Here is a 288,358-nt window from a genome sequence, read left to right on the forward strand (position 1 = left end):
TATCATTGGAGGTGGTTTTATGTCATTCTTGATAATTTGAGTTCATGTTTCATGATTCACATATTGTTAAGAATGAGATATTTTAAATCCATCAATCTCGTCATTTGAGTTATCTTGGGCTATATTACACCTAAATCTTTCCCTAAGGATTTTGCTATTAATGGTGATAATATATGATCCAAGTTCTTCATCTATCCTCCCGGTGAAATAATTCTCTTGTCTCATCGGTCATACCAATCCAATTGTTTTCCCGTGAGTGGTAGTTTGTCACCTCATAATTTGAGATGTATTCCATAAGACCATATCAAGCTTATTCCTTTCGTTGTTGGTTTTCCAACAACTTCGTTCTATCTTTTGTTGTAAGCACGCTCCCTCAAGACCTTGTTTCCCTTCGTTCACTTCATTCCATTCTTATTTTTGTTCCGGAGGCATGGTGATGCTCATCTTTTAAACCCATCATCTCGTTTTGACAAAGATCATGTTCTTTTCATGCCTATCCATTTAACCGGAGTGTTGTGCCCTTTTGCTCAAGTTCTTTTCGCCTTATCAAGTCTTACATCTCTTTTAACCGGAGTGCCATACAAATTTGTTCTTCCTTGTTCCTCTTCCCTACCGGAGTGCTTTCAACCTTGTTCTTCCTTGTTCCTCTTTCCTAACGGAGTGCTTTATACTTTGTTCATATCTGTTGTATATTTTTCTCGAGATGGCTTAACCTTTTCAAGGTTCTTTGGTTTCACTCGTTTGTCAAAGGAGCAACTTAGCTTTACCTCTTCTCTTTCTCTTCCGTTTTTCCCTGCAGCGCCATTCTAGATCTCGGGACGAGATCCTCTCGTAGTGGTGGAGTGTTGTAACGCCCCGTGACCGATGTGCCAGGTGTCCTCCAGTTATTCGCTGTTGTTGCCCTGTCATTTCTTGTGTGCCATGCATTGCATATCTTGTCATCATGTGCATTGCATTTGCATACGTGTTCATCTCATGCATCCGAGCATTTTTCCCGTTGTCCGTTTTGCAATCTGGCGCTCCTATGTCACCCGGTGTCCCTTTCTACCTCTTTTCGTGTGCGGGTGTTAAACATTTCCGGATTGGACCGAGACTTGCCAAGCGGCCTTGTTTTACTACCGGTAGACAGCCTGTCAAGTTTCATGCCATTTGGACTTCGTTTGATACTCCAATGGTTAACCGAGGGACCGAAAAGGCCTCGTGTGTGTTGCAGCCCAACACCCTTCCAAAGTGGCCCAAAACCCACCTAAACCACCCCCATCATCTCAGTCGTTCGATCACGATCGCGTGGCCGAAAACCGCACCTCATTTGGACTCTCCTAGCTCCCTCTACCTATATATATGTGCAACCCTTCCAAATCCGTGGACGAAACCCTAAAAATTCCTTCCCTCGCGCCGCCGGACGCGTCCTCACCACGCAGGACAATGTCCAGCCGCCGCTGCCACCTCGCTCCGGCCAATCCGGCCTCGCCACGCCAGCCGGCCGCCGCCCTCCACCAACCGGACAGCGCCACCTGTCCAGTCGGCGTCCTCCCACCGCGCGGCCTGGCGGAGCCCATCGCGGGCCCGCCCGGCCCATCCGTTCGCCGCCCCGTGCGCCTCGGAGCCGCCGCCGCCCGATCTCGCGCGCCCCGGCGCCATCCTCCACGCCGCGCCGCCGCGGCGGCTCGTCGTTCCCCGCCGCCGCGTGCTTCTTCCGCCGGCGTTCTGCTCCTCCTCCGCCAAGCCGGCGCGCTCCGGATAACGCACCGCCCGCCGGCGCCTCGATTTTGCCGCCGCCCGGCCTGCGCCTCCACGCCTCTCGCCGGCGCAGCCCCCGCGCCATGCTCGCCGGAGCTCCACCGCCCTCCGCTGTCGTTCGTCGCCGGAGATCCGCTCCGGCCAGATCCGAGGAGTGGGATGAGATCCACCACTCCCCTGATCCAAACGGGCGGCCGCGTCCCGGATCGCTTCGTCCCGGGACCTCCTCGTTCATTTTTCCCCGAGAGGTCTATATTTCTACTAAGTCCCCGATTTTTCCTGATTCAAATGACCATGTTCGTCATGCCACAATTTTGCATCCGTTGCTCCGATTCATGCGTGTAGCATATCAAAATGATCGCCTCAGAGAGCACATCATTTCATCTCAGTGCATCATTTTCATTTGAGCTCATCTTGATGCTCGAAATACTGTTGGAAGAGAGCTATTTGAGTTAATTGTCAGATCTGCTACACCAAATAGCTATTTGTCATTTTTGCCATGATTAATGTGTGCATGATATGCTCATGAGCTCTACATGTGTTTTGTTATATGATTTGCCATCTTTCCAGAGGTGCTATCCATGTATTTTTGTGATATGTGTGGTGACTAGCACAAGCTTGCAAAGTGGTGCATTCGTTAATGCTGATTTCAGGGACTTAGCAATTCCACTAAGTCCTTGATCTGTTTTTATCAATATGCCATATGTTCATGTTGTTTCCTAGTGATCCGTGCCTCTTTTGAGGATGGTCAGTAAGGATGATTTGTTAACCTTGTGGTGCTCTATCCATCCATGTCTTTGTTTGCATTTATGGAGCACCCTAGCTTGAGTCAATCGAGCTCTACTTTTGCTATTTTGTGAATCTGGGCAGATTGTCTACTTGTTAGCGATTTTGCCGAGGATGTTGTTGTTGATCCGTGCATGCTATGTTGTTGTTTTTGCCATGTCTAGCTTATATAACGTGTATTCTTAATGGGTGAATGCTTAGATTGTCATGCCTTGCTCTGTAGTGAGTGCATCGAGCTCGTGAACATGCCTACCGGTTAATATATTTGCATGCTCCGGTTTTTCACTAAGTCTGAGATCTGATTATGTTTTTGCCATGTTCACATGCTTGCAATTGTATTTTCTGATCCCTTTTGGCCCAAGGTCACTAAGGTACTTTTGTTAGACTCCTTGAGTAGCTCCATGCCATGGCTTGCCTTGCCATGTTAAGTTCCTGTAGCATATAGTTTTCGTGCTCCAAAGTGTGCTACCTGATCTGAAATCCCAGGCTTGTGTTAATTTCACAAAGTCTGAAACCTGTTTATCATTTGCACTTTTGCCATGCTTGTTTGAACCTGTTAATGGATGTATTGGCCGTAGCTCAGTGTTCATATTTTGTCAAGCATGATGAGTGGATCCCTGCCATGTATTTTGTTGTCTTGTTTGAGTGCTGTAGCATATTTATCTTGATGCATTTAGATGGCTACTTGCTGTTATCGCAGACCGGTGCCATATTTGTTTCGCTTGCCATTTCCAAACCGTGCACCCGATTCCGGTGATCTTTATATCGATTTCAACCGAAATCACCCCACCTTTCCAGTGGCACACTTGGATTTCCAAGTTGAGGCCAGGTCCAATCATTCCTTTCCAAATCCTGCATATGCATCGCATCCCGCATCCCGCATATCATACCATGTTCATGTGTGGTTTGTTCACTATGTTGTGTGCTTCTTTTCCGGTGTTGCTTCTTCGGGTTGGTTCCGATTACGTCACGTTTGTGAGGACCCGTTCGTCTACGTCTGTTTGTCTTCTTCATGGACTCGTTCTTCTTCCTTGCGCGATTTCAGGCAAGATGATCATACGCTCGAAATCACTTCTATCTTTGCTTGCTAGTTGCTCGCTCTTTTGCTATGCCTATGCTGTGATACCTACCACTTGCTTATCATGCCTCCCATATTGTTGAACCAAGCCTCTAACCCACCTTGTCCTAGCAAACCGTTGTTTGGCTATGTTACCGCATTTGGGGTTCTTCTTTTATTTTGGCTCCGTAGTCGGGCCCTGATTGTACTTGGATGATGTAATGCTTTATTCAAGTAATTGTGTGAAGTGGCGATTGTAAGCCAACTATGTATCTTTCCCCTTATTGTATTACATGGTTTGTTTGCGAAGATTACCTCACTTGCGACATTGCTTTCAATGCGGTTATGCCTCTAAGTCATGCTTCAACATGTGGGAGATATAGCCGCATCGAGGGCGTTACAAAATTGTCCCGGGTTTGACAAACAGGGTGAAGGTGTCCTGAAGTCGACACCGGCGCACTGACGAAAACCCCGAACTACCCAACGCGCTTTGTAGCAGTCGAGAGTATCGTCAGGATGAAACTTGTGCTTGAAGACCCACTTCCCAGTAATGATGTTGGCGTTGGGGGGGACATGGGACAACCTGCCAAGTGTGATTGCGCTGCAAGGCATCGAACTCCTCCTTCATCGTGGTGAACCACAACGGGTCATGAAGTGCGGCACAATTGTACTTATCCTCGGAGTAATGGGTACTCAGTCGGTGGACACCCGTGCAGGAACGAGTGATAGGGCCAGCGGGCGGGGGAGCCACAACAGCAGCCACGGAGGTAGACGCCTCTCCGGTGGAGCCATCGGGCACCCAGGAAGACCCCGACAAAGATGTCGGCGAGGCCATGGTTGCCGGCGTAGGGGTCAGCGAAGAAACCGGTGTGGCCACTGTCGTAGAGGCCAGCGAGTACACCGGCGGAGAGGCCAGCGAGTGCCCTGGCGAGGCCGGCAAGGCCGCGGGTGTAACACCCTCGATGCGACTATAGCTCCCACGTGTCGAGGCACGACTTAGAGACATAATCGCATTGAAGGCATATGTCGCAAGTTAGGCAATCTTCACAACATCCCATGTAATGTAAATAATAAAGGGGAGATAACATAGTTGGCTTACACTCGCCATGTCAATCAAGTACATAAATAACATTACATCATCCAAACACTCATGGCCCGACTACGGCGCCAAAATAAAAGAGAACCCGACATGCGACACGGTCCCAATCACCCCCAACTGGGCACCACTACTGATCATCGGGAAAGGAAACATAGTAACGTTGAGAGTCTTCGTCGAACTCCCACTTGAGCTCATACGCGTCTCCTGGAGCGGAATCATCAGGCCCTGCATCTGGTGTAATAGTAATCTGTGAGCCACAGGGACTCAGCAATCTCGCACCCTCGTGATCAAGACTATTTAAGCTTATAGGTAAGGCAAGGTAAAAATGAGTGGAGCTGCAGCAAGCGAGTAGCAAGTATGGTGGCTAACTTATTCGCAAAAGAGAGCGAGAAGAGGAGGCAAAGCGCGAGCGAGAAACTAGAGAGCAACCTGCGCAAACATTACTCAAACACCGTGTCCACTTCTCGGACTCCGCCGAGAAGAGGCCATCACGGTAACACACTCAGTTGATTCATTTTAATTAAATTAAGGTTCAAGTTATCTACAACCGGACATTAACAAATTCCCATCTGCCCATAACCGTGGGCACGGCTTTCGAAAGTTCAAATACCTGCAGGGGAGTCCCAACTTAGCCCATGACAAGCTCTCACGGTCAACGAAGGAATAGACCTCCTCCCAAGACGTTCCGATCAGACTCGGTATCTCGGTAATTCAAGACACTTCGACAGGTTAAAACAAGACCAACAACACCGCCCGAATGTGCCGACAAATCCCGATAGGAGCTGCACATATCTCGTTCTCAGGGCACACTCAGATGAGACATCCTACGAGTAAAACCAACCCTCAAGTTGCCCCGAGGTGTCCCTGCAGTCTACTCGGCCGGACCAACACTCAGAGGAGCACTGGCCCAGGGGGGGGGGTTAAATAAGATGACCCTCGGGCTTTGGAAACCCAAGGGAAAAAGAGGCTAGGTGGCAAATGGTAAGACCAATGTTGGGCATTGCTGGAAAAGCTTTAATCAAGGCGAAACATCAAGGGGTTCCCATTATAACCCAACCGCGTAAGAAACGCAAAATCTGGGAACATAACACCGATATGACGGAAACTAGGGCGGCAAAAGTGGAACAAAACACTAGGCGAGAGGCCGAGCCTTCCACCCTTTACCAAGTATATAGATGCATTAAGATAGTAAGATAATATAATGATATCCCAACAAGTAAATAAAGGTTCCAACAAGGAACGGCCTTCAATCTTTACCTGCAACTAGCAACGCTATAAGAGGGGCTGAGCAAAGCGGTAACATAGCCAAACAAGGGTTTGCTAGGACATGGTGGGTTAGAGGTTTGACATGGCAATTTGGGAGGCTTGAAAGCAAGTGGTAGGCATCGTAGCATTGGCATAGCAAAAGAGCGAGCAAAACTAGCATAGCAAAGATAGTAGTGATTTCGAGGGTATGATCATCTTGCCTGCACAGTTGTCAGAGTTGATTGGATCCTCGAAAGCAAACTCAACGGGCTCCTCGCTAGAGAACTCGTCTCCCGGCTCTACCCAAACAAGACAAACAAGCAACAAGGATACAATCAACCACGTGCAAACTCAAACAACGCAATGCAAAGAAGATATGCTATGCGGGATGCGATGCGGGATGCAAAATGCAAGATATGACAGGAAATGCATGAACCTGGCCTCAACTTGGAAATCCAAGTGTGCCTCTGGAAAGATGAGATGAAATCGCTTGAAAACGATATAAAGAACGCCGGAATCGGAGTTACGGTTTGGAAATGGCAAGCGATTCAAAAATGACACCGGTCTGCGATTTACAGCAAGTAGCCAACTAAATGCAATGAGATGAACATGCTACAGTACTCAAACATGACAACAAAATACATGGCAGGGATGCACACAAGATGATTAACAAAAGTCTAGCACTGAGCTACGGCCAACTCATCCATTAATAGGTTCAAACAAGCATGGCAAAAATGCATATGGCAAACAAATCTCCAACTTAGTGAAATTAACACTTGTCTGGAATTTCAGATCAGGTAGCCCTCTTCGGAGCAACAAAACTACATGCTACAGGATCTGAACATGGCAAAGTAAAGCATGGCATGGAGATACTCAAATATCTTAACAAAAGTCCCTTAGTGATCTTGAGCCAAAAGGGATCAGAAAATACAATTGCAAGCACGTGAACATAGCAAAAACATAATCAGTTTTCAGACTTAGTGAAAACTGACACATGCTGAAATATAACTCAAGTAGGCATGTTTACGAGCTCGATGCACTCACTACGGTGCAAGTCATGGCAAGACAAGCATACATACATCAATAAGGCATAAAATTCAAGCTAGAAATGGCAAGAACAATAACATAGAATGCACGGATCAACTAAAACATCATCGGCAAAATTGTAAACAAGTTGACAATCTGCCCAGATTCACAAAGTAGCAAAAGTAGAGCTCGATTGACTCAAGCTAGGGTGCTCCATAATTGCAAACAAAGACATGGATGGATAGAGCTCTACAATATTAACAAAACATCCTTACTGATTATCCTCAAAAGAGGCACGGATCACTAGGAAACAACATGAATATATGGCATCATGAGATAAACAGCTCGAGGACTTTGTGAAATCACTAAGTCCCTGAAAACAGAATTAGCAAGTGCACCATTTTGCAAGCTTGCACAAGTCACCATACACATCACAAAAATACATGGGTTGCACCTAGGGAAAGATGACAAAACCCTTAACAAAACACATGTAGAGCATCAGGGCATATCATGCACACATTAATCATGGCAAAAATGACAAAAACCTAAATGGAGTAGCAGATCTGACAAATATCTCAGGTAGCCCTCTTCTAACAGCATTTCAGGCATCAAGATGAGCTCAACTGAAAATGATGCAATGGAATGAAATGATGTACTCTCTGAGGTGAACATTTTGATATGCTATATGCATGAATCGGAGCTACGGATGCAAAGTTACGGAGCTACGAACATGGGCACTTGGACTGAAAATATCTGAGACTTAGAAGAAATTTCGACCTCCGGATCTAGGGTTGACCCGGCACGCGAACCGAGGCGGTGGCGCTACTTGCCGGAGATGGCGCGGACGGCGGCCGGAGTGGAGGGGATCGCCGGATCCGGCTCTCCGGCGGCCGGATCTGGGCGGAGGCGAGGCGGGAAGGCGACGGAGCGGTTGGAGGGCACGGCGGCCGAGGCGGAGCGGTGCGGTGGCGGGGCGCGCCATGAGCAAGGTGGCGGCGGCTCCGGCCGGCGAGCAAGGCGGCGGCGGATCCGGCCGGCGAGCAAGGCGGCGGGGTCGAGGCACGGGCGAGGGAGCCGGGCGGCGGCGGCGCGCGGGCCGGGAGGGCCGCGGTCGGGCTCCCCGGGCCGGAGCAGTGGGAGGTGGCGGCGTGGACACGTGGCAGGCGGCGGTTGGTTGGGGCACGGCAGCGGACGCATTCGGCCCGAATCGGACGTGTCCGTCGGCGGGAGGTGCAGTTTTTAGGGTTTCGGGGAGAGGGGATCCGGGATATTTCGAGGGGGTCCTATTTATAGGCATAGAGGGAGTTAGGAGAGTGCAAATGAGGTGCGGTTTTCGGCCACGCGATCGTGATCGAACGGTCTAGATGATGGAGGAGAGTTAGGTGGGTTTTGGGCCAAATTGGAGGGGTGTTGGGCTGCAACACACACGAGGCCTTTTCGGTCCCTCGGTTAACCGTTGGAGTATCAAACGAAGTCCAAATGATACGAAACTTGACAGGCGGTCTACCCGTAGTAAACCAAGGCCGCTTGGCAAGTCTCGGTCCAATCCGGAAATGTTTAATCCCCACACACGAAAGAAGGCTAGAAATGACCACCGGAGAAGAACGAAGCGCCGGAATGCAAAACAGACAACGGGGAAAAAGCTCGAATGCATGAGATGAACACGTATGCAAATGCAATGCACATGATGACATGATATGAGATGCATGCCAGCGAAAACAACATACGGAGACAAAACCCGAACCCGAGAAAATAAAATAACTTAACGCCGGAAACGACAAGAGTTGGAATACAAATTGGGAAAGTTACATCCGGGGTGTTACAACACTCCACCACTACGAAAGGATCTCATCTCGAGATCTAGAACTGAAAGAACGTCGGGTACTCAGAACGGAGGTGATCCTCGCGTTTCCAGGTAGCTTCACGGTCGGAATGGTGTGACCACTTGACTTTAAGAAATTTGATTGACTTGTTGCGAGTCTTGCGTTCAGTCTCTTCAAGAATAGCAACTGGGTGCTCACGATAAGAGAGATCTTCTTGGAGCTCAATGTCCTCGAAGTTGACGGTGCGGTCAGGAGTCTTGAAGCACTTTCGAAGCTGAGAGACATGGAACATGTCATGAACATTTGCAAAGTTTGAAGGAAACTCGAGTTGATAGGTGAGGTTGCCTCTCTTGCTGACAATCTTGAAAGGTCCCACGTATCTGGGGGCAAGCTTCCCTTTGATACCGAAGCGACGAGTACCTTTCATAGGAGAGAAACGGAGGTAAACATGATCTCCGATCTCGAAAGCCAAATCACAGTGCTTACTATCATAGTAGCCCTTCTGACGGGATTGGGCTGCTTTGAGGTTATCTCGAATGACTTTGCACATTTCTTCTGCCTCTGTGATTAAGTCATTACCCAAAAGCTGACGTTCACCGGTTTCAGACCAGTTGAGAGGGGTACGGCACTTCCTGCCATACAGAATTTCAAATGGGGCCTTGTCCGAACTTGCTTGAAAACTGTTGTTGTAGGAGAATTCAGCATAAGGAAGACAATCCTCCCACTTTATGCCGAAGGAGATCACACAAGCCCTGAGCATGTCTTCAAGAATCTGGTTGACACGCTCGACTTGACCGCTAGTTTGAGGATGGAAAGCCGTGCTGAAGCGGATGTTGGTGCCCATGGCCTTCTGAAAAGAATCCCAAAACTTCGAGGTAAAGATGCTGCCACGGTCTGAAGAGATCACTTGAGGAATACCGTGCAGAGAGACAATCCGAGAGGTATAGAGTTCCGCCAATTGAGCTGCAGTGATCGAGTCTTTGATAGGCAGAAAGTGAGCCACTTTGGTGAGTTTATCGATGACAATGAATATAGCATGATTGCCACGCTTCGACTTTGGAAACCCAGTTACGAAGTCCATTTCAATGTGGTCAAACTTCCATTCTGGAATGGCAAGAGGTTGGAGGAGACCTGCTGGCCTTTGGTGTTCTGCCTTCACTCTTCTGCAGACATCACATTCATTCACGAATTGAGCAATCTCGCGCTTCATTCGAGTCCACCAATAAGCCTGCTTAAGGTCCTGATACATCTTCGTGCTCCCAGGGTGGATGGAGAGGAGAGAATTGTGAGCCTCGTTCAAGATCACTTTACGGAGGTCACCTTTGGGTACAACAATACGATCCTCGAAGAAGAGAGTGTCCTTGTCATCAAGGCGGTAGCACTTGTACTTGGGTTGACTCTTGGCAATCCCAATCTTCACCTTTTTCACCATAGCATCAAGAAGCTACGCTTGGCGAATCTGGTCTTTCAAGGTAGGAGAGACTTGAAGGTTGGCAAGGAAACCTTGAGGAACAACTTGCAGATTAAGTTTGCGGAAAGCGTCACAAAGCTCGGGTTGATAAGGCTTAAGAATCAGACTGTTGCAGTAAGGCTTTCTGCTCAAAGCGTCAGCAATCACATTGGCCTTACCTGGAGTATACTCAATACTCAGATTATACTCTTGAATCATTTCGACCCACCGAGTTTGCCTGAGGTTGAGATTAGGCTGAGTGAAGATGTACTTGAGACTCTTGTGATCAGTGAAAATGTCCACTTTTCTTCCCAATAGAAGATGTCTCCAAGTCAAAAGAGCATGCACAACTACCGCCAACTCAAGATCATGAGTGGGGTAGTTCTTCTCATTAGGCTTCAACTGGCGAGAGGTATAAGCAACAACTCTCTTTAGGTATCGCAGCATAGGCATAGCAAAAGAGCGAGCATCTAGCAAGCAAAGATAGTAGTGATTTCGAGGGTATGATCATCTTGCCTGAGATCCCGCAAGGAAGAAGAACGAGTCCATGAAGAAGACAAACGGACGTAGACGAACGGGTCCTCACAAACGCGACGTTAACGGAACCAACCCGAAGAAGCAAACACCGGAAAAGAAGCACACAACATAGTAAACAACCAACACATGAACATGGTATGATATGCGAGATGCGGTATGCGATGCATATGCATGATTTACAAGGGAATGCTTGAACCTGGCCTCCGCTTGGAAATCCAAGTGTGCCACTGGAAAGATGAGATGAAATTACTTGAAAACGATATAAAACGCCGGAATCGGAGTTACGGTTTGGAAATGGCGAGCGATTCAAATATGACACCGGTCTGCGATTTACAGCAAGTAGCCATCTAAATGCAACGAAATGAACATGCTACAGAACCCAAACATGACAAAAAAATACATGAAAGGGATGCATTCAAGACGCTTAACAAAAGTCTAGCACTGAGCTACGGCCAATTCATCCATTAACAGGTTCAAACAGGCATGGCAAAAATGCATATGGCAAACAGATCTCAGACTTAGTGAAATCAACACTTGTCTGGAATTTCAGATCAGGTAGCCCTCTTCGGAGCAACAAAACTACATGCTACAGGATCTGAACATGGCAAAGTAAAGCATGGAATAGAGCTACTCAAAGAGCTTAACAAAAGTCCCTTAGTGACATTGAGCCAAAAGGGATCAGCAAATACAATTGCAAGCATGTGAACATAGCAAAAACATAATCAGTTTTCATACTTAGTGAAAACTGGCACATGCTGAAAAATAAGTCAAGTAGGCATGTTTACGAGCTCGATGTACTCACTACGGTGCAAGTCATGGCAAGAAAATCATACACCCATCAAGAAGGCACAAAATGCAAGCTAGAAATGGTAAGAACAATAGCATAGCATGCATGGATCAACCACAACATCATCGGCAAAATTGCAAACAAGTTGACAATCTGCCCAGATTCACAAAGTAGCAAAAGTAAAGCTCGATTGACTCAAGATATGGTGCTCCATAATTGCAAACAAAGACATGGATGGATAGAGCACTACATGATTAACAAAACACCCTTACTGATCATCCTCAAAAGAGGCACGGATCACTAGGAAACACCAAGAACATATGGCATCATGAGATAAACAGATCAAGGACTTAGTGGAAATGCTAAGTCCCTGAAAACAGAATTAACAAGTGCACCACTTTGCAAGCTTGTGCTAGTCACCACACACATCACAAAAATACATGGGTTGCACCTCTGGAAAGATGACAAAACCCTTAACAAAACACATGTAGAGGAACAGGGCATAGCATGCACACATTAATCATGGCAAAAATGACAAAAACCTAAATGGAGTAGCAGATCTGACAAATATCTCAACTAGCCCTCTTCTAACAGCATTTCGGGCATTAAGATGAGCTCAAATGAAAATGATGCAATGGAATGAAATGATGTACTCTCTGAGATGAACATTTTGATATGCTATATGCATGAATCGGAGCTACGGGTTCAAAGTTACGAGGCCACGAACATGAGCACTTGGATCTGGGATTCTCGGGACTTAGTGAAAATTATACCTCCGGAAAAAGTCAAACCGGGACGAGGTGGAGCGGGACGGAGCGGTACGGAACGGGGACAAGGTGTTTGGATCGGGGATCGGTGGATCTGGTCTCGATCCGGATCCGGCCGGGACGGGCTCCGGCGAGGCGAGGCACTCTCCGGCGAGGCGCGGCGGAGCTTCCGCGGGGCATGGCGGCGACCGGGGCCGGAGCAGGGCGGCGCGCGGCGCGGTCGCCGGCGATGGTCGGCGGCGGGGAGCGGCGAGAAGTGCGGCGGCCGGGGCGAAGGCGCGGGGCGGCGGCGCACGCGGCCGGCGGGAGGCGCGCGAGGCCGGGCGGCGGGGTTGAGAGGCGGCGGCGCAGCGCTCTGGCGTGGGCGGCGCGGTGCTCCGGCGCGGTGAGGCGCGGGCAGGATGGGCGGACAGCGGCGGCGGCGCGGGCTCGCGTGGGCCCGATCCGGGCTCCGCGGGCCCCGCAGTGGTGGGAGGCGGCGGTGCCAAGTGGCGCGTCGTGAGAGGAGGAGAGGGGCGGCGGAGCCGACGTGGCGGCCACCGATTGGCCCGAGTGAGGTGGAGGGCGTGGCCGGACATGTCCATGCGCGGTGGAAATTTTGTCCGGCGGCGCGAGGAGCGGGACTAGGGTTCATCTGCGCGAAAATTTCGGGAGGGACACATATTTATAGGTAGAGGGAGTTAGGAGAGTCCAAATGAGGTGCGGTTTTCGGCCACGCGATCGTGATCAAACGACCGAGATGATGGAGCAGGTTTAGGTGGGTTTTGGGCCACCTTGAAAGGGTGTTGGGCTGCAACACACGAGGCCTTTTCGGTCCCTCGGTTAACCGTTGGAGTATCAAACAAAGTCCAAATGATACGAAACTTGACAGGCGGTCTACCGGTAGTAAACCAAGGCCGCTTGGCAAGTCTTGGTTCAATCCGGAAATGTTTAATCCCCACACACGAAAGAAGGCTAGAAATGACCACCGGAGGAGAACGAAGCGCCGGAATGCAAAACGGACAATGGGGAAAATGCTCGGATGCATGAGACGAACACGTATGCAAATGAAATGCACATGATGACATGATATGCAATGCATGACACGCAAGCAATGACAACACAACACATCGAATAAATGCACGACACCTGGCACATCGGTCACGGGGCGTTACAACACTCCACCACTACGAGAGGATCTCGTCCCGAGATCTAGAATGGCACCGGGGAAACAACGGAAGGACGAGAGGAGAGGTAAAACTAAGTTGCTTCTTTGACAGACGACTGAAACCAAAGAACCTAAAGAACCTTGAAAAGGTTAAGCCATTTCCAGAAAAGAATACAACGGAGATGACGAATCTGAGAACACTCCGTTAGAAAAGAGGAACAAGGAAGAACAACTTCGGGCAGCACTCCGATTGAGAAGTTATGCAAGACTTGATAAGGCGAAAAGAACTTGAGCAAAAGTGCACAACACTCCGGTTTAATGGATAGGCATGGAAAGAACATGATCTTTCACAAAACGAGATGATGGGTTGAAAAGATGAAAATCACAATGCCTCCGGAACAAAAGAATAGAAGATAGATAATTGAAATAAAAGAATGGAGGAGCAAATGCCAACTTCTGCCACAAAAGAACTTGAAAAGGCATCTTTAGGAGAAGGGTTGAACGGAATTGTTGAAAAAAAAACAACAACGAAAAGAGTAAGCTTGTAGTGGGCTTATAGAAAACATCTCGAAATTATGAGGTGAAATTCTGCCACTAACGGAAACGATAGATTGGATTAATATCAACAAGGAGATGAGGCGCTTATATCACCGGAAGGATAAATGAAGAAATTGGATCATTGATAAACACCATGAGAGCGACAATCCTTAAGGAAAACTTTAGGTGAAATATAACCCAAGATAGTTCCAATGACGAGATTGATGGACTTAAAATATCCCAATCTTGACAGCATGTGAATCATGAAACATGAACTCAAAATATCAAGAATGACATAATACCACCTTCAAAGATACGAAAGAAAGAATTGTACTCCGGATTGCGAGAAGAAGAAAACTTGAAGTATATTTTTGGCGGATCATCGCTTCGAGAGATATCTTGAAAAACAATTGAATAATGAAAAGAATCCTTGACGAACCACCATGAGGAACTCCGGTAATAAAAGAATGATCAAACGAAATGGAGGATGAAAAGAATAAGGTTGAAGCCTTGCAATGATTTAAATGGATCTCGCGACGAAATAATTGAGAGAACTTGGAACTCCGGGAAAGAAAGAAGAGCAATTGAAACCCAGAATAAGAATGATGAAGCACTCCGGAAAAAACAGGAATTGAACAAACTCGATGAAACAAGAATAAGAATTATATTATGCTCGTCCTTCATCAATTAAATTGATGACAATCAACGGATTTGGCATACTACTTATTCTCGTTGAAAGGATTCAGATAGATATAGCGCAAACTTGAGAAGGTCTTCAACGAACCTCCGGAAGGATTGAAAACAACGAATAATTGATAAGGAAGAGAAATCTGGAAGAACCACCGTAAGAAATGAAAATGAACGAAGAAAAGATAAAGGAACACCGGGAAAAATTTGCAAATGAACGAAGATGCTTGAGACAAACTAGATACATGAGAACGAAGAGATCAAGAACTGATTAGAGGATATTTGATTGATGCACCGGCAAGATAGGAGAATGATAACTGACGGCGGAGAATGAATAAACCTGAATTGATGGACTCCGGATAATCAACCTGAAAGGAATCCTGAATTGCTCCGGATAGGTGAAAAGAATTCTCACGATCAAAACAATTACGAGAGGATGGAAACAAGCTAGAATCACGAATCTTGAAGAGAATGGAGCAAGATTGAGAGAAAATCTTCTTCGGTCTCCAAAATCTGAGAATTACGACGAGAAACACCACCATGAATTGTTGAGGCACCGGAATAAAGAAGAATATAAAAGTTGAATCAACGATGAAATGAATTTGAAAGATCTTGGAGAAGGACATTTTACTGATGATAATTCATTCTTGCGTCCAACTTTAAAAGGAATTTAGGATATCTCCGGGAATAAGAAGAGTCAGGTAAGATCCTGGGAATAGACCTGTGGGTTAGGGCCCACTCAAAAGAAACACCATTGAACGATTTAAAAGAGAGGTTGCACCGGTTGAATTAAATGACTTGAATGAGATAACAACCTGGAAAGATCTTGAACGAATGCAGAGTGGAAAACACGAATCTTCGAGATATCTTGAGCACTCCTGGACAATTAAATAGCGAGAAGTGAATGAGTAAGAGGTGCACCGGCATGAGAAGGTATTTGAAACGAGGAAAAAGGATATGATCAACATCAAAGCTTGAATTGAATCCACCGGAGAAGAAAAGAATGAAGAATGACGAACTAGTACAACATCTTCATGAGAAACACCGGGTAAAAACATGAAGGAAAAAAGAATGGAGAGACTTCCATCAATAAAATGGATAGTGATTAAGAAATCTGGGTCCTTGAAGAAAAAGGGTGGGTGGGCAGGAAAAACAAAGGCAACTTGGAGACGGATGAAACAAACACCATTGAGAAGCACTGATACTTGATCTTGCGGTTGTTGAAATGATCGGATCCACTTGAAGAGAAACACGCCGGTGAAAAGAATTAACATGACAATCTCGATTATCATGAGGATTGGTATTCACATCGGAGTATGGGAACACCGTTTAGAGAGAATATGGAATCAGCATTTGACTTCGAAGCAACTCGAATACCACAACTCAAAACAAAAACAAAGGATTGGCTTGCGGAATAAGCCAGAACAAACATATGATAGAGATTTCGTCCAAAGTTTTCGTGGTGGGGCCTACATGGGCTCGATCGTACAGCACCATCATGTACAAGGCAGTGCACATGACATACGAAGCGTCCCCGAGTCGGCATAGCCAAGGACTCTTTAAGACACAACAAGACCACTGTAAAACCGACCATGAATAGGCGGACCACTAGACGTCGAACCCCAATTTCATATCATATATCCGTCGAAAAGATATCCTAAGAGCTACTTGAATTCCCACCTATGAAACTCCCGAACCTTTCCGGTTATGCAATCAGGTGTTGGGGATACAGGGGAAGCATAATATCTCACCCAAAACTAACAAATCCTACATCCAGCTGTATCCATCCTTCAACACATAACCAAGAAACCTTCAGAAATCATCTACCTCAACCTTCAAAAAGCATCCGTTATACAAGTTATGACAATACTCCCGAACTCCCGCCCCAGTACTGGGTGGCGTCGAGGTTATCTCACCAACGAACTGCATAAAAGAGATTTTCGATGTCGGCGTACTAAACTCAGCTATTCCAGAACTGCAAAGATAAAATTATGATGACAACACCTCAGAGCTCAACTCCCCGGGACACTTCCACTAAACCCCTGATAGGAGGCACCAAGACAATGTTCTCATCATAAAACCATCGGAATGATTCCAAGATACCCGCATGATCCTAAATTCTTTTTAGTGAAATTAGAGAAGAGAATAGTCAAAACTCTACGTCAGGATGCCTTACCAGAGCGATGAGGAGACTGGGAAGTAAAAATAATTCCTAAACTCTCCGATATATAATTCCTAAATGACTCAAAACATTTTTCTAGACACAACTCGGCCGCTAAAAACGATCAAGCAATGGGGCTCCTAAGGTCGGGGAAGGCTCTGATTACCAACTTGTAACGCCCTCGATGCGGCTATATCTCCCACGTGTCGAAGCACGACTTAGAGGCATAACCGTATTGAAAGCAATGTCGCAAGAGAGGTAATCTTCACACAACCCATGTAATACATAAGGGAAAGAGATACATAGTTGGCTTACAATCGCCACTTCACACAATTACATGAATAAAGCATTACATCACCCAGATACAATCAAGTTCCGACTACGGAACCAAAATAAAAGAAGAACCCCAAATGCGACAAAGGTCCCTGATCGACCCCAACTGGGCTCCACTACTGATCAACTAGAACGAAAACAACACAAAGGACAAGATCTTCATCGAGCTCCTCCTGAGCTTGGTTGCGTCATCTGCACGGACTCATCGGCACCTACAAGCTGGTTTTGGAAGTATCTGTGAGCCACGGGGACTCAGCAATCTCGCACCCTCGCGATCAAGACTATTTAAGCTTATGGGTAAGGTAAAAGGTATGAGGTGGAGCTGCAACAAGCGACTAGCATATATGGTGGCTAACATACGCAAATGAGAGCGAGAAGAGAAGGCAAAGCACGATCGATAAAAGTATGATCAAGAAGTGATCCTATAACAACCTACGTCAAGCATAACTCCAACAACCGTGTTCACTTCCCGGACCCTGCCGGAAAGAGACCATCACGGTTACACACGCGGTTGATTCATTTTAATTAAGGTCGACTTTAGGTTTTCTACAACCGGACGTTAACAAATTCCCATCTGCCCATAACCGCGGGCACGGCTTTCGAAAGTTCAAAACCCTACAGGGGTGTCCCAACTTAGCCCATCACAAGCTCTCACGGTCAACAAAGGAATAGACCTCCTCCCGAGACATTCCAATCAGACTCGGTATCCCGGTTCTACAAGACATCCTCGACAATGGTAAAACAAGTCCAGCAAAGCCGCCCGATGCGCCGACATCCTGATGGGAGCTGCACATATCTCGTTCTCAAGGCAACACCGGATGAGACATCCTACGAGTAAAACCAGCCCTCAAGTTTTCCCGAGGTGGCCCCGCAGTCTACTCAGTTCGGACCAACACTTAGACAAGCACTGGCCCGGGGGGGGGGGTTAAAATAAAGATGACCCTTGGGCTGGCCTAACCCAAGGGAAAAAGAGGCTAGGTGGCGAATGGTAAAACCAAGGTTGGGCCTTGCTGGAGGAGTTTTATTCAAAGCGAACTATCAAGGGGTTCCCATTATGACCCAACCGCGTAAGGAATGCAAAATCCGGGAACATAACACCGATATGACGGAAACTAGGGCGGCAAGAGTGGAACAAAACACCAGGCATAAGGCCGAGCCTTCCACCCTTTACCAAGTATATAGATGCATTAATTAAATAAGATATATCATGATATCCCAATAAAATATCCATGTTCCAACATGGAACAAGCTTCAATCTTCACCTGCAACTAACAACGCTATAAGAGGGGCTGAGCAAAGCGGTAACATAGCCAAACAACGGTTTGCTAGGACAAGGTGGGTTAGAGGCTTGGTTTAACAATATGGGAGGCATGATAAGAAAGTGGTAGGTATCGCAGCATAGGCATAGCAAAAGAGCGAGCATCTAGCAAGCAAAGATAGTAGTGATTTCGAGGGTATGATCATCTTGCCTGAGATCCCGCAAGGAAGAAGAACGAGTCCATGAAGAAGACAAACGGACGTAGACGAACGGGTCCTCACAAACGCGACGTTAACAGAACCAACCCGAAGAAGCAAACACCGGAAAAGAAGCACACAACATAGTAAAAAAAACCAACACATGAACATGGTATGATATGCGAGATGCGGTATGCGATGCATATGCATGATTTACAAGGGAATGCTTGAACCTGGCCTCAACTTGGAAATCCAAGTGTGCCACTAGAAATCGCTTGAAAACGATATAAAGAACGCCGGAATCGGAGTTACGGTTTGGAAATGGCGAGCGATTCAAATATGAGACCGGTCTGCGATTTACAGCAAGTAGCCATCTAAATGCAACGAAATGAACATGCTACAGCACCCAAACATGACAACAAAATACATGCCAGGGATGCATTCAAGATGCTTAACAAAAGTCTAGTACTGAGCTACGGCCAATTCATCCATTAACATGTTCAAACAAGCTTGGCAAAAATGCATATGGCAAACAGATCTCAGACTTAGTGAAATCAACACTTGTATGGAATTTCAGATCAGGTAGCCCTCTTTGGAGCAACAAAACTACATGCTACAGGATCTGAACATGGCAAAGTAAAGCATGGCATGGAGCTACTCAAAGAGCTTAATAAAAGTCCCTTAGTGACCTTGAGCCAAAAGGGATCAGAAAATACAATTGCAAGCATGTGAACATAGCAAAAACATAATCAGTTTTCATACTTAGTGAAAACTGGCACATGCTGAAAAATAACTCAAGTAGGCATGTTTACGAGCTCGATGCACTCTCTACGGTGCAAGTCATGTCAAGACAAGCATACACCCATCAATAAGGCACAAAATTAAAGCTAGACATGGCAAGAACAATAGCATAGCATGCACGGATCAACCACAACATCATCGGCAAAATTGCAAACAAGTTGACAATCTGCCCAGATTCACAAAGTAGCAAAAGTAAAACTCGATTGACTCAAGATATGATTCTCCATAATTGCAAACAAAGACATGGATGGATAGAGAACTACAAGATTAAAAAAACACCCTTACTGATCATCCTCAAAAGAGGCACGGATCACTAGGAAACACCAAGAACATATGGCATCATGAGATAAACAGATCAAGGACTTAGTGGAAATGCTAAGTCCCTGAAAACAGAATTAACAAGTGCACCACTTTGCAAGCTTGTGCTAGTCACCACACACATCACAAAATAACATGGGTTGCACCTCTGGAAAGATGACAAAACCCTTAACAAAACACATGTAGAGCAACAGGGCATAGCATGCACACATTAATCATGGCAAAAATGACAAAAAGCTAAATGGAGTAGCAGATCTGACAAATATCTCAAGTAGCCCTCTTCTAACAGCATTTCGGGCATCAAGATGAGCTCAAATGAAAATGATGCAATGAAATGAAATGATGTACTCTCTGAGATGAACATTTTGATATGCTATATGCATGAATCGGAGCTACGGATGCAAAGTTACGGAGCTACGAACATGGGCACTTGGACTGAAAATTTCTGGGACTTAGAAGAAATTTCGACCTCCGGATCTAGGGTTGACCCGACACGCGAACCAAGGCAGCGACGCTACTCGCCGGAGATGGCACGGACGGCGGCCGGAGTGGAGGGGATCGCCGGATCTGGCTCTCCCACGGCTGGATCTGGCCGGAGGCGAGGTGGGGAGGCGGCGGAGCGGCCGGAGGGCGCGGCGGCCGCGGCGGAGCGGTGCGGTGGCAGTTCGAATAAGAAGTGGGCGTTAGAAAGGTCCCAAAATGTTGAGATTTTTGGTAGACCTCCGGAAAGTGAAGAAAGAATTTAGGGCAAAGTTTGGAGACGAGGAATATAGTAAGAAAAGCATGTAATATTTTGCAAGTGTGTTTGCGGTAATTCCAAACGAGTGGAATATTTTTATTTAGCTCCCTAATATTGGGAGGATATGTTATAAAGAGAATACCATGTGAATTCCCTCGATTTAAATGGACCGAAGATCCATGCAATTTATTTAGTTGAGTTGCAAAAGATTTATGAGATGATGGCATGATGACATGATGCAATGCACATGATGCAACGAACCAAACAAAACACACGACGAAACCCGGAAACATGGAAGGCATCTGAAGCTCCGGTCTTGGGGCGTCACAACACTCCACCACTATGAGAGGATCTCGTCCCGAGATCTAGGATGGCACCGGAGGGAAAACGGAAGAGAAAGAGAAGAGGTAAAAACAATGTTGCTTCTTTGGCAAACGAGTGAAAACAAAGAGCCTTGAGAGGTTAAACAAACTGAAAGAAAGAATACAACGAAGAAGAACGAAGTTGAAAGCACTCCGTTAGGAAAGAGGAACAAGGAAGAACAAATTCGGACAACACTCCGGTTGAAAAGAGATGCAAGACTTGATAAGGCGAAAAGAACTTGAGCAAAAAGGGCACAACACTCCGGTTAAATGGATAAGCAAGAAAAGAATAAGATCCTGACAAGAACAAGAAGAAGGGTACAAAAGAGCAACATCACAATTTCCTCCGGAAGAAAAGAGAGAATGGAATGGAATGCATGTAGTAGAAAACAAGACCTTGGCAGAGCACGCTTACAACAAATGCTAGAACGGAGTTGTTAGAAAACCAACAACAAAAAGAGCAAGGTTGTAGTGGGCTTAAGGAGTCATCTCCAAATTATGCGGTGAAATTCTGCCACTAACGGAAACGATAGATTGGATTGATATGAACAAGAAGATGAGAAACTTATTTCACTAGGAGGATAAAAGAAGAACTTGGATCATTGATAAACACCATGAGAGCGACAATCCTTAAGGAAAACTTTAGGTGAAATATAACCCAAGATAGTTCCAATGACGAGATTGATGGACTTAACATATCCCAATCTTGACAGCATGTGAATCATGAAACATGAACTCAAAATATCAAGAATGACATAATACCACCTTCAAAGATACGAAAGAAAGAATTGTACTCCGGATTGCGAGAAGAAGAAAACTTGAAGTATATTTTTGGCGGATCATCGCTTCGAGAGATATCTTGAAAAACAATTGAATAATGAAAAGAATCCTTGACGAACTACCATGAGGAACTCCGGTAATAAAAGAATGATCAAATGAAATGGAGGATGAAAAGAATAAGGTTGAAGCCTTGCAATGATTTAAATGGATCTCGCGACAAAATAATTGAGAGAACTTGGAACTCCGGGAAAGAAAGAAGAGCAATTGAAACCCAGTATAAGTATGATGAACCACTCCGAAAAAAACAGGAATTGAACAAACTCGATGAAACAAGAATAAGAATTATATTATGCTCGTCCTTCATCAATTAAATTGATGACAATCAAAGGATTTGGCATACTACTTATTCTCGTTGAAAGGATTCAGATAGATATAGCGCAAACTTGAGAAGGTCTTCAATGAACCTCCGGAAGGATTGAAAACAACGAATAATTGATAAGGAAGAGAAATTTGGAAGAACCACCATAAGAAATGAAAATGAACAAAGAAAAGATAAAGGAACACCGGGAAAAATTTGCAAATGAATGAAGATGCTTGAGACAAACTAGATACATGAGAACGAAGAGATCAAGAACTGATTAGAGGATATTTGATTGATGCACCGGCAAGATAGGAGAATGATAACTGACAGCTGAGAATGAATAAACCTGAATTGATGGACTCCGGATAATCAACCTGAAAGGAATCCTGAATTGCTCCGAATAGGTGAAAAGAATTCTCAAGATCAAAACAATTACGAGAGGATGGCAACAAGCTAGAATCACGAATCTTGAAGAGAATGGAGCAATATTGAGAGAAAATCTTCTTCGGTCTCCAAAATCTGAGAATTACGACGAGAAACACCACCATGAATTGTTGAGGCACCGGAATAAAGAAGAATATAAAAGTTGAATCAACGATGAAATGAATTTGAAAGATCTTGGAGAAGGACATTTGACTGATGATAATTCATTCTTGCGTCCAACTTTAAAAGGAATTTAGGATATCTCCAGGAATAAGAAGAGTCAGGTAAGATCCTGGGAATAGACCTGTGGGTTAGGGCCCACTCAAAAGAAACACCGTTGAACGATTTAAAAGAGAGGTTGCACCGGTTGAATTAAATGACTTGAATGAGATAACAACCTGGAAAGATCTTGAACGAATGCAGAGTGGAAAACACGAATCTTCGAGATATCTTGAGCACTCCGGGACAATTAAATAGCGAGAAGTGAATGACTAAGAGGTGCACCGGCATGAGAAGGTATTTGAAACGAGGAAAAAGGATATGATCAACATCAAAGCTTGAATTGAATCCACCGGAGAAGAAAATAATGAAGAATGACGAACTAGTAGAACATCTTCATGAGAAACACCGGGTAAAAACATGAAGGAAAAAGAATGGAGAGACTTCCATCAATAAAATGGATAGTGATTAAGAAATCTGGGTCCTTGAAGAAAAAGGGTGGGTGGGCAGGAAAAACAAAGGCAACTTGGAGACGGATGAAACAAACACCATTGAGAAGCACTGATACTTGATCTTGCGGTTGTTGAAATGATCGGATCCACTTGAACAGAAACACGCCGGTGAAAAGAATTAACATGACAATCTCGATTATCATGAGGATTGGTATTCACATCAGAGTATGGGAACACCGTTTAGAGAGAATATGGAATCAACATTTGACTTCGAAGCAACTCGAATACCATAACTCAAAACAAAAACAAAGGATTGGCTTGCGGAATAAGCCAGAACAAACATATGATAGAGATTTCGTCCAAAGTTTTCGTGGTGGGGCCTACACGGGCTCGATCGTACAACACCATCATGTACAAGGCAGTGCACATGACATATGAAGCGTCCCCGAGTCGGCATAGCCAAGGACTCTTTAAGACACAACGAGACCACTGTAAAACCGATCGTGGATAGGCGGACCACTAGACGTCGAACCCCAATTTCATAAAAACAGATGTGTGATATGAAATTGGGGTTCGACGTCTAGTTGTCCGCCTATTCACGGTTGATTTTACAGTGGTCTCGTTGTGTCTTAAAGAGTCCTTGGCTATGCCGACTCGGGGACGCTTCGTATGTCATGTGTACTGCCTTGTACATGATGGTGCTGTACAATCGAGCCCATGTAGGCCCCACCACGAAAACTTCGGACGAAATCTCTATCATATGTTTGTTCTGGCTTATTTTGCAAGCCAATCCTTTGTTTTGTTTTGAGTTGTGGTATTCGAGTTGCTTCAAAGTCAAATGTTGATCCCATACCTTTCCTAAGCGGTGTTCTCATACTTCGATGTGAATACTAATTCTTCTCGATCATTGAGTTTGTCATTTCAATTTCTTTTCACCAGCGTGTTTCTCTTCAAGTGGATCCGATCATTTCAACAACCGCAAGATCAAGTATCAGTTCTTCTCAATGGTGTTTGTTTCATCCGTCTCCAAGTTGCCTTTGTTTTTCCCGCCCACCCACCCTTTTTCTTCAAGGACCCAGATTTCTTAATCACTATCCATTTTATTGATGGAAGTCTCTCCATTCTTTTTCCTTCATGTTTTTACTCGGTGTTTCTCATGAAGATGTTCTACTAGTTCGTCATTCTTCATTATTTTCTTCTCCGGTGGATTCAATTCAAGCTTTGATGTTGATCATATCCTTTTTCCTCGTTTCAAAAACCTTCTCATGCCGGTGCACCTCTTATTCATTCACTTCTCACTATTTAATTGTCCCGGAGTGCTCAAGATATCTTGAAGATTCGTGTTTGCCACTCTGCATTCGTGCATGCTCTTTCGAGATTGTTATCTCATTCTAGCCATTTAATTCAACCGGTGCATTCTCTCTTTTAAATTGTTCAACGGTGTTTCTTTTGAGTGGGCCCTAACCCACAGGTCTTTTCCCAGGATCTTACCTGACTCTTCCAGTCTTCCCGGAGCTATCCTCAAATTTCTTTTGAAGTTTGACGTAAGAATGATTCATCATCAGTCATTTGTATTTCTCCAAGATCTTTCAAATTCTTTTCATCATTGGCTAAACCTTTTCCATTCCTTATTCCTGAGTATCTCAACAATTCAGGGTGGTGTTTCTCGTCGTCATTCTCGGAATTTTGAAGACCGAAGAAGATTTTTCTCTCAATCTAGCTCCATTCTCTTCAAGATTTGTGATTCTAGCTTGTTGCCATCCTCTCATAATTATTTGCGATTGTGAGATATTCTTTTCACCCATCCGGAGTAATTCAGAGTATTTTCAGTTTGATTCTCCGGAGCCCATCATCTCATAATTATTCATTCCCAGCTTTCAGTTATCGTTCTCCTAATCTCACCGGTGCATCATTCAATATTCTTTAATCAACTCGTGTTCTCTTTGTTCTCATGTATCTAAATCCTCTCAAGCATCTTTGTGTATTTGCTAATTCTTCCCGGTGTTTCTTTATGTTTTATTTGTTCATTTTCAATTCTTTCGGTGGTTCGCTCAAGTGTTCTCTTCCTTCTTCATCATATCAATTCATTCGTTGTTTCAATCCTACCGGTGGTCCATTAAGTTTATGTTATATCTCTTTTAATCCTTGATACGAGAATGAGTAGTATGCCAAATCCATTGTTTATCATCAATTTAATTGATGAAGGACAACCATAATGTAATTCTTATTCTTGCTTCATCCTAATGATTAATTCCTTAGTCCGGAGGCTCTTCAAACTCTCGGTTTCACTTGTATCATCTTTCTTTTCTGGAGTTCCAAGATTCCACTTTATCTCGTCGCAAAGCTCCTTCTAAATCGTTACAAGGTTTCACCTTGTGTTTTCAACTTCTCTTGCTTTTGTCATCATTTTGTTTACCGGAGTTCCTCATGGATGTCCTACATGACGGTTCATCAAGGATTTACATTCCTTCTTGAAGTGTTCATCAAGATTCTTTTCCGAGGAGCTTAAGTTTTCTTCATCTTACTATCCGGAGTGCAATTCTTTCAATCGTATCATTGGATCTGGTATTATGTCATTCTTGATAATTCGAGTTCATGTTTCATGATTCACATGTTGTTAAGAATGAGGTATTTCAAATCTACCAACCTCTTCGTTGGAGTTATCTGGTGTCATGTTTCACCTAAAGCTTTCTCTAAGGATTGTTGCTATTTATGGTGCTTATAAATGACCCAAGTTCTTCTTTTACGCTCCCGGTGAAATATTTTCTCGTCTCCTTGTCTATATAAATACAATTCTTTTCCCGTGAGTGGCAGGTTGTCACCTCATAATTTGAGATGTATTCCATAAGACCATATCAAGCTTATTCTTTTCGTTGTTGGTTTTCCAACAACTCCATTCTAGCACTTGTTGTAAGAGTGCTCCCTCAAGATCTTGTTTTCTCGTCGTTCATCCCATACCATTCTTACTTTTGTTCCGGAGGCTTTGTGATGTTGCTCTCTTCAACCCATCATCTTGGTTGTCAAGATCATGTTCAGTTCCTTCCATTATCACTTGAAGTGCTGCCCAAATTATACCATTCTTTTCCCCTCTATCTTGTTTCAACTGGAGTGTCATACGAATTTGGTCTTCCTTGTTCCTCTTCCCTACCGGAGTGCTTTCAACTTTGTTCTACTTTGTTGCATTCTTACTTTCAAGTTGTTCAACTTCTGAAGGTTCTTTGGTTTCACTCGTTTGTCAAAGGAGCAACTTAGTTTTACCTCTTCTCTTTCTCTTCCGTTTTCCCTCCGATGCCATTCTAGATCTCAGGACGAGATCCTCTCGTAGTGGTGGAGTGTTGTAACGCCCCGAGACCGATGTGCCAGGTGTCGTCCAATTATTCGCTGTTGTTGCGTTGTCATTGCTTGCGTGTCTTGCATTGCATATCATGTCATCATGTGCATTTCATTTGCATACATGTTCGTCTCATGCATCCGAGCATTTTTCCCGTTGTCCGTTTTGCAATCCGGCGCTTCGTTCTCCTCCGGTGGTCATTTCTACCTTTCTTTCATGTGTGGGGTTTAAACATTTGCGGATTGGACCGAGACTTGCCAAGCAGCCTTGGTTTACTACCGGTAGACCGCCTGTCAAGTTTCGTATCATTTGGACTTCGTTTGATACTCCAACGGTTAACCGAGGGACCGAAAAGGCCTCGTGTGTGTTGCAGCCCAACACCCCTCCAATTTGGCCCAAAACCCACCAAACCCTTCTCCATCATCTAGAGCGTTCGATCACGATCGCGTGGCCGAAAACCGCACCTCATTTGGACTCTCCTAGCTCCCTCTACCTATAAATATGTGCCCCCCTCCCGAAATTCGCGGATGAACCCTAGCTTCTTCCCACTCCGCCGCCGGACATGTCCGCCCGCCGGCAGACGCGTCCACCCAGCCGGCCACCTCACCCCGCCCAATGAGGGAGTGCCACATCAGCACCGCCGCCTCCCGTACCCACTCAGCCGCCGCCACGTCATCCCGCGCCCTCTCTCCTTCCCACCGGCCCGCGCGAGGCCCTCTGGGCCCGGTCGCCGCGCCGCCGCCTGGACGCCCGAGCCGCCGCCCGCGCCCGCGCGCCTTCGCCGCCGGCTGCCGCACGCCACCGCGCCGCCATCTCCGCCGCCGCCGCGCGAGCTCGCCGCCCGGCCGTTGCTCCACCGCCACCGCTCCTTCCCGTCGGCGCCGCCCTTGGCCGGCACGGCCCCGCCGCCGCCACCGAGGCTCCCCGCCGCCGGAGCTCCACCGTGCCTCGCCGGAGTTCCACCGCTCGCCGGAGATCGCGCCGACCTCGCCGGCGTCTTCCTCCACTCCGGCCGGATCCGATCCGGGGAGTGGGATGAGATCCACCACCCCCCAGGTCCAAACGTCTTCCCCTCGATCCGGATCTCCTCGTCCCGGATATCTCCGTCCCGCGTTGACTTTCGCGGAGGTATAATTCCACTAAGTCCCCGAAATTCCCAGATCCATATGCCCTTGTTCGCGGCTCCATAACATTTGCATCCGTAGCTTCGATTCATGCATATAGCATATCAAAATGTTCATCTCAGAGAGTACATCATTCCATTCCATTGCATCATTTTCATTTGAGCTCATCTTGATGCCCGAAATGCTGTTAGAAGAGTGCTACTTGAGATAATTGTCAGATCTGCTGCTCCATTTAGCTTTTTGTCATTTTTGCCATGATTATTGTGTGCATGATATGCCCTGATGCTCTACATATGTTTTGTTAAGGGTTTTGTCATCTTTCCAGAGGTGCAACCCATGTATTTTTTTCCAGATGTGCACTTGTTAACTCTGTTTTCAGGGACTTGGCATTTCCACTAAGTCCTTGATCTGTTTATCTCATGATGCCATATGTTCATGTTGTTTCCTAGTGATCCATGCCTCTTTTGAGGATGATCAGTAAGGATGTTTTGTTAATCTTGTAGTGCTCTATCCATCCATGTATTTGTTTGCAATTATGGAGCACCCTATCTTGAGTCAATCGAGCTCTACTTTTGCTACTTTGTGAATCTGGGCAGATTGTCAACTTGTTTGCAATTTTGCCGATGATGTTGTAGTTGATCCGTGCATGCTATGCTATTGTTCTTGCCATGTCTAGCTTGCATTTTGTGTATTCTTGATGGGTGTATGCTTAGATTTTCATGACTTTCACCGTAGTGAGTGCATCGAGCTCGTAAACATGCCTACTTGATATCTGTTTTCAGCATGCTCTAGTTTTCACTAAGTGTGAAAATTGATTATGTTTTTGCTATGTTCACATGCTTGCAATTGTATTTTATGATCCCTTTTGGCTTAAGGTCACTAAGGGACTTTTGTTAAGCTCTTTGAGTAGCTCCATGACATGCTTTACTTTGCCATGTTCAGGTCTTGTAGCATGTAGTTTTGTTGCTCCGAAGAGTGCTACCTGATCTGAAATTCCAGACAAGTGTTAATTTCACTAAGTCTGAGATCTATTTGTCATATGCATTTTTGCCATGCTTGTTTGAACCTGTTAATGGATGAATTGGCCGTAGCTCAGTGCTAGACTTTTGTTAAGCATCTTGTATGCATCCCTGCCATGTATTTTTTTGTCATGTTTGGGTGATGTAACATGTTCATCTCATTGCATTTAGATGACCACTTGCTGTAAATCGCAGAACGTGGGCATATTTGAATCGCTTGCCATTTCCAAACCGTAACTCCGATTCCGGCGTTCTTTATATCGTTTTCAAGAGATTTCATCTCATCTTTCTAGTGGCACACTTGGATTTCCATGTTGAGGCCAGGATCTTGTTTTTCCTATCATATCTTGCATGTGCATCGCATACCGTATCCCGCATATCATACCATGTTCATGTGTTGGTTGTTTACTATGTTGTGTGCTTCGTTTCCCGTGTTTGCTTCTTCGGGTTGGTTCCGATAACGTTGCGTTTGTGAGGACCCGTTCATCTACGTCCATTTGTCTTCTTCATGGACTCGTTCTTCTTCCTTGCGGGATCTCAGGCAAGATGATCATACCCTCGAAATCACTACTATCTTTGCTTGCTAGATGCTCGCTCTTTTTCTATGCCTATGCTGCGATACCTACCACTTGCTTATCATGCCTCCTATATTGTTGAACCAAGCCTCTAACCCACCTTGTCCTAGCAAACCGTTGATTGGCTATGTTACCGCTTTGCTCAGCCCCTCTTATAGCGTTGTTAGTTGCAGGTGAAGATTGAAGTTTGTTCCTCGTTGGAACATGGAGATGTTGTTCCTTGTTGGAACATGTTTACTTGTTGGGATATCACTATATATCTTATTTAATTAATGCATCTATATACTTGGTAAAGGGTGGAAGGCTCGGCCTTATGCCTGGTGTTTTGTTCCACTCTTGCCGCCCTAGTTTCCGTCATATCGGTGTTATCTTCCCGGATTTTGCGTTCCTTACGCGGTTGGGCTATTATGGGAACCCCTTGACAGTTCGCCTTAAGTAAAGCTTTTCCAGCAATGCCCAACATTGGTTTTACCATTCGCCGCCTAGCCTTTTCTTTTCCCTTGGGGGTCGCGCGCCCAAGGGTCATCATTATTTTAACCCCCCCCCCCCGGGCCAGTGCTCCTCTGAGTGTTGGTCCGACCGAGTAGACTGCGGGGCCACCTCGGGGCAACTTGAGGGTTGGTTTTACTCGTAGGATGTCTCATCTGAGTGTGCCCTGAGAAAGAGATATGTGCAGCTCCTATTGGGATTTGTCGGCACATTCGGGCGGTGTTGCTGGTTTAGTTTTACCCTATCGAAATGTCTTGTTGTATCGGGATACCGAGTCTGATCGGAATGTCTCGGGAGGAGGTCTATTCCTTCGTTGACCGTGAGAGCTTGTGATGGGCTAAGTTGGGACATCCCTGCAGGGATTGAACTTTCGAAAGCCGTGCCCGCGGTTATGGGCAGATGGGAATTTGTTAATGTCCGGTTGTAGAAAACCTGAAGTTGACCTTAATTAAAATGAATCAACCGCGTGTGTAACCGTGATGGTCTCTTTCCGGCGGAGTCTGGGAAGTGAACTTCAAATGAGTTCGAATAAGAAGTGGGCGTTAGAAAGGTCCCAAAATGTTGAGATTTTTGGTAGACCTTCGGAAAGTGAAGAAAGAATTTAGGGCAAAGTTTGGAGACGAGGAATATAGTAAGAAAAGCATGGAATATTTTGCAAGTGTGTTTGCGGTAATTCCAAGTGAGTGGAATATTTTTATTTAGCTCCCTAATATTGGGAGGATATGTTATAAAGAGAATCACCATGTGAATTCCCTCGATTTAAATGGACCGAAGATCCATGCAATTTATTTAGTTGAGTTGCAAAAGATTTATGAGATGATGGCATGATGACATGATGCAATGCACATGATGCAACGAACCAAACAAAACACACGACGAAACCCGGAAACATGGAAGGCATCTGAAGCTCCGGTCTTGGGGCATCACTTGACAATCTGCCCAGATTCACAAAGTAGCAAAAGTAGAGCTCGATTGACTCAAGCTAGGGTGCTCCATAATTGCAAACAAAGACATGGATGGATAGAGCACTACAATATTAACTAAACATCCTTACTGATCATCCTCAAAAGAGGCACGGATCACTAGGAAACAACATGAACATATGGCATCATGAGATAAACAGCTCCAGGACTTAGTGAAATCACTAAGTCCCTGAAAACAGAATTAGCAAGTGCACCATTTTGCAAGCTTGCACAAGTCACCACACACATCACAAAAATACATGGGTTGCACCTATGGAAAGATGACAAAACCCTTAACAAAACACATGTAGAGCATCAGGGCATATCATGCACACATTAATAATGGCAAAAATGACAAAAACCTAAATGGAGTAGCAGATCTGACAAATATCTCAAGTAGCCCTCTTCTAACAGCATTTCGGGCATCAAGATGAGCTCAAATGAAAATGATGCAATGGAATGAAATGATGTACCCTCTGAGGTGAACATTTTGATATGTTATATGCATGAATCGGAGCTACAGATGCAAAGTTACGGAGCTACGAACATGGGCACTTGGACTGAAAATATCTGGGACTTAGAAGAAATTTTGACCTCCGGATCTAGGGTTGACCCGGCACGCGAACCGCGGCGGCGGCGCTGCTCGCCGGAGATGGCGCGGATGGCGGCCGGAGTGGAGGGGATCACCGGATCCGGCTCTCCCGCGGCCGGATCTGGCGGAGGCGAGGCGGGGAGGCGGCGGAGCGGCCGGAGGGCACGGCGGCTGCGGTGGAGCGGTGCGGTGGCGGGGCGCGCTGGCGAGCAAGGCGGCGGCGGATCCGGCCGGCGAGCAAGGCGGCGGGGTCGAGGCGCGGGCGAGGGAGCCGGGCGGCGGCGGCGCGCGGGCCGGGAGGGCCGCGGTTGGGCTCCCCGGGCCGGAGCGGTGGGAGGTGGCGGCGTGGACACGTGGCGGGCGGCGGTTGGTTGGGGCACGGCGGCGGACGCGTCCGGCCCGAATCGGACATGTCCGTCGGCGGGAGGTGCAGTTTTTAGGGTTTCGGGGAGAGGGGATCCGGGATATTTCAAGGGGGGCCTATTTATAGGCATAGAGGGAGCTAGGAGAGTCCAAATGAGGTGCGGTTTTCGGCCACGCGATCGTGATCGAACGCTCTAGATGATGGAGCAGAGTTAGGTGGGTTTTGGGCCAAATTGGTGGGGTGTTGGGCTGCAACACACACGAGGCCTTTTCGGTCCCTCGGTTAACCGTTGGAGTATCAAACAAAGTCCAAATGATACGAAACTTGACAGGCGGTCTACCCGTAGTAAACCAAGGCCGCTTGGCAAGTCTCGGTCCAATCTGGAAATGTTTAATCCCCACACACGAAAGAAGGCTAGAAATGACCACCGGAGGAGAACGAAGCGCCGGAATGCAAAACGGACAACGGGGAAAAAGCTCGAATGCATGAGATGAACACATATGCACATGATGACATGATATGAGATGCATGACAGCGATAACAACACACGGAGACAAAAACCCGAACCCGAGAAAATAAAATAACTTAACGCCGGAAACGGCAAGAGTTGGAATACAAATAGGGAAAGTTACATCCGGGGTGTTACAGCGGGCGGCGTCCAAAGCAAGGCCGCGTGACCCGGGGGCGCACCACGCCGTGGAAAGGAGCCAGGGCGGACGGGGCCGGCCAGAGAAGGACCGGGCGCCGATGAAGAAGCCGCCTACTGTTCCTGTTGAAACGGGAAACAAAACTCATCAAAAAAAAAACATGCCGAGATGTGATGACACAGTGAGAAACCAGATCATAGAATCTATAACCCTTTGTGTTAGCCGGGTAACCGAGGAAGACACATGGAAGAGAACAAGGAGCGAGTTTATGAGGGGAGGTGGCGGCAATACTAGGGTAACAAAGACAACGAAAAATACGAAGACCACCGTATGATGGAGGAGACCCAAAGAGAAGATGGTTGGTGCAAAATTCCAGCGAGTGCAACATGGGCAAAGGTTAATGAGGAGGGTGGCGGTGGCGAGAGCGTCGGGCCAAAAGCAATAAGGCGTGTATGAATGGAAGAGGAGGGTGCGGACGCAATCATTGAGGGTGCGAAGGATGCATTCAGCGTGGCCGTTCTGCTGTGAAGTGTAAGGACACATCAGCCGGAAAATTGTGCCATGAGTGGAGAGAAGATTGCGAATGGTAGTGTTGTCGAATTCTTTCCCGTTGTCAGTGTGTAAAGCAAGGATAGGACGACCAAATTGTGTAGACACGTAAGACTAAAAGGCAGTAAGAGTCGTGGCAACTTCGGAGTTCTTACGTAGTGGAAAGGCCCACATAAAGTGAGAGTAGTCATCCAAGATAACAAGATAATACGAAAAACCAGTATTACTAGCAATGGGAGAGGTCCAGACATCACTGTGTATCAACTCAAAGGGTAACGATGCAACTGTGGATGAAGAGCTAAAGGGAAGACGAACATGTTTGCCTAGACGGCATGCATGACAAGAGTGTGCATCCGTTTTATTACATGTAAAAGAAAAATTCCTAATTATTTGACGAAGTGCGGTGGAGCTGGGATGACCAAGACAAGCGTGCCAAAGATCAACGCTGATGGAAAAAGCGATCGGTCCAGCAAGTGTGGATGATGGTGGCTGGACGGAGTACATGTCGCCGGGGCTGTCACAACAGTGAAGAACCATTCGGATGAGGGCGTCCTTAACAGGAAAACCAACTTCGTCAAATTCCACAGTTACAGAGTTATCACGAGAAAGCTTATGAACACATACTGAGTTCTGAATAAGTTCGGGAGACACAAGAACATTATATAGATAAAGTGGTCTGAGAGGTGGAAGGAAAACTAGTGGAACCAACATGAGTGATAGGAAGACCGGCGCCATTACCGACAATGATACGAGAAGAAGTGTGGATAGGAGACGCGGAAGAGAGTTTACCCAGATAAGAGGCCATGTGCGAAGATGCACCGGTGTCCATGAACAAGTCGCCACCACCGGAATATGAACCGGGTGGGGGCTAGTGTTGAGGAGCAGCGAGTAGGGCCGAATCGTAGGATACCGGCGCGGTGGGGCGGCCCAAGTAGCTAGTTGACCCTGCTCTAGGGTTTGGCCCGCCATATCCAACCGGAGCGGCGGGGTAGTAGGGCTGCGGGGCAACCGGCGGTCTCGGCTGCTGCCCGGCGAAGAAGGCCTGGTGGCCAGACGGCTCGGGCCCGAGGAGACTCGGAGCAGGCGGGTGGCGCATGGGCATAGTGTAGGTGTGCACGAACCCGGTCCAGGGGTTGTGGCCGCCACCCCATGGTGGCGTCGGCTGGTGCATCTCGGCGCGCTACTGCTGCTGCCCTTGTGCGCGCTGCTGGTTGTTGCCACGACCGCGGTGCCACTGTCGCTGCTGCTGCGGCAGCTGTTGTGGAGGAGGAGCCACTGGAGCCGAGGGGCGTTGCTGGTACGGGGCGCCGTAGGCACCAGTCGGGGCAGAAGGCGCCTCGGGCCGGAGTGGCTGGTACGGCGTCGGGAAACCAGGTGGCGCGGCTGTGGGGTGAGAAAGACCGCCACGTGAGTAGCCGACGACAAAGGCGGTGTGAACGACACAGGAGCAAAGATGCTTCAACCGGTGTTCCTCGAGGCGGAGATACGCCACCGCCCGCTCCAAGGTAGGGTTCGCCATGAGGGTGAGGTTGGAGGCGGCATTGTCGAGATCCTTGTTGAGGCCGACGGTGAGGGTGGAGAGGAGCAGTCCGTCACCCACATTGAAGCCGATGTTGAGCTCGTCGGAGAGGGTCTTGAGGCGCATGCAGAAGTCATCAACGGAGGAGTAGTTTTGGTGACACCCAAAAAACTCCTCCTGCAAGAAGATGATCCATTGGAGCTTGTTGTCGGTGAAGAGGCCGACAATCTTGCCCCACACTGTGCATGCATCAGCCTTGTCACAAACGACAGTGTGGAAAATGTCTTTGGACACGGTGAGGAAGAGCCACCGGATAATGGTGGCGTCGATCGCCAAGCAATCGGCGTCGCAGTTCAGGACGAACAGGTTGGCAGTCCGTCGATGTGATCCTGCAAATTATACTCACGAAAGAGGAGATTGAAGGATGTCTTCCATGCATAAAAGTTGGCTGCTACCTCTTGAGCACTGCGTTGGTTTTCCCTGAAGAGGAAGGGATGATGCAGAAAAGTAGCGTAAGTGTTTCCCTCAGTTTTTGAGAACCAAGGTACCAATCCAGTAGGAGGCTTCGCGCGAGTCCCTCATACCTGCACAAAACAAATAAATCCTCGCAACCAACGCAAATAGGGGTTGTCAATCCCTATAAGGCCACTTACGAGAGTGAGATCCGATAGATATGATAAAGATAATATTTTTGGTATTTTTATGATAAAGATGCAAAAAAAATGAAGGCAAAGTAAATAACAAAGGAAATAACTAGGTAGTAGGAGATTAATATGATAACGATAGACCCGGGGGCCATAGGTTTCACTAGTGGATTCTCTCGAGAGCATACGTATTCTACGGTGGGTGAACAAATTACTGTTGAGCAATTGACAGAATTGAGCATAGTTATGAGAATATCTAGGTATGATCATGTATATAGGCGTCACGTCCGAGACATGTAGACCGAGTCCTGCCTGCATCTACTACTATTACTCCACTCATCGACCGCTATCCAGCATGCATCTAGAGTATTACGTTAAAAACAGAGTAACGCCTTAAGCAAGATGACATGATGTAGAGGGATAGACTCATGCAATATAATGAAAACCCCATCTTGTTATCCTCGATGGCAACAATACAATATGTGCCTTGCTGCCCCTACTGTCACTGGGAAAGAACACCGCAAGATTGAACCCAAAGCTAAGCACTTCTCCCATTGCAAGAAATATCAATCTAGTAGGCCAAACCAAACTGATAATTCGAAGAGACTTGCAAAGATAACCAATCATACATAAAAGAATTCAGAGAAGATTCAAATATTATTCATAGATAGACTTGATCATAAACCAACAATTCATCGGTCTCAACAAACACACCGCAAAAAGAAGATTACATCGAATAGTTCTCCACAAGAGATGGGGAGAACGTTGTATTGAGATCCAAAAAGAGAGAAGAAGTTATCTAGCTACTAACTATGGACCCGTAGGTCTGAGGTAAACTACTCACACTTCATCGGAGAGGCTATGGTGTTGATGTAGAAGCCCTCCGTGATCGATGCCCCCTCCGGCGGAGCTCCGGAACAGGCCCCAAGATGGGATCTCGTGGATACAGAAAGTTACGGCGGTCGAATTAGGGTTTTTGGCTCTGTATCTGGTCGTTTGGGGGTACGTGGATATATATATATAGGAGGAAGGAGTACGTCGGTGGAGCAACAAGGGGCCCACGAGGGTGGAGGGCACGCTTGGGGGGGGGGGGGTAGGCGCGCCCCCCTACCTCATGGCCTCCTATTTCTTTTCTTGACGTAGGGTCCAAGTCTCCCGGATCATAATCTTCCTAAAAATCACGTTCCCGAAGGTTTCATTCCATTTGGACTCCGTTTGATATTCCTTTTCTTCGAAACCCTAAAACAGGCAAAAAACAACAATTCTGGGCTGGGCCTCCGGTTAATAGGTTAGTCCCAAAAATAATATAAAAGTGGATAATAAAGCCCAATAATGTTCAAAACAGTAGATAATATAACATGGAGCAATCAAAAATTATAGATATGTTGGAGACGTATCAAGCATCCCCAAGCTTAATTCATGCTCGTCCTCGAGTAGGTAAATGATAAAAATAGAATTTTTGATGCGGAGTGCTACTTGGCATAATTTTAATGTAATTCTTCTTAATTGTGGTATGAATATTCAGATCCGAAAGATTCAAGACAAAAGTTCATATTGACATAAAAAAATAATACTTCAAGCATACTAACAAAGCAATTATGTCTTCTCAAAATAACATGGCCAAAGAAAGTTATCCCTACAAAATCATATAGTCTGGCTATGCTCCATCTTCACCAAACTAATATTTAAATCATGCACAACCCCGATGACAAGCCAAGCAATTGTTTCATACTTTTGACATTCTCAAAACTTTTTCAATTTTCACGCAATACATGAGCGTGAGCCATGGATATAGCACTATAGGCGGAATAGAGTGGTGGTTGTGGAGAAGACAAAAAGGGAGAAGATAGTCTCACATCAACTAGGCGTATCAACGGGCTATGGAGATGCCCATCAATAGATATCAATGTGAGTGAGTAGGGATTGCCATGCAACGGATGCAGTAGAGCTATAAGTATATGAAAGCTCAAAAAGAAACTAAGTGGGTGTGCATCCAACTTGCTTGCTCATGAAGACCTAGGGCAATTTGAGGAAGCCCATCATTGGAATATACAAGCCAAGTTCTATAATGAAAAATTCCCACTAGTATATGAAAGTGAAAACATGAGAGACTCTCTACTATGAAGATCATGGTGCTACTTTGAAGCACAAGTGTGGTAAAAGGATAGTAGCATTGTCCCTTCTCTCTTGTTTTCTCATTTTTTTTATTTGGGCCTTTTCTCTTTTTTTTATGGCCTCTTTTCTTTCTCCTTTTTTTCGTCCGGAGTCTCATCCCGACTTGTGGGGGAATCATAGTCTCCATCATCCTTTCCTCACTGGGACAATGCTCTAATAATGATGATCATCACACTCTTATTTTTCTTACAACTCAACAATTACAACTCGATACTTAGAACAAAATATGACTCTATATGAATGCCTCCGGCGGTGTACCGGGATATGCAATGAATCAAGAGTGACACGTATGAAAGAATTATGAATGGTGTCTTTGCCACAAATACGATGTCAACTACATGATCATGCTAAGCAATATGACAATGATGGAGTGTGTCATAATAAACAGAACGGTGGAAAGTTGCATGGCAATATATCTCGGAATGGCTATGGAAATGCCATAATAGGTAGGTATGGTGGCTGTTTTGAGGAAGGTATATGGCGTGTGTATGATACCGGCGAAAGGTGTGCGGTATTAGAGAGGCTAGCAAAGGTGGAAGGGTGAGAGTGCGTATAATCCATGGACTCAACATTAGTCATAAAGAACTCATATACTTATTGCAAAAATCTACAAGTTATCAAAGCAAAGTATTACAAGCATGCTCCTAGAGGGATAGATTGGTAGGAAAAGACCATCGCTCGTCCCCGACCGCCACTCATAAGGAAGACAATCAATAAATAAATCATGCTCCGACTTCATCACATAACGGTTCACCATACGTGCATGCTACGGGAATCACAAGCTTCAACACAAGTATTTCTCAAATTCACAACTACTTAACTAGCACAACTTTAATATCACCATCTTCATATCTCAAAACAATTATCAAGTATCAAACTTATCATAGTATTCAACACACTCATAAGAAAGTTTTATTATTAATCTTGTATACCAAGCATATTAGGATTTTAAGCAAATTTCCATGCTGTTAAGACTCTCACAATAATCTAAGTGAAGCATGAGAGATCAATAGTTTCTATAAAACAAATCCACCACCGTGCTCTAAAAGATATAAGTGAAGCACTAGAGCAAAATTATATAACTCAAAAGATATAAGAGAAGCACATAGAGTATTCTAACAAGTTCCTAATCATGTATGGCTTTCTCAAAAGGTGTGTACAGCAAGGATGATTGTGGTAAACTAACAAGCAAAGACTCAAATCATACAAGACGCTCCAAGCAAAACACATATCATGTGGCAAATAAAAATATAGCTCCAAGTAAAGTTACCGATAGAAGTAGACGAAAGAGGGGATGCCTTACGGGGCATCCCCAAGCTTTGGATTTTAGGTGTCCTTAGATTATCTTGGGGGTGACATGGGAATCCCCAAGCTTAGGCTCTTGCCACTCCTTGTTCCATAATCCATCAAATCTTTACCCAAAACTTGAAAACTTCACAACATAAAACTTAAAGTAGAAAATCTCGTGAGCTCCGTTAGCGAAAGAAAACAAAAGACCACTTCAAGGTACTGTAATGAACTAATTTTTTATTTATATTGGTGTTATACCTACTGTATTCCAACTTCTCTATGGTTTATAAACTATTTTACTAGCCATAGATTCATCAAAATAAGCAAACAACACACGAAAAACATAATCTGTCAAAAACAGAACAGTCTGTAGTAATCTGCAGCTAGCGCAAGATCTGGAACCCCAAAAATTCTAAAATATTTTCTGGACGTGAGGAATTAACCTATTAATCATCTGAAAAAATAATTAACTAAATAGCACTTTCCAAATAAAAATGGCAGTAGTTCTCATGAGCGCTAAAGTTTATGTTTTTTACAGCAAGTTCAACAAGACTTTCCCCAAGTCTTCCCAACGGTTCTACTTGGCACAAACACTAATTAAACACAAAAAACAAAACCAAAACAGAGGCTAGATAAATTATTTATTACTAAACAGGAGCAAAAAGCAAGGAATAAAAAAAATTGAGTTGCCTCCCAACAAGCGCTATCGTTTAACGCCCCTAGCTAGGCATAACAAGCAAGAATAGATCTAGGTATTGCCATCTTTGGTAGGCAATCCATAAGTGGCTCTCATAATAAATTCATAAGGTAATTTAATTTTCTTTTCTAGGAAAGTGTTCCATGCCTTTCCTTAATGGAAATTGGAATCTAATATTTCCTTCCTTCATGTCAATAATTGCACCAATCGTTCTAAGGAAAGGTCTACCAAGAATAATAGGACATGAAGGATTGCAATCTATGTCAAGAACAATAAAATCTACGGGCACATAATTCCTATTTGCAACAATAATATCATCATTAATTCTTCCCATAGGTGTTTTTAATAGTGGAATCCGCAAGGTGCAAGTTTAGAGAGCAATCATCAAAATTACGGAAACCTAACAAATCACATAAAGTCTTTGGAATCATGGAAACACTAGTACCCAAATCACATAAAGCATAGCATTAATGATCTTTAATTTTAATTTTAATAGTTGGTTCCCACTCATCATAAAGTTTTCTAGGGACAGAAACTTCCAATTCAAGTTTTTCTTCATAAGATTGCATCAAGGCATCAACGGTATGTTTAGTAACGCTTTATTTTGACTATAAGCATAAGGAGAATTTAGCACGGATTGTAACAAGGAAATACAATCAATCAAAGAGCAATTTTCATAGTTAAATTCCTTGAAATCCATAATAGTGGGTCTAGCAACATCTAGGGTTTTAATTTCTTCAATCCCACTTTTATCAAATTTAGCATCAAGATCAACAAATTCCGAATTCGTAGAACGCCTCCTAGGTAAAGGTGGATCATATTAAGTCCCATCATTATCAAGATTCATATTGCAAAACAAAGATTTAATAGGGGACACATCAATAACTTTTAGATCTTCATCATTATTTTCATAGGAACTAGAAGAACACGCTCTTATAAAGGCATCTTTCTTAGCACGCATCCTAGCAGTTCTTTCTTTGCACTCATCAATGGAAATTCTCATGGCTTTGAGAGACTCGTTGATATCATGCTTAGGTGGAATAGATCTAAGTTTCAAAGAATCAACATCAAGAGAAATTTTATCAACGTTCCTAGCCAAATCATCAATCTTAAGCAATTTTTCTTCAATCAAAGCATTGAAATTCTTTTGCGAAGTAATAAAATTCTTTAATATTAGATTCAAATTCAGAGGGCATATTATTATAATTTCCATAAGGATTGTTGTAGGAATTACCATAATTATTAGAGGGATTACTAGGATAAGGCCTAGGATTAAAATTTCCTCTATACGTGTTGTTACCAAAATTGTTCCTTCCAACAAAATTCACATCCATAGATTCATTATTATTCTCAATCAAAGTAGACAAGGGCATATCATTAGGATCATAATAAACACTCTTATTAGCAAATAATTTCATAAGTTCATCCATCTTTCCACTCAAAACATTAATTTCTTCTATCGCATGCACCTTTTTATTAGTAGACCTTTCAGTATGCCATTGAGAATAATTAACCATAATATTATCTAGGAGTTTAGTAGCTTCTCCTAATGTGATCTCCATAAAATTGCCTCCCGCGGCCGAATCTAAAAGATTTCTAGAAGCAAAATTCAATCCGGCATAACAATTCTGAACAATCATCCACAAATTTAAACCATGAGTAGGGCAATTACATATCATTAATTTCATTCTCTCCCAAGCTTGTGCAACATGTTCATGATCAAGTTGCATACAGTTCATAATATCGTTTCTAAGAGAGATGATCTTAGCGGGAGGAAAATACTTAGAGATAAAAGCATCTTTGCACTTGTTCCATGAATCAATACTATTTTTAGGCAAAGACGAAAACCAAGCTTCAGCACGATCTCTAAGAGAAAAAGGAAATAGCTTCAATTTAACAATATCATTATTCACATCTTTCTTCTTTAGCATATCACACAAATCAACGAAGCTATTTAGATGGGTAGCGGCATCTTCACTAGGAAGGCCGGAAAACGGATCTTTCATGACAAGATTCAGCTAAACAGTATTAATTTCACAAGATTCAGCATCGGTAAGAGGAGCAATCAGAGTGCTAATAAAATCATTATTGTTGGTATTGGTGAAGTCACACAATTTAGTATTATCTTGAGCCATCGTGGCAAGCAAGCAAACTAACACACAAGCAAACAAGAAGCAAGCGGGCAAAAAGAGATAAATAGAGAAAGAGAGGGAGGATAGAGAGAGAGGGCAAATAAAACGGCAAGGGTGCAGTGGGGGAGAGGAAAACGAGAGGCAAATGGCAAATAATGTAATGCGGGAGATAAGGGTATGTGATGGGTACTTGGTATGTTGACTTTTGCGACGACCTCCCCGGCAACGGCGCCAGAAATCCTTCTTGCTACCTCTTGAGCACCGCGTTGATTTTCCCCGAAGAGGAAGGGATGATGCAGCAAAGTAGCGTAAGTATTTCCCTCAGTTTTAGAGAACCAAGGTATCAATCCAGTAGGAGGCTTCGTGCGAGTCCCTCATACCTGCACAAAACATATAAATCCTCGCAAGTAACGCAAATAGGGGTCGTCAATCCCTATAAGGCCACTTACGAGAGTGAGATCCGATAGATATGATCAAGATAATATTTTTGGTATTTTTATGATAAAGATGCAAAGTAAAATAAAGGCAAAGGAAATAATTAGGCAGTAGGAGATCAATATGATAAAGATAGACCCGGGGACCATAGGTTTCACTAGTGGCTTCTCTCGAGAGCATAAGTATTCTACGGTGGGTGAACAAATTATTGTTGAGCAATTGACATAATTGAGCATAGTTATGAGAATATCTAGGTATGATCATGTATATAGGCATCACGCCCGAGACAAGTAGATCAACTCCTGCCTGCATCTACTACTATTACTCCACTCATCGACCACTATCCAGCATGCATCTAGAGTATTAAGTTAAAAACAGAGTAACGCCTTAAGCAAGATGACATGATGTAGAGGGATAGACTCATGCAATATGATGAAAACCCCATCTTGTTATCCTCAATGGAAACAATACAATACGTGCCTTGCTGCCCCTACTGTCACTGGGAAAGGACACCGCAAGATTGAACCCGAAGCTAAGCACTTCTCCCATTGCAAGAAAGATCAATCTAGTAGGCCAAACCAAACTGATAATTTGAAGAGACTTGCAAAGATAACCAATCATACATAAAAGAATTCAGAGAAGATTCAAATATTATTCATAGATAGACTTGATCATAAACCCACAATTCATCTGTCTCAACAAACACACCGCAAAAAGAAGATTACATCGAATAGTTGTCCAAGAGAGGGGGAGAACGTTGTATTGAGATCCAAAAAGAGAGAAGAAGCCATCTAGCTAATAACTATGGACCCGTAGGTCTGAGGTAAACTACTCACACTTCATCGGAGAGGCTATGGTGTTGATGTAGAAGCCCTCCGTGATCGCTGCCCCCTCCGGCGGAGCTCCGGAACAGGCCCCAAGATGGGATCTCGTGGATACAGAAAGTTACGGCGGTGGAATTAGGGTTTTGGCTCCGTATCTGATCATTTGTGGGTACGTGGATATATATAGGAGGAAGAAGTACCTCGGTGGAGCAACAGGGGGCCCACGAGGGTGGAGGGCGCGCCTGGGGGGTAGGCGCACCCCCTACCTCGTGGCCTCCTGTTTCTTTTCTTGACGTAGGGTCCAAGTCTCCCGGATCATAATCTTCATAAAAATCATGTTCCCGAAGGTTTCATTCTGTTTGGACTCCGTTTGATATTCCTTTTCTTCGAAACCCTAAAACAGGCAAAAATAGCAATTCTGGGTTGGGCCTCCGGTTAATAGGTTAGTCCCAAAAATAATATAAAAGTGGATAGTAAAGCCCAATAATGTCCAAAACAGTAGATAATATAGCATGGACCAATCAAAAATTATAGATATGTTGGAGATGTATCATTGGCCTCTTTGTGAGAGAGGATGACCGGGACGCGGCGTTTGATGGGAACGTCGTGGATGTAGGCGGGATCGGGGATCTAGGCGGTGGAAACGGCGGAGGAGTCGAAGGGGTCCGAGGGAAGGGAGCGGTGGGAGAGGTCAGAACCGTACATGGTAGTGTGCGGTGGAGGCTTTGGACGGCGCGTGGTTTAGGGTTAGGGTTTTGGGCGGCGCGCGGCTAGCGGCTAGGGGAAGCAGCGTGGTCGGAGGCGGGGATCACGTGGCAGGGGTGGGAAGGCTGCGGTGGCGGCGAGAGAGCCAGCGGTGATAGGGCAGCGGGGGGGAGGAGCGGCGGTTGCGGCTAGGTGGCTACGGTGGCGCGGTGTGGCTAGGGTTTAGAGGATCGAAGGGAGGCTGATATCATGTAGAAGATATGTGCAACTCATGATATATTGATCAAGTGCATATGCATGTATATATAAGTACATAGGGGAGTCACGTCCTCAACTATACAAGGAAGGAAGAGGGCTTGTTGTACAAGAAATACACATGCAATATCTACATCTCAACGCTTGCCATTGATTCGGTGTAATTAACTTTCAGCGAATCGCGCACAATCAAAGAAAAAATATGACAAGTACGATTTCTGATGTATTTTTACCTTTTGTTGCCCGTTTTGCGTCTTATTGGTTTCAATTGTACCGACAGAAATAATTAGCAGTGGCCCAACATGTTTTTTTTGCCTTGAGTATCCCAAGATATCGATGCAATGAGAAAAAACATACTCACATAATGTGATGAAATAAGGACCATTTTTTGGTGGAGCTTAGTTTTATCCATAACCTTCAAAACTAGGGCTGGAAAAAAAGCTCGAAGCTCGCGAGCTAAACAAATAGCTCATGAATCGGCTCAAATCGACTCGAACTCAAAGAATAACGAGTCGAGCCGAGCTTTAGTTTAAGATCGTTTATAGACCAAGTTAAATAAGCCAATCTCATGAGTACTCGTGTAACTCGTTAGGCTCGATACAATAGATCAGCCACTCCCAATACAAAGAAAGATCTGCCACTCAGCAACCTACGTCACAGGCGCACAATACATGGCCCAGTCGTTGAAGGCCTAGCCGCCTAGGAGACTCATGCATTACAAGGAAATTACAATTGTTTAGTGAATATATATTTAATATATACATAATCATTCAATCATATTTGAGGACTTTATGTTTATATCTTTAACGAGCTTAACAAGCTAAATGAGCAAGCTCGCGAGTTATACGAGTTGAGCCAATCTTGGGTTCGATCTCGTTATAGTAACGAGTCGAGTCGAGCTAGCTCATTAACGAAACGAGCTCTAGTGAGTCGAGCCGAGCTGGCTCGACTCGACTCGAATTCCATCCCTATTCAAAACTAAGCAAATTTGATCGCTAAGGGGGGAGGGAGGTGGCCAGGGTGGGTGGGGCTGAAATTATATTAAAATTGTGAAAACGTAGAAGGAAAGCAAATTTGTTTGGAAAATTAATTCCTTATTTTTAAAACATTCATGTTATTCTAGAGGTTAAATTACAAAATTTAGAAGAAGAAAAAATTAATGATATGTGTGTTTTCAAAACCATTGTCATGTCGCCGGTCATACAATTTGGCTTGAGAGAGGGCGGGGGGACATGTTCTACACAGTATAAAAAGTTAAATGTTAATTAGTTTGATTTAAAGTTTAAAGATGAAAAATGAACTTAGTTTTTTTAGAAACATGGTATATACACGAACACTCACAACACACAGACACACACATCCTATCCATTTGGGCACCTATGAGAGATTAAGTCATTAGATATGAAAATCCTGAAATAAACCCAAACCCCTACGAGTACTTCCGAGAGAGGATGTGCTACTCTCATAACAGTTGCTAGATTATCCCAAATAGAAAGAGTGATGTAGCACTGTAGTAGAAAGTATTTTCCTCGGTTAAGAACCAATATTTAATTGAACCAGTAAGACTCTACAAGCTAACAAGATAAGCAGGTCTTGCACACAAACAAAATAAATGCTTGCACCCAAGGTGGCAAGGGGGTTGTCAATCCACTCGTCTTGCCAGTCGCAAGGTTAAAAAGTAAATAGTGGTAGATAGTGTGGCAAAGTGGCAAAATAATAAAAGTAAATAAAAGAGCAAATTGAGTAACAGAAGTATTGATAGAGAATGGACTTAGGGGCCATAGGTTCACTAGTGGCATATCTCTCAAAAGTAGGTAATGGCAAGGTAAACCAATTACTGTGTGACAATTGAAAAAAAAGCAACATTCATAACTATCATCATTCATGGCATAATCTTATATAGGCGCGTGACAAGTAGACCGTAATCCAACTACATTTACTACTATTAATCCACCCAGAAACCGCTATCCAGCATGCATCTCAAGGTATTAAATTTAATGAAAAACAGAGTAACGCAATAAGCAAGATGATATGGTGTGGACAGAAAAGACTAGCAATAAGATCAATTCCATCGTTTTATCCTTAGTAGCAACAACACATCATGTGCCTTCTCCCTCTCACTAGGATATAGATCACTATGAGCTTGGACCCACTACTATGCACCACTCCCTCTGAAGAATTACCCATCTATCTTGGCTGGAGAAGACAAATAATTCGAGAAGCATACATACATAATTAATTATACAACAAAAAAATTCAAAAGATTCAATTATATTCAATGAACAATATGATCACAAATCCACAAATCATCGGGTCCCAACAAACACACCACAAGAATTACATCGGCTTGATCTCAGAGGAGATCATTGCATTGAAGATTCTGAAGAGAGGGAAGAAGCCATCTAGCTACTACTATGGACCCCTAGGTCCTATAGGAACTACTCACACATCATCATGGAGGCAACAATGATTAACGAAGAGGCCACCCATGGTGGCTTCCCCCTCTGGCAGAGCACCGGAACAGGGCTCCAGATGAGATTGCCTCAGAACAGAGGCTTCTGACGCCAATAAAATTCATTTGGGTTCGCTTCTGAGGATTCCGGGAATTTTAGGATTTATAGGCGGAAAATTTAGGTTAAACGGAGGCTCAAGGGCCCCAAATGGGCAAGTGGCGCGTCAAGCCCCACCCTGGCCGCGCCACCTGTCCACATGGTTGCGTTGTGGGTCCGCTCGATCTCTCTCGAAGTTTCCAGGGCCTTTCATTTTTCGTAAAAATCTTCAAAAAATGGCGTTGTATTTGGACCTTCCTAGATATGGATTTTCTGCGAGACCAAAAAAACAATCAAAATAGGAACTAATACTAGGCACTAAATTAATAGTTTAGTCCCAAAAAATAATACAAAATGATATAAAAAGCATATAAAAGTGATAATATAATAGCATTACACAATCAAAATTTATATATGCACTAGAGACCTATCAGGAAGTTTCTTAGAAATATGCCCTAGAGATAATAATAAATGTTATTATTTATGTGCATGTTCATAATTATGTTTTTGTTCTCTGCTATAATTGCAATAATTCTCGAGTTTGTATATCGAAGAGGCTCGGATGAAAACTCATGTGCATGATTGGAATAATAAGCGGTAAAATATATCTCTAGTCATGCCTCTAAGACTAGCTCAAGTGTTGCATGATGGTTCCGTTTTTCTAATCATGGGCATAAGAATGCCGCAACTTTGAGGACACAATGTTAGAAGAGCATTTGTGTTGAACATATCCAATTGATATTAGGGATTTCTATTTCTATGCCCTCGGTTCCATCAGGTCAATATAGTTGACCGTCACCTGGCACATTGTTGACGCTCAAAATTGGCACAATCATAAAATTAGCATTGGTTATATCAAGAACAATTCAAACTTATGATTGGAAGTCACCTTGGAATGTATCTCTTTGATATGATCCAGATGGATATGAAGATGGTCTAAAACGGAGTTCGGACTCAAAAGTTATGACAAGTTCAGAGATGCTCATGTTGACACCAGAGTAAAGAAAGGAACATAACTCAATCAAGATGGCCTCTGATGGAAACTGTTTCAACATTAAAGTTGTGCGTCTCGTCGAAACGATTGATTTTGATATAAAAATCGTCTTAATCCGAGTTCGTATGCAACCTGTGGAGGCAAAACAAGGTCAGAAACAGAAGCTGCAGAGTCATTTCGGACCAACCGAGTTGATTTGATCGGTGAGACCGAGTTGGTCCAAAAATTTACCAGAGAGTTGGCAATGTTCACTCGGTAGGACCGAAGCAAACCAATCGGTGAGACCGAGTTGATCCAAGAAATTACAGAAGGATACAGAGAGTTGGCAACGTTCACTCAATGGGACCGAAATGAACCAATCGGTGAGACCGAGTTGGTCTGAGAAATTACCAAAGATTCCTGTCCGAGTTGGTTAGGGTTTTGATGTTTTGGACGGAATTTTTAGTCCTTTTCTTGTACGAGAAGTCCAGCCACCTCATAAATAGATGAGATGTGATGGCCGATTGAACAACACACAATCGAACAAATCATCTACCACTTTTTATCTTTACTTTTATCCTTCTGCCTTGTTCTTCTTCCTCGTTCTTCGTTCGTTCTTGTTGTTGCAGGGCGGCGAATCTCAAGACCCTAGGGGCGATCAGGTCAACCTAGGGCAGCCCATAGCCGCCGCGCGCCCTGACGGGGTCCCTCCCGGGCATGTGGGGTTTCAGGTCCTTAAAAGCACCTGCCGGATTGCTTGCGTACCGCGTTTCCGGACGGGTCTCCTTCGATGTGAGCTGCGGTGCATCACCCTCGGCGTTGGAGGTACACGGCGACGTGTTCGTGTGCGAACACACTTTTTGGCGACTCCGCTGGGGACGAAGCTTTGAACGGTCTCCAGCCCGTTTTTGCTACGAAAAGATCGTCATGTAGGGTTTGCAATCTACAAAGGTAATATGAATACCCAATTCCTTACTTTAGATGCAAATAATCCATATGGTGTTACTAGATTGTTCAATGAGTATACTCTATCGGCCAACCCTAAATTTTTCAATAATGCATCTAATTACGTGCAAAGGCCGATTCAAAGTAATTTACATGCTTTAACTTCTTATGATACTAGTAACATGCACCATATGCACTCCAACTCTCATGCATCGGCAACCCCAGAAATCATTATGCCGATGAACAACATGATGAGTTTGGTCAATCAAGTTGAAACACCTCTTGTAGGAACTTCCAATAGCATGCGACAAAGTGTTTCACCTTTTTATTCATCGGCAACTAATTTGCAATATACGAGTTCAACCATGCCGGTGGATGGGAGAATTGGCCATGCTACGACTAGCTATTCGGCCATTTACTCTCAACCGTCATATGCTACACCTTGTGTTAGTAATTTTTCAGCACCATACACAACTATAGATGTTCATAATTCGGCTTCACACCTTCCTGGTCATAGCCGAATAAATGTAAATCTTACAGGAGCGGTTGTGCCCAATGTTGTAGAAGATGAGGTAGTGGTGGATGCATTGAAGAGTCTAGCCCGAAATAAGAGGATTAGTGCTCTTTGCCTTGAACAGTATGAAAAGGGGCTATTTACTGATTATGCGGCAATAAAAGCTAGAGTTTTTCAAGAAGATGAATCTTTGCGAATTGATAAAATTAGCGAGCAAAAATATGGTTCTACAGCAATGCATATGCCTTCACCTGGTACTACATCATATTATACACCCCCTACACAATTGCAAAATTTCGGCAACACTCGTGTGTCATTGCCGAAAGAATCTAAAAGCATTGGGGGGCAATCATATCCGGAGTGGGCAGAAATTGAGAAAAAACTTAAAGCCAATTTTGCCGCTCACCGCCAGAAACAAACAGAGAAAGAATTGGCTCAAATAAAAGAAGCATTGCCAATTGGTAGTATCACTGAAAAGAAGGGTGATTCAGAACTTGAAAGTGATTCGGTTGAAAAAGCCGAATCAAGCAATATATATTCTGAATCTATCAAATCCAAACAGGCAAGCATTATTGATAAAGGGCATGGCAAGTATAGCAAAACAACCATGCTTGATTTTTCTAAAGTTAATGGAACCTACTTCCTACCCTATGAGTTACGTGCCGTAGAAATTGACAACCCTCAAGGACAAGAGCAAGTAGCCAAACAAAGTTCTGCTGATAAGGATCTTCAAGGTAATGATGCACGAAATAAAGAAAAAGATGATGAAGAGGCGTTGGGGAGCCACCCAAAGATGAAGCAAGATATTGTTCAAGCCACACCACCATCATGCTCACCCAAAATATTTGAAGAGGTATGTTTAGCAAGTAATTTACCTATATTCAGATTTGGACAAAACTTTATTGTTGATGCATCTATTAGAAAAATCCTCTTAAGTAATTTTGAAAGACCAATGAAGAAGGTTGCTTTACTTGTTAGCAATAAAATTGTTATGGAACATATCGGTCAACCCATTGCGCCATTTATAAAGACGGATAATGACATATTGTTACAGCCAAAGCTTTCCCCCTTGCTTTATTGTCACAGCCCCAGTTCAGCCCTTGCTTGACTTTGCTTGTTCATCATGCCATCATGTTTAAATTCCAAAGAAACTTGAAATGGGGATTGTTGAAACCCTAGCACCAAATGAAATTCAACTAGGTTCAATAAAAAAATTATTTTCAATGATCCCAAATGCCCTTTAGAAAAGTTCATGATTTTAGTTAAAGGTGAAAACCTCTGCCAAAAATGATGAACATGTTTCTAGGCCATTCTGGATTTTTGATTTAAATCATAAAGTATTTGCATTTGGGCATTTAAATGCTATAAAATATTTTAAATGCTCAAATAATCATAAACTAAAACGTTTACTGTTGGATTTATTCTAAACAGTAGCCATGATAAGTTTCATGATTTTTGAGTGTGCCTAAGTATTTTTTTATAAAGCCTTGAAACTACAGAAGAAATAGAAAAACAGAAAAGAATTAGAAAGGAGAGAGAGAGAGAGAAAACCCACCTGGCCTTACCTCCTGTACAGCCACCTGGCCCAGCACTGTAGCTGGCCCAGCCCAGCCACCGCACCGTCTTCAACCTCCTGCTAGTAGGCAGGAGGGCGTGTGCTCACCGCGCGCGCGCACCACCTCCACCCTGCCTGGCTGCCCCTTGTTGCCCTGGACGCCTCCCGCGACGCCACGCACACCCCTGACCCCTCTCATTTTCCCTGGACTCTTTCCCCCTCCTCTGCTCTCTGTTCCGCGCCGCCCGAGCGGAGCTCATCGCCACCGACGCCGTTCACCGTAGCCACCACCTCCTCCTCAACCTCTCTCCACGCCTAGAAGCTCCGCCACTTCGTCCTCGACCCCTTCGCTGAGCCACGCATCGCCGGATGCTCTGTTGCCTCGCCACCGACCCGTCTTCCCAGCGCACGGCCGTCGGATCGCCATCGTCATTACGTCGCCATCCGTGCCTCCCCGAGCTCGCCGTTTGCTCCCCTGCACTCGCCGTGAGCCCTTGAGCTTTTCCCCTCACCTCCCCCTCTCGCTAGCTTCCTTTAGTCGCCGCCCCATGAGCTCCCGAGGCCGCCGTCCGCCATGGCCGGCGAGCTCAGTGCCCGGAGCCCCTCCGCTCCTACTAGATGCTTCGTCGTGCTTCTGATGACGTTTTGGTGCTGCCTAGCACCTCCATTTGCTCGCCCTCGAGCTGCAGCCCCGCGCCCATGGAACCCGAGCCCCGCCGCCGCTTGACCTCATCGACGTGCCCAACTCCGGCAACCCCAGGGCCTTCCTCCACCTCCGTTGGATGCGGCCGAGTGCCAGCTTTCCAACGGGACCGCCCGCGGGCCAAGCAGCCTCCTGTAGGTGAAACCCGAGCCACTCCGGTGCACAACCGCCGCGGATTTGGTTGCCGGCGTTACGACGCCAGCGATGGTGACGTGTCCGTATTAATTAGCCACTAATCAGACCATTAATCACCCCTAGAGCCACTGACTAGTGGGACCCAAGCCCTAATTAACCCTGTTCTATTTATGCTTAATTAGTTTATAACCCAGTGGGACCCACTTGTCAGCATTGACTTTGCTGACGTGGCTTTTGACCGGTCCCACCTGTCTGTACTCGAGCCAGCACTATGAGACTGACGTGTGGGACCCACGGGTCAGGTTTGACCCTGGTCAGCCCCTGTTGACCTGATGACGTCACGCTGACGTCATGCTGACGTAGTAATGTTATCTGGATTTTAAATAAATCTAAATGATTTATTTATATTCAGAAAATGTTTAAAACTTCTAAAAATCATAGAAATTCAACCGTAACCCCAAATGAAATAAGTTATATATGAAAAATTATCAGAAAAATTCAAGGAATCTGTTTATGGCATTTTCATGCATATTTGAGCAAGTTAACATTGCTGTTTAGGACAAACTAATTAAATGGCATTTAAGAAAGCACATATGGAGTTTGAATTTGAACCTAGTGTTCAAACCAACTCCATTTAACTTGTTGCTAGTTGCATTAGGCCAATCAACATCATATTGCCATGTCACATTCATGCATCATATTGTTGCATTGCATTGATTGTGTCCTTCTCTGTTTGCCGGTAACCGTCCCCTCTCAGACGACGATGTTTCCGACGACGTGATCGATGACACTGATGAAGAACTATATTATCTTCAGAAGTGCCAGGCAAGCAAAACCCCCTTGTTCATTCCGATACAATCCCACTCCCTCGCTCCTGCTCTCTTTTACTGCATTAGGACAACAACGATTCATCTGTTACTTGCTGTGGTAGTTAAACCCCTTATCCTCTGCATGACCCGTCATTGCCACAGTAAATAGATGAAACCCACTAGCATGAGTAGGAGTTGTTTGAGCCCTTATGTGCCTACTCATTCATGCTTGTTTGTCATGCCTGCTATTGCATAGAGTTGTGTCGGGTCTGATTCATCAGGAATGAATTGGAATGGTGATGAACATGTCCTACTGTGTGTGAGCTAAGTGTGTGAACACGATTTGGTAAAGGTAGCGGTGAGAGGCCATGTAGGAGTACATGGTGGGTTGTCTCATTGAAACCGTCCTCAGGAACTGAGTTCTGTGTCTGTGATCCATGAACAGCTACTACCACTCATTGGGATCCTTAATTGACCCTCTCGGCTTCTTAATCACCCTAGTACTCTGTCCAGGAGTTGCAACTAGTTTCTTGTGTTTGTAGGTTATGTGTTGGCGGCCGTGCGTAGCGCTGACCCTAGGGGTGGGCTATGATGCGGTAGATACACCGTGGCACGGTGTACCGGGCGCCCGTTTGGTGTCTCGGGAACCCTGTTCACATCGTTCGGGGCCGTATGTGGAAACCTCGGCCGGACTCCCTGCGGATGGAACCTGGATAGGTGATAAACCTGGACTAGAGACTTGAGTGTTTAGGTAGGCCGTGGCCGACACCCTCGTTGGGCTTCCGCTTGAAGGTTGCCGAGTACATGTCGTGTAAACGACGGTAAGTGGTGGGAGCGTGTGTGAAGAAGTACACCCCTGCAGGGTTATCATTATCTATTCGAATAGTCGGATTCCTCGGATATGGAAACTTGGACCCCTTGCATAGTTCATAGACAAGTGAAAGTGGATACTCTAAAACTCGCAAGATAAGCGTGAGTGCTATGGATGGCCTTCTCGTAGGGAGACGGGAGCGGATCCATAGTGGTGTATTGATATGGTGAATATGTGGACTCGTGTGCGCCACCCCAAAAGAGTTGCTTGCAGTCGTAGTTCAGGTTAGCCACTCAGTCAAAGCTGGCTTGCTGCAGTTAAACTCCATCACCCCCCTTGTTGATACCGATGCATATGTAGTTAGTTCTGATGTAAGTCTTGCTGAGTACATTTGTACTCACGTTTGCTTAATTTATGTTTTTGTAGAGAGACTTCAGTCTCGCTAGTAGTTCCGCGTGGACTTCGACGTTTAGCTTGATACCTCAGCTACGATCTTGTGCCCTCGGCAGGATCTGGTAGATAGTCAGGATTCTTAGCCTTTTTCATTTGTAGATGCCTGTACTCAGACATGTTAAGCTTCCGCATGTGCTTGATTTGTATGCTATGATTGTTGGGTCATGAGACCCATGTTTTAATATCTCGCTCCTCGGAGCCTAAAGAATAAATACTTGAGTCGTAGAGTGATGTTGTGATGCCATGTTGTATTTACACATATCGAGCATATTGTGTGTATGATTGAAAGGCTTGGTATGTGTGGGATCCAACAATCTAGTTGTTTATCCTTGGCAGCCTCTCTTATGGGGAAATGTAGTCTAGTGCTTCCATGAGCCATAGTAGTCCGCTACAGCCCGGTTCATCGGAGTCCTGCTAGCCCAGCACTTCTGCTCAGGACACTTGACTGGCCGACATGTGTTTCACTTCGTTCCTGTGTCTGTCCCTTCGGGGAAATGTCACGCGATGACATCCGGAGTCCTGCCTAGCCTGCTACAGCCCGGGTTCCCGGAGTCCTGTTAGCCCAGTGCTACAGCCCGGATTCACACGCTGCTGACCGACATGCTCGATGTGATTCATGTATGCCTGTCCCCATAGGTTGGTGTCGCTTTGAAAGTGCGTTATATCGACTAGAGGGGGGGTGCATAGGCGATTTTTATGAAAGTCTTCAAAACGTGGAAGTTATGAAGACAAACGATAGAAATAAACCTATTACCATGCAGCAGAAGGTAGACTACACTAGGCAAGCCATAGTCAAGTATTCAATGAAGTGAAAGCACGATGACTTAATAGCAGCAATGTAGTAAGGATCAGGTAGGAAGATATTATGAAGCCATACAGAACATGCAGTCACTCAGTGAAGAAAAAAGATAGTGCAAACATACAATTACTTCACAAGGAGCAATAGTAAGTAAAGGGAAGGGAAGATGAAACCAGTGACTCGTTGAAGACAATGATTTGTTGGACCAGTTCCAGTTGCTATGACAACTGTACGTCTGGTTGGGGCAGCTAGGTATTTAAACCTTAGGACACATAGTCCTGGACACCCAGTCCTGAACACGTAGCTCAGGACACCCAGTCCTCACCGTATTCCCCATGAGCTAAGGTCACACAGACCTCGCCCAATCACTCTGGTAAGTCTTCAAGGTAGACTCCCAAACCTTCACAGACTTTGTTCACTGGCAATCCACAATGTCTCTTGGATGCTCAGAACGCGACGCCTAACCGGCTGGAGGATGCACAGTCCTCAAGTGTAATAAGTCTTCAGATCACACAGACAAGAAGACTTAAGTGATGCCCAATTCTCTTTGGCTCTGGGTGGTTAGGGCTTTATCCTTGCAAGGAATTCTCTCTCTCAAAGGCTTCGAGGTGGGTTGCTCTCAAACGACAAAAGCCGTACTCTCAATCTGAGCAGCCAACCGTTTATGGTTGTGGGGGGTGGACTATTTATAGCCACTTGGCAACCCGACCTGATTTGTCCGAAATGACCCTGGGTCACTAAGGAACTGACACGTGTTCCAACCGTCAGATTTCAAACTCACACGGCAACTTTACTTGGGCTACAAGCAAAGCTGACTTGTCCAACTCTGGACAAGATTCGCTCTCATAGTCTTCACTCGAAGACATAGGTTTTTGGTTAGGCATCACTTCAGTCAGTCTGACTGGTTCTCTTGGACCCCACTTAATAGTACGGTGGTTCCTATGACTCAACACAAAAGAAAAAGAACTACAAAAGATCTAAGTCTTCGAGCTCCATAGGCTTCATGTGGTGTCTTCTCTTGTCATAGTCTTCAATGTGAATATCTTCATATACCACCTTTGACTTCAATGTCTTCATACATTTTTAGGGGTCATCTCTGGTAGGAAAACCGAATCAATGAGGGACTTCTACCTGTGTTATCCTGCAATTCTTACAAACACATTAGTCCCTCAACTAGGTTTGTCATCAATACTCCAAAACCAACTAGGGGTGGCACTAGATGCAATTAAAGTCTCCCCCTTTTTGGTGATTGATGACAAACTAGTTGAAGTTTTCAACAGGGAATGTAATCTGTGAAATTGTAAAGGATAAGGAATTGTCTTCATAAGTTGCAAGGGCTCCCCCTGAAGATGTGCATATAGGTAATTTTCTTTTGGAATGCAAATGCACATGGCAGGTTGTACTTGTGGAGATCCACTTCAACTTATGATGACAATCCACTATGCATGTGAAAGTATATGAAGATAATGACATGCATAATGGAAAATGGACGTCTGCAGAATGATCTATGTGCGGAATTTATCGTTGCACATGCGGAATTTATCATCCCAAAACAAAGTGGCAGATAATTAGCAGACGACCATCGAGTTTAAGTGTTACAACTCAAAGAACCAAATGTAGCAAAATGAGAGTTGTAAGCACGAAGCAAAATATAAAGCACCCGCCCATATGGACCCGCTTGAAGACTATCAACCTCATATGCTTCTCCCCCTTTTGTCAGTAAGGACCAAAAAGGTTTGAAGACATAGAGCATCTACTCGTTCCCATGCGGAGTAGGTGAAGTAGCAGGGTCATTGGTGGTGTTTGGCGGTGCTGAAGAGCTTGGAGCAGAGTTGACGCGTGCTGAAGGAGGTGGTGGTGAAGTAGCATCATCTTCATCCTCGATAACTCTGGCAGTCACTGTTGCAGCAGATGAAGAGAACTCAGAGTCTTCAAGGGGTGGAGTTCCGAGTAGCACAGCTCTTCGAGGAGGTGTGGAGTCAAACTTGAATCGCTCAGTGAAGCCATCCTCTTGGAGATCATCTTCAGAACACATCATCGTTAGCCCTTTCCATGTACGGCGACAGGTTTCATGGGCAACGAAGGCATTCTTGGTGGCAAGATTGCGAATGCGATTAACTTCCACCAAGAGGCTTTTCACCTGACGCTTCAGCCAGTCATGATGCCTATCCTGTTTCTGATGAAGAGCCACAAGAAGCTCTCGGTCGTTGATAACACGAGTGCGCTTCTTGGGTCTTGGAGCAGTTGTATTATCAGTGGCTTCAGTAGACGCAGGGTGTAGTGCACGTGCAGTGCCAGCCAAAGGATACACCCGAGTGACTGCTTCAACTCCTTCAATGTTCTGTGAGAAACTCTGATGCTCTGCATTCTGAAGACTTAGAGGTTCCTTTGCAGGCTCAGGATAGATGGCTTCAGTAGAGATATCCACATTAGGCAGAAAAATCCTATGATTGCGAGCAGATGGTTGATATGAGATATCGGAGTGAAGTTTAATTAGCCGCATTACCCATGGGGCGTAGAACTTCAAGCCAAACAGATCAGAGCCCGATGCAGCAAGTTGGCGGATGAATAAGTCCTGTGCATTGAAGCATTTTCCATGAAGAATATAGAAGACCAAAGTCTTCATTGCACCCTCAAGCTTGGCATTTGGAGAGTGCCCTTTGATGGGCTAGAGAGTTTGCCTGATGATGTGATAGATGGTTCGTGGCGGATACTCAAGGTCTTCAACGAAGAACTCTGTTGGATAAGCAGCATCTTAGGGCAATGGCTTCATCATGCTGAGCATCTGACTCATATCAGGTTCCGGCCTCTTAAAGATGCTCTCAATAGCTTCACTATGCAGCTGACAGCCATGCTCGTAGAGATTGCCAGGAGTGGGCAAACCAGTGAGCTCAATGATGTCAAATGCATTGGCTTTGTGATGAACATTTCCGGTCATCCACTCCAGGACCCAAGTCTTCGGATCTCTGTTGTACCCGCGGATGTAAAGTGTGGCATAGAATTGGAGCAGCAGCTCTTCATTCCAATGCTCTTGGTCAGTAACGAACGACAGCAGTCCAACTTCCTTGAAGCAATCCAAAGCTTCTTCCAGACAGGGTAGACCAGCTATGGCCTCAATGTCAAGGCGCTTGTGTGGGAAGATGCGACCTTGGTTCTAAAGAATGCATGAGTAATAGCTTCGCTGAGGATAGCTCCAGAACCGATCAGATGATATCCTTTCCCTTGAGTAGGGGTTCCTGGAGCTATCGAAGAATGTGTTGTCTACCCTGAAGCCATTGATATTGAAGGAGCCAGGTGCTGATGCAGGACCTGGGAACCTTGGCAATCTTGGGATTGGCTTCTGTACCTGAGGCCTGTGCTCAACATGATAGTCGAACTGTGGACCGGCAGCAGACTCGGGAACAGAAGTGACGGGATCATTGGCTTCGCTGTCTTTTTTTTCTGTTGGGGAGGGCTCCACATTAGCTTCATTGGTGGTTGTGGCAGCCGCAAGATTTTCAAGCACGTTCTCCTTGAGAACTGCTTCTTGGTGGGACAGTGGAGTGGCAACTTGTGGGACTTCATCTTCCGCGGCTGATGCAGACGGATTGTCTTCAGCAGAGACTTGAGGCCTTGGACCTTTGCGAAGCCTGCGCAACGCGGGCGAGGCCTGTGGAGTTGGAGTGGGTTGGGCCTCATAGTCTTCTTCCTCTTGTGGGCGATCTGCCCATGAAGCATCATGTGCAATTGGCGTCAGTGGACGACCAATGCTGATGAGTTCGCTGTTCTGAGGAAGGACTGCACCATCTTCTACATTGTCATGTTGACCAATGTCTTCAGCAGTGATGGGATTAGCTGCTGGAAAGTCTTCAGCTTCATGAGCCTCTGTGGAAGCAGGCGCATGGATAGTCAGTTGGCGTTCATGGCGTTTAGCTTCAGGATAGACCATAGAAATGGGTTCAACTATCAAGGGCTCTGTGGGAGCTGCCCCATCTTTCTTGGTCTTCCTCTTCTTCTTGGAGGGGGCAGTTGGAGAGGCTTCAGAATGTTTCCTCTTCCTAGCTTCAGCCTTAGCAGTCCTTGTCTTCTTGAGCTCTGAAGCTGTTGACCGGATTTTTGGCTTCGAGCAGTCATTTTAGTTGGGAAGACAATAGGAACTGCTTCCTGCCTTGGTGCGTCAGGTTCAGCCATAGCAGGCTTCTTCTTCTTCTTTGCGGCCATCCTGGGGTCGATGCCAGGACGCCCAAGGGCCTTGCGCTTCTCAGCCTCATTGTAGGCTTGCACACATCTGTCAGCCAGAGTCTTCATGCGCTCACGCGAACCCTGAGCTTCTGCACATTTCTTTACAAAGGCTTCCTTGAGCTCGTGCATCATACTCTTGAAGTTCTTCACTTCCTGCATGCTGAGCTTGGCCATATGCTTCTTGAACTGAGCCTTTTCATAGTCAATCTTTTGCTTCAGTTCAACAATGCGCTGGGCAATAGCGAGTTCTGAAGCAATGGCGCCTTGGAAGGCGACACTGAGGCCAATTGGTAGCTGCAGATCTTCAAAGCTGATGTTTGGCATGTCGAACCACTCGTCAATGAAGTTGTGGATGATGGTCACATCAAAGAGAGGCAGATCATTGAATATTTCTGCTTCTTCTTTGCTCTTGATGAGTTGCTCAAGAGCGTTATCTGCTAGATCTTCATCACTTGGCAGATCAATGTCGTCATTGCGCAGAATGGCAGTAGCAGTTAGCTCTTGTCCGGTGTGAGGCAGAGGCATCTTGACTTTCTGGGGCTTGGAGATGCGAGATAAGTCTTCGGACTGCACACTGTCTTCAGGAGGTGCAGTTGCCAGTGGCTTCGCCCTTGAGATTTTTGGTGAGGGGGCAGGCTTTGAAGCTTTAGGCTTGTTCATCTTCTTTGTCTTTGGCGCTGCAGGAGCTTCTTCTGATTCAGCGTCAGCTGCAGGCTCATTCACTGCAGTCCCTTGAACTAAGATGCGGGTGATGAGGCCTTCAAGGTTGTAGAAAGGACCGATGACATTGGGTTCTGCATCTCGTGTGCCATCTGCCCTTGGTGCTGAGGGACCAGGGTTGAAGTCTACCCCCAAAGTCTTCTTGTTCTGCTTCGCTGAGTTCTGGGCAAACTGGAAGTTGCGCTTGAACAGATTGTCGTCACGACACCATAGTAGTGACGATGGGTGTGCATCAGCTGGCTGTGGCCCACGGACCATGCAGGGATAGAAGCCTTGAGCAATGGCTTCATCTCTGCACCTGGGTAGAAGATTCTTGTATTGGATGTCTCCCCATGGTCTCTTGATGGCATTTTTCTCAGCATATTCTTGGGTTACAAATCGGTATTTGAACCATTGTTCTGCCCAATATCTTCGAATCCATTGGATTCGGGTCTTGCGCTAAGGTCACACAGACCTCGCCCAATCACTCTGGTAAGTCTTCAAGGTAGACTCCCAAACCTTCACAGACTTCGTTCACCGGCAATCCACAATGTATCTTGGATGCTCAGAACGCGACGCCTAACCGGCTGGAGGATGCACAGTCCTCAAGTGTAATAAGTCTTCAGATCACACGGACAAGAAGACTTAAGTGATGCCCAATTCTCTTTGGCTCTGGGTGGTTAGGGCTTTATCCTCGCAAGGAATTCTCTCTCAAAGGCTTCGAGGTGGGTTGCTCTCAAACGACAAAAGTCGTACTCACAATCTGAGCAGCCAACCGTATATGGTTGTGGGGGGTGGGCTATTTATAGCCACTTGGCAACCCGACCTGATTTGTCCGAAATGACCCTAGGTCACTAAGGAACTGACACGTGTTCCAACGGTCAGATTTCAAACTCACACGGCAACTTTACTTGGGCTACAAGCAAAGCTGACTTGTCCGACTCTGGACAAGATTCGCTCTCATAGTCTTCACTCGAAGACATAGGTTTTTGGTTAGGCATCACTTCAGTTAGTCTGACTGGTTCTCTTGGACCCCACTTAACAGTACGGTGGTTCCTATGACTCAACACAAAAGAAAAAGAACTACAAAAGATCTAAGTCTTCGAGCTCCATAGGCTTCATGTGGTGTCTTCTCTTGTCATAGTCTTCAATGTGAATATCTTCATATACCACCTTTGACTTCAATGTCTTCATACATTTTTAGGGGTCATCTCTGGTAGGAAAACCGAATCAATGAGGGACTTCTACCTGTGTTATCCTGCAATTCTTACAAACACATTAGTCCCTCAACTAGGTTTGTTGTCAATACTCCAAAACCAACTAGGGGTGGCACTAGATGCACTTACACGCTTGGGTTCACGACTAGCCATGTCGGCCTGGGTTCTCTGTCATATGGATGCTAGCGACATTATCATATACGTGAGCCAAAAGGCGCAAACGGTCCCGGGCCAGGTAAGGTGGCACCCGTGGAAATACCGTGCGTGAGGCCGCAAAGTGATATGAAGTGTTACATGCTAGATCGGTGTGACTTAGGATCGGGGTCCTGACATTTATCTAAAGTTCATATCTAGTTGGGTAGCTTTGCTTATTTCGTACTTGCCTTGCACTTGGTCTCAACTGAGACATGTATGTTCTAAATATCTTTGTTTCAGAAATTTAAAGCCAAGGTTAAATTCCATTGAGAAAACCAATGCAAATATAATATCTTATCCAAAGACATCGGAGATAGAGTGGAAAACACGATGCATAGCCGAATGGGGAGATTCCAAATCTGAACCATTCGTTTGCTTATTTCCAAGGCCGTTCACACAGCAAGATTGACTAGAAAACAAGAAGTATACCTTCAATTCAAGCATGTGTGATCAAATATTTGATTTGTTGCTGAAAAATAATTACATTAAAATTCTTGATCACCATGTTAAGCCATCAATCCAAGGACGAATGTATTGTAAGTTGCATGATTCATTCAAGCATAATTTTGAGGATTGCAACATGTTTCGTCAAATAGTTAAATCGGCCATTGAAAAAGGACGATTGAAGTTTGTTGAAACACCAAGAGATGACCGGTCTATTCCGATTGGTCCCGATGGCAAAAAGTTTTTGCATCGGCTGCTTCAAGATGATCCATTTAAAGAGAAGGTAAAAACTGCAGGTGATGGGATCCAGATTTCAAGTAAAGAAGTTGTTGAAGAGCATAATGAACATAATCTTGAGGGCGAGAATTCCATCAAAGCTACAATGGAGACGCCAAGGACTGGGGGGCAGCAAGCAAATTCAATGATCGATGAAAGCAAAACAAAAGAAAACAAAGGCCGAAATAAGCGCAAGTGTAAGAGATCGAAAATCACCTTCGCTGAACTATTGGATAAATATCAAAAGAAGAGTGAAGAGAAGAATGCTTATCGGCCAAATCATGCAAAGAAACCAAGATCACCCCCAAAGCACAAATATGAGGGTCGGTATTGGCAAAGTGAGAATTTTAATGCAACATATTCATATCCTTATTTTGGGCCGCCAATGCCAATGTCGTGGATGCCTCCCTATGCTCATGTAGATCCATATCCATCATGGGTCAGGTACGATACAAGGGCACATTCTCCATCTTATTTTAGACCGTCTCACCAATATTATGCAGCTCCAAGAAGATCAACATTTGAACAATCACGCGTCAAAGACCGTGTCAATCATAAGGAATCGGTCCAGAGCTCAAGGAAGAAGAAAGAGGTGGTAAAGCAAGTTTACCGCATGAAAAGAGATGGTCGTAAGTGTGCTACTTCAGATTTGATGTCAAATAACAAAGAGCCAATTAAAGTGTTGACATTGGCTACAAAAGGCAAAGAAGTGAAGCAATCAGTTGATAAAAATCAGAGTGCCAAATCTGAAGAAAAGAAGTTGAGAGTGCACAAGGCCAAAAAAGAATTGCCATTGGTCGTAACAGAATCACAGTCGAGATGTCCACTCAGCTTATCATATTGGCAAAAGAAGGATTACAAAATCTTAGTGCACAAGAGTTGAGAAATAAGAACATGGCATGGGTTCCCAAGAGGATCAATCAAAACAAAAATGATGTGCATGCTTCTATTGCAACAAGTACAGTAAAAGTGAAGAAAGAAAAGGATGGAAGAAACAAACAATTAAGCCAAAGGCGTGCATCACAACATCAAAATCTTCGGTTAGCACATCGTTCATTTTCTTCAACCATACCATTGATACCTTTGACATGGAATTCATCCCTATGTATGATCAATTACCCTCCATTGATTTATTTTGATCCATGGATGCAACATAATTTTCTATATCATGAGAGGGTATTACCAAATCACTATACATTTGGTTAGTTACATTTTTGTTGCTAATACAAAGGGGCCGAAATATTTTATTACTATTTAATTTGTTTATTTCAGCTATACATACTTTGGTGGGTGAATTCTACATGGACCTTGTGGTAATGGACGATATTTATCTATCGTCCTAAGAATATGTCAATGCATGGACGGTGTGCTATTCTAACATCGTCCTTAGTTTGATTGGAGAGCAAGACAAGGTACATGTTCATGGAAATCTATACATATACTTATATTATGCTTGCATGGAGATGGAACATTATGACCGATGCCATTCAAAATATGTTGCATAGACCAATTCAAATAAATTGAGTGGGTTTGTGCTCTGATTTAATATATATGATTTGGCCAACGTACTTTCAAGTCTATGAGAGGCCAAATCATTGTTGTTCTATTATCGACCATTGGATTTATGACATGCATAATATTGGTATTAGCCTTGTATTTCTAGTACTATGGAGATTATGTTTTGATGGTTGAATTCATAACAACGGCCAAGGAGTTGGTGTTGTTTATATATCTCCTTATGGTGCTATTTTGTGAAGCCTCATGCCACTTCAAATATTTTTTGCACAATAATCATAGCCGAATATGCAATGTTACTCGGTTTGGATCTTTTGGGTGCCATAGGTGCTACGCACATTGAGGCTTTGAGTGATTCGTTATGAGTAGTGCAACAAATATCCAAGGGTCATCAATGTTTTGATGAATCACTTATAGTTTACCTTGAGGTATCTCTAGATATAAAATTTACCTTGGGTTGCTTTAATATTTCTCATATATCTAGACATGAAAATTGAAGAGCAAATGAGTTGGAGCAACAAGCATTCGGCTACCATGTTGATCATGGTGTATTGCACATCTATCAATAGCCGGTGCTTGATCTCACTGACATAGGTAAGGCCGAACCAAAGCCTATTGCTTCGGCCACTAATGAAATTTGTATGCAGGTGAAAGAAAGGATTAGAGGGAATTCATTCTTGATTTTCTGCAAAATCCCAGCGAAAGGGTGAACAATATGGTTCGGAGGATGACTTTGAAATACATATTTATGGAAATTTATCACCGGATTGTTAATAAAATTGAGAAGGTTTCACCCAAGTTTGCATCAAGGATTCAAACAAGTAATGGCTGATATATACTTATCGTCCTAAGAAGATGCAGAATGGACGATGGAGTGTTGACATCGTCCTTAAAACCAACATGGTACAAGTTATTTTTCGGCACGCTAGCTATGCCAAAAAACAGGGGGCATGTGTTGACGCTCAAAATTGGCACAGTCATAAAATTAGCATAGGTTATATCAAGACCAATTCAAACTTATGGTTGGATGTCACCTTGGAATGTCTCTCTTCGAGAAGATCAAGATGGATATGAAGATGGTCTAAAACGGAACTCGGACTCAAAAGTTATGACAAGTTGAGAGATGCTCATGTTGACACCAGAGGAAAGAAAGGCACAAAACTCAATCAATATGGCCTCTGATGGAAACAGTTTCAACATGAAAGTTGTGCATCTCGTCGAAACGATTGATTTTGACATAAAAATCGTCTTAATCCGAGTTCGTATGCAACCTGTGGAGGCAAAATAAGGTCAGAAATAGAAGCTTCGGAGTCATTTCGGACCAACCGAGTTGATTTGATCGGTGAGACCGAGTTGGTCCGAAAATTTACCAGAGAGTTGGCAATTTTCACTCGGTAGGACCGAAGCAAACCAATCGGTGAGACTGAGTTGATCCGAAAAATTACAGAAGGATACAGAGAGTTGGCAACGTTCACTCAGTGGAACCGAACTGAACCAATCGGTGAGACCGAGTTGGTTCGAGAAATTACCAAAGATTCCTGTCCGAGTTGGTTAGGGTTTTTGATGTTTTGGACGGAATTTTTAGTCCTTTTCTTGTACGGGAAGTCCAGCCGCCTCATAAATAGATGAGAGGTGACGGCCGATTGAACAACACACAATCGAACAAATCATCTACCACTTTTTATCTTTACTTTTATCCTTCTCCCTTGTTCTTCTTCCTCGTTCTTTGTTTGTTCTTGTTGTTGCAGGGCGGCGAACCTCGAGACCCTAGGGGCGATCAGGTTGACCTAGGGCAGCCCATGGCCGCCGCACTCCCTAACGGGGTCCCTCCCGGGCGTGTGGGGTTTCGGGTCCTTAAAAGCACCCGCCGGATTGCTTGTGTACCGCGCTTCCGGACGGGTCTCCTTCGACGTGAGCTGCGGTGCATCACCCTCGGTGTTGGAGGTACACGGTGACATGTTCGTGTGCGAACACGCATATACTAATGCGTGGGACACCCAGGACCCCACCTGTCAGTGTCTAGTATATTAGAAAAAATGGTGGAATATACCTACGCTTGGACACAGCAGGACCCACATGTCAGTGTCTAATTTATTTGCAAAAGAAGGGTGGAACATAATGCCGCCCGTGGGGGTCGAACTCGGGACGAACGCTTGTTTATGCATCATGCGAGCCATTTCAGCTGTGTGCATCTGTTTGCTTATGGGTAGAGCTGGGACTTTTTGACCTGATATTTTCTACGTTACAGAAGGGCCCACAAATTAGTGACACTGGAAAGATAGAACATGGTGGTGTTTATGTTACAGAAGGGCCCACGAATCAATGACACTGGAAAGATAATACATGGCAGTGTATATGACAGCAGATTCAGAGATCTAGATATTCGGATGAGGTTAACAACCACATTCTTAGATTTTCTCAGTGCTTAACAGAGCGAACTTACATAGTGACATTACACTAATACAATATTTTAACCAGGACGACATAAGACGGTTGGACGACGCCGACGGTGACAACAGATGGACGGCTACTTGTCTTCATCATCCGAAAGTATGATGGTGTCGTCATCATCATTGTGGTCTTCATTGGAGGAGGAGTATAGGACGACGATGTCTGGTCCCTCACCTTATGTCTTGACAGCGGCTGCTACTTGTGAGCTGTTTTGGAATTTTCTCGAAGAGGAGAGGATGATACAGTACAGTAGAGATAAGTATTTCCCTCAGTTAAGAATCAAGGTTATCAATCCAGTGGGAGAACCACGCGAAACCTCGTTAACATCACCTACACACAAAAGAGCAAATACTTGCACCCAACACGGTCAAGGGGGTTGTCAATCCCCTTGGCAGTTATTTGCAAGGATTAAATCTGATAGTGATAGATAGATAAATAAAACACAAAACATACGGTGGGTAAACAAATTACTGCTGGGTAATTGATAGAAAAGCGCATAGTTATGATGATATTCAAGACAATGATCATGTATATAGGCATAACATTTGAGACAAGTAGACCGAGTCCTTCCTGCATCTACTACTATTACTGCACCCATCGACCACTATCCAGCATGCATATAGAGTATTTAGTTCATGAAAAACGTAGTAACGCCTTAAGCAAGATGACATGATGTAGACAAAGTAGATCCAACCAATATCAATAAACCACATCGTTTTCCCCTTAATGGCAATAATACAAATACGTGTCATGTCCCCTTTTGTCACTGGGATTGAGCATCTAAAGATTGAACCCAATACAAAGCACCTCTCCCATTGCAAGATTAATCAATCTAGTTGGCCAAACCAAATGGATAGACCAGAGATAAATACAAAGCTATAATAATCATGCATAAAAGAACTCAGAGAAGACTTGATTAATATTCATGAATAATCTGACCATAAACCCACAATTCATCGGATCCCAACAAATACACCGCAAAAGAAGATTAGATCAAATATATCTCCAAGAACATCGAGGAGAACATTGTATTGAAGTTCAAAGAGAGAGGAAGCCATCTAGATACTAGCTATGGACCCGTAGGTCTATGTAAACTACTCACATATCATCGGAAGGGCGGCAAGGTTGATGTAGAAGCCCTCCGCGATCGATTCCCCCTCCGGCACGAGTACCGGAAATGGCCTCCAGATGGGATCACGGAAGAACATAAACATGCGGCGACCGGAAAGGTATTTTCAGTGGCTCTCTATTGGTTTCTCGATTTTAGAGAATTATAGAGGTAGAATTAGGTCAGACGAAGCCACGAGGGTCCCATAAGGCATCAGGGTGCGCCTTGTTTACTTGTCGTCTCCTCGTTTGCCTTTTGATTGATGTCTACTACACAACTTATTCTTGTAGACTCCTGTTGGGCCTCCAAGTGCAGAGTTTTGTTGGACAGTAGCGATTTTCCCTCAAGTGGATGACCTAAATTTTATCAATCCATGGGAGGCGTAGGATGAAGGTGGTATCTCTTAAACAACCCTACAACCAAATACGAGGAATCTCTTGTGTCCCCAACACACCCAATACAATGGAAAATTATATAGGTGCACTAGTTCGGTGAAGAGATGGTGATACTGGAGTAGTATGGATAATAGATATAGGTTTTTGTAATCTGAAAATAGAAAACAGCAATGTAGCAACTGATAAAACAGAGCACAAACGGTATTGCAATGCTTAGAAACAAGGCCTAGGGTTCATACTTCCACTAGTAAAATCTATCAAGGGTGCTAACATAATTGAATCATATAACAATCCCTCAACGTATGACAAAGAATCACTCCAAATTTCCTATCTAGTGGAGAACATAAGATGAAATTGTTGTAGGGTACGAAACCACCTCAAAGTTATCTTTTTCGATCAATCTATCGAGCCATCCTTATAAGTGTCACGAACAACCCTAGAGTTTGTACTAAAATAACACCATATGATACATATCAACCAACTCTAATGTCACCTAGATACTCTAGTGTCACCACAAGTATCCGTGAGTTGATTATTCGATATGCATCAAACAACTTCAGATTCATAATATTCAATCCAACAAAAAGAACTTCAAAGAGTGCCCCCAAAGTTTCTACCGCAGAAAGTAGGACGAAAATGTGCATCAACCTCTATGCCTAGATTACCCCAATGTCACTGCGGGAATCCACAAATTGATTGCCAAAACATATATCAAGTGAATCAATAGAACACCCCATTGTCACCACGGGTATCCACATGCAAGCCATACATCAAGTGTTCTCAAATCCAAAATATTCAATCTGATAATAGTGAAACCTCAAAGGTAAAAACTCAATTCATCAGAACAAGATAGAGAGGGAGAAACACCATATGATCCAATTATATTAACAATGCTCGCAGTACATCAAGATCATGCGAAACCAAGAACACGAGAGAGAGAGAGAGAGATCAAACACATAGCTATTGGTACATACCCTCTGCCCTGAGGGTGAACTACTCCCTCCTCATCAGGGAGACCGACGGGATGATAAGATGACCTCCGGTGATGATTTCCCCCTCCGGCAAGGTGCCGAAACAGGGCTCCAGATGGGATCTCTTTGGTACAGCAGCTTGCGGCGGTGGAGTCAAAGTTCTAGGGTAATTTCTAGGGGTTTCCCTATTTATAAGAAGTTTCAAAGTTGGAATCACAGGAAAAGGAGCTAAGGTGGGCCCACAAGCCACGAGGCCATGACCACCCCCTGGGCACGCCCTGGTGGCTTGTGGGAGCCTCGTGGCTCTTATGGTCCTCCCATGATCTTCGGGGGACTCTTTTGTTCCAAAAAAATATCAAAAGTTTCACTGCATTTGGACTTCATTTGATATGAATTTTCTAGAATACCAAAAACAAGTAGAAAGCAACAACTTCCACTGGGCACTAGGTCAATATGTTAAAAGTTATATAAAAAGTGCTCCAAAACCATATAAAATTATTGTAAACATGGCATGAATACTTCATAAATTATAGATACGCTGGAGACGTATCATTGGTATCCTTCCAAAGCTTCTAGGGTCTCTCTTGTCCACAAAAAACGTCAAAAAGTTTCATACCGTTTGCACTTTGGTTGGTACTGATTTCCTGGAAAACCAAAAATAGGCAAAAAACAGCAACTGGCACTTAGCACTAGGTCAATAGATTAGTCCCAGAAAATGATATATAGTTGCATATAAAACATCCAAGATTGATACTATAATAGCATGGAACGATCAAAAGTTATAGATACATTGGAGATGTATCAAACATCCCCAAGCTTAATTCCTGCTCGTCCTCAAGTAGGTAAATGCTAAAAACAGAATTTTTGATGTGGAATGCTACCTAACATGTTCATCATGTAATCTTTTTTATGGTATGAATATTAGATCAGAATGGTTCAAAGCAATAGTGTATAATTTGACATAAAGACATCAATACTTAGGCATACCAACAAACAATCATGTCTTTCAAAATATAAATGCTAAAGAACGCTATCCCTACAAAATCATATAGCCTTGTCATGCTCCATATTATTAACACAAAGTATAAATCATGCACTACTCCGGTGTCAGCCAAGCAATTGGTTCATACTTTTTAACGCGCTTCAACTTTTTCAACCCCCACACAATACATGAGCGCAAGCCATGGATATAGCACTACGGGTGGAATAGAATACGGTGGTAGAGATTAATATGGAGAAGACAAAAAAGGACAAAGTTTCACATTGACGAGGCTAATCAACGTGCTATGGAGATGCCCATCGATTGATGTCAATGAAAGGAGTAGGGATTGCCATGCAACGGATGCACTAAGAGCTATAAGTATGAAATCTCAAAATGTAAACTAAGTGAGTGTGCATCCAACTTGCTTGCTCTAGAAGACCTCAGGCATTTGAGGAAGCCCATCATCGGAATATACAAGCCAAGTTCTATAATAAAAAATTCCCACTAGTATATGAAACTGACTACATATGATACTCTCTATGTGAAAAACATGGTGCTATGTTAAAGCACAAGTGTGAAAAAATCAATGTTCAAGAAATCGTTAACTAGTACCTGCTCGGTTGGTTTAGGCATATGAAGGAAATATGCCCTAGAGGCAATAATAAAGTTATTATTTATTTCCTTATATCATGATAAATGTTTATTATTCATGCTAGAATTGTATTAACCAGAAACATAATACATGTGTGAATACATAGACAAACAGAGTGTCACTAGTATGCCTCTACTAGACTAGCTCGTTAATCAAAGATGGTTATGTTTCCTAACCATGGACAAAGAGTTGTTATTTGATTAATGGGATCACATCATTAGATGAATGATCTGATTGACATGACCCATTCCATTAGCTTAGCACCCGATCGTTTAGTATGTTGCTATTGCTTTCTTCATGACTTATACATGTTCCTATGACTATGAGATTATGCAACTCCCGTTTGCCGGAGGAACACTTTGTGTGCTACCAAATGTCACAACATAACTGGGTGATTATAAAGGTGCTCTACAGGTGTCTCCAAAGGTACATGTTGGGTTGGCGTATTTCGAGATTAGGATTTGTCACTCCGATTGTCAGAGAGGTATCTCTGGGCCCTCTCGGTAATGCACATCACATAAGCCTTGCAAGCATTGCAACTAATGAGTTAGTTGTGAGATGATGTATTACAGAACGAGTAAAGAGACTTGCCGGTAACGAGATTGAACTAGGTATTGAGATACCAACGATCGAATCTCGGGTAAGTAACATACCGATGACAAAGGGAACAACGTATGTTGTTATGCGGTCTGACCGATAAAAGATCTTCGTAGAATATGTAGGAGCCAATATGAGCATCTAGGTTCCGCTATTGGTTATTGACCGGAGACATGTCTCGGTCATGTCTACATTGTTCTCGAACCCGTAGGGTCCGCACGCTTAAGGTTTCGATGACAGTTATATTATGAGTTTATGCATTTTGATGTACCGAAGTTTGTTCGGAGTCCCGGATGTGATCACGGACATGACGAGGAGTCTCGAAATGGTCGAGACATAAAGATTGATATATTGGAAGCCTATATTTGGATATCGGAAGTGTTCCGGATGAAATCGGGATTTTACCGAAGTACCGGGAGGTTACCGGAACCCCCCGGGAGGTATATGGGCCTTAGTGGGCCTTAGTGGAAGAGAGGAGAGGTGGCCAGGGCTGGGCCGTGCGCCCCTCCCCCCCTAGTCCGAATAGGACAAGGAGAGGGGGCCGGCGCCCCCCTTCCTTCTCTCTCTCCTCTTTCCCCCCTCCCGAATCCTATTCCAAGTAGGAAAGGGGGGAATCCTACTCCCGGAGGGAGTAGGACTCCTCCTGGCGTGCCCTCTCCTGGCCGGCCGCACCCCCCCCCTTTGATCCTTTATATACGGAGGCAGGGAGCACCCCTAGAGACACAAGTTGATCCACGTGATCATATTCTTAGCCGTGTGCGGTGCCCCCTTCCACCATAGTCCTCGATAATATTGTAGCGGTGCTTAGGCGAAGCCCTGCGACGGTAGTACATCAAGATCATCACCACGCCGTCGTGCTGACGGAACTCTTCCCCGACACTTTGCTGGATCGGAGTCCGGGGATCGTCATCGAGCTGAACGTGTGCTAGAACTCGGAGGTGCCGTAGTTTTGGTGCTTGATCGGTCGGGCCGTGAAGACGTACGACTACATCAACCACGTTGTGCTAACGCTTCCGTTGTCGATCTACAAGGGTACGTAGATCACACTCTCCCCTCTCGTTGCTATACATCACCATGATCTTGCGTGTGCGTAGGAAATTTTTTGAAATTACTACGTAACCCTTCAACATAGTGATTAATCTGTTAATCGGCCTATTAACTGGATTACTCAATCAGTCATTAATTGGTAGATTGAATAGGAACCTACCAACATATATCTAGTTTTTTCATGTATTATACCATACTCACATGCTCCCAGCTATGTAATACACCAAAATATGTTGTCATAAACATATAGAAAGCCTAGAGAGGAGGTAAAATTATTAACCCTAACTATTAAGTGGCGGAATGGGGATGGAAGGGGTTATGGGCCAAAAATTTGGGCTTTGTTTGCCCACCCGTTAATAGGCTAGGCAGGGATTAATCGGCCTGACAACTGATCAATCGGTCTAACCAGCCAATTAATCGGCCTGAAAAGTTAACACGATGAATATGTGTTATTCAATTTGGCCATGCTATGAGTAGCTATTAACTGGCCCGTTAACTGATTAATCTGTTGAATTCTTGAACAGTGGGAAAAATATAGTAACATTGCCCCTTCTCTCTTTTTCTCTCATTTTTTTGGTGGGCTCTTTTTGGCCTCTTTTTCTAGGCTCTTTTTGGCCTTTTTTAAATATTTCCTCACTTGGGAAATGCTCTAATAATGAATAATGAATAGTGAACCTGCTCCTGTGGACACAGTCCTCCTCCGTCGTAGTGCCCATACAAACAAGTATGATGGATTCAGGGTGCCCTATGTCTCTGACAAGAGAGTCGCACCATCTAAGGTCAAGCCCAGGAAGGACCCTTTTGTTCCTTGCTCCTCTACTACCACTAGTCCTTGCTTGGGAAAAAATGAAAAGGTACCTGATGTTATCCCACCTCCTACTACCATCCTTGTTATACAATCCATATGCACTAATATGTGTGGTATGCATCCGAGCCAGTTAAGCAAGCAGAAGCTGCTCTATACTCAAGGTGGGCAGAAGAGTGGTGACACAGATCCCGATGCAGCTTAAGGCATGGAATGTTCTATGCTGGAATGTCCGAGGGATCAACTCGGAGCAAAAACAGTTGGCTCTGCATAATGCTACCAATAGTAGTGGTTGTTCAGTTATTTGTTTGCAAGAAACAAAGTGTGCTACTTTTGATGTTGCTTTTGTTAAACTTTTCTGTCCTAAAAAGTTTGATAAGTTTGAAGTGGTGCCCTCCCAGGGGGCCTCTGGTGGTTTAATTGTGTTATGGGATAGTTTGGTGTTTAACGGCAATGTGATATGCTCTGGATCTTTTGCTTTGGGTATTCAGTTTACATCTCTGTAAACTGCCAAGAAATGGAAACTCCTTAATATTTATGGGCCGTGTGCTGGTCCAGCTAGAGCTGCTTTCACCTCATGGTTGTTTGACTTGGATATACCTGATGACGAGGACTGACTTCTCTGTGGTGATTTCAACTACATTAGAGCGTCCGATAACCGTAACAAGCCGGGAGGGGATGCTAATGACATGCTTATGTTTAATGATTTCATCCAATCACAAGTGCCGGTCGAACTGCCTATTAAGGGTAGCCAATTCACATGGAGCAACATGCAGACTGGTCCTCTACTTGAACAAATCGACGGGTTCTTTACCTCGTCAAACTGGACGTCGAATTATCCTAACACCATAGTGGGGCCCCTTCCCAAGTCGGTTTCTGATCATACACCGTGCGTGATCTCGATCGAAACCTCAGTTCCTAAAAGTAAGGTGTTTAGGTTTGAAAACTTCTGGATTTCCCAGCCAGGTTTCTTTGAGCTGGTTCAGGCCACTTGGGATAAATATTGTTATGCGCTCAACTCCGCGGCAATGCTATGCAAGAAGCTAAAAAACTTGAGATATGCTCTCAAAAAATGGAGCAAGCAGATCTCTCGTTTGAATTTGTGCATTGACAATTCGAACTGGGCGCTTCTGGAACTTGATAATATTGAGGATAAAAGGCCTCTTACAATACCTGAAGCAAACTTTAGGGGGATTCTTAAAGAACATTTGGTCGCCCTCCTCGGTTATAAACAGGAATACTAGAAGAAGAGGTACATTGTTCGTTGGTTCAAATGTGGGGTTGATAATACCAAATTTTTCCACTCTGCAGCGACTGAAAGATATCGCAAAAAATCCATAGCCTCACTCAAACTCCAAGATGGCACTGTTGTGTCTGACCACGCAGGTAAAGCTAAGGAACTCTTTGAGCCGTACAGGGAGAGATTGGGCAGAAAGGCGTCATATGAAATGAAGTTTGATCTAGCAAGAATAATTAAGAAAGTGGAGGGTCTGGATGAGCTGACTAAACCTTTCATGCATGAGGAGATAGACAGGGTGGTTCAGGAGATGCCATCGAACAGAGCCCCCGGCCCCGATGGGTTCAACGGCTGCTTTTTCAAATCATGCTGGCATATTGTCAAAGAAGATTTTTACAGGCTTTGTAAAGACTTTTATGATGGTGCTTTAGATCTCCAGAGCCTCAATTCTGGTTACATCATGCTCATCCCAAAGATCCAGTCGCCCAAAACTGCAAATGATTACAGGCCCATCACCTTACATAATTGTTGCCTGAAGCTTATAACTAAGCTGCTTGCTAATCGACTGCAAAAAATTGTCCTCAAGATCATCCATCGAAACTTGTACGGTTTCCTCAAAGGGAGGTTGATCCAAGACTGCTTGGCTTGGGCCTTCGAATACATCCACCAATGCCAGGCCTCGAGGAGAGAGTGTTGTATCCTGAAGCTTGATTTTGTGAAGGCGTTCGATACAATTCAGCATGAGCCGATGATTGAGATCATGCGCCACATGGGTTTTGATGATAAACGGTTGGTGTCGGGACCCCGATTCTAAGTCACACCGATCTAGCATGTAACACCTCATATCACTTTGCGGCCTCACGCACGGTATTCCCACAGGTGTCGCCTTACCATGGCCCGGGACCGTTTGCGCCTTTTGGCTCACGTATATGATAGTGTCGCTAGCATCCATATGACAGAGAACCCGGGCCGACATGACTAGTTGTGAACCCAAAGTGACACTAACTTACAGGGACAGGCATACATGAAACAACATCGAGCATGTCGGTCAGCAGCGTGTGAATCCGGGCTGTAGCAACTGGGCTAATAGGACTCCGGGAACCCAGGCTGTAACAGGCTAGGCAGGACTCCGGATGTCACTGCGTGACATTTCCCCGAAGGGTCAGACACAGGAACGAAGTGAATCACATGCCGGCCAGTCTAAGTGTTCCGGAGCAGTAGTGCTGGGCTAGCAGGACTCCGGTGAACCGGGCTGTAGCAGACTACCATGGCTCAGTGGAAGCACTAGACTACATTTCCCCATAAGAGAGGCTACCAAGGATAAACAACTAGGTTGTCGGATCCCACACATAGCACACGTCACACGTACGCATAACATGCAAGTATGTGTTGTACAACATGGCATCACAACATAACTCAAACTCATATAGATAGAGGCCCAGAAGAGCCACATAGCATTAATACAAACAGAGGTCTCATGACCCATCATTCAGAGCATACAAGCAACGGAAGCATTACATGTCTGAGTACAGACAACTACAAAAGAAAAAGGCTGAGAAGCCTGACTATCTACAAGTCCCTCCCAAGGGTACAAGATCGTAGCTGAGGTAACAAGCTACTCGTCGAAGTCCAAGCGGTACTACTAGTGAGACAGATGTCTCACCTGCAAAACATAAATAAAGCAAACGTGAGTACAAAGGTACTTAGCAAGACTTACATCAGATCCTATCATACATGCATTTGTATCAAGGTAATGTGGGGTTTAGTTGCAGCAAGCCAGCTTTGACTCAGTGGCTATCCTGTTCTACGACTACGAGAAACTTCTTTGAGGTGAGGCAGTGCACACGAGTCCACTAATAACCACATTAATACACTACTATGGATTCATCCCCGTCTCTCTACGAGAAGGCTATCCATAGCACTCGCACTTGTCTTGAGCATTTTAAAGTATCTACTTTAAGTTGTCTATGCAACACGTAAGCATCCAAGAAGTCCATAACCGAGGACACGGCTATTCGAATAGATCATGATAACCCTGCAGGGGTGTACTTCTTCACACATGCTCTCACCACTTATCACCATGTACACGTCATGTATCTCGGCAACCTTCAAGCGGAAGCCTGGCGAGGGTGTCGGCCACGACCTGACTAACCACACAAGACTCTAGTCCAGGTTTATCGCCTATTCGGGTTCCATCCACAAGGAGATCCGGCCGGGGTTTCGCTCACGGCCCCAAACGATGTGTACAGGGTTCCCAAGCCCACCATCCGGGTGCCACTCGGTAGAAAAATAGCACTACCTACAAACACCAGAAACTATTTGCAACTCCTGGACAGAGATCAAGGCGGTTAATAAGTCGAGAGAGATTGGAGCGCCCGGAGCCCAATGTGTGGTAGTAGCTAGTCATTGGACAACTTACACAGAACTCAGTTCTTAAGGACGGTCCCAATGATACAACCCACCATGTACTCCTACATGGCCTCTCACCGCTACCTTTACCAAATCGTGTTCACACGCTTAACTCTCAGCACCAGAACATATCGTAACACTCCAATTCATTCCCGATGAATCAGACCTGACACAACTCTAAGCAATAACAGGCATGGCATGGTAGGAACACAACATGGCTCAATCAACTCCTACACATGCTAGTGGGTTTTAACTATTTACTGTGGCAATGACAGGTCATGCAGAGGAATGGGTTCAACTACCGCAACATAAAGTAGCAGTTGAATCGTTGTTGTCCTAATGCAATAAATGAGAGCAGGAGCGAGAGAGTAGGATTGTATCGGAATGAACAAGGGGGTTTGCTTGCCTGGTAGATCAACAGGGGGGCACTGCTCCTCCGACAGGTACTCGGGATCGGTCTCCGGAGCAGGACCTATCGAGAAGGAACGGTGTCGGCAATCAAAACACAAGCATATGCAACAATATGATGCATGAACATGGCATGAAGATGTGATGTTGTTTGTGTTAATGCATCTAGCATTCAACTTGGAAGAGGTCCAGGTTCAAATGCAACTCTAATTTAAGTCCCTTTAAATGCCATAAGTGTCTTTTCATATATACAGCATGTATAGGTTGGTTTGTCATCCATGAAAATGGTACAGATGGATAGATTGAATTTTAAGTTGTCATGACCCCGATTCTAAGTCACACCGATCTAGCATGTAACAACTCATATCACTTTGCGGCCTCATTAGTCGCTAATGACGACGCCACGTCGGCATGGCTGGGGTTAGGCCGCCGGCGACCTCAACCGATGGCGGAGGCTCGCCGGACTTGAGCTACAGGCGGCGGATGGACTCGCGGAGACCACCGGGATGTAGCCCATGCTCTCCCGCATCCAGAGGAGCAGGTGGGTGGCCGTGGGGGCGCCGGAGATCGTCGAAACGAAGCCCGCGGCGGTGGCCGGAGTTCGGCGTTAGCGGGTTAGGCGCTACAGCGCATCTCAGGACGAGCTGGCGAGGTCCACGGCTTCCTGGGGGTGCCCTGAGTGCGGGGCAACGCTCAGGCTCAAGCTTCAGTGGCTGCAGCAGCAGCGGCGACATGGCCGGCGTCAAGGAGCTCTCGGGGACGACGGCTAGAGGACGCGAGGGACGATGGGGCAAGGGGGAATCGGGTCAACGGCTAACCGCGGAGCTGCAGGGATGGTAAGCGGGCTCGGGGACGCGCCGAAGTGGCCGGATCGATGGAGAAGGGCACCGGAGCCGAAGCTTGAAGACGATGATGATGGCGGCTGCTCGGGGCCTCCGTGCTTCCTTCCTTCGGTGCAGAGGTGAAGCGAGAGGTGGCGGAGGCTCTGGATAGCTCCGGGAGGCAAGGCGACGGCGGTGGGCGCAGCGGCTCACGGCGGCGTGCTCAGGCGCGTGAGGGGGAGAGCGAGGGAGAGAGATAGAGGAAAGGGGAGAGCACAGGGAGAGAGTGAGATTGGGTCGGGGTGGTATGTGGTGGCTCCAGGAGCCTCTCCTGGGTTGGCGGAAGCAGGAGGTGGCCACAGCGTGTGGCCGCAGGCGCCGGGCACGCGCCTCTCGTCCTCCTGGCGAGAGGAGGGGGATGACTCGCAGAGGGCCTGGTGGGCTGGGCCGTATAGTGCCAGGCCGCAGGTAACCTAGGTAAGGTTTTTTTCCTTTTTGTTTTCTTTTCTATTTCTGTAATTTCTTTCCTGATTTAGTAAGACACTAAATCAATTTATTTTTCTTCTAAAATTTATTGTAGGAGCTAGTTGAAATATTCCAGAGCCCCTCACATAAAAATTAGAATTATTGGACATATATAAATAAATATAACATATACATATCCAATGCAAATAAGTATTGCATTAATTCCAAATGGCCAAAATAAATATTTATGAGCTCTTGAAAATATTTGTTTGAATTTTACCTCTGACCAAAATTTTCAGAGAGCAACATGAACATTTTCTTGGACCTTTTTGGAGCACTTTTAATCTGGGTCATTTCCGGAAATGAATTCTGAGGGTTTCACAAATCCCCATTTCAAATTTAAATGAAATTTAAACATGATGCTCACAAGAAGGCTGGCCTAGGTCACACCAGAACTAGGGATGTGATAACTCGCCCCCACTCGAAAGAATCTCGTCCCGAGATTCTGGTGTCGACGGAAATAATGTGGGGTACTCCAGTCAAAGACGATCTTCTCGCTCCCAGGTAGATTCTCTCTCGGAATGATGATACCACTGAACCTTGAGAAACTGGATGTTATGACGTCGGGTGACACGCTCTGCTTGGTCAAGGATGCAAACAGGGTACTCTCGATATGTGAGGTTATCTTGGAGATCAAGCATTTCGTGGTCCACTCCGCGGATGGGATCCGAGAAGCAACGCCTGAGTTGAGAGACGTGGAAGACATCATGTACTTGGGAAAGATGTGGGGGTAGTTGCAACTGGTAGGCAACCTCTCCTCGTTTAGCGAGAATGCGAAAAGGACCAATGTAACGAGGAGCCAACTTGCCCTTCATACCGAAACAATGGGTACCCTTCAAAGGAGTAACCCGAAGGTAAGCCTTGTCGCCAACTTCATAAGCCACTTCCTTATGACGGTGGTCATACTTGCTCTTTTGACGAGATTGGGCTGTTTTCAAATTCTCACGAATGACGCGAACTTGTTCTTCTGCCTCCTGGATCATATCCGGTCCAAAGAATTGTCTTTCACCGGTTTCTGACCAGTTCAAAGGTGTTCGACATCTTCGTCCAAACAAAATCTAAAAGGAGCTTTCTTGAGGCTGGATTGGTAGCTATTGTTATAAGCAAACTCGCCAAAGGGAAGACACTTCTCCCAATCCATACCGAATGAGATAACACAAGCTCTAAGCATGTCTTCGAGAACTTGGTTGACCCTTTCCACCTGACCACTTGATTGAGGGTGGAAAGCGGTACTGAAGGAAAGATGGGTGCCCATAGCAGTTTGGAAACTCTCCCAGAAATGAGAAGTGAAAAGACTACCACGGTCTGAATTGATCTCTAGTGGAACACCATGAAGTGACACTATTCGAGAAATATATAAGTCAGCGAGCTGACTAGCAGTGATACTCTCTCGAACAGGTAGGAAGTGAGCCACTTTGGAAAGACGATCAATGACTACGAAGATAGCATTATTCCCTCTCTTGGTCCTGGGAAAGCCGGTGATGAAGTCCATACCAACTTTATCCCATTTCCACTCAAGAATAGCTAAAGGCTGAAGGGTGCCAGCAGGCCTTTGATGCTCTTCCTTAATGCGACGACAAACGTCACAGTTAGAAATTTCTCTCTTCATCCTAGTCCACCAGAACCTCTGGCGTAGGTCCTGATACATCTTATTACTACCGGGATGAATCGTGAGAGGAGATTCATGAGCCTCCTTAAGAATCAGTTGTCGCAGATGTTGGTTCTTGGGAACCACCAAGCGGTTCTCAAAGAAAACAACACCTCGATCATCCATAGAGAAACATCCACCAACTCCCTTCCTAATGTTTCTCTTGATGCGGGAAATTCTTGTATCGTGCTTCTGGGCTTCTATGATATGATCCACAAGAGTAGGTTTCGCCACCAAGGTAGAAAGGAATCCATGAGGAGCAATGTGAAGGTTAAGCTTACAGAATTCCTCATGGAGAAGTGGTTGGCCCTACTGCAACATGAGATTGTTGCAATAGGACTTACGACTTAGTGCATCAGCCATGACATTGCCCTTGCCTGGGGTGTAGGTAATCCCTAAGTCGTAATCTGAGATCAACTCCAACCAACGTCTTTTCCTAAGGTTCAAATCTGGTTGGGTGAAAATATACTTGAGACTCTGGTGATCGGTGTAAATCTCGCAATGCTTACCAAGAAGGTAATGTCGCCAGGCCTTAAGTGCATAGACTACGACTGCAAGCTCTAGATCATGTGTAGGATAATTCTCCTCATGTGGATGCAACTGTCGAGATGCATAGGCAATCACATGGCAATCTTGCATAAGAATGCAACCTAGTCCCTGTCGTGAGGCGTCGCAGTAGATAACAAAGTCTTTAGTGAAATCCGGTGGCACAAGTATGGGAGCGGAAGTCAGGCGTCTTTTCAGTTCGTGAAAACTATGCTCACACTGTGGGGACCACTCAAACTTTTTATCTTTCTTGAGAAGTTCCGTGAGATGTTTGGCCACTTTGGAGAAGTTCTCAATGAAGCGGCGACAATAACTGGCTAGGCCAAGGAAACTCCTAACTTGCTTAACCGTTTCAGGTGGAGTCCAATCAAGAATGGCCTGAACTCTCTCGGGATTGACGGCAATGCCCTTGCCAGAGATCACGTGGCCAAGATAGGTCACTTCTGGCAACCAAAATTTGCACTTGGAGAACTTGGCATACAGGCGGTGCTCTCTGAGTTTTTCTAGCACAAGTCTAAGATGTTCGGCATGCTCTTCCTCATTGTTCGAGTAAATAAGGATATCATCGAGGTAAACCACGACGAACTTATCTAAGTACTCCATGAAGATCGAGTTCATCAAGCGGGAGAATGTAGCTGGAGCATTGGTTAGACCGAAGGACATGACGGTGTACTCGTACCGGCCATAACGAGTGACAAAAGCTGTCTTAGGAATGTCCCCATTTCTGATCTTGATTTGGTGGTAGCCTAACCTCAAATCCATCTTGGAAAAGACTGAGGATCCAGTGAGCTGATCATACAGATCGTTGATCCTGGGGAGCGGATACTTGTTCTTTATCGTGACCAAATTAACGGGACGATAATCTACAACCATCTGGTCCGTACCATCCTTCTTCTTGACAAAGAGGACCGGGCAAGCCCAGGGAGAAGAACTAGGACGGATGAAACCCTTTTGCAAGGATTCATCGAGTTGTTTCTTAAGCTCAGCAAGTTCTAAGGGTGCCATCTTGTAAGGTCTCCTAGAGATTGGGGCGGTTCCTGGGATAAGGTCTATGACAAACTCTACATCTCTGTCAGGTGGAATACCTCGCAGTTCCTCTGGAAAGACATCCGGAAAGTCACGGACTACCGGGATATCCCCAAGGTCTGGAAGAGGGCTGGCATTAAGAGAATAGAGTTGACGCTTTGCAACTCTGGTGGAGACAGTAACTATCTTGCCAGATGGATGTGTAAGCTGAACAGACCTGGTGAAACAATCAATCTTGGCATGATGAGCTGTCATCCAGTCCATACCCAAGATGATGTTAATATCTGAAGACTTGAGGGCTACAAGTGATGCAAGGAATACAAGTCTGTCAACAAGGATTTCATTACCATGGCTTCTTCTGGTAGTTTGCCATCTAAACCCTGGAGTTTGGATTTCAAGTGGAGTTGGCATATCACAAAATGACATGTCGTGCAAACGAGCATAGCCTTCAAAGATGAAGGAGTGAGATGCTCCGGTATCAAACAGAACCGAAGCTGGATGACAGTTGACAAGGAGTGTACCAAGAATGACATCCGTATCATCATGAGCGTCTTTAGCTGAGACGTGATGCACACGTCCATGTTCAGTGGGAGCTAACTTGACACTAATCACCTTGCGTGATGGCTTACCACGGCCAACAGACTTCTCAGGCGGGGGTGGAGCATAGTTGGTTTGAGAGCAGTCACGGGCATAGTGTCCTGGCTCTCCGCATGTGAAACAAGTCCCTGAGGTAGGACATGGACCCGCATTGACAAGCGGTCTACCAATAGGCCTGGGTGGAGCATACTGCTGAACTGGGTGAGGCGCCACATAGGAGGGCCTCGGTGAATATCCGGGTGGAGGAGCAGAGTTCGGAACCCAAATCCGGCGCTTCTGAGAACTAGAACCGAAGGAAGAACCCAAATCACGGTTGTGCTTACGAGACTCCTCATAAGTGAGCTGAGCTGTCTCTGCGTTAATGGCCTTGTTCACAAGAGCCTGGAATGCATTGCAATGATGCAAGTGGAGATCATGACGCAACTTGGGGTTGAGACCCTTCCGGAACCTAGCCTGCTTCTTGGCGTCTATGGACACCTCTTCCGGAACCTAGCATAGCGGGCGAGGTTCTCAAACTCTCTACTATAAGCATCAACAGCCATTTTATCCTGGGTGAAACTACAGAACTCTTCTCTCTTGCGGTCAATGAGGGCTTGAGGAATGTGATGCTCGCGAAAAGCCTCAGTGAAATCTCTCCAGGTGGTTATCTGGCCAGCTGGAAGCATAGCCTCATAATTCTGCCACCAAATACTAGCAGGACCTTCCAAGTGATATGCAGCATAGGTGACCTTGTCACCTTCAGCTACGCTCGCGCAATGCAGCTTGTGTGTGATACTACGGAGCCAGTCATCTACATCAAGTGGTTCAATGGAATGATGGAAGGTAGGTGGGTTCAAACCAATGAAGTCATGAATGGACGCAGACTCTTTGTGTTGATGGGAGGTGTTCTCCTCAATACGTGCTAACAAGCAGTTAGACTCTCGCTTGTTCTTCTCCATCTCTAACATGAACTCTGCCAACGAAGGCTGATCGGGAGGATCCTCATCCCTACCATCTCCGTGGTTCCGGCTACGAGCAATAGAACTTCGGTTAACTGACGACATCCTGAAGAACCAACCAAGGAAACAAGGATGGATTCAGCATCATCATAAGGATGTAGAATATAGTACAAGGAAAATACTATCTCTTGAACTCCTAGGACAATTCCGGCAGCATAACGACAGTAAAATGCTCAAAATGAGACATCCTGCAAACGATGGGGTAGTACCATACTCAACATCATCACTCAAGGTTCTGTGGTAGTACTAAACAGACTACACCGGAAGTACTCTAACTGGGATATGACTCTGATCAACCAATCCTAAGATACTACGGAGTAGTAACTCGTGATCCTGATAGACGGAAGAGAAAGCCTAGTTCCTTAACCCCGTAGGAAAGATAGGATGACTCAGATCAGAAGGCATGAGGTATAAGAAGTAAAAAGAGCCTTACGTTCCCTTCCACAATCAATTCCCCTAATAGCTAAAGAATTTCTAGACCCAACTTCGACCAGGTTGGCTTGGTAATCCTACAGGCAGTCAGGCTCTGATACCAAAGCTGTCAGGACCCCGATTCTAAGTCACACCAATCTAGCATGTAACACCACATATCACTTTGCGGCCTCATTAGTCGCTAATGACGACGCCACGTCGGCATGGCCGGGGTTAGGCCGCCGGAGACCTCAACCGACGGCGGAGGCTCATCAAACTTGAGCTACAGGCGGCGGATGGACTCGCAGAGACCACCGGGGCGTAGCCCATGCTCTCCCGCATCTAGAGGAGCAGGTAGGTGGCCGCGGGGGCGCCGGAGATCGCCAAAACGAAGCTCGCAGCGGTGGCAGAATTTTGGCGTTAGCGGGTTAGGCGCTACGATGCATCTCAGGACGAGCTGGCGAGGTCCACGGCTTCCTGGGGGTGCCCTGAGTGCGGGGCAACGCTCAGGCGCAAGCTTCAGTGGCTGCAGCGGCAGCGGCGACATGGCTGGCGTCGAGGAGCTCTCGGGGACGACGGCTAGAGGACGCGAGGGACGGCGGGGCAAGGGGGAATCGGGTCAACGGCTCACCGCGGAGCTGCAGGGATGGTAAGCGGGCTCGGGGACGCGCCGGAGTGGCCAGATCGATGGAGAAGGGCGCCGGAGCCGAAGCTTGAAGACGATGATGATGGCGGCTGCTCGAGGCCTCCGTGCTTCCTTCCTTCGGTGCAGAGGTGAAGCGAGAGGTGGCGGAGGCTCTGGATAGCTCGGGGAGGCAAGGCGACGGCGGTGGGCGCAGCGGCGTGCTCAGGCGCGTGAGGGGGAGAGCGAGGGAGAGAGATAGAGGAAAGGGGAGGGCACGGGGAGAGAGTGAGGGAGGGTCGGGGTGGTACGTGGCGGCTCCAGGAGCCTCTCCTGCGTTGGCGGAAGCAGGAGGTGGCCACGGTGTGTGGCCGCAGGCGCCGGGCACACGCCTCTCATCCTCCTGGCGAGAGGAGGGGGATGACTGGCAGAGGGCCTGGTGGGCTGGGCCGGCCTACTGGGCCGCACAGTGCTAGGCCGCAGGTAACCCAAGTAAGGTTTTTTCCTTTTTTGTTTTCTTTTCTATTTCTGTAATTTGTTTCCTGATTTAGTAAAACACTAAATCAATTTATTTTTCTTCTGAAATTTATTGTAGGAGCTAGTTGAAATATTCCAGAGCCCCTCACATAAAAATCAAAATTATTGGACATATATAAACAAATATAACACATATATATATCCAATGCAAATAAGTATTGCATTAATTCCAAATGGCCAAAATAAATATTTATGAGCTCCTGAAAATATTTGTTTGAATTTTACCTCTGACCAAAATTTTCAGAGAGCAACATGAACATTTTCTTGGACCTTTTTGGAGCACTTTTTATCTGGGTCATTTCCAGAAATGAATTCTGAGGGTTTCACAAATCCCCATTTCAAATTTAAATGAAATTTAAACAAGATGCTCACAAGAAGGCTAGCCTAGGTCATACGTGAGATGGAGTAGTATCAATGGTGAACATCACTATGTTGATCATATCTACTATATGATTCATGCTCGACCTTTCGTTCTCCGTGTTCCGAGGCCATATCTGTTATATGCTAGGCTCGTCAAGTTTTAACCTGAGTATTCCGCATGTGCAACTGTTTTACACCTGTTGTATTTGAACGTAGAGCCTATCACACCCGATCATCATGTGGTGTCTCAGCATGAAGAACTTTCACAACGGTACATACTCAGGGAGAACACTTACTTTGATAATTTAGTGAGGGATCATCTTATAATGCTACCGTCAATCAAAGCAAGATAAGATGCATAAAAGATAAACATCACATGCAATCAATATAAGTGATATGATATGGCCATCATCATCTTGTACTTGTGATCTCCATCTCCGATGTACCGTCATGATCACCATTGTCACCGGCGCGACACCTTGATCTCCATCGTAGCATCGTTGTCGTCTCGCCAATCTTATGCTTCCACGACTATCGCTACCGCTTAGTGATAAAGTAAAGCATTACAGCGCGATTGCATTGCATACAATAAAGCGACAACCATATGGCTCCTCCCAGTTGCCGATAACTCGGTTACAAAACATGATCATCTCATACAATAAAATTTAGCATCATGTCTTGACCATATCACATCACAACATTCCCTGCAAAAACAAGTTAGACGTCCTCTACTTTGTTGTTGCAAGTTTTACGTGGCTACTACGGGCTTAGCAAGAACCGTTCTTACCTACGCATCAAAACCGCAACGATAGTTTGTCAAGTTGGTGTAGTTTTAACCTTCGCAAGGACCGGGCGTAGCCACACTCGGTTCAACTAAAGTTGGAGAAACTGACACCCGCCAGCCACCTATGTGCAAAGCACGTCGGTAGAACCAGTCTCGCATAAGCATACGCGTAATGTCGGTCCGGGCCGCTTCATCCAACAATATCGCCGAACCAAAGTATGACATGATGGTAAACAGTATGACTTATATCGCCCACAACTCACTTGTGTTCTACTCGTGCATAACATCAACGCATAAAACCTGGCTCGAATGCCACTGTTGGGGAACGTAGTAATTTCAAAATTTTCCTACGCACACGCAAGATCATGGTGATGCATAGCAACGAGAGGGGAGAGTGTTGTCTACGTACTCTCGTAGACCGGCAACGGAAGCGTTGACACAACATATAGGAAGTAGTCGTACGTCTTCCCGATCCGACCGATCCAAGTACCGAACGTACGGCACCTCCGAGTTCTGCACACGTTCAACTCGGTGACGTCCCTCGAGCTCCGATCCAGCCGAGTGTTGAGGGAGAGTTTCGTCAGCATGACGGCGTGATGACGGTGATGATGTTCTACCGATGCAGGGCTTCGCCTAAGCACCGCTACGATATGACCAAGGTGGAATATGGTGGAAGGGGGCACCGCACATGGCTAAGGAACGATCACGAAGATCAACTTGTGTGTCATGGGGTGCCCCCTTGCCCCCGTATATAAAGGAGGGAGAGGGGGAGGTGCGGCCGCCCTAGGGGTGCGCCTGGAGGAGTCCTACTCCCACCGGGAGTAGGACTCCCCCCTCTTGCCTTATTGGAGATGGAAGGGGAAGGGGGAAAGAGGAAAGGGGGCGCCCCCCCCTTACTTCTCCTATTCGGAGTAGGGGGAGGGGGCGCGTGGACTGCCCTGGCCAGCCCTTCTCTTCTCCCTTAGGGCCCATGTAGGCCCATTAACCCCTGGGGGGTTCCGGTAACCCCCCGGTACCCCGGTAAAATCCCGATTTTACCAGGAACGTTTCTGATATCCAAATATAGGCTTCCAATATATCAATCTTTATGTCTCGACCATTTCGATACTCCTCGTCATGTCCGTGATCACATCTGGGACTTCGAACAACCTTCGGTACATCAAAACACAAAAACCCTAATTACGATCGTCACCGAACTTTAAGCTGCGGACCCTACAGGTTCTAGAACTATGTAGACATGACCGAGACACGTCTCCGGTCAATAACCAATAGCGGAACCTGGATGCTCATATTGGCTCCTACATATTCTACGAAGATCTTTATCGGTCAGACCGCATAACAACATACGTTGTTCCCTTTGTCATCGGTATGTTACTTGCCCGAGATTCGATCGTCGGTATCTCAATACTGTCGTGGAATTGTCACGGCAGATGTCCTTAGTGTCAGGACTTCGTCGTGAGGCCAACGCATCTATGTGGTAGCTTGAGAGGGGTTGAGAGGAATCTAGAGACGCAACACAAGACAGGGATTTAGACAGCTTCGGGCCCCGGGAAACATCATCCGGTAACAACCCTACATGCTGTTTGAGGCTAGGTCTCATTATCATCACGGGGGAGTCGCCGTAAACCGGCTCTCCTCTTTGTATCTAGCCCTAAGATTGTTTCTCTTGCTTGTAGCCTCTCCCTTTTGGGGTGCCCTGCCCCTCCTTATATATCTTGAAGGGGCGGTTTACATGACTAGTCCTATTAGGATTAGGTTTATTCTATTACAAGTGGAGTCCTAGTCTTGCTTCCTTTGTAAGGGAATATTCTTTGTGCTTTCCTCATAAACCGGCCCACCATTAAACGTGAACCAGCCTTCTGGGCCATGGGCCTTGTCATCCATCTGACCCGCCCGCCGGGTTACTAATGAACCACCAAGACCGGACGGGTAGCCCGTGAATCGCCAAGCTCCGGGCGGGTCACCAGTGAGTCATCCAGTCCGGCCAGTTTATACTTCCGGACGGTTTACGCCACGGGGTATATCCTCGACATTAGCCCCCAGTTTAATTTGGATTTATCCATGTTAAACTGATCTGCAACATAAACTCAAGAGCAAATTTGATAGGTTATGCTCCGGGTTAAGAATTTTTGTAAACCGGTACCTGATCATCCTTAAGTCCTTGTTATTTCCTCCTTCTGGGAAATCCGGGTCAACAGACCAGCTTCATAATCAATTTTGCCAACATTGGTTTGTCACCGAGAAATATTGAAGAATAACTCCTTTGACTCAGCTCCCAAAGCACCGGTTTAAGAAATATGGGCCTGAAAATACTTATCTGATATTCAGCCGGTTTGAAGATGTAAAGCTTGCCGGTTTAATATTACCAAAATGGCCGGTTTATAAATATTGATAGCGTCGGGTCATAATTGTTGTCGACACCGGGTCATGTAATTGATCTTCCTGATTTGCTCAAAACTGATAAAATGAAGATGTTCCTCCTTTATATGCATAATACCTGTAGCCCCCAAGTCTTAAGAGGAGAACATAGTGATAACTTAAGACTTGCTCCAATAAATGTTTCAACCTTGAAGAAATCCGGTTTGTTCATCTCAATCATATAAACTGAATACTCCATATATGTAGCCCCCAAGTGCCGGGTTGTCATGCTTGCAGCAACCTGGAACTTGCAATTGCTTATAAAAACTTCAATCAGTGTAGCCCCCAAGGGCCGGGTCATTATGCAATAATTAGCAGGGACTTTATAAATATAATCATGTAGACTTGAGCAGTGATGCGTAGCCCCCAAGGGCCGGCTTAGTAAAATAATACTGAACCGGGACTTGATATATACTTCAATGAAAATAACACCTTATAATGTAGCTTCCATCGTAGGGCTTGAACCCACGTCCACAAGGTTAAGAGTTTTGTGCTTTACCAACTGAGCATTGAATCCTTCAATATTATGGACGAAAATGTGTGTACCTTTAATTGTTGACAGGAGCAATTGGTAGCCCCCAAGGGCCGGCTCATTATAATATGATGAGTCGGGTCTTCAATGAGACTAGTAAAAATGACTTTGCATTAGCCCCAAAGTGTCATGGTGCATGCTTGTAGCGACATGAGACTTGCATGTAATCTCAATTTGAATAATGTAGCCCCCAAGTGCCGGGTCGTGAGCCTGCAGCAACTTGGGACTATTCCTTCCATTGTAGAATAAATCATATCCTTTGATAAAATAATAACTGTTGCGCTAAAGCGACTTTTGAAAACTCAATAGTACCGGTTATTAATAACCATAAAAATCCAGCCATGTTGGCTATTCAAGATAATATAATCCGGTATGAAAACCATATTCATTCAATATCATAATGAAAATCCAGCCAAGTTTGGCTATTTGAATAATATAACCCAATGATTTATAAGCGCATAATTCCGATGGCGCAATCCAAATATATATATGCTGGCGACTTATAGTCCAAAAACCAGGCCGGTTTAACAAACCTGTTTCTACATACAACAAGTTTAAAGTGTCCTGGCGGTTTACCGCCGGACGGGTCATAATACCCAACATATAACCTGGGTTTATAACCAAGGCTGCATTTGGAATAATCAAATATGAAATATATCATACCTGTGACATTGAATCACATCGTTGGTTTTACCAACTTTTTGTAGTAAGGGTGATAACCCAAATCTTGAGTACTGATAACTCCTTCCATATTGTGCCGGTTTATCATAAAACCGTGGCGGGTTGTGATAAACACCGGTTTACTCCATAAGAGGATGTTAAACCGGGCAAATAGTCTCCGGATTGACGTGAACTGTGTTCCGTCAATTGAAATTTTTTTGTCGGTTTAAGAAACATAATGAAAAGCAAAAAAAAACCTTCAAAGAAAAGTGTGAAGCAAAAGAAAAGTTTTATTTAAGCTGATCAAATGGCGTTACCATGGCTAAACATGACCAAGCTCCCGTTAGGTGTAACTATGGTTCTAGTTAGCCAGGTCCCCAAGTGATTCTTGTGGCATTTATGCCGACCAAATGGCGTGGTCATGGTTCGGGTTCGACCAAGCCCCCAAGTGATTCTGTGGCCTTAGGCCGATCAAGAGGCGTGACTGGTTCAGACATGACCTAGTCCCCAAGTGATCTGGTGGCTTTCGCCTATCAAGAGGCATGGTATTGGTTCGGACACGACCAATCCTCCAAGTGATATAACACGATGCTTTTAGCAAAGCGAACTCAAGGGGTAAACCGGAGGCCGCTTTAGAGCAACTCCGTGTAACCTCACATGATGTAAAACCCCGCTTTATGAAGCAGAAGCCTCCATGTGATCGATAATATGTCAGGCCAGTAAGGCGGGATACCCATGTTTGAACCGCGCATCATGGCAGCAGGTCCTCTTTGGCAATTTTTAACTTTTTGCAAGAGATAAATTCTTCTTGAACCGGGATCTTGAACTGGATATTGAGAGCTTCAAAGCTTTGTGGGAGACATCTTTCCCTTGAACCGGATTTTAAACCAGAATCTTCATTTTCAGCTGGAAAATTTTCTGACGGCCCTTAAACCCGAACTTGCGAGAAGTTAATTCCTTTTTGAACCGGACATTGTTAAACCGGATTTGAGTGCTTCAAAGCTTTGTGGGAGAACAGACTTCCCTTGAACCGGACTGTAAACCGGATATTTGAGATCTTCAGTCAGACTGACTTCCCTTGAGCCGGGTTTTAAACCGGAGTCCTTTCTGATGACCCGGATCTTCTTCATTGAGCCGGGATTTTGTAACCGTCATATACTTTCTAAACCGGAAATTTTCTGACGGCCTTTAAACTTTCATCAATATAACAGTAGCCTCCGGGACCGGGTTATCCTTCCCTCCATCGTCCTGGGGTTTTTTAAATTTGCTGAAATTGGCAATATTCGCTGAGTCATGTCATCGTAGCCCCCGAGTCTCAAAGGTGACTCAAGGAGTTGGCTTGAGGCTCTCCATATTTGACCGTGATATAAACCGGCATAACTTGTATATCATTGGCGTTGATAGCACGATGTGAATCCATAGAAGGTTGAGGTGACTGCGGCGGGTTGTAAATGATCCCATATGAGCAGTGTCAGCAACTCGGCCAATGGTTCCTTCCAACTGGCGACTTGAAGTTAACCAAACTGTAGTGGCGGCGACTTGTGCACCTACCCATTGAACCATCCAGTGCAGACGGCGGCTGATAATATATGATAATTTCCCTCCAATTTGTTGGAAGAAAAAACAGGCTTCCCAAGTAGTGACTTGCTCATAGTCAAGAAACAGTTCATCCAGACAAGTGCGGCCCGATATGTTGATGTAGACCAGGCCGTGGGGGCGGACGACAAAGACGACCGCAGCATCACAGGCGGCACAGACAGATGAGTCGGCCACAGCGTTGTAAGCCGGTGCAGACGAGGAGAGTCGGCACTGGTGTTCTAAACCGGTGTGGATGCATGAACCGGCCGCGGGCATTGTAAACCGGCGCGAACAGAGAGTTGGCCACTGGCATTGTAAACTAGCGCGAACGGAGAGTTGGCCGCGGGCATTGCAAACCGGCGCGATTGATCGTCGGTGTAGACAGACGCCAGCAATGTGCTCTCCGCATCTGTGGCACGGTAGCCACTCCTATAATGAGTAATTTTTCTGCACAAAGATCACAAACGAGAGTAATTGTTCTCGAAAGAATGAAAAAATATCATAAAAATTGATCGGATGGATTTCACCTGATTCATCTGGATGATGGACGATCAGTACGTGGCATCCGTAGATAATTTTGCAAAAAATGTTATCCTCCAAAAAACTGTTATCCTCATGCAGATAACCTCCGCAGGAGTAACAATCCTAGCGGCTAGAGCACTAGTACGGAGAGCATCTGATGGATTTTGCTTGACGATTCAGTGAGGTACTGATTTCAATAGTAATTTTTCCTTGATGACCAGAGTACTGGAACTCGCATCTCGCATGATAGAATCCATTATCCATGTGAGGGAGGTATTTCCCAGGCTTGAGCATAGTAGTAGCTTTTTCTGAACAAGTATGCATCTGCTTGCTTGTGAACCAACTGGGTGCCGCGGGAGACGGACGGCGTGCGGAGATCTCGGCCCTGGCTTGGCGCAGCGGAAACAGTGCTGCTGGAACAGCGGCCAGTGGGTTGGATCTTTGGAAACGCAGCAATGGCGAGACGACCGGCGGTTTGTCACTTGCGGCGCACCTGCAGCCATATGAGCAGAGGTGGGCTGACGCAAAGTAACGCTTGAGGTGCAGGTAGAGGATTGGCGGTTTGAGCAAGTCCGTGGTGAACCGCTGCCAGTTGCTCTGAAGCGAAGTCCTAGGCGGAGACCAAATTGATGGCCTGATCCACTTCCAGTCGTGGCCTTCCCGTGAGCATGACTTGGTAGAAGCTCTAAATAATATAATAATTGATGTAGTGTACAGGACCAGTACCCCAATCCTTAGTAAAAACCACGGGGCGTGAACCGGTAAACCGGCAGCAAAAACTTTTGCAGGACTCAGCGGATCAGACAGTAGAAGATTTTGTCGGTCTCGAACCGGATTCGGCGGATCAATCAATTTGACAACTTGTAGGACTCTGCGTGCAAAGAAAATCAACCTTCCATTGGTCTCAACAGATCGCCTCATGTCAGCGGCGCAAGCTGATGTGAAATTTCCATGCCGGTTTTGAACCGGAAAATTGCGAACCTTCTCGAACCGTAGAGAAGATCCCTTCAAGAACTCAACACCATCGCGCGCTAGCCCCACAGTGGGCGCCAACTGTCATGGAATTATCACGGCAGATGTCCTGAGTGTCAGGACTTAGTCGTGAGGCCAACGCATCTATGTGGTAGCTTGAGAGGGGTTGAGCGGAATCGAGAGACGCAACACAAGACAGGGATTTAGACAGCTTCGGGCCCCAGGAAACATCATCCGGTAACAACCCTACATGCTGTTTGAGGCTAGGTCTCATTATCATCACGAGGGAGTCGCCATAAACCGGCTCTCCTCTTTGTATCTAGCCCTAAGATTGTTTCTCTTGCTTGTAGCCTCTCCCTCTTGGGGTGCCCTGCCCCTCCTTATATATCTTGAAGGGGCAGTTTACATGACTAGTCCTATTAGGATTAGGTTTATTCTATTACAAGTGGAGTCCTAGTCTTGCTTCCTTTGTAAGGGAATATTCTTTGTGCTTTCCTCATAAACCGGCCCACCATTAAACGTGAACCGGCCTTCTGGGCCATGGGCCTTGTCATCCATCTGACCCGCCCGCCGGGTTACTAATGAACCACCAAGACCGAACGGGTAGCCCGTGAATCGCCAAGCTCCGGGCGGGTCACCAGTGAGTCATCCAGTCCGGCCGGTTTATACTTCCGGCCGGTTTACGCCATGGGGTATATCCCCGACAAATACCTAGTTCAATCTCGTTACCGGCAAGTCTCTTTACTCGTTCTGTAATACATCTGTACAGCATCTTTATAATCACCCAGTTACATTGTGACGTCTGGTAGCACACAAAGTGTTCCTCCGGTATTCGGGAGTTGCATAATCTCATAGTTATAGGAACATGTATAAGTCATGAAGAAAGCAATAGCAACATACTAAACGATCAAGTGCTAAGCTAACGGAATGGGTCAAGTCAATCACATCATTCTCTAATGATGTGATCTCGTTAATCAAATGACAACTTATGTCTATGGCTAGGAAACATAACCATCTTTGATCAACGAGCTAGTCAAGTAGAGGCATACTAGTGACACTCTGTTTGTCTATGTATTCACACATGTATTATGTTTCCGGTAATACAATTCTATAATGAATAATAAACATTTATCATGATATAAGGAAATAAATAATAACTTTTATTATTGCCTCTAGGGCATATTTCCTTCAGTCTCCCACTTGCACTAGACTCAATAATCTAGATTACATAGTAATGATTCTAACACCCATGGAGCCTTGGTGTTGATCATGTTTTGCTCATGGAAGAGGCTTAGTCAGCGGGTCTGTAACATTCAGATCCGTTTGTATCTTGCAAATTTCTATGTCTCCCACTTGGACTAAATCCCGAATGGAATTGAAGCGTCTCTTGATGTTCTTGGTTCTCTTGTGAAATCTGGATTCCTTTGCCAAGGCAATTGCACCAGTATTGTCACAAAAGATTTTCATTGGACCCGATGCACTAGGTATGACACCTAGATCGGATATGAACTCCTTCATCCAAACTCCTTCATTTGCTGCTTCCGAAGCAGCTATGTACTCCGCTTCACATGTAGATCCCGCCACGACGCTTTGTTTAGAACTGCACCAACTGACAGCTCCACCGTTCAATGTAAAAACGTATCCGGTTTGCGATTTAGAATCGTCTAGATCAGTGTCAAAGCTTGCATCAACGTAACCATTTACGATGAGCTCTTTGTCACCTCCATATATGAGAAACATATCCTTAGTCCTTTTCAGGTACTTCAGGATATTCTTGACCGCTGTCTAGTGATCCACTCCTGGATTACTTTGGTACCTCCCTGCTAGACTTATAGCAAGGCACACATCAGGTCTGGTACACAGCATTGCATACATGATAGAGCCGATGGCTTAAGAATAGGGAACATCTTTCATTTTCTCTCTATCTTCTGCGGTGGTCGGACATTGAGTCTTACTCAACTTCACACCTTGTAACACAAGCAAGAACCCTTTCTTTGCTTGATCCATTTTGAACTTCTTCAAAATTTTGTCAAGGTATGTGTTTTGTGAAAGTCCAATTAAGCATCTTGATCTATCTCTATAAATCTTAATGCCCAATATGTAAGCAGCGTCACCGAGGTCTTTCATTGAGAAACTCTTATTCAAGTATCCCTTTATGCTATCCAGAAATTCTATATCATTTCCAATCAATAATATGTCATCCACATATAATATCAGAAATGCTACAGAGCTCCCACTCACTTTCTCGTAAATACAGGCTTCTCCAAAAGTCTGTACAAAACCAAATGCTTTGATCACACTATCAAAGCGTTTATTCCAACTCCGGGAGGCTTGCACCAGTCCATAAATGGATCGCTGGAGCTTGCACACTTTGTTAGCTCCCTTTGGATCGACAAAACCTTCTGGTTGCATCATATACAACTCTTCTTCCAGAAATCCATTCAGGAATGCAGTTTTGACATCCATCTGCCAAATTTCATAATCATAAAATGTGGCAATCATTAACATGATTCGGACAGACTTAAGCATCGCTACGGGTGAGAAGGTCTCATCGTAGTCAATCCCTTGAACTTGTCGAAAACCTTTCGCAACAAGTCGAGCTTTGTAGACAGTAACATTACCGTCAGCGTCAGTCTTCTTCTTGAAGATCCATTTAATCTCAATTGCTTGCCGATCAACGGGCAAGTCAACCAAAGTCCACACTTTGTTCTCATACATGGATCCCATCTCAGATTTCATGGCTTCTAGCCATTTTGCGGAATCTGGGCTCACCATAACTTCTTCATAGTTCGTAGGTTCATCATGATCTAGTAGCATGACTTCCAGAACAGGATTACCGTACCACTCTGGTGCGGATCTTACTCTGGTTGATCTACGAGGTTCGGTAGTAACTTGATCTGAAGTTTCATGATCATTATCATTGGCTTCCTCACTAATTGGTATAGGTGTCACAGAAACCGGTTTCTGTGATGTACTACACTCCAATAAGGGAGCAGGTACAATTACCTCATCTAGTTCTACTTTCCTCCCACTCACTTCTTTCGAGAGAAACTCCTTCTCTAGAAAAACTCCGAATTTAGCAACAAAAGTCTTGCCTTCGGATCTGTGATAGAAGGTGTACACAACAGTCTCCTTTGGGTATCCTATGAAGACACATTTCTCCGATTTGGGTTCGAGCTTAACAGGTTGAAGCTTTTTCACATAAGCATCGCAGCCCCAAACTTTCAGAAACGACAACTTTGGTTTCTTGCCAAACCACAGTTCATAAGGCGTCGTCTCAACGGATTTTGATGGTGCCCTATTTAACGTGAATACGGCCGTCTCTAAAGCATAACCCCAAAACGATAGCGGTAAATCTGTAAGAGACATCATAGATCGCACCATATCTAGTAAAGTATGATTACGACGTTCGGACACACCATTACGCTGTGGTGTTCCGGGTGGCGTGAGTTGCGAAACTATTCCACTTTGTTTCAAATGTAGACCAAACTCATAACTCAAATATTCTCCTCCACGATCAGATCGTAGAAACTTTATTTTCTTGTTACGATGATTTTCAACTTCACTCTGAAATTCTTTGAACTTTTCAAATGTTTCAGACTTATGCTTCATTAAGTAGATATACCCATATCTGCTTAAATCATCTGTGAAGGTGAGAAAATAACGATATCCGCCATGAGCCTCAACATTCATTGGACTACATACATCTGTATGTATGATTTCCAACAAATCTGTTGCTCTCTCCATAGTACCGGAGAACAGCGTTTTAGTCATCTTGCCCATGAGGCACGGTTCGCAAGTACCAAGTGATTCATAATCAACTGGTTCCAAAAGTCCATCAGTATGGAGTTTCTTCATGCGCTTTACACCGATATGACCTAAACGGCAGTGCCACAAATAAGTTGCACTATCATTATCAACTTTGCATCTTTTGGTTTCAACATTATGAATATGTGTATCACTACTATCGAGATTCATCAAAAATAGACCACTCTTCAAGGGTGCATGACCATAAAAGATATTACTCATATAAATAGAACAACCATTATTCTCTGATTTAAATGAATAACCGTCTCGCATCAAACAAGATCCAGATATAATGTTCATGCTCAACGCTGGCACCAAATAACAATTATTTAGGTCTACTACTAATCCCGAAGGTAGATGTAGAGGTAGCATGCCGACCGCGATCACATCGACTTTGGAACCATTTCCCACGCGCATTGTCACCTCGTCCTTAGCCAATCTTCGCTTAATCTGTAGCCCCTGTTTCGAGTTGCAAATGTTAGCAAAAGAACCAGTATCAAATACCCAGGTGCTACTGCGAGCATTAGTAAGGTACACATCAATAACATGTATATCACATATACCTTTGTTCACTTTGCCATCCTTCTTGTCCGCCAAATACTTGGGGCAGTTCCGCTTCCAGTGACCAGTCTGCTTGCAGTAGAAGCACTTAGTCTCAGGCTTAGGTCCAGACTTGGGTTTCTTCTCCTGAGCAACAACTTGTTTGCTGTTCTTCTTGAAGTTCCCCTTCTTCTTCCCTTTGCCCTTTTTCTTGAAACTGGTGGTCTTATTGACCATCAACACTTGATGCTCCTTCTTGATTTCTACCTCCGCGGCTTTTAGCATCGCGAAGAGCTCGGGAATAGTCTTATTCATCCCTTGCATATTATAGTTCATCACAAAGCTTTTGTAGCTTGGTGGCAGTGATTGAAGAACTCTGTCAATGACACTATCAACAGGAAGATTAACTCCCAGTTGAGTCAAGTGATTATGATACCCAGACATTTTGAGTATATGTTCACTGACAGAACTATTCTCCTCCATCTTGCAGCTATAGAACTTATTGGAGACTTCATGTCTCTCAATCCGGGCATTTGCTTGAAATATTAACTTCAACTCCTGAAACATCTCATATGCTCCATGACGTTCAAAACGTCATTGTAGACCCGGTTCTAAGCCGTAAAGCATGGCACACTGAACTATCGAGTAGTCATCAGCTTTGCTCTGCCAGACGTTCATAACATCTGGTGTTGCTCCTGCAGCAGGCTTGGCACTTAATGGTGCTTCCAGGATGTAATTCTTCTGTGTAGCAATGAGGATAATCCTCAAGTTACGGACCCAGTCCGTGTAATTGCTACCATCATCTTTCAACTTTGCTTTCTCAAGGAACGCATTAAAATTCAACGGAACAGCAGCACGGGCCATCTATCTACAATCAAACATAAACAAGCAAGATACTATCAGGTACTAAGTTCATGATAAATTTAAGTTCAATTAATCATATTACTTAAGAACTCCCACTTAGAAAGATATCCCTCTAATCCTCTAAGTGATCACGTGATCCAAATCAACTAAACCATGTCCGATCATCACGTGAGATGGAGTAGTATCAATGGTGAACATCACTATGTTGATCATATCTACTATATGATTCATGCTCGACCTTTCGGTCTCCGTGTTCCGAGGCCATATCTGTTATATGCTAGGCTCGTCAAGTTTTAACCTGAGTATTCCGCGTGTGCAGCTGTTTTGCACCCGTTGTATTTGAACGTAGAGCCTATCACACCCGATCATCACGTGGTGTCTCAGCACGAAGAACTTTCGCAATGGTGCATACTCAGGGAGAACACTTACTTTGATAATTTAGTGAGGGATCATCTTATAATGCTACCGTCAATCAAAGCAAGATAAGATGCATAAAAGATAAACATCACATGCAATCAATATAAGTGATATGATATGGCCATCATCATCTTGTACTTGTGATCTCCATCTCCGAAGTACCGTCATGATCACCATCGTCACCGGCGTGACACCTTGATCTCCATCGTAGCATCGTTGTCGTCTCGCCAATCTTATGCTTCCACGACTATCGCTACCGCTTAGTGATAAAGTAAAGCATTACAGCGCGATTGCATTGCATACAATAAAGCGACAACCATATGGCTCCTGCCAGTTGCCGATAACTCGGTTAAAAAACATGATCATCTCATACAATAAAATTTAGCATCATGTCTTGACCATATCACATCACAACATGCCCTGCAAAAACAAGTTAGACGTCCTCTACTTTGTTGTTGCAAGTTTTATGTGGCTGCTACGGGCTTAGCAAGAACTGTTCTTACCTACGCATCAAAACCACAATGATAGTTTGTCAAGTTGGTGCTGTTTTAACCTTCGCAAGGACCGGGCGTAGCCACACTCGGTTCAACTAAAGTTGGAGAAACTGACACCCGCCAGCCACCTGTGTGCAAAGCACGTCGGTAGAACCAGTCTCGCGTAAGCGTACGCGTAATGTCGGTCCAGGCCGCTTCATCCAACAATACCGCCGAACCAAAGTATGACATGTTGGTAAGCAGTATGACTTATATCGCCCACAACTCACTTGTGTTCTACTCGTGCATAACATCAACGCATAAAACCTGGCTCGGATGCCACTGTTGGGGAACATAGTAATTTCAAAATTTTCCTACGCACACGCAAGATCATGGTGATGCATAGCAACGAGAGGGGAGAGTGTTGTCTATGTACCCTCGTAGACCGGCAACGGAAGCGTTGACACAACGTAGAGGAAGTAGTCATACGTCTTCCCGATCCGACCGATCCAAGTACCGAACGTACGGCACCTCCGAGTTCTGCACACGTTCAACTCGGTGACGTCCCTCGAGCTCCGATCCAGCCGAGTGTTGAGGGAGAGTTTCGTCAGCACGATGGCGTGATGACAGTGATGATGTTCTACCGATGCAGGGCTTCGCCTAAGCATCGCTACGATATGACCGAGGTGGAATATGGTGGAAGGGGGCACCGCACACGGCTAAGGAACGATCACGAAGATCAACTTGTGTGTCATGGGGTGCCCCCTTGCCCCTGTATATAAAGGAGGGAGAGGAGGAGGTGTGGCCGGCCCTAGGGGTGCACCTGGAGGAGTCCTACTCCCACCGGGAGTTGGACTCCCCCCTCTTACCTTGTTGGAGAAGGAAGGGGAAGGGGGAAAGAGGAAAGGGGGGCGCCGCCCCCCCCCCTTCCTTGTCCTATTCGGACTAGGGGGAGGGGGCGCGCGGCCTGCCCTGGCCGGCCCTTCTATTCTCCCTTAGGGCCCATGTAGGCCCATTAACCCCCGGGGGGGTTCCGGTAACCCCCCGGTACTCCGGTAAAATCCCGATTTTACCCGGAACGTTTCCGATATCCAAATATAGGCTTCCAATATATCAATCTTTATTTCTCGACCATTTCGAGACTCCTCGTCATGTCCGTGATCACATCCGGGACTCCGAACAACCTTCGGTACATCAAAACACAAAAACCCTAATTACGATCGTCACCGAACTTTAAGCGTGCGGACCCTACGGGTTCGAGAACTATGTAGACATGACCGAGAGACGTCTCCGGTCAATAACCAATAGCGGAACCTGGATGCTCATATTGGCTCCTACATATTCTACGAAGATCTTTATCGGTCAGACTGCATAACAACATACGTTGTTCCCTTTGTCATCGGTATGTTACTTGCCCGAGATTCGATCATTGGTATCTCAATACCTAGTTCAATCTCGTTACCGGCAAGTCTCTTTACTCGTTCCGTAATACATCATCCTGCAACTAACTTATTAGTTGCAATGCTTGCAAGGCTTGAGTGATGTGCATTACCGAGAGGGCCCAGAGGTACCTCTCCGACAATCGGAGTGACAAATCCTAATCTCGAAATACGGCAACCCAACAAGTACCTTTGGAGACACCTGTAGAGCACCTTTATAATCACCCAGTTACGTTGTGACGTTTGGTAGAACACAAAGTGTTCCTCCGGTAAACGGGAGTTGCATAATCTCATAGTCATAGGAACATGTATAAGTTATGAAGAAAGCAATAGCAACAAACTAAACGATCAAGTGCTAAGCTAACGGAATGGGTCAACTCAATCACATCATTCTCCTAATGATGTGATCCCGTTAATCAAATGACAACTCATGTCTATGGCTAGGAAACATAACCATCTTTGATCAACGAGCTAGTCAAGTAGACGCATACTAGTGACACTCTGTTTGTCTATGTATTCACACATGTATTATGTTTCCGGTTAATACAATTCTAGAATGAATAATAAACATTTATCATGATATAAGGAAATAAATAATAACTTTTATTATTGCCTCTAGGGCATATTTCCTTCAGGGGATGACTGGCAGAGGGCCTGGTGGGCTGGGCCGGCCTGCTGGGCCGCACAGTGCCAGGCCGCAGGTAACCCAGGTAAGGTTTTTTCCTTTTTTGTTTTCTTTTCTATTTCTGTAATTTGTTTCCTGATTTAGTAAAACACTAAATCAATTTATTTTTCTTCTGAAATTTATTGTAGGAGCTAGTTGAAATATTCCAGAGCCCCTCACACAAAAATCAGAATTATTGGACATATATAAATAAATATAACATATATATATATCCAATGCAAATAAGTATTGCATTAATTCCAAATGGCCAAAATAAATATTTATGAGCTCCTGAAAATATTTGTTTGAATTTTACCTCTGACCAAAATTTTCAGAGAGCAACATGAACATTTTCTTGGACCTTTTTGGAGCACTTTTTATCTGGGTCATTTCCAGAAATGAATTCTGAGGGTTTCACAAATCCCCATTTCAAATTTAAATGAAATTTAAACATGATTCTCACAAGAAGGCTAGCCTAGGTCATACCTGAACTAGGGATGTGACAGTTGGGATGGACAAGTGCATCTTTTCCTTGAGGTGTTCTGCGGTGCTGCTTAATGGCACCCCCGGGAAGCAATTTGGATGTCTGTGTGGTGTTCGGCAGGGTGATCCATTATAGCCATTGATTTTCATCCTTGCAGCTGAACTGTTGCGGTCGACAATCAATGATGCTAGCCAGTCAGGGCTAATCCAGTTGCCTATACCCATGCCAAACAATGACTACCCCGTAATCCAATATGCTGACGACACGATCATTGTCTTCCCCGCTTGCCCTTTGCAGGCGCAGGTGCTGAGGGATATTTTGATTGATTACGCGATGTCGGTGGGTCTCAAGATTAGTTTTCACAAGTCCACTCTGGTGCCCATCAATCTGGAGCCTGTGAATGCCACCGCGTTGGCTGCTATCTTTGGTTGTTCGATTAGCTAGATGTCGTTTACGTATCTTGATCTGCCCATGGGCACCACGCACCCGACTGTAACTGATTTGATGCCGCTGGTGACGTCAATACATAGGATAGTATCGGCTGCAGCCTCTCTGTTGGATTATGGCTCAAAACTCACATTGCTGAATTCAGTGGTGACATCTCTGGCCATTTATGCTATGTGTTCCATCAAGATAAACCCCAAAATCATTGACCATCTTGATAAACTGCGCATGTCTTGTCTTTGGGTGAGGAAATTAGATGATGGGTACAATGACAGCTCGCTGGCGGCTTGGGGGATGGTGTGTATACCTAAGAACAAGGGGGGCATGGGGGTCATCAACCTCAAAGTCCAAAACCAATGGCTGCTGCTGAAACAGCTCCACAAATTCTACAACAAGCTTGATGTTCCTTGGGTAAACTTGATCTGGGATACTTATTATGCAGGCAAAATACCTCATGCAACGGAGCCTTGTGGATCGTTTTGGTGGAGGTATCTCATACAACTCTCGGATATCTATAGAGGGGTCACAAGGGCGGATGTGGACGCGGGTGAGACGATCCTCTTCTGGAAGGATAAGTGGAAAAGTGAAATCTTTCAAGACAGATTCCCGAGAGCCTTCTCGTTTGCCAGAGAACCAGACACCTCGGTGCGTCAGCTACTATCTTCTGAATGATTGGGTGAGGTGTTCCACCTTCCTCTCTCACCGGAGGCGCGGCAAGAGGTGGCTGGGTTGAAGGCTAAAACATTGGATATTTCCCTCAATACGGACAAGGACACTTGGTCATGTGTTTGGGGTGGGAAGGATTTTAGATCTACACAATATTATGCCCATTGCTTCAGCTAGGTACAGGTGGACGAAGCCTTCAGTTGGATATGGAAATCTAAATGTACCATGCAGTGGAAAGTGTTCATGTGGCTGCTCATGTCTGATAGATTGAACACTAGGAACATGCTGAAGAGAATACATTACAAAATCCAAAATGATGACTACACTTGTCTACTCTGTCACAACCCTCCGGAGGAAGACATCGTGCACCTCTTCTTTACCTGCCCCTTTAGCCAGAGATGTTGGAATGCCCTTGGAATCCAATGGCCGAATGATATATGCAGGTTGAGAATGTTGCATGATGCCAAAGCTAGATGGGCTCGGCCAATGTTCCTGGAAGTCTTTGCGGTGGCAGCGTGGGGGATCTGGAAGGAGAGAAATGATAAGCACTTCAGAGGGATCTAGCCCTCGTTTGATTCTTGGAAGAACAAATTCAAGCTGGACTTTGCCATGCTAGCTCATAGATCGAAGCAGGAGCATGGCCCTTACATTTTATCCCTAGCTAGCTCTCTGTAACTCTTTGTAATAGCTGCTTAGTCACACCCCCTCCCCCCTTCCAATGTAAATTGTAACTATCTGGATACTCTAACCCCCCCCCCAATTCTTAACTTATTAATATAAAAGGCAGTGAGAGAACCTCACTGTCATCAGTTCTCAAAAAAATGAATAATGATGATCATCACACTTCTATTTACTTACAAATCAAAATTACAACTCGGTATAGAACATAATATGACTCTATATGCATGTTGTAACACCCCGGATGTAACTTTCCCAATTTGTACTCCAACTCTTGCCGTTTCGGCTTTAAGTTATTTTATTTTCTCGGGTTCGGGTTTTTGTCTCCGTGTGTTGTTATCGTTGTCATGCATCTCATATCATGTCATCATGTGCATTGCTTTTGCATACGTGTTCATCTCATGCATTCGAGCATTTTCCCCGTTGTCTGTTTTGCATTCCGGCGCTTCGTTCTCCTCTGGTGGTCATTTCTACCTTTCTTTCGTGTGTGGGGATTAAACATTTCCGGATTGGACCGAGACTTGCCAAGCGGCCTTGGTTTACTACCGGTAGACCGCCTGTCAAGTTTCGTACCATTTGGACTTTGTTTGATACTCCAACGGTTAACCGAGGGACCAAAAAGGCCTCGTGTGTGTTGCAGCCCAACACCCCTCCAATTTGGCCCAAAACCCACCTAAACCCTCTCCATCATCTAGAGCGTTCGATCACGATCGCGTGGCCGCAAACCGCACCTCATTTGGACTCTCCTAGCTCCCTCTACCTATAAAACTAGCCCCTCCTCCAAAATTCGCGGATCCCCTCTCCAAACCCTAGTCTCCTTCGTCTCCACGCGCCGCCGGACAAAATTGCCACCGACGGACATTGTCCGATCCGCCTCCCCGCCACCACGTGGCACTCCGCCGTTCGCCGCCGCCGACTCCCGCCGCACCGGCCCGCAGGCCTGCGCGTGGCCCTCCCGGCCCACATCGCCGCGCCCCGCGCCCGGCTCCATCCGCCGCCGCGCCGCGCCACCCGCTCCCTGCCACCGCATCACCGCCTCCCTCGCCAACGCCGGCGGCCGGAGCTCCCTTCGCCCGCTCCGGCCACCGCGGCCAGCACCACCCCGCCGCCGCAGGCCCCGCCGCTCCTCGAAGCCCGCCGCCGCCGCCGCCGTCAGAACCGGCCGGGGAGAGGCCGGCCTCGCCTCTCCTTCATCTCCCCGCCGACGAACCGACCTCACCGGAGCTACAGTGCTCGCCGGAATCGCCTCGGTTCGCGTGCCGTGAAACCCTAGATCCGGAGGTTCAATTTTCTTCTAAGTCCCAAAAATCCCTAGTCCAAGTGCTCATGTTCATAGCCTCGTAACTTTTCATCCGTAACTCCGTTTTTGGCATATAGCATATCAAAATGTTCATCTCAGAGAGTACATCATTTCATTCCATTGCATCATTTTCATTTGAGCTCATCTTGATGCCCGAAATGCTGTTAGAAGAGGGCTACTTGAGATAATTTGTCAGATCTGCTGCTCCATTTAGCTTTTTGTCATTTTTGCCATGATTATTGTGTGCATGATATGCCCATGAGTTCTACATATGTTTTGTTAAGGGTTTTGTCATCTTTCCAGAGGTGCAACCCATGTATTTTTGTGATGTGTCTGGTGACTAGCACAAGCTTGCAAAGTGAGGCTCTTGGTAATTCTGATTTCAGGGACTTAGCATTTCCACTAAGTCCTTGAGCTGTTTATCTCATATGGCCATATGTTCATGTTGTTTCCTAGTGATCCGTGCCTTTTTTGAGGATGATCAGTAAGGATGTTTTGTTAATCTTGTAGTGCTCTATCCATCCATGTCTTTGTTTTAAATTATGGAACACCCTAGCTTGAGTCAATCGAGCTCTACTTTTGCTACTTTGTGAATCTGGGCAGATTGTCAACTTGTTTGCAATTTTGCGGATAATGTTGTAGTTGATCCGTGCATGCTATGCTTTTGTTCTTGCCATGTCTAGCTTGCATTTTGTGTATTCTTGATGAGTGTATGCTTAGCTTATCATGACTTGCTCTGTAGTGAGTGCACCGAGCTCGTAAACATGCCTACTTGAGTTATGTTTCAGCATGTGCCAGTTTTTCACAAAGTCTGTGATCTGATTATGTTTTTGCTATGTTCACATGCTTGCAATTGTATTTTCGGATCTCTTTTGGCTCAAGGTCACTAAGGTACTTTTGTTAAGCTCTTTGAGTAGCTCCATGCCATGCTTTACTTTGCCATGTTCAGGTCCTGTAGCATGTAATTTTGTTGCTCAGAAGAGTGCCACCTGATCTGAGATTCCAGACAAGTGTTAATTTCACTACGTCTGAAATCTGTTTGCCATATGCATTTTTGCCATGCTTGTTTGAACCTGTTAATGGATGAAGTGGTCGTAGATCAGTGCTAGACTTTTGTTTAGCATCTTGAATGCATCCCTGCCATGTATTTTGATGCCATGTTTGGGTGCTGTAGCATGTTCATCTCATTGCATTTAGATGGTTACTTGCTGTTAATCGCAGACCGGTGTCATATTTGAATCGCTTGCCATTTCCAAACCGTAGCTCCGATTCCGACATTCTTTATATCGTTTTCAAGAGATTTCATCTCATCTTTCCAGTGGCATACTTGGATTCCCAAGTGGAGGCCAGGTTCATGCATCCCTCGTCAAATCTTGCATATGCATCCCGCATCACATCCCGCATAGCATGTCATCATTGCATCATATTGTTTGATCCTTGCACGTGGTTGATTGTGTCCTTGTTTCTTGTTTGTCTTATTTGGGTAGAGCCGGGAGACGAGTTCGCTAACGAGGAGCCCATTGAGTTTGCTTTCGAGGATCTAGTCAACTCTGACAACTTTGCAGGCAAGATGATCATACCCTCGAAATCACTACTATCTTTGCTATGCTAGATTGCTCGCTCTTTTGCTATGCCAATGCTACGATGCCTACCACTTGCTTTCAAGCCTCCCAAAATTGCCATGTCAAACCTCTAACCCACCTTGTCCTAGCAAACCGTTGATTGGCTATGTTACCGCTTTGCTCAGCCCCTCTTATAGCGTTGCTAGTTGCAGGTGAAGATTGGAGGTCGTTCCTTTGTTGGAATTTTCATTTACTGATTGGGATATCATTATATTACCTTGTTATCTTAATGCATCTATATACTTGGTGAAGGGTGGAAGGCTCGGCCTCTCGCCTAGTGTTTTGTTCCACTCTTGCCGCCCTAGTTTCCGTCATATCGGTGTTATGTTCCCGGATTTTGCGTTCCTTACGCGGTTGGGTTATAATGGGAACCCCTTGATAGTTCGCCTTGATTAAAGCTTTTCCAGCAATGCCCAACCTTGGTTTTACCATTTGCCACCTAGCCTCTTTTCCCTTGGGTTTCCGGAGCCCGAGGGTCATCTTATTTTAGCCCCCCCGGGCCAGTGCTCCTCTGAGTGTTGGTCCCACCGAGCGATGTCCGGGGCTACCAGGGGCAACTCTGGGCTGGCCTACCCGACATCTGGCTCATCTGAGTGTGCCCTGAGAACGAGATATGTGCAGCTCCTATCGGGATTTGTCGGCACATTCGGGCGGTGTTGCTGGTCTTGTTTTAACCTGTCGAAGTGTCTTGAAGAACCGAGATACCGAGTCTGATCGGAACGTCTTGGGAGGAGGTCTATTCCTTCGTTGACCGTGAGAGCTTGTCATGGGCTAAGTTGGGACTCCCTTACAGGGATTTGAACTTTCGAAAGCCGTGCCCGCGGTTATGGGCAGATGGGAATTTGTTAATGTCCGGTTGTAGATAACTTGAACCTTAACTTAATTAAAATGAATCAACTGAGTGTGTTACCGTGATGGCCTCTTCTCGGCGGAGTCCGGGAAGTGGACACGGTGTTGGAGTAATGCTTGCGCGGGTTGTCCTCTAGTTTCTCGCTCGCGCTTTGCCTCCTCTTCTTGCTCTCTTTTGCGAATAAGTTAGCCACCATATTTTGCTAGTCGCTTGCTGTAGCTCCACATATATTTTTACCCTGACTTACCTATAAGCTTAAATAGTCTTGATCACGAGGGTGCGAGATTGCTGAGTCCCTATGGCTCATAGATTACTATTACACCAGATGCAGGGCCTGATGATTCCGCTCCAGGAGACGCGTTTGAGCTCAAGTGGGAGTTCGACAAAGACTCTCAACGTTACTATGTTTCCTTTCCTGATGATCGGTAGTGGTGCCCAGTTGGGGGTGATTGGGACCGTGTTGCATGTTGGGTTATCTTTTATTTTGGCACCGCAGTCGGGCCATGAGTGTTTGAATGATGTAATGTTATTTATGTACTTGATTGACGTGGCGAGTGTAAGCCAACTATGTTATCTCCCCTTTTATTACATATATATTACATGGGATGTTGTGAAGATTGCCTAACTTGCGACATATGCCTTCAATGCGATTATGCCTCTAAGTCGTGCCTCGACCCGTGGGAGATATAGTCGCATCAAGGGTGTTACAAGTTGGTATCAGAGCCTTCCCCGACCTTAGGAGCCCCATTGCTTGATCGTTATTAGCGGCCGAGTTGTGTCTAGAAAAAAATGTTTTGAGTCATTTAGGAATTATATATCAGAGAGTTTAGGAATTCTTTTTACTTCCCAGTCTCCTCATCGCTCTGGTAAGGCATCCTGACGTAGAGTTTTGACTCTTCTCTTCTCAAATTTCACTAAAAAAATTTAGGATCACGCGGGTATCTTGGAATCGTTCCGATGGTTTTATGATGAGAACATTGTCTTGGTGCCTCCTGTCAGGGGTTTTGTGGAAGTGTCCCGGGGAGTTGAGCTCTGAGGTGTTGTCGTCATAATCTTATCGTTGCAGTTCTGGAATACCTGAGTTTAGTACGCCGACATCGAAAATCTCTTTTATGCAGTTCGTTGGTGAGATAACCTCGACGCCACCCAGTACTGGGGCGGGAGTTCGGGAGTATCGCCATAACTTGTATAACGGATGCTTTTCGAAGGTTGAGGTAGATGGTTTCCGAAGTTTTTCTTGGTTATGTGTTGAAGGATGGATACAGCTGGATGTAGGAATTGCTAGTTTGGGTGAGATATTATGCTTCCCCTGTATCCCCAACACCTGATTGCATAACCGGAAAGGTTCGGGAGTTTCATAGGTGGGAATTCTCGTAGCTCTAGTTCTTCTTCCACGGATAGTTGGTTTGAGATTGGGATTTCTTACCGATTATTCGTTCTTGATCCGTACCTTATTGATTTATTTCTCTACCTTAATTCTAAGTGGCTTCTGAATTTATGGATATGTGACCATTTCAAGAGGAATGCATTCGTTCATTTTGTTCGGATGTGAAGACTATATGTTGCAATTTTCATTCCGTTGGATTTAGCTTCGATATGTGTCTATCAATGTGCTAATGGATGTCAACCTCTTCAGGATGGCTCCCCCAACGCGCACGACTCCGAATCCTGACCCGCCACCACCTCCACCTCCTCAGGAGGCATGGCAAGCTGTGATGGCCGCAACCAATGCAAACACACAGTTGATCATGCAAATTCTCCAAGAGCGCAATCAAGGCAACCAAGGGAACCAAGGCAACAATCAGAATCACTTTGCTACACTCAACCAGTTCCTTGCTAACGGGCCAAAGACTTTCAGCAATTGTGTTGAGGCAACCGATGCTGACGATTGGCTTGTGGATCTGTGCAAGCATTTCGAGTGCAGTAACGTCAGGCCTGAGGATTTCGTCAAGTTCGCTTCCTTCCAACTCAAAGATCAAGCTGCAGAATGGTTCCAGCAGTACAAGGATTCCAAAGGTGGACGTGTTATCACCTAGGATGAATTCCGTCAAGATTTCCGAGCTCATCATATTCCTCAAAGCGTGGTTGAAAGCAAGCGTGAGGAATTCCGCAACCTGAAGCAAGGCTCTTTGTCTGTCTATGACTACAACAAGTTGTTTCAGAAGCTCGCCCGCTTTGCCAAGCAGAACATCCCTGATGAGAAGAGCATGATATACCAGTTCAGGGGTGGTCTCAGAGAAGAAATTCAGCTAGCTCTTGTTCTCTTTGAGCCCTTGAGATACGATGAGTTCTACAACATGGCATTGAAGCAAGAGGCTGCTCAATTGAGGTGTGATGCTTCCAAGAAGCGAGTCAGAGATGTTACTCCTTCTTCCTCTACTCAAGTGGCCAAGCAGCAGAAGTATTGGCTTCCTCCTCCTCCGTTCCGTCAGCCGTATCAGCAGAAGAGCAAAGGTGGCAGTGGATCTTCACACCCACCCAACCCTGGCTTTCAGAACAAGACTTCGTCTCAAGCTCAAAGATCGAGTGCTCCGTACCACCGTCTGCTTTCAGAGGTCACGTGCAACAAGTGCCAACAGAAGGGTCACTATGCCAACAAGTGTTTCAACCAGAGGCGTCTTCCCCCTCCTCCTCCTGTCAGATCGGCAAGTACAGCTGTGGTCAAGCATAACCCCAAGTCCGCCAAGGTCAACTTGATGAACGCAGCTCAGGCAGAGGATTCATCAGATGTCATCATGGGTAACCTTCCAGTTAACGATATTCTTGCAAAAGTTCTTTATGACACGGGTGCATCGCATTCTTTCATCTCGAGACCATTTGTTTCTAAGCATGAGTTGCCTTTACAAGATTTGCCTAGACAGTTATCTGTTGTTTCTCCGGGTAAATTCATGAATGCTAGCGCTATTGCCCCAGATGTTACTATCACGTTGGGCAACTACAAGTTTCTCTCTTCTCCGGTGGTTCTTGGTAACTCGGATATTGATCTTATTCTCGGAATGGATTGGCTTTCTAAGCACAAGGCGCATCTTGATTGTGCAGCCAGGCAGATTCAATTGACTCATTCGTCTGAGGATGTAATTGTCTTTGCTGCTCGTGATGATACCATCCGTCTGTTTTCTCTCAATGAGAAGGGTGAATTGGATGCCATCTCGAAAATTCCAGTCGTTTGCGAATATCAAGACGTCTTTCCAGAAGAGCTTCCAGGAATGCCTCCGCACAGGCCAGTTGAATTCGTTATTGATCTTGAGCCCGGCACGGAACTTGTGTGCAAGTGTCCTTACAAGCTCGGACCTGAAGAGTTGAAGGAGCTGAAGAAGCAACTCGATATTCAAGAGAAAATGGGTCTCATCCGGCCTAGTTCTTCTCCGTGGGGTTGTGGTGTTCTTTTTGTGAAGAAGTAGGATGGAACAGACCGACTTTGTGTTGATTACCGTCCATTGAACAAGAAGACCATCAAGAACAAATACCCACTTCCCAACATCAATGAACTGTTCGAACAACTCAAAGGTGCCCAAGTATTCTCCAAGATTGATCTCTGTATGGGTTATCATCAGATTCGAATCCGTGAGCAAGATATTCCCAAGACGGCTTTCAGGACAAGCTATGGTTCATATGAATATACTGTCATGTCTTTTGGCCTCGTCAACGCTCCTCCGATGTTCTCTCGCATGATGAACTTCATCTTCAACGCTTACACCAATGACTTCGTTTTGGTCTATCTCAATGACATTCTGGTTTTCTCGAAGAACAAGGAAGATCATGCCAAGCACTTGCGTTTGGTGCTCGATAAGCTCAGGGAACACCAGTTCTACGCCAAGTTCTCCAAGTGTGAATTTTGGCTCGATGAGGTTCTCTATCTTGGTCATATCATCTCTGCCAAGGGGATTGCCGTGAATCCTGAGAAGGTGTCTGCAATTGTGAATTGGGAACCTCCTCAGAACGTGAAGCAACTCCGTAGTTTCCTCGGTCTCGCAAGCTATTGCCGAAGATTTGTTGAAAAATTTTCTAAGATCGCGAAGCCTCTCTCTAATCTTCTCCAGAAGCACGTTCCGGCGCTTCGTTCTCCTCCGGTGGTCATTTATACCTTTCTTTCGTGTGTGGGGATTAAACATTTCTGGATTGGACCGAGACTTTCCAAGCGGCCTTGGTTTACTACCGGTAGACCGCTTGTCAAGTTTCGTACCATTTGGACTTCGTTTGATACTCCAACGGTTAACCGAGGGACCGAAAAGGCCTCGTGTGTGTTGCAGCCCAACACCCCTCCAATTTGTCCCAAAACCCACCTAAACCCTCTCCATCATCTAGAGCGTTCGATCACGATCTCGTGGCCGCAAACCGCACCTCATTTGGACTCTCCTAGCTCCCTCTACCTATAAAACTAGCCCCTCCTCCAAAATTCGTGGATCCCCTCTCCAAACCCTAGTCTCCTTCGTCTCCACGCGCCGCCGGACAAAATTACCACCGACGGACATTGTCCGATCCGCCTCCCCGCCGCCACGTGGCACTCCGCCGTTCGCCGCCGCCGACTCCCGCCGCACCGGCCCGCAGGCCCGCGCGTGGCCCTCCCGGCCCACATCGCCGCGCCCCGCGCCCGGCTCCATCCGCCGCCGCGCCACCCGCTCCCCGCCGCCGCATCACCGCCTCCCTCGCCAACGCCGGCGGCCGGAGCTCCCTTCGCCCGCTCCGGCCACCGCGGCCAGCACCACCCCGCCGCCGCAGGCCCCGCCGCTCCTCGAAGCCCGTCGCCGCCGCCGCCGTCAGAACCGGCCGGGGAGAGGCCGGCCTCGCCTCTCCTTCATCTCCCCGCCGACGAACCGACCTCGCCGGAGCTACAGTGCTCGCCGGAATCGCCTCGGTTCGCGTGCCGTGAAACCCTAGATCCGGAGGTTCAATTTTCTTCTAAGTCCCAAAAATCCCTAGTCCAAGTGCTCATGTTCATAGCCTCGTAACTTTTCACCCGTAACTCCGTTTTTGGCATATAGCATATCAAAATGTTCATCTCAGAGAGTACATCATTTCATTCCATTGCATCATTTTCATTTAAGCTCATCTTGATGCCCGAAATGCTGTTAGAAGAGGGCTACTTGAGATAATTTGTCAGATCTGCTGCTCCATTTAGCTTTTTGTCATTTTTGCCATGATTATTGCGTGCATGATATGCCCATGAGTTCTACATATGTTTTGTTAAGGGTTTTGTCATCTTTCCAGAGGTGCAACCCATGTATTTTTGTGATGTGTCTGGTGACTAGCACAAGCTTGCAAAGTGAGGCTCTTGGTAATTCTGATTTCAGGGACTTAGCATTTCCACTAAGTCCTTGAGCTGTTTATCTCATATGGCCATATGTTCATGTTGTTTCCTAGTGATCCGTGCCTTTTTGGAGGATGATCAGTAAGGATGTTTTGTTAATCTTGTAGTGCTCTATCCATCCATGTATTTGTTTTCAATTATGGAGCTCCCTAGCTTGAGTCAATCGAGCTCTACTTTTGCTACTTTGTGAATCTGGGCAGATTGTCAACTTGTTTGCAATTTTGCCGATGATGTTGTAATTGATCCGTGCATGCTATGCTTTTGTTCTTGCCACGTCTAGCTTGCATTTTGTGTATTATTGATGGGTGTATGCTTAGCTTATCATGACTTGCTCTGTAGTGAGTGCACCGAGCTCGTAAACATGCCTACTTGAGTTATGTTTCAGCATGTGCCAGTTTTTCACAAAGTCTGCGATCTGATTATGTTTTTGCTATGTTCACATGCTTGCAATTGTATTTTCGGATCCCTTTTGGCTCAAGATCACTAAGGGACTTTTGTTAAGATCTTTGAGTATCTCCATGCCATGCTTTCCTTTGCCATGTTCAGGTCCTATAGCATGTAGTTTTGTTGCTCCGAAGAGTGCCACCTGATCTGAGATTCCAGACAAGTGTTAATTTCACTAAGTCTGAAATCTGTTTGCCATATGCATTTTTGCCATATTTGTTTGAACCTGTTAATGGATGAAGTGGCCGTAGCTCAGTGCTAGACTTTTGTTTAGCATCTTGAATGCATCCCTGCCATGTATTTTGATGCCATGTTTGGGTGTTGTAGCATGTTCATCTCATTGCATTTAGATGGTTACTTGCTGTTAATCGCAGACCGGTGTCATATTTGAATCGCTTGCCATTTCCAAACCGTAGCTCCGATTCCGACGTTCTTTATATCGTTTTCAAGCGATTTCATCTCATCTTTCCAGTGGCACACTTGGATTCCCATGTTGAGTCCAGGTTCATGCATCCCTCGTCAAATCTTGCATATGCATCCCGCATCACATCCCGCATAGCATGTCATCATTGCATCATATTGTTTGATCCTTGCACGTGGTTGATTGTGTCCTTGTTTCTTGTTTGTCTTGTTTGGGTAGAGCCGGGAGACGAGTTCGCTAACGAGGAGCCCGTTGAGTTTGCTTTCGAGGATCCAGTCAACTCTGACAACTTTGCAGGCAAGATGATCATACCCTCGAAATCACTACTATCTTTGCTATGCTAGATTGCTCGCTCTTTTGCTATGCCAATGCTATGATGCCTACCACTTGCTTTCAAGCCTCCCAAAATTGCCATGTCAAACCTCTAACCCACCTTGTCCTAGCAAACCGTTGATTGGCTATGTTACCGCTTTGCTCAGCCCCTCTTATAGCGTTGCTAGTTGCAGGTGAAGATTGGAGGTCGTTCCTTTGTTGGAATTTTCATTTACTTGTTGGGATATCATTATATTACCTTGTTATCTTAATGCATCTATATACTTGGTGAAGGGTGGAAGGCTCGGCCTCTCGCCTAGTGTTTTGTTCCACTCTTGCCGCCCTAGTTTCTGTCATATCGGTGTTATGTTCCCGGATTTTGCGTTCCTTACGCGGTTGGGTTATAATGGGAACCCCTTGATAGTTCACCTTGATTAAAGCTTTTCTAGCAATGCCCAACCTTGGTTTTACCATTTGCCACCTAGCCTCTTTTCCCTTGGGTTTCCGGAGCCCGAGGGTCATCTTATTTTAGCCCCCCCCCGGGCCAGTGCTCCTCTGAGTGTTGGTCCCACCGAGCAATGTCCGGGGCTACCAGGGGCAACTCTGGGCTGGCCTACCCGACGTCTGGCTCATCTGAGTGTGCCCTGAGAACGAGATATGTGCAGCTCCTATCGGGATTTGTCGGCACATTCGGGCGGTGTTGCTGGTCTTGTTTTAACCTGTCGAAGTGTCTTGAAGAACCGAGATACCGAGTCTGATCGGAACGTCTTGGGAGGAGGTCTGTTCCTTCGTTGACCGTGAGAGCTTGTCATGGGCTAAGTTGGGACTCCCCTGCAGGGATTTGAACTTTCGAAAGCCGTGCCCGCGGTTATGGGCAGATGGGAATTTGTTAATGTCCGGTTGTAGATAACTTGAACCTTAACTTAATTAAAATGAATCAACTGAGTGTGTTACCGTGATGGCCTCTTCTCGGCGGAGTCCGGGAAGTGGACACGTTGTTGGAGTAATGCTTGCGCGGGTTGTCCTCTAGTTTCTCGCTCGCGCTTTGCCTCCTCTTCTCGCTCTCTTTTGCGAAGAAGTTAGCCACCATATTTTGCTAGTCGCTTGCTGCAGCTCCACATATATTTTTACCCTGCCTTACCTATAAGCTTAAATAGTCTTGATCGCGAGGGTGCGAGATTGCTGAGTCCCTGTGGCTCACAGATTACTATTACACCAGATGCAGGGCCTGATGATTCCGCTCCAGGAGACGCGTTTGAGCTCAAGTGGGAGTTCGACGAAGACTCTCAACACGTGGGAGATATAGTCGCATTGAGGGTGTTACACATGCCTATGGCAGTGTACCGGGATGTGCAATTATATAGCGTAACATGTATAAAAATGATGAACGGTGGCTGAGCCACAAATATTATGTCAGCTACATGATCATGCAAAGCAATACGACAATAATGATGTGTGTTATAATAATGGAACGATGGAAGTTGCATGGCAATATATCCCAGAATGGCTATGTAAATGCCATAATAGGTAGGTATTGTGGCTGTTTTGGATGCACCAGCAAAGTTTGCACCACATCTCGAGGTGAGAAAGGGCATGGTACCAAAGAGGCTAGCAAAATGCAAAAAGGTGAGAGTGTGTATAATCCATGGACTCACATTAGTCCTAAAGAACTCACATACTTATTACGGAATTCTATTAGCCCCGGAAGCAAAGTACTACTACGCATGCCCCTAGGGGGGAGGTTGGTTGGAGTTAACCATCGCCCCCCGACCTTCATGCAAAGGAAAACACTCAATAATAAATCATGCTCCAAATTCTAAGCATGACGAGAGACTATACATGCATGCTTCGGGAATCACAAACCTTAATGCCAATATTCTTACTAAACACCAATTATTCGCTAGTACCTCCCACATATTACCATCTCTAAATCGCCAAACTATTGGAAGGAATACAACTTTTCATATTCAGTGATCTACATGAAATTTCTTATTATATCCCTCTTGAACACCTATCATATTAGGACCAATTTCATAACACATGCATATTGCCATTACTATTATCAAACTATCAAAATGGTATAAGTGAACCATGAGAGTATAATTATGTCTTTAAAATATAGCCACCTCGTGCTCTAAAACATAAAAGTGAAGTACTAGAGCAATTGCCTAGCTCAAAACATATAAGTGAAGCACAAAGAGTATTCTAACAAATCACGAATAAATGTGTGTCCCTCTCAAAAGGTGTGTCCAGCAAAGCTGATTGTAGCAAACTAAAAAGCAAGAAAATCAATGACTCATATAATACATGACTCCAAGCAAAACTCATACATGTGATGAATAAAAATATAGCTCCAGGTAATTTACCGATGATTGGTAGAAGAAAGAGGGGATACCATCCGGGAAATCCCCAAGCTTAGAGTCTTGGGTGGGTGTTGTCGGTGTCAAAACCGGCGGATCTCGGGTAGGGGGTCCCGAACTGTGCGTCTAGGCGGATGGTAGCAGGAGGCAGGGGACACAATGTTTTACCCAGGTTCGGGCCCTCTTGATGGAGGTAAAACCCTACGTCCTGCTTGATTAATATTGATGATATGGGTAGTACAAGAGTAGATCTACTGCGAGATCAGAGAGGCTAAACCCTAGAAGATAGCCTATGGTATGATTGTTCTTCGTCCTACGGACTAAAACCCTCCGGTTTATATAAACACCGGAGAGGGCTAGGGTTACACAGAGTCAGTTACAATGGTAGGAGATCTACATATCCGTATCGCCAAGCTTGCCTTCCACGCCAAGGGAAGTCCCTTCCGGACACGGGACGAAGTCTTCAATCTTGTATCTTCATAGTCCAGGAGTCCGGCTGAAGTTATAGTCCGGCTATCCGACACCCCCTAATCCAGGACTCCCTCAGTAGCCCCTGAACCAGGCTTCAATGACGACGAGTCCGGCGCGCAGATTGTCTTCGGCATTGCAAGGCGGGTTCCTCCTCCAAGTACTTCATAGAAGATTTTGAACACAAAGGTAGTGTCCGGCTCTGCAAAATAAGTTTCCACATATTGCCATAGAGAGAATAATATTTACACAAATCTAATCTGCTGACGTATTCCGTAGCGTGACATCACACCACGGCCAAGTCTTTATTCGAATTGTTTTACTGTCCCACCTCAGCGCGTTTAGCGAGGCGGTTTCCTTGGCATGTCTTGTCAAAGCAGAGATCATGTCCCCTTATTCCGGGATTCTCATCAATACGGGCGTGGGTAACCCAACCGTACCCGTTGGTATGTTTTCTCGACCAAAGGCGAGTCCCAAATGATCACGGGGAGGGCCCTTGGTATTCAACCTCTTATAAAGAGACTAAGGCCTTACTCCTTTCTTTCAATCTCAAACGAGTTCGCCCTTCGCCTCGAGTTCCAACACCCAAGGCTCCAGATTTCAGGCGCTTCGGACCTTCGACAATGTCCGGTTCTGACCTTCGAGGCCGATGGATGCCCTCCTCCGTCACGGAGGAGGACGTGCTAAAGTTGAGAGAGGCCAGGTTCTTGACCGGCGAAATCTCGCATAGGCTGCCTGCTCAAGGGCGGGTCATTCCCACTCCCAAGCCTGGTGAGAGTGTGGTGTTCATGTCTCACTTCCTTCGGGGGCTAGGCTTCCCGACGGATCCCTTCGTGAGGGGGCTTATGTTTTATTATGGGCTGGAATTTCACGACTTAGCTCTGAAGTCCATCCTCCATATTTCCTCATTCATCGTCGTCTGTGAAGCCTTCCTCCGTATTACTCCTCACTTCGGACTATGGCTCAAGACCTTCAAAGTAGAGCCGAAGATGATCGAGGGACGGCACGCGGAGTGCGGAGGTGCTTTTATAAGCAAGAATGCCGGTGCTCCATGGCCCGAGGGCTCTTTTCAAGGGGAGTCCAGCTTATGGCAACGAGAGTGGTTTTATATCACAGCTCCCAGGAGCACCAAGTGGGTGGCGCTGCCTGCTTTCCGCTTGGGTCCCCCGCCACGACTAGCGTCATGGGTCAACAAGGGGCTGGACTGGGGGCCGGCAAAGGACGTGCCCCTGTTGCAGGGCCGCACCCGAGATCTCCTAGAAAGAGACATTAGTCTGGGCATGGTGACGCAGGTTATGTTAATTCACCGAGTTCTGCCCTGCAAACGTCGCCCCCTCCGCCTGTGGGAGTTCAACCCGGAGGGACCATGAGTTCTCCAACATTTTCTTGGCATGACGCCCGTGGAGATGTACAAATTTTTCTTCGGACCACAAGTAGTGTGTCCGGATTCTACGGAGGATGCAGGTCTGAGCTGCAATCGTCCGGATACTCAAGTAAGTAGCCTTGTGCCCGGACTCGCTATCCGTATATTTATCATAAAATTGCCCCTAAAAGAGCTGTCCTTTAAATAGGAGTGGATAGCGAAAGCAAAGCTAATCAGGTGTCTGGCCCCCCTCCCCGAGACCACGTCGGGTCCCGTGCTAGTCAGGATGTTGGAGGTTGTGCCTTCAAAGGAAAGCGAGGGAGGGGACAAGGAAGATACAGCCTCCTCGAAGGAGGTTGTCCGAAAGGGAGGAATCGAAAAATCCTCTCCTCGGGGGAAGAAGAGGACCGCCTATGAAGACCCGGAGACCATGGCCTCAAAGTGGGGGAAGAAATCTTCGCCAGAGGGTCCTGTGCTGGGGGATACTTCGGCCGAATTATGCCCTCAAGGATATCAGCCCTCCACCGAGCCGTAAGTAGAGAGGAGTTTTATTTTTAAGAAACAAGAGAAATCCTTGCTTTATGTCTGAGAAAAGTAATCGAAAATTTACCTTGTAGCTCAGACCTTAGCCCTTCTCAGCAGAGCTCGTCTTCGGGGGATCTTCTTCCAGAGATGATGGAGAGCGGAACGCCTCCCCCTGTCGTACCGCCTTGCGAGGCGGGCGACCCTGAGGTATCGTCGCGGAGGGTTTCTTCGAATCCAGCAGGGCCGAAGGTAGTCATATGGCCCCCCAAAGCCCTCCGCGTCCGGCCTTCGAAAAGGGCCATCGGACGAGTCCGGCGCCGTCTGGTGCGCGGTCGGAGGAGCTGAAGGATCTGCTAGGGCGAGCATCTATCTCAGAGGAGCACCGTGCATTGATGGGTACGGTGATTGAGAGGATTTCATCCACGGAGAGCGGATTGCACAAGGCCGTCAGGAGTTTGCTGACAGGTTTTGAGGTACGCGAAATAATGTACCCTTTTTGGACAGTTGCGCATAAATAAGATGCGCCCTGTGTAGATAGTAGCCCCTGAGACTCTGTGCGTTGTCAAAAGTGATGGCGCGCAGAGGATCATAATCCCAGGTCTAATATGCCGCCTTCATACGTAGGTGGCGAAGTGTCCGGTGGCAAGCCGGACTGACGAATTTGCCGAGCTAAAGCGGCAACTTGAAGTGGCAGATGCCGACATCGCGCTTGTCAACAAGCAGCTTGACGAGGCACAAGGTATGTAATTCCTCCGGCGGCACCTGGTAAGAGGAGCTTTATGCCAGTATCTTACAATGTGTGCGCTTGATGCAGATGGTGCTGCTGCCATGGAGAATCTTCGGGCAGAACTTGCCCGAGCCAAGGAGCAAGCCGGGAAAAGTGATGCGGCTGCCGGAAAGGCAATTGAAGAGCTGGAAGCCGAACAGGCTACTCACTGCCGAAGCAAGAAGGAAATGTCCGAGATGGCCGTGGAGCTGAAGAACGCTGCTGACCGTTGCAAGCTTCTTGAAAAAGAAGAACGGGCGGAACAGACGGACCTGGAAAAGGCCGTTTCCGATGCCAAGGATGCTCACTCTGCAATGAGAGCTATGAAGGAGGAGCTGCGTGAGGCCGGAGAGATCGCGGCTGGAAAGCCCTTTATGCTGCAGAGGAAGTTCTGTGATCCTAAACATGCTCCGCTAGACTGGATGTGGAGTACGGCGGACACCTATCTGGATTTGGCAGCGAGTGCCGCACATGCGGCCGAACACTTCTGAGATCAAGAAGATCGCGAAGTGGAAAAGCTCTTTTGGTCGCAGTTCCACAATCCGGAGCGTCCACTATCATTAGCCGATTGTTTGTCCGAATGGGCCGAGCTAAATAGGTTGTCCGGACTCGCCATGAAGTATGTCATGAGTCATCTGTAGCCAGAGAGGCCGGAGCCGAAAAGTTATTTCAACTTAGTGCAGCAGTTCCTTGGCGCGGCGCCGCATATCGATGCGATGAAGAGGTCAGCGTGCATAGAGGGTGCGCGGATGGCTCTTGCCCGTGTGAAGACATACTGGGCGGAAATGGAGGCCACCGCTATTGCATCCCCAGACTCGGATGGAAGCCGAGTACCTGCCGAGCACTATTTTCAGGAAGTTCTGCAAGGTGCTTGTTTAATAGAGACGCAGTGCTCGAAGGATACTATATTCGAATAGCATATATTATTGTAAAACAATATTTTGATAAATTGTAGAAGCTTTTTATACTTGTGCCTGCAAGTATTATAATACCTCCTGTGCGGCCGTTTAACATATATGTATATATAATCTGAAAGATGGCAGTCGTCGGCTTCAGCCCCCACGCACATAATGCGGGGGTGTTCGCAGAAGGCGCATTTTCACACTTGATTCAACGTCTTGGTCCTACAAAGGAGGTGATAGCGCAGCGAACTAGGCAATCAGACTATGATGCTTTATCACTTTCACTTAGCCATAGGAGTTTGACAGTGAGGCTACTTATATAGCCCCTGGTGGCACCTGCGCTCGCCCGAACTCGGGGCGCGTGTGTGCCTGGCCGGGAAGTGGCCCTTCGTTAATGCGGAGGAATCCTAAAGATTCCGGTAAGTCATTGAGTGGTTGACCAGTCTCATGCTATATCATGACAGTCAGTTTTTGGCTTTCTCTACTGAGGTGCTCGCCTGGCCGAACCGGGGCACAATCGCAGTAGTTCTCCTGGTGCTGCCTTAGACGATAGAGCGGAACGTAAGGTAGCAAAACACAGGAGCCGGGCAAACCCAACATTTGACCAAAGACATGATTCGGAGTTGATGCATACAAGGCCAAACTCGCGATGCCGAACACTCCCTAAGGTATTCGGTCTTTATGAGGGCGGGCGGGATAACGCCCTTAGTAATAAGCCCCTAGTGTCCAGGTACGCGCAAAACTCTGACGTGGCCACATGCCAAAACGCCAGCCTCCTCCTTGGTTATACCAAGAAACCAGGGGATGTGTATCAACAAGAGACATTAAAAAAGGTTTACGCAGGGTCTTAATCTGAAAAGAATCCTTGGAACGGGTCCCTGCTGCATGTCTGCGCCTGTGTCTCCGTTGTGTCGTATCCTGGACGGGCGTAGCACGGTGTTCATCTGTAAAAGAGAGGAACTTAGTTTAGGAAAGATCGTGCCGAACATGAGTTATACTAAATAAACGAAGTATAAATCGAAATGGGTAAAATTGAGCTTTATTGTCTCTTGTTTTATATGCGCGGAGCCCCTAGTACAGGGGTATACGGCTATTAAGCCTTTATCAATTGTATATTTATGCCGGACTCGTCTAGCCGTGTCCGTGGTCTTGACGACCTGTTTAGGTGCTTTGGCTGGTGAAGCCGCTTTATTGTGGGGCTGTCAAGGCAGCCGCGCTGTCTTCCGCGCGGGGGGGAACACTCAATGTTTTCCCTTTAATGGGATGATACCTCGTGGACCGGGCATCTTAAGCGTGAGAGATGCATAATGCGGTATTGCGTTAAAGCGGGCGAAAGCTTCGCGTCCCAGCAGTGCTTGATAGCTACTTGAGAATGGGGCGATGTGGAAAGTTAGCTGTTCGCGACGGAAGTTATCGGGGGAGCCGAACATAACTTCTAGTCGGAGAGAACCCATGTAACGGGCATCCGGGCCTTGCGTTACCCCTTGAAAGGAGGTTTTGCTATGGCGAATTTTTGTTGGGTCTATCCCCATGTTGCGGATTGTGTCCTATTATAACAGGTTTAGACCACTGCCGCCGTCCATCAGGACATTTGTAAAGTGGAGTCCGCCGATTATTGGATCTAATACCAAGGCAGTCCAGCATGCGTTTCGGATACTTCTAGAGTAATCCTGATGGTTGAAGGTGATCGGTTTTAACAACCATTGGCGAGACTCCTTTGGGATAGGCCGTATGGCGCGTATCTCTGTTGGCGCCATTCTGTTCGTCACGTGAAGTAAGTTTATTGTTTTGACTTCTTCTGGGAAATCCTTTTGTTTCCTGGTGCTCTGCTTGTGGGGTTCGTCGTCGTCCTCACTTGGTGTGTCGAGCCCCTTGTGTTCGGCGTTGAGTTTGCCAGATTGCTTGAAAACCCAACAATCTCTGTGGGTATGGTTCGCAGGCTTCCCGGGAGTACTGTGTATTTGACATATCTTGTCCAAGATTTTGTTTAAGTTGGATAGCTCGTCCCTGTTATCCTTGAGGGGCGGCTTTCTCTGATTCTGCCGCGAGTTTTGAATCCGGCGTTGACTGCCGTGCTCTTTGGGCTGTTTCTCTTATTCCGGCGCCGGTCCTTGTTGCGTCGTGGTTTTCCGGTTCCATCCCTAACTTCGGATGTACTTGGGTCGCTGGTGCTACATCTTGCCAACCAGCTGTCCTCTCCTGCGCAAAAGCGGGTCATGAGGCTTGTTAATGCGGCCATTGTTCTTGGCTTTTCTTGGCCGAGGTGTCTGGCGAGCCATTCGTCTCGAACGTTATGCTTAAAAGCTGCTAGGGCTTCGGCGTCCGGACAGTCGACTATCTGATTCTTTTTAGTAAGAAATATGTTCCAGAATTTCCGGGCTGACTCTCCGGGCTGTTGAGTTATGTGACTGAGATCGTCTGCATCCGGAGGGCGGACATAGGTCCCTTGAAAATTTGCCCGGAAAGCATCCTCAAGCTCTTCCCAACTTCCAATGGTGTTTTCGGGAAGGCTTTTGAGCCAATGCCGGGCTGGCCCTTAAAGCTTGAGGGGTAAGTATTTTATGGCGTGGAGGTCATCTCCTCTGGCCATGTGTATGTGGAGGATATAATCCTCGATCCAGACCCCAGGGTCTGTTGTTTCGTCGTACGCCTCTATGTTTACGGGCTTGAATCCCGCTGGAAATTCATGGTCCAGCACCTCATCGGTGAAAAATAGGGGGTGTGTGGCACCCCTGTATTTGGGTGTGCCGTGATGTTAAGATATTTGTTGTGTTGCATTGATTACTAGAGCTTGCTTTCTTGGCCCGTAGATAGATCTGGCCGGGCCATCTTTTTGATGCGGATCCTTTGGTGGATCGCGTGCCGGCTTGTGTGCGTCGCCGCTTGCCGCTCCATGCTGGCCATGCAGTCATCTATCCGACCGGGTGGCTTTCCTATTTTTTGACTGCGGGGGCTCTAAGGCCTCCTCGTCAAATTCAGGTAGTAGCTTTCGCTTTGGATAGCTTTTTGTGCGGCGACTGCCGCCATATTTGTCTGCGGTGTTGCTGAAGGGGAACGTAGCAGAAATTCAAAATTTTCCTACGTGTCACCAAGATCTATCTATGGAGAAACCAGCAACGAGGGAAGGAGAGTGCATCTACATACCCTTGTAGATCGCTAAGCGGAAGCGTTCAAGTGAACTGGGTTGATGGAGTCGTACTTGTCGTGATCCAAATCACCGGAGATCCTAGCACCGAATGGACGGCACCTCCGCGTTCAACACACGTACAGCCCGGTGACGTCTCCCATGCCTTGATCCAGCAAGGAGAGAGGGAGAGGTTGAGGAAGACTCCATCCAGCAGCAGCACAATGGCGTGGTGGTGGTGGAGGAGCGTGGTGATCTAGCAGGGCTTTGCCAAGCACTACGAGAGACGAGGAGAAAGAGACGGATAGGGCTGCGCCAAGAAAGAGAGGAACTCATGTGTATTGGGCAGCCCAAACCTCAACTATATATAGGGGGAGGGGAGGGGCTGCGCCCCCACCTAGGGTTCCCTCCCTAGGGGTGGCGGCAGCCCCCTAGATCCCATCTAGGGGCGGCCAAGGGGAGGGGAGAGGGGGAGGCGCACCAGGGTGGGCCTTAGGGCCCATCTGCCCTAGGGTTTGCCCCCTTCCCCTCTTCCTTGCGCCTTGGGCCTTGGTGGGGGGGCGCACCAGCCCACCTGGGGCTGGTCCCCTCCCACACTTGGCCCATGCAGCCCTCCGGGGCTTGTGGCCCCACTTGGTGGACCCCCGGGACCCTCCCGGTGGTCCCGGTACGTTACCGATAAAACCCGAAACTTTTCCGGTGACCAAAACAGGACTTCCCATATATAAATCTTTACCTCCGGACCATTCCGGAACTCCTCGTGACGTCTGGGATCTCATCCGGGACTCCGAACAACATTCGGTAACCACATACAAACTTCCTTTATAACCCTAGCGTCATCGAACCTTAAGTGTGTAGACCCTACGGGTTCGGGAGACATGCAGACATGACCGAGATGACTCTCCGGTCAATAAAAAACAGCGGGATCTGGATACCCATGTTGGCTCCCACATGTTCCACGATGATCTCATCGGATGAACCATGATGTCAAGGACTTAATCAATCCCGTATGCAATTCCCTTTGTCCATCGGTACGATACTTGCCCGAGATTCGATCGTCGGTATCCCGATACCTTGTTCAATCTTGTTACTGGCAAGTCTCTTTACTCGTTCCGTAACACATCATCCCGTGATCAACTCCTTGGTCACATTGTGCACATTATGATGATGTCCTACCAAGTGGGCCCAGAGATACCTCTCCGTTTACATGGAGTGACAAATCCCAGTCTTGATTCGTGCCAACCCAACAGACACTTTCGGAGATACCTGTAGTGTACCTTTATAGCCACCCAGTTACGTTGTGACGTTTGGCACACCCAAAGCACTCCTACGGTATCCGGGAGTTGCACAATCTCATGGTCTAAGGAAATGATACTTGACATTAGAAAAGCTTTAGCAAACGAACTACACGATCTTGTGCTAGGCTTAGGAAACGAACTACACGATCTTGTGCTAGGCTTAGGATTGGGTCTTGTCCATCACATCATTCTCCTAATGATGTGATCCCGTTATCAATGACATCCAATGTCCATGGTTAGGAAATCGTAACCATCTATTGATCAACGAGCTAGTCAACTAGAGGCTAACTAGGGACATGGTGTTGTCTATGTATCCACACATGTATCTGAGTTTCCTATCAATACAATTCTAGCATGGATAATAAACGATTATCATGAACAAGGAAATATAATAATAATCAATTTATTATTGCCTCTAGGGCATATTTCCAATAGTCTCCCACTTGCACTAGAGTCAATAATCCAGTTCACATCGATATGTGATTAACACTCAAGGTCACATCCCCATGTGACTAACACCCAAAGAGTTTTGGGTTTGATCATGTTATGCTTGTGAGAGAGGTTTCAGTCAACGGGTCTGAAACATTCAGATCCGTATGTACTTCGCAAATTTCTATGTCATCTTCTAGATGCAGCTTCCACGTTCTATTTGGAGCTAAATAACTGTTCTACTATACGAATCCAGTTTACTACTCAGAATAATCTGGATTAGTGTCAAAGTTTGCATTGGCGTAACCCTTTACGATGAACTCTTTCACCACCTCCATAATTGAGAAAATTCCTAAGTCCACTAGTTACTAAGGATAACTTTGACCGCTGTCCTGTGATCCATTCTTGGATCACTCTTGTACCCCTTGACGGACTCATGGCAAGGCACACTTCAGGTGCGGTACACAACATAGCATACTGTATAGAGCCTATGACAAAAGCATAGGGGACGACCTTCGTCCTTCCTCTTTCTTCTGCCGTGGTCGAGCTTTAAGTCTTAACTTCATACCTTACAACTCAGGCAAGAACTCCTTCTTTGACTGATCCATCTTGAACACCTTCAAGATCATGTCAAGGTATGTGCTCATTTGAAAGTACCATTAAGCGTTTTGATCTATCCTTATAGATCTTGATGCTCAATGTTCAAGTAGCTTAATCCAGGCTTTCCATTGAAAAACACTTTCCAAATAACCCTATATGCTTTCCAGAAATTCTATGTCATTTCTGATCAACAACATATATTCATCAGAAATTCTATAGTGCTCCCACTCACTTCTTTGGAAATACAAGTTTCTCATAAACTTTGTATAAACCCAAAATCTTTGATCATCATCAAAGCGTATATTCCAACTCCGAGATGCTTACTCCAGTCCTTAGAAGGATTTCTAGAGCTTTGCATACTTGTTAGCATCTTTCAGGATTGTTAAAACCTTCTGGTTGTATCACATACATCCTTTCCTCAAGAAAATCGTGAGGAAACAATGGTTTTTGACATCCTATCTGCAAGATTTCATAAATAATGCAGTAACCGCTAATATAATTCCAACAGACTCTTAGCATCGCTACGAGTGAGAAAGTCTCATCTTAGTCAACTCCTTGAACTTGTCGGAAAACATCTTAACGACAAGTCGAGCTTTCTTAATGATGATACTTACCATCATTGTCCGTCTTCCTTTTAAAATCCATATGTACCTAACAGCCTTACGACCATCAAGTAGTTCTTCCAAAGTCTACACTTTGTTTTCATATATGGATCCTCTCTCGGATTATATGGCCTCGAGCCATTTTGGAATCCAGGCCCACCATCGCTTCTCCATAGCTCGTAGGTTCATTGTTGTCTAGCAACATGACTTCCAAGACAGGATTACGTACCACTCTGAAGTAGTACGCATCCTTGTCATCCTACGAGGTTTGGCAGTGACTTGATCTGAAGTTTCATGATCACTATCATAAGCTTCCACTTCAATTGGTGTAGGTGCCACAGGAACAACTTCCTGTGCCCTACCACACACTAGTTGAAGAGACGGTTCAATAACCTCATCAAGTCTCCACCATCCTCCCACTCAATTCTTTCGAGAGAAACTTTTCCTCGAGAAAGGACCCGATTCTAGAAACAATCCCTTATTGCTTTCGAATCTGAGACAGGAGGTATACCCAACTGTTTTGGGTGTCCTATGAAGATGTATTTATCCGCTTTGGGTTCGAGCTTATCAGCCTGAAACTTTTTCACATAAGCGTCGCAGCCCCAAACTTTTAAGAAATGACAGCTTAGGTTTCTCTAAACCATAGTTCATACGGTGTCATCTCATCGGAATTACGTGGTGCCCCTTTTAAAGTGAATGTGGTTGTCTCTAATGCCTAACCCATAAACTATCATGGTAATTCGATAAGAGATATCATGGTATGCATCATATCCAATAGGGTGCAGTTATGATGTACGGACACACCATCACACCATGGTGTTCCTGGCTGTATTGGTTGTGAAACAATTTCCACAATGTCTTAATTCTGTGCCAAACTCGTAATTCAGATATTCATCTCTACGATCATATCATAGACATTTTATCCTCTTGTCACGACGATATTCAACTTCACTCTAAAATTACTTGAACCTTTCGATAATTCAGACTTATGTTTCATCAAGTAAATATACTCAGTATCTATTCAAATCATCTGTGAAGTAAGAACATAACGATATCCACTACATGCCTCAACACTCATTGGACTGCGCACATCAAGATGTATTACTTCCAACAAGTTGCTTTCTTGTTCCATTTTACTGAAAACGAGGCTTTCAGTCATTTTGCCCATGTGGTATGATTTGCATGTCTCAAGTGAGTCCAAACGATCCATCTGTATAGAGTTTCTTCATGCATATCTACCAACAAACATGGTTCGCATGTCTCAATCCTTTCAAAAATGAGTGAGTCCAAAGATCCATCAACATGGAGCTTCTTCATGCGTTTTATACCGGTATGACTTACATGACAGTGCCACAAGTAGGTGGTACTATCATTACTATCTTATATCTTTTGGCATGAACAAGTGTATCACTACGATCGAGATTCAATAAACCATTCATTTTAGGTGCAAGACCATTGAAGGTATTATTCAAATAAACAGAGTAACCATTATTCTCCTTAAATGAATAACTGTATTGCGATAGACATAATCCAATCATGTCTATGCTCAACGCAAACACCAATCTCGATGGTAGAGGGAGCGTGCGATGCTTGATCACATCAAGCTTGGGAAAAACTTCCAACACATATCGCCAGCTCACCTTTAGCTAGTCTCCGTTTACTCCGCAGCCTTTTATTTCGAGTTTACTAACACTTAGTAACCAAACCGGTATCTAATACCATGGTGCTACTAGGAGTACTACTAAAGTACACATTAACACAATGTATATCCAATATACTTCTATCGACCTTGCCAGCCTTCTCCTCTACCAAGTATCTAGGGTAATTCTGCTCCAGTGGCTGTTCCTCTTATTACAGAAGCACTTAGTCTCGGGTTTGGGTTCAACCTTGGGTTTCTTCACTAGAGCAGCAGCTGATTTGCCGTTTCATGAAGTATCCCTTCTTGCCCTTGCCCTTCTTGAAACTAGTGGTTTCACCAACCATCAACAATTGATGCTCCTTCTTGATTTCTACTTTTGTGGTGTCAAACATCGCGAATATCTCAAGGATCATCATATATGTCCCTGATATATTATAGTTCATCACAAAGCTCTAGCAGCTTGGTGGTAATGACCTCAGAGAAACATCACTATCTCATCTGGAAGATCAACTCCCACTCGATTCAAATGATTGTTGTACTCAGACAATCTGAGCACAAGCTCAACAATTGAGCTTTTCTCCCTTAGTTTGCAGGCTAACAAAATCGTCAGAGGTCTTATACCTCTTGACGTGGGCACGAGCCTGAAATCCCAATTTCAGCCCTCAAAACATCTCATATGTTTCGCGACGTTTCAAAATGTCTTCGGTGCCTCAACTCTAAACCGTTTAACTGAACTATCACGTAGTTATCAAAACGTGTATGTCAGATGTTCGCAACATCCACAGACGACGTTCGAGGTTCAGCACACTGAGCGGTGCATTAAGGACATAAGCCTTCTATGAAGCAATGAGGACAATCCTCAGTTTACGGACCTAGTCCGCATAGTTGCTACTATCAACTTTCAACTAAATTTTCTCTAGGAACATATCTAAACAGTAGAACTGAAGTGCGAGCTACGATATAATTTGCGAAGACCTTTTTGACTATGTTCAGGATAATCAAGTTCATCTTATGAACTCCCACTCAGATAGACATCCCTCTAGTCATCTAAGTGATTACATGATCCGAGTCAACTAGGCCGTGTCCGATCATCACGTGAGACGGACTAGTCATCATCGGTGAACATCTTCATGTTGATCGTATCTACCATACGACTCATGCTCGACCTTTCGGTCTCTTGTGTTCCGAGGCCATGTCTGTACATGCTAGACTCGTCAAGTCAACCTAAGTGTTTCGCGTGTGTAAATCTGGCTTACACCCGTTGTATGTGTACGTAAGAGTCTATCACACCCGATCATCACGTGGTGCTTCGAAACGATGAACTTTCGCAACGGTGCACAGTTAGGGGGAACACTTTCTTGAAATTTTAATGAGGGGTCATCTTATTTACTACCGTCGTTCTAAGCAAATAAGATGTATAAACATGATAAACATCACATGCAATCAAATAGTGACATGATATGGCCAATATCATATTGCTCCTTTTGATCTCCATCTTCGGGGCTCCATGATCATCATCGTCACCGGCATGACACCATGATCTCCATCATCATGATCTCCATCATTGTGTCTCCATGAAGTTGTCTCACCAACTTATTACTTCTACTACTATGGCTACTGGTTAGCAATAAAGTAAAGTAATTACATGGCGTTGTTCAATGACCGCAGGTCATACAATAAATAAAGACAACTCCTATGGATCCTGCCGGTTGTCATACTCATCGACATGCAAGTCGTGATTCCTATTACAAGAACATGATCAATCTCATACATCACATATCATTCATCACATTCTTCTTGGCCATATCACATCACATAGCATACCCTGCAAAAACAAGTTAGACGTCCTCTAATTGTTGTTTGCATGTTTTACGTGGCTGCTATGGGTTTCTAGCAAGAACGTTTCTTACCTACGCAAAACCACAACGTGATATGCCAATTGCTATTTACCCTTCATAAGGACCCTTTTCATTGAATCCGATCCGACTAAAGTGGGAGAGACAGACACCCGCTAGCCACCTTATGCAACTAGTGCATGTCAGTCGGTGGAACCAGTCTCACGTAAGAGTACATGTAAGGTCGGTCCGGGCCGCTTCATCCCACGATGCCGCCGAATCAAGATAAGACTAGTAACGGCAAGTAAATTGACAAAATCAACGCCCACAACTACTTTGTGTTCTACTCGTGCATAGAATCTACGCAATAGACCTAGCTCATGATGCCACTGAAGGGGAACGTAGCAGAAATTCAAAATTTTCCTACATGTCACCAAGATCTATCTATGGAGAAACTAGCAACGAGGGAAGGAGAGTGCATCTACATACCCTTGTAGATCACTAAGCGGAAGCGTTCAAGTGAACGGGGTTGATGGAGTCGTACTCGTCGTGATCCAAATCACCGGAGATCCTAGCGCCGAACGGACGGCACCTCCGCGTTCAACACACGTACAGCCCGGTGACGTCTCTCATGCCTTGATCCAGCAAGGAGAGAGGGAGAGGTTGAGGAAGACTCCATCTAGCAGTAGCACAACGGCGTGGTGGTGGTGGAGGAGCGTGGTGATCCAGCAGGGCTTCGCCAAGCACTACGAGAGACGAGGAGAAAGAGAGGGATAGGGCTGCGCCAAGAAAGAGAGGAACTCATGTGTATTGGGCAGCCCAAACCTCAACTATATATAGGGGGAGGGGAGGGGCTGCGCCCCCACCTAGGGTTCCCGCCCTAGGGGTGGCGGCAGCCCCCTAGATCCCATCTAGGGGCGGCCAAGGGGAGGGGAGAGGGGGAGGCGCACCAGGGTGGGCCTTAGGGCCCATCTGCCCTAGGGTTTGCCCCCTTCCCCTCTTCCTTGCGCCTTGGGCCTTGGTGGGGGGCGCACCAGCCCACCTGGGGCTGGTCCCCTCCCACACTTAGCCCATGCAGCCCTCCGGGGCTTGTGGCCCCACTTGGTGGACCCCCGGGACCCTCCCGGTGGTCCCAGTACGTTACCGATAAAACCCAAAACTTTTCCGGTGACCAAAACAGGACTTCCCATATATAAATCTTTACCTCCGGACCATTCCAGAACTCCTCGTGATGTCCGGGATCTCATCCGGGACTCCGAACAACATTCGGTAACCACATACAAACTTCCTTTATAACCCTAGCGTCATCGAACCTTAAGTGTGTAGACCCTACGGGTTCGGGAGACATGCAGACATGACCGAGATGACTCTCCGGTCAATAACCAACAGCGGGATCTGGATACCCATGTTGGCTCCCACATGTTCCACGATGATCTCATCGGATGAACCACGATGTCAAGGACTTAATCAATCCCGTATGCAATTCCCTTTGTCCATCGGTACGATACTTGCCCGAGATTCGATCGTCGATATCCCGATACCTTGTTCAATCTCGTTACCGGCAAGTCTCTTTACTCGTTCCGTAACACATCATCCCGTGATCAACTCCTTGGTCACATTGTGCACATTATGATGATGTCCTACCAAGTGGGCCCAGAGATACCTCTCCGTTTACACAGAGTGACAAATCCCAGTCTTGATTCGTGCCAACCCAACAGACACTTTCGGAGATACCTGTAGTGTACCTTTATAGCCACCCAGTTACGTTGTGACGTTTGGCACACCCAAAGCACTCCTACGGTATCCGGGAGTTGCACAATCTCATGGTCTAAGGAAATGATACTTGACATTAGAAAAGCTTTAGCAAACGAACTACACGATCTTGTGCTAGGCTTAGGATTGGGTCTTGTCCATCACATCATCAGGCATCATTCTCCTAATGATGTGATCCCGTTATCAATGACATCCAATGTCCATGGTTAGGAAACCGTAACCATCTATTGATCAACGAGCTAGTCAACTAGAGGCTAACTAGGGACATGGTGTTGTCTATGTATCCACACATGTATCTGAGTTTCCTATCAATACAATTCTAGCATGGATAATAAACGATTATCATGAACAAGGAAATATAATAATAATCAATTTATTATTGCCTCTAGGGAATATTTCTAACAGTTGCGTACTTTGCTCCATCTGATTCTGAGTGCATCTTCCGCAGTTTTGAGCTTCCGCTTCTACTTTTTCAGGCTACGCACAGTAGCGACGAGCCCTTCGTGGAGGTTCTTCTGCTCCATGAGCCTGTCCGGCATAAGGTCGTCCGGACTGTTGTTTTCGCCGGGGACGGGGTGTTCAGTTTGTTTATCCAAGTTGCCCTGTTCGGACGGTTGCTCGATGGCTCATCCTGCTCGTCCGCCGGCTCATCCTGCTCTATGGTTGGGTCTGTATTGCTGTTGTCTCTGTCGAGGCGGGGCTTGGAGCGGCGCTTACGTCGCCGCTTTGATTGCTTTTCGAGTGAACGATCCCTCGTTGCATCCCTGTGTTCCTCATCGTCACTTCCTTTGGGTGTGTCCACCATGTATACATCATGAGATGAGGTGGCTGTCCAGTGCCTTATAGGCGTTGGTTCATGTTCATCTCCTACATCGTCGTCCATACCGTCGATGTCTTCAGAGTCGAAATCGAGGACGTCGTTTAAATTATCGACAGTGGCTAGGAAGTGGGTGGTGGGTGGGCTTTGAATTTCTTCATCATCCGCATCCCAACCTTGTTGACCATAGTCCGGCCAGGGCTCTCCTGATAAAGAGAGAGACTTTAGTGAATTCAGAATATCGCTGAAGGGCGAGTGCTGAAAGATGTCCGCGGCGGTGAACTCCATGATCGGCGCCCAATTGGGTTCGATCGATAGGGGCGCGGAGGGCTCGGAGTCTGGAGAGGAGTCCGGCTCCTTGGAGTCACGGGCTTCGCAAAGAATAGGGCTGGTGTTCGGCTCGATTATCATAGAGATTGCAGCCCCCGAGGCGGTCTCCAACCACCCATCCTCGATTGGCGCAGTTGGCTCCGAATTAAGGGTCGAAGCTGATGCGGGTGCGGCCTACAGGGCACTGTTCGGCAGCAGAGCTAGATCATGCCCATCGTGACAGTGCGGCGCGCTCGGCTGCGGCTCGAATTCGTCGAAGATTAAGTCTCCGCGAAGGTCCGCTGTGTAGTTTAAACTTCCAAATCTGACCTGACGGCCAGCGGCGTAGCTTTCGATCTGCTCCAGATGGCCAAGCGAATTGGCCCGCAGTGCAAAGCCACCAAATACGAAGATCTATCCGGGGAGAAAAGTATCACCCTGGATCGCATCGTCGTTGATGATCGGAGGAGCCATCGGGCCTAAAAGTGACGACACAGAGGAACTCTTAATGAAAGCACCAATGTCGGTGTCAAAACCGGCAGATCTCGGGTAGGGGGTCCCGAACTGTGCGTCTAGGCGGATGGTAACAGGAGGCAGGGGACACAATGTTTTACCCAGGTTCGGGCCCTCTTGATGGAGGTAAAACCCTACGTCCTGCTTGATTAATATTGATGATATGGGTAGTACAAGAGTAGATCTACCGCGAGATCAGAGAGGCTAAACACTAGAAGCTATCCTATGGTATGATTGTTCTTCATCCTACGGACTAAAACCCTCCGGTTTATATAGACACCGGAGAGGGCTAGGGTTACACAGAGTCGGTTACAATGGTAGGAGATCTACATATCCGTATCGCCAAGCTTTCCTTCCACGCCAAGGAAAGTCCCTTCCGGACACGGGACGAAGTCTTCAATCTTGTATCTTCATAGTCCAGGAGTCCGGCCGAAGGTATAGTCCGGCTATCCGGACACCCCCTAATCCAGGACTCCCTCAGGTGTACTTGAATATTACTTTGGGGTGCCTTGGGAATCCCCAAGCTTAGGGTCTTGGCAAACTTATTACTTCATCCATCGCGATCTCACTTAAAACTTGAAAACTTCAGCACACAAAACTCAACAAAAAACTCATGAGATCCGTTAGTATAACAAGCAAATCATAAACTTTAGGTACTATTGTAAACCAATTCATATTTTATTATTGCATAATACCTAATGTATTCTAACTTCACCATGACTTATACCCCCCGATACAATCCATGTAGATTCATTAAAACAAGCATACAATGCAACGAAAACAGAACAACCTGTAATGATCTGGACAAACACAATACTTTTGTAACTCCAAACATTCTAAAAAAATTATGAAAACATGGGAAATTCGTATATCAATCATGTGTAAAAATTTTAGAATTTTTTCATGTTCGAGTGAATATAAACAATTCTCCTACTGGGTGCAAAAGTTTTTGTTTTTTGATGAAATCAAATCAACTATCAACCAAATCATCCCAAAGGCTTTACTTGGCACAAACACTAATTTAAACACAAAAACACGACCATAACAGTAGCATGATTATGTGCACACGCAAAAACAGAAAAAAGGGAAAATAAACATAAGTACTGGGTTGCCTCCCAACAAGCACTATTGTTTTACGCCCCTAACAAGGCATAATGCATAGTTTCAATTGTTTTCATCCTACAAATTAATTCCATAGGTGGCCCTCATAATAGATTCATATGGTGGCTTAATTCTCTTTCTAGGGAAGTGTTCCATTCATCTCTTTAGCGGAAATTGGAATCTTATATTACCTTCTTCATATCAATAATAGAACATATGGTACATAGGAAAGGCCTACCAAGTATTATAGGACAAGACAGATTGCAATCAATATCAAGCACAATGAAATCGACGGGCAAATAATTTCTATTTGCAAGAATAAGCACATCATTTATTCTACCCAATGGTTTCTTCATAGTGGAATCCGCTAAGTTCAAATTAAGGGAAGATTCATCCAAATCATGAAGGCCTAGCAAGTCACATAAATATTTTGGTATAGTGGAAACGCTAGCACCCAAATACATAAAGCATTACACTCATAATTTTTAATCTTTATTTTAATAGTAGGTTCCCATTCATCATATAATTTCCTAGATATTGAAACCTCCAATTCTAACTTTTCTTCTAAAGATTTCATCATAGCTTCTACGAAATGTTTAGTAAAAGCTTTATTTTGTTCATAAGCATTGGGTGAATTTATCATAGACTGCAACTAGTAAATACACTCAATTAAATAACAACTATCATAATTAAAATCCTTGAAACCCAAAGTAGTGGGCACATCACTAGTTAAAGTTTTGACCTCTCTAAACCCACTTTTATCAATTTTTTCAAGATAATCACCCTCTGAACAATTGGGACGCCTTCTAGCTAACATTGACTCATATTTAGTACCTTTTAATCAATTTTTATATTACTAAATAAATATTCAATTGGTGAAACACCAATCATCTTAATCTCTTCATCATGACTACGATAAAAACCGGATGGGGTCACTTTTTCTAGGAATTCTCGCTTAGCTCTCAACCTAGCGGTTCTTTATTTACTTTCATTAATGGAGACATAGATAGCTTTAATGGACTCATTAATATCAAGCTTGGGTGGCAAAATTTTAGATTTGAGATTTTCCACATCATGAACAATTCTATCCATGTTCCGAGCTTCAATTTTTCCTCTTATCATAGTATTGAAAATATTTTGAGAAATAATAAATTATTTAATATTACTCTCAAGATCAGAGGGCATCCCATCATTATTATTATAAGAATTGCCATAGGAACTACCATAATTATTAGAGGAATTTCCAAGAAACAACCTAGGATTAAAATTACCTCTATAAGCATTACTATTGAAATTATTTCGAGAAAAAAATTTCACATCAACGAAATCATTATTTTGCTCAATCAAAGTAGACAATGGCACAACATTAGGATCAATATGAGCACTCTTACTAGCAATCATTTTCATAAGCGCATCCATTTTATCACTCAAAGTACTAATTTCTTCAACAGAATTCACCTTTTTACTAGTTGGAGTTCTTTCAGTGTCCCATTGTGAATAATTTGCCATATTATTATCAATGAGTTTTGTAGCTTCTCCTGATGTGATTTCCAGAAAGCTACCCTCTGTGGTGGAATCTAAAAGATTTCTAGAAACAAAGTTCAATAATGCATAATTTTTTTGTATGATCATCCATAAGCTTAAACCATGAGTGGGGAAATTTCTTATAATAAATTTCATTCTATCCCAAGATTGTGCAACATGTTCATGCTCAAGTTTCTTAAAATTCATAATTTAATTTCTAAGAGAAATAATTTTTGCAGGAGGAAAATACTTGGCAATAAAAGAATCCTTATACTTATCCCAAGAATCCATACTATTTTGCGCAAGGATGAAAACCAAGTTTTAGCACGATCTCATTGTGAGAACGGAAATAATTTCAATTTGACAATATCATTATCCACATCTTTTTTCTTTTGCATATCACACAATTCAACGAAAGTATTAAGATGGGATGCATCATCTTCATTAGGACTACCATAAAATTGTTCTTTCATAACAAGATTTAGCAAAGCAGCATTAATATCATACGACTCCGCACTAGTGGCAGGAGGAGCAATTGGAGTACTAATAAAATAATTATTTTTATTATTGGAAAAATCATACAACTTGGTATTTTCTTGAGACATCATGACAAAGCAAGCAAACAAGCAAACGAAAATATTTTTTATTTTTGTGAAAACTTTTTAGAAGTGGGGGAGATGAAAATGAGAGGCAAATGGCAAATGAAAGTAAGAACAAGTAGATGATAGTTTATGCGAAGGTACTTGATAGGTTTTGGTGATGTCTCCCCGGCAACGGTGCCAGAAAATCTCCCTGCTACTTGTGAGCTCCGTTGGGATTTCCTCAAAGAGGAGAGGATGATGCAGTACAGTAGAGGATGATTAAGCAACGCAAGATTGATCCCATTACAAGATAAATCAATCTAGTTGACCAAACCAAACGGATATATAGGAGAGAAATACAAAGCTATAACAATCATGCATGAAAGAATCTAGAGAATACTCAATTAATATTCATGAATAATCCGATCATAAACCCACAATTCATCAGATCCCAACAAAACACACCACAAAATAAGATTACATTGAATAGATCTCCAAGAACATCAAGGAGAACATTCTATTGAAGATCAAAGAGAGAGAAGAAGCCATATAGATACTAGCTATGGACCCATAGGTCTATGGTAAACTATTCACATATCATAGGAAGGGCAGCAAGGTTGTAGAAGCCCTCCGTGATCAATTCCCCCTTCGACAGAGTACCGGAAAAGGCCTCTGGATGGGATTGCAAAAGAACAGAAACTTGTGGTAGTGGAAAAAGTTTTTTGGGTGGCTTGATTCGTCTTCAACGTATCTATAATTTTTTATTGTTCCATGTTATTATATTATCAATTTTGAATGTTGTATATGCATTATTATGCTATTTTGTACCATTTTTTGGGACTAACTTATTAACCTAGTGTCGAGTGACTGTTGCTGTTTTCCCCTTGTTTTTGTCTTTACAGAAAATCAATACCAAACGGAGTCCAAATGGAACGAAACTTTTTGACGAATTTTCTGGGACCACAAGACACCATGGAAGCTTCGGGAGGAGGCCAGAAGGGCCACGACATGGCCACAAGCTCTGTGGATCCTCTAACCCTAATTCTTCTTCTATAAATACCCAAATATTCCCTGAAGACCAGAGGGCACACCAAAAACACTTTTCCGTAGCCGCAAGTTTCTGTCTTCGTGAGATCCCATCTAGGGACCTTTTCCGGTACTCTGCCGGAGGGGGATTCGAACACGGAGGGCTTCTACACCAACGTTGTTGCCCTTCCGATGATGTGTGAGTAGTTTACCACGGACCTACAGGTCCATAGCTAGTAGCTAGATGTCTTCTTCTCTCTCTTTGATCTTCAATACAATGTTCTCCTCGATGTTCTTGGAGATCTATTTGATGTAATCTTCTTTTGCGGTGTGTTTGTTGAGATCCGATGAATTGTGGGTTTATGATTAGATTATCTATGAATATTATATGAGTCTTCTCTGAACTCTTGTATGCATGATTTATATAGCTTTTTATTTATCTTTGATCTATTGATTTGGTTTGGCCAACTAGATTGATTTTTCTTGCAATGGGAGAGGTGCTTTGTAATGGGCTCAATCTTGTGGTGCTCAATCCAGTGACAGAAAGGGACATGGCACATATTTTTATTGTTGCCATTAAGGATAAAAATATGGGGTTTGTTCATATTGATTGGATCTATCCCTCTACATCGTCATCTTGTTTAAGGCGTTACTCCGTTCTTTTTAACTTAATACACTAGATGCATGTTGGATAGCGGTCGATGTGTGGAGTAATAGTAGTAGATGCAGGGAGGAGTCGGTCTACTTGTCTCGAACGTGATGCCTATATACATGATCATTGGCTTGGTTATCGTCATAACTATGCTCTTTTCTATAAATTGCTCAACAGTAATTACCCATCATATGCTTTCTTTCAAGAGAGAAGCCTCTAGTGAAAAATATGGCCCACGGGTCTATCTTTTATCATAATATTTTCAGATCTATAAAATCAAAAACACAAAAATACCTTGCTGCAATTTATTTACTTTTATTTTATTTCACACTTTTACTTATCTTTTATATCTATCACTATCAGATCTCATCCTTACAAGTAACCGTGAAGGGAATGACAACGCCTTTATCGTGTTGGGTGCAAGTATTTGTTTGTTTGTGCAGGTGCAATTATTGAAGACTTGGGTGTTCCTCCTAATAGATTGTTACCTTGGTTCTTAACTAAGGGAAATACTTATCTCTACTTTGCTGCATCACCCTTTCCTCTTCAAGAGAAAACCAACACAAGCTCAAGAAGTAGCATGGCTCTCTGTTGGTTTCTTGATTTTAGAGAATTTATAGAGGCGGAATTAGGTCAGACAGAGCCACGAGGGGCCCACAGAGCATTAGGGCACGCCTACCCTCCTGGGCGCACCATGTTGCCTTGTTGTCTCCTTGTTTGCCTTCCGGTATCCTCCCGAAGCTTCTAGGGTCTCTCTTGTCCAGAAAAAAATCGTCAAAAAGTTTCATGGCCTTTGGACTTCGTTTGGTCCTGATTTCCTGGAAAACCAAAAACAGGCAAAATTAGCAACTGGCACTTGGCACTAGGTCAATAGGTTAGTCCGAAAATGATATAGAATTGCATATAAAACACCCAAGATTGATACTATAATAGCATGGAACAATCAAAAACTGTAGATACATTGGAGACGTATCAGAGGCTGCTGCACACAGAGTCGCCACCCTCCTCTGCTCTCGAGCCACGACCTCTTCTTTAGTCGCCCGGCGCTGACAGGGAGTACGGGCGACAGTGGAGCAGAGAGAGCTGCAACTTTTGCAAAAGACCCCTTGTTGACCAAACAGTATATAACCATAGCCCAGATAGACCGGTTACTTTTTAGCCCCCTGGTTGTGAAGTAAGTGCGTGAAATAAGTTATAAAATTAGGTCTTGCCAGTTTTATCCAAATTGGACCACATTGGATGCACACTACCCAAGTATCATGAATTATCTGGTTTTATTTCTATATTTCAACCATTTACTGAATTTCTAAAGATTTATCAGAATTTGCTCAAATTTGAACTACAAGTGTCATGTATCTTGGTGCTGAAAATTGGAAAAAATCATGTTTAGCTATTGAATTGGTGGTGTAGGCAATGGGCACAACCAAAGTTGAAATTCCCAACCATCTGGTAGGATTGGTCAACCTTGCAAGTCCGGCCACATTTTGGAAAAAAATGAAAAAAATTCTCAAAAAATGAAATCCTTGTGCATGGAGCCCTTTTGTGTGAACCAGTTACTGGAAAAAATCATAGACTTGCAATACCACAGGTTTGAAAAAAAAACTTCACAAAATGGCCTATCTACTATGAACTTTGTATGGATTTCAGGGCATATACCCATGGTCATGGCCACATCCATGGCATAGTTCATAATAACATGTCCAAATTTGGCACAACCAGGGGTGATACCATTTTGGTCAATGTTTGCATAGCAAAAAAAATTGGGAATAAAAAATTTATTTTTCCATTTTTCAAGTGCGAGGAATGACTTTTTTTGTGAAGTAAGTGCCTAAAATAAGTTACAAAATTGGGACTTGCCATTTTTCATCCCAAATAGACCACATTGGATGCACACTGCTCAAGTTTCATGAATTATCTAGTTTTATTTATATATTTCATCCATTTACTTAATTTCTAGAGATTTATCAGAACTTGCTCAAATTTGAACTACACTTATCATGTATCTTGGTCCTGAAAATTGGCAAAAATCATGTTTAGCTTTTGAGTTGGTGGCATGGGCAGTGGGCACAACCAAAGTTGGAATTCCCAACCATCTGGCAGGACTGGTCAACCTTGCAAGTCTGACCACATTTTGGAAAAAATCAAACAAACTGAAAAAGCCTCAAAAAATGAAATCCTTGTGTATGGAACCTTTTTGTGTGAACTAGTTAATGGTAAAAATCATAGACTTGCAACACCATGAGTTTGAAAAAACATTCACAAAATGGTCTATCTACCATGAAGTTGTATGAATTTCAAGGCATATGCACATGGTCATGGCCACATCCATGACATAGTTCATAATAACATGTCCAAATTTGGCACAACCATGGATGTTACCATTGTGGACAATGTTTGTATAGCAACTATATATATTTTGGATTATATTGAATAGATGGGCTGAGGTGCTATGAAAATTTTGCCACGTAACATGAAAATATGTGTTGTGTTGTTACTAACGAGCTTAACGAGCTACTTGTGAAAGTTGTTAGCTCGTTCGTTGAGCTCGTTAAGCTTAACAAGCTGAAATTGATGATTGGCTTTGTTCATTAAAAAGAGAGACACGATTTTAACGAGCTAAACTATTGAGCACTCATTAAGCTCACGAGCTACAAGCTTTTGGTCCAGCCCTAGTACTACATAAGGACATGCCATAAGACTACCAAAAAATGGCATGTTTAACCTACATATTAGCTATGGAGAAGATCACCCACGACTGCCCTTCCCCTTCACGGCGCCCTTGTTGTCCTTCTCGCGGAAGTAGCGGTCGAAGACACAATATGGATTGAGCCGGATCTGCTCATTGCCGGAGTTGTCCGGACCGTTGTTGTCTCCCTTCTCCTCCTTGGGGGCAGTCCGGCCATGGAACGGACCGCCCGATTATGCTCTCGGGCGAGGGCGCGCGTGTTCCTCCAATGCCTCTTCTTTACCATGCGGGCATGGATGGCTTCCTCCTCGGCGGCAGCGCGCACCGCCGGATCAACCGCCTTGATGTCGGCAGCAAGTCGGGCGTCAGCGGCCCTCATCCTCTTCTTCCAACTGCGGGCACATCGGTCCTGGTAGGACTCGTAATACGGCGGACCGGTGACAGGGAAAGGGAAATTGGAAGGCTCCCAGGAGGTCCGCGATAATCCTGCCCTGAAGGATCTGAGTGCCTGATATAAGCAGTGCCAGTCAGCTCGAGCATTTGAGGCCCGTTTGACGCGCCTACCTGAGTCACTTTTTTATGACCAGGCCGTCCGCTTAGGTGTTTGAGGCGGGTTTGGGATGCCCGGCTGTGAATGCTCTAATGAGGTATAAGAATCAGTCGTAAACTTAGTTCTTAATCATGGTGTCTGCTACTACATCCCTTGACTAAGTACCCACGTGGAATGGAACCGTGAGCGCCGGAGGGGGACCTCAAACATTCCCCAAAAAACGCACCGACATCCCCGCTGTCGCCTTGGCTTGTCAAACCTGCATGCCAATCTACTACGCCGAAAGAGCGGTCTGGTTGCTTCCCTTGCAAATGAAGTAAACCTTTGCGGCCAGACCACGAGGCAGTTTGACGAACGCATTGCCGACGGAGCAATAGAAAGAACCTTACGCGTGTGTGTTGCTCGGAGACGGAGGCGCCCCGCCGCAAAGCACATATAGATACTCCAGCTTTGAGCTGCCGGTTCGCCACGGCCCCCGACCCGTGCCTTAATTTGTCTGCCGCCGTATGAATGTGTGTTGTGCAGCGGCAGACGTAGTATATGATTGCACCTCAAGTTACCCTACCGGCCCCGACGTGAACGCGACCACTGCAACCGGCCGGCAGACTCCCGCCCAACCTACTCTATCTAATCCATCAAACTATGCAAGCAACTCAAGTCAGATCATCCAACCGCGCGTACGTAAAGATGAAATCAAGTCCCTGTCTCTGTCTGTCTGCCTGCCCACATGCATTCGAGGCTGCACCGTATGGACCATTTCATCTCATGCATTAAACAAAATTTGACCAGATTTTCATACGGACGTGGAGTCTTTGACTTGGAGCGGCCACTCAGCGTGGTATCTGACCTCACCCGATGAACGACAAACAGGCAGCCACAATGGAAACTGGCACTCCTGTTGCAATCCTAGCTTCAGATAGGTCTTATATTTTTAGCCGACGGCGCGGCTCCGAGACAAATATCCGGAGAAGCCAGAGCGGAGCACGGTCCGATCACGTCTCGGTTCTGAAGCGGGCGTTGAATTTGGAGCGTCTACTACAGCCCGACCGTGTATAAATAATCGCATTATCACATGTACGTATATGCCTGGATATATATAGATTACTGGCGGCGCCGAAGAGCTTGTGGCCAGGATTGGCTCTGCCTTGGTAACCTTGGTTGACATCCTTTTAAAAAACAGATATCAGCAGAGGGCAGATCAGCCATGTCAGCACCGCCAACGACAGGTAGCTCGTGGGATAATGCCCTGAGCGAACGTGAGCCACGCAATGGAACGGAAATGGATCGATCGAAGTTGGTGTCTTTGACTTTCTTCTTCTCCGCTGCTCCCCACTTGCAGTTGGATGGCTCCATCTCTATCTCTATCTCTATGAAAGTGAAGGGGATTGCAACGTTGAAATGCGTTGTCGGGTTGTTCCTTCCTGCATCGCACCTGTCCATTGTTCTAGTCTGTGCGCTTTGAGCTCTTCCGTTTTCGTTTCGATTTCTCTCTATCAGGAACAGCCACAAGTGGCTACTGGCTGTGGTCATATATCAAGCCACGGTAACACACTGTCAAAAGCTGGGACGGTTTTGCACACTGTCAAGAAAAGTTTTGAGCCGGATGGTTTGCTTTGCTAGAAAAATGAAGGTGTCAGCCGCGGCCTCTGCAAGGTCTTTGTCAAACTGCTCCCTGAACAGACCGGTCATTCTTTTTTTCAGGCAAGACAGTAGGTCATCCTACTGCCTATTTTCTTCTTCATAAAGTGCTGGCTAAAGGAAAAGACTAATGCAAGGTCATAAGCCCACGCACAACAAGGTAAATGAAAGTTTCTATCTATGATTCCAATGCAAGTCCCCGTAGGTTTTCCTTTTGCTCTGTGCACAAGGAGACACATTTCTTCTTTGATTTTTTTCCTGAGCTAGTATATATATTTTTGCTGGATTCCTTTGAAGATCTGATCGTTTCTGGTGCTCCAAATTGCCCAGGTGGCTACTGGCTAGTAGCATGACATTTTCCATATAGAAAGGAAGATACAAACATCATTTCAGGTCAGAAACTATATCTTTGAATATTCATAGGTTCAGACTCTCAGGGCATTCCTAACCAATCCCTTATAACCCGTTAGAGGAGTAAAATTTATGTTTTACTCCTCTAAGCGGCACCTAGCCGACCCCTTATCTGTCGTAAGTGAGTAAAGTTTTTACTCTATCCCCAAACTTTTCCTTAAATTTACTCCACCGCTCGGCGGCTGAGTAAAAGCCGTGCCTCTCCCTCGTGTCGCCCCCCGTCCCTGCACTTTCGCCAGCACTACTCCTGGCGACCCCCGCCAGCCCCACCGCTACCTCGTTGCCTCCCCCACCCTCCGCCGCCCTTTTCCCGACGTCGAGACCGTTCGACCCATGTCGCCGTCGCCGGAATCAGGTGAACCATCGCCATTGTTGTTGATTCGTCGGATTGCTTCTTTTCTTCTTCTTTTTTTGTCGGCTGCCGCATCTCACGTTGATTGCACACCGCAGAAGGTCATTCCCTCTCGTCCCCACCGACCTGTTTGGTTAAAACGACACCGGTCGGCCGATGCACCACCACCGCACCGCAAGTGTTCGAAGAATTGGCTAGGTGGTTTTTTTTATCGTTTCTTTGTGAACCAAGTCATTTGGATTGAACCTAGCCGTTTAAATTGTAGATGAAGAGGTTGAGGGAGATGGCTTTGGAGGACTCGTTGTCATCCGAAGAGGAAGAAGAAGACGATGACTTTGACACCGTTTTAGGCATGATTTTCAATGATGATGTTCGGCGGCCGAGGATAGGATCACAATTTGGCTGCATACACATCAACCATGATAGAGCAGTGGGTCATGCGAAGTTCATGAGAGACTACTTTGACCCAAAGCCAACCTATCCGGAGAAGTACTTTTGTCGGCGCTTTAGGATGCACACAAGTCTTTTTCTGACCATTGCAAAAGCCGTCCAGAGAGACGATGATTGGCTCAAGCTTCGGAGAAATGCATGTGGAGATATACAAGCGCTCTGATGAAATGCATTGCGGCTGTTCGAGTCTTGGCATATGGGTGTTCTGCCGATGCAATTGATGACTATGTCCGATTTGGTGAAGACACAAACTTGGAGGTTGTTCGAAGATTCACTAAATAAGTGATCATTGTCTTTGGCCCGGAGTACTTGAGAGCACCAACTGAGGAAGACACCCAGAGGCTGATGACCAGGAGTGAAGTAAGAGGATGGCCAGGGATGCTTGGATCACTTGACTGTATGCACTGGACATGGAAGAATTGTCCTGCAGGATGGAAGGGTCAGTACAAGGCCACTGAAATGATCCAATGATCATTCTTGAGGCAGTTTCATCGAAGGATCTTTGGATATGGCATTCATTCTTTGGTTTGCTGGCTCTCACAATGACTTGAATGTGCTATTGAGAGCACCGCTGTTTTCTAGGCTTATTAAAGGTGAAGCTCCTGCTTGCAACTACTCGGTCTACGGGCACAACAAATCGATGGGCTACTACCTTGCGGATGACATCTATCCACCATGGGACACCTTGATCAAAATAATTCCACATCTAAAAAGTAACAAAAATATTCACTTTGCTCAATGTCAAGCAACTACTAGGAAAGATGTTGAGAGAGCCTTTGGTGTGCTTCAGAAGCGCTTTACAATTGTTCATGGACCTGCCGAGTGCTGGAACTCCAAGGTTCCATGGTGGAGCATGACTTGTTGCATCATATTGCATAACATGATCATTGAAGACGAGAGAGATATGCATGAGAACTTTTGGTACATCACCAACGGACTCCGGTTGAGCCAGGGTATGATACGAACATGATCTTGTCATTCCTTGAGGAGCATCTCAAGATTGAGAACCGTCAAGTTTATGCTCAGCCCGAACAAGATATTGTTGAGCATCAGTGGCAACATCTTAGCGAGTCCTAATTGTTCTATCACACGCTATTTGCTACATTTGAACCATTCGGCGTGTTTAAATTTGAATAATTCGGTTTGTAAACTATATTCGTGATTTGCTTGAACATTCAAATTTATGTTTAGTTTTTATACATGCGCTAATATGTAGTTGCAATTTATACTAGAATTGTAAAGTTTAGAAAAAATAAAAATTTACTCCATTAAATACAAGGGATTGAGTAGAAACAGCCAAAACTTAGTGGACTAATTATACACCACTAAGGCCGCGCTTGGATTGCCTTTTCAGCTGTGTTTTTATTGTACATGCGTAACAGTTTACACTCGTATTAAACTGGTGGGCGTGTAAAATCCGGCTGGAAAGGAAACGGATGGTGGAAGACCTGTATATTTTTTCCGCGGAACGCACAAAACTGTCGTGTTTTGTTGGATATGAACGACCAAGTACTCTGTTTCCTAGACGCACCCAATAATTTTTCGGGTGTATATCTTACCCATGTAATCGCTGCAAAACGGCAATCCAAGCGTGGCCTAAGGGTTTAGTCTGCCGGATACTTCACTATTTTTAGGAGATAGGTTAGAAATGTCCTTAGGTGATTAGGCTGGGCAAAGAGAAGACCAACATTCAGCAGCACAAGAGCATATGTTCCATTTGCAGCAAGCCAGAGAAAGCTTCTGATGAGATCAGGAATATCAAAGGGCTCGGAGATATGCTCTTGGCTTACAAATCTCCTCCTTAATGGTGCTTTGTTTTTGCTTGCCAAGATGTATAGATATGGCAACATATTCTTTTAGAGTCATTAGGTGTCAATCATTGGTAGATCTTTTTAGCACATATATGGCCCAACCTCATGTTTAGGCCTTTGTATCTTGCTGAATATCAGCCCACCTAAGCCGTTCCTCGCCAGATTGATGTGCCGCAATTTTTCACGGACGCTAAGTCTCGCATTAAGCGAGACGGTAGCGGCTCTCGCGGCGAGCGCTATAGTATCGGGCCGGCCCACTAGAGCATTTTTTCAGAAAAACAGAGCGAAAAATATGTGCGCGCGAGGGATCGAACTTGGGATCCTCGCAATGCTAGTACCCACTGCTCCATTGTCGACTTGGTGTCTACTATGTCGGGTGCGACCTACTGGAAGTAAAAAAGAGCCAGTTTTTATACTAGTTCGTTTTCTTTTCCTATTTTTTTTCTTTTTCTTCATTTATATTCGGTTTTCTCCGGGTTTTTTTTGTTTTCTCCCTTTTCTTTTGTTTTTTGTTTAGTTTTCTTATTTTCGTCTCTGTTTTTCTTTTCTTACTCATTTTCCTTCTTTTATTCTTCGCTTTTTGTTTCTTTCTTGGTTTTCCATATTTTTTCTTTGATTTCTTTTCTTTTTTTTTCCGGATTTTTGTTTTGATTTCATTCTTTCTGCATGTACTTTTTGTGTTTTATTTTTCATTTCTTTTTTCTTTTGTTTATTTTACTTGACTTGAGGTTTCACTTTTTTATTTTCTTTCTTTCTTTTCATTTTCAATCTACATTATTTGTATATGTCAACAATATTTTTCTAACATATGTCTAACATTTTTTTCAATATGAAATTAAAAAAATTAATAAATGGTCAACATTTTTTTCTGTACATATCTTTATTTTTATTTTTCAAATGTTTAATTAGTTTTTTCCAAATATAAGATTAACATTTTTTACTACATGGTGAACAATTTTCCTATACACACTTTTAAACCTTTTCATATGTTTGATTAACATTTTTTATATACAACATTAACATTTTCGAATACATAGTCAACATTTTTAATATCAACATTCAACATTTTTTCAAATGATTGATTAAAATTTTCTAAATGCAATATTAACATTTTTTTAACATATGGTCAACATTTTTTATTAGACATTCAACATTTACCAAATGCTTGATTAAAAATTTTCAATACATGTTCAACATTTTGTGAAATGCTTGATTGACAATTTATATATACATGTAAAAGATCATCATTTTTTAATACATGATCAACATTGTTTTCTATACACATTCAACGTTTTTCAAATGCTTGATCAAAATTGTTCAAATACTTTTGTAATATTCTTTCAAATGCTTGGTTAGCATTTTTACATACGTGAACATGAAATTTCATCATTTTTATAATACTTGGTCAACATTTTTCTGTACGTATTTTAAAAAATTCATCATTTTTTAATATTTGACCAAGCTTTTTTGTATGCACATTCAATATTTTTCAAATGCATGATATAGATTTTTCAAAATATTACGTTAATTATATTTTTATAATCTATATGTTTAGAATATTTGATAGTCTACTGGGCCGGCCCAGCTTATGGGAGGCCACCGCCTCATTTTATTCTGTGTTTTCACGTTTTTTTGTTTTCTTACTTTTGTTTACACTTTCAAATATTCTAAATATATATATTACAGATAAAACTCTACATAAAAACCTAAAAAATTTAATATAGCATTGGAAAAATGTTAAATATGTATAGAAAAAATGTTTCTTATGTATACAAAAAAATGTAGAATGTGTAAGAAAAAAGTTGATCATGTATTTAATAAATACTAGTAAATCATTTAAAAATGTTAATCATTCACTTAAAAACAGTTAAACATGTATAATTTTTTTCTGATATATGCCAAAAATATAAAGTATGTATGACAAAAGTGGTCAGCAAACACAGTTTTTTAAAATGCTGAGCATCTATTCAAAAAGTGTTAAAGGCGTAAAACAAAGTTCCTGATGTATACACAATATGTAAAGCGTGTATTAAAATTTTGAACATAAAAAATAAATTATGAGAAAGGTTGATCATGTATGGAAAAAAATTCATATATTCCAAAGATGTTAAGCAGGTATTACAAATTATTCATGATATATACAAAAAATCTACAATGTGTATGAAAAATGTAGTCATTGATTTTTTTAAAATGTAATCATGTTTAGAAAAATTAAACATGTATAAAAAAATATTCTAGAGGCATACGTAAATTGTACAAAATGTGTGTGAAAAATTATATGCATGTGTTGAAGAAAAAATGTTGAAAACCATAGAAACAGAAGAAAGAAACAAACGAGACACCTAAAAGCAAATAAAAATGGAAAACCCAAGGAAACGGTGAAAAAACATGAGAAAATGAAGAAAAACCAGGCAAAACAAAACAAAAGCCAATGGAAAACGAAGAAAGGAAGAATATTGAAAACCAAGTAAAGAAACAAACAGGAGAAAAGAAATAATTGAAAACGTGAAAGAAGAGAAACGAAACAAAGAAAACCTATGATAATAAGCAAAGAAAAACTGAGAAACTGGAGAAAACCAGTCAGAAAACGAGGAAAACCAAAAGAAAATAGAATAAAAATAAAAAAGTAAAGGAAACCAAAAGAAAAAAGATTGAAAAAACAGCTACGAAACACGTCAAATGGGCCGGACCATACATGCAGATCCTCCAGCCGAGACGTGTGCTATATCTCGCTATACTCGCTATAAGGGAGATATAGTTCTCATGACTTTTGCACCGGGCCAGTTTTTCTGGCCTTATGAGTGGCTGCCCAGCATATTCTGACAGCCCAGCCTAATTCCTTATTTTAAGCCTAGTACTTAAGGGGTTGTTTGGGTAGCGAATATTAGGCATTGGTTTATAAAAAACGAGTCTTTACCTGATTTTTAGCAAAACCAGTTTTACTATTTTTTCTGTTACGACTCAGTTTCTATAAGACTACGTTTGGGTTGGAAAGTGTGTTTGTCACATCCTTATTCGACAATGATTCAGACTATTCCTATTCGGCGGTGATCTTCTCATTCTCTGGTTACATTCCGTCGAGGCCCGCAAGTACAATAGACTGGGCTCACCGATCTCGCCGAACGGCCGCGTTCAGACTCATGTAGAAGCTAGGTATACCGAGGCAAGCGCTGGATCAATTCGATCCGCCTACTGCCGAACGCACAAAATTACGGCCGTGAGCACGCACACAGACGTAGAACCTTGCTGCGCAGAGCAATGGTTGGATAATTCTATCATCCGGCTGCAAAACGTATTAAACGATGGCGCGTGTATCGGCATGTAGAAGCTAGCTACCGGGGAACCAACTGGATCGATTTGATACGCCGGTTGCGGACGCATGTACGCGACGAATGCGAAGGAGCTGACCTTGGCGGCGGCCACCAAGATGGACGACGCCGAAGAAGCGGCGGCCTGTGGCCGGCGGCTAGAGGAGGACGGCCTCGATGTGTGGCACACCGGTGAGAACTCGTCGCGGCTGTCGTCGGTTACCGGCGTCTGTAGATTCTAGGTATACGGCTGATGAACGTGCCCAGGAGGATCGGCCAGTAAGATAGACGAATCACACGATGGGCTCAAGAGATATAGGAATCGCGTTTATAGAAAAAACGACTAATGGTCGTTTTTCTACAAACCCGAAATTCCAGGTTTATGGGAATCCAATTTTACATATCCGTGGATTACTTGGAAGAGCCAAACATGGTTTTAGTCTGTTAAACCGTTTTTCTGTTTTATATAAAACGGATTCTCTATATTCTAGCTATCCAAACAACCCCTAAAGGTTAACTAGTAGGCTTCTTACATAAATTTTAGGTTGTACGAAAAATCAGAAATGATTTTTTGTTATCAGGCTGCATGGAGCTCCTTTTATTGAAAAGTTCAGCAAAATGTTTTCGTGTTTCAAAATTTTCAAAAAAGAAAACAACCCATATTGTTGAACAGATGTATACTGCACGTGTGCAGTTTTTTCATGGAAAAATACATTAACACGCGAGCTACACAAATGATAAATTGGTGATTTTGAAAAAGTATATGGAGTATTAACTATATAAAACCAACGATTTTGTGTAGCTTGCCAATCAATGTATTTTCTCATAAAATTTACATACATGTAGTATACATCCATATGCCAATGTGGAATTTCCTTTCGGGATTTTTTGTAACTTTGAAACGCAATTTTGGAATGTTTTAAAGAACACAAATGATAAATGTCACACGTGTAGCACAACGCAACTTGGTCCAAACGCCTTTTTAACCATTGGATGAGATGCATCAATCTCAAAGCAAAGAAGAGAACATGTCAGACCAGGAATCGTTTGATACTTGATATTGTTGTCCCGAACGACTCACTCTCAGTCCGCAGTCTGTTTCTCTCTGCTCACCCACGCATCGCCCACACACTATGATGGCGCCACTCGATCCCCTCGCGGTAGCGGTTTGCCGCGACGGCAGATCCACTGCGGAGCGGCTGGATCTTGAGCGGTCGGCCGCGAGTGAGGAGGCAGGGCGCATCCAGCATTGGAAAGGCCCCGACAGAGGCGAACGCCGTTCGGCGGTGACCGCGGCGCGCGATGGCGCGTGATTGCGGTGGTGGGGCTGCGCGGGAGGGTTGCGTTGAAGGAAATATGCCCTAGAGGCAATAATAAAGTTATTATTTATTTCCTTATTTCATGATAAATGTTTATTATTCATGTTAGAATTGTATTAAACGGAAACTTGATACATATGTAAATACATAGACAAAAAGGGTGTCACTAGTATGCCTCTACTTGACTAGCTCGTTGAATCAAAAATGGTTAAGTTTCCTAGCCATAGACATAAGTTGTCATTTGATTAACGAGATCACATCATTAGAGAATGATGTGATTGACTTGACCCATTCCGTTAGCTTAGCACTTGATCGTTTAGTATGTTGCTATTGCTTTCTTCATGACTTATACATGTTCCTATAACTATGAGATTATGCAACTCCCGAATACCGGAGGAACACTTTGTGTGCTACCAGACGTCACAATGTAACTGGGTGATTATAAAGATGCTGTACAGGTGTCTCCAAAGGTACTTGTTGAGTTGGCGTATTTCGAGATTAGGATTTGTCACTCCGATTGTCGGAGAGGTATCTCTGGGCCCACTCGGTAATGCACATCACTATAAGCCTTGCAAGCATTGTAACTAATGAGTTATTGCGGGGTGATGTATTACAGAACGAGTAAAGAGACTTGCCGGTAACGAGATTGAACTAGGTATTGAGATACCACGATCGAATCTCGGGCAAGTAACATACCGATGACAAAGAGAACAACGTATGTTGTTATGCGGTTTGACCGATAAAGATATTCGTAGAATATGTGGGAGCCAATATGAGCATCCAGGTTCCGCTATTGGTTATTGACCGGAGACATGTCTCGGTCATGTCTACATAGTTCTCGAACCCGTAGGGTCCGCACGCTTAAAGTTCGGTGACGATCGGTATTATGAGTTTTTGTGTTTTGATGTACTGAAGGTAGTTCGGAGTCCCGAATATGGTCACAGACATGACGAGGAGTCTCGAAATGGTCGAGACGTAAAGATTGATATATTGGACGACTATGTTCGGACACCGGAAAGGTTCCGGAAGGTTTCAGACATATACCGAAGTACCGGGGGGTTACCGGAACCCCCCAGGGGGCTTAATGGGCCTACATGGGCCTTAGTGGAAATAGAGGGCAGTAAGGGGGGTGTGGGGCGCCCCCCCCAAGGCCCAAACCGAATTGGTTTAGGGCAAAGGGGGCCAGCCCCCTCTTTCCTTCTCCTCCTCTCCCTTTCCTCCCCCCTCTCCTACTCCTACTAGGAAAAGGAGGAGTCCTGCTCCTAGTGGGAGTAGGACTCCCCCTCTTGGCGCGCCTCTCCCTGGCCGGCCGCCTCCTCCCCTTGCTCCTTTATATACAGGGGCAGGGGGCACCCCATAGAGACAACAACTGATCATTGATCTCTTAGCCGTGTGCGGTGCCCCCCTCCACCATAATCCACCTCGATCATATCGTAGCGGTGCTTAGGCGAAGCCCTGCGTCGGTAGCATCATCATCACCATCACCACGCCGTCGTGATGACGAAACTCTCCTGTGAAGCTTTGCTGGATCGGAGCTCGCGGGACTTCATCGATTTGAACGTGTGCAGAACTCGGAGGTGTCGTGCGTTCGGTACTTGGATCGGTCGGATCGTGAAGACGTATGCTACCCCTTGAGCAATGCGTTGGTTTTCCCTTGAAGAGGAAAGGGTGATGCAGCAAAGTAGCGTAAGTATTTCCCTCAGTTTTTGAGAACCAAGGTATCAATCCAGTAGGAGGCCACGCACGAGTCCCTCGCACCTACACAAACATATAAAATCCTCGCAACCAACGCAATAAAGGGGTTGTCAATCCCTTCACGGTCACTTACGAAAGTGAGATCTGATAGATATGATAAGACAATATTTTTGGTATTTTTATGATAAAGATGCAAAGTAAATAAAGCGAAATAAAAACGATGCCAGAAATAGCTTGTTGACGGAAGATTAATATGATAGAAAATAGACCCGGGGGCCATAGGTTTCACTAGTGGCTTCTCTCGAGAGCATAAGTATTACGGTGGGTAAACAAATTACTGTTGAGCAATTGACAGAATTGAGCATAGTTATGAGAATATCTAGGTATGATCATGTATATAGGCATCACGTGCGAGACAAGTAGACCGACTCCTGCCTGCATCTACTACTATTACTCCACACATCGACCGCTATCCAGCATGCATCTAGAGTATTAAGTTCAAAAGAATAGAGTAACGCTTTAAGCAAGATGACATGATGTAGAGGGATAAACTCATGCAATATGATATAAACCCCATCTTGTTATCCTTGATGGCAACAATACAATACGTGCCTTGCTGCCCCTACTGTCACTTGGAAAGGACACCGCAAGATTGAACCCAAAGCTAAGCACTTCTCCCATTGCAAGAAAGATCAATCTAGTAGGTCAAACCAAACTGATAATTCAAAGAGACTTGCAAAGATAACCAATCATACATAAAAGAATTCAGAGAAGATTCAAATATTGTTCATAGATAAACTTGATCATAAACCCACAATTCATCGGTCTCAACAAACACACCGCAAAAGAAGATTACATCGAATAGATCGCCACAAGAGAGGGGGGAACATTGTATTGAGATCCAAAAAGAGAGAAGAAGTCATCTAGCTAATAACTATGGACCCGAAGGTCTGAGGTAAACTACTCACACATCATCGGAGAGGCTATGGTGTTGATGTAGAAGCCCTCCGTGATCGATGCCCCCTCCGGCGGAGCTCCGGAAAAGGCCCCAAGATGGGATCTCACGGTCACAGAAGGTTGCAGTGGTGGAATTAGGGTTTTGGCTCCGTATCTGGTAGTTTGGGGTACGTAGGTATATATAGGAGGAAGAAGTACGTCGGTGGAGCAACATGGGCCCCACGAGGGTGGAGGGCGCGCCTGGGGGTGTAGGCGCGCCCCCCTACCTCGTGCCTTCCTGGTTGCTTTCTTGACGTAGGGTCCAAGTCCTCTGAGAATGTTAAAATAGCACTAACTTTATGAACTATCGTTGTGGTTTTGATGCGTAGGTAAGAACGGTTCTTGCTCAGCCCGTAGCAGCCACGTAAATCTTGCAACAACAAGGTAGAGGACATCTAACTTGTTTTTTCAGGGCATGTTGTGATGTGATATGGTCAAGACATGATGCTGTATTTATTGTATGAGATGATCATGTTTTGTAACGAAGTTAACGGCAACTGGAAGGAGCCATATGGTTGTCGCTTTATTGTATGCAATGCAATCGCCCTGTAATTGCTTTACTTTATCACTAAGCGGTAGCGATAGTCGTAGAAGCAATAGTTGGCGAGACGACAACGATGCTACGATGGAGATCAAGGTGTCGCGCCAGTGACGATGGTGATCATGACGGTGCTTTGGAGACGAAGATCAAAGGCACAAGATGATGATGGCCATATCATATCACTTATATTGATTGCATGTGATGTTTATCCTTTATGCATCTTATTCTGCTTTGTTTAACGGTAGCATTATAAGATGACCTATCACTAAATTTCAAGGTAAAAGTGTTCTCCCTGAGTATGCACCATTGCCAAAGTTCGTCATGCCGAGACACCACGTGATGATCGAGTGTGATAAGCTCAACGGCCATCTACAACGGGTGTAAGACAGTTTTGCACACGCGTAATACTCGGGCTAAACTTGACGAGCCTAGCATATGTAGATATGGCCTTGGAACACTGAGACCGAAAGGTCGAGCGTGAATCATATAGTAGATATGATCAACATGGTGATGTTCACCATTGAAAACTACTCCATTTCACGTGATGATTGGTTATGGTTTAGTTGATATGGATCACGTGATCACTTAGATGATTAGAGGGATATCTATCTAAGTGGGAGTTCTTAAGTAATATGATTAATTGAACTTTAATTTATCATGAACTTAGTCCTGGTAGTATTAACATATCTATGTTGTAGATCAATAGCTCACATTTAGCTCCCTTGTTTTATTTTTGATATGTTCCTAGACAAAACTAAGTTGAAAGATGTTAGTAGCAATGATGCGGATTGGATCCGTGATCTGAGGATTATTCTCATTGCTGCACAGAAGAATTATGTCATTGATGCACTGCTAGGTGACAGACCTATTGCAGGAGCAGATGCAGACATTAAGAACGTTTGGCTAGCTCAATATGATGACTACTTGATAGTTTAGTGCACCATGCTTAACGTCTTAGAATCGGGACTTCAAAGACGTTTTGAACGTCATGGACCATATGAGATGTTCCAGGAGTTGAAGTTAATATTTCAAGCAAATACCTGAGTTGAGAGATATGAAGTCTCCAACAAGTTCTATAGCTAAAAGATGGAGGAGAATAGCTCAAGCAGTGAGCACGTGCTCAGATTGTCTGGGTACTACAATCGCTTGAATCAAGTGGGAGTTAATCTTCCAGATAAAATAGTGATTGAAAGAATTCTCTAGTCACCATCACCAAGTTAGTAGAACTTCGTGATGAACTATAGTATGCAAGGGATGACGAAAACGATTCCCGAGCTTTTCATGATGATGAAATCGATGAAGGTAGAAATCAAGAAAGAGCATCAAGTGTTGATGATTAACAAGACCACTAGTTTCAAGAAAAGGGCAGAGGGAAAGAAAGGAAACTTCATGTAGAATGGCAAGCAAGTTGTCACTTCCGCGAAGAAGCCCAAAGCTAGACTAAAGCCTGAAACTGAGTGCTTCTACTGCAAAGGAAATGGTCACCGGAAGCGGAAATGCCCTGGATATTTGGTGGATAAGAAGGATGGCAAAGTGAACGAGGGTATATTTGATATACAAGTTATTGATGTGTACCTTACTAGTGTTTATAGTAGCCCCTGGGTATTTGATACTTGTTCGGTTGCTCAAAATTAGTAACTCGAAACAGGAGTTACAGAATAAACAGAGACTAGTTGAGGGTGAAGTGACGATGTGTGTTGGAAGTGGTTCCAAGATTGATATTATCATCATCGCACACTCCCTATACTTTCGGGATTAGTCTTAAACCTAAATAAATTTTATTTGGCGTTTGCGTTGAGCATGAATATGATTTGATCATGTTTATTGCAATACGGTTATTCATTTAAAGTTAGAGAATAATTGTTGTTCTGTTTACATGAATAAAACCTTCGATGGTCATACATCCAATGAAAATAGTTTGTTGGATCTCGATCGTAGTGATACACATATTCATAATATTGAAGCCAAAAGATGCAAAGTTAATAATGATAGTGCAACTTATTTGTGGCACTGCCGTTTAGGTCATATTGGTGTAAAGCGCATGAAGAAACTCCATGCTTATGGGCTTTTGGAATCACTTGATTATGAATCACTTGATGCTTGCGAACCATGCCTCATGGGCAAGATGACTAAGACTCCGTTCTCCGGAACAATGGAGCGAGCAACAGACTTGTTGGAAATAATACATACTGATGTATGTAGTCCGATGAGTGTTAAGGCTCGCGGGAAGTATCGTTATTTTCTGACCTTCACAGATGATTTGAGCAGATATGGGTATATCTGCTTGATGAACCATAAGTCTGAAACATTTGAAAAGTTCAAAGAATTTCAAAGTGAAGTGGAGAATCATCGTAACAAGAAAATAAAAGTTTCTACGATATGATCGCAGAGGTAAAATATTTGAGTTACGAGTTTGGCCTTCAGTCAAAACAATGTGAAATAGTTTCACTACTCACGCCACCTGGAACACAACAGTGTAATGGTGTGTCAGAACGTTATAACGTACTTTATTAGATATGGTGCGATCTATGATGTCTCTTACCGATTTACCACTATCGTTTTGGGATTATGCATTAGAGACAGCCGCATTCACGTTAAATAGAGGCACCATCTAAATCCGTTGGGACGACACCATATGAACTGTGGTTTGGCAAGAAACCAAAGTTGTCGTTTCTTAAAGTCTGGGGTTGCGATGCTTATGTGAAAAACTTTCATCCTGATAAACTCAAACCCAAATCGGAGAAATCTGTCTTCATAGGATACCCAAAGGAGACAGTTGGGTACACCTTCTATCACAGATCCGAAGGAAGACATTCGTTGCTAAAAATGGATCCTTTCTAGAGAAGGAGTTTCTCTTGAAAGAAGTGAGTGGGAGGAAAGTAGAAGTTGAGGAGGTAACTGTACCTGCTCCCTTATTGGAAAGTAGTTCATCACAGAAATTTGTTCCTGTGACTCCTACACCAATTAGTGAGGAAGCTAATGATGATGATCATGTAACTTCAGATCAAGTTACTACCAAACCTCGTAGGTAAACCAGAGTGAGATCCGCACCAGAGTGGTATGGTAATCCTGTTCTGGAGGTCATGTTAATTGACCATGATGAACCTATGAACTATGAGGAAGCGATGATGAGCCCAGATTCCGCAAAATGGCTTGAGGCCATGAAATCTGAGATGGGATCCATGTATGAGAACAAAGTGTGGACTTTGGTTGACTTGCCCGATGATCGGCAAGCCATAGAAAATAAATGGATTTTCAAGAGGAAGACGAATGCTGATAGTAGTGTTACTATCTATAAAGTTAGACTTGTCGAAAAAGGTTTTGACAAAGTTCAAGGAGTTGACTACGATGAGACCATCTCACTCGTAGCGATGCTTAAGTCTGTCTGAATCATGTTAGCAAATTGCCACATTTTATGAAATCTAGCAAATGGATGTAAAGACTGCATTCCTGAATGGATTTCTAGAAGAAAAGTTGTATATGATGCAACCTGAAGGTTTTATCGATCCAAAGGATGCTAACAAAGTGTGAAAACTCCAGCAATCCATCTATGGACTGGTGCAAGCATCTCGGAGTTGGAATATATGCTTTGATGAGTTGATCAAAGCATATAGTTTTATACAGACTTACGGTGAAGCCTGTATTTACAAGAAAGTGAGTGGGAGCACTACAACATTTCTGATAAATATATGTGAATGACATATTGTTGATCGAAAATGATGTAAGATTTTCTGGAAAGCATAAAGGAGTTTTTGAAAGGAGTTTTTCAAAGAAATACCTCGGTGAAGCTGCTTACATATTGAGCATCAAGATCTATAGAGATAGATCAAGACGCTTGATAAGTTTTTTCAATGAGTATATACCTTGACAAGATTTTGAAGTAGTTCAAAATGGAACAGTCAAAGAAAGAGTTCTTGCATGTATTACAAGGTGTGAAATTGAGTAAGACTCAAAACCCGACCACGACAGAAGATAGAAAGAGAATGAAAGTCATTCCCTATGCCTCAACCATAGGTTCTATAAAGTATGCCATGTTGTGTACCAGATCTATTGTATACCCTACACTGAGTTTAGCAAGGGAGTACAATAGTGATCTAGGAGTAGATCACTGGACAACGGTCAAAATTATCCTTAGTGGAATAAGGATATGTTTCTCGATTATGGAGGTGACAAAAGGTTCATCGTAAAGGCTTACGTCGATGCAAGTCTTGACGCTGATCTAGATGATTCTAAGTCTCCTTCTGGATACATATTGAAAGTGGGAGCAATTAGCTAGAGTAGCTCCATGCAGAGCATTGTTGACATAGAAATTTGCAAAATACATACGGATCTGAATGTGGCAGACCCGTTGACTAAACTTCTCTCACAAGCAAAACATGATCACACCTTGGTACTCTTTGGGTGTTAATCACATAGCGATGTGAGCTATATTATTGACTCTAGTAAACCCTTTGGGTGTTGGTCACATGACGATGTGAACTATGGGTTTTAATCACATGGTGATGTGAACTATTGGTGTTAAATCACATGGCGATGTGAACTAGATTATTGACTCTAGTGCAAGTGGGAGACTGAAGGAAATATGCCCTAGAGGCAATAATATAGTTATTATTTATTTCCTTATTTCATGATAAATGTTTATTATTCATGCTAGAATTGTATTAACCGGAAACTTGATACATGTGTGAATACATAGACAAAAAGAGTGTCACTAGTATGCCTCTACTTGACTAGCTCGTTGAATCAAAGATGGTTAAGTTTCCTAGCCATAGACATGAGTTGTCATTTGATTAACGAGATCACATCATTAGAGAATGATGTGATTGACTTGACCCATTCTGTTAGCTTAGCACTTGATGGTTTAGTATGTTGCTATTGCTTTCTTCATGACTTATACATGTTCCTATGACTATGAGATTATGCAACTCCCGAATACCGGAGGAACACTTTGTGTGCTACCAAACTTCACAACGTAACTGGGTGATTATAAAGATGTTGTACAAGTGTCTCCGAAGGTACTTGTTGAGTTGGCGTATTTCAAGATTAGGATTTATCACTTCGATTGTCGGAGAGGTATCTCTGGGCCCACTCGGTAATGCACATCACTATAAGCCTTGCAAGCATTGTAACTAATGAGTTAGTTGCGGGATGATGTATTACGGAACGAGTAAAGAGACTTGCCGGTAACGAGATTGAACTAGGTATTGAGGTACCGATGATCGAATCTCGGCAAGTAACATACCGATGACAAAGGGAACAACGTATGTTGTTATGCGGTTTGACCGACAAAGATCTTCGTAGAATATGTGGGAGCCAATATGAGCATCCAGGTTCCGCTATTGGTTATTGACTGGAGACGTGTCTCGGTCATGTCTACATAGTTCTCGAACCCGTAGGGTCCGCACGCTTAAAGTTCGGTGACGATCGGCATTATGAGTTTTTGTGTTTTGATGTACCGAAGGTAGCTCGGAGTCCCGGATATGATCACGGACATGACGAGGAGTCTCGAAATGGTCGAGACATAAATATCGATATATTGGACGACTATGTTCGGACACCGGAAAGGTTTCGGACATATACCGAAGTACCGGGGGGTTACCAGAACCCCCCGGGGGGCTTAATGGGCCTACATGGGCCTTAGTGGAAATAGAGGGCAGCAAGGGGAGTGTGGGGCGCCGCCCCCCCCCAAGGCCCAAACCGAATTGGTTTAGGGCAAAGGGGGCCGGCCCCCTCTTTCCTTCCCCCTCTCCCTGGCCGGCCGCCTCCTCCCCTTGCTCCTTTATATACGGGGGCAGGGGGCACCCCATAGAGACAACAATTGATCATTGATCTCTTAGCCGTGTGCGGTGCCCCCCTCCACCATAATCCACCTCGATCATATCGTAGCGGTGCTTAGGCGAAGCCCTGCATCAGTAGCATCATCATCATCGTCACCACGCCGTCGTGATGACAAAACTCTCCTGTGAAGCTTTGCTAGATCGGAGCTCGCGGGACGTGATTGAGTTGAACGTGTGCAGAACTCGGAGGTGTCGTGCGCTCGGTATTTGGATCGATCGGATCATGAAGACGCACGACTACATCAACCGCGTTGTGCTAACGCTTCCGCATTCGGTCTACGAGGGTACATGGACACACTCTCCCCTCTTGTTGCTATGCATCACCATGATCCTGTGTGTGTGTAGGATTTTTTTTGAAATTACTACGTTCCCCAACATGCGTCCCATGGGAGAGATGAGGTGGCCAGCCCTCGTCGGTGGGGGATCCCCCAACTCCTCCCTTCTCCCGTGACGATGGTGTTGGAAATATTCCCTAGAGACAATAATATTTGTATTATTATATTTCCGTATTCATAATTAAAGAATTTATATTCTATGCCATAACTACTATGATTTTAGGATATGTGATTCAGTGGAAAACTCATATGCACATGTGAAATGATAAATGATTAAATGAAAGGTTCCTAGTCTTGCCTCTAGGACTAGCTCAAGTTTTGTTGGTGATCAGGTTTTTCGAATCTTAGGATATCGTTGAGTGTAAACGATGATTCTAAAACAACATTGAGATGATGACACTGGACGAACGATCATATTGAATCAACTCAAACTTGTCTGCTATGAATTGAGTTTATATCGTCTTAATCAATTGTAATAGCAGGGAGTGTTAACGTGTGATTTTGCTCCTTAGAACATGAGAATGTCGTAGTCACTTCTTACTGGACGATGGACTTTGCGGTTGCTCAAATGTCACCTATAACACGGTGATCATAACGACAACTTACAGGCTCATCGGGAAGTTTGGCAAGGGACTAGATAGCTCGAGAGTGGAATTTGCTCCTCCGACGATGAAAAGTTATTCTGGCAACATCCATCATCGTCTGGCCAGACACAGGTGACTACGTCACGGTGATGCCGATTAACCAGTTAACTTGCCGATTAATCCCTACTCATAGGGTCACCGAGTAGCCGATAAACTGATAAATTGTCCGATTAATTGATTAAATGGCCGATTAACTTGCCGATTAGCCTATTAATCCCCTACTCGCCAGCCAACCGAGAAGTTACCAGTTAACGATTTCCTCAACAATGTGTAAAATATCGCGAAGCAAAGGGAACATCACATGATAACCAATGGTTCACTCGAATATCATCTGTGTGCTCATAGCTATCGATATGGACGTCCACGGTTCCGCTATAGGTCATTGGACGAAGGGGTCTTCGTTCATGTCTGTGAGTTACGAAACCTACGGGGTCACAAGCTTAAGGCAATCATGATCTGTTGAGTGTTAGTGCAACGGGAGTATTGAGAATTTATTTGTGGAATTGTTTCATAAATATTCAAAATAGTTTCGAGAGGATCCGGAAGCGTTTCAGGGTCACCGGAAGGGTTTCGGAGAGTATCAGGAAATACCGGATATTAGCAATAATTTCTATATAGGTGAAAAATGTTTTTAGAGTTGTTAAATTATATATAATATGCTCTAGTAATTGTTAGATGCCATTTATATTTAATTTAATATCAACGGGCCTTAAAAAGCCAAACGATGGAAGGCATATTGGGGTGGCGCCCCCTTCTCCTATTGGAAAGGACGGATGGTGGTCGAATTGGGGAGGAATTCCCCCTCCCAATGGCCTGCGCAAGGGGGTGACTTCCCCCCTTGTGTGCCTCCTCCTCCTCTCCTCCCAAGCTATATATACTAGAGGTTTTGCACCTTTTCATGACACAAGTTTTGGAGCCTCTTCTAGTTCTTCTGGCCCTAGTTCTAGTTGGTCCTAGTTGACTAATTAGAGCTTGGTGTAGTTCCTCTAATCCTTATAATTATAAGACCAATGTGGTTCTAATCTCCTCCCTCTAATTCCCTGGTCATGATTAGCTCTGGACAACAAAGCGCTGCCGGATCATGAAGGCTACACGCAACCAAGTAGAGAGGTCGTGCTTTCGGTCTTCGGTTTGAGGGGCTGTTCGTGAGCGGTTCAAAGGATCGTTCATCGATGGTTCAAGGGACTCCAAGTACGATCTACATCGACATGTTCTTCTTCTGCTGCAACTCGACGACGGTAACGATCGTGATCCTAGCCCGTTATGCATCTTGATATTGATCATGGGTGTGCATAGGTGCGAACTTTTTGTTTTCTACTATGTTTCCCAATAGGTGGTGGCAAGGCCGCCTCACCTACCGGTGTCAACGTCGTACTCTAGGTAACCCCGACACCACCACTTTCCCATGGCCACATCTGCGACTGCCGACGCCATCGAAGCGGACGTATCGGTGCCTGCCGCGGCCTCCCTCACCGACTGAGGCGCCAAGGCTTGTCCCGAATGTGCGCACACCGATTGGGACGACATCGGCTGTGATAGGTCGGGGTGCTCTGTCCTTGCCGGAGTCGCGGCTGTGGTTGGTCAGGTTTTCCAAACTCTGGGCGTTTAGCCTCGTGATGGGTTGGGCAGCCTGAAAGCACTTTTGCTTCCTTGGTAGTTTTGGTAATTCATGTCAACATACATATTGTTGGACTGACACTTTCATCTACTATATTTCAGGAAAAGTTCACTATTGGCATGGCAAGGACATGTGATTGTGGATCCCTCGAAATGCTAAGGAAACCCATTGGCAAAAGCTTCAAGACTCTTTATTTTTAGTTAAGTGATCAAATATCGCGTTGAGTCCATTGGAAAACCAATACTATTAAAAGGGGGTGAGGTTTTTGCTCCTGACTCGGTTGCTCAAGTGCTTGAAGATATTTCTCCCAAAACCCTCAACCACATTCTCATTTTCCATCTCTCCAAAACCCTAAGTCATACTCGGTCCCGCCAAAACACTCTCATCTGGACCCACCGAGTTAGCGAACACAGAGCCATAAGCCAAACCCTAGAAACTCAGTATGACCGAGATGACATTCGGTCCCACCGAAGTGTAGTGACCATTTTTTCTATACCTAGTCATCTTCACTTTGGAATTATCGAGATGAACCGACCGGAACTACCGAAACGAGGAATTTGCTTAGGTCATCGTGAATCGGTCTCACCGAGTGGATTCATCCGGTCCCACTGATATATGAATACACTTCATGGCAATCTGTTCAATTCTTTTGCCATGGCAATTTCCTATCTTTTTAAACCATGGATCAGGGAAATTTTACTTTATATAACATGGGAATTTTGCTTTTCAGATAACGGCAACTCCAATATGCATTTTGCCATGGCACTTGTTTGGCCATCTTTTGTGTTATTTCACATACATGTCAATTTCTTACATAAAAAAAGATGGCTTTTAAAATTAGAAAACCATGGCAAATATTTTAATATGCATCTGCCATGTCATTTTTGTTTTGTATTGTTTTCATTTAACATGCATCTTGCGATGACATTTCTTTTTCATAATTTTTGTTTGTATTGTCCATTTTTCCTTTGCATTATTTTTGCCATGGCAATTTCATAACAAAACTCTTCTCCGTAGAAAATTTTGAAAAAATTGTCATGTCATCATCATTACAAAGTTGTTTTACTCCAACCCGTTCCTAAATATAAGTCTTTTTAGAGATTTCAATATGGACTACATATAGAGCAAAATCAGTGAATCTACACTTTAATGTACATCTATATATATCCGTATGTAGTCCATATTGAAATCACTAAAAAGACATATATTTAGAAACGGAGGGAATGCAATTTATTTTTCCATGTTTTTAAATTTTTAGAAATCAAAATGTTGTTTAACTTGGCGTTGTTAAAAAAACATCATGCCAAATTACAAAAAAAATAATTGTTCTAATCGATTGGCAATATTTTTGAGAAAATTCATCTGTTGTACAAAATTATGGCAATATTTTGTAATGGGTATATTTTAGTCAGGTGACCAAAAATTCATTTTTGGTATTCTTTTCACCTTCTATTTTTTTATACGTTGGCATTTTTTATCTCAACACATGGCAAATCCCCGTTCTGTTTTGTACGCAATGGCTACTTTGTTCATTTTTTAGGGCTGGCTATCTTGTTCTTTTTTTGTTTGTTCAAATCTAGGGCACCCATTTATTTTGTTCGTGCAAGAGACGTTTCGTTAGCAAGGGTTCAGGAGCGCGGGGGTGGGGATCGTATTCGATCGACTCATTCGGTCTCAGGGTCCCCTTGCCACATGTGTGGGCATTATCAGCGTCCAGCACCATGGAGCACAAGCACCAAAACGCTGCTCTCCAGAAAAATACACGTCCCTATTCTGCTTTCTTTCAACCTATATTCCATTTCGTTTCCGAAACAGCCATTTTCCCACGGTAGAATCACATCGGTACCAGAGAACCAAGAAAGAGGCAACACAGCACGTGGGAAGTAGCCAGATCCTATACATTGCTACCGCCTGCACTCCTTGGTATGTATACGTGTCCGTGTGTCTGTCTGTCTGTCGCATAACTCATATAGCCATCTGGACACACTGAGGACGATATTGCCCAGCACCAGCAGGGAAGTATAGTCTACGTGTTACCAAGTACTGCTGGTTTGGGAACAAAAAGTTTCCGTGTCCCTCCGAGCATGGAGGGGATTATTCACCTTTGCCATCCCCTTATTATCTCTTCGCTACCAATATCAACATCCTACTCTCCGCCCTGTAGGCCGTGGTGATGTAGTGGCGAGAAGAATACATAGAGCTAGGGCGTGGTGAGCTCTCCTCGGCTGCAATACCGTATCCGCACCTCCAGCACCGTGCCCCACCTCGTCCTCGTTGTTTTGCAGCAATGCCGCCGTGGCGCCTGAAACACATTACAGAACGACCCGTAAATCAACACGGAGATGCGCATGTACCTGAAAAAAAGCCATGAAAATAATGAGCTAGATAGGAGTTGTTACCCGTTTCCACTCGTTGTGGTTCATCTTGGGAGCGAACACCTTGACGGTGTGAACCGTGGACGCGGCGCGGAAGCTGGCCTGGTCGCACTCCTTCTCCGACTTGGCGGCGTGCCTCGAGTACTCGCTCACGGTGCCCCGGCTGGTCTCGTTCCGGACGCGGCTGAGGAAGAACATGGCCGGCCGGTAGCACGGGGTGTCGGTGCTCACCAACGGCCGGGTGTTGAACACGAAGGGCCCGTTGGCCCAGCTCCGCCAGGTCTTGAACGTCTGGAGCGGCACCTCCAGCTCGTGCGGCGCCACGGCCCACGGGTAGAGCTGCACCGTGTAGCCCCACGCGACGGAGACGGACCAGGTGTAGCCCGGGCCGTGCTGGTAGCCGAAGGCCTGCTGCAGCAGCCGGGCCGAGTCGAACCGGGCCGCCCTCACCAGCGGCCGGACCGCGGCCAGCGGGGTGTGGCCGGCAGGGCTGATGGGCTCGATGTGGTCCAGGTGGTGGAGCGACACCAGCGGCGCCACCGGGTGGGCCGCCAGCATCCCGTACGCGTCGCCCCGGATGTCCACCTGCACAAAAGCGTCGCTTTGAACGGAAATTCCTATTGGACGCTCGCTGCGTCAAAATGTCGAGCGAACGTATAGGGGAGCGATAATTTGGGCCGGCCCATCTCCCACTATAGACAGTTTCGGTTTTGGGAACTTTCTAAAAGTTTCCCAGCCGGTTTTTATCAGTTTTGGAAACCTTCTAGAAGGTTCCTTAAGCTGGTTTTCTATTTTCCTTTTTATTTCTTCTTTTTCTGTTTCTTTTCGTTCTTTTCTTTTTTCTTTTTTCATGTTTCTTTTTTTTCTTCCTCTCCTTTTTTCTTTTTTTCCTTTTTTCCTTTTTTAAAAAAGTCTGTGCTTTTCGAAAAATGTTCGTAAATTTCAAAAAATGTTTGCATTTATCATAAATTGTTTAATATTTCAAAAAATGTTTTCCCTTTCATATTTTGTTCAGAAAATCGAAAAATGTTCGCTTTTTCAAAAAATGATTGTGCTTTTTCAAAAATTGTGCAGAAGTTTGAAAAATGTTCCTGTTTTCAATTTTGGTTCAGAAATTAAAAAATGTTCATGCTTTTACGAAAAATGTTCCCGTTTAAAAATTTTGTTCAGAAATTCTAAAATTGTTCGAGAATTTAAAAAATGTTCTTCTATAAAAAATTTGTTCAGAAGTTGGGAAAATGTTCTTGTTTTCAATTTTGGTTCACAATTTATAAAAATGTTCGTGCTTTTATGAAAAATGATCCCGTTTTCATATTTTGTTCAAAAATTCAGAAAATGTTCTTGATATTCAAAATTTGTTCAGAAGTTCAAAAAAATTTCCTGTTTCGTTTTTTTCATAAATTCAGAAATTTTTCACAAATTTGAAAAATTGTTTGGAACTAAAAAAAGGCAGCTACAGTCCCAGGCGCTACAATACAAAAATGTTCGCATTTAAAATTTTCAAAAAATGTTCTGGAATTTTGAAAAAAAATCACGTTTTCAAGAATGTGCTTTAACTTTAAAAAAGGTTTGCCTTTTAAATACGTTCCTCTGTTGTGTGTTCTTATCGTTTCGTGCTAACCATTGGGACATCTGGCGGCTCAGCTCAAGTGGCTAGCTGCAAGAGATTTGAGTCGCGAGGTCGTGTGTTCGAGTACTTCCAGCGCTGTAGTTTTGCGTTCAGCTTAACTCGATTGTAGTGGGCCGGCCCTGTGCGGCGCGCCCTCCATTTGCCGCAATAAGCGGCGTATAGGAGCTCCCGCGTTAAACAATGATATCTTGCTGAGTGCTCATACAGTAATTTTCTTTAATCATCATGAGATGAGTATTGGAAATTTGAAACGGGCGGCCATAGATTCCCGTGGGCATGGCCAGGTGGTGCTCCACGGAGAGGCGGTGAGAAAGGTGGGAGACAAAAGGCGAGCCGGACTGCGACACGCGACAAAAGCAGGATCGACCGGTAGATCTGGGAGCGCACATGTGTCAGCGACCGCACAGGGTTCACCGGTTCAGAAAGTGAAAAACTGAAGGTACTCTCTCGCAGTTAATCGTCCGTGCCGACCCCATGTCACGTCAAGCACGGCAGAAACAGCCAGCTCCGCCACAAGTTTGCTCAGCGGATCAGAGGCCGTGTCTGCTGGTGCATTCGTGACACTGCCACAGCGCCTGGCTCGGAGGGGTCGCACCGCATCGGCGGGGTGCGCGCCAGGGATTCGGAAGGCGACAGCCTTGGGCCACCACCCTGCCGCGAGCGCGCGCGTCAACGACTTTGGGCCCAGAAACGGTGGTGGTGCGGCAAAGCTTTCCGCTCGCCACCACCGCCGTTGCGGCGTGCGTGCAACCCAAAACCCGCGGCGAGAACGAGGGTCCCCTCCGCCTCCGGCCTCCGATATTTTCGGCAGCGGAGCCCGAAGCCATCCACGTACCCTGGGAGGACACCACCACATGCAAGGCAGCCAGGCACGGGCGCCAAAACATGTTTGGCCCCAGCTCAACCAACAAACAGGTGGCGGTATGACCTTTTCGTGCCCCTCTACTCATCATCATTTGCATCTTTCAGCCACATTTTTTACAGCGCCCGCCCGCCGTGTGGCACATGCGAGCGAGTATGAAAAGGTGGTGCGGCGTGTGGTGCCCGGCAAAGGAAAAGCGACGGGGGCTGTCGTTTCGAAATTGGTTGGGGTGGTGGTTCGCTAGCTACTAGCAGCTCGAGTCCTCCTCAAGTCGCCTGTGAACACTTGTCCTGCTAAGATGCCCGCGCCACATGGTGTGGGGCAGAGCGCTGTCGCTCCATGGACCAGCTCCTGCCCGGCCCCCGCGCCTCCACGCTGGAATTGTACCTTCCAATTGTCCGTGCCTTCCAACACAGTCGCTTCCATTGATTTCCATGAAAGGGCCGTCGAGCAAGCGTTCGTCTTTGGGGCAGCTGGTGGGTGCTTTTGTGCTTGCCCTTGATTAAACGGAAAGATTCTACCAAAAGATAGGAGATCTTCTGCTCTCATGTTTTGTTTGTTTTGGCATAGGCAAGACACGGTGAAAAAGTTGGTCAAAAAGGTTTGATTCCAGCGGCCTATGCAGAAAAACCTAGTAGTGGAAAAGGCCCCGAGCTAAAATTTGGAATAGGCAGCCCAAGTTGCAGAATTGGCGGTTTTTGTTGCCAAGCTGTTTTCAGAAACATCTTTGGATTGCTTATATAGGAACAAAAGGAAATTCAGGTTTTGGAGACGTTTTTTTTTTCCAAAACGTGATTTTAAAAGGGTTTTGATTCAAACATAGCAGCAACGAGCATGACGATTATTTTATTTTAGTATAGTATAAAAAAGTAACGAACTTTGGCAGCGTGCGTGGGGGATGCTCACCTGGTGGAACCCGGGCTCGCGGGTGAGCGGGACGCCGAGCTCGCTGAGGCACGCCTGCACGCGCTGATCGCTGCCGTAGAACTGCGAGTAGCGGTCCAGGCAGCCGTCGATGGCCTTGGCGAGCTCCGCGGCGGCCGGGTAGCTCACCGCGAACCCGCCCCCGCCGAACGCCATGCCGTACGAGTGCATCACGTTCTGCTCCACGCTCTCCGACGGCGCCCCCACGTAGTACATCTCCTCGTGGTCGTACTTGCGCAGCACGGCCACCAGGTTGTCCGGGAAGAACACCGTGTCGTCGTCGCCCATCACGAACCACCGCGGCGCCTCGTCCGCGCCGGTGCCGTTCGCCAGCTCCGCGGAGACGGCCAGGAACGAGTCCGCCACGATCCTCGCCATCCGCGACGCCGACGCCCGGTTCCCGAACCGGGACGCGTCCGCCGAGACGCGGTACGGCGGGCACGTCGCCGCCGGCCACGCGCCCGCGGGCTGCTCGTCCAGCCAGACGTGGCCGCGCATCGCCTCGGGCCGCCACCAGAGCTCCGCGTAGCCGCGGCGCTGGTCCCACGTGCGCGCCGAGGCGCCGATGCCGAACACGATGTGCGACAGCGTGGTGGGTGCGCGACCGCCGGCGGCGGCGGCGGCGGCGGGCCCGTCGGCCGCCGCGGCGTCATCGCCCGGGAAGTCGCCCAGGGCGCCGGAGCAATCCTGGCAGCTCCACCAGCGGTAGACCCCGCCGGCGCCGTCGTCCGGGAAGAAGGCGACGTAGGCGAGGAAGGCGAGCGTGGCGGCGATCAGCATGGACAGCGACGCCGCCACGCACCGGCGGCGCTGGTCGGCGCCGATCCCGCCGCCCTCCACGGCCTTCCATTTGGCGGGCTGCATCGGCCGATCTTGCCAAGATCACCACCTTTCCCGGACGACGGTTTCGCGGGGCGGGGGGGATCTGGCGGCGCGGCGCGGGGGAACGGCGGGGCTGGAGGCCGTATCCCGAAGGGAAATCAAACAATTATGGGAGAGACGGCTCGTGGGGAGGGCGCCAGGGAGGCGCACCTTTTGCGAGCCCCTCTCCTCGCTCTCGGAGACGGCGGAATAATTTATCGGAGATGGTAGCAACCGGAATTTGTGCGCGCGCGCGCGCTGGATACGGGACAACAACTATGCGCCTGGTGCCTACGCTATCTCTGCATATAATGGGCGTATTTGTATTTGATTCTTTTTATCGGCCTCCTCCCGCCGGCCGCTCTCGCCTTTGAGATGGATGGGGTTCCGACGCCTCCTTCGCGTCCTTTTTGTCCTTGCCGGATGTATGTCGACGACCTCTGCGGGTTTGGAATGGGCCAAGGACGCACGTCGGTATTAGGCTGGTACGTGGCTGAGACCGATATTTGTTTTCCATATCTACCTTCTTTGCCATGTTACCCAATCATCCGATAAAAACTCGCCGCGTGAACCCTCATCCGTTCAACAAGCAGCGCGAGTCGACGACCACTATGGACGACTTGGGCTTGGGGCATCTGCTGTGTTCTCCTCTCGGCAGCATCAAAACCGGCCGGTGTGACTCGTGAGTACCGTACGTCGTGGCAGAGCAGTTCGGTGGCGGATTCCTTCGGCGCCGGGCAATCATAGCAGCGGGACGCGTGGAGCCATGGCCAAGTTTTCTCGCTGTCTGTGATAGTCCGCTTCAAACTTTCCACACGAGGGTGACCTCTGCATCGCTGCCATTGCCATCCCATGACAACAAGGATGACTTCAACCGCTGGAAGCGGGAGGCGTCTCCGAAGCTTAGGCATCTTCAGCCGCGCCTTCAAGAAAGCTTTCTTAACGAATTTTTCGTGCCGGCATCAAAAAAAGGCCAGTCGCGTCCTCAGGAGCCCGATTTTCGCTGGACTAGGCCGAAAACAGCGCCGGCGGAGCCAGGCCGAACCCGGCGCGTTGGGGCGCCCGGAGGCGCCAGGGCGAACTGTTTTGACGCGAAACAGCCGCGGGCCCGCCGCGTCACGGCGCCTTGTCTTTCCCCAACGGTCTCGGTTCCCGCAGGGAATCAATGCCAAGGCTGCCGCTGGTCAGCCTTGCCATTGATTCCTCACGGGCGGCGCGTCACGGGACGGCGCACCGACGCCTCCCCTCCCTCGCACGCGTACACACGGGTGCGGCGTGGCTATATAGCCGGCGGCCTGCACTCGCCTGTGCCCACACCAGCCCCGCCCCCCGCCGCCGCCCAGCTCCTCCCTCTCCCTACCTCTCCTGAGCGCCGTTGCCCAGCCCCTCCCTCTATCTCTCTACCTCTCCCGAGCCCGTCGCCATGGCGGAACGCTTCCCTGGAGCCCGTCGCCATGGGCGCCAAGGAGGTTCGGGTCCTCCTCCTCTTCTTCCTCCTCCCGGTCTTCATCGCACTCCTCCGGCACTCCGGCCCTGCTCGGCGTCAAGGCCGAGCCCGCGGCGGAGACGCCGCTCGGCCGGCGCACTCGCAGCGCCGGCATCGTCATCAACAAGGGCGGCCGGCGCGCCTACTCGTCGGTTCCTCCTCCGCGCTTCGTCAAGCCAAAGACGGAGCCGGGGCTCGCGCCGGTGAAGGAGCCGGCCGCGCCGGTGACGACGGAGCTCAGCGACGACGACGCGACCCTGAAATGGGCGCGCAGGGACTCCATAGCGATGGAGAAGGAGCGCCTGGAGAAGGCGAAGGAGCGCCAGTGCGCCGCCCTGCTTCACTTCGCAGAGCGTCGACGCGGCCGCGACGAAGGCGGAGTCGTTGTCATCTGCGACAGCGACGACGACGACGATGCGCCGCCACCAGTCCGCCATGGCGACGCCGGGCAGGGGTCCAGCAGGGGCGCCCGCGTTAAGGAGGAGAAGGCCGACGACGACGATGGCGGCGACTTCAGCCAGTTTTTTTTTTCGATTAGTTTATGTATATGTGCTATGTAATGAAAATCCGCGAACTTCATCGAAATATGCCGAAATTTATCGTGTTTGGCCGAAATTTATCGTGTTTGGCCGAATTTTATCGTGTTTAAGCCAAAATTTTTTATTTTAAAACGTGCCGGGGGCGGCCCTGGGGCCGGCGGCTGGGGACCAACTTGCCCCAAGCCCAATTTTTGCGCCGGCTCACCTCCAAGCGGCGATTTTAGGCGCCCCCTGGGAGACCAACGGCTGAAGATGTCCTTAAACATCACGATATTTGCCTCTGACAGCGGAGAAGAAGATACCGGGCGAATGTCCAGTTGAACAAACTCCGAATTTTATTTAGAGAGAGATCAATGTCCCATGTGTACAGGGCATATTGCAACTGAACCACGTGGACAAGAGAGGTACACGCAACATGGACGCGCGAGCACAGGACTTTCAAAACGATGCTACTACGATACCGATGGGGAGATGCGACTGCTAGATTGAGAGGATGCAGTTCAGTTATCCATAGACTCGTTTGGTCGACGCTTTGGCATGTGGGGATATGCACCTCGACATATTTCTATTTTGAGCAAAGTGTTGCATCGAGGGCTGATACAATTTACTCTTGACAAACGTGTGGGAGAAGCAATTTTGATATTCATCATACCACCATTAGTATTTCCTCTGTTCCTAATTAAACAACCAAAACGTAGTATATTTAGAAAAAACGAAGGGAGTATTTCGTGTGGGTGAGAATATACACGAGATTGTATTTTTATTAGTTTATTGTACATGCATTGTTTTAGGGCTATGATAGCTGGCTAACGTTCGCTGGGAGGGCATGGCAAATCAGATTTTCAAACAACAATTTGTGTTGTCTGTGGATGACAAATTTCTTTAAAAAGCATGGCAATCTGCTTAGTTCAGTTTTTTTTTGCCGGGAATTGTCGTGCTTGTTGAAGTAATTAGCCATCCTCGTGACAATATAAATGCCTTGAAAAACTTCCGTGTTGTCTTGCCTTCCAAAAAATGTCAGCTAAAGAAATTTTCCCTCGTTTTAAATCTCAGTCATATTTCTAGAAATAGAGAATAACATCCAATCACATCTCAATATGAAAACAATTCTACTGATGGGTTAATTCCCCACCAGGCATACACACGACGACTTAAGACCAAGCCTGCCTAGAAGGCCAAGCAGGCCCAGGCTCATAAACGCTAAGGGCCTAGCCGATATTAGCAATAGGGGAGGCCATTGGTCGGAGTGTGAGTTAGGCGGGGGAAACACAATAGTCGGGATTTCCATTAGCCAGGATTCCCATTAGTCGACTAGTCAACCAGTCGGGTTCTACAACAGTTCAACAGTAAGGAGCATTAAATGAGGCGCTATGAGGGGAACACCACTAAGCCATAAATCCCAAATGTTGTCGGTATCCTTCACCAGTCATTTAATGTTTTCGTTACTGTTATGATAGACTAGAAACTGCCTATAATAAACGTGTCATTATACAGAGCACTAATGACCAGCCTTACATACCCCGGGACATAGCACACTCTATCTAGGACCAGTTCTTTTGGCCGATTCTCCCAGAATCCTGAGAATCGACTCTCCACCCAACTTCTGTCAGAATCTTGAACACATACTTTTTTTACAATCCTAATTTTTTACATCCTAACTAGCTAGGATTGTAAAAAAAATGTGGATTCAAGATTATGGGAGAAGCTGGGTGGAGGGTTGATTCTCAAGATTTTGGGAGAATCGGTCAAAAGAACTGGGCCCTAAGCCACTCCTAGATGCCGGGTTGTGGGTTTGGAACTTTTTTGCAAGAGAGCTATATGCAAGAACACATGACTAGGGTTGTTACTCTCCACTGCTGAGGGACATGCATCTGTATAAGCACCTGTGTCCCCCATATATACCTTGATAGATCTACGCTTCATTCATATCCCTACACTATTGTCAGGTTTATCACCACGATACCTACACACTGTCTTTCAATGCTTTTCTTATAATCTTTTATGCTTTATAACAACACATGTAGGTAGAAGCTAGACCTTAGATTGACTAGAGCTTTGAAGGTGTTTCATGGCTTGAGGGTTGCTTGTGAGTTGTGACCAATATTGCAGGTTGCCAATTGTCCTTTTTCTTTCGTCCTAGCCCCTTGGTCCTTGGCATATATACATCCTGTCTTGGCCTCCAAGCTAAGAACAATTATATTCGAGGTCGAACTTAGCTTGGGCCCAATCACCTGAGTGGATCACCTCAAAGAAGTTGCAGGCCACATGTTGAAAATATGCCCTGGAGGCAATAATAAGTCTATTATTTATTTCCACGCTCATAATTATATGTCTATACTCTATGCTATAATTGTTATGGTTCTTGAATATGTGATTCGGAGGAAAACCCGTAGGCACAGGTAGAGTTACAAACGATAAAAACTAATTTCTAATCTCGCCTCTTGGACTAGCTTAACACTAAAACCTGATTCCTAGGCTGGCCTCTTGGACTAGCTCAAGTATTGCATGATGAGTATGTGTTTCCTGGTCATAGGCCTAAGTCAAGTGTAACAAGGATGCCGACAACTTTGAGAGTATGATGTTAGAAGAACGGTCATATTTGATTGACCTAACTTGTTTGTTATACTTTGAGTTGCTATCGTTCCAAGTCTATATTTATAACACGGAGAGCAATGTATGCCTAGTTCCTTAGTCCATGAGAGTATCAAGTCACTTCATACTCTACGATGCACGTCGGGGATTGTTCCAACATCATATGTTACACGGTGATCATAAGGACAACTTGCAGGTTCATTGGAAAGTTTGACAAGGGGCAAGATGGCTCAAGGGTGGAATTTGCTCCTCCGATGACGGAGAGATATTCTTAGGGCCCTCTCGGTGTGACGGCATCCATCATCGTTCAGACAGGCATGTATGATTAGATCATAGGTATGCCAGAACACAACAACGAGAAAAAAACCGGTAACGAGGAGATCGGTATAGTGAGCATGTGTATGACACACGGGGATACCAATATATCTCACCTCGGGTTTTGTGAAGTTTAGGGAAACAAAAGGAATGACATATGACAGCCAAAGGTTCCCTCGGATATATTTCGTGTAGACATAGGGGTCAACATGGCTGTCCACAGTTCCACTGTTGATCATTGGATGAAAGGAAGTTTTGTTCATGTCTATAATCCAACGAACCGACAGGATCACACGCATAAGGGAATTATGATCTGGGAATATAAGTAAATGTTACCAGAATAGTTCTGGGAATAAAATAATAGTTTTGAGAGAAACTGGAAGCGTTTTGAGGTTACCAAAAGTGTTTCTAGTAATACCGGGAAAGGCTATATAGGAGGGAATAGTTTCTAGGGGCCTAATGTAAACAATAGCGGCCTCCAATATTTATCGAAAGGTTTCTAGTATATATTTAGAGGCTATGGGCTAGTAGAAATACTAAAGGGCTCATAGGGTAAAAGTTATTGGGCCTATTAGGCCCAATAAGGGTGGCGCCTCACATAGCTTGCTCCACAAGCTAGGGGCGAATAGGGGGTGGAGGAGGATTCCTCCTCCCTTGGCTGTCGAGCCAAGGGGAGGAGGGCATCCCAAGTCGGCCACCCTCCCTCGCTCCACTTATATATATGTGAGGGGGTGCATACTCTAGGAGACAGAAATCCCTTTGATCCGAGCGGCCTCCTCTCTAGTTATCTCTTCTAGTTCCAGTTCTTGATCTAGACTAGACCTAGTTCTAGTTTTCTCTAGTCCTCATAATAGAGAAGCCACACGAGGTTCTCTTATCCATCCTCTAGTTCTCCGGCAACGCAGAGCTCTGGACGACGAAGCATTTCAGATGGTGAACCCAGTACACGTGCAATCCGTAGAGAGGTCGTGCTTTTGGTTTTTGGTTAGAGTGATCATCGTGGACGATTTGTGAGACATAAAATGATCTACACCAACTCTCATTCCACTGGAACTCAAAGTTGGTAATGATCCTATCTAACCTTGTTGATACGTACATTTTGCATCATAATTATCTATTACTATGTAGGTTATTTCAATGTTATATTCCACAATATGATGTAATTCTAATGCCCTTTCTCTCTTAAAATGCAACATATACCAAAGGAGTGAGATTACCGACAACTAAAATTTGACCCGAGAAAGTGATAGCCGAGATAGCAATTCTCCGGAGCTCAAATTGACATACAATTTTGTGGAGAATTATTTTGAAATATATCAAAAATACTGGAGGAAAAATATACAAGAGGGGCCCCACCAGCCAACCACCTGAACAGGTGGCACGGACACCCTCCTGGGCGTGCCACTTCGCCATGTGGGGCCCTGGTGGCTCCCTTCCTGACGTCCTTCTCCTATGAAGCCATTACACTAGAAAAAAAATAGAGAGAAGACTTTCAGGAGTAGCCACCGCTGTCTTGAGGTGAAAGCAGAGGTGGGGAACTTTTTCTCTCTAGCGAAGCGATTCTGGTGGGGAACTTCACTTCGGGAGGGGGAAATCAAAGTCATCGTCATCACCATTGTTCCTCTCATTGTGGGATGCTTCGTATTCATCAACATCTTCTCCAGCACCATCTCTTCTCAAAACCCAATTCATCTCTAATGTTCAATCTTTGTATCCAAACTCAGATTGGTAGCTGGGGTGCTAGTAGTGTTGATTACATCTGGTAGTTGATACTAGTTGGTTTACTTGGTGAAAACATTGTGTGCTCATATTTTTTTTCAGTTAACAAAAATGGACATTAAGGAATATGGTTGTATGGCCGGCTCCCGCATCAGTGTCCACACACCAGTTTAGGCCGGTCTACGGACGAATGCGGTGTCTGATTTGAGGCTCAGCGTTGGATATCCCTAATCTCATAATTTCTAAGCAAGTGATAGGATGAATCAAATTTACCCCTGTAACACCCACAATGCGGCTATATCTCCCACGTGTCGGGGCACAACTTAGAGGCATAGCCGCATGGTGGTTTTGTCGCAAGAGGGGTAATCTTCACACAATCCCACGTACTGAATAAGAAAGGGATAAAGAGTTGGCTTACAATCGCCACTTCACATAATACATAAATAATTCATACATAATCCAAATACACTCAAAGACCGACTACTGTCAAATCCAATAGAAAAGGAAGATAAACCCCAAATGCTAGATGCGCGACCGTTCCAACTGGGCTCCACTACTGATCATCAGGAAACGAAACATAATAACGACCCATATCCTCATCGAACTCCCACTTGAGTTCGGTGGCATCACCTGCACTGGTATCGTCGGCACCTACAACTGATTGGAAGTATCCGTGAGTCACAAGGACTCAGCAATCTCACACCCGCGAGATCAAGACTATTTAAGCTTATGGGTAGGGGTAAGGTAATGAGGTGGAGCTGCAGCAAGCACTAAGCATATATGGTGGCTAAACATACGCAAATAAGAGCGAGAAGAGAAGCTACACAACGGTCGAAAAACTATAAGTGATAAAGAAGTGATCCTGAAACTACTTACGTTCAAGCATAATACAAGACCGTGTTCACTTCCCGGACTCCGCCGAAAAGAGACCATCACGGCTACACACGCGGTTGATTCATTTTAATTAAGTCAAGTGTCAAGTTTTCTACAATCGGATATTAACAAATTCCCATCTTCCACATAACCGCGGACAGGGCTCTCGAAAGTTTATACCTGCAGGGGGTGTCCCAACTTAGCCCATCACAAGCTCTCACAGTCAACGAAGGATATTCCTTTTCCCGGAAAGACCCGATCAGTCTCGGAATCCCGGTTACAAGACTTTTCGACAATGGTAAAACAAGACCGGCAAAGCCGCCCGAATGAGCCGACAAATCCCGATAGGAGCTGCACATATCTCATTGTCAGGGCACACCGGATGAGACATCCTACGAGTAAAACCAACCCTCAAGTTTCCCCGAGGTGGCCCCGCAGTCTACTCGGTTCAGACCAACACTCAGAGGAGCACTGGCCGGGGGGGGGGGGGTTAAAATAAAGATGACCCTTGAGTCTGCAGAACCTAAGGGAAAAGTCTTAGGTGGCAAATGTTAAAACCAAGGTTGGGCCTTACTGGAGGAGTTATATTCAAGGCGAACTGTCAAGGGGGTCCTATAACCCCAACCGCGTAAGGAACGCAAAATCAAGGAACATAACACCGGTATGACGGAAACTAGGGCGGCAAGAGTGGAACAAAACACCAGGCATAAGGCCGAGCCTTCCACCCTTTACCAAGTATATAGATGCATTAAATTAAATAAGAGATAAAGTGATATCCCAACATAAACATGTTCCAACATGGAACAAACTTCAACTTCACCTGCAACTAGCAACGTTATGAGAGGGGCTGAGCAAAAGCGGTAACATAGCCAAACAACGGTTTGCTAGGAAGGTGGGTTAGAGGCTTGACATGGGAATATGGGAGGCATGATATGACAAGTGGTAGGTAGCACGACATAGCGATAGAGCGAACAACTAGGAAGCAAAGATAGAAGTGATATCGAGGGTATGGTCATCTTGCCTGCAATGTTCTCAGAGTTGTCCAAAGCTTGATCCCCGTTAGCATACTCAACAGGTTCTTCGTTCACGTACTCGTCTCCCGGCTCTACCCAAGGCAAGAACACAAGCAATGGAACAACGGTGCAATGCATAAGCAACATGATGCAATACATGGCATGATATGCAAGATATGATATGTAATGCATATGCGTGCTCCGGAAGGGAAAGAATGATCAAGGTATCAAATTGGCAAAAGATGAGGTGATTTCGGTTGGAATCGATATAAAGATCACCGAAAACGGATGCACGGTTTGCAAATGACAAGCAATATAAGGATGATGTGAATCTGCGATTAACAGCATGATGCCACCTAGAATGCAACAAACAAACTAAGCTACTGCACTCCAACATAGCAACAAAGCATATGGCAGCGATGTACAAGCGTTGCTTGACAAAACATGAACACTGAGCTACGGCTAAATCACACTAGAACATGTTCAAACAAGCATGGCAAAAGTGCAAAAGATATCAGTCTCACAGACTTAGTGAAAATACTAACATGGCATAAACAGCATCAGGAAGCAATGTGTAGAGCAAGCAAACATCATGCTACAGGAACATATCATAGAAAACAAAGGCATGGATTGATTCTACTAAATGCATAGAACAAAACTCCCTTACTCATCATGAGCCAAAAAGGCACAGAAAATATGATGGCACCCATGTAAATATAGCAAGTTATATTAACAGATTCAGACTTGGTGAAATTTAAGAACATGGCAGAAACAGATTCATGATAACAACTTTGCAAGATCATGGCACTCACCACAAAGAATTACATGACAACATAAGCATACCAACAGTAAGAGAACATGTTCATGAAGCTAACCATGGCAATACCAAGTTCATAGGATGCATGGATCACTAGCGAAACACATGGCAATATGGATTAACATGTTAACAATCTGCGAAGAACATTATTTAGGAAAAGTAGAGCAAGAAAATGATATACTAGATCGCTCCATAATTGCAACCAGAGGCATGAATAGATTGACCATAACCACATGTTCAAAACATCGTTACTGAAGTACCTCAAAATAAGTATGGATCTCATGGTAGCATCAAGTTTACACGGCATCAAAATAACAGCAGGAAAAGGACTTAGCAAAATCCTAAGTCCCTGAAAACAGTAACATTATGGAGCCTGCTTTGCATGCTTGTGTTAGTCACCACATAGACCACAAACATACAAGACTTGCACCCCTGTAAAGATGGCATGTTGTAGTTCAATACACATGTAGACCTCATGCTCATAGGATGCACACATAAAATGCAACAAAAATGACAAATCACCATGTTCTGTTAAGAACCAGCAGTTAATATTTTATAGCACTCTTGCAACAATGATAATGGCATCAATATGGACATTAACATGCATGAAAATTCTACTAACATAGAGAGCTTAACGAGACGAACATTTTGACATATCATATGTTTGAATCGGCGCACCGAGCACTGATATGTGACATGATGAAGGAGGCATGAAAATAATAGGGATTTTCGGGACTTGGAAGAAATTAGACCTCTGAAAAGTCAACGCGGGACGGAGCGGTACGAGACGAGGCGGGGCATTTGGATGAGATCCCGGTGGATCTCGTCCCGATCCACCGGATCCGGCCGGCGAACTCCGGCGAGAGCGGCGCGAGCTCCGGCGAGGTGGGACTTCGGTGAGGGAGGTGCCCGGCGACGAGGAGGAGGCCGGGGCGCAGCGGCGGCAGCGGGTGGCGATGGTGTGCGAGGCCGGCGGGGCCGGCGAGGTGGGCGGCGGCGCAGTCGGGCGGCGCTCGGCATGAGGCGGCGGGGCGATGCGGGCTGGGCGGCGGCGAGATCCGGGCTCGTGCGGGTCCGGGATGGGCTCCGCGGGCCGGCGGCGCGGAGGAGAGAGAGGGCCGGTAACGCTGACATGGCGCCATGTGATTGGCCGAGGGCGTTGGCTGGACGTGTCCGGTCACTGGGCGGACATGTACGGTGGCACGGGGAGGGTGGATCTAGGGTTTTCGCCCGAAATGGAGGTGGAGGGGACGTTTTTATAGGTAGAGGGAGCTAGGAGAGTTCAAATGAGGTGCGGTTTTTGCCCACACGATCGTAATCCAACGACGGAGAACATGGAGGTGGTTTAGATGGGTTATTGGGCTGTTTTGGAGGGTTGTTGGGCTGCAACACAAAAGAGGCTTTTGCAGTTACCCGGTTAACTGTTGGGGCATCAAACGACCTTCAAATGGAAAGAAATTTGACAGGTGGTCTGCCGGTGGTGTACCAAGGCCACATGACAAATCTCGGCCCATTTCGAGAATGTTTTTCTCCCGCTCACGAAAAGGGACAAGAGGGGTGCGCCGGGTGCATGTGGGAGTGTCGGATTGCAAAACGGACAACGGGGAAAGGCTCGGACACATGAGACGAACACGAATGCAAATGCGATGCACATGATGACATGATATTAAAAGCATGACATGAACAAAATGCAAAACAAAGACAAAAACCCAACCACGAAGGGAATCTCATAACATAAAGCCGAAAAATGGCAAGAGTCGGAGTTACAAATATGGCAAGTTACATCCGGGGTGTTACAACATTCCACCACTACAAGAGGATCTCGTCCCGAGATCTAGGACTGAAAGAACTCCGGATATTCGGAATAGAGGTGATCCTCGCGATCCCAGGTGGCTTCTCGGTCGGAATGGTGTGACCACTTCACTTTCAGGAATTTGATTGACTTATTGCGAGTCTTGCGCTCAGTTTCGTCAAGAATAGCAACGGGATGCTCATGATAAGACAGATCTTCTTGAAGATCAATCTCTTCGAAGTTGATAGTGTGCTCAGGAGTCTTGAAGCACTTGCGAAGCTGTGACACGTGAAACACATCGTGCACGTTTGCGAAGTTGGACGGAAGCTCAAGTTGATAGGCGAGGCTGCCTCTTTTGCCAATGATATTGAAAGGACCCACATATCTAGGGGCAAGCTTCCCTTTGATACCGAAGCGACGAGTGCCTTTCATTGGAGAGACGCGGAGGTAGACATGGTCTCCGATCTCGAAAGCCAAGTCACGGTGCTTGCTATCATAGTAACTCTTCTTGGGCGATTGCGTGGCTTTGAGATTTTCACGGATGACTTTACACATTTCTTCAGCTTCTGTGATCAAGTCGTTGCCAAGAAGTTGGCGTTCACCCGTCTCTGACCAATTGAGAGGAGTACGACACTTTCTGCCATAAAGAATTTCGAATAGGGCCTTGCCCGAACTCGCTTGGAAGTTGTTGTTGTAGGAGAACTCTGCATAAGGAAGACAATCTTCCCACTTCATGCCTAAAGAGATGACACAAGCCGTGAGCATATCTTCAAGGATTTGATTGACTCGCTCGACTTGGCCGCTTGTTTGAGGACGGAAAGCTATGCTGAAGCGAATGTTGGTGCCCATGGCCTTATGGAAGGAGTCCTAGAACTTAGAAGTGAAAATGCTTCCACGGCCTCAAGAGATCAATTGCGGAATACCATGCAAGGAGACAATCCTGGAGGTGTATAGCTCTGCCAACTGAGCTGCTGTGATAGATTCTTTGATTGGAAGGAAATGAGCCACTTTAGTAAGCTTGTCGATGACAACGAAGATAGCATCATTTCCACGCTTGGACTTGGGAAATCCAATCATGAAGTCCATTTCAATATGGTCAAACTTCCATTCTGGAATAGCAAGAGGTTGGAGGAGACCAGATGGTCGTTGGTGTTCTGCTTTCACCCTTCGGCAGACATCACATTCATTCACGAACTGAGCAATCTCTCACTTCATTCGAGTACACCAATACGACTGCTTGAGGTCATGGTACATCTTCATACTTCCAGGATGAATGGACAGAAGAGAATTGTGCACCTCGTTCATTATGACCTTCCCTAGATCACCTTTAGGAACCACAATCCGGTCCTCGAAGAGTAGAGTGTCTTTGTCATCAATGCGATAACACTTGTATTTGGGTTGGCTCTTGACAATCCCATGTTTCACCTTCTTCACCATGGTATCCAGGAGTTGTGCCTCACGAATTTGATCTTCCAAAGTGGGGGAGACTTGAAGGTTGGCAAGAAAGCCTTGAGGAACAACTTGGAGATTCAGTTTGCGGAAAGCTTCACAAAGGTCCGGTTGGAATGGCTTAAGGATTAAGTTGTTGCAGTAAGCCTTCCTGCTCAAAGCATCTGCAATGACATTGGCCTTGCCTGGAGTATATTCAATACTCGGATTGTATTCTTGAATCATTTCGACCCAACGAGTCTACCTGAGGTTGAGGTTGGGTTGAGTGAAGATGTACTTGAGGCTCTTATGATCTGTGAAAATGTCCACTTTCCTTTCCAACAAGAGATGTCTCCATGTTAATAACGCATGGACAACTAGCACCAACTCAAGATCGTGAGTGGGGTAATTCCTTTCGTTGGGCTTCAACTGACGAGAGGTATAAGCCACAACTTTCTTCTCTTGCATTAACACAGCACCAAGACCTTGTAAGGAAGCATCACAAAAAACTTCGAATGGCTTGGATTCATCAGGAGGAGTTAAGACAAGAGCTGTGACTAGCTTCTCTTTGAGGGTGTTGAAAGCTATGTCACACTTAGGTGTCCAGACATACTTGACATGCTTCTGGAGGAGGTTGGAAAGAGGCTTTGCAATCTTTGAGAAATTCTCAACGAATCTTCGACAATAGCTTGTAAGTCCAAGAAAATTGCGGAGCTGCTTGACATTCTGAGGAGGTTCCCAATTCACAATTGTAGACACCTTCTAGGGATTAACAGCGATGCCCTTGGCGGAGATGATATGACCAAGGTAAAGAACCTCATCAAGTCAGAACTCACACTTGGAAAACTTTGCATAGAATTAATGCTCTCTGAGCTTGTCGAGCACCAATCTCAAATGCTTGGCATGATCCTCCTTATTCTTTGAGAAGACCAAGATATCATCGAGATACACCAGGACAAAATCATTTGTGTAAGGGTTGAAGATGAAATTCATCATGCGAGAGAACATTGGAGGAGCATTGATAAGGCCGATAGACATGACCGTATATTCATAAGAACCATAGCTTGTTCTGAATGCTGTCTTGGGGATATCTTCTTCACGAATGCAAATCTGATGATAACCCATATGGAGGTCAAGCTTGGAGAATACTTTAGCACCTTTAAGTTGCTCGAATAGTTCATTGATGTTGGGAAGTGGACACTTGTTCTTAATTGTCTTCTTGTTCAATGGACGGTAGTCGACACAGAGTCGGTCCGTTCCATCCTTCTTCTGTACAAAAAGAACACCACAACCCCATGGAGATGAACTCAGTCTGATCATACCCAGACACTCTTGTTCATCGAGCTGTTTCTTCAATTCCTTCAACTCCTTGATACGTCTCCGTCGTATCTGCTTTTCCAAACACTTTTGCCCTTGTTTTGGACTCTAACTTGTATGATTTGAATGGAACTAACCCGGACTGATGCTGTTTTCAGCAGAATTGCCATGGTGTTGTTTTATGTGCAGAAAAATATATTCTCGGAATGACCTGAAACTCCACGGAACATCTTAGAAAAAATAATAAAAAATCCTCGCCAAAGATGAAGACCAGAGGGCCCACACCCTTCTCACGAGGGTGGGGGGCGCGCCCCCCTAGGGCGCGCCCCCTACCTCGTGGGCCCCCTGTTGCATCTCCGACTCCAACTCCACCTCCATATATTGAGTTTCGATGAGAAAAAAATCAGAGAGAAGAAATCATCGCGTTTTACGATACGGAGCCGCCACCAAGCCCTAAAACTTCTCGGGAGGGCTGATCTGGAGTCCGTTCGGGGCTCCGGAGAGGGGGATTCGTCGCCGTCGTCATCATCAACCATCCTCCATCACCAATTTCATGATACTCACCGCCGTGCGTGAGTAATTCCATCGTAGGCTTGCTGGACGGTGATGGGTTGGATGAGATTTATCATGTAATCGAGTTAGTTTTGTTAGGGTTTGATCCCTAGTATCCATTATGTTCTGAGATTGATGTTGCTATGACATTGCCATGCTTAATGCTTGTCACTAGGGCCCGAGTGCCATGATTTCAGATCTGAACCTATTATGTTTTCATGAATATATGTGAGTTCTTGATCCTATCTTGCAAGTCTATAGTCACCTACTATGTGTTATGATCCGGCAACCCCGAAGTGACAATAATCGGGACCACTCCCGGTGATGACCATAGTTTGAGGAGTTCATGTATTCACTATGTGCTAATGCTTTGTTCCGGTTCTCTATTAAAAGGAGGCCTTAATATCCCTTAGTTTCCAATAGGACCCTGCTGCCACGGGAGGGTAGGACAAAAGATGTCATGCAAGTTCTTTTCCATAAGCACGTATGACTATATACGGAATACATGCCTACATTACATTGATGAATTGGAGCTAGTTCTGTGTCACCCTATGTTATGACTGTTACATGATGAACCGCATCCGCCATAATTATCCATCACTGATCCGGTGCCTACGAGTTTTCCATATACTGGTTCTCGCTTATTTACTTTCCCGCTGCTACTGTTACAATCACTACAAAATACCAAAAACATTACTTTTGCTATCTTTACTTTTGTTGCCGCTACCACCACTATCATATTACTTTGCTACTAAACACTTTGCTGCAGATACTAAGTTTTCAGGTGTGGTTGAATTGACAACTCAGCTGCTAATACTTGAGAATATTCTTTGGCTCCCCTTGTGTCGAATCAATAAATTTGGGTTGAATACTCTACCCTCGAAGGCTGTTGCGATCCCCTATACTTGTGGGTTATCAAGACTAATTTCTGGCGCCGTTGCCGGGGAGCATAGCTCTATTCTTTGAGTCACTTGGGATTTATATCTGCTGGACACTATGAAGAACTTGAGAGATCCAAAAACCAAGATCTATCCCTCAACTACGAGGGGAGGTAAGGAACTGCCATCTAGCTCCGCACTTGATTCACCTTCTGTTATGAGTAAGTTTGCGACACCTACACCTGATTCTGCTATTCGTTCTGATATGTCGCATGTTATTGATGATGCCACTTCTGCTATGCATGATACTTATGATGAAACTGTTTCTATGCCTGATACTACTGTGCCCCTTAGTGAATTTCTTGATGAACAAATTGCTAGGGCTAGAGAAAAAGAAATTATTGAATCTGAATACGATGATGATAGTGATGATGAAAATATGCCTGCTATTCCTGAGGGTTATCTTTTTGATATGGAATCTTCTGCCGCTATTTTTACTTGCAAAGATAGATATGAGCTTAAGAGGTTATTAATTAAATGGAACAAAGAATCACTTAGAGATAAAATGAGACCTGACCCTGCTTTTGCTACTTCACCTGTTGGTGTTCCTGATAAGGATTATGAATTCTCTGTTGATCCTGATATAATTACTTTGGTTGAATCTGATCCGTTTTATGGCTATGAATCTGAAACTGTTGTGGCACATCTTACTAAGTTAAATGATATAGCTGCGCTGTTCACTAATGATGAGAGATCGCGTTACCTTTATATACTCAAAATATTTCCGTTCTCATTAAAGGGTGATGCTAAGATATGGTTTAATTCTCTTGATCCTGGTTGTGTGCGTAGTCCCCAGGATATGATATATTACTTCTCTGCTAAATATTTCCCTGCTCATAAGAAACAAGCTGCTTTGAGGGAAATATACTACTTCGTGCAAATTAAAGAAGAGAGTCTCCCACAAGCTTGGGGGAGGCTTCTCAAGTTACTTAATGCTTTGCCTGATCATCCTCTTAAGAAACCCGAAATACTTGATATTTTTTATAATGGACTAACCGATGCTTCCAGAGATTACCTGGATAGTTGTGCTGGTTCACTTTTCAGGGAAAGAACACCGGATGAAGCTGAAATTCTATTGAATAATATGTTGACAAATGAAAATAATTGGGCTCCTCCTGAGCCAACTCCCGAGCCAGCTCCTGCTCCAATTACTGAGCCTATTCTTAAACCAACTCCGAAGAAGAGAGGTGTTTTATTCCTTAGTCCCGAAGATATGCAATAGGCAAAGAAATCTATGAAAGAGAAAGGTGTTAAAGCTGAAGACGTTAAGAATTTACCTCCTATTGAAGAAATACATGGTCTTAATATACCGCCTGTTGAAGAAACATATGATCTTGATTATTTATTTACTGAAGAACCTCCTGATCCCGATATCCCGACACAGATAGTAAAGGTAAATTCTCTCTATAGATATGATAAAGCTGAAGTCCCTCCTACTAAAATTGCTAGTCAGTGCTTGGATGAGTTTGATAACTTTATGTTTAAGCAAGACAACTTCAATGCTTATTTTGGTAGACAATTAAAAGAAAATGCTTATATGATTAGACGCTTGGGTGATTATATGGCTGATATTAAAGGTGAACTTAAACTTGTTAGCAAACATGCTTCTATGGTTACCACTCAAGTAGAACAAGTACTTAAGGCTCAAAAAGAAGTGCTTGATGAAATGAATAGTAAGAAAAATGATTATGCTATTAGAGTGGCTACTAGAACTGGTAGAATGATTCAGGAACCTTTGTATCCTGGAGGCCACCCTAAGAGAATCGAGCAAGTCTCTAAGAAATAATATTGATGTTCCTAGTTCTTCTAAAAAGAAGAAAAAGAAAAATGATAGAACTGTGCAAACTTCTAGTTAACCTATTGCTGAACCACCTGATAATCCAAATGATATTTCTATGTCTGATGCTGAAACACAATATGGTAATGAACATGAACCTAATAAAAATATTAATGATGATGTTCATGATGATGCTCAACCTAGTAATGACAATGATGTAGAAATTGAACCTGCTGTTGATCTTGATAACCCACAATCAAAGAATCAATGTTATGATAAAAGAGACTTTGTTGCTAGGAAACATGGTAAAGAAAGGGAACCTTGGGTTCAGAAACCCATGCCTTTTCCTCCGAAACCATCCAAGAAAAAGGATGATGAGGATTTTGAGCGCTTTGCTGAAATGATTAGGCCTATCTTTTTGTGTATGAGATTAACTGATGTGCTCAAAACAAATCCTTATGCTAAATATATGAAGGATATCATTACTAATAAAAGAAAGATACCGGAAGCTGAAATTTCCACCATGCTTGCTAATTATACTTTTAAGGGTGGAATACCAAAGAAACTTGGAGACCCCGGAGTACCTACTATACCTTGCTCCATTAAAAGAAATTATATTAAAACTGCTTTATGAGATCTTGGAGCCGGTGTTAGTGTTATGCCTCTCTCTTTATATCGTAGACTTGACTTGAACAAGTTGACACCTACCGAAATATCTTTGCAAATGGCTGATAAATCAACTGCTATACCTGTCGGTATTTGTGAGGATGTGCCTGTTGTGGTTGCAAACGTTACTATTTTAACGGACTTTGTTATTCTTGATATTCCCGAGGATGATAGTATGTCTATTATTCTTGGAAGACCTTTTCTTAATACTGCAGGGGTTGTTATTGATTGCAACAAAGGCAATGTCACTTTTCATGTTAATGGTAATGAGCATACGGTACACTTTCCGAGGAAACAACCTCAAGTTCATAGTATCAACTCCATTGGAAAAATTCCATCGATTATAATTGGAGGTTTTGAATTTCCTCTTCCTACTGTCAAAAAGAAATATGATATACTTATTATTGGGGATGTGCATATCCCCGTTGAGGTAACTTAGTGTTATTTGAAATTTCTCCGGTTTCATGATTATCAGAATGAGTTTGTTAACAAGACTTGATCAACCTTGTTAGTGGATTCTTTTTGATAAGCATGAGATGGATGAAACTAGAAGCACAAACTTCTATACCCTCTCTATACTTTCTGTTAATTAGTAGAAATAAAGTAAAAATAGTATTTTTCTGTCTGTTTCCTGACTTATCCGTGCAATATAAAAATATCCCGAAAATAAAAGTCCTCAGAATGACATGCCAATTTAATATGATTTTTTCGGGAATATCTGAGGATTTACTGTGCAAAAATTACCGCGGGAGGAGCTGCCACCTGGCCACGAGGGTGGTGGGCGCCCCCCCTATAGGGCGCGCCCCCTGCCTCGTGGGCCCATGGTGGCCCTCCTCCACTTATCCCAGCACCCATCTTCTTCCTCTATCTCACACGAACCCAAAAAACTAACTCAAGCACGAGTTCCATCCACTTTTGCTGTGATTTTCGATCTCCTTGCTCAAAGCACCTCTCGCAAAACTGCTTGGGGAGATTGTTCCTTGGTATGTGACTCCTCCATTGGCCCAATTAGTTTTTGCTCTAGTGCTTTATTCTTTGCAAATTTGTGCTGCATAGGTGACCATGTTCTTGAGCTTGCATGTCAAATTTATATGGTTCTAAGTAGTTCTAATGCTTGATATAGGCTCTAGGCACTTGTAGGAGTAGTTGCTATCAGTTTTATTGAAGTTGGTTCACTTTTGTTTGAAGTTACTAAAAATTTCAGAATTTTTCAGAGAAAAAGAATATGCTTAGGAAGATGTTCCAAGGTGGTTCCTCTAAGAAGCAAGGACCCAGGATTGCTATGCGCGATGCTGACGAGGATCCACCAAGAGACGCTCCAGTACGGCCTTGCGAATGGCCATTGGAAATTTTTATGGACCGTGCGGGAATTAAAGAAGAATTCAAAGCATATTTGCGCAATGCCGGTCTTGAGGATTTTGAGGCTAACAAATGCCCCCAGTATCATGATCTCACAAGTTCATTTGTGAGGAGGTTTGAGTATTCATCTTCACGTAATTCTCCTTCAGTCATGTTTGATCTTTATGACAAATCTTATACCATGGACCTAGAGGATTTCACTTCTGCTTGCGAACTTCCATCATGGGGCAGTATTAGGGATCCCCCAAAATCTGAATTTAGAAACTTTCTTGCTAGTATAACTATGGGGGAATCTAGAGATATAACGCAGGCTACCATAGGGAGCATTCACTTTCCTGCTATACATTATTTTGCTCTTTTCATCGGTAGATGCATAAATGCTAAGGATGAAGCATGTCACATGTGTGTCCCTGATCTTAGCATTCTTAGGAGTGCTGTGTTAGGAGACCAATCTTATCATATGGGAGCCATTGCAGCTCGTAGGTTGCATCATAATAGACATAATGGAGATTTCTTTGGAGGAATTTATGCAACCCGCTTAGCTCATTTTCTTGAGATAGACATTCGTGAGGGTGATATGGAGTTGCCTCCTGCATATTTAGATAACTCTATGGCTTCGCACCAGTTTGTCGAGAGGCCTGAATCACCTCTCTTATATCGTTTAATTTTTGATAAACGACGTGTTTTCCGTATTACTCTCCCTGCTCCTGCCTTCTTTGATTCACAGACAAAAGGAAGATATGTTATTACCAGAGAGGAGGCAGAAGAGTACGAGAGGAGAGCAGAGGCAGCTCGACTCCATGCTGCAGCTCAGCAGGCGATAACTGCTGCACATCAATATGATCCCAACTATTCTTCCTCATCACAGTACGACCCCAACAACTATTATTATGGATATCCGCCAGGCCAGTCGTGGCCATAGACCAACTTAGGCCAAAATCCTAAGCTTGGGGGAGTACGTATTTCTCACCGACATTACATTTATGTTCACACACACTCATTGCTAGATGTCGGTGCTCATACTTTTTCACTGTAATATCCATGCTAGTTTATTTTCTTTTTCCTGCTTCCTTCTTGTGTGTTTGTTAAACCTTAAGAAAAACCAAAAAAATTAGTAGTAGTTTATTTTTCTACTGTAGTAGTAATAATTAAAAAGAAAACCCAAAAATATTTCCCTTTCTTCTTTTGCTTGTTGGGAGCTTTCCTGTGTAAATAGTTTTATTTCTTTTCTTTGGGGGTCAATAGGAGAAGACCATAATTAAATTGTTGAAGTGGCTCTTATATGCATTATTGTTGATTTAACCAAGAGCCCATATTGCCTTGTCTTCTCCTGTTTATTGAATGCTCGCAGATTCCAGCTTAGTCCAATGCACGTACACTCTTATTATAATTCACACCGTTCGGTCGTGCAAGTGAAAGGCAATTATGATGATATATGATGGACTGACTGAGATGAGAAAAGCTGGTATGAACTCGACCTCTTTTGTTTTTGTAAATATGATGAGTCCCTCGTTCTTGATTCAGCTTATTATGAATAAACATGTTTGCAATGACAATTAGAGATCATAGTTGCTTGTGCCATGCTTGATTAGCTATGAGTTATAATGGTTTACCTTGTGTGCCAACATGCTATTGAGATGATTATGATGTGATATGACGGGGTGGTATCCTCCTTTGAATGATTTAAGTGACTTGACTTGGCACATGTTCACGCATGTAGTTGAAACAAATCAACATATCCTTCACGATATTTATGTTCATGGTGAATTATATCCTACTCATGCTTGCATCCAATGTTTATTAATTTTAATGCATGTACATGGCTGTTGTCGCTCTCTAGTTGGTCGCTTCCCAGTCTTTTGCTAGCCTTCACTTGTACTAAGCGGGAATACTGCTTGTGCATCCAATCCCTTAAACCCCAAAGTTATTCCAGATGAGTCCACCATACCTTCCTATATGCGGTATCTGCCTGCCGTTCCAAGTAAATTTGTATGTGCCAAACTCTAAACCTTCAAATAAACATTCTGTTTTGTATGCTCGAATAGCTCATGTATCAACAAAGGTTGTCCTTATATTCCGTGTTAGGCGGGTTATTCTCAAGAGGAGTGGACTCCGCTCCTCACTCACGAGAAAATGGCTGGTCACCGAGATGCCCAGTCCCATACTTTATGCAAACTAAATCAAAATTAGTTGCAAACAAAACTCCCCCTGGGACCTGATGTATGTTGGAGGCACTCGTTGTTTCGAGCAAGCCATGGATTGATGCTTGTTGGTGGAGGGGGAGTATAAACTTTACCATTCTGTTTGGGAACCGCCTATAATGTGTTTAGCATGGAAGATATCGCCATCTCTTAGTTGTTACGTTGACAATGAAAGTATATCGCTCAAAATACAATTTATCTTTATTTCAAAACTGAGCTCTGACACCTCTACAAATCCCTGCTTCCCTCTGCGAAGGGCCTATCCATTTACTTTTATGTTGAGTCATCACCCTCTTATTAAAAAGCACTAGATGGAGAGCACAACCGTCATTTGCATTCATCACTGTTAATTTATATTGGGTATGACTATGATTGGATCTCTTTTACCATGAATTACAATGTCTAGTCAGTCCTTGATCTTTAAAGGTGCTCTGCATTTATGTTTTGTGGTCTCAGAAAGGGCTAGCGAGATACCATCTTGTTATATCATATTATGATTGTTTTGAGAAAGTGTTGTCATCCGAGATTTATTATTATGACTTGTTAGTTGATTATGCTATTGATATGAGTAATTGTGAGACCTGAGAATTATTGCAAATGTGGTTAGTTATGATCTATGCTGAAAACTCGAATGCTGGCTTGACATAGTTACAACAACAAGAGCAAACAGAGTTTGTAAAAGTTTTTCTTTCTTTCTTTCAGTTTGTCAACTGAATTGCTTGAGGACAAGCAAGGGTTTAAGCTTGGGGGAGTTGATACGTCTCCGTCGTATCTACTTTTCCAAACACTTCTGCCCTTGTTTTGGACTCTAACTTGTATGATTTGAATGGAACTAACCCGGACTGACGCTGTTTTCAGCAGAATTGCCATGGTGTTGTTTTATGTGCAAAAAACAAATATTCTCGGAATGACCTGAAACTCCACAGAACATCTTAGAAAAAATAATAAAAAATCCTCGCCAAAGATGAAGACCAGGGGGGCCACACCCTTCTCACAAGGGTGGGGGGTGCCCCCCCTAGGGCGCGCCCCTACCCCGTGGGCCCCCTGTTGCGTCTCCGACTCCAACTCCACCTCCATATATTGAGTTTCGATGAGAAAAAAATCAGAGAGAAGAAATCATCACGTTTTACGATATGGAGCCGCCGCCAAGCCCTAAAACCTCTCGGGAGGGTTGATCTGGAGTCCGTTCGGGGCTCCGGAGAGGGGGATTCGTCGCCGTCATCATCATCAACCATCCTCCATCACCAATTTCATGATGCTCACCGCCGTGCGTGAGTAATTCCATCGTAGGCTTGCTGGACGGTGATGGGTTGGATGAGATTTATCATGTAATCGAGTTAGTTTTGTTAGGGTTTGATCCCTAGTATCCATTATGTTCTGAGATTGATGTTGCTATGACATTGCCATGCTTAATGCTTGTCACTAGGGCCCGAGTGCCATGATTTCAGATTTGAACCTATTATGTTTTCATGAATATATGTGAGTTCTTGATCCTATCTTGCAAGTCTATAGTCACCTATTATGTGTTATGATCCGGCAACCCCGAAGTGACAATAATCGGGACCACTCCCGGTGATGACCATAGTTTGAGGAGTTCATGTATTCACTATGTGCTAATGCTTTGTTCCGGTTCTCTATTAAAAGGAGGCCTTAATATCCCTTAGTTTCCAATAGGACCCCGCTGCCACAGGAGGGTAGGACAAAAGATGTCATGCAAGTTCTTTTCCATAAGCACGTATGACTATATATGGAATACATGCCTACATTACATTGATGAATTGGAGCTAGTTCCGTGTCACCCTATGTTATGACTGTTACATGATGAACCGCATCCGGCATAATTATCCATCACTGATCCGGTGCCTACGAGTTTTCCATATACTGGTTCTCGCTTATTTACTTTCCCACTGCTACTGTTACAATCACTACAAAATACCAAAAACATTACTTTTGTTGTCTTTACTTTTGTTGCCGCTACCACCACTATCATATTACTTTGCTACTAAACACTTTGCTGCAGATACTAAGTTTCCAGGTGTGGTTGAATTGACAACTCAGCTGCTAATACTTGAGAATATTCTTTGGCTCCCTTTGTGTCGAATCAATAAATTTGGGTTGAATACTCTACCCTCGAAAGCTATTGCGATCCCCTATACTTGTGGGTTATCACTCCTCTGGTCCAAGCTTGTAAGGACACAAACGGGTTCCGTGCCAGGCTCAAGATCAATAACGAACTCAACTGGCCGGTGAGGAGGCATTCCTGGAAGCTATTCTGGAAAGACGTCTTGGTATTCACAAACGACTGGAATCTGAGAGAAAACAGTCGAATGGTTTCGTCCCGAGCGGCATAGATGATCACATCATCAGAAGAATGTGTCAATTGAATCTCCTTGGCAACACAATCAAGTTGAGCCTTGTGCTTAGAAATCCAGTCCATCTCGAGAATTAGATCAATATCCGAGTCACCAAGAACAATTGGAGAAGACAAAATTTATAGTTGCCCAACTGGACAGAGACATCGGAAGAAACCAAACTAGAAGTCATAAGCTTTCCCGGAGAAACAACTTGCATAACTTTGGACAAAATCTCTGTGTCAACATTGTTCTCCGATGCAAATGGGTATGACATGAAAGAATGCGATGCACCAGTATCAAATAATACTTTAGGAGGAATGGAGTTAACTGAAAGGTTACCCATGATCACATCTGAAGAATCCTCTACCTGAGCTGCGTTCATCATGTTCACCTTAGCATGCTTGGGATTATGCTTGACCACTGCATTACTTGAAGATATCACAGGAGGAGGAGGCGTAAGTCACCTTTGGTTGAAGCACTTGTTTGCATAGTGCTCTCTCTGCTGACACTTGTTGCAAGTCACTTCTGAAAGCAGACGATGATAAGGGGCACTTGACCTTGGAGCTTGAGACTGAGATTTGTTCTGATGACCTGGGTTGGGTGGGTGTGAAGATCCATTGCCACCTTTGCTCTTCTGCTGGTAGGGCTGAAGAAACGGAGGAGGAGGCGGAAACCAGAACTTCTGTTGGTTAGCTGCCACTTGTGAGGAAGAAGAAGACTGAACTGCATCCCTGACTCTCTTCTTAGAAGCCTCACACTTGAGATGAGCAGCTTCTTGCTTGAGTGCCATGTTATAGAATTGATCGAACTTAGTTGGCTCAAGAAGCACGAGAGCTAACTACAGATCTTCTCCGAGGCCACCTCTGAATTGATAGACCATACTCTTTTCATCAGGAACGTCTTGTTTAGCGAAGCGAGCAAGTTTCTGAAACTGGATATTGTATTGGTACACGGGCATGCTGCCTTGCTTGAGATTGCGGAACTCCTCACGCTTGCTCTCAGCAACACTTGGTGGGATATGATGAGCTTTGAAGTCCCGACGGAAATCATCCCTGGTAATCACACGACCTCCTCTAGAATCTCTGTATTGCTGATACCACTCAGCAGCTTGGTCCTTGAGTTGAAACGAAGCAAACTTGACAAAGTCTTCAGGCCTGGCATTGCTACATTCAAAATGCTTGCAGATGTCCATGAGCCAATCATCAGCGTCTATGGCCTCGACACATTTGCTGAAAGACTTCGACTGGTTTGCAAGGAACTAGTTGAGGGTAGCAAACTGAGGCTGATTGTTGAAATTACCTTGGCCTTGATTTCCTTGGTTTCCTTGACCTTGGTTGCGCTCTTGCAAGAGTTGCAAAAGCATCTGAGTGTTGGCATTGGTGGCTGCCATGACAGCTTGCCATGCCTCCGGAGGTGGAGGTGGCGGCGGATTCTGACCCGTTGGAGGATCCATCCTGAAGAGGGTGACATCCGTTAGAATCTTGATAGACAGATAGACAAGCTAAATCAATGGATAGAAATTGCAACATATAGTTTTCACAATAAACATTCGAACAAGGATGAATGAATGAATTCCAAAGTAAATCATCACACGTCCATTAAGCCGAGAAGCCACTTAGATAAATGTAGGTGAATGAAACAACAAGGTACGACTGGAACAAATAAGTGGTAAGGATTACCCAATCACAAACCAAATATCTGCGGGAAGAAATACTAGAGCTACTTGAATTCCAACCTATAAAACTCCCGAAACTTTCTGGTTATGCAATCAGGTGTTGGGGATACAGGGGAAGCATAATATCTCACCCAAACTAACAATCCCTACATCCAGTTGTACCCATCCTTCAACACATAACCAAGAAACCTTCGGAAATCATGTACCTCAAACTTCAAAAAGCATCCGTTATCCGAGTTATGGCAATACTTTCGAACTCCCGCCCCATTACTGGGTGGCATCGAGGTTATCTCACCAACAACTGCATAAAAGAGATTTTCGATGTTGGCGAACTCACGTATTCCAGAACAACAATGATAAAATTGTGACGACAACACCTCGGAGCTCAACTCCCCGGAACACTGCCACAACCCCTAAATGCCAGGAGGCACCAAGAACAATGTTCTTGTCACAAGACTATCGGAACGATTCCAAGATACCCGCGTGATCCTACTTTTTTTGTGAAATTTGAGGAGAGGAAAATCAAAACTTCTACGTCAGGAGGCCTCACCAGAGCGACGAAGGGATTGAGGAGTAAAAATAATCCTACTCTCTGATATATATAATCCTAAGACTCAAAACATTTTGTTCTAGACTCAACAACGTCAACGAGTCGATCAAACATGGGTCTCCTAAGTCGGGGATGGCTCTGATTACCAACTTGTAACACCCACAATGCGACTATATCTCCCACGTGTCGGGGCACGACTTAGAGGCATAGTCGCATGGTGGTTTTGTCGCAAGAGGGGTAATCTTCACACAATCCCATGTACTGAATAAGAAAGGGAAAAGAGTTGGCTTACAATTGCCACTTCACACAATACATAAATAATTCATACATCATCCAAATACACTCAAAGACCGACTACGGTCAAATCCAACAGAAAAGGAAGATAAACCCCAAATGCTAGATCCACGATCGTCCCAACCGGGCTCCACTACTGATTATCAGGAAATGAAACGTAATAACGACCCAGATCCTCGTCGAACTCCCACTTGAGTTCAGTGGCATCACCTGCACCTGTATCGTCGGCACGTGCAACTGTTTGGAAGTATACGTGAGTCACGAGGACTCAGCAATCTCACACCCGTGAGATCAAGACTATTTAAGCTTATGGGTAGGGGTAAGGTAATGAGGTGGAGCTGCAGCAAGCACTATGCATATATGACGGCTAAACATACGCAAATAAGAGCGAGAAGAGAAGCTACGCAACGGTCGAAAAACTATAAGTGATCAAGAAGTGATCCTGAAACTACTTACGTTCAAGCATAATACAAGACCGTGTTCACTTCCCGGACTCTGCCGAAAAGAGACCATCACGACTACACACGCGGTTGATTCATTTTAATTAAGTCAAGTGTCATGTTTTCTACAACCAGATATTAACAAATTCCCATCTACCACATAACCGTGGGCACGGCTCTCGAAAGTTTATACCCCGCAGGGATGTCCCAACTTAGCCCATCACAAGCTCTCACGGTCAACGAAGGATATTCCTTCTCCCGGAAAGACCCGATCAGTCTCGGAATCTCGGTTACAAGACTTTTCGACAATGGTAAAACAAGACCAGCAAAGCCGCCCGAATGTGCCGACAAATCCTGATAGGAGCTGCACATATCTCGTTCTCAGGGCACACCGGATGAGACATCCTACGAGTAAAACCAACCCTCAAGTTTCCTCGAGGTGGCCCCGCAGTCTACTCGGTTCGGACCAACACTCAGAGGAGCACTGGCCCGGGGGGGGGGGAGGGGTTAAAATAAAGATGACCATTGAGTCTGCAGAACCCAAGGGAAAATGCTTAGGTGGCAAATGTTAAAACCAAGGTTGGGCCTTGTTGGAGAAGTTTTATTCAAGGCAAACTGTCCAGGGGGTCCCATTACCCCAACCGCGTAAGGAACGCAAAATCAAGGAACATAACACCGGTATGACGGAAACTTGGGCAACAAGAGTGGAACAAAACACCAGGCATAAGGCCGAGCCTTCCACCCTTTACCAAGTATATAGATGCATTAAATTAAATAAGAGATAAAGTGATATCACAACATAAACATGTTCCAACATGGAACAAACTTCAACTTCACCTACAACTAGCAACGCTATGAGAGGGGCTAAGCAAAAGCGGTAACATAGCCAAACAACGGTTTGCTAGGAAGGTGGGTTAGAGGCTTGACATGGCAATATGGGAGGCATGATATAACAAGTGGTAGATAGCGCGACATAGCGATAGAGCGAACAACTAGGAAGCAAAGATAGAAATGGTATCGAGGGTATGGTCATCTTGCCTGCAATGTTCTCAGAGTTATCGAAAGCTTGATCCTCGTTAGCGTACTCAATAGGTTCCTCATTCACGTACTCGTCTCCCGGCTCTACCCAAGGCAAGAACACAAGCAATGAAACAACGGTGCAATGCATAAGCAACATGATGCAATACATGGCATGATATGCAAGATATGATATGTAATGCATATGCGTGCTCCGGAAGGGAAAGAATGATCAAGGCATCAAGTTGGCAAACCAAGTATGCCGCTGGAAAGATGAGGTTATTTCGGTTGAAATCGATATAAAGATCACCAGAAACGGATGCACAGTTTGCAAATGACAAGAATTATAAGGATGATGCGAATCTGCGATTAATAGCATGATGCCACCTAGAATGCAACAAACAAACTAAGCTACTGCACTCCAACATAGCAACAAAGCATATGGCAGCGATGTACAAGTGATGCTTGACAAAACATGAACACTGAGCTATGGCTAGATCACACTAGAACAGGTTCAAACAAGCATGGAAAAAGTGCAAAAGATATCAGTCTCACAGACTTAGTGAAAATACTAACATGGCATAAACAACATCAGGAAGCAATGTTTAGAGCAAGAAAACATCATGCTACAGGAACATATCATAGCAAACAAAGGCATGGATTGATTCTACTAAATGCATAGAACAAAACTCCCTTACTCATCATGAGCCAAAAAGGCACAGAAAATATGATGGCACCCATGTAAACATTGCAAGTTATATTAACAGATTCAGACTTGGTGAAATTTAAGAACATGGCAGAAATAGATTCATGATAGCAACTTTGCAAGATCATGCCACTCACCACAAAGAATTACATGACAACATAAGCATACCAACAGTAAGAAAACATGTTCATGAAGCTAACCATGGCAATACCAAGTTCATAGGATGCATGGATCACTAGCGAAACACATGGCAATATGGATTAACATGTTAACAATCTGCGAGGAACATTATTTAGAAAAAGTAGAGCAAGAAAATGATATACTAGATCGCTCCATAATTACAACCAGAGGCATGAATAGATAGACCATAACCACATGTTCAAAACAGCGTTACTGAAGTACCTCAAAATAAGTATGGATCTCATGGTAGCATCAAGTTTACATGGCATCAAAATAACAGCAGGAAAAGGACGTAGTAAAATTCTAAGTCCCTGAAAACAGTAACATTATGGAGCCTGCTTTGTATGCTTATGTTAGTCACCACATAGATCACAAAAATACAAGACTTGCACCCCTGTAAAGATGGCATGTTGTATTTTAATACACATGTAGACCTCATGCTCATAGGATGCACACATAGAATGCAACAAAAAATGACAAATCACCATGTTCTGTTAAGAACCAGCAGTTAATATTTTATAGCACTCTTGCAACGATGATAATAACATCAATATGGATATTAACATGCATGAAAATGCTACTAACATGGAGAGCTTAATGAGACGAACATTTTGACATATCATATGTTTGAATCGGCGCACCGAGCACTGATATGTGACATGATGAAGGAGGCATGAAAATAATTTTCGGGACTTGGAAGAAATTAGACCTCTGAAAAGTCAACGCGGGACGGAGATATCCGGGACGGAGCGGTACGGGACGAGGCGGGGCGTTTGGATGAGATCCCGGTGGATCTCGTCCCGATCCACCGGATCCGGCCGGCGAACTCCAGCAAGAGCGGCGCGAGCTCCGGCGAGGTGGGACTCCGGTGAGGGAGATGGACGGCAACGAGGAGGAGGCCGGGGCGCAGCGGCGGCTGCGGGTGGCAATGGTGCGCGGGGCCGGCGAGGCGGGGGGCGGCGCAGCCGGGCGGCGCTCGGCGCGAGGCGGTGGGGCGATGCGGGCTGGACGGCGGCGAGATCCGTGCCCGCGTGGGTCCGGGATGGGCTCCGCGGGCCGGCGGCGCGGAGGATAGACAGGGCCGGCGACGTTGACGTGGTGCCATGTGATTGGCCCAGGGCGTCGGCTGGACGTGTCCGGTCACCGGGCGAACATGTCCGGTGGCGCGGGGAGGGTGGATCTAGGGTTTTCGCCCGAAATGGAGGTGGATGGGGACATTTTTATAGGTAGAGGGAGCTAGGAGAGTTCAAATGAGGTGTTGTTTTCGCCCACACGGTCGTGATCCGATGACGGAGAACATGGAGGTGGTTTAGATGGGTTATTGGGCTGTTTTGGAGGGGTGTTGAGCTGCAACACAAAAGAGGCTTTTGCGGTTACCCGGTTAACCGTTGGGGCATCAAACGACCTCCAAATGGAACGAAATTTGACAGGCGGTCTACCGGTGGTGTTCCAAGGCCACATGACAAATCTCGGCCCATTCCAAGAACGTTTTTCTCCCACTCACGAAAAGAGACAAGAGGGGTGCGCCGAGTGCATGTGGGAGTGTCGGATTGCAAAACGGACAACGGGAAAAAGGCTCGGATGCATGAGACGAACACGAATGCAAATGCGATGCACATGATGACATGATATGAAAAGAATGACATGAAAAAAAATGCAAAACAAAGACAAAAACCCAACCACGAAGGGAATCTCATAACATAAAGCCGAAAATGGCAAGAGTCGGAGTTACAAATATGGCAAGTTACATTCGAGGTGTTACAACCCCATTCTAACTCTCCAACCGAACACATAAACGAAATCGTTCTGTTCTATTTTTCTTTTCTACCAAACTCAGAAACAGACCAACTCATTTCTTTTTCTTTTTGAGAAAGACCAACTCATTTCCTGGAACAAAATTGTGTTATTCCTATTAGGATTTAAACTAATTATATTAATTAGGGATAATCCTCCCTTGTAACTAGCATGCGATTTGCCTCTGACAACCGTTCGAAACACGCCCACACCCCCATGCTCGGATGCGTCCCTTTGTGGCATCGGCCTCAGTTCCCTTTGTATATAATCCTCCTACATCATCAATGAAAGATTTAATGGTTCGATCAATTCGTTCTTTCGCACATTATCAACACATATCTCTACCAAGAGAAAATCATGCCCGCGACAATCGCCAGAAAAGTGTAGTTGATTGGGGATGATTGATGAGTCCATTTTTCATCATGTTTTCTTACTGTTATTTATAATGTTTTTATCCATAGTAATGCTTTTTGGAGTAATTCTAATGCCGTTTATCTCATAATTTGCAAGGCACACACCAAGAGGGAGAATTCCGGCAGCTGGAAATATGGACCTGGAAAAGCTACGTCACGCTACCTATTCTGCACAACTCCAAACAAGCTGAAACATAATGGAGATTTTTGAAGGAATAAGAATTATTGGAGCAAATAACTACCAGAGGGGGCCCACCAGGTGGGCACAACCCACCTGGGAGCGCCAGGGAGCCCAGGCGCGCCCTGGTGGGTTGTGCCCTCCTTGGCCCACCTCCGGTGCCCATCTTTTGGTATATAAGTCATTTTGACCTAGAAAAAATAAGGATAGGACTTTTGGGATGAAGCGCCGCCACCTCGAGGCGAAACTTGGGGAGGAGCACTTTTGTCCTTCGGCGGAGCGATTCCACCGTGGGAACTCCCTCCCGGAGGGGGAAATCATCGTCATCATCATCACCAACAACTCTCCCATCTTGGGGAGGGCCATCTCCATCAACATATTTAACAACACCATCTCCTCTCAAACCCTAGTTCATCTCTTGTGTTCAATCTTGTTACCGGAACTATAGATTGGTACTTGTGGGTGACTAGTAGTGTTGATTACATCTTGTAGTTGATTACTACTAGGAAAATTGCCCGTGCGTTCCAACGGGAGAAAAAATAGATTTCATCATCATGCAAATGCACATCGATGTGATAGTGCGTACACAAATATTGTATACGATCCTGCCAGGGATCCACCTCTTTGCCCGTTGTCCACCATCACCATGATGCCCCCACAAGACGGTAGGACATGTCAACCTTAGTGGGTGCACGCCCTACTGGATGCCAAGGGAGGTCGAGAAGGCCCTTGAGGCAACGCATAGGTGCCCAATGTTGTCTTCATCCTCCTACTCCTCCACGCAACAATTGGTCAACTGAGGTAGAACCTTCAATGCTTCTCACGAAAGGAAGGAGATAGGAGAAGGCCTTCGCTCCCTTCTCTCTCTCTCTCTCTCTATATATATATATATCCCGTGAAAGGCTTAAAGGGAGGCGACACTTTCCCCCAACTCTACGCCGGCGAGGCCGTGCGTCCCCTCTTCCTCCATCTACTGCTTCAGCGGCGGGAGGAAGGGGGACCCCGGTCCTCTATTCCGATTGTGTAGATAGGGTTAGGGCTAGTTTGTCTCGTGGTGGCGTTTCGGTGGTTGCGGCGGCGGCGCGGAGAATAAGTGATCCTCGAATCCAACACCACCTCGACGACGTCCATGGCGGCGGCATGGAGGAGAACGTGGGATGTGTCTTCTGCCGCCCCTTAGTTGCGGTGGATTTAGTGTATCCTGGTATTGTTGCGGAGGCGGTGGCGGCAGCACCTCTGGAATTTTGGTTTTCGCCGTGTGTGTCCTAACCTATGTATATACTCTCTCCGTCTGGTAAAGAGTGTACGTTTGGCTTCAAAATTTGTCCACGAAAGAGTGTACTTCTATCTTTCCAATGTACTTTAAAGTAGAAAAAATACTTCTCTCTCATCACACGGTAATAAAGACCAATAGCAATTTACACATAGTCTTCTTAATTTCTACATGCACTTAGCTCATTGCGGGTTGGTTAATTAAAGAGGAGAGATTTGGTGGCTTGCACTTTTCGAATGTATTTTTTACTTGACTTCATAATTTGTTATAAAATCTCTAAATGTACACTTTTCGCCGGACAGAGGAAGTATATTAGTCTTCCAGTTTTCATCTCTTGGTAATCAATCACTGTGAGTTCGTGAGGGAGACAAGCAGGGCCAAATCCTACCGTATAACAAAAATATCTAGCAGCAAATCCGGTAACATGTGCATATAGGTTCGGAGAGCAAACACATGTGCACACTCTAACACGTCCGTGTGATTTACCAGTCCGCATACATGCATGGTGACATATTGTAACACGTTATCTTGCAAAGTTTCACGCGTCACTCGCACAACCATAATCTTCCAAGATTTCTCCTCCATGAGAGCTCGTCCATCTCTATACCCATCGTGAAGCGAACCTTGCAAGTTTCACGCATTGCCCGCAGAGCCGTAATCACACCAGATTTCTCTTCCATGAGAGCTCATCCATCTCTCTGCCCGAGATCGATTCTCTAGATTCTTTTCATAATTATTATATTGTTTGTTTTATTTTATTTGCTTTGCATCACATCATCAGGATTTAATTTGAAATGAGGTTTGTTTAAAACCCGCACTTGAATTTTATCAAATTGCCAACTCAAAATAAATTCAAATAAATAAATTGCATTTGATCTATTTAAATTGAGAAATTTCACATGGTGAATTCTCTTCTATACCTACTGATAAAGGGAACAATTTGTAAAGAGTTATTAACAAACCACATAAAAGGTTTCATCGTTTTTGTTAACCTTCACCCATTTATTTCCTATGCTTAATTTGTTTTTTAGGTGTCCTATGCTTAAATGAAAAAAGAGAGAGACATGAGTATAGCTGGCCAAACGGGCCGTGCTAACTGGGTCGGCCCGGTAGCACGCAGGAACGGCACGACCCGAGCTAAACAGGCTAGGCCCGGCACGCGGCACGCCATGGGCCATGCCTGGGCCCGGAGGCTGGGCACGCGGGCCGGCACGACACGACCCGTTTAATTTTTTTCAGATTTTTTAATATATATGACCTAAATTACAACCCAATAGGCCTAAAATACAGCCCAACAGGTTAAAAATCAGATGGGCTAGCGTGCTAAACGTGCCACGGGCCAGCCCGTTTAATAATCAGGCCGTGCCTGGGCCAGAGAGCCACGCCCGTGGGCCGGCACGGCACAGCCCGGCTATTAAACGTGCCACAGCGGGCCGTGCTGGGCCAGGCATGATTAGCACGAGCTGGGCCGTGCCGTGCCGGGCCGGCCTGTTTGGCCAGGTCTGGACAGGAGCAGGGCACAGCCAGCCCGTCCTGCTCCCCACGGCCATCTAACACCATCGCAGCCATTATCCCCCACTATAAGTCGGTCCCTTGACGCAACTCCTCACCGCCGCCGCCACACACGAACGCACGCAAGGGCTCACGTCCGTGCCCCTCGCCAGCGCCTACCTCTAGCCCCGCCGGCTGCCCCATGGGTCTCCCCTCGGCCTCCTCTTCCCAAACCTTCGCCGTCCGAAGTCGCCCGCGAGCGCCATGGGCGTCGCTCGCCTAGCTCCACCGTGCTCGTGTAGGGCCTTCCCCGGCTGCAACATGACCCGCCGCCGCTAGCTCCTCATGTTGTTCTGCCCGCGCCCCGTGCTTCAGCTCTGTCCATATCTTCAGGCGGCGCTGATGCTTCGATTGGCTGCTCCGCGAGGTGTTAGTGTAACTGTGCTCCTGATTGGAGGTATATCAGTATATCCATGTGTGATCTTCCTCGAGATACTTTTCGATTGGTGATGCATACATGCGGCAGGTCTCGACGTCCCTTTTTTTGCCTTGGCTATTTGATTCTTGTGACTCGAGAACATATATATAAGTTGCTAGGATTTGATGTAATAGAGAAGGGTGGGACTATTAGTTACAGAAGAATTCCAAATTTTCAACACAATGGACTGGACGGGCTGCATCAAATTGGTTTAGTTGGGCCGTGCCCAGATGAGCTATAAATCCCCACAGGTAGCTTCTTTCGATTCGGTTAAAATCTATCGATCGATTGAACTGACGTACGAAACTTTTGGAGGACGGACCGAAAACGGACGAAAATTAGGGAGGAGGAAGCAATAATCCTTTTATTAGTAGGTATAGATATGGTTTATTTGGTGGAAGATTATATGTTCAGATCCATTATGCTATTTAATACTCCTCTGATCATGAGCATGCTTATCATTTGTGAGTAGTTACCTTTGTTCTTAAGGTCTCGGGGGAAATCATGTTGCAAGTAATCATGTGAAAATTTGATATGTGTTCGATATTTTGAAAGTATGAATGTTGTGATTCCCTTTGTGGTGTCATGTGAACGTCAACTACATGACACTTCACCATATTTGGGCCTAAGGGAATGCATTGTGGAGTAGCAATTAGATGATAGGTTGTGAGAGTGACAGAAGCTTAAACCCCAGTTTATGCGCTATTCCGTAAGGGACCGATTGCATCCAAAAGTTTAATGCTATGGTTAGAATGTATTCTTAATACTTTTCTCGTAGTTGCGGATGCTTGCGGGAGGTTTAATCATAAGTAGGAGGTTTGTTCAAGTAAGAACAGCACCTAAGCACCGGTCCACCCACATATCAAATTATCAAAGTAGCGAACACGAATTAAACCAACATGATGAAAGTGACTAGATGAAATTCCCGTGTACCCTCAAGAACGCTTTGATTATCGTAAGAGACCATTTTGGCCTGTCCTTTGCCTCAAAAGGATTGGGCTACCTTGCTGCACTTTTGTTACTACTATCGTTACTTGCTCGTTACAAATTATCTTGCTATCAAACTACTCTGCTATTTACAATTTTGGCACTTGGAGACATTTCCTTACTGAAAACTACTTGTCATTTCCTTCTGATCCTCATTGGGTTCGACACTCTTACTTATCGAAAAGAGCTACAATTTATCCCCTATACTTGTGGGTCATCAAGGCTATTTTCTAGCACCGTTGTCGGGGAGTGAAGCGCCTTTGGTAAGTGGAATTTAGTAAGGAAACATTTATATAGTGTGCTGAAATTTATTGTCACTTCTTACTATGGAAAACAATCCTTTGAGGGGTTTGTTCGGAGTATCTTCACCTCCTCCGAAATCACAATTAGCAACCCCTCAACCTACTGCACCTACCGAAAATATTGAATATGAAATTCCTTTGGGTATGATAGAACAACTACTAGCTAATCCTTATGCGGGAGTTGGAACCGAACATCCTAATATGCACTTGATATATGTAGAACAAATATGTGGATTGTTTAAGCTTGCAGGTTTACCCAGAGATAAAGTTATGAAGAAGGTTTTCCCTTTATCTCTGAAGGGAAAAGCATTGGCATGGTATAGGCTATGCGATGATATTGGATCATGGAATTGGAATCATTTGAAATTGGAGTTCCACCAAAAAAATTATCCTATCATCTAGTTCATCGTGATCGGAATTATATATATAATTTTTGGCCTCGTGAAGGAGAAAGTATCGCTTTAGCTTGGGGGAGTCTTAAGTCATGTTATATTCATTCCCCAATCATGATCTCTCAAGAGAAATTATTATCCAGAATTTTTATGCTCGGCTTTCTCGTAATGATCAAACCATGCTTGATGCTTCTTGTGTTGGTTCTTTTATGAAGAAGACTATTGAATTCCGGTGGGATATTTTGGAAAGAATTAAACACAACTCTGAAGATTGGGAACTTGACAAAGGTAAAGAGTCGGGTATTAAACTTAAGTATGATTGTGTTAAATCTTTTATGGATACCGATGCTTTTCAAAAGTTTAGCACTAAATATGGACTTGACTCTGAGATAGTAGCCTCTTTTGTGAATCATTTGCTACTCATGTTTTTCACCCTAAAGAGAAGTGGTTTAAATATCATCCACCTATTAAAGAAGAAATTATAGAACCAGTACCAGTTAAAGAAGAAACTATACTTTGTAATGTTGATCCAGTTGTTCCTTCTGGTTATATTGAGAAACCACCTTTCCCTGTTAGGATAAAGGAACATGCTAAAGTTTCAACTGTGGTTAACAAAAGCTATATTAGAACACCTAAACCTGATGAAAAAATTAAAGTATAATCTAGTATTGCTATGGTTAAAGATCTCTTGGAAGAAGATATGGATGAGCATGTTATTTACTTCTGTGAAGAAGCTGCTAGAATTGCCAAACCTGATAAGAAAGATAAACGGATATTGGTTTGAGATTGGGATTTCTTACCGATTATTCGTTCTCGATCCGTACCTTGTTGATTTATTTCTCTACCTTAATTCTACGTGGCTTCTCAATTTATGGATATGTGACCATTTCAAGAGTAATGCATTCGTTCATTTTGTTCGGATGTGAAGACTATATGTTGCAATTTTCATTCCGTTGGATTCAGCTTCAATATTTATCTGTCAATGTGCTAATGGTGGTCAACCTCTTCAGCATGGCTCCTCCAACGCGCACGACTCCGAATCCTGATCCGCCACCACCTCCACCTCCTCCGGAGGCATGGCAAGCTGTGATGGCCGCAACCAATGCAAACACACAGTTGATCATGCAAATTCTCCAAGAGCGTAATCAAGGCAACCAAGGGAATCAAGGCAGCAATCAGAATCACTTTGCTTCACTCAACTAGTTCCTTGCTAACGGGCCAAAGACTTTCAGCAATTGTGTTGAGGCAACCGATGCTGACGATTGGCTTGTGGATCTGTGCAAGCATTTCGAGTGCAGTAACGTCAGGCCTAAGGACTTTGTTAAGTTCGCTTCCTTCCAACTCAAAGATCAAGCTGCAGAATGGTTCCAGCAGTACAAGGACTCCAGAGGTGGACGTGTTATCACTTGGGATGATTTCCGTCGAGATTTCCGAGCTCATCATATTCCTCAGAGCGTGGTTGAAAGCAAGCGTGAGGAATTCCGCAATCTGAAGCAAGGCTCTTTGTCTGTCTATGACTACAACAAGTTGTTTCAGAAGCTCTCCCACTTTGCCAAGCAGGACGTCCCTGATGAGAAGAGCATGATATATCAGTTCAGGGGTGGTCTCAGAGAAGAAATTCAGCTAGCTCTTGTCCTCTTTGAGCCCTTGAGATACGATGAGTTCTACAACATGGTACTGAAGCAAGAGGCTGCTCAGTTGAAGTGTGATGCTTCCAAGAAGCGAGTCAGAGATGTTACTCCTTCTTCCTCTACTCAAGTGGCCAAGCAGCAGAAGTTTGGCTTCCTCCTCCTTCGTTCCGTCAGCCGTATCAGCAGAAGAGCAAAGGTGGCAGTGGTTCTTCCCACCCACCCAACCCTGGCTTTCAGAACAAGACTTCGTCTCAAGCTCCAAGATCGAGTGCTCCGTGTCACCGTCCGCTTTCAGAGGTCACGTGCAACAAGTGCCAACAGAAGGGTCACTATGCCAACAAGTGTTTCAACCAGAGGCGTCTTCCTCCTCCTCCTGTCAGATCGGCAAGTACAGCTGTGGTCAAGCATAACCCCAAGTACGCCAAGGTCAATATGGTGAATGCAGCTCAGGCAGAGGACTCGTCAGATGTGATCATGGGTAACCTTCCTGTTAATGATGTTCCTGCAAAAGTTCTTTTTGACACGGGTGCATCGCATTGTTTCATCTCGAGACCTTTTGCATCTAAGGATGATTTTGTTACTCAAGTGTTGCCGAAACCGTTGTTTATTGTCTCTCTGGCCCGTCAAATGACATCTCGAGTATGCGTTCCGGATGTTACAATCACTTTGGGTGACTATAAGTTCTTGTCCTCTCCAAATGTTCTTGGTGACTAAGATATTGATCTTATTCTCGGGACGGATTGGCTTTCCAAGCACAAGGCTCAGCTTGATTGTGCTGCCAGGCAGATTCAATTGACTCATTCGTCTGAGGATGTAATTGTCTTTGCCGCTCGGGATAATACCATCCGTCTGTTTTCTCTCAATGAAAGGGGTGAATTGGATGCTATTTCGCAAATTCCAGTCGTTTGCGAATATCAAGACGTCTTTCCAGAAGAGCTTCCAGGAATGCCTCCACACCGGCCAGTTGAATTCGTTATTGATCTTGAGCCTGGCACAGAACCTGTGTGCAAACGTCCTTACAAGCTCGGACCTGAAGAGTTGAAGGAGCTGAAGAAGCAACTCGATATTCAAGAGAAAATGGGTCTCATCTGGCCTAGTTCTTCTCCGTGGGGTTGTGGTGTTCTTTTCGTGAAGAAGAAGGATGGAACGGACTGACTTTGTGTTGATTACCGTCCAGTGAACAAGAAGACCATCAAGAACAAATACCCACTTCCCAACATCAATGAGCTGTTCGAACAACTCAAAGGTGCCAAAGTATTCTCCAAGCTTGATCTCCGTATGGGCTATCATCAGATTCGAATCCGTGAGCAAGATATTCCCAAGACAGCTTTCAGGACAAGTTTTGGTTCATATGAATACACTGTCATGTCTTTTGGCCTCGTCAACGCTCCTCCGACGTTCTCCCGCATGATGAACTTCATCTTCAACGCCTACACCAATGACTTCGTTTTGGTCTATCTCGATGACATTCTGGTTTTCTCGAAGAATAGGGAAGATCATGCCAAGCACTTGCGTTTGGTTCTTGATAAGCTCAGGGAACATCAGTTCTACGCCAAGTTCTCCAAGTGTGAATTTTGGCTTGATGAGGTTCTTTATCTTGGTCATATCATCTCTGCCAAGGGCATTGCCATGAATCCTGAGAAGGTGTCTGCAATTATGAATTGGGAACCTCCTCAGAATGTGAAGTAACTCCGTAGCTTCCTCGGTCTCGCAAGCTATTGCCGAAGATTCGTTGAAAACTTTTCTAAGATCGCGAAGCCTCTCTCTAATCTTCTTCAGAAGCACGTCAAGTACATTTGGTCTCCGGAGTGTGATATTGCTTTCAACACTTTGAAAGAGAAATTGATCACTGCTCCAGTTCTCACTCCGCCTGATGAATCCAAACCGTACGAGGTCTTTTGTGATGCCTCTCTCCAAGGTCTTGGCGCGGTATTGATGCAAGAGAAGAAAGTTGTTACTTATACCTCTCGCCAGTTGAAGCCTAATGAGAAGAACTACCCCACTCATGATCTCGAGTTGGCGGCAGTTGTGCATGCTCTTTTGACTTGGAGACATCTTCTATTGGGAAGAAAAGTGGACATTTTCACTGATCACAAGAGTCTCAAGTACATCTTCACTCAGCCTAATCTCAACCTCAGGCAAACTCGATGGGTCGAAATGATTCAAGAGTATAATCCGAGTATTGAGTATACTCCAGGCAAGGCCAATGTGATTGCTGACGCTTTGAGCAGGAAAGCTTACTGCAACAGTCTGATTCTCAACCCTTATCAACCCGAGCTTTGTGAAGCTTTCCGCAAGCTTAATCTGCAAGTTGTTCCGCAAGGTTTCCTCGCCAACCTTCAAGTCTCTCCTACCTTGGAAGACCAGATTCGCCAAGCCCAGCTTCTGGATGCTATGGTGAAAAAGGTGAAGATTGGGATTGCCAAGAGTCAGTCCAAGTACAAGTGCTACCGCCTTGATGACAAGGACACTCTCTTCTTCGAGGATCGTATTGTTGTACCCAAAGGTGACCTCCATAAAGTGATCATGAACGAGGCTCACAATTCTCTCCTCTCCATCCACCCTGGGAGCACGAAGATGTATCAGGACCTCAGGCAGGCTTATTGGTGGACTCGAATGAAGCGCGAGATCGCTCAATTCGTGAATGAATGTGATGTCTGCAGAAGAGTGAAGGCAGAACACAAAAGGCCAGCAGGTCTCCTCCAACCTCTTGCCATTCCAGAATGGAAGTTTGACCACATTGAAATGGACTTCGTGACTGGGTTTCCAAAGTCCAAGTGTGGCAATGATGCTATATTCGTTGTCATCGACAAACTCACCAAAGTGGCTCACTTTCTGCCTATCAAAGAGTCGATCACTGCAGCTCAATTGGCGGAACTCTATACCTCTCGTATTGTCTCTCTGCACGGTATTCCTCAAGTGATCTCTTCAGACCGTGGCAGCATCTTTACCTCGAAGTTTTGAGATTCTTTTCAGAAGGCCATGGGCACCAACATCCGCTTCAGCACAGCTTTCCATCCTCAAACTAGCGGTCAAGTCGAGCGTGTCAACCAGATTCTTGAAGATATGCTCAGGGCTTGTGTGACCTCCTTCGGCATGAAGTGGGAGGGTTGTCTTCCTTATGCTGAGTTCTCCTACAACAATAGTTTTCAAGCAAGTTCGGGCAAGGCCCCATTTGAAATTCTGTATGGCAGAAAGTGCCGTACCCCTCTCAACTGGTCTGAAACCGATGAACGTCAGTTTTTGGGTAATGACTTAATCACAGAGGCAGAAGAAATGTGTAAAGTCATTCGAGATAACCTCAAAGCAGCCCAATCCCGCCAGAAGAGCTACTATGATAGTAAGCATCGTGATTTGGCTTTCGAGATTGGAGATCATGTTTACCACCGTGTCTCTCCTATGAACGGTACTCGTCGCTTCGGTATCAAAGGGAAGCTTGCCCCCAGATACGTGGGACCTTTCAAGGTTGTCAGCAAGAGAGGCGACCTCGCCTATCAACTCGAGCTTCCTTCAAACTTTGCAAATGTTCATGACGTGTTCTATGTCTCTCAGCTTCGAAAGTGCTTCAAGACTCCTGACCGCACCGTCAACTTCGAGGACATTGAGCTCCAAGAAGATCTCTCTTATCGTGAGCACCCAGTTGCTATTCTTGAAGAGACTGAACGCAAGACTCGCAACAAGTCGATCAAATTTCTCAAAGTCAAGTGGTCACACCATTCCGACCGTGAAGCTACCTGGGAACGCGAGGATCACCTCCGTTCTGAGTACCCGGCGTTCTTTCAGTCCTAGATCTCGGGACGAGATCCTTTCGTAGTGGTGGAGTGTTGTAACACCCCGGATGTAACTTTCCCAATTTGTACTCCAACTCTTGCTGTTTCCGGCGTTAAGTTATATTTATTTCCTCGGGTTAGGGTTTTGTCTCCGTGTGTTGTTTTCGTCGTCATGCATCTCATATCATGTCATCATGTGCATTGCATTTGCATACGTGTTTGTCTCATGCATTCGAGCATTTTTCCCGTTGTCCGTTTTGCATTCCGGCGCTTCGTTCTCCTCCGGTGGTCATTTCTAGCTTTCTTTCGTGTGTGGGGATTAAACATTTCCGGATTGGACCAAGACTTGCCAAGCGGCCTTGGTTTACTACCGGTAGACCGCCTGTCAAGTTTCGTACCATTTGGACTTCGTTTGATACTCCAACGGTTAACCGAGGGTCCGAAAAGGCCTCGTGTGTGTTGCAGCCCAACACCCCTCCAATTTGGCCCAAAACCAACCTAACTCTGCTCCATCATCTAGATCATTCGATCACGATCGCGTGGCCGAAAACCGCACCTCATTTGGACTCTCCTAGCTCCCTCTATGCCTATAAATAGACCCCTCCGTTTTCGGATCTTCTTCCTCCCCAAAACCCTAAAAACTCCCCTCCGACGCGCCAGACATTGTCCGCCCGCGCCGGACGCGTCCACCGCCGCCCCCTCGCCCAATCGCCGCCTGCCACGTCAGCCGCCACCAACCCTGCGCCGCCACTCCCACCGCGGCCCGCGGGAGCCCGGAGCCGCCCCCCCAGGCCCGCGCGCGCGCCCGCTTCGCCCGCCTCCCCGCGCCGCCTTCTTCTCCGCGGCCGACGCCGCCCATCCTCGCCGGACTCCGCCGCCCCGCCGTGCCGCACCGCGACGCCGGCCAGACCTCGCCACCGCGCGCCCGCGCCATGGGAGCCGGGCCCCGCCGTCGTCCGCACCGTTCCGGCCCGGATCCGGTCGGATTCGTCCTCCCCGGCCGCCCCCCGCGTCAACTCCGGCGATCCTCGCCGTTTTTCGGCGAACAGGAGCTCATCCCCGGCCATCCTCGCAATTCGCGCCGTCCAGATCTAAGATCTTTTTTTTCGGGTTGACTTTTCTCAGAAAAACCTAATCCATGTGCCCTTATTCGTAGCTCCGTAACTTTGCATCCGTAGCTCCGATTCATGCATATAGCATATCAAAATGTTCATCTCAGAGAGTACATCATTTCATTACATTGCATCATTTTCATTTGATCTCATCTTGATGCCCGAAATGCTGTTAGAAGAGGGCTACTTGAGTTAATTGCCAGATCTGTTACTCCGTTTAGCACTTTTGTCATTTTTTGCCATGATTTATGTGTGCATGATATGCCCTGATGCTCTACATGTGTTTTGTTAAGGGTTTTGTCATCTTTCCAGAGGTGCAACCCATGTATTTTTAGGACGTGTGTGTTGACTAGTGCAAGCTTGCAAAGTGGTGCACTTGCTAATTATGATTTCAGGGACTTAGTAATTTCACCAAGTCCTGGAGCTGTTTATCTCATGATGCCATATGTTCATGTTGTTTCCTAGTGATCCGTGCCTCTTTTGAGGATGATCAGTAAGGGAGTTTTGTTATAATTGTAGTGCTCTATCCATCCATGTCTTTGTTTGCAATTATGGAGCAATCTAGCTTGAGTCAATCGAGCTCTACTTTTGCTACTTTGTGAATCTGGGCAGATTGTCAACTTGTTTGCAATTTTGCCGGTGATGTTGTAGTTGATCCGTGCATACTATGCTATTGTTCTTGCCATGTCTAGCTTGCATTTTGTGCCTTCTTGATGGGTGTATGCTTGTCTTGCCATGACTTGCTCTGTAGTGAGTGCATCGAGCTCGTAAACATGCCTACTTGAGTTATATTTCAGCATGTGTCAGTTTTCACTAAGTCTGAAAACTGATTATGTTTTCGCTATGTTCACGTGCTTGCAATTGTATTTTGTGATCCCTTTTGGCTCAAGGTCACTAAGGGACTTTTGTTAAGATCTTTGAGTAGCTCCATGCCATGCTTTACTTTGCCATGTTCAGATCCTGTAGCATGTACTTTTGTTGCTCCGAAGAGGGCTACCTGATCTGAAATTCCAGACAAGTGTTAATTTCACTAAGTCTGAGATCTGTTTGTCATATGCATTTTTGCCATGCTTGTTTGAACCTGTTAATGGATGATTTGGCCGTAGCTCAGTGCTAGACTTTTGTTAGGCATCTTGTGTGCATCCCTGCCATGTATTTTGTTGTCATGTTTGGGTGCTGTAGCATGTTCATTCCGTTGCATTTAGATGCCTACTTGCTATAAATCGCAGACCGGTGTCATATTTGAATCGCTTGCCATTTCCAAACCGTAACTCCGATTCCGGCGTTCTTTATATAGTTTTCAAGCGATTTCATCTCATATTTCCAGTGGCACACTTGGATTTCCAATTTGAGGCCAGGTTCATGCATTTCCTGTCATATCTTGCATTTTGCATCCGGCATCGCATTCCGCATAGCATATCATCTTTGCATCATGTTGTTTGAGTTTGCACGTGGTTGATTGTATCCTTGTTGCTTGTTTGTCTTGTTTGGGTAGAGCCGGGAAACGAGTTCGCTAATGAGGAGCCCGTTGAGTTTGCTTTTGAGGATCCAGTCAACTCTGACAACTGTGCAGGCAAGATGATCATTCCCTCGAAATCACTACTATCTTTGCTATGCTAGTTTGCTCGCTCTTTTGCTATGCCATTGCTACGATTCCTACCATTTGCTTGCAAGCCTCCCAAATTGCCATGTCAAACCTCTAACCCACCATGTCCTAGCAAACTGTTGATTGGCTATGTTACCGCTTTGCTCAGCCCCTCTTATAGCGTTGCTAGTTGCAGGTGAAGATTGGAGGCCGTTCCTTGTTGGAAAATTTATTTACTTGTTGGGATATCATTATTTTGCTATGTTATCTTAATGCATCTATATACTTGGTAAAGGGTGGAAGGCTCGGCCTCTTGCCTAGTGTTTTGTTCCACTCTTGCCGCCCTAGTTTCCGTCATATCGGTGTTATGTTCCCGGATTTTGCGTTCCTTACGCGGTTGGGTTTTAATGGGAACCCATTGATAGTTCGCCTTGATTAAAGCTTTTCCAGCAATGCCCAACCTTGGTTTTACCATTTGCCACCTAGCCTTTTCTTTCCCTTGGGTTCTGCAGACTCAAGGGTCATCATTATTTTAACCCCCCCCCCGGGCCAGTGCTCCTCTGAGTGTTGGTCCAACCTAGAGCCCCTTGCAGCGCCACCTCGTGGAAACTCGAGGGCTGGTTTTAGTTGTACGGATTGCTTATCCATTTGTGCCCTGAGAAAGAGATATGTGCGGCTCCTATCGGGATTTGTCGGCACATTCGGGCGGTGTTGCTGGTCTTGTTTTAACCTGTCGAAGTGTCTTGAATTACCGAGATACCGAGTCTGATCAGAACGTCTTGGGAGGAGGTCTATTCCTTCGTTGACCGTGAGAGCTTGTCATGGGCTAAGTTGGGACTCCCCTGCAGGGATTTGAACTTTCGAAAGCCGTGCCCGCGGTTATTGGCAGATGGGAATTTGTTAATGTCCTGTTGTAGATAACTTGAACCTTAATTAATTAAAATGAATCAACTGAGTGTGTTACCGTGATGGCCTCTTCTCGGCAGAGTCCGGGAAGTGGACACGGTGTTGGAGTAATGTTTGCGCAGGTTGTTCTCTAGTTTCTCGCTCGCGCTTTGCCCCCTCTTCTTGCTCTCCTTTGCGAATAAGTTAGCCACCATACTTGCTAGTCGCTTGCTGCAGCTCCACTTATATTTACCTTGCCATACCTATAAGCTTAAATAGTCTTGATCGCGAGGGTGCGAGATTGCTGAGTCCCCGTGGCTCACAGATTAATATTACACCAGATGCAGGGCCTGATGATTCCGCTCCAGGAGACGCGTATGAGATCAAGTGGGAGTTTGACGAAGACTCTCAACGTTACTATGTTTCCTTGAATTTAGATGGCTACTTGCTGTAAATCGCAGACCGGTGTCATATTTGAATGTTTGCCATTTCCAAACCGTAACTCCGATTCCAGCGTTCTTTATATCGTTTTCAAGCGATTTCATCTCATCTTTCCAGTGGAACACTTGGATTCCCAAGTTGAGGCCAGGTTCATGCATCCCTTGTCAAATCTTGCATATGCATCCCGCATCGCATCCCGCATAGCATACCATCTTTGCATCATATTGTTTGAGCTTTGCACGTGGTTGATTGTGTTCCGTTTGCTTGTTTGTCTTGTTTGGGTAGAGCCGGGAGACGAGTTCGCTAACGAGGAGCCTGTTGAGTTTGCTTTCGAGGATCCAGTCAACTCTGACAACTTTGCAGGGAAGATGATCATACCCTCGAAATGACTACTATCTTTGCTTTGCTAGATTGCTCGCTCTATTGCTATGCCTATGCTACGATGCCTACCACTTGCTTTCAAGCCTCCCAAATTGCCATGTCAAACCTCTAACCCACCATGTCCTAGCAAACCGTTGATTGACTATGTTACCGCTTTCCTCAGCCCCTCTTATAGCGTTGCTAGTTGCAGGTGAAGATTGGAGACCGTTCCTTGTTGGAACTTTTATTTACTTGTTGGGATATCATTATATTTCCATGTTATCTTAATGCATCTATATACTTGGTAAAGGGTGGAAGGCTCGGCCTCTCGCCTAGTGTTTTGTTCCACTCTTGCCGCCCTAGTTTCTGTCATATCGGTGTTATGTTCCCGGATTTTGCGTTCCTTACGCGGTTGGGTTATAATGGGAACCCCTTGATAGTTCTCCTTGATTAAAGCTTTTCCAGCAATGCCCAACCTTGGTTTTACCATTTGCCACCTAGCCTCTTTTTCCCTTGGGTTTCCGGAGCCCGAGGGTCATCTTATTTTAGCCCCCCCGGGCCAGTGCTCCTCTGAGTGTTGGTCCAACCTAGAGCCCCTTGCAACGCCACCTCGGGGAAACTCGAGGTTTGGTTTTAGTTGTATGGAGCGCTCATCTGAGTGTGCCCTGAGAACGAGATATGTGCAGCTCCTATCGGGATTTGTCGGCACATTCGGGTGGTGTTGCTGGTCTTGTTTTAACCTGTCGAAGTGTCTTGAAGAACCGAGGTACCGAGTCTGATCGGAACGTCTCGGGAGGAGGTCTATTCCTTCGTTGACCGTGAGAGCTCGTCATGGGCTAAGTTGGGACTCCCCTGCAGGGATTTGAACTTTCGAAAGCCGTGCCCGCGGTTATGGGTAGATGAGAATTTGTTAATGTCCGGTTGTAGATAACTTGAACCTTAACTTAATTAAAATGAATCAACTGAGTGTGTTACCGTGATGGCCTCTTCTCGGTGGAGTCCGGGAAGTGGACACGGTGTTGGAGTAATGCTTGCGCAGGTTGCCCTCTAGTTTCTCGCTCGCGCTTTGCCTCCTCTTCTCGCTCTCTTTTGCAAACAGGATAGCCACCATATATGCTAGTCGCTTGCTGCAGCTCCACATATATTTACCTTGCCTTACCTATAAGCTTAAATAGTCTTGATCGCGAGGGTGCGAGATTGCCGAGTCCCTGTGGCTCACAGATTACTATTACACCAGATGCAGGACCCGATGTTTCTGCTCCAGATGACGTGCTTGAGCTCAAGTGGGAGTTCGACGAGGACTCTCAACGTTACTATGTTTCCTTTCCCGATGATCAGTAGTGGTGCCCAGTTGGGGGTGATTGGGACCGTGTCGCATGTTGGGTTCTCTTTTATTTTGGCGCCGTAGTCGGGCCATGATGTTTGGATGATGTAATGTTATTTATGTACTTGATTGACGTGGCGAGTGTAAGCCAACTATGTTATCTCCCCTTTATTATTATTTATATTACATGGTATGTTGTGAAGATTGCCTAACTTGCGACATATGCCTTCAATGCGATTATGCCTCTAAGTCGTGCCTCGACACGTGGGAGCTATAGTCGCATCGAGGGTGTTACACTATCTGTAACCAGCAAGAAATCTGCATCGACAGGTAGCACTGACTGCTTAGAAGACCTTGTTTTCACTCCAGATTTTCCCATGACCGTCTCAAATGGCTGATGTACAGGAAGAGTAGATGAATGTATAAACATTGTTGACAAATGGAATACATTATGGAAAAAAATATGGCACGATACAATTCACATATATGATGGCTGGCTAAGCAGGATGGCATTGCATGATTCACGTAAATGATGCCTGGCTAAAGAAGATGGCATTGCATAATTCCCATATACTCCCTCCATTCCTAAATATTTATCTTTTTAGTGATTTCAAATGGACTACCACATACAGATGTATATAGACACATTTTAGAGTGTAGATTCACTCATTTTGTTCCGTATGTAGTCACTTGTTGAAATCTCTAAAAAGACAAATATTTAGGAATGGTGGGAGTATGATATAGAAACCAAACAGGTGGCATTCACACAAAGCAAATCTAAACTAAGCTGATGACATATAAGATGTATAATGTAAGCAATGCAAGGAGCCATATGCATGATATGACCAACATCAGCATGCCAGGTTAGAGCAAACACCTCAGGTGGTAAACAGGCATGGTCGACTCCTTCTGAATCTCCATCTGAACAGTTATCTTCCTCTGGAATACAATCTGGAAATGCAGGAGGGGGGCACTTCGCCCACCATGGAGCGGCGTCTACATGACATTATATTCGCACGCAACTGTCTTCTCTTTTACTCTACGTGTTCAATACGATTGTGTACAATATCTGACATGCATAATAATAAAATAGTTAGATTTTGTAAGGCCTAAGGGGTGCATGCAAAAATCAAGACTGATGGTAGCAAACGAGTGGATGGATCCAAAACTAATGATAGCAGGTAGATTATAGCTTCAGTTTAAAAAGATAGATAATGGATCATCTATTGTTTGTTGCCCACCCAACATGAACCACATAAAAGACCCCAGATGAACCAGATAGTAGACATATACTATTCGTTGCTGGCTCGATATGAGACCCATGGGCAATTCAAAACTCAAGATTGAACGATAAAGTAGCAGGTAATAATAACCGATGTATAACATAAGAAAACACGAAAGACCGCGACCTCTATTCTGGAACTGTGTAGTCCTCAGGTTCATCTGCTCAGTCGATGATGGTAATGCAGTTGGCATGGCTGCCGGCAATGGGGAAGATGATGTGAGGCGGCGAAATGAAGTCTGCAGGGGGGATCTCTGCTGCAGTGAACGCTTCTGTCGATGGTGCACCTCATGTGGGGTGGATGACGGCACGGCAGGAGCAGGACATAACACACAGAGTTTTCTTTGACGCCTATCTGAAAATGAAGTAAATCTGTAAGGGCTCCTTAGAATTGGAGGATTCTATAAACGCAGGGACAGGAAAAACACAGGAATAGGATAGGAATGCACATGTAAAACAGAGCATTTGGAAAGATAGGATTTCAGTCAACCTGGGTGTTTGGCTCAAATGAATTTGAAGAACAAAGGAATGGAGAAACAAAGTGATGCGACGAGTGTACAACCTCTTTGTCATAGCCTTGTGGATCTCAGCATCATTGGGTTGGACGTGGAGGATGGTGATGATGCTGGTGTGACTGTCGGAAGCGGGGAAGAAGATCCGAGGCCTCTGGAAACGGCGCCGAGGGTACTGCTCCGCTGTGATGGACGGTTCCGTCGTTGGATCAGCTCCGCTAAGGTGTACGGCGACGAGGCTGAAGCATGACAAGACAGACAACATCAATCTGAAGTGGGACCCTAATATCATCTGCAATAGATGATGTAAAATACATCACCAAAAAGTGCTAGATGTAAAACGCATCAGCCGCGCCACGACCGCTCCGATAGATGCTGTAAGTACTGTTCACTCTGAACTTAACTGAAGAAAATGAACTTCACAGTCGAAACTGAATTTTACTGTCAAAACTGATTGAACTAGTAAGAGAGCATTGCAATAGATGTTTAGGGAGTTCGAGCACTAGTAGCAGAGAAGGAGTGATCTAAATTAGCAGACGCTCGAGCAGGGAGCGCACTAGCAGAGAGCAAGTCGTGAAGTAGCACCGCGAGCAAGTGCTAAAGCAACAACTCCTGTAGCTGTCGGAGGTCGTGCAGCAGCAGCAGCGCAAGCGAGAGCAAGAGCAGAGCAACAGCACGAACGAAAGCAGGAGCAGTGCAGCAGCGCGACCGACAGCAAGAACAGAGCCGCAGCGCGAGCGAGAGCCGGAGCAGCTGCAGCTAGTGTCGTTGTGGAAGTCGCCGCCGAGGAAGCATCGACATGGGGGAGAGACACCGTGGATGATGTGGCCGGCGACGGCGCCGTCGATGGAGACACGCCATGTCTGCTCGGTATCGAGCACCGACAACCCCATGAGATCGAATAAAAGATAAAATGCAGCGGTGAGTGCAGAACCACCTTGGTGGCGCTGAGTAGGCCTCGGCTTCATCAGAGGAATTGGAGAGGGTGCTGCGGTTCCGGTGGGGTAGGTCAACACGGCGCTGTGGGGATTGAGGTGGCGCCATAGACGAGGCGAACGTCGGGGCAGCTCCTTGGAGGTGGAGGACGGGGCAACTGATCTGGCGGGACGACGAGATCGATAACAAATCCTCATCCCGTGTGGTGGATGAGGGACGGCGAGCTGTTGCGGTGGACGAGTAGTCGGGGAAGAGTCTTCGGTTGGGCGGCGGTCGGGAGGCCGACGGAGGAGCGTGGGGTTTCGCGGGTTTTGGCGGCCTCGGTGTATGAATGGGGGGGGCGAAGGGGGAGGGGGGAGCCAAGCTTAGGGACGCGCTTGTCCGAAATGTAGGGTAAGTTACCAGCGTACCCCCACCAGTTTTGACACTGCGATGTGGAGCTTCATTTCCGGCTGAGGGGTAGAAGGGGGATTTTGCGTGTCTGGGCTGCGGGAGCGATTTCTGATGAGGAGGGAGTTCTCGCGCGCGTCCAAATTTCGGGATAACAAGGCACGGCGCGGCTTGAAGAAGCAGGAGTTTCAAAGCAGGTGAGACAAAAGATACTCGAGCTTGAAAATTTCGGGATAACAAGGTGCGGATTCCTTGTTCGGCAAAACAAACTTAACATGTAAAAAAACAATTCATACAAGATACAAGAGAGTCATGTCCTCTTTTACTATATTGCTATAGATGCCATTGAAAAAACTACAAGAAAAATGTAAAAAAATCGGCAGAACAAGATTACCCTGCACAGTACCAAATCGATTTGCACTTCCCTCAACAACAAAAAAAGAACAAATCAATTCCCACCAAAGAAAGAGTAATGTCCCTTTTTATATGATTACAGATGCCATGATCTCGAATTTCAATTTTTGAATCCACGTTATGTTGAATTCGAATATATCGTTAGGTGACCTTGCGGTTTATAATTGATGTAGTCATACATTTTGATCTTCCATCATATATGAACATTTTACTCCACCATGTGAACATATATATTGTCGTCTACCATATGGACTAAATTTGAATCAATTTTCCTTATTTGAATACGATTGTTGTCAAGTTATACAATAATTTAAATATTATCTTGATAACAAAAAACATGCATATAGCAGTAATCATATTTCACTATGAACTACATGTACCATAGGCTCTCCAATTCAAATATTTGTATCCATTTTATGTTGAATTCAAATCATAGTACATTATTGGTCTAGGTAGTGAGATGTTTGGGATAATCTAAACCCTTTTTTCATACGTATAATTTTTGGCTGAATTGGGACAAGTTTTGGTATAAGCCTCTTATAAATCCGGAGATTCTCTCAACAAGCCTCGTGGTTCCGAGAGGGAACGTGTCACCTTTGTGTGCGAAACGATATACGCTGCCTACCCCTGATTTTATTTACAGAGTCAACATAGAACTATATGAGTGCCCTGTTAAATTTTGGAATTATTTCGGGTTCATGTGGCCTTTTTATACATTAATTGAGTTTCTGGACTTTTAATGTGCATAATCTAAATATGAATTGCATGCACATGCTTCGATGCACCAAAGTGGGTTGAAAAATCACATGTGTGTCCTTGGTTGTATTTCTAGGTCCCATGGAAGAAATGAGAATGAAATTCAAACATCTGGGCGTCATGACTCGGTCGAGAACATCAAGAAACTTTGATTTTAAATTCATGTAAATCCAAAACTCGCCTGGAAATCATGAAACTTGGCATGGTGTCATGTCATGGCACTAACATGTTGTGGTAAAAAATTGGGCCGATTTGGAAGCTCGTGGTTCTAAGAGGGAACGTGCCACCTTTGAGTGTGAAATGATATACGCTGCCCCCCTTGAGTTTCTTAACAAAGGCAACATAGAACTACATTAGTGCCCTGTTAAATTTTGGAATTATTCCGGGTTCGTTTGTCGTTTTTTATACATTAATTGAGTTTCTGGTCATTTAATGTGCATAAGTCAAATTTGAACTACAAGCACATGCTCTCGTGCACCAAAGTTGGTTGAAAAATCACATTTGTGTCCTGGGATGAATTTCTAGGTCCCATGCAAGAAATGAGAATAAAATTAAAACATCTAGGCATCGTGGCTCGGCCTAGAACATTTAGAAACTTGATTTTAAAATTCTTGTAAATCCAAAACACGTCTGAAAATCATGAAACTTGGCATGGATGTCATGTCATGTTACTACCATGTTGTGGTAAAAAAATTGGCCGAATAGGAACATATTTTGGTATAAGCTTTTGCAAATCGAAAGTTCTCTCAAGAAGGCTCGTGGTTCTGAGAGGGAACGTGCCACCTTTGAGTGCGAAACGATATACATTGTCCCCCTTGAGTTTATTTACAAAGGCAACATAGAAATACATGAGTGCCCTGTTAAATTTTGGAATTATTCCGGCTTCGTTTGGCCTTATTTACACATTAATTGAGTTTTTGGTCATTTAATGTGCATAATTCAAATTTGAACTACAAGCACATGCTCCCGTGCACCAAAGTTGGTTGAAAAATCACATTTGTGTCCTCGAGTGAATTTCTACTCCCTCCTTCCATCTATATAGGTCCTAGTGCGTTTCGAGGCTAACTTTGACCAAACGTTAGAGCAATAATATATGACATGCAACTTACACAAAGCATACCTTCAATTTTGTATGTCAAAGGAGCTTCCAATAATATAATTTTCATAGTATATATCTCATGTGCTATTAATCTTGTCAATAGTCAAAGGCTGTCTTGAAAAACACATTAGGCCCTATATAGATGGAAGGAGGGAGTAGGTCCCATGCAAAAAATGAGAATAAAATTCAAACATCTGGGCATCGTGGCTCGGTCGAGAACATTGAGAAACTTGGTTTTAAAATCATGAAACTTGGCATGGTGTCATGTCATGGTAGTACCATGTCGTGGTAAAAAATTGGCCGAATAGGAACAAATTTTGGTATAAGCTTCTTGCAAATCGGAGCTTCTCTCAAGAAGGCTCATGGTTCTGGGAGGGAACGTGTCACCTTTGTGTGCATAATTCAAATTTGAAATACAAGCACATGTTCCAGTGCACCAAAGTTGGTTGAAAAATCACATGTGTGTCCTCGGGTAAGTTTCTAGGTTCCATGCAAGAAATGGGAATGAAATTCAAAATTCTGGGCGTCGTTGCTGGGTTGGAAACAATGAGAAACCTAGTTTTTTAATTCCTGTAAATCGAAAACACGCATGAAAATAATGAAACTTGGCTTGGTGCCATGACATGGCACCAACATGGTGTGGTAAATTTGCAGTCCGATTTGCGAAGGCGCACACATTAACAATCAACAAAGTCATTTTGGAACAAGTGTTATCACGTTACAATCGGAAACACAAGTATTATTGAAACCGTGGGCGTTCTACTTACTAGTACCATTTACATGCCGCCACGAGTCCCCATTTTTTATTAGCTAGGAGGCGACGTGCAGGGTAGCTATTTGAGTACGAGAGGCGTGCGATCAGACCCCTGCGTGTGCTTATCGGGAGGAGAGCCCTTTCACCTCCATCTGCCGTCCACCTCTCTCCCAAGGTCTCCATTAATGGTGCCCGAGCCTCTGTTTAATGGTGTGGCTATGTCTCACTCGACTGAGATTTAAGAGAGAAAAAAGAAAATCTGAAAGCACGGATCTTGATGTAAGATCCGACGGACCTATATAGCATCTACTGTGACTTATAGCAAGACTGATGAATATATAAGGACGATTAAATTTTTTTTGATCAAAGAAGGGCTTGCCCCTTCCGATTTTCATTACTGAAAACCATCACAATTCACAAGAAGTTCAGCACAACTCCAGCCTAACACGAAGGACTAAAAGCTACCAGATTGAAATCGCAACATCCCAAGAGGCCAACAAAGGCCAAACATCCGCACTAGAACCCAACATTTCACAACCGACGACACAGTCCACATCCTAAACCGATTATTACATCAAAAGAAACCAGGAAACTAGTCTCCGCGGCGAGCGGCGATGAGCTCTTTCATGTCCTCAAGATGCTGCTTGAGAACATCCACAGATTCCTCCACCAACCTTTGGCACTCGTTGCGGAGCATGTCATTCTCGTCCATAAGTTTCTTCAACAAGGCACTGGTCTTCTCCTGCAGGTCTGCACTTCGGACGATATTCTCCCTCAGTAGGTCGCGCTTGGCCCGGAGCCTCTCATTGCCCTCCCTTAGTTGCCGTATGACGCTGGTAGCCTGTTCAAACGAGCCTATCATGTCGTCCTGCAACCTCGCCGAGCCAGAGATCTGATCCATCCGGCTATGGACGATCGCATGCATGCGCCTGTAACAGTCGTTGCCTGCCCGCAAGAAATTTCCCCAGGCCGACGCGGCGCGGCGGGACATCTCTGATGCATTCATGGCGCGGCGGGACATCTCTGCTGCTTCCGCGGCGCGGCCGGACCAGTCTGCTGCATCGACGGCACGGCGGGACCTCCGTGCTGCTTCAGCGGCGCGGCGGGACCTCTGTGCTGCTACTTCCGCGCGGCGGGACATGTCGGCTGCTCTCGCAGCGAGGCGGGACATCTCTCGTGCTTCCGCTTCCATGCTCGCCTCTCCCTGGTGGCAATCTCTCGACCCAGGACTCACGCTGGCCATGGCAGACACAAGGGAAGGATGCTGAATGACTTGTTTGTTTTTGTGGATGAGGAGTTGAGGAGGAATGTGCAGTCATCTTGGCATACTAGTATTTATAACCGAGTACTAATACGCTCCTAAGTGGGAAACCGTTTAGGTTGTGATCGGTGTGAACAGGTTTGCAATTCAATATAGCGTGGAGTAATTTGGAATGTGACGAGACGCAAGCTCAAAATTTATTGACGGTTCTAGTTTCGAAGTGCGGCACTATTTTCGGATGGAGTACTTCTTTTTCTACTCCCTCCTTTCCGGTTTTATAGGGCTTATCTCAAAATTTTGGTTTTTCCATTTTATAAGGCTCAATTTGGTTGTTGCCCAACACATGTTCAGATTCCAAGGTGCATTGAATCATTGCATGCAAGTATTAAGACAAAATTGACCGATGCATGTACTTTATGCATGCATGCATTGCAATTAATGCATTAAACCTATCTCTTGGGACTTCTCGCACGCACCATCGTGCCACCCACAAAAACTTGCACTCTGAGTTTAGTAGTACGTTATACAGGAAGAGAAGAGGTGCACGCACGCACTCGTCCTCTCACACACGCATCTGTTTTTTCTCAAAAAGGAGGATGATGACCCCCGGCCTCTGCATCTGGGAGTCACACACGCAAATTATTGAAATATATCGAGTGCAGTGCTTTGATGTGTCGCGTCAACTCGTACATCAACGAGAAGTTTGATTATCCTCTCCCTCGCGGACTTAACTGCACCTGCCTTTGGCTGTATGACAGGTTGGCCACACACCTATAGGGCCCATCTGTCATACACGCAAAGGCAGGAGCGTCCCTCCCTTGCCCATGAGCGTGGTGGCTGGCAAGACTAGGAGAAGCTTTCTATACACGCTATCCCTCCCGCACGCGGTGGACATGCAGCAGTTCAATCGGTGTCAGATGGCCAGAAGCGTACTGTAGTACTCCTCTGGTGCAGTAGTATTCCATCATTGTTCGACTTCCCGAAGAGGCGAAGAGCCAAGCGCAGCCCGGACGCTCGTGTGGTAGTTTCATGTGTATAGTAGTCCAGGATAGTGTGTACCGTGCATGTAAGCTTAAAATCGTTGGGGTCGGCTCCATGCTATGTGGCCGTTTCGAAGTTTTAAAAAAATAATTAAAATAGTCTTCTGGCCCTACCCGAAAACTGCCGTGCGTACTGCTCGGGAAAAGCCCCGCCCTCAACTTTTAACTACGCAAAAATAGTTCGAGCTTGTTCGTTCTATATAAATACAATACTTACTGTATGTTTATTCACCCGTGGGGTTGTTCAATGAATGGAGGGGCGGGGAGCACAAGTGAACAATACTGTAGTACTACTAGTAGTAAGTAGGAGTCGTATAGTAGTCACCTTGAATAGAGAGTTTCATTTCTTTAATGCCACGTACACAAATTGAAACGCTTGTTGTGGAGAGAAAAAAGATAATCACTCCACTATATATGGATGCAGGGGCCTGAGCGCTTGCTTTACTAGCGACATTTTCTCTCTGCTCACCGCTGGTCACAGATCCGGCCTGATCCCTTCGGCCGGTGTGTGTAGAGGACTAAAAGGTGCATCGTTCACGCGGTCATCGCCGCCGAGGGAGGAAACCCACAGCTGCCGGAGGGGCCCGATCGTCTGCCCGTGCCATTCTCTCCCACACATGGCCGGCTCGGGAGGTCATCCGACCCTTCTTCCTCCCTGCCGTGTTGTCCGCAGATCCGACCTACCGCCGCCGACATCCCGGTGACCCTCAGGTATAAGTTCTTCGAAAGCGGCCTTGCTCTACTGCCCCAGCTCCCCATGTGTCTGCATGTGCATCTTTTTCTACTCCCATTAGCTCTTCCAAAGCCACCTAAATTTTTAGTATTATTAGAGGTAAAGCTACTTCATGCATTCGAATTTAGGGCTTTGTTCAAACAATGAAGAAAGGGGGGAAAGTTGTAGCATGAATCTAGGACTTGATTCAAAGAGGAAATAATATGGTGAAAGTAGTAGAGACCGGATATCCAACCAGTCTCTTGGTTGAAAAGGGAAATAATGGGAAAATGCAGTTCAAACTGGATAAGGAACACATCTATTATTGGTTGAAAAAGGATAGAAAGTGGCGGCTGGTGGACAAGTCAACAGAGTATGTCCAGGATTAGATTTGCTGCCATCACATAGTAAAAGGTCTCCAGGATTAGATTTGCTGCCCTCACATAGTAAAAGGTCTCATGATTAGATTTGCTGCCCTCACATAGTAAAAGGTCTCCAGGATTAGATTTGCTGCCCTCACATAGTACAATGGCACTCCTGCTATTTTCCCCAGTATGATAAGTAAGTTGCTCCTTTACGCTGCTGAGTGTCCTGGTGTCCCCACGGTCCCATGCCCTTAAACCAACTCTTTAGCTGTTGTTGATTTACTATGTCTGGTAAACAAGCAATGCCACCATTAAAATAATCCCATATTTGAGGAATCTCATTGTTGATCATAATGCTTTTGGTAACATGAAGCATTGATGACGTTTTAAAATTTCTACTGTCCTTGCGTGATTGCCATGAACATAATTAAGATGCTTCTTTTCATTTTGTATATGTTTCGTATATTCTTATTGACCAGCAACTGTTTACTTTCTATTTTTTTGTGCAGATAGGGATATTCATTTCACCTTGTTGCTATTGTGACCTTTTGGTGAACTACACAGAACACTTTTTTTGGAATGAGTGTCTTGTGCAGTTCAACTAAAATGTCACGTGGGCAACATCTCTCAATTTTGGTGGAACTGCACAAAATGGTGATTGGAGTTTCCAAAATCTCCGTCAAGTTCTGCTGGTAATCTCGTGCAACATTTTATTAGCCTTTGCAAGATGGAGCCGTCACTGTCACCACAATGGCACTTTATTTTAGTGGAACTGCACAAAAGGATAAGAAAATTATAGTTGCACCTTACATGAGCCGTACAACCAACCTTAATGTTCCTCAATTTTAGTGCAACTACTAAAGAAGAACCTGCCAGCTCATAAGAGCAAGTACTTCTTGCTAGCTGAATGATGCAATCTTTGCATCATTTCAGGTGAACTGCAGAAAAAGGCGCATGAATTGAATCATGGAACTCCAGGCAGACCTCATCCAAGTAGAGCTGGAGGTTGAGTTCAAGGAGGCCGCTATTAAAGCGAAATCATGCTCTCCTGTATCGTTGTTTGTGCTATGCAAACATGTTGTGAAAACATGAATACTCAAATACAGATGTTGTGACGGTCAAGAGCATTCGCCAAGTTCTTCGATTGTATGACATGGCTAGCCAAGATGGATCTAATCTCAATATTCACTTTATCAAAAGGCTCTAATGGGTTGGTTCTGAATCTTGCAAGCTGGGAATCAGTGAGATGTGTTGGCATCTTTGTTGTACTTATTATTTGAATCTTATTTGTTGGTTCTGAATCTTGCAAGCTGGGAATCAATGAGATGTGTAGGCATCTTTGTTGTACTTATTATTTGGATCTTATTTGTTGGTTCTGAATCATGCAAGCTGGGAATCAATGAGATGTGTAGGCATCTTTGTTGTACTTATTATTTGGATCTTATTTGTTGGGTTTGAATCTTGCAAGCTGGGAAACACAGCATGATGATGCAGAGGACAACAACCATAACAAACAGTTCATACTTGGTAGTATTATCTTTGTGAAAGTGCGACAAATGTGATGATCGTGTGCGTCCTGAGAATAATAATTCTAATTGTTGTGCATGTTGATCCCGTGGCACTGATAGAACGAGCGAATGCATTGCTTGTTTTAAGTACAAATTTTTATTAAAGCTAATTAAATTTAAGTAAAGTGACCACTAACTCCTATTATTACAGTACCAATACAGACCCGCTCGTGAACCGACGTGTGGCTGAGGGTGCATCTTCTGCGAGGCATGCAGCGGACGAGGGAGGGGTAGTAACTGTTGTCGCCTGTACATACTCAGCTTACTGTTGAATCTAGTTCCCTAAGAGCTGAAAAACAAACTGATGTCGCTGTCTACACACTCATTCACTCGAAGAGACTCCAATGGCGATCCGAGGGGTGAGCCTGCTGGATATGGACTTCAGCAAGGAGTTCCCCTTTGAGTTTGCCATTCAGTCCTATGGCTGCACCAAGTTGAATGTGATGTACACCAACGATACGTACTCGGTGAAGTTCTGCCTCGCCTCAGTCCTATGGCTGCACCAGGTTCTGGAGCATTCGCCCATTTCATCGGCAGCGCCGACTGCACCTTCGCTACGGTGGAGAGAAGGAAGAACGCGACGATTCGGCCATCTGGTGCAACAAGCTTGTCGACATCCAGAAGCAATACAAGATTATCAACAACGAGCAGGAGAAGGACTCCGTGGTTGACCTCGCTGAGACCATCATCGACCCCTGATATGCCAACATGAAAGAAGACGACCTGAACACGTGGGAGGTACCTCTGAATCTAGTCTACATAACCTACGAGGCCAAGGACGCATACGCGTGCTACGACATGTACAGGCAGATCTTGGACATGAGGGCGTGTCTGGTTCCGTAACCGACGAGTACACAGACAGCCGCAACATCAAGATCAAGCGTGACAGGAAGGTCTAGATGTTGTACTTTATCTGTTTATATGCACCTTTATCATCTGAGTGTTTCATGCATTAGACTATGTGTCGTAATTATCTGTTTTGTCCGAAATATTTCTTTTAAGAACCCATTAACCTGATTGCTTTTTTAGTGGCTATTTGCTTATGTATGTAAACTAGTTCACTTGTCCGTAAAAAAACTAGTTCACTCGGCTGCCGTGCTTTGAATCTCCTTCCTCCCAACATATCCTCCTCCTCAGGTGGACCCATCATGTCTCTGAATTTTCTCCCACTTTCTTTTTCGATGTAAACTGAGTTTTCTCCCAGTACTTTCCCCTAGAGCCAACTCAACTGTCCCACGCCTAGCCTAAATAATAATAATACCCCACGTACTATTAACTTATCAAATTAAAATGATATTTTATTTCATAAGTTGAAAGTTCTTACAAAATAATAATAATAATTGTTTATATATAACTTGGCAAGTTAACTCCTAGTGATTGCGTACATAAGCTTGCAAAGATTTTACTGACGTGCAATCATGTGTTTATGTTTTTATAACATTTCTCCGTCTAGCCCAACATGATATTTTTCACCCAGCCCGGCAAGTCCGCGGATTTCGAGAAAAATGCAAATGTGAATTAAACGGGCTGCATGGATGCTACATCATTGTTTGACCCAGCCCACCAAATGGACTAAAAAACAAATGGACTGACAGCTGGGTCCACGGCCACAGCCCAGTTTTTTTGTGATTTGCCAAGTAAGTCGCTTTGTCAGGCCCGTTGGGTTGCAAATCTTTCAAGACGAGGAGAGCTTCATTCGGCTGGCCGAGAAAATGACCTATCAGTAATGATAAATGGGTTGTACATTTTTAAAACACATCAAACCGGCAATTAGTTTCAAATATCTTTTTTTCATTTCGAGATTTTAAATTACATTAATTTTTATGTGTGGAGAATTTGTTGGATTTTATATTGATATACATTTATTTTTAAAATCAGTTTGAATGTGAGTCGAAATTTCGGAATTAAAAACAGTTCGGACCGCACCGAAATATGTAAAATTTCATATAATTTTTTAACCGTGCCACAATATGGCTTGTAATGCTAATAAAAAGAATATGGGCTAAAAAACCTTAATAATTAGCAAATGGGCTGTAAATTATTAGAAATAATGGCAGATGGGTTGTATGCTGTTTTCCACAGATTTGAGGCTTTCCTAAAAAAAGATTGATGCACAAGCAGTGACTGTTGGATGGCCATCCAACGGCCGTCGTGCTTCTTCAATCTCTACTCTTCCTGCTCCAGCCGCTCAAACAAGCACCGGCGGGACTGCCTGCTCAATCCTTCCCGCGGCCGGCTCTGCTGCCGCGCAGGCCTCACCGCCCCACCATACTCCCATCGCTAGCCTAGCCATCCCTCTACTCACCCACACCTGCTGTTATTCTCTGGGGACAGCAGACGAACCAGTAAACCCTCGTACAGTCGTACTCCCCTCCGTGTGGGAAACAACTGCCGAGTCTTCCCTGCCTCCGTGTCGTTCCCTTCCTAGGCCTCACCGTCGTCCACCACCCTGGTGCTCTCGGCGCGGCCTGGTCAACATGGTCAACGACCGACATGCATCTGAAGTGGACTGTACATGGAGAGGCCGACAGCTGGGTCCACGGCCGCACACAAGGAAATGCCTCCTTATTACACGCAAAATAATGATTCCTCGACCTGACATCAGGGACCCACCGAAAGGGCCTCTGTATTTCGCGAAAAAATGTTACCGCCGCTGACAGCTCGGACCCACCAGCTAAATCTTCGCATGCAAGGAAGTGCCTCCTTATTACGCACAAAAAAATGAATACTCCCCCTGTTAGCTGGGACCCAGTATAGTGGCAGGCTGACTTGTGGGCCTACTAAGTTGACGGGGATGGAGGGTTTTGTCAACTTAGTCAATATGCACGATTCTAGCTCCAGTGACCGTACGATGTCCATCCAACGACCGTAGTGCTTCTTCAACCTCTGGTCTTCTTGCTCCAGCCGCCCAAACCAGCGCCGGTCGTGCCTCGTGCTCCTGCCTCCCATGGCCGGCTGCGATGCGGCGGAGGCCTCACCGCCCCTACTACTCCCACCGCTGGCAAGGCCATCCCTCTACTCACCCACACCCCCTGTTATTCTGCGGCGACGGCAGCCTCACACCGCAGCGAACCAGTGAACCCTCGTACTCCTCTATGCGTGGGCATCCACTGCCGCGTCTTCCACGACTCCGCGTCGTCCCCTTTCTAGGCCTCGCTGTCGTCCACCGCCCTGGTGCTTACGGCGCGGCGTGGTCAACGTGGTCAAGGAACGGCTTCCATCGGACGTGGACTGTACGTGGAGAGGCTGACAGCTGGGTCCACGGCCGCAGCAAGGAAGTGCCTCCTTATTACATGCAAAATAATTATTCCTCCACCTGACAGCGGGGACCCACCGGACGGGCCACCGTATTTCGCGAAAAAAACGTATGCCCCTGACTGCTGGGACCCACCAGCTACATCTTCGCACGCAAGGAAGTGCGTCCGGGTGAAAAAAATGATTCGCCCCCTGACTGCTGGGACCCACCAGCTACATCTTCGCAGGCAAGGAAGTGCCTGACAGTCGGGACCCACCTGGTCGAAGCGTACATAGCGTTGTCATTCTGGTTGCGAACGTGTACGTACGTATATACTCGTGGATGTAGAGGCGCGCACGTGTCGTAGTAGAGGCGCGTACGTGTCGTAGTAGAGGCGCGCACGTAGTATGTACACGTACGTACATCGGCCAGGGTGCAAGAAAGAAAATAAGGCCACGTATGTGCACATACGGGCGGAGTCTCGAACGTCTACTCGCGCATACGTACGGCCAAGGCTCGTGTACATTGCTGGGTCAGAACGGAGAAACAGCGTCGTCGTCGTGTTCATGGGGAGGCAACGGAATGCGTCGTGTTCATGGGGAGGCAACGGAATGCGTCGTGTTCGTCGGGAGGCAACGGAACGCGTGGGAGCCAACGCCTCGCTTGGGTTCATTTAGAGCCCAACGCCTCGCTTGGGTTCAGTTAGAGCCAACGCCTCGCACACACACGCGTACATGTACGAGAGAAACGCGCATCACTTGGCCCCCGACCTCCCACCGTAACCGGGAACTCCCCGAAATTTTCCTCTCCCTCGCTTCTACCACGGTTTTTTCCGTCATGGACGGCCCAAAGAATGTCATGCAGGTGCGTCTCTGGCCCACCCAGGACGAAAAGCCCAATTTCTGTCATGATTTTTTGTCATAGAAGTAGGAGCTCACCACATCTATGATGATGCCGGGTTTTGTCATAATTATCGTCATAGAAGTGTCATATGTATGACAGAAAAAAAATTCGTTTGACCCAAAATGTCACGGATGTGTCTTTTTTGTAGTGCAAGACCTCCTCAGAAACGCCAGAATGAGGTTCTCTTTGACTTTCAACCCTTGTATTTGTTCAATGATTTACCTTCATTACTCACTTTTGATTCCATCTTGACAGGAGAGTTCTTGTTCCTCTTCTGGTGATTCATCACAAACTCAATTGCCGGCCTTCAAGACCGCCCCGGGGTAAAGATAACTACCCTTCTTATATTCTTTATATATATGCATCATTATACAGACTTGTCTAAATCCTTTTTAGTGGTCAAGCAAAGCCCAAGAAGGCAAGGGTGACAAAGTCGGCTGAGGATCCAAAAGCCACTGATCCGGAGCAACCAACACTTATACCGGAACATCCTGAAGAACCAGAGCAGTCAACCTTTGTGCTGGAACGCACTGAACAGCCAGAAGACCCTGCTTTCAATGTTCAACCGGATTTACCTGAGCCATTTGCATACGAAACTGCTATTGACCCATCCAGTATTGAGTCGTCAAGCTCAGCTAACCCGCCAGAGAGGCAAAATGAATATGTTTTAATTACTGGCACCAGATTTGTTGAACCGGGGAACCCAACTATCTTGGCAAGACACTCTGCCAAACAAGAAGTTATGGAAAGGCAGAAGGTGAGGTTTGACGTCTCCCACTATGCTCATGTGAGTATTAGTGAAGTATTATCTGGTTATCTCAGTCAGGTGCACTCCAGTCGTGACTCAGAGATTGAGATGGTCAAACAGATGCATCAAAAATATGAGGTACATTCTCCGGTTTATATAAGTCATATACCCCGCCAGCCTCCAAGTCTTCGGATTATTATAAAACTGAATGATCTGTAGACGTACAAGACTTATAAGCCTCTGCCTTAGACTCCCTCCAAGTCCGGTTTATAACTAAACCGGATGCTGATAGTACTTCACTTTGCATGTGTAGCCCCCAAGGCCCGGTTTAATCAGTATGAATGAGCCGGTCCTACTAGTCATTGTATAGAACTAACCGTATAACCCTCATGAGCCGGATGAGATTGTTGACAGCTTATCCGGCTCATTTGTAGAAAAAAGTCAAGCAATATGCATTAGCCCCCAAGTGCCAAGTGTTATTGCTTGCAAAACACTTGGGACTTTTAGAAAGAGCCATTTCCTTTTTAAAAACTAGCACATATGCCCGTGCGTTGCAATGGGAAAAAATTGACGTGTGTTTCGCTACAAAAAAAACGTTAGTTTTTACTACTCACCAAAACATATACCAACATGGAGGCGCACGGGGACACGTTGTAGTCCAGGATAACTTTAGATCAGTCATGCATTAAGCACAAAACAAACCTTAGCACCTTTCGTAAAGAAACAACAATTTGGTCATGGTTTCCGCATAGGCATCCGCTCTTATGTTATATTACTACTTATGTCCGATATTATTAGATGGGCTGACCACTTAGTCATGTCTGTATTTTTTAAGCCGGAATTAGATGGGCTGACCACTTAGTCCCGTCTGTATTTTTCAAGCCGGAAGTAATGTGCTACTTTATTCATTCATTGGAAGGGAGATTTTATTGACCTACTCATTCCTCTTAATGGCATTCTGAAAATGTATTATATCTTACCAAAGTTATGTTAAAATACCTAACCATGCAATCCATTTAATTAGAGCTAACCATCAACTGGCCACGTAAAAAACAGAACCACCTGTCATTTTTAATCATCCAGTATATGCATGTCTCAGGAATCAGTTTTAATCATCCAGCATGCACATACTGCCCGAGGACGTGCACATGAAGTACGGTTACGGGTAGCAAGACAGGAGCGGCGGCGTGGCCGCTGTTTATGCCCATAATTTTCAGATCTGCGATATCTTGCATGTGATATACATCTGACCCATGCAGTTTATTTGTTTCCTCCTATATAAGCGCTCTTGTTGCACATGCAATCGTTTGCGTTTGTATTTTAGATATTCTCTTTCATTCCTTATTATTTCTTTTTCACGTTGTTCGAAATGCTCTCTAGAGATAACCGAATTGGATATGTATGCTGTGCAGCGTCAAGATTTTCTTCTCCCTTTTCTCAATCTCAACCGATCTCTTCCCTTGATTTCCGCCAGCTGATCTCACCGTCAATGCCATGATTTTAGCATATAACTTTCTAACGCAGCCTGGTTTCCGTCCTTTCTCCTCCAAGGCGTGCTTCCTGCGGGGCCGTGTCATCCGCACATAAGCATGAGGTGCCCGGTTGGTCATCGAGTTCGGGACTGGTTGGCTAGTCGTATTTAGACTTTAGGCCTAGCGTTGCTTTTATGCTGTTCCCATTAGCTAGCTCGGCTGGCTAGCTTTGCTTTTATCCAGCGTGAGCTCGTGAGATCGATTCTCACGACACAAATTTTATTTTTCGCATTTCTTTCGACGCCTACCAATTGGGCCGGCCCGTTTGCGCGTTCGATCGTTGTGCTTGATTCCTAAAAAGAAAAAACGTTGTGTTCGATTAATTGGGCCGGCCCATTTGCACGCGCTCTTATTAAATCTGTTGTTTGATTGCTAGGTTGACATACGAAGGGACGTAAAACCATTGACGACGTACGAACAGATGTAAAAGGAAAGTCTTTGACCAAAAAAAGTGGAGAAACAATCCTCCTTTTAATATTAGGTAAAGATTTGCGTTGATAGAAATTAGCCCCCAAGTACCAAGTGTTATTGCTTGCAAAGCACTTGTGACTTATTTTTTATAATCTGCCCGGAAACTGACCAACCTTATGTTGTATGCAGGCTGTGACCGCAGAACTGGAATCGCAATTGTCTGAAGCCAAGACCCGGCTGACGACTCAAGCGACTGAAACAAAGACAGTTGAATCTAAACTCCAGTTGAGTATATCTGAGGCAGAGAAACTGAAGACCAGCTTCACTGCAGAAAAAGAGGCTTGGGCCAATGAGAAAACTGCTTTGACACAGCGAGTGGAGAAGGCTAAGGCGGCTCTCGGAGAAGTCACCGCTGAACTCACCGGTTTAAAGAACCGTGTGTCTCAGATGATTTCTGCAATCTTGGTGACTCACCTTGTTACGTACTTAATGTAAGTATTTCATCTATAAGCCGCCACTTAACTCATTGTGTAATTTTTACAGGTCCCAGGAGCAGAAATCTGAGCCGGGATACCGTGGTGAAGCTGAAGGCGGTTTACACACTGGTTGAATAGTTGTATACTGGAGCTCAACGGACCCTTGCCACTATCTCCCCTGTGAACCAAGGGCCGACTCTATTAAGTGATATCTTGAAGAAGCTGTCCATCTTGCCCACTCGGTTCCAAGAAATCAAGCGATCATGTGCTAGAGTCGGAGCTGTAACGACTTTAAGCCTTGCGAAAGCTTGGGTACTAGAATTAGACCCGGCAGACGTGGCCAGCGGATATCCCATCTTTAAAGAAGATGGAACACCTTTCAACCAAGAAGATTTTGCCGATTGCGTCAAGGAAATTCGCCCTCATGCTACCATCATTGGTGAGGAAACCAACCTGACCAAGTATCAGCCGGGTTTTGATGCAGATAATAAGAAGATGGCGCCTCCTTCATATAAAGTGATGGACTTAATCCCGCCGATTCGTAAACACACTTTCGCCCCTGAGATTGGCCCCAGGAAGAATTGGTCTAAGAAATTAGATGATGCACTTTGGGTTGATAGAACATCATATAAAAATCCTATGGGTATGTCTCCTTATAAAATGGTTTATGGAAAAGCATGTCATTTGCCTCTTGAGTTAAAACATAAAGCATATTGGGCAATCAAAGAACTCAATTATGATTTCAAACTTGCTGGTGAAAAGAGGTTATTTGATATTATCTCTCTAGATGAATGGAGAACCCAAGCTTATGAAAATGCAAAATTATTCAAAGAAAAGGTAAAAGGATGGCATGACAAAAGAATTCAAAAGCGTGAGTTTAAAGTCGGATAATATGTTCTTTTGTACATATCTCGTTTCAGATAATATGTTCTTTTGTACATATCTCGTTTCAGATTCTTTGCAGGAAAACTCCTCTCAAAATGGGAAGGCCCATACGTCATCGAGGAGGTATACCGGTCTGGAGCCATTAAAATAAATAATTTTGAAGGTACTAACCCGAAGGTTGTCAATGGGCAATGAATAAAGTATTATATCTCAGGTACGCCCATTAATATTGAAAGTAATATTATCCAAACTATGACACGTAAGAACACATAAAAGAGTCCTACTGGAACACTCCAGAATCGTGAAAATAAGGAGGTACGTGATACGGTAAGTAAACGGACTCTGAAAAATCCGCAAAAATATTTTCTATCCGTTTTGGAATATTAAAGAATTTTGGGAATAAATAAACTTCCAGGGAGCGTCCCCTGGTGGGCACAAGACACCAGGGCGCGCCAGGCGCGCCTGGCCTAGGACACCTTCTGTACTCATTTTTTCTACCATATACTTGTCCTCCAAGATAAAAAATCTACATATACTCCCCGAACCTGTTGATCACCGTATCGTGGAGAAATACTCTGTTCTCTTTTCTTGCTATTTTCTAATAGATTCAACTAGTCCAATGTCATGTATTCCTCACCCTTCGACAACGGAAAAGGAGACGTAAGGTCGGTCCAGGAAGATCTAAGGAGGGATGAAGCTGAAGAGGTTGCTATGGAGGAAGAAGAGGAAAGTCCCTTTGGGATTCATCCTCTGGCCTCCGAGAGGGTGATGACCCACAAGTATAGGGGATCTATCGTAGTCCTTTCGATAAGTAAGAGTGTCGAACCCAACGAGGAGCAGAAGGAAATGACAAGCGGTTTTTAGGAAGGTATTCTCTGCAAACACTGAAATTATCGGTAACAGATAGTTTTGTGATAAGGTAATTCGTAACGAGTAACAAGTAACAAAAGTAAACAACGTGCAACAAGGTGGCCCAATCCTTTTGTAGCAACGGACAAACCTGGACAAACTCTTATATAAAGGAAAGCACTCCCGAGGGCACATGGGAATTATCGTCAAGCTAGTTTTCATCATGCTCATATGACTCGCGTTCGTTACTTCCATAATTTGATATGTGGGTGGACTGGTGCTTGGGTACTGCCCTTCCTTGGACAAGCATCCCACTTATGATTAACCCCCCTTACAAGCATCCGCAACTACGAAAGAAGAATTAAGGTAAACCTAACCATAGCATGAAACATATGGATCCAAATCAGCCCCTTATGAAGCAACGCATAAACTAGGGTTTAAGCTTCTGTCACTCTAGCAACCCATCATCTAGTTATTACTTCCAAATGCCTTCCCCTAGGCCCAAACAATGGTGAAGTTTCATGTAGTCGACGTTCACATAACACCACTAGAGGAGAGACAACATAAATCTCATACAAATATCGAACGAATACCAAATTCACATGACTACTTATAGCAAGACTTCTCCCATGTCCTCAGGAACAAACGTAACTACTCACAAATCATATTAATGTTCATAATCAGAGGGGTATTAATATGCATAAAGGATCTGAACGTATAATCTTCCACCGAATAAACCAACTAGCATCAACTACAAGGAGTAATCAACACTACTAGCAACCCACAGGTACCAATCTGAGGTTTTGAGAGAAAGATCGGATACAGGAGATGAACTAGGGTTTGAGAGGAGATGGTGTTGATGAAGATGTTGATGGAGATTGACCCCCTCCTAATGAGAGGATCGATAGTGATGACGATGGTGACGATTTCCCCCTCCCGGAGGGATGTTTCCCCGGCAGAACAGCTCCGCCGGAGCCCTAGATTGCTTCGGCCAAGGTTCCGCCTCGAGACGGCGGCGCTTCGTCCCGAAAGCTTCCTTCTTATTTTTTCTAGGGAAAAAGACACCTTATACCAGAATATGGGCATCGGGGCCTGCCAGGTGGCCTACGAGGCAGGGGGCGCGCCCAGGGGGTAGGGTGCGCCCCCATCCTCGTGGACGGTGGCTAGGCCCCCTCTGGTGCTTTCTTCGCCCAATATTTTTTATATATTCCAAAACTGACTCTCATGGAGTTTCAGGACTTTGGGGGTTGTGCAGAATAGGTCTCTAATATTTGCTCCTTTTCCAGCCCAGAATTCCAGCTGCCGGCATTCTCCCTCTTCATGTAAACATAATGTGACATAATGTGTAATAACAACCCATAATGCAATAAATATTGATATAAAGCATGATGCAAAATGGACGTATCAACTCCCACAGGCTTAGACCCTGCTTGTCCTTAAGCAGAAGCCGATATCGAAAAATGTGTCCACATGTTTAGAGATAGAGGTGTCGATAAAATAAAAATACAGACATGAGGGCATCATGATCATTCTTAGAATAGCAACATATATATATAGTCATATGATTTCTTATGCTAAAGTAACAATCTATTCACAATGTAAAGTTTGAATCAGAAACTTCATTGAAAACTAGCAAACTATAATCTCAGTCATTGAAGCAATTGCAATTTATCATAACACCGGAAAGAGTCAATATAAGAGCTTTTCAGCAAGTCCAGATACTCAACTATCATTTAATCTTTCACAATTGCTAACACTCACGCAATACTTATGGGTATGAAGTTTTAATCAGACACAGAGAAAGATAGGGGCTTATAGTTTTGCCTCCCAACTTTTTACCTCAAGGGTAATGTCAACAATAATAGTTTATGATAACCTACATACAATTGTCATGTGATTTATGTCAACAATAAGTTTTTACTTCATCAGGATCATTCCAACACATAGTGCTTGCCAAAGGATGAAGTGTAAAAAGGAAAGGTGAAGATCACCATGACTCTTGTATAAGGTATAACACAAAAATAAAATATAGGCCCTTCACAGAGGGAAGCAGAGGTTGTCATGTGCTTTTATGGTTGGATGCACAAAATCTTAATGCAAAAGAACGTTACTTTATATTGCCACTTGTGATAGGGACTTTTATTTTGTAGTCTGTCGCTTTTATTTCTTCCATATCACAAGCTCATATAAAGCTTATTTTCTCCACGCTAATAGATCATACATATTTAGAGAGCAATTTTTATTGCTCACAACAATGACAACTTACTTGAAGGATCTTACTCAATCCATAGGTAGATATGGTGGACTCTCATGGAAAAACTGAGTTTAAGGATATTTGGAAGCACAAGTAGTATATCTACTTGGTGCAAAGAATTTGACTAGCGCGAGGGGGAAAGGCAAGCTCAACATGTTGGATGATCCATGACAATATAATTTATTTCGGATTTAAGAAAACATAACCCATTACATTGTCTTCCTTGTCCAACATCAACTTTTTAGCATGTCATATTTTAATGAGTGCTCACAATCATAAAAGATGTCCAAGATAGAATATTTATATGTGAAAACCTCTCTTTATTTATTACTTCCTATTAATTGCAACGATGACCAAAACTACGTTTGTCAACTCTCAACAACTTTTATTCATCATACTCTTTATATGTGAAGTCATTACTCTCCATAAGATCAATATGATCTATTTATTTCTTTTTATTCTTTCTTTTTTCTTTTTTCTCTCAAGATCATAGCAAGATAACCAAGCCATCAACTCAAGACTAATATTTATTATATATAGCTCACAGACTCGATTACATAGATAAGGATCAACACAAAACTCAAAACTAGATCATACTAAACTTTATTCTACTAGATCAAGATATAACCAAAAGGATCGAACTAAGAAAAACGGTAAATATAGGAGTGTGATGGTGATACGATACCGTGGCACCTCCCCCAAGCTTGGAAGTTGCCAAGGGGAGTGCCCATACCCATGTATTTATGTCTCTTCCTTCGGAGGTGGTGATGTTGGAGTTTTTGGTGAAGTCGTGTCACACATCGAGCGTAGGAGATTCTCCAGTTTGTGAATAATGCCCTTGAGTAAGGTGATGTATTCTTGCAACAAAATATTTTCACGAGTGAGATACTTGTTTTGCACCTGAACTATTTTAATCATTTTGAAAGCTTCTATTTCAGTAGGGGTAAGATGGTTATAGTAAGGTTGAAGGATGTCTTCTTCTTCTAGTGCCGGAGCTTGATCCTCTGTGGCCTTCTTGATCTTATCACCCTTGTTTATCTCCCCAAGTTCTTCTCTCTTCATCTCTATCTTCATTAGCCAATCATCGTCGCTTGCGTTGTTGGAGGAGGGGGATGACATGATGCCTGGCCTTGGAAACCCTGGCAAAAAACAGCTCAAAACAAAAGCAGGAGATATTTGCGTGGTACGGTGGTCAAAACCCTAGGGAGATTATATAATGAATTTTTACCGACCAAAAGAAGTATCATGCAAGAAAACGGAGTCTGGAGTGCCCACGAGGCAGGGGGCTCGCCCAGGGGGGTAGGGCGCGCCCTCCACCCTCGTGGACGCCTCGTGTCCTTTCCGGACTGCTTCTTATTTTCCTATTTTCTTAATTTTTTTGAAAACAGAGAAAAAATGCCATTAGAACTGTTTTGGAGTTGGTTTAGTTACCGTACCACATACTTATTCCTTTTCGGAGTATGAATCATTCTGGAAAGTGTCCCTTATGTAGTCCTCCGGGGTTACTGTAGGTGCACAAAAGTAGGGGCTCTCTTTTGTACCCCTTTACTTGTGCGCGGACAGTTAGAGCCGCACCTGCGGCCATACCTAGCGGGGCATAGGGAGCAAAACCACAAGACAACCAGAACAACACTAAGACCAGGGACACAAAGAGCAAGAGGGCGAGGTGGACTCCCCCGGAAAGGCCCTTGCCGGGGCGGCCTCCGCAGCCCCGGCAGGAGCCTTGCCCGGGCAACTTGCCCTACGCCAGCAGAGCGCGCCACCCTTGAGCCCAAGGGTTCCAACGCCATCGACCACTTTGGAACCGAGGCTCGGGAGGCACCTCCATGGTGGCATACAAATATTTGTGAAGACAAAGAGCCCACAAGACTAGACGATGACTAGAAGACAGGACAATTGCAAGCCCCCTTGCCGAGGATGCCCCTGAGGCCCCGACAAGGCTCCTTGCCGAAAAACACTCGCATGGCCCCGGCAAGAATCTTGCCAAGGGCGATCACAAGACCCCGGCAAGACCCTTGCCGGGAATACACACGGGACCGCAACAAGACCTTGCCACCCCGTCACCACCCCAGCTCAGCGGCCAACCCACCAACTGAGGCTAGTACCCACGTGGCAGTACGTGGATGCTAATCCAGCTAGTCAAGCACCTGTGTGGTGGCATGCAGATCTTCGTGAAGACCCTGCCACCATGCCATCTCAGCAGCCTGCCATCTTGCGTGGCGCTGCATGCCTCATTGGCCTGGACGCGTGTCGGAGCGAGGCGGAACAGTGACGGACGGGACGGGCTTCGTTACCGCCCCCAATAAAGCAACATGACACCTAAGGGGCGCATTTAATGCGCCTTGTCCCGTAAAGACAGGTGATAAGCTTGTACATTATTTACCTTTCCACCTCCTGTGTGCCACTGTGGCGACCCCTTTTGACTATAAAAGGAGGCTCGAGGCGTACTAGAGAGGGATTCGGATCTTTTGGACTACGCATGCACTACAGCTAGTTCGAAAGCTCAAGAACACTCAAAAATACACCAAACCAGGACTAGGGTATTACGCATCATTGCGGCCTGAACCTGGGTAAACGATCTTTAAGCTGGCTACTAGACCCGCTCTTTGCACAACCCCGCGCCCGCCAACCGTAGAAGGGATCCCAGTGATCCCATAGGTGTAGTTCCCATCGACATCTCTGGCACGCGAGGTAGGGGAGGTGTGCAGTTGTGAAAATCTGGTCTAGTAGTTAGTTTAGCAGTTCTTCATCGCCATGGCTCCCAAGAAGAAGACGATCACGGTGATCGGTTCATCGGGAGCCGAACGGCCTGTACCAGTGCGGGCGAGTGGTGAGGCAGTCGCGGACGGAAGCCGAGGCGCAGCCCGTGAACACCCACATCGCTCTGGCAGTCAAAGCCTGGCGAGCTGCATCGTTCGTGCGCGAGATGACGGGCCGAACGCCGCCAAATCCAATGACGGAGCCGGGCCCCCCGCACGCGGCGCGGGGCCCTCCAAGGGCGGCGTCATGCCACCCATAGGCGGCGCGACGGTTTCCAAGATGCCTACGCTGGCGCCCACGATGCTCTCTTCTCAGGTTGTGCGCGACGAGCAGTGTCACCACGCTGGTGACCCCGGGCGCCACCGTGGGAAGAGTCTTCTGCCTCATTCGCGGGACGTAGAAGGCCAGCATGCACGCCGAGGCGCTGGCAAAAATGGCACACAACCGCAAGGCCGTCATAAAGCTCCTTCTAACGTGATTAGAAGTCGGAGCGCGTCACGGTCCACGCAGCTTTCGCCGCCCCCCACGCCAACATAAGCTTTAGCGCGCGCAATTGCTCCTCGACTTTCCCCCTGCCGCGGAAAGGCTCGACGAGTGGAGAGCCACCATCCGGAGCCTCGTCGGCGTCGCCAACAAAGATGAGCCGCGACCAGCGAGGCCCTTAGGCCGGTGCTGCGTCGAGCCACCGCATGCCAGTGGTGGGAAGACCGGAGGTGCTGCGGCCACGGTGCACTCTCCTCCCCCACGCCGGCCACTATGGGTGTCGGTCCGTCTTGATGATGCTTGTGATAAAATTTCCATAGCGTCGTCCGACCCATGGACCCACCGCGATCAGCGCCAAGTTCGTCGAGAGCGAGCCCATGAAGATGCTTGGACCACCATCGGGCACCGGCGCGAAGCACTCCACCAGTCAGATAGGTGGGCGGGGCCCACTATGGACCACCCAGCATCGGGAGGCTCTGGCGGCCTACCCTACGAGGTGGGTTGCCCAGCTTTTACCCGCGAGCTGCGGCAGTTCCAGTAGCCCTCCCACCGCATGTTCAAGTCTGACCATGGCGATAAGTACAACGGCAAGACCCATGTCGGTGTCAAAACCGGCGGATCTCGGGTAGGGGGTCCCGAACTGTGCGTCTAGGCCGGATGGTAACAGGAGGCAAGGGACTCGAAGTTTTACCTAGGTTCGGGCCCTCTTGATGGAGGTAAAACCCTACGTCCTGCTTGATTAATATTGATGATATGGGTAGTACAAGAGTAGATCTGCCATGAGATCGGAGAGGCTAAACCCTAGAAGCTAGCCTATGGTATGATTGTTGTCCTACGGACTAAAACCCTCCGGTTTATATAGACACCGGAGAGGGTTAGGGTTACACAAAGTCGGTTACAATGGTAGGAGATCTACATATCCGTATCGCCAAGCTTGCCTTCCACGCCAAGGAAAGTCCCTTCCGGACACGGGACGGAGTATTCAATCTTGTATCTTCATAGTCCAGGAGTCCAGATGAAGCTATAGTCCGGCCATCCGGACACCCCCTAATCCAGGACTCCCTCAGTAGCCCCTGAACTAGGCTTCAATGACGACGAGTCCGGCGCATAGATTGTCTTCGGCATTGCAAGGCGGGTTCCTCCTCCAAGTACTTCATAGAAGATTTTGAACACAAAGATAGTGTCCGGCTCTGCAAAATAAGTTTCCACATATTGCCATAGAGAGAATAATATTTACACAAATCTAATCTGCTGACATATTCCGTAGTGTGACACACCACAACCAAGCCTTTATCCGAATCGTTTTATTATCCCACCTCAGCGTGTCATGCGAGGTGGTTTCCTTGGCACGTCTTGTTAAAGCTGAGATCGTGTCCCCCTATTCCGGGATTCTCATCAATACGGGCGTGGGTAACCCAACCGCACCATTGATTACGGCGCTTGGAGATAAGCGAGTTTTACCAGGCTGGTGGGGACACGTAGTTGCGTCCACCCATATAAGGGGATAAGGATCCACCTTTTCACCTACGCCTTCTTCCTCCTTTGCCTATCCTTTCTCGCGCACTCGAGATCCAGCGCCCAAGTCCGCACTCCCCACCTCAACCTTCTCCAGCCATGTCCGGAGCGGGAGGCAAGTGGATGGTCTCCTCCGTCACGGAGGGGCACATCAAAAAACTGAGGAAGGCCGGATACTTCTCTAAGGACATCGCACACCGGCTTCCCGAATAGGGGCAGCTCCTCCCCACCCCAAGGCCCCATGAGAGGGTAGTGTTCCTTCCCCACTTCCTCTATGGACTGGGCTTTCCTATCCACCCATTCGTCTGGGGACTCATATTCTACTACGGCCTGGATTTCCATGATATGGCCCCGAACTTCATCCTCAACATCTCGGTGTTTATCGTCGTGTGCGAGGCTTTCCTCTGCATCCGCCCCCATTTCGGCCTATGGCTCAAGAATTTCAACGTCAAGCCGAAGGTGGTGCGCGGCAACCAGGCGGAGTGCGGAGGCGCCATGGTGGGCAAGATGCCCAACGTCTTATGGCTCGAGGGCTCCTATGTGGAGACCCTGAAGGGGTGGCAATCGGGGTGGTTTTACATCACCGAGCTGCGCGACCCTGAGTGGGTCGCAGCCCCCGAGTTCCGGTCCGGACCCCCAACGCGGCTCATGTCCTAGAAAGAGACGGGCCTGTCGTGGGGCAGCAAAGGAGAGGTGACTGGACTGCAAACATGCATCCAAACCCTGGTGGACAACCAGCTCAAGCTTGTCAATGTAGTCCAGGTTATGCTCATCCGCCTGATCCTCCCGTGTCAACAACGGGCCTTCAATCTGTGGGAGTTCAACCCAGCGCAGCACCGAACTCTGAGCAGGCTCTTCGACACGACGTACGAAGATTCCTGGAAGGTGCTTTTCAAGGGTGCCGAGGCTCCCGCATCCGCTACCGAGGATCGCGGATTCAGCGCGCAGCGTCACGCTAGCGCGGTAAGTTGTTTGCACATTTAACAGGGTATTAGTTTTTCATAGTTTAACTCTATGCGGGATCTAAGCTCCCTTACCTTTGACAGGTTTGGCAGGCGAAGTCCGGACAGATCAACTGTCTAGCTCCTTTGCCCGAAGACCTAGCTGATGCCCGCTTGGCGAAGCTGCTGGTTCCGGCACCCCATGTGGTGCCGGAGAACAAGGCCACGAAGAAGGCCACAGGGACTCGAAAAAGTGCCCAGCGCCAGGAGGTGTCGGGTTCATCATCCGACGGCTCCAAGCCGCATTCCTCCCGTGAAGACGAGGAGGAAGAAGAAGAGACCTCTCCCCCTCCAGCGGGGGGAGAGAAGAAAAGGAAGGCCGCCCTCTCTGGGGAGGCCGAAGGGTCCAAGAAGGGGAAAACCCTTCCTCCGGACTACTCTACCGACGCCGACGACGGCGGAGAGGAGTGGCCGCTCAGGGCCAAGCCCCTGGCGAAATCGTAAGTATCTGGATACCAGAGTAATTCATAGTATTCCTTTATTGCACAGCTTTCCCTTATGTCGAGTATGATTATGCAGCCCACCCAAAGACCGGCTCGACGCGTCGTCGAGCGGTTCACTGGACTCGTCGGATGTGAATTCACTTCCGACTGCTTCCTCCCCCGCCCTACGGACGACGTCGAAGTGTTGTCCCAACAGGTTCCAAGCCAGGAGGAGGTGGTCCTGGAGGCGCCGCAAGGCGACCTCCCGGACTCCAGGAGTAAAGGGGATAAGACCCCCCAGGGCTCCAAGTCCGGCTCTAGGCCGGACACCGCTCCGGAACCTTCAAAGGTTCCAGAGTCCGGCGGGGGACCTCCTTCCAAGAGGAGCAAGCCCACCATGCCGGTGACCCCCATCCAACCGGAGGCGCCGGACAATCTGTTGGAGGTGCTCAAAGGCGCCTCCATCGACGAGGAGCACCGCACCATTATGAGTGCGGTGGTCCAGAAGGTTCAGTCCGCCAAGAGCGGACTGACTGAAGCTTGTACTAGCCTTTTAACAGGCTTTGAGGTAAGTAAAGAATGTGTAAATAATATTACAGCATAGACAGTAGCCCCTGATGCTATGTTTGGAGTTCGGGAATAAAAGCCGAATAGAGGATGAAATAAAATTCGCAGGAGTCTAACAAAAAGGAGTCGATATGCGTATGCAGGCTTCTCTGCTGGCGTCCGCCACACTGACTGCGGAAGTGGACACGCTAAAGCAGAACCTCGAGCAGTCCGAGCAAGAGCTCGGGCGTGCCAAGAAGCAGCTCGAGGACAATGAAGGTAATAAATACCTTGTTTAAGTATATATATAAAAAGTGCAATTGCAAAAAATGACAGGAGTATCGTGGCTATTGTAGGGGCCACGTCTGAGGTGGCGACCCTTAAGCAAGCGCTGGTCGAGGCCGAGAAGAGGGCGTCCACGGAGCGCATCGAGCGGGAGAAGTATGAGGCCCAGGTTGGCAAGGTGCGGCAAGAGCTCCAGGCTCTCATGAAAAAACATGAGAGTTTGGAGCTTGACTCAAAGACGCGAGCGTCCGAGCTTGCGGTGGCTATTAAAGATGCCAAGTCTGCCAAGGCCGAATCCCAGAAGACCCTCCAGGAGTTGGATGTGGTGAAAAAGATAGCGGCGAGTAAGGCATTCTTTATGCAAAGTAAACATGTAAACGTGAGTTACTTGTTACTTACCCGAATCCGGAGTTCTCCAGGAGCCTTCGCGGATCTTCCCCGTAGTGTGTCCGATGCTGCCGCATTCTATCGAGCCGAGGAGGGCAGCTCGACAGAGAAGGTGTTCTGGTCTCAGTATGCTGAGGCCGGACACCCCGTGCCCCTGAGCGACCAGCTGAAGCAACTGGTCGAGCTCCACAGGGCGGCCGAGCAGGCCATGAAGGGCCTCATAGTTTGGCTATGGCCTGGAGAGGCTCTGCCTGGGAGCTATTTCGGGCTGGTGCGGCGGCTGGTGGGGGCCTGTCCAAGGCTCGAAGTCATCAAGCGCTCCGTCTGCATTGAAGGTGCCCATAGGGCCCTTGCCCGTGCTAAGGTGCAGTGGGGCAAGTTGGATGCTGAGAAGCTTGTGAAGGATGGGCCACCACCCGGGAAAGAGCATCGCAAGCCCGAGAATTGTTATAAGGATGTTCTAAAGGGTGCCTGCCTTATGGCTGATGAATGTTCCAGGGATGTAATTTTTGAGTAAAACTCGCTCGTTTTGTCCTATGCGCTGAAAACTTGTTCATATGCGCTAAACAATGCTGTTGGAATTTAAAATATTACCTTCTGTGCGGTTGTTTATCAATTCTGAGAGATGGCGAGTCGTCGGTTTCTGCCCACATGCCGCTAGTGCTGGGGTGTTTGGGGATAAACCTGAGCGCTCTTTTCCCCATGTTTGGGTCCTTCGAGGGAGGCGCTCAGCACAATGAACAAGGCTCTCACTTAGCCATAGAATTCTATAATTTTAAATTTCGGTGAAGCCCCTGGCATTCGGAAGACCGAGTTCGGGGCGCTATCCACGCCTTGGCCGGACAGAGCCGACTCCTCGCTCTAAGCGGCATAAGTCTTTAGGGACTCGAAAACCTCTCGAACAGCGACCAGCTCTCGCTTCATCATGACAGTCAGTTTTAGCTTTCTCTACTGAGGTGCTCGACCCAGCTCAACTGGGGCACAATCACAGTAGTTCTCCTAGTGCTACCTTAGCCGATATAGCGGAACGTAAGGCACCAAAACATAGGAGCCGGGCAAACCCAACTATTGACCCAAGACAAGATTCGGAGCCGATGCATATAATGCTATAAGTTCGGGGTGCCGCACTTGTTAAAGTGTTCAGACTTCTCACACCATGTTGAGGGGTACTAAAGCCCCTGGCGTATTTTGGCCGTACCGAAGTGTACGGGTGCAACATGTCGTTAAGGAACATATATTTGTAAAAAAGGTAATGCAAAAATAGACAAAAGCTATGCATTGTTTATTAAAAAGGGCTGCAATCAAAGCAGAACGATACAAATAATGCGATAAGCAAAAGGTTGGACTATTTAACATGTCCGTTCCAGGGGCAGGCTGCGGAATGGTATGCGAAACAGGTATACTGCTTGTGATAGAGACCACCTGGGAGTTCCGTAATGCGGCATGGCTTGTCTGCTTCCCTGGTTCTTGCATCGTTTGTGCGGCAATTGAACTGCCGAATAGGCCTTCCAAAGAATGGAGTCCTGAAAGTAAGAGAAAATTAAAAAAATCGGCAGCCCCTGGTGCGGTTTAAGTCGTGTTTCGGGCGTGCCGTGATGGTGCCCCTCCCCCAGTACCCATGGTATTTCTAGAGCGTAGTTATGTACGCGAAGCACTGGCGTCGCATTTTTGCGAGGGCTGGGGTTGGGGCCGCATTGCTACGCCTGCTCGGAACGTGCCAGGCGGTCTTGTTGTAGGTTACTCCGGGCGCGCTTGACGGTGTCCGGATGTTTAATGGCCGGACTGGAGAACTGCCTGGAGAGGCTGCTTTGTACTTCCGCTGCAAGGGCCGCCGTGTGCTCCTCCGTTCGGAGGGAGCGTTCGGTGTTTCTGTTGACCGTAATTACTCCTCGAGGGCCTGGCATCTTCATCTTAAGGTATGCGTAGTGAGGTACCGCGTTGAACTTGGCGAATGTGGTTCGCCCGAGCAGTGCGTGATAGCCACTTCGGAATGGGACTATGTCGAAGATTAACTCCTCGCTTTAGAAATTATCCGGAGATCCGAAGACCACTTCAAGAGTGACTGAGCCTGTACAGTTGGCCTCTACACCTGGTATGACGCCTTTAAAGATCGTTTTGGTGGGCTTAATCCTCGAGGGATCTATGCCCATTTTCCGCACTGTATCCTGGTAAAGCAGGTTCAGGCTACTGCCGCCGTCCATAAGGACTCTAGTGAGATGAAATCCGTCAATAATTGGGTCTAGAACCAATGCGGCGAATCTGCCATGACGGGTGCTAGTGGGATGGTCCCTTCGATCAAAGGTTATCGGGCAGGAGGACCATGGGTTGAACTTTGGGGCGACTGGCTCTACCGCGTATACGTCCCTTAACGCGCGCTTCCGCTCCCTCTTGGGGATGTGGGTTGCGTATATCATGTTCACCATCCGCACTTGTGGGGGAAAACCCTTCTGTCCACTGTTGTTCGGCGGTCGGGGCTCTTCATCGTCATCGCTATGCAGCCCCTTGTCGGTATTTTCGGCATTTAACTTGCCTGCCTGCTTGAACACCCAACAATCCCTGTTGGTGTGATTGGCCGGCTTTTCGGGGGTGCCATGTATCTGGCGCAAGCGGTCGAGTATTCGGTCCAAACTGGACGGGCCCCTAGGATTTCTTTTGAATGGCTTTTTCCGCTGACCGGATTTATAGCCTCTGAATCCGGCGTTAACTACCGTATCCTCAGCATTGTCGCCGTTAATGCGGCGCTTCTGCTTGTTGCGACGCGACCTGCCACTACTGTCCCTGGTATCCGAATTACCAGGGTTCTTGGTCATATTGTTACTACGAGCAAGCCAGCTGTCTTCTCCCGCGCAAAAGTGGGTCATGAGTGTCGTGAGTGCTGCCATAGATTTCGGCTTTTCCTGTCCAAGGTGCCGGGCAAGCCACTCCTCACGGATATTGTGCTTGAAGGTTGCTAGGGCCTCTGCGTCCGGACAGTCGACTATTTGATTTTTCTTTGTTAGGAACCATGTCTAGAATTGCCTGGCCGATTCCTCTGGCTCCTGAATTACGTGACTTAGGTCATCGGCGTCTGGGGTTCGCACATAAGTGCCCTGGAAATTGTCGAGGAATGTGGCTTCCAGGTCCTCCCAACAACTGATTGATCCTGTTGGCAAGCTGTTAAGCCAATGCCGAGCTGGTCCTTTAAGCTTGAGTGGGAGGTATTTGATGGCGTGGAAATCATCGCTGCGGGCCATGTGGATATGAAGGAGATAATCCTCGATCCATACCACAGGATCTGTTGTGCCATCATATGATTCGATGTTTACGGGTTTGAAACCCTCGGGGATTTGATGATCCATTACTTCGTCTGTGAAGCATAGTGGGTGTGCGGCGCCTCTGTACTGGGCTATATCACGACGTAGCTCCAATGAGCTTTGTCTACTGTGTTCGACCCTACTGGATTTGTGTCCAGCGTGACGGTTACCGTCTCGAGTCGTGGGGCACCCACGCGATCCATAGATCGATCTTGTTTGCCTTGCCTTGTCCTCCAACACATCTCGCAGGTCAGGTGCATTTTCCCGTGCCTTGGTACGGGGTGCGGCTTGAGTGGAGGGCCGAGAGGCCTCTCTGTCGCGGCCACGAGGTGGCCGGTCGGCCATATCAAGTGCTGGTGATGTAGGTTTAGGTGCTTCCTCCTCTAATCGGGGTAGCAACCTGCGCTTTGGGTAGCTCTTGGAGGGGCGTTCGAGTTTATGCTCTTCGGCCGCAAGGACTTCAGTCCATCTGTCGACTAGCAAATCTTGATCAGCTCTAAGCTGTTGCTATTTTTTCTTGAGGCTTCTTGCCGTGGCCATAAGCCTGCGTTGAAAACGCTCTTGCTCGACGGGATCCTCTGGCACGACGAATTCGTCGTCGTCGAGGCTCACCTCGTCTTCGGAGGGAGGCATATGATTATCGTCCTCGACCTCTCTGTGTGCCGCTTTCTCATGAGGGCTGGTTTCTCCATCCTCCTGTGCTGAATCTTGCTGGAGGGGGTTTTCTTCGGCACTCTCTGGAGTATTATTATCTCCCGTGTTGGAATCACCATATTTGTTTTGGCGGGATTTTGAGCGGCGCCGCTGACGCCGGCGCTTAGGCTGTTTCTTGGAGGGGTCATCCTCCGCTGTTCCATCGCCATCTCCTTCTTTTGGGGTGTCCACCATGTATATGTCATATGACGAGGTGGCTTTCCAGGGCCCAATAGGCGCTGGTTCTTCGTCGTCTCCTTCATCGGCGCCCATATCGTCGATGTCTTTGGAGTCGAAGTCGAGCATGTCGGTTAAATCGTCGACAGTGGCTACAAAGTGGGTGGTGGGTGGGCTTTGAATTTTTCATCGTTCGTATCCCAACCTTGCTGACCGTAGTCCGGCCAGGGCTCTCCTGATAAAGAGAGAGACTTTAGTGTCTTCAGAATATCGCCGAAAGGCGATTGCTGAAAGATGTCCGCGGCGGTAAACTCCATGATCAGCGCCCAATCGGATTCGATCGGCAGGGGAACGGAGGGTTCGGAGTCCGGAGAGGAGTCCGGCTCCTTGGAGTCATGAGTCTCGCGGAGTGCGGGGCTGGTGTTCGGCTCGATCGCCGTTGGGATCGCAGCCCCCGAGGCGGCGTCCAATCGCCCATCCTCGATCGGCGCAGTTGGCTCCAAATTAAGGGTCGAAGCCGATGCGGGTGCGGCCTCTAGGGCACTGTTCGGTGGCAGAGCTAGATCATGCTCGTCATGACAGTGCGGCGCGCTCGGCAGTGGCTCGAATCCGTCAAAGATCAAGTCCCCGTGGATGTCAGCCGTGTAGTTTAAACTTCCAAATCTGACCTGACGGCCAGGGGCGTAGCTTTCGATCTGCTCCAGATGGCCAAGTGAATTGGCCCACAGTGCGAAGCCGCCGAAGATGAAGATCTGTTCGGGGAGGAAGGTCTCACCCTGGACTGCATCACTATTGATGATTGTAGAGCCATCAAGCCTGACGGCGACGACACAGAGGAACTCTCAATGAAAGCACCAATGTCGGTGTCAAAACCGGCGGATCTCGGGTAGGGGGTCCCGAACTGTGCGTCTAGGCCGGATGGTAACAGGAGGCAAGGGACACGAAGTTTTACGCAGGTTCGGGCCCTCTTGATGGAGGTAAAACCCTACATCCTACTTGATTAATATTGATGATATGGGTAGTACAAGAGTAGATCTACCACGAGATCGGAGAGGCTAAACCCTAGAAGCTAGCCTATGGTATGATTGTTGTTCTGTATGTTGTCCTACGGACTAAAACCCTCCGGTTTATATAGACACCGGAGAGGGTTAGGGTTATACAAAGTCGATTACAATGGTAGGAGATCTACATATCCGTATCGCCAAGCTTGCCTTCCACGCCAAGGAAAGTCCCTTCCGGACACGGGACGAAGTATTCAATCTTGTATCTTCATAGTCCAGGAGTCCGGCTGAAGGTATAGTCTGGCCATCCGGACACGCCCTAATCCAGGACTGCCTCAACCCACCCGTTGAAGTTCCTCAACATCTACACCATCGCGATGCAAGCTGCTAGTGCTTGCAACGACAAGGTGCTTGCCAATTACTTCCCGTTGGCACTTAAACCCAATGTCATGTCATGGTTGATGCACTTGTCGGCGAATTCCATTTCTTTTTGGCCGGATTTGTGTCATGAGTTTGTTGGCGCCTTCATAGGAGGCCACCAAGCTCATGGCCAGGCAAGCGATTGATACGTCTCCAACGTATCTACTTTTCCAAACACTTTTGCCCTTGTTTTGGACTCTAACTTGCATGATTTGAATGGAACTAACCCGGACTGACGCTGTTTTCAGCAGAATTACCATGGTGTTATTTATGTGCAGGAGCAAACGTTCTCGGAATGACCTGAAACTTCACGGAGCACTTTTTAGAAAATAAGAAAAATACCTGCCAAAGATGAAGGCCAGGGGGGCCACCACCTTGCCACGAGGGTGGGGGGCGCGCCCCCCTACCTCGTGGGCCCCCTGTTGCCTCTCCGACTCCAACTCCGCCTCCATATATTGAGTTTCGGGGAGAAAAGAACAGAGAGAAGAAATCATCATGTTTTACAATAGAGAGCTGCCGCCAAGCCCTAAAACCTCTCGGGAGGGCTGATCTGGAGTCCGTTCGGGGCTCCGGAGAGGGGAATCCGTCGCCATCGTCATCATCAACCATCCCCCATCACCAATTTCATGATGCTCACCTCCGTGCGTGAGTAATTCCCTCGTAGGCTTGCTGGACGGTGATGGGTTGGATGGGATCTATCATGTAATCGAGTTTGTTTTGTTAGGGTTTGATCCCTAGTGTCCACTATGTTCTGAGATTGATGTTGCTATGACTTTGCTATGCTTAATTCTTGTCACTAGGGCCTGAGTGCCATGATTTCAGATCTGAACCTATTATGTTTTCATCAATATATGAGTGTTCTTGATCCTATCTTGCAAGTATATAGTCACCTATTATGTGTTATGATTCGTTAACCCCAAAGTGACAATAATCGGGATACTTACCGGTGATGACCGTAGTTTGAGGAGTTCATGTATTCACTATGTGTTAATGCTTTGTTCCGGTTCTCTATTAAAAGGAGGCCTTAATATCCCTTAGTTTCCGTAAGGACCCCGCTGCCACGGGAGGGTAGGACAAAAGATGTCATGCAAGTTCTTTTCCATACGCATGTATGGCTATATTCAGAATACATGCCTACATTATATCAATGAACTGGAGCTAGTTCTGTGTCACCCTAGGTTATGACTGTTACATGATGAACCGCATCCGGCATAATTCTCTATCACCGATCCATTGCCTACGAGCTTTTCATATATTGTTCTTCGCTTATTTACTTTTCCGTTGCTATTTCTATCATCACTACAAAATACCAAAAACATTACTTTTACTACGGTTACCTTTTGCTACCATTATCACCACTATCATATTACTTTGCTACTAAACACTTTGCTACAGATATTAAGTTTCCAGGTGTGGTTGAATTGATCACTCAGCTGCTAATACTTGAGAATATTCTTTGGCTCCCCTTGTGTCGAATCAATAAATTTGGGTTGAATACTCTACCCTGGAAAACTGTTGCAATCCCCTATACTTGTGGGTTATCAAGACTATTTTCTGGCGCCGTTGCCGGGGAGCATAGCTCTATTCTTTGAGTCACTTGGGATATATATCTGCTTATCATTATGAAGAACTTGAGAGATCCAAAAACCAAGATCTATCCCTCAACTACGAGGGGAGGTAAGGAGCTGCCATCTAGCTCTGCACTTGATTCACCTTCTGTTTTGAGTAAGCTTGCGACACCTACACCTGCTTCTGCTATTCGTTCTGATATGTCGCATGTTATTGATGATGCCACTTCTGCTATGCATGATACTTATGATGAAACTACCTCTATGCCTGATACTACTATGCCACTTAGTGCCTTTCTTGATGAACAACTTGCTAGGGCTAGAGAAATTGAAAATATTGAATCTAATGATACTGATGAAAGTGATGATGAAGAACCACTTGCCATTCCTAAGGGTTATGATTTTGATCAAGATGCTTCTTTAGCTATTTTATCTTGCAGAAATAGAGTTGAACTTAAAATATTATTAGCTAAATGGAGTAAGCAATCTCTAAATGCTAGAATGAAACCTGACCCTACTTTTGCTACTTCACCTATCTTTGTTACTGATAAGCATTATGAATTCTCTATTGATCCTGATATAATTACTTTGGTTGAGTCTGATCCTTCTCATGGTTATGAATCGGAAACTGTTGTGGCACATCTTACTAAATTGAATGATATAGCCACCCTGTTCACTAAAGATGAGAGAACTCGTTACTTTTACATCCTTAAATATTTCCGTTCTCATTAAAGGGTGATGCTAAGATATGGTTTAATTCTCTTGATCCTGGTTGTGTGCGTAGTCCCCAGGATATGATATATTACTTCTCTGCTAAATATTTCCCTGCTCATAAGAAACGAGCTGCTTTAAGGGATATATATAATTTTGTGCAAATTGAAGAAGAGAGTCTCCCACAAGCTTGGGGGAGGCTTCTCCAATTACTTAGTGCTTTGCCTGATCATCCTCTTAAGAAAAATGAAATACTTGATATCTTTTATAATGGACTAACCGATGCCTCCAGAGATTACCTGGATAGTTGTGCTGGTTCTGTTTTCAGGGAAAGAACACTGGATGAAGCTGAAATTCTATTGAATAATATGTTGACCAATGAAAATAATTGGACACCTCCAGAGCCAATTCCTGAGCCTATTCCTAAACCAACTCCGAAGAAGAGGGGTATTCTATTTCTCAGTCCTGAAGATATGCAAGAGGCAAAGAAATCTATGAAAGAAAAAGGTATTAAAGCTGAAGATGTTAAGAATTTACCTCCTATTCAAGAAATACATGGTCTTAATTTATCGCCTGTTGAAGAAACATATAATCCAAATCCTTTACCTATTGAAGAAACTCATGGTCTTGATAACCCGACACAGGAAGTAAAGGTAAATTCTCTCTATAGATAGATAAAGCTGTAATCCCATTTACTAAAATTGCTAGCACATGCTTAGATGAGTTTGATAAATTTATGGCTAAGCAAGAAGATTTTAATTCTTATTTTGGTAGACAATTAAAATGCAATTCAAATATGCTTGGACACTTGGGTGATTATATGGCTAATGTCAAAGGTGAACTTAAACTTATTAGTAAACATGCTTCTATGGTTACCACTCAAGTAGAACAAGTACTTAAAGCTCAAAATGATTTTCTCAATGAATTGAATAGTAAGAATAATGATAATGTTGTTAGACTTATGACTAGAGGTGGTAGAATGACTCAGGAACCTTTGTATCCTGAAGGCCACCCTAAGAGAATTGAGCAAGATTCTTAGAGAAATAATATAGATGCACCTAGTTATTCTAAAAAGAAGAAGAAGAAAAATGATAAGACTTTGCATGCTTCTAGTGATCCTATTGTTGAAACACATGAGAATCCAAATGATATTTCTATTTATGATGCTGAAACACAACCTGGTAATGAAACTGAAACTAGTGATAATGTTAATAATAATGTTCATGATGATGCTCCACCTAGTAATGATAATGATATAGAAATTGAACCTGCTGTTGATCTTGATAACCCACAATCAAAGAATCAACGTTATGGTAAGAAAGACTTCGTTGCTCGGAAACATGGTAAAGAAAGAGAGCCTTGGGTTCAGAAACCCATGTCCTTTCCTCTCAAACCATCCAAGAAAAAGGATGATGAGGATTTTGAGCGCTTTGCTGACATGATTAGACCTATCTTTTTGCGTATGCGATTAACTGATATGCTCAATACAAATCCTTATGCTAAGTACATGAAAGATATTATTGCAAATAAAAGGAAGATACTGGAAGCTGAAATTTCCACCATGCTTGCTAATTACACTTTTAAGGGTGGAATACCAAAGAAACTTGGAGATCCAGGAGTACCCACTATACCATGGTCCATTAAAAGAAACTATGTTAAAACTGCTTTATGTGATCTTGGAGCCGGTGTTAGTGTTATGCCTCTCTCTTTATATCATAGACTTGATTTGATTAAGTTGACACCTACTGAAATATCTTTGCAAATGGCTGATAAATCAACTGCTATACCTGTCGGCATTTGTGAGGATGTGCCTGTTGTAGTTGCAAATGTTACTATTTTAACGGACTTTGTTATTCTTGATATTCCCGAGGACGATAGTATGTCTATAATTCTTGGAAGACCCTTTCTGAATACTGCAGGGGCTGTTATTGATTGCACTAAAGGCAATGTCACTTTTCATGTTAATGGTAATGAGCACACGGTACACTTTCCGAGGAAACAACCTCAAGTTCATACTATCAACTCTATTGGAAAAATTCCATCGATTATATTTGGAGGTTTTGAATTTCCTCTTCCTACTGTCAAGAAGAAATATGATATTCTTGTTATTGGGGATGTGCATATCCCCGTTGAGGTAACATATTGTTATTTGAAATTTCTCCGGTTCCATGTTATTCGGAATGAGTTCATTAACAAGACTTGATAAACCTTGTTAGTGGATTCCTTTTGATGACCATGAGATGGATGAAACTAGAAGGCACAACCTTCTGTATCCCACTTTTACATTCTGTTATTTATATTAAATAAAATAAAAATAAATATTTATCTGTCTGTTATTTGATTATCCGTGCAATATAAAAATACCTCGAAAATAAAAGTTCTCCAAATGCCCTGAAAATTAAATATGATTTTTCTAGAATATTTGAGGATTTATGGAACTGAGAACACACCAGGGAGGCCAACCACCTGCCCACGAGGGTGGAGGGCGCGCCCACCCCTCTAGGGCGCGCCCCCTGCCTCGTGGGCCCACGGTGGCCCTCCTCCACTTATCCTTTTACCCATACACTCCTTCTTCCTCCCACAAACACGAATAACCACCTCAAACCCGAGTCCAAGCTCGTTTTGCTGCCATTTTCGATCTCCTTGCTCAAAGCACCTCTCACAAAACTGCTTGGGGAGATTGTTCCTTGGTACGTGACTCCTCCATTGGTCCAATTAGTTTTTGTTCTAGTGCTTTATTCATTGCAAATTTTTGCTGCTTAGGTGACCCTGTTCTTGAGCTTGCATGTCAAATTTATATGATTTCAAGTAGTTTTGATGCATGATATAGGCCCTAGGCACTTGTAGGAGTAGTTGCTATCAATATTATTGAGTTTGGTTTACTTTTATTTTGAAGTTACTAAAAAAATTCAGATTTTTTCACAGGAACGAATCACCTCTCCAGTATCGACTAATCTTTGACAGACGCCGTGCTGTCCGTATTACTCTCCCTGCTCCTGCTTTCTTTGATTATCAGGAAAGAGGAGGATATACTTTTACCAGAGAGGAGGCAGATGAGTACGAGAGGAGAGAGGAGGCCGCTCGTCACCACGCTGTAGCTCAGTAGGCGATAGCTGCTGCATCATAGTACGACCCCAGCTATTATTATGCATATCCGCCAGGCCAGCCGTGGCCATAGACCAACTTAGGCCAAAAGCCTAAGCTTGGGGGAGTACGTATTTCTCACCGACATTACATTTATGCTCACACACTCATTGCTAGATGTCGGTGCTCATACTTTTTCATTGTATCATCCATGCTAGTTTATTTTCCTTTTTATGCTTTCTTCTTGTGTGCTTAATAAACCTTAAGAAAAACAAAAAAAATTAGTTGTAACTTTTAATTAGTTTACTTTCCATGCTTGTAGTAGTAATTAAAAAGAAAACCCCCCAAAAAAGATTTCATGTTCTTCTTTTGCTTGTTGGGAGCTTTCCCGTGTAAATAGTTTTATTTCTTTTCTTTTCTTTGGGGGTTGATAGGAGAAGACCATAATTAAATTGTTGAAGAGGCTCTTATATGCATTATTGTTGATCTGACAAAAGAGCCCATATTGCCTTGTATTCTCCTGTTTATTGAATGCCTGTAGATTCCAGCTTAGTCCAATGCACGTGCACTATTATTATTATTCACATCGTTCGGTCGTGCAAGTGAAGGGCAATTATGATGATATATGATGGACTGGCTGAGATGAGAAAAGCTGGTACGAACTCGACCTCTTTTGTTTTTGTAAATATGATTAGTTCATCGTTCCTGATTCAGCCTATTATGAATAAACATGTTTGCAATGACAACTAGAGATCATAGTTTCTTGTGCCATGCTTGATTAGCTATGAGTTATAATGGTTATGATGTGGCATGATAGGGTGGTATCCTCCTCTGAATGATTTAAGTGACTTGACTTGGCACATGTTCACGCATGTAGTTGAAACAAAATCAACATAGCCTTCACGATATTTATGTTCATGGTGGATTATATCCTACTCATGCTTGCATTCGGTGTTGATTAATTTTAATGCATGTTCATAATAGTTGTCGCTCTCTAGCTGGTCGCTTCCCAGTCTTTTGCTAGCCTTCACCTGTACTAAGCGGGAATACTGCTTGTGCATCCAATCCCTTAAACCCCAAAGTTATTCCACATGAGTCGACTATACCTACCTATATACGGTATCTACTTGCCGTTCCAAGTAAATTTGTATGTGCCAAACTCTAAACCTTCAAATAAATATCCTGTTTTGTATGCTCAAATAGCTCATGTATCAACTAGGGTTGTCTGTATCTTCCATGTTAGGCGGGTTATTCTCAAGAGGAGTGGACTCCGCTCCTCACTCACGAGATAAAAATGGTTGGTCACCGGGATGCCCAGTCCCATGCTTTATGCAAACTGAATCAAAATAATTGCAAACAAAACTCCCCCTGGGACTCTTGTTAGTTGGAGGCACTCGTTGTTTCGAGCAAGCCATGGATTGATGCTTGTGGTGGAAGGGGGAGTATAAACTTTACCATTCTGTTTGGGAACCGCCTATAATGTGTGTAGCATGGAAGATATCGCCATCTCTTGGTTGTTATGTTGACAACGAAAGTATACCGCTCAAAATATTATTCACCTCTATTTCAAAACCGAGCTCTGGCACCTCTACAAATCCCTGCTTCCCTCTGTGAAGGGCCTATCTATTTACTTTTATGCTGAGTCATCATCCTCTTATTAAAAAGCACCAGCTGGAGAGCACCGCTATCATTTGCATTCATTACTGTTAGTTCACATTGAGTATGACTTGACTGGATCTCTTTTACCATGAATTACAATGTCTAGTCAGTCCTTGGTCTTTAAAGGTGCTCTGCATTTATGTTTTGCGGTCTCAGGAAGGGCTAGCGAGATACCATCTTGTTATATCATATTATGATTGTTTTGAGAAAGTGTTGTCATCTGAGGTTTATTATTATGGCTCGCTAGTTGATTATGCTATTGATATGAGTAAACTTGAGACCTATGCATTATTGCAAATGTGGTTAGTTATAATCTTTGCTGAAAACTTGAATGCTGGCTTTACATATTTACAACAACAAGAGCAAATAGAGTTTGTAAAAGTTTTTCTTTATCACTTTCAGTTTCTCAACTGAATTGCTTGAGGACAAGCAAAGGTTTAAGCTTGGGGAGTTGATACGTCTCCAACGTATATACTTTTCCAAACACTTTTGCCCTTGTTTTGGACTCTTACTTGCATGATTTGAATGGAACTAACCCGGACTGACGCTGTTTTCAGCAGAATTACCATGGTGTTATTTATGTGCAGGAGCAAATGTTCTCGGAATGACCTGAAACTTCACGGAGAAACTTTTCAGAAAATAAGAAAAACACCTACCAAAGATGAAGGCCAGGGTGGGCCACCACCTTGCCACGAGGGTGGGGGCGCGCCCCCTACCTCGTGGGCCCCCTGTTGCCTCTTCGACTCTAACTCCACCTCCATATATTGAGTTTCGGGGAGAAAAAATCAGAGAGAAGAAATCATCACGTTTTATGATACGGAGCCGCCGCCAAGCCCTAAAACCTCTCGGGAGGGCTGATCTGGAGACCGTTCGGGGCTCCGGAGAGGGGAATCCATCGCCATCGTCATCATCAACCATCCTCCATCACCAATTTCATGATGTTCACCATCGTGCGTGAGTAATTCCATCGTAGGCTTGCTGGACGGTGATGGGTTGGATGGGATCTATCATGTAATCAAGTTAGTTTTGTTAGGGTTTGATCCCTAGTGCCCACTATGTTCTGAGATTGATGTTGCTATGACTTTGCTATGCCTAATGCTTGTCAGTAGGGCCCGAGTGCCATGATTTCAGATCTGAACCTATTATGTTTTCATCAATATATGAGTGCTCTTGATCCTATCTTGCAAGTCTATAGTCACCTATTATGTGTTATGATCCGTTAACCCCGAAGTGACAATAATCGGGATACTTAGCGGTGATGACCGTAGTTTGAGGAGTTCATGTATTCACTATGTGTTAATGCTTTGTTCCGGCTCTCTATTAAGAGGAGGCCTTAATATCCCTTAGTTTCCGTAAGGACCCCGCTGCCATGGGAGGGTAGGACAAAAGATGTCATGCAAGTTCTTTTCCATAAGCACGTATGACTATATTCGGAATACATGCCTACATTATATCAATGAACTGGAGCTAGTTCTATGTCAGCCTAGGTTATGACTGTTACATGATGAACCGCATCCGGCATAATTCTCTATCACCGATACATTGCCTACGAGTTTTTCATATATTGTTCTTCATTTATTTACTTTTCCGTTGCTATTGCTATCATCACTACAAAATACCAGAAACATTACTTTTACTACTGTTATCTTTTGCTACCATTATCACCACTATCATATTACTTTGCTACTAAACACTTTGCTGCAGATATTAAGTTTCCAGGTGTGGTTGAATTGACAACACTTTGCTACTATGTGTTATGATCCGGCAACCCCGAAGTGACAATAATCGGGACCACTCCCGGTGATGACCATAGTTTGAGGAGTTCATGTATTCACTATGTGCTAATGCTTTGTTCCGGTTCTCTATTAAAAGGAGGCCTTAATATCCCTTAGTTTCCAATAGGACCCCGCTGCCACGGGAGGGTAGGACAAAAGATGTCATGCAAGTTCTTTTCCATAAGCACGTATGACTATATACGGAATACATGCCTACATTACATTGATGAATTGGAGCTAGTTCCGTGTCACCCTATGTTATGACTGTTACATGATGAACCGCATCCGGCATAATTATCCATCACTGATCCGGTGCCTACAAGTTTTCCATATACTGGTTCTCGCTTATTTACTTTCCCACTGCTACTGTTACAATCACTACAAAATACCAAAAACATTACTTTTGTTGTCTTTACTTTTGTTGCCGCTACCACCACTATCATATTACTTTGCTACTAAACACTTTGCTGCAGATACTAAGTTTCCAGGTGTGGTTGAATTGACAACTCAGCTGCTAATACTTAAGAATATTCTTTGGCTCCCCTTGTGTCGAATCAAAAAATTTGGGTTGAATACTCTACCCTCGAAAACTGTTGCGATCCCCTATACTTGTGGGCTATCAGTGATTTGCATATCATCCCCTAGAAGGAAGGTGAAAACCCGCGCAAGTACATACAGAGGTTCAGCCGGGTGCAGTACAACATCCCAGATGTTCATCCTGCCGCCGTGATCAGCACATTCCATTAGAATGTGCGCAACCGCAAGATGCATGAAGAGCTAGCAATGAACAAGGTTAAAGATGTGGCCGAACTTTATGTTCTGGACGATAGGTGGGCTCGAGCTGAAGAGGGGAGGAAGTACCCCGGCGAGGACGCCGGTGCAGAAACCGACTCCACAGACGAAGACACAACTGCCCCGACGAAGAAAGGCCGGCGCCGCAACAGGAAGCTCAAGGGAAAGAGCGTGCTTGCCGTCGAGGGGTCCGAGGGCACCGGCGCTGTCAAGAAGGCCAAGGAAGACGACCCCGGCAAGGAAATTGCCGGGTACACCACTTGCCGGGCCTTGGCGGCTGCCAACAAGCAGTACTGCTAGATCCACCGCACCAAGGGCCACGACCTCCAGAATTGCCGACAAGTTGAAGTGCTTGCTGAGAAGAAAAAAGCTGAGTATGAGAGGCGGGACAAGGAGAAGGTTCAGGATGGTGCCGAAGGATCCAGCAAGAAGCGTGGCAGCCAAGGAGGTCGCCACGGCAAGGATAACCAGCAAGAGAGGCCCGCCCGGGGCTGCGACAAGAAGCAGGAAGACGGCGGTCATGACGAAGACGATCAGTCCGGTGAGCATGAGTTCCAGAAGGCTACGGAGGCCATGTGCGTCGACGATGGTGCCTTAGTGCACACCTCTCACCACCAGCTCAAGAAGTGAGCGCGTGAGATCGCAGCAGCGAAACCATCATTCAATGCTCGAAAGCCACTGAAGTGGTCCAGCATGCCTATCATTTTTGACACCGAGGATAACCCTGATCGCACAACTGCGGTCGGGTGTTTGCTGTTTTTGGTCTCGCCAACAATACGCAACCTCAAGGTGACAAAAATGCTAGTTGACGGCGGGGCCGGTCTGAACTTAATCTCGCCTGTTGTGATCAAAAGGCTGCAGATTCCTAATGGAGACCTTGAAGAGACAGGCACATTTCAAGGGGTCAACCCGGGAAGGAGTCAGCCAAAGGGCAAGGTCGTGCTGCTCGTGATGTTTGGAGGCGAGTTAAACTACAGGACAGAGAGGATTGTTTTCGATATAGCCGAGATCCCCTTGCCCTACAACGGGATCCTCGGCCGCCCGGCACTAGCTAAGTTCATGGCGGCCTCACATTACGCCTACAACACGCTGAAGATGCCTGGGCCGATGACTATCATCACCGTCCCCTTCGACAAGAAGGATGTGACGATCAACTCTACCGGGTGGCAGTTGCAGCGACTACCGCCAAGGCACTTGCTCCTGTCGCCGAAGCCTCGGGAGGGAAGAAGACCGACAAGACCTCTCACACCCACACCGACAAACGCACCTCTTCGGAGTGTTGTGCTCCCGTCAAGGACGTGCTAGACGGCTCTACTGGCAAGAGCAAGAAATCCAGAGCTGCACCACTAGAGACCAAGAAGGTGTCCGTCAAGGAGGATGGCACGGTAAGGGCTTTCACCATAATCTCCTCCCTTGATAGCAAATAGGAAGGCGCGCTCATCACCTTCCTACGGGCGAATGTTGATGTGTTTGCATGGCGAGCATCCGACATCCCCGACGTTCCCAAGGAGGTGATTGAGCACCATCTTGTTGTATGTCCTCATGCGCGACCTGTCAAGCAAAAGGTCAAGAAGCAAGCTTTGGAACGGTAGGAGTTCATCACGGAGGAGATCAGGAAGTTAGAAGCGGCAGGCCTGGTGAGGGGAGTACTTCATCCGATATGGTTGTCCAATCCGGTGGTGGTGCGCAAGGCAAATGGGAAGTGGAGGTTGTGTATTGATTACACAGATATCAATAAGGCTTGTCCAAAGGACCCTTTCCCGTTGCCGCACATTGACCAGATTGTTGACTCCACGGCCGGGTGCGACTTGTTATCTTTCCTTGACGCCTACTCAGAATACCACCAGATCTTCATGACGAGAGAAGATGAAGAGAAGACAGCATTCATCATCCCATGTGGTACGTATTGTTTCTTACGAATGCCTTTCGGGTTGAAGAGTGCTGGCTCAACGTTTTTGTGAGCAGTCCAAATTGGTTTTGAACCCCAGCTACATAGAAACATGGAAGCTTATATGGATGACATAGTGGTCAAAACCAAGGACAGGGCAACACTCATACAAGATTTGGAAGAGACGTTTGCAATTTTTTGCAAGATTAACCTCAAGCTGAATCCCGAGAAGTGTGTCTTCGGTGTTCCGTCTGGCAAACTTCTCGGGTTCTTTGTGTCACAGTGTGGGATCCAGGCGAATCCAGACAAGATCAAGGCCGTTGAACAGATCGAGCCACCTAGGTGGATCAAGGATGTACGTCAGCTCGCTGGCTGCGTTGCCGCCATGAGCAGATTCATCTCCAAGTCTGCTGAATGTGCCCTTCCCTTTTTCAAAATCTTGAAAAAGGCGGGCCCAGTGGAATGGACCCCAGAGGCCGAGGCGGCCCTGCAGGATTTGAAGAAATACATTTCCTCTACGCCAATACTGGTTGCGCCTAAACCACAAGAACCGTTGCTGCTATATCTAGCAGCAACGAACCAAGTGGTCAGCGCCGCGCTAGTGGCACAGAGGGAGGTCGATGAAGAGGCAATGGCAATAGCAGGGCTGGCGGATGGCAAACCGGAGCCCCCCCCCCCCGGCAGGGCCTGGTGCCGTTAAGGCAAGGCCCCGGCAGAGTCTGGCGCCGGTGAAGCAGAAGCGACACAACCGAATGAAATAGTGCTAAAGAAGAAGATGATGCAGCACCCAGTTTACTTTGTCAGCTCCCTCTAGCAGGGGGCTAGGTCAAGGTACTCCGGTGTGCAGAAATTGCTCTTCGGCCTCCTTATGGCCTCGAGGAAGATGCGTCGTTACTTCCAAGCACACGAAATCACCGTCGTCACCCGCTTCCCGTTGCAAAGGATATTGCATAACCCAGACACAACCAGGAGGATTGTGGAATTGGCTTGGAACTATCAAGCTTTGGTTTGAAGTTTGAAAGCACTTCGACGGTTCAGAGTAGAGTCTTGGCGGAGTTCATTGCGGAATGGACCTTAACGCCCGACGAAGAGATTCAGGAGACCACTCTCCTCGGCAAGGAGACAAGTCGTGACTGGATTATGTACTTTGACGGGGCTTTTTCGCTGCAAGGCGCCGGTGCTGGTGTGCTGCTCGTCGCACCCACCAGAGAGCACCTCAAGTATGTAGTCCAGATGCACTTTCCCAGGGAGATGTCAACAAACAACACTGCTGAATACGAGGGGTTGCTTGCCGGTCTCAGGATCGTGGTAGACCTCGGAATCAAGAAGATCATCGTCGGGGGTGATCCACAGCTTGTCGTCAAGCAAGTTAACAAAGATTATCAAAGCCCATTAATGGAGGCTTACGTAGATGAAGTGAGGAAGCTAGAAGAGAGTTTTGATGGTATACAAGCGGAGCATGTTCCCCGAGTGGAGAACGGCATCGCCGACTACTTGTCGAAACGCGCTGCCTTCAAATTACCTATGGAACTAGGTACTTTTGTGCTTCGATTAACTCAACCATTCGTTGAACCATCGATAGGGCAGAACAAGCAAAGGAAATCAGGCCCCAGCAAGTACTTTCTTGCCGAGCTCCCAGGAGCCGCCGGCAAGGACGTTGCCGTGGACACTGGGCCTGCCATGGGGCAAAAAACTCTGGCAGGGCATCAAGCCCTGGCCGTAGAGATAGCCGCTCCCATGGCAGAGGAAACGCCTTTAGCCCTTGTCGTCGAGCCTCAGGCTCCGGCATGGGCACAGCATACCGTCTGATTCCTCCAAACAGGGGAACTTCCTAAGGAGCAGGAAGAAGCGGAGAAAGTAGCCCGTCGATCTGCCATGTATCAGTTCGTCGACGATGTTCTATACAGAAAAAGACCGAATGGTGTGAAATTGAAGTGCATTCCCGGGAGGAAGGACTAGAGATGCTGGCAGAGATCCATGAAGACATTTGTGGCTCCCACATAGGGTCAAGGGCCCTCGCTGGCAAGGCATTCCGGCAAGGTTTCTTCTGGCCCACTGCCCTCCACGATGCGACGGCCTTAGTAACCAAGTGTGAAGCGTGTCAGTTCCATTCAAAGAAGCATCGTCAACCAGCCCAAGTTCTCCAGACAATCCCTCTCTCCTGGTCATTCTCGGTCTGGGGGCTTGACATACTGGGCCCATTTCCCCATGCTGTCTGGGACTTTGAGTACTTGTACGTCACAATCGACAAGTTCACAAAGTGGCCGAAGGTGGAGGCAGTAATAAAGGTGACAGCTCAGTCGGCCGTCAAGTTCTTCAAGGGACTAGTCTGCCGTTTTGGTGTGCCAAATAGAGTCATCACCGACAACGGCACGCAGTTCACGAGCCGCACCTTCGTGCAGTACATCCAGGACCTCCGCAACAAGGTCTGTTTTTCTTCTGTTGCACAACCACGAAGCAACGGCCAGGCTGAGAGGGCAAATGTTAAAGTGTTGCGAGGCCTCTGGACAAGAACTTTCGTTAGGCTACGCAAGTGCGGACAGTGCTGGATTGATGAATTGCTAGCGGTTCTTTGGTCAATCAGAACGACACCAAATCGAGGCACCGGCCAGATCCCTTTCTCCCTCGTTTATGGGGCAGAAGCAGTTCTCCCCACAGAACTCACGCACAGGTCACCTCGAGTGATCGCTTATGATGAGCTTAAGCAAGAGCAATTGCGGCAAGATGACACAATGCTCCTTGAGGAAGATCGTCTTCGGGCAGCTGTGCGAGCTGCACGCTACCAGCAAGCCTTGCGCCGCTATCATAGCCGCAAGGTTCATGCCCGAAGCCTTGAGGAAGGCGACCTTGTTATTCGGCACGTTTAGTCGGCCAAGAATCCCAACAAGTTGACGCCAAAGTGGGAAGGCCGTTATCGGGTAATACGAGTCACCAGGCCCGGCGCAGTCTGCCTGGAGACCGAAAATGGTATTCCAGTGAGCAACTCTTGGAACATCAAACATCTTCGCAAGCTTTACCCATAAGGCATGGTTGCCTGGCCCCCGGCAAACCACCTTTTGTGCAAGCCTTGCCGGCAAGGCATGTAACCCTTTGTACAAAGCCAGGCAAAGACCCTGAGCATAAATAAATGAAGCGCTGGCGCCCTAAGTTTTAGCATGCATGCTAGGTTGAGTCTCTTTCTGTGTTAGGGTTGATAGTGCTTGGCGGCAACTAACCCATAGCATAGAGGTCAAGTATGCATCTCTCTGTTCCTTCCCGTCCTTTTTGGTTTGCAGGGTGCGTGGACATTTATGCTGAGCTATTTTGGAAGAAAGAGAATAGGCTGACGCCTCGACCCCGACGAGCCAAGGTTGCCGGGGGCTGCGGGTCTAAGGATCCGATCACGGCAAGCCAAGGTTGCCGAGGGTTGTGACATCAGATAAGTTTCTTTCCCCACTCTGTGCCTCCGTATGAAAGTTGAACGTACGAGACTTCGCTTGCTCTCATACCATCTTGCTCCCTCTGTCCCGTGTCCGAAAACCTTACTTTGGGCCGGAACTTGGTTGTAGTGCAATGGGAAGGGGATGAGCTAAGGGCCTAATCCTACTCAGCCCCTACCTCCGCCAAGAGTGTGAGTGTAGCCGAGCTATAGAGCAGAAAGACGGCAAGGCTTGTTGCCGGGGTACAGTGTTTATCTTAAGATAACGAGGACTCGTTCCTTGGTGTGGCCCTCGCCCACGCACACAAAAACCCGGCAAACACCCTTCTCCTCATTAATAGTTTCTTACAAGTAATATTCGTACAGAATGCATACATGAGCAAGGGGGTTACGAGATTTAAATCTTACAAAGGCCCGTAGGCTTAAAAACTAAAAAGAGATAAAATGCCCGTGATCCCTTTCTTGTCCCTCTCCTCAGGAAACAAAACGAGATCATGGAAGGGCAAAAGGATTGCCTAGGCGAGGTATGAGCAGCAAAAGACGCCAAAAGAACATATCGGTGATCGTACGGAAGGAGGCCGGTGATGATGGTGCCGGAGGAAGAGCCGAAAGATGAGGCAGCGGTCTGGCAATACGCGACGAAGGCGTCGAGGCCATCGTACTCCGACTTGACGGCCCACCGCCCGCCTTCTTCCTCTTCCCCGTCCATCCGACGCCATCCGCGCGAGGTGACGACCCTGAGAAGTTCAAGGAGCTGGCGATGCAGATGATGGTGCTGCCGGGGTCGCCCAGGAACGGCGTGCCCGATGCCCAGTTGGACCCGTCATCCTCCCGCCCGCTACCCTCGTCGTCACTGTCGCTGTCCTCCTTGTCACTATCGTCCGAAGAGGAGCTTTCGCCATTAGTCGAGCTCTCCGCATAGCCCCCTAGCCTGTGTCCCGAGTGCCCGAAGAGCTTGACGGAGAGCAAATTGCTCTCCGCTAGCTTGAAGCAGAGGACGTGCCCATCCATTAAGCAATGGGCACGTGCAAATGTTTTCCAGCCCCGGCGAAGGAGCATCACTTGAGGGGCGGGGAACCCTGTGTTCACCCACATGTCGCCATGGCAACACCCCTTCATGTGAAGACTCAGTCGCAGTGGCTGTTCGATCTCCAGCACCCTCGCGAACGCTCGGGGAAGACGAAGGCGGCAGCGCAGTGGCCCACGCAGCTGCAGGATAAACTCGAGCGCCAAGTCCCCGACATGGCCACTCGGCGAAGCAGGAGGAGTTGGCGGAGGAGATGGCGACGTAGACGAAGACGATGCAGGCACCCCCCTTCCACAGTCGCCTCCACCTCGACCGCCTCGTCGACCGTGGCCCCGTCCGGCGGCCCCGCCTCGAGCATGGCCGTCACCCTGGGCATCTGGCTCTTCCTTGACTATCGTAGCCCTCTGGTGGGAGGAGGACCTGGTCGCCTCCGCAGAAGAACGGCCGCGGCCATGCCCCCTCGCCATGACCGTGAGTGGGGATGGAGATGAAGGGGATACATAGGAAGATGCTCTTCCTCCTACCCCTGAGTTCCCTTTTTATAGTTGGGGAGGGGAGGCCGAAAGACAAGCTGTGCGCCCCTGAAGAGCCCGCTCGAATCTGGCTCATTAAAGTGGCAGCGAGCGAGGCCATCGACCGCCCTCCCCGCCTAATCGAAGGCACGTGAGTATCGACCCCCGCACGCCTTCCCATATTCCATGCATTTGTCACCTAGCCCAAGGAGCAGGCGTACGTGGCGTAAGGAGCAGGCATAGTGGAAAACGAGGAACGAGGGTTCTAAGGCGGAGAGAGTAAATGAGCGGCGGCTCTGCCGTTTCGAGAGGACACGCAAGCCGCCTCTTTACTGTTCACCACAAATGACGCAAGCATGATGTGGTCATTCCGCGGACGACCCCCACGTCACGCGTTCAACGCGGGTCGTGGGAAAATGCGACGGGCAAGGGAGTTACAGCAGTAAAACTCGGCCTCGCATGCCCGCACACCGTTTTGGGCCTATCCCAACAACGCGTCGCGCTTATGTATGGCCCAGGCCCGGAGCCTCCTGTCGGTGCACAAAAGTAGGGGCTCTCTTTTGTACCCCTTTACTTGTGTGCGGACAGTTAGAGCCACACCTGCGGCCATACCTAGCGGGCAGAGGGAGCAAAACCACAAGACAACCAAAACAACGCCAAGACCAGAGACACGAAGAGCAAGAGGGCAAGGTGGACTTCCCCGGCAAGGCCCTTGCCGGGGCGGCCTCTGCATCCCCGGTAGGAGCCTTGCCGGGGCAACTTGCCCAACGCCAGCAGAGCACGCCACCCTTGAGCCCAAGGGTTCCAATGCCATCAACCACTTTGGAACCGAGGCTCGGGAGGCACCTCCATGGTGGCATACAAATCTTTGTAAAGACAAAGAGGCCACAAGAATAGACGATGACCAGAAGACAGGACAATTGCAAGCCCCCTTGCCGAGGATGCCCCCGAGGCCCCGACAAGGCTCCTTGCCAAAACACTCGCATGGCCCCGACAAGACTCTTGCCGAGGGCAATCACAAGACGCCGGCATGACCCTTGCCGTGAATACACGTGGGACCACGACAAGACCTTGCCGCCCCGTCACCGCCCAAGCTCAGCGGCCAACCCACCAACTAAGGCTAGTACCCACGTGACAGTACGTGGATGCTAATCCAGCTAGTGAAGCACCTGTGTGGTGGCATGCAGATCTTCATGAAGACCCTACGACCATGCCATCTCAACAGCCTGCTAGCTTGCATGGCATTACATGCCTCGTTGGCCTGGACGCGTGTCGGAGCAAGGCGGAACAGCGACGGACGAGACAGGCTTCGTTACCGCCCCCAATAAAGCAACGGGACACCTAAGGGGTGCATTTAATGCGCCTTGTCCCGTAATGACAGGTGATAAGCTTGTACACTGTTTACCGTTCCACCTCCTGTGTGCCACTGTGGCGACCCCTTTTGACTATAAAAGGAGGCCCGAGGTGTACTAAAGAGGGATTCAGATCTTTTGGACTACGCACGCACCATAGCTAGTTCGAAAGCTCAAGAACACTCAAATATACACCAAAGCAGGACTAGGGTATTACACATCCTTGCGGTCTGAACCTGGGTAAACGATATTTGTGCTGGCTACTAGACCCGCTCTTTGCACAACCCCACGCCCGCCAACCGTAAAAGGGATCCCAGTGATCCCATAGGCGTCGTTGCCACCGACAGTTACGGTGTCAATAACATTGGTTTCAACATTTATGGGATTACCTGAGATATAATGTTTGATTCTTTGACCGTTCACCACCCTTGGATTTGTGCCTTCGAAGTTGTGCCTTCGAAGTTGTTGATTTTTATGGCACCGAAATGATAGACCTCCTCGATAATGTAAGGACCTTCCCATTTAGAGAGGAGTTTTACTGCAAAAACTCTTAAACGAGAGTTTTATAATAGAACATAATCACCTACATTAAACTCATGCTTTTGTATCCTTTTATCATGCCATCTTTTAACTTTTTCTTTAAACCGTTTGGCATTCTCATAGGCCTGGGTTCTCCACTCATCAAGTGAGCTAATGTTAAATAGTCTCTTCTCACCGACAAGTTTGGAATCATAATAGAGCTCTTTAATGGCCCAATATGCCTTATGTTCTAGTTCGAGAGGTAAGTGACATGCTTTTCCATAAACCATTTTATACGGAGACATATCCATAGGATTTTTATATGCAGTTCTATAGGACCATAATGCATCATCAAGTTTCTTGGACCAATTCTTTCTAGATCTATTAATAGTCTTTTGCAAAATTAATTTAATCTCTCTATTACTCAGTTCTACTTGACCACTAGACTGTGGGTGGTATGGAGATGCAATTCTATGATTAACATCATACTTAGGAAGCATTTTACGAAAAGCACCATGAATAAAATGTGAACCACCATCAGTCATTAAGTATCTAGGGACTCCAAACCTCAGAAAAATAACTTCTTTAAGCATCTTAATAGAGGTGTTATGATCGGCACTACTAGTTGTAATAGCTTCTACACACTTAGTAACGTAATCAACAACAACTAAAATATGTGTATACCCATTAGAGGAAGGAAATGGTCCCATATAATCAAAGCCCCAAACATCAAATGGTTCAATAACAAGTGAATAGTCCATAGGCATTTCTTGACATCTACTAATTGAAGGAAATTTGTCCCAGAGGCAATAATAAAGTTGTTATTTATATTTCCTTATATCATTATAAATGATTATTATTCATGCTAGAATTGTATTAACTGGAAACTTAGTACATGTGTGAATACATATACAAAACAGAGTTTCCCTAGTTGCCTCTACTTGACTAGCTCGTTAATCAAAGATGGTTATGCTTCCTAACCATAGACATGTGTTGTCATTTGATGAACGGGATCACATCATTAGAGAATGATGTGATGGAGAAGACCCATCCGTTAGCTTGGCATTATGATCATTGAGTTTTATTGTTATTGCTTTCTTCATGACTTATACATGTTCCTCTGACTATGAGATTATGCAACTCCCGAATACCGGAGGAACACCTTGTGTGCTATCAAACATCACAATGTAACTGGGTGATTATAAAGATTCTCTATAGGTGTCTTCGAAGGTGTTTGTTGGGTTGGCATAGATCAAGATTAGGATTTGTCACTCCATGTATCGGAGAGGTATCTCTGGGCCCTCTCGGTAATGGTGATCACTATAAGCCTTGCAAGAAATGTGACTAATGCGTTAGTTACAAGATGATGCATTATGGCATGAGAAAAGAGTCTTGCCGGTAATGAGATTAAACTAGGTATGAGGATACCTATGATCGAATCTCGGGCAAGTAACATACCCATGACAAAAGGAAGAACGTATGTTGTTATGCGGTTTGACCGATAAAGATCTTCGTAGAATATGTAGGAACCAATATGAGCATCCAGGTTCCGCTATTGGTTATTGATAGGAGATGTGTCTCGGTCATGTCTACATAGTTCTCGAACCCGTAGGGTCCGCACGCTTAACGTTCGATGATGATTGGTATTATCAGTTTATGTGATTTGATGTACCGAAGGTTGTTCGGAGTCCCGGATATGATCACGGACATGACAAGGAGTCTCGAAATGGTCGAGACATGAAGATTGATATATTGGAAGGTTATGTTTGGTGATACGTCCATTTTGCATCATGCTTTTATATCGATATTTATTGCATTATCGGCTGTTATTACACATTATGTCACAATACTTATGCCTATTCTCTCTTATTGTACAAGGTTTGCATAAAGAGGGAGAATGCCGGCAGCTGGGATTCTGGGCTGGAAAAGGAGCAAATATTAGAGACCTATTCTGCACAACTCCAAAAGTCCTGAAACTTCACGGAAGACGTTTTCAGAATATATATAAAAAATACTCAGCAGAAGAAGTTCCCCAGGGGGGCCACACCCTGCCCAGGAGGGTGGGGGCACGCCCTACCCCCCTGGGCGCGCCCCCCTACCTCATGGGCCCCCTGGTGGCCCTCTGGTGGCCATCTTCTGCTATATGAAGTCTTTCGATTGGAAAAAATACTAAGCCATCTTCTCGGACGAAACTCCGCTGCCACGAGGCGGAACCTTGGCGGAACCAATCCAGGGTTCTGGTAGAGCTGTTCTGCCGGGGAAACTTCCCTCCCGGAGGGGGAAATCATCGCCATCGTCATCACCAATGCTCCTCTCATCGGGATAGGGCAATCTCCATCAACATCTTCATCAGCACCATCTCCTCTCAAAACCCTAGTTCATCTCTTGTATCCAATTCTTGTCTCCAAGTCCGGGATTGGTACTAGTAGGTTGCTAGTAGTGTTAATTACTCCTTGTAGTTGATGCTGGTTGGTTTAATTGGTGGAAGATCATATGTTCATATCCTATATGCATATTAATACCCCTCTGATTATGAACATGTTTCCACCTGGGCCTGGGTGGCGGTCCAAAAGAAAACAGGCAATCGCTGGAATACCCAGGTGCCTCAATCCACCCAAATGTGTATTTAAGTTGCCACCTTAGATAAACCATTAATATAACAATCTCACATCTGTCATGGATACACTCACCCAATCCACGTCTACTAGCATAGCATAGCATAATAAGCAACGTAGAAGTAACTCCCAAAGGTTTGATAATAACAAGTAATAGGTACTACCTCATCTACTTACCAAGCCCACAATTTAATTAGATCCTAATCATGCAATGTGTGAGGATGGATCTAATGCAATAAAAACTGGGTAGTAGGTGGTATGATCAAAGTGTTACTTGCCTTGCTGATGATCCGCAAAACCTAGCGATTCGAAGTAGCAAGCGGCGCACTCCGGGTACTCTATCACAAACAAACAAGCATACAATAAGTACTCAACTAATGCACAGGTAAAACTCGAATAAGAGATCTAACCAGAAAGTTCAACTTAAGAACTCCGGTTGGCAAAAAGAAGCAAATCGAACGAAGCAACGAAAGACAAACGGCAAAAGAAACAAGCTTCATTTACTATTCTGGATCTAGGGCAATTTTTATAGTGGCAAAAACTTGTTTGAGTTGGTTAAATGGAAAAAGGGTTTCGAGACGAAACTCCAGGCGCTTGAATCGCCTGATTCCGATAAACGACCGAAAAGTTAGACTAGAACGAAAAACGGATCAGGAATCGCGATCGGAAATATCGCGGATTTAATCCGAGAAAAAGAAAACGACGAACAGATTAACGAATGAACGTTCGTTATCTGGATCTAATCGAAGAACGTGTTCGTTAAAACGAACGAACCGGCGAACGCTCGCTAAATAAATAAACCGGAAAAACCGATCTATTTAAAAAAACAAACTAACTAAAAACCGAACAAAACCGATGGAAAACCGAACGGTTTTTTTTTAAAACCGGCGGCGGCGAGGTCTACCTCCGGAGACTCCGGCGAACGGCGGCTGCGGCGGCGGGTGGTGGCGCAGCAGGGCGGCGGTGGCGTGGGGCGGCTGCGGCGCGGGTGGCGCGGCGGCGGCGCGGGGCGGCTGCGGCGTGGGGCGGCGCGGCAGGGCTAGGGTTAGGGTTTGGGGGCGGGGCGCGGCTTTTGCTGTTCCCGGGCCTCGGGCGGAGCTACTTAAAGCCCCGGCCAGGCGGAGTCTTGGCCGGTTACGGCCCAGAGTTGGTTCGGATTTTTTTTTAAATAGTTACGCTTAGAAAAAAAACAAAAGGAATACTAAACGGACTCCAAAAATCCCGAAATAAACTCGGTCTCCAACTTGGCGCTAACTTTCCCTTAACTCCAAAGCGCTTAACTCCTTGAAGTGGAGATACTCGAAGATAAACTCGGTCTCCGACTTCGTAAACTGTCTCCTTGCATTTAGAATCTGCGTAGCTCTTCTGCCTGGACTGGGCTACCTTGAGTCTATCGCGAATCAATTTCACTTTCTGTTCAGACTCCTTAATCAGATCCGGTCCAAACAACTGGCGGTCTCCAACTTCATCCCATGACAGTGGGGTCCTGCACCTCCTTCCATACAAGGCTTCGAAAGGGGCCATCTTCAAACTGGATTGATAATTGTTGTTGTAGGAGAACTCTGCATATGGCAAATTCTCGTCCCAACTAGATCCATAATCTAGCGCACAAGCTCTCAGCATATCCTCCAAAATCTGATTGACTCTCTCGGTCTGTCCATCTGTCTGCGGATGGAATGCTGTACTGAACTCTAGTCTGGTACCCAAAGTTTCATGCAACTGATTCCGGAACTTTGAGGTAAATTGGGTTCCTCTATCTGATACAATGCTCCTTGGAACTCCATGCAGACATACGATTCAGGTCATGTATATCTTTGCCAACTTTGCATTGGTATAGGTAGTCTTCACTGGAATGAAATGAGCTACCTTTGTCAAACGATCGACTACAACCCATATTGAGTCATAGCCTGAACGAGTTCTGGGTAAACCCGTAATAAAATCCATGCCTAACTTATCCCACTTCCATTCGGGTATCGGCAATGGCTGTAGCAATCCTGCTGGCTTCTGATGCTCTGCCTTCACTCTCTGGCATACATCACAAACTGCTACATACTCTGTGTCGGTGTCAAAACCGGCAGATCTCGGGTAGGGGGTCCCGAAGTGTGTGTCTAAGGCGGATGGTAACAGGAGGCCGGAGACACGATGTTTTACCCAGGTTCGGGCCCTCTTGATGGAGGTAAAACCCTACGTCCTGCTTGATTGATATTGATGATATGAGTATTACAAGAGTTGATCTACCACGAGATCGTAGAGTCTAAACCCTAGAAGCTAGCCTATGGTATGATTGTTGTTGTGTATGATCTATCGACTAGCCTGGCCTCAGTTTATATAATGCACCAGAGGCCTAGGATAACAAGAGTCCTAGCCGAATACGCCGGTGGGCAGGAGTCCATGTCTTGATCGCCAAGTCTTGTGGAATCTTCCTTGTATGCGGTAGCTGTCTGAACTGGCCCATGAGTATACGGCCATGGGGGTCCTCGGCCCAATCTAACAGATCGGGAGATGACGTGGTGAGTACCCCCTAGTCCAGGACACCGTCAGTAGCCCCATGAACCGGTCTTCAAGTTAGGGACGCTCCTCGATTCTTCCGAACCGTTCTTCATCTTCGGTCGTCGGTCTTGAAAACTGGTTCAACAAATCTTCTCATCTTCGATCTTGAGGATCGCCGAAATGCATTCGACGAGTTTACACGTTGGGTATCCGAGGAGCCCCTTTAAGTTTCCGGCCTTTATCAATGCCTTGTTATTTTTATGCCACACCTTGGTTTTGAAGTTGTTCCCGGGCGGCAACGTCCTCTTGCGTCCGAGCTCCAACGCTGGACTGCATTCGAGGTATCTTTTGCAGCCGAGCACCAACATCGGACCACTTCCGAGCTCTAACGCCGGAATGTATATGAGCTCCAACGCAGGACTATGTATCCGAGCTCTAACGCCGGAATGTATCCGAGCTCCAACGCGGACTGTATCCGAGGTGTTGTAAATCACCTTGGTTCAAAGAAGTTTGAAGGAGTTTAGCCGAGCTTAATGCCGGAAATGCCCTCTATGTAGCCAGCCACTAGCGCCCGAGCTTTATGCCGGACTGCTTCCGAGGTGGTGCACCACCCCGAATGTGGGCCGATTTTTGTCAATATTTTTGATTGGTGCAATTTATTCTCTGCCGAGATATATAGCCAGTAGCCTCAAGGTGGGTATCAGTCTAAAACCCGAGATGCACATGAAGGATGACATAAGACCGCTGATCCCAGTAGCCGCTGAGACTCAGGTTGATTTGCAAAATCGGTCTGAGGATCAAGTCCTAGCTCGGCAGAATACTTCAAAACACAAAAGGCGACGTGCTAAGTCCTCGAGACTCAGGTTGGGTGCGGCCGACCAACCTGAGGATCAAAATCTCCTCGGAAACTATATTACACTTAAATTTTCTGCACTGGATTGCCAATGCAGTAGCCCCCGAGACACTGATCGGGTGGCAACACCAGATCAGGGGATCGATGTGCCCCTGTAATATTTGTAAATAATAAGCCCGAAGCCCAGTAGCCCCCGAGCCTTAATGCGGGCACGAGTGGCCGAATTAAGGATCGATATCCATAGTAAAATCACAAATTATGTGTAATGAGTCTATGTATCCAAGTACTTTACGTCATTAATGCTCGGATCCGCATTGTACAAAACATTGTTGACCGACCATCGGCTTCCACCTCCTCGGCCAGTAGCCGAGGAGTGTTTGTCCTACTTTATAAAGCCTTTATGAGGGCAAAGATTTACGACAAACAAGGCAATCTGGCCACACGGTTTTATAAACAATGGTACGTAGAGAGATATGTTATATTACTGTTTAACAGAAGAAATGTCTTCCAAAGAAAATAGTCCCGCTATCGGTTCCTTTCTTTGGGTTGTCATGCTAAGCATGATCATGAAACCTCAGCTCGAATGTAAGAGCAAAATATCGAGAATTTAGTTTGGAAGGCCAGTTAATAGCCCCCAGTAGTGTTCGGCGACAGTCGAGGTCAAGCCGTAAACACTTCGGCCAATGTTATGAACGGCCCGTCATTTAACATAGGCATCGGATCACTGACCAGTTTACGCCTATTGTGACAATCAGTTTTCGGCTTTCTCCACTGAGGTGCTTGACCATGCGAGCTGGAAGCACAATCGCGGTGGTTCTCCCTTTGCACACCTAGCCGAACAAAGCGGAACGTAGGAGGAAAGCACAGGAGCCGGGCAACCCAACTATTGACCGAAGACACAATTTGAAACCGATGCATATATAGCAATATCCGAGAATGTTTTTTGCCAAATCCCTAAAGGTGTCCGGCGTTGCACTGTGAGACTAATGCTGGAAAAGCACTCGAAAAGCCAGAAAACTTATTCAAAAGTTTAATGTCCGAACTAGATCAAGTGTTCGGTGCCAATCCGAAAATTGGACTTGGAAAAAAATGCTTCTGCCGTGCTTTAACATGACATATCCTATCTCAAGACTTCAAGCGGGTCAGCCTACGGCTTCAACCTCCTATCTCGAAGGCGGAGTACTTCTCATTAGGCCAGTTTAGCAAACTAAACTCTAGCGGTTTCGAGAGAGAAATTAGGCTCCTCAGCTAGTGACCACATACTTGTGTCGAAAAAAGGAATGATAAATAATAATAATAATAATAATAATAATAATAATAATAATAATAAAACTTTGCAACGACTAAGAAGAAGAACACTTATCATAAAATGGCTCATATAAATTTAAGAGCCCCCAAGTGACTTGGGTAAAAGAATGATTGCATGTACCGAAGTACTTATATCATATCTATGTTCAACCGAACTTTAAACGCGTCTTAACCGACCGTCGGCTTCTCCCTCTTCGGTCAAGGACCGAAAAGTGTTATGTACTCCATCTGTCGAGAATATTGACGGTGTTTCCAATAACCAGGCAATCAGGCCATAAGGCTGTAACAGACAAAGCGCGCTCAGGGAACTTATGCTATATTACTGCGAAGTGTAAGAAGCATCTTCGAAGAAAATAGTGTTGGGGAACATAGTAATTTCAAAAAAAATCCTACGCACACACAAGATCATGGTGATGCATAGCAACGAGAGGGGAGAGTGTTGTCTACGTACCCTCGTAGACCGGCAACGGAAGTGTTGACACAACGTAGAGGAAGTAGTCGTACGTCTTCCCGATCCAACCGATCCGAGCACCGAACGTACGGCACCTCCGAGTTCTAGCACACGTTCAGCTCGATGACGATCCCCGGACTCCGATCCAGCAAAGTGTCAGGGAAGAGTTCGGTCAGCACGACGGCGTGGTGACGATCTTGATATTCAACTGTCGCAGGGCTTCGCCTAAGCACCACTACAATATTATCGAGGATTATGGTGGAAGGGGGCACCGCACACGGCTAAGAAAACGATCACGTGGATCAACTTGTGTGTCTAGGGGTGCCCCCTGCCCCCGTATATAAAGGAGCAAGGGGAGGAGGCCGGCCGGCCCTATAGGCGCGCCAAGGAGGAGTCCTCCTCCTAGTAGGAGTAGGACTCCTACTAGGAGGGGGAAGGAAGTGGGGAGGGAGAAGGAAAGGGGGGCGCCGCCCCCCTCTCCTAGTCCAATTCGGACCAGGGGGGAGGAGGCGCGCGGCCCACCCTGGCTGCCCCTCTCTCTCTCCACTAAGGCCCATATGGCCCATTAGTTCTCCCGGGGGGTTCCGGTAACCCTCCGGCTCTCCGGTTTTCTCCGAAATCACCCGGAACACTTCCGGTGTCCGAATATAGCCGTCTAATATATCAATCTTTATGTCTCGACCATTTCGAGACTCCTCGTCATGTCCGTGATCACATCCGGGACTTTGAACTAACTTCGGTACATCAAAAACTCATAGACTCATATAATTGTCATCGAAACCTTAAGCGTGCGGACCCTACGGGTTCGAGAACAATGTAGACATGACCGAGACATGTCTCCGGTCAATAACCAATAGCGGAACCTGGATGCTCATATTGGCTCCTACATATTCTACGAAGATCTTTATTGGCCAGACCGCATAACAACATACATTTGTTCCCTTTGTCATCGGTATGTTACTTGCCCGAGATTCGATCGTCGGTATCTCAATACCTAGTTCAATCTCGTTACCGGCAAGTCACTTTACTCGTTTCGTAATACATCATCTCACAACTAACTCATTAGTTGCAATGCTTGCAAGGCTTTATGTGATGTGCATTACCGAGAGGGCCCAGAGATACCTCTCCGACAATCGGAGTGACAAATCCTAATCTCGAAATACGCCAACCCAACATTTACCTTTGGAGACACCTGTAGAGCTCCTTTATAATCACCCAGTTACGTTGTGACGTTTGGTAGCACACAAAGTATTCCTCCGGCAAATGGGAGTTGCATAATCTCATAGTCATAGGAACATGTATAAGTCATGAAGAAAGCAATAGCAACATACTAAATGATCGGGTGCTAAGCTAATGGAATGGGTCATGTCAATCACATCATTCTCCTAATAATGTGATCCCGTTAATCGAATGACAACACATGTCTATGGTTAGGAAACATAACCATCTTTGATTAACGAGCTAGTCAAGTAGAGGCATACTAGTGACGTTTAGTTTGTCTATGTATTCACACAAGTATTATGTTTCCGGATAATACAATTCTAGCATGAATAATAAAAATTTATCATGATATAAGGAAATAAAATAATAACATTATTATTGCCTCTAGGGCATATTTCCTTCAGTCTCCCACTTGCACTAGAGTCAATAATCTAGATTACACAGTAATGATTTTAACACCCATGGAGCTTTGGTGCTGATCATGTTTTGCTCATGGAAGAGGCTTAGTCAACGGGTCTGCAACATTCAGATCCGTATGTATCTTGCAAATCTCTATGTCTCCCACCTGGACTAGATCCCGGATGGAATTGAAGCGTCTCTTGATGTGCTTGGTTCTCTTGTGAAATCTGGATTCCTTTGCCAAGGCAATTGCACCAGTATTGTCACAAAAGATTTTCATTGGACCCGATGCACTAGGTATGACACCTAGATCGGATATGAACTCCTTCATCCAGACTCCTTCGTTTGCTGCTTCTGAAGCAGCTATGTACTCCGTTTCACATGTAGATCCCGCCACAACGCTTTGTTTAGAACTGCACCAACTGACAGCTCCACCGTTTAATGTAAACATGTATTCGATTTGCGATTTAGAATCGTCCGGATCAGTGTCAAAGCTTGCATCAACGTAACCATTTACGATGAGCTCTTTGTCACCTCCATATATGAGAAACATATCCTTAGTCCTTTTCAGGTATTTCAGGATGTTCTTGACCGCTGTCCGGTGATCCACTCCTGGATTACTTTGGTACCTCCCTGCTAGACTTATAGCAAGACACACATCAGGTTTGGTACACAGCATTGCACACATGATAGAGCCTATGGCTGAAGCATAGGGAACATCTTTCATTTTCTCTCTATCTTCTGCATTGGTCGGGGATTGAGTCTTACTCAATTTCACACCTTGTAACACAGGCAAGAATCCTTTCTTTGCTTGATCCATTTTGAACTTCTTCAAAACTTTGTCAAGGTATGTGCTTTGTGAAAGTCCAATTAAGCGTCTTGATCTATCTCTATAGATCTTAATGCCCAATATGTAAGCAGCTTCACCGAGGTCTTTCATTGAAAAACTCTTATTCAAGTATCCCTTTATGCTATCCAGAAATTCTATATCATTTCCGATTAGTAATATGTCATCTACATATAATATCAGAAATGCTACAGAGCTCCCACTCACTTTCTTGTAAATACAGGCTTCTCCAAAAGTCTGTGCAAAACCAAATGCTTTGATCACACTATCAAAGCATTTATTCCAACTCCGAGAGGCTTGCACCAGTCCCTAAATGGATCGCTGGAGCTTGCACACTTTGTTAGCTCCCTTTGGATCAACAAAACCTTCTAGCTGCATCATATACAACTCTTCTTCCAGAAATCCATTCAGGAATGCAGTTTTGACATCCATCTGCCAAATTTCATAATCATAAAATGCGGCAATTGCTAACATGATTCGGACAGACTTAAGCATCGCTACGGGTGAGAAGGTCTCATCATAGTCAATCCCTTGAACTTGTTGAAAACCTTTTGCGACAAGTTGAGCTTTGTAGACAGTAATATTACCGTCAGCGTCAGTCTTCTTCTTGAAGATCCATTTATTCTCAATTGCTTGCCGATCATTGGGCAAGTCAACCAAAGTCCATACTTTGTTTTCATACATGGATCCCATCTCAGATTTCATGGGTTCAAGCCATTTTGCGGAATCAGGGCTCACCATCGCTTCTCCATAGTTCGTAGGTTCATCATGATCTAGTAGCATGACTTCCAGAATAGGATTACCATACCACTCTGGTGCGGATCTTACTCTGGTTGATCTATGAGGTTCAGTAGTATCTTGTTCTGAAGTTTCAGGATCAGCATCATTAGCTTCCTCACTAATTGGTGTAGGTGTCACAGAAACTGGTTTCTATGATGTACTACTTTCCAATAAGGGAGCATGTATAGTTACCTCGTCAAGTTCTACTTTCCTCCCACTCACTTCTTTCGAGAGAAACTCCTTCTCTAAAAAGTTTCCGAATTTAGCAACAAAAGTCTTGCCTTCGGATCTGTGTTAGAAGGTGTATCCAATAGTTTCCTTTGGATATCCTATGAAGACACATTTCTCCGATTTGGGTTCGAGCTTATCAGGTTGAAGGCTTTTCACTTAAGCATCGCAACCCCAAACTTTCAGAAACGACAACTTTGGTTTCTTGCCAAACCATAGTTCATAAGGCGTCGTCTCAACGGATTTTGATGGTGCCCTATTTAACGTGAATGCGGCTGTCTCTAGAGCATAACCCCAAAACGATAGCAGTAAATCAGTAAGAGACATCATAGATCGCACCATATCAAGTAAAGTACGATTACGACGTTCAGACACACCATTACGCTGTGGTGTTCCGGGTGGCGTGAGTTGCGAAACTATTCCGCATTGTTTCAAATGTACACCAAACTCGTAACTCAAATATTCTCCTCCACGATCAGATCATAGGAATTTTATTTTCTTGTTATGATGATTTTCAACTTCACTCTGAAATTCTTTGAACTTTTCAAATGTTTCAGACTTATGTTTCATTAAGTAGATATACCCATATCTGCTTAAGTCATCTGTGAAGGTGAGAAAATAACGATATCCGCCACGAGCCTCAACAGTCATCGGACCACATACATCTATATGTATGATTTCCAACAAATTTATTGCTCTCTCCATAGTACCGGAGAACGGTGTTTTTGTCATCTTACCCATAAGGCACGGTTCGCAAGTACCAAGCGATTCATAATCAAGTGGTTCCAAAAGTCCATCAGTATGGAGTTTCTTCATGCGCCTTACACCGATATGACCCAAACGGCAGTGCCACAAATAAGTTGCACTATCATTATCAACTCTCCATCTTTTGGCTTCAACATTATGAATATGTGTGTCACTACTATCGATATTTAATAAGAATAGACCACTCTTTAAGGGTGCATGACCATAAAAGATATTACTCATATAAATAGAACAACCATTATTCTCTGATTTAAATGAATAACCGTCTCGCGTTAAACAAGATCCAGATATAATGTTCATCCTTAACGCTGGCACCAAATAACAATTATTTAGGTCTAATACTAATCTCGAAGGTAGATGTAGAGGTAGCGTGCCGACCGCGATCACATCGACTTTGGAACCATTTCCCACGCGCATCGTCACCTCATCCTTAGCCAATCTTCGCTTAATAGGTAGTCCATGTTTCGAGTTGCAAATGTTTGCAATAGAACCAGTATCAAATACCCAGGTGCTACTGCGAGCATTAGTAAGGTACACATCAATAACATGTATATCACATATACCTTTGTTAACCTTGCCATCCTTCTTATCCGCCAAATACTTGGGGCAGTTCCGCTTCCAGTGACCAGTCTGCTTGCAGTAGAAGCACTCAGTTTCAGGCTTAGGTACAGGTTTGGGTTTCTTCTCTTGAGTAGCAACTTGCTTGCTGTCCTTTTTGAAGTTCCCCTTCTTCTTTCCTTTGCCATTTTTCTTGAAACTAGTGGTCTTGTTGACCATCAACACTTGATGCTCCTTCTTGATTTCTACCTCCGCAGCTTTCATCATTGCGAAGAGCTCGGGAATAGTCTTATTCATCCCTTGCATATTATAGTTCATCACGAAGCTCTTGTAACTTGGTGGCAGTGATTGGAGAATTCTGTCAATGACGCAATCATCTGGAAGATTAACTCCCAATTGAATCAGGTGATTATTATACCCAGACATTTTGAGTATATGCTCACTGACAGAACTGTTCTCCTCCATCTTGCAGCTATAGAACTTATTGGAGACTTCATATCTCTCAATCCGGGCATTTGCTTGAAATATTAACTTCAACTCCTGGAACATCTCATATGCTCCATGACGTTCAAAACGTCGTTGAAGTCCCGATTCTAAGCCGTAAAGCATGGCACATTGAACTATCGAGTAGTCATCAGCTTTGCTCTGCCAGACATTCATAACATCTGGTGTTGCTCCAGCAGCAGGCCTGGCACCCAGCGGTGCTTCCAGGACGTAATTCTTCTATGCAGCAATGAGGATAATCCTCAAGTTACGGACCCAGTCCGTGTAATTGCTACCATCATCTTTCAACTTTGCTTTCTCAAGGAACGCATTAAAATTCAACGGAACAACAGCACGGGCCATCTATCTACAATCAAACATAAACAAGCAAGATACTATCAGGTACTAAGTTCATGATAAATTTAGGTTCAATTAATCATATTACTAAAGAACTCCCACTTAGATAGACATCCCTCTAATCCTCTAAGTGATTACGTGATCCAAATCAACTAAACCATGTCCGATCATCACGTGAGATGGAGTAGTTTCATTGGTGAACATCACTATGTTGATCATATCTACTATATGATTCACGCTCGACCTTTCGGTCTCCGTGTTCCGAGGCCATATCTGTATATGCTTGGCTCGTCAAGTATAACAAGAGTATTCCGCGTGTGCAACTGTTTTGTACCCGTTGTATTTGAACGTAGAGCCTATCACACCCGATCATCACGTGGTGTCTCAGCACGAAGAACTTTCGCAACGGTGCATACTCAGGGAGAACACTTCTTGATAATTAGTGAGAGGTCATCTTAAAATGCTACCGTCAAACAAAGCAAGATAAGATGCATAAAAGATAAACATCACATGCAATCAATATAAGTGATATGATATGGCCATCATCATCTTGTGCTTATGATCTCCATCTTCGAAGCACCGTCATGATCATCATCGTAGCATCGTTGTCGTCTCGCCAATCTTATGCTTCCATGACTATCGCTACCGCTTAGTGATAAAGTAAAGCATTATAGCGCAATTGCATTGCATACAATAAAGCGACAACCATATGGCTCCTGCCAGTTGCCGATAACTTGGTTACAAAACATGATCATCTCATACAATAAAAATTTAGCATCATGTCTTGACCATATCACATCACAACATGCCCTGCAAAAACAAGTTACACGTCCTCTACTTTGTTGTTGCAAGTTTTACGTGGCTGCTACGGGCTTTTAAGCAAGAACCAATCTTACCTACGCATCAACACCACAACGATAGTTTGTCAAGTTGGTGCTGTTTTAACCTTCGCAAGGACCGGGCGTAGCCACACTCGGTTCAACTAAAGTTGGAGAAACTGACACCCGCTAGCCACCTTTGTGCAAAGCACGTCGGGAGAACCGGTCTCGCGTAAGCGTACGTGTAATGTCGGTCCGGGCCGCTTCGTCCAACAATACCGCCGAACCAAAGTATGACATGCTGGTAAGCAGTATGACTTCTATCGCCCACAACTCACTTGTGTTCTACTCGTGCATATAACATCAACACATAAAACCTAGGCTCTGATACCACTGTTGGGGATCGTAGTAATTTCAAAAAAAATTCCTACGCACACACAAGATCATGGTGATGCATAGCAACAAGAGGGGAGTGTGTTGTCTACGTACCCTCGTAGACCGGCAACAGAAGTGTTGACACAACATAGAGGAAGTAGTCGTACGTCTTCCCGATCCAACCGATCCAAGCACCGAATGTACGGCACCTCCGAGTTCTAGCACACGTTCAGCTCGATGACGATCCCCGGACTCCAATCCAGCAAAGTGTCGGGGAAGAGTTCCGTCAGCACGACGGCGTGGTGACGATCTTGATGTTCAACTGTCGCAGGGCTTCGCCTAAGCACCACTACAATATTACCAAGGATTATGGTGGAAGGGGCCACTGCACACGGCTAAGAAAACGATCACGTGGATCAACTTGTGTGTCTAGGGGTGCCCCCTGCCCCCGTATATAAAGGAGCAAGGAGAGGAGGCCGGCCGGCCCTATAGGCGCGCCAAGGAGGAGTCCTCCTCCTAGTAGGAGTAGGACTCCTACTAGGAGGGGGAAGGAAGTGGGGAGGGAGAAGGAAAGGGGGGCGTCGCCCCCCTCTCCTAGTCCAATTCGGACGAGGGGGAGGAGGCGCGCAGCCCACCATGGCTGCCCCCCTCTCTCTCTCCACTAAGGCCCATATGGCCCATTACTTCTCCCGGGGGGTTCCGTAAACCCTCCGGCTCACCGGTTTTCTCCGAAATCACCCGGAACACTTCCGGTGTCCGAATATAGCCGTCCAATATATCAATCTTTATGTATCGACCATTTCGAGACTCCTCGTCATGTCCGTGATCACATCCGGGGCTTCGAACTAACTTTGGTACATCAAAAACTCATAAACTCATATAACTGTCATCGAAACCTTAAGCGTGCGGACCCTACGGGTTCGAGAACAATGTAGACATGACCGAGACATGTCTCCGGTCAATAACCAATAGCGGAACCTGGATGCTCATATTGGCTCCTACATATTCTACGAAGATCTTTATCGGTCAGACCGCATAACAACATACGTTTGTTCCCTTTGTCATCGGTATGTTACTTGCCCGAGATTCGATCGTCGGTATCTCAATACCTAGTTCAATCTCGTTACTGGCAAGTCTCTTTACTCGTTTCGTAATACATCATCTCGCAACTAACTCATTAGTTGCAATGCTTGCAAGGCTTTATGTGATGTGCATTACTGAGAGGGCCCAGAGATACCTCTCCGACAATCAGAGTGACAAATCCTAATCTCGAAATACGCCAACCCAACATTTACCTTTGGAGACACCTGTAGAGCTCCTTTATAATCACCCAGTTACGTTGTGACGTTTGGTAACACACAAAGTATTCCTCTGGCAAACGGGAGTTGCATAATCTCATAGTCATAGGAACATGTATAAGTCATGAAGAAAGCAATAGCAACATACTAAACGATCAGGTGCTAAGCTAATAGAATGGGTCATGTTAATCACATCATTCTCCTAATAATGTGATCCCGTTAATCAAATGACAACACATGTCTATGGTTAGGAAACATAACCATCTTTGATTAACGAGCTAGTCAAGTAAAGGCATACTAGTGACGTTTAGTTTGTCTATGTATTCACACAAGTATTATGTTTCCGGATAATACAATTCTAGCATGAATAATAAACATTTATCATGATATAAGGAAATAAAATAATAACATTATTATTGCCTCTAGGGCATATTTCCTTCAAATAGTACCCCCACCGATACCTTTCTTCGGTGCTCATTGTTATTATGAGACTTGTGCAATAGATTTTTTGTACTCATGAGTTCCGTTGTGTGCCGACCATCATTGAAAACTATAAGAGCGCTAGCTTTCGGCTTCACCCAGTCTGAGGTCCGGCTCGGATGACCCAATCGTGACAATCGCAGAGTTGCTCCCTTTACTCCCTAGCCGAACAATCGGGAACGTAGGGGTAAACACAGGAGCGAGGCAACCCAGCTTGCAAATCGCTTAAGTCAATATGGTGCATATTGTGGCGTAATACACGAACAAGGAACGAAGCCGTACAAGTATAATCATATGCAAGAGGAAAAGCTTCATGAAGGAAGCCCCCAAATGAATTGGGTATTTGAATTTATGCGTCACAAACAAAGTTTGGACAAGGAAAAAAATTTACAAGCAACTTTTTTCAAAAAAAAAAGTATAATGCTTGGTCGAACCAAACACAAGTTAGAAATTAAAGCTTTGAGCATGAAAGTGACTTAGCTGGTTAATGTGTTCGGTATTGATGACGCGGTCCGAGATTGATGCGGGACAAGGTTCCATCCCCCAAGCCGGTCCCGAGGTGGCGGAGCGGAGAGCTCGACACGCCGAAGTGGTGACATAGCACGGTCAATGCAGACCGGAAGAGTGACGCCGAAGTCCCCGGATCATTTTCCTGTGCACAAAAAATAGTGCAAACCGGAGATAATAGTAATAATGATAAAAAAATCGTTGCATAATAAATAATTTATGCAAAGTGAGTAATAAAAGAAATATGGCCTGGCGCCGAAGTCAATGTCGATGCAGGGCATCGGCGTGATGCGGTAAAGGCGTGGCAAAGCCTGAATTCACAGGTCGGTCTGAGCTTCGGATGCGGCGTTCGCCGGACTATGTACGGAAAATGACCGAACCGCCATGCGACTGTCATTAATGCGGCCACCATTTGATAGACCTGTGTACATATGATTGACAAACCAGAGTAATAATTCCTTGGGAAAAATGAACCCAAACAAGCAAAAAATACTGGGATTAATAGCACCTGGTTTATTTGTTGTAGCAATCCGAAGGAAGGTGATTCCCAAAATTGGGACTTGATCCGCACACCCATTGCCTGATGGGCGATAAAACGACGGCATGGCAATGCCAACAAAGGTTGGCTCGCCGAGGCAAAGCCCTTGGTCCAGCTAACGTGACGGAGTTGGTCGGCTAGTGACGCCAAAGTGTCCGGAGTAGGTTGATGAAGAGATGGCGAAGCCGCCGGTCCAGCCGAGATGTCGAAGCCTCGATGTCAGCCGATGAGTCGAAGTAGGTCGGCATGATGGACACCAGCTTGAAGAAGCAATAGTGCGGCCCTGCCGATGCAGGTCGTGACGTGGTCGATGCCGGCTTGATGAAGCGACCGTGCGGCGATGCCGGTATGCCCGCTCCGTGTAATCCGTGGGGCGGCGATGTTGGTGATGATTTATCCTTTGCGATGCTGGACTCTTGTTTGGCTTGCCGAGATGATGATCCGAAGAAGTTGAGCTCGGCTCAACAAACTGACGACGTGTCTAGCGCAGGTCGGCAGCCGTGGAGCAATATTGCCGGACTGGTTTGACGCCGGCATGATGCTGAAGATCATGTTCAAAAGATCTTAAAGTTAGTGGGATGTGTTCGGGAACAAAACACAATACCCCATACAAAACTTCCTTCAAAGGGGATGTCTGAAATCCCGTTCATAAAAAAGACGAACTCGGGTCGGATTCGTTTTCGCACAGAAAATAGATCCGAAAAGTGATGCACTAATCGGAAGGTTCCCGGAGTTTGAACGGTCGGATCGAGCTGAAATTTTTAGAGGTGGAAGATATAGGAATTCCGCAGCCGATCAACGGTTGGATCTTCCGAAGGACGTCCGAGCTAGAAGCTGGACACCACGCCCTAAACTCATCCAGATTTCAGTCCAGATTTGACAGGGCTCCGGTATATCGTGGATTGACAGAGATTCCTCCATCGGAACTCGACGAAATTTTCCAGGGTTGTTGTAGACTCAATTCCGCACAATTCCACCAAAGCGATCGTTAAAAAGACACTTGAGGAGGCAGTGGAGGCGGACACAAGTTTGTTGTCCAGAAAAACAGCACGGTCTCCGAGGGCAATGTTGACGTTGAGCCCCCGGGCTCCCTAGATGATTCCTCCATGATCTTGATAGAGATCGGAGTTGATGTTTATAAAGGCCCTCATCCGAACATGACGATCGGAGGTAGGGCGCAGTCCTTGGTCAAACCAAGGTGACCAGTCGAGCTGGTGACGAAGATGCCGAAGTCGCAGTTGATCTGCAGGCGAGCCATCAACCTTTTGTCAAACACACAGCGGAACTCTCAATGAAATCACCAATGTCAGTGTCAAAACCGGCGGATCTCGGGTTGGAGGTCCCGAAATGTGCGTCTAAGGCGGGTGATAACATGAGGCAGGGGACACGATGTTTTACCCAGGTTCGGGCCCTCTTGATGGAGGTAGAACCCTACGTCCTGCTTGATTGATATTGATGATATGAGTATTACAAGAGTTGATCTACCACGAGATCATAGATGCTAAATCCTAGAAGCTAGCCTATGGTATGATTGTTGTTGTATATGATCTATCGACTAGCCTGGCCTCGGTTTATATAATGCACCAGAGGCCTAGGATAACAAGAGTCCTAGCCGAATACGCCGGTGGGGAGGAGTCCTTGTCTTGATCGCCAAGTCTTGTGGAATCTTCCTTGTATGCGGCAGCTGTCCAAAGTGGCCCATGAGTATACGGCCATGGGGGTCCTCGGCCCAATCTAAGAGATCGGGAGATGACGTGGTGAGTACCCCCTAGTCCAGGACACCGTCACTCTGCAATATACTTCTTCATTCCGGTCCACCAAAAAATATCCTTCAAATCCAAATACATCTTGGTATTTCCTGGGTGAATCGAATATGGTGAATCATGGGCCTCTTGCAGAATTAACTTCCTGATCTCCGAATCATTCGGCACATAAATACGGTCTTCAAACCATAAGGTATCGTGCTCATCCTCATGAAATCCCTCAGCTTTTCCTTTGCTCATTTTCTTCTTTATAGAGGCAATCTCCTTGTCAGTCTTCTGGGCTTCCCTAATCTTATCCGTCAAAGTAGACTGAATCTCCAATGCTGCTACATAGCCTCTTGGTACTATTTCCAAACATAGCTCTCGAAGATTTTCGGCTAACTCCCTTGGTAAATCTCCCGTCATTAAGGTGTTGACATGACTTTTATGGCTCAGCGCATCGGCTACTACGTTAGCCTTCCCGGGGTGATAATGCAATCTCAAATCATAATCCTTGATGAGCTCCACCATCTCCTTTGCCTGAGATTCAACTCTTTCTGCGTGAAAATATACTTCAAACTCTTGTGATCCGTGTACACCTCCCAATGGTTTCCAATGAGAAAGTGTCTCCAGGTTTTCAATGCATGCACTACGGCTGCTAACTCCAAATCATGTGTGGCATAATTTAACTCATGAGGCTTAAGCTATCGTGAGGCATAGGAAACAACTCTTCATTCCTGCATAAGAACTGCTCCAAGTCCTCAACGTGAAGCGTCACAATACACCTCATAATCCTTGGTCTGATCTGGCAAAATCAACACGGGTGATGTAACCAAACGTTTTTTCAGCTCCTAGAAACTGGCCTCACATTCCTCAGTCCATATGAACTTGGTATCCTTTTTCAACAACTCCATCATAGGCTTTGCAATCTTCGAGAAATTTTCGATGAATCTCCGGTAGTATCCTGCAAGTCCAAGAAAACTCCGGATCTCCCCAACTGTTGTTGGCACTTCCCAATTTGTCACAATATCAACTTTAGTGGATCTACTGCTATACCTTCTCCGGATATAACGTGTCCGAGAAATCCAACTTCCTTCAACCAAAACTCGCATTTGCTAAATTTGGCATAAAATTGATGTTCTCTGAGCTTTCCAAGAACCAAATGCAAATGCTCCTTATGCTCCTCTTCATTCTTCGAGTAAACCAGGATATCATCAATGAACACTACGACGAACTTATCCAAAAACTCCATAAATACTTTGTTCATCATGTTCATAAAATATGCAGGTGCGTTAGTCAGACCAAATGACATAACCGTATACTCGTACAGCCCATACCTGGTGGTAAAAGCCGTCTTAGGTATATCCTGTTCTCGAATATTCAACTGATGGTATCCTGATCGCAGATCGATCTTGGAAAATACCTTAGCTCCTTGCAATCGATCAAACAGATCATTAATCATCGGTAGTGGGTACTTGTTATTGATGGTTACTTCATTCAACCCTCGATAATCAACAACCATCCTAAACGATCCATCCTTCTTCTCCACTAGAAGTACTGGCGATCCCCAAGGTGAAGAACTTGGGCGGATATATCCCTTATCTAGTAACTCCTTAATCTGCTTCTTAATCTCCACCAAATCCTTTGCGGGCATCCTATATGGTCTCTTTGATATTGGCCCTGTGCCTGGCAAAAGCTCAATCAAAAACTCAATATCTCTATCCGGTGGCATGCCTGGCAACTCCTCTGGAAATACATCAGGGAAATCCTTCACCACTAGTACTTCCTCCTGCACAACTCCTGTTAAACAATTTACTTGAGTCCTTTTTGGCACATGTCGGGATACATACTTGATCCTTCTCCCTTCTGGGGTGGTAAGCAAGATCGACTTACTGGCGCAATCGATGTTTCCTCCATACATCGA

General features: G+C 45.5%; 1 protein-coding gene across 1 annotated transcript; it reads right to left on the minus strand.

Annotated features, from left to right (window-relative positions):
- Positions 1 to 161,754: 161,754 nt before the first annotated feature.
- LOC125552162 (uncharacterized) lies at positions 161,755 to 167,012 on the minus strand. The gene is made up of 3 exons (XM_048715639.2): positions 165,757 to 167,012; positions 162,383 to 162,943; positions 161,755 to 162,285 (listed from the first exon to the last, which is right to left on the minus strand). The coding sequence occupies exons 1-3, from the start codon at positions 166,636 to 166,638 to the stop codon at positions 162,184 to 162,186; spliced, it is 1,545 nt and encodes a 514-aa protein (XP_048571596.2). The 5' UTR covers positions 166,639 to 167,012; the 3' UTR covers positions 161,755 to 162,183.
- Between the last annotated feature and the right edge of the window lie 121,346 nt (positions 167,013 to 288,358).

The sequence above is a fragment of the Triticum urartu genome, chromosome 4A, assembly GCF_056163025.1.
Source record: "Triticum urartu cultivar PI428250 chromosome 4A, HENAU_Tu73, whole genome shotgun sequence".
Classification (NCBI taxonomy): Eukaryota; Viridiplantae; Streptophyta; class Magnoliopsida; order Poales; family Poaceae; genus Triticum; species Triticum urartu.

What these genes read in the sequence shown, in the direction of transcription:
- LOC125552162 (XM_048715639.2), bottom strand. Translation starts at nt 166,638, where the DNA reads ATGCAGCCCGCCAAATGGAAGGCCGTGGAGGGCGGCGGGATCGGCGCC. An exon ending in GCGAGCCCGGGTTCCACCAG is followed by an intron (nt 162,944 to 165,756) that starts GTGAGCATCCCC and finishes GCTTTTGTGCAG; the next exon opens with GTGGACATCCGGGGCGACGC. An exon ending in ACCACAACGAGTGGAAACGG is followed by an intron (nt 162,286 to 162,382) that starts GTAACAACTCCT and finishes AATGTGTTTCAG; the next exon opens with GCGCCACGGCGGCATTGCTG.